This window comes from Pongo pygmaeus, chromosome 21 (genome assembly GCF_028885625.2).
Source record: "Pongo pygmaeus isolate AG05252 chromosome 21, NHGRI_mPonPyg2-v2.0_pri, whole genome shotgun sequence".
NCBI classification, from domain to species: domain Eukaryota; kingdom Metazoa; phylum Chordata; class Mammalia; order Primates; family Hominidae; genus Pongo; species Pongo pygmaeus.
Window position 1 is genome coordinate 66,680,601 of NC_072394.2, and position 215,981 is coordinate 66,896,581.

Genomic DNA, 215,981 nt, shown 5'->3' on the forward strand with positions numbered 1-215,981 from the left:
CTCACGCCTATAATCCCAGCACTTTGGGAGGCCAGCGTGGGAGGATCGCTTGAGCCCAGGAGTTAAAGACCAACCTGGGCAACAGTGAGATCGTGTCACTACAAAAAAGAGTTTAAAATTATCTGGGTGTAGCTGTGCCTGAAGTCCCAGCTCCTCAGGAGGGAGATCACTTGAGCATGGGAAGTCCATGCTACAGTGAGCTGTGGTCACACCACCAAACTCCAGCCTGGGTGACAGAGGGAGACCCTGTCAACAAACTGACAAAAACTCAGAATAATGTAACAAACATCTTGAAATCCTCTATTCTGACTTAAGAAAAATGAAGGAAGGGCCGGGCATGGTGGCTCACGCTTGTAATCCCCAGCACTTTGGGGGGCCGAGGTGGGTGGATCACGAGGTCAGGAGATCCGAGACCATCCTGGCCAACATGGTGAAACCCCGTCTCTACTAAAAATACAAAAAAGATTAGCCGAGCATGGTGGTGTGCGCCTGTAGTCCCAGCTACTGAGGAGGCTTAGGCAGAAGAATCACTAGAACCCAGGAGGCGGAGGTTGCAGTGTGTGAGATTGTGCCATTGCTCTCCAGCCTGGGTGGGAGAGCGAGACTGTCTCAAAAAAAAAAAAAAAAAAAAATTGAGTCAGATTTTCCATTTTAAAAAAATGACAGCATCCAAGACCGTCTTGTGCCTCTCCCCATTTCCATCCTCTGCTTCCATAGCTTTAAACTCTGTCTACCACTGTCAGTCAGGTCCAATAAAACGTACTGTTGGTTTATACCGTTTTACATAAATTGTACTACACCATAGTATTGAGGACACCACCTGCCTTATGAGTTTGTTTTTTTTTTTTTTCTGAGACGGAGTCTCGCTTTGTCACCCAGGCTGGAGTGCAGTGGCGCGATCTCAGCTCACTGCAAGCTCCGCCTCCTGGGTTCACGCCATTTTCCTGCCTCAGCCTCCCGAGTAGCTGGGACTACAGGCGCCCGCCACCATGCCCGGCTGATTTTTTGTATTTTTAGTGGAGATGGGGTTTCACCATGTTAGCCAGGATGGTCTCGGATCTCCTGACCTTGTGATCTGCCCGCCTCGGCCTCCCAAAGTGCTGGGATTACAGGCGTGAGCCACCGCGCCCGGCCTGTTTTTGTTTTTGACAGAGTCTTGCTCTGTTGTCCAGGCTGGAGTGCAGTGGCACAATCTCGGCTCACCGCAACCTTCATCTCCTGGGGTGAAGCGATTCTTGTGCTTCAGCCTCCTGAGTAGCTGGGATTACAGGCATGTGCCACCACGCCTGGCTAACTTTTTGTATTTGATAGACGGAGTTTCACCATGTTGGCCAGCCTGATCTTGAACTCCGGACCTCAGGTAATCTGCCTGCCTCGGCTTCCCAGGGTGCTAGGATTACAGGCGTGAGCCACTGCACCAGGCCTAAGTTTTTCATTCGATACAGTAGTAGTTAAAAAATCAAGCCGTGTGGTTATATTAGGTCTGGTTCATTTTAGCTTCTGTACAGAACAGTCACGAATTAATCACTATCAGTCCTGGGCAAACTGACCACAGGTTTTTAGTTTCTCACTGTGGAAACAAAGCTGCCTGAATGTCGCTGCTGAGTTGTCTCGGGTGGGATCGCTGAGAGCGGGATCTGGAAACTTTCCCTTGACTGGTGGCCCCACACTGCCCTGCAAAGAGGCTCCCCGTCTTCTCGCTGCCCCTTCTAGCCTTAGCATTGTCAGACGTTTTTTTCTGGTTTGGTCTTTGAATTTTCTTAATTAAGTAGAATCCACGTTTATTACGTTCAGTTTTTTTTTTTCCTTTGAGACGGAGTCTTGCTCTGTCATCCAGGCTGGTGTGCAATGGCGCGATCTCGGTTCACTGCAACCTCCGCCTCCTGTGTTCAAGCGATTCTTGTACCTCAGCCTCCCGAGTAGCTGGGACTAAAGGCGCGCGCCACCACGCCCAGCTAATTTTTTGTATTTTTAGTAGAGACGGGGGTTTCACCATGTTGGCCCAGGCTGGTCTCCAACCTGCCTAGGCCACCCAAAGTGCTGGGATTACAGGTGTGAGGCAGCGCGATCGGCCTACGTTAAGTATTTTATATATGGGATTCTTACAGAGAAATGTTAAGTAACAGCAAGCCGAGCACTGGACACTGGGTGGCGGGCAGCGGGACCCTTGCCAGTGAGGGTTGTCGGCCCTGTTTCTCCTGGTCCAGGGGACCGGGGTTAACAGGCGCTGCAGCAAAACTCTCCGTCCGTCCGGCGCCTCAGGAATCTCCTCCGTTTCCAAGACGGCGTCGGACCACCCTCCCCGCTCCCCGCGGCTATGCCTTCCTCGCGCCCCGCTCCCTGTGACCGAGGAACGCCAGGAAGGGACCACTTCCTAGCGCCAGCCCGGCTGCTCAGGGTCGGCTGGGGGCGGGGCCGGCGCAGGGGCGTGGCCACTCGGTGGGGCCCAGCGGGACCTGGCCTACCAGGCGGAGCGGGGGCGGGACAGGGGCGTGGCCAATCGGGACCGGTGGGGCGGGCGAGTGGCGGGAGCGCTGCACCCGCAGATGGGCCGCACACGTGGGGACCAGCGCCCACCCGGCCTGGTCGCATGGGCAATGGGAGACCCCACTGCAGCGCAAGGTCTCGCGGCATCTGGGAAGACCGGCCTTACGCCGTCCCTCCCTTCGTCAGCAGACCGCTGTCCAGAATCCGGGATCCGGCATAATCGAGGTGCCAGGCTCCGAGGACGCCGCGCTCTTGGCCGTGGACTTCCACGCAGGAAGACATTGGCGCCTGAGAGGACGGGGACGACCGCGTCCCGTGTCAGATGCGCCTGGCCCACGGCTGAGCCCGCAGCATCAGCCCTCAGCTCCACGGCTGAGCCCCGGGAGGCTGATTCAGTTATCTGGGCCTCTCCGGGGCCCGTCGTGTGGGCGCCGCGCGTGCACCTCCTTCCTCAGTAAACCACGGCGGCGACTCCTCTCGGGGAGCCCGGGGGGGGGGACCTGCTCAGAAAGCAGGGTGGGCAGGACCTAAGGGAACCCACGCTTGCGAGCGTGGGCACGGCAGAGAGCACGGGATGCGGGTGGGCCTCCAGGTCTGGAGGGGTGCGCGAGGCGGGCCCTGAGCAGCAGTGGATCCAGGCTCGTGGGCCCCGGGTGGCCCCGCCTCCAAGCGCAGGTCCCCACTTCCGCCCTGGTCCGGCTCCTGGCTTTGCTGCCTCCAGCGACTTGTCCTGACGGGGAGGACCCTGATGATGATGGTACAAATATGTGGGTGGGGGGAAAACAGGCTGCCTCTTGTGAGACCCAGAGCACCAGGGGGCCGTGTCCCCTCCCTAGGTCCAGGCCAGGTGGCCGCCAAACTATGGGTTTTAGGGGCCCCACCTAGCAGAGCTAGGAGCTGCAGGGCCCAGTTCTACCCCTTCCTTCATCTGGCACAAGTGCAAGACTGGAAACGCCTGGTCCTGCCGGGGAGAAGGCAGGGCCCTCAGCTCCCTCCCTCCCTCCCTCCCCCCCCATGGGGAGTCTCCACAAACGCATGCCTCAGCCAGAACGCCACTCCTGTGCTGTAACTAACCAATCACACCTTCATTTTTCTAAAGCTTTATTTATTTTATAAAATGCATAGAATAAATTATACTGGTAACATTTTAAAAATTAACATCTTTGTATTCAGCAGTCCTAGGTCAGGAGGCAGGAGGAGGGTGGTGGGGACGGGTTGGCTCACTGGGCGGCTAACCCGTGTAGGCCACTTCCTCCTCGTCACTGCCATCGGGGACCGCGTCTGTCCCAAAGTAGCGGTCGCCAAAGTTCCCTGGAAAAAGCGGGGGTCCAGTGTGGTGGGGCCTCCCAGGGCCACCCCCCCTGCCCTCATGCGCAGCTGAAGGGCCTGGGCAAAGTTCCCTGGAGAAGGAAGTGGGCCAGTGTGGCAGGGCCTCCCAGGGCCACGCACCCTGCCCTCATGCGCGGCTGAAGGGCCTGGGCAGCCTCACCAATGCCTGGGATGATGCGGAAAAGGTCATTGACCCGCTTGTCCACCGCCGTGGTGATGATTCTCACTCGTGGAAATGCATAGGCCACTGAGTGCACGCCCATCTCTGCCATGAGCAGTGACAGCAAAAAGATCTTGTCCTCAGGCACGTCGTGGTCCTACCAAGTGTATTGGGCAGGTAAATCCCACCTCTGCCTGAACCTGCCCCGCCTACCCAGGGCCCACTCACCAGGAGCACGCGCACCGCCATCATGGCCGCGGCACCCGTGGACACGGTGCAGTCCATGAGGATCACGTGGTCATCGCTGATGTCCTTGGGCAGCCTCAGGTAGTGGAGCTGCGGGCAGCAGGGGTCAGGCTGCAGGTGGGGCTCCCTCTGCCCCCTACCCCTGGGCTCATCACCCAGGCTGCCCCCAGGCACCTCGGGCTCCCCGGTAAGCTGGTTGGTCTGGATGAGGATGGTGCCGATGCGCACATCTTTGCACACAGCGCGTAGCGCAGGCTCCATGGTTTCACCGGCGCGCAGGATGGACACACCGGTGATCTGCGGGGAGGGGAGGCTAAGCGCCCACATCCCGCCCCGCAGCCTGTCCCGCGCCCAGGTGTGCCCAGGCAGGTACCTGCTTCCCCGCATAGCATTTGCCCGCATAGTCCTGCCCCTGCGGGGTCTGCACGACGCAGTCCTGTGGGGTGCAGGGTGAGGACTCCGGTGAGCGCAGGGAGCCCGCACTGGCTCCAGGACCCACCCTCCACCTCGTGGGCTACGAACCTGAAAGGGCAGAAAGGAGAGCGCGTGCTCGATGAGCAGCCGCATCAGTCTCTTGGAGTAGAAGATGAACTCGTCGCGACTGGTCTCCTTGTCCCTGTGGGGCCAACAGTTGAGCGGAAGCGCGCGCGCGGGCCCCCCCCTCCCCCGTCCCCAGGTGGGCCCTCACCTGATGATGGTGTGCATGCCCCGTACCTGCGGCGTGCTCTTCAGGACGCTCAGCGTCCGGGGCAGGGGGTGGCACTGGTGTGCCGAGGCCAGCGCAGCCCTGGGGACAAACCGATGGTGAACACTCAAGAAGGGGATCTTCTCCCAGAGCCCTCCCTCCCCACAGGACGGCTGTGCGTCACTGTGAGGGGAATACACGGGCCAGGCACAGCACGAGGTGCAGAACGGGCCTGACTTCTGCCTGGGGCTGAGCTGGGGGAAGACCTCGCCCTACCTGAGCTGTCAGGCAATGGCGAAAGATGGCGGCGAACAACGGGGCAAGCGCACCATCAGGCAGAAAGCTAGGGGGGGTAGGGTGTGAGGGCCCCTCCCAGTGCGGGACCCCTCCTGCGCTAAGCAGCAGCAGAAGTGGGACGGGCACAGGGCGGGCTCACACGTGCTGATAGGTCTCATACCCCAGAATGGGTAGCTTGTCCCCAGCCTCTCCCCGGAGGAACAACTAAAGCTTTGTGGGGTCAGGCCCCGCCCTGGCTCCTCCCCGAGGTGGTGCGCGGCCCCTCAAGAGAGGGGGGTGGGGGGCAAAGCTGGCTCAGTGCCTCTTGACTGCCCCGTCCCGCCCCGCTGCCCAAGCCTGGGGATGGCCGGGGCAGGAGCAGGTCTAGGAGCGGGCAGGAAAAGGGCGGGGTGGAGGCAAAAAAGAGGTGGGACAGGGAAGGGGCAGAGCAGAAAAGGGGCGTGACAGGCGCAGGGAATGGGGCGGGGCAGGAAAGGGGGTGATGCAGGGGCAGGAAGAGGAAAGCGGCAGAGCACGGAATTGGATGTGGCCGGGGCAGGGAAATAGGCGGGGCAGGGAAGGGGTATGGCGGGGGCAGAAAAGAGGCGTGACACGGGCAAGGAAAGGGGCGGGGCCGGGAATGGGGTGTGGCAGGGGCAGAAAAGAGGCGTGACAGTGGCAGGGAAAGGGGCGGGGCAGGAGCAGGAAAGGGGCGGGACACGGGAGGGGTATGGCGGGGGCAGAAAAGAGGCGTGACAGCGGCAGGGAAAGGGGCGGGGCAGGAGCAGAAACAGGGCCTAGCAGGAGCAGCGGGGCAAGGGGCTACGGGAAGGCGGGTCACACAGCAGCACCACGGAGCACACTGCTCACATATCCCAACGTAGCTTCCTCTGCTTGCGAGGTGAAGAGCATGTTCAGGGAGGGAACAAGGCAGGAAACGGGGGTTTACAGAGAGAAGGAAGAGAACAAAGAGAAGGCTGCTTAGTTGGGGAGCAGGGCGTTCCCCGCAGGCCTGAGGAGGAGTGTGGGCGGCCAGGCCCCCAGCCCTGCCTGGCCCTCCCTCCTGCCCCAGACCAAGGCTTCCTGGGGCTGAAGGAAGTGAGTGGAGCCACAGGCCAACACTTCCTTGGCTGACCAGACGTTGGAAAATGTGTCTGGCTGCGTTAGGTGTTTTTCCAAGTTTGAAACCCTGGAAAGTTTCTTCTCTCAGAACAAAGGCTTCTGGAGGAACCTGACGGGACAAGACCTGCGGGTTCCCTGGCCGCGGAGAGGGCCAAGCGGAGACTCATGCAGGCACCGGAAGCCGGACGCCTGGCGGACGGGCCCTGGAGGCATTTCCAACATTTGGCAAACTCTTTGGAGGGCTCTGAATGTGAGGACTCTCCCACCAGGTAGCTCAGTCAGGAGCCTCCCAACCCACAGAAGGCGGGGAGAAGGGCAGGTCCCTCGTGGCTGACCCCCCTGCACGCCTGCCCTTGGGGAGGGGCAGTGGGATGCGGCCCCGGCCCAGCCCAAGCGTCTTGCTGCAGTTGCCCAGTTCCTGCTGGCAGAGCTGTGCGGGCTGCGAGGACAGAGCTGGGGCAAGCAGGACCCGGGTCGGTGGGAGGACAGGGGCGAGGCCCTCCACCTGCAACCAGGGAAAGCTGACTGGTCCGTGAGGCTGGGCACAGGAGGTACAGCAGGCTCCCTGGCTGTGCTGGCTTAGGACAGCTGTGCTCTCTGGGGTCAAATCCCATAGACAGACTCAGGAGTCAGGGGAGCCTCCAGCAAAGTCTGGCCAGGACAGGGTCAGGACCCCGTGATGCTGGGCAAGCTACTTCACGTCTCTGTGCCTCAGTGTCCTCATCTGCCAGCAAAGGGAGGCAGAAGCAGGGCTAGGACCACTCCACACCACCCCTTCTGTGACTGGGGAAGAGCCAGCTGCCTGCCTGGCTGGATCACAGCCCAGACCCAGAGATCCTTGGAGGTGTTGGAAGTGCCTCCATCTGTGCAGACAGCCGTGCAAGTCTTACCTGACGCTGAGTTCACGCTGTGGCAGCAACACAGGAAGACACAAGGGAACGGTGGCGCGTCAGTGACCAGGGCAGGCGGCCAGGCCACCCCCACCCAGGAATGGACATGCCGCAGGCCCGCAGGGACACAGCCAGCCATGGGTGGTGGCAAGCTTCTAATGCCTGTAACCTGTGGACCACCTGGGCCAGACCTGCAGTTCTGCATTGGGGCAGTCAGAGCCAGGACCCTGGGCTCTGTTCTGCAGGCCTCAGGCCTCCAACATCCTGGTAGGGAGTGTGTTCAGAGCCACTCCAGGCTCCAAGGCCCAGCCATACAATGCCTCAGGGAGCAGGGGACCTCTGGTGGGGGTGTCGCTCCTGGGGTGACCCCCTGAGAAAGAGAGGAGCCTGGCCTGGCGTGGGACTCAGCAGTGAAACCCCACAGTCCTGGGCCAGCAGGTCATGCCTGTCTTCCCAAAAGCTCAGGCTGGGTGTGCTGAGCGGGCTGCACCCTCGGCTGGGTCCTGAGCACCTGTACCCCCACCCCAGCTTCCTCAGGGAACCCAGGCCCTGCGCAGCACAACGGGATGGGGTCTGGGCTGGACAATCTGACTGACCATGCAGGCTGAGGACACTCAGGGCTGGCACCTGGCAGGAGACAGTGAACGCAGGGGGATGAGGTGAGCAGGCCACTGAGGGTGGTGGCAGCGGAGAAGTGGGTGGAGGGGCTGGGCTAGGCCGTGGGGACGCGGGACCCCACTCACCTCCTCCAGCTGGCTGTGCATGTGCTGCACGATCAGGTCGATGGCCACCGTGTTGCCGCTCCCTGGGGCGGGATTGGGGGGGGGTGACCGGGGGCTGGGCCGTTGGCCTGCCCGACGCCCACCCAACAGGCAGCCCAGGAGGCTCACCTCTGGGGACCACGATGTCTGCCAGGCGCATGGTGGGCTGGATGTACTGGTCGAAGGAGGGCTTGACAAACTTGTTGTACTGCTTGATGACACCCTCGATGTCCCGGCCGCGCTCACTGATGTCCCGGCGCAGCCGCCGTACCAGGCGGATGTCGGAGTCTGTGTCCACAAAGATCTTCATGTCCAGGAGCTGATGGAGACAGCGGGCCAGTGAGCGGCCAGATGCCATCAGCCGGCATGGAGACACCGGGACCAGCCCCTGCACTGAGGCCGCCTGGTCTGTGGGCCTGGCCAGAGCCACTTCCCCAGGGCACCCTGGCAGGTGGGGAGGAGTGGGGAGGTGGGGGTGTCTGGGGGTGGGGTGCTGCCCGTCAGGGGCTTAGGTGAAGAGGCATGGCATGGTGGCTGGCTAAGGAGTCAGGCAGGAATGGGGCTGGGCGCATGTGATTTCCTTTACTTTGCTTGAGGTAACTCACACCAACACTCTGGGGAATGGGGGACATGGCGAGTTTAGGGTCTGTCCCCATGCTCAGCACACAGTAGTTGGCCCGTGAAGAGGCCTTGTGGAGGCTGGGGGCTGCTATGTGCTGGACGATGGAGTCCTCTGAGCCTGTGCCAGGGGCAAGACCTGGGCCCTGGGATCAGGCCAACCTGAGTCACACTCAGCTCTGTCCCGAAGGCCCCTGTGAGCTACAGAAAAATCAAACACACCAGCCCTGGGTCCTCACCTGTCCGTCAGGACCACGGCAAGGGACGAGAACGCCAAGAACACGCCAGGTATGCGCACAGGCCTTAGCCGGTGGAGAGGAACCACTGTCTCAGGCAGCCACGCTCTGCCTTGCGGGGCCGGCAGATGGACCCAGCTGTGGCCTGCCTGGGGTTGGGGTTGGGTTGGAGTTGGGGTAGGGAGTGGCTGGCCTAGGCCTATAGAGTGTGGAGGCCTTGGGGACGGGGCAGGAGGATGCACACCTCATGGACAAGGCGGCCAGGGCTGAGACACCAGCGGGGTGGGTATTCCCGGCGGGTGCTCACCTCCAACAGTGTCTTGTCAGCAAAGGCCATGATGCCCTCAAAGATGATGACGTTTGCACCATACAGTGTTTTCTGTGAAGAAACCCAGGAGTTGTGGAGCCCGGCTCATGTGCCTGCAGCCCCCCGAGGCCCCCTCTGCAGGGCCCTGGCCTACCCCCCACGAGGCCCCCTCTGCAGGGCCCTGGCCTACCCAGTCCTTCTTCCGGCTGTGCGTGGTGAAGTCATAAATGGGCACCTTGACACTCTTCCCCTGCTTCAGCTTCTTGAGGGTGGAAATGATGAGGTCGAAGTCAAAGGCATCTGGGTGGTCGAAGTTGAAGTTGTTGTGTGCGGCCTGTTCCTGCTGCTGTTCAGTCAGCACCTGGTGGGGGAGGCTGTGGAGCAGTTGTGGGCACAGCAGGGCCCTCACCCAATGCCAGCGGACAGGGGCTCTAGGCCTCCCAGGAGTAGCCACGCTGGGGCTGAGACCAGGGACCTAATTTTGCAGGGGGTCCAGGGTCAGGGAGAGGACAAGGAGGTCCTCTGGGGAGCTGGGTGGGGGCCCACCTTGTAGAAGGAGTCCATGGACAGCAAGACCACCCAGGGCACGTCCAGGGCCTCAATGATCATTCTGGCCACAGTGGTCTTCCCAGAGGCACTGCCGCCTCCCAGGCCTGCCGGCGGGAGTGGAGACCCTCTATGAGGAACAGGCAGGCTGCCGGCACAGATAGGTCCTGGAGGCGCCCACCCCACTGCCACTGCCTGCGGTTGCCCGGCTTCCTTGTCCTGCTCCACAGGCACTGGAGGGGAGCCGGAGGCAGGCGTCTGGCAGCAGGTCCCACCCCCTGCTGCTCTCACCGATGGCGAAGGCCTCTTTGGATTGCGTGCCGTGCTCGTTGTACCAGGGTGGCCGCCCTGCAGTGTAGATGGTACGCTTGCTTGTGCGCAGCAGGGGAGGCTCTGACTTGCACTGGCTGGTGGTCCGCTTCCGGGGAGAGCGCCCAGTGCCCACAGGTGGCAGGAGCCTGTCCAGGGACTCTGCATTGCTGCTGCAGAGCGGGATGTGCTCGGATGTGGCCCAGGGCTGCCCACCTCCCAGGTACCCGCTGGTATGGCCGGCCCACAGGGCATCCCCCCACCCCCTCAACAGGCATGGCTGAGGCGGGCAGGATCCTTGGGGGTACATAAGAACTCTGCCTGGGCTGGGCATGGTGACTCATGCCTGTAATCCCAGCACTTTGGGAGGCCGAGGCAGGTGGATCATTTGAGGTCAGGGATTTGAGACTAGCCTGGCCAACATGGTGAAACCCCATCTCTACTAAAAATTAAAAAAAAAAATTACCTGGGTGCGGTAGGGGGTGCCTGTAATCCCAACTACTAGGGAGGCTGAGGCAGGAGAATCGCTTGAACCCGGGAGGTGGAGGTTGCAATGAGCTGAGATCGTGCCACTGCACTCCAGCCTGGGTGACAGAGCGAGACTCCACCTCAAAAAAAAAAAAAAAAAAAAAAACCCTGCCTGCAGCTGGGCCACAGGACACACAGACCCAAGTGCTCAGCCTGGCACAGGGCCTCAGATCATCACTGTCCACACAGCAAGGACAGAGGGACAGCAAACAAGGACAAGGGAAGGAGGAGAGACGCTATCTTGGGGCCATGCTCATCCTGCTGTGTGGACGGGCACTGGCTGGGCCAGGCTCTGTCCCCAAGGGGACTCAAGGTGGGCCTGTGAAAGGCAGGTGAGACCCCAAAGTGGACCATGTTCCCTCGCAACCCGGCACACTCTGGGCAGCCACATCGCTGCCATGCTGAAGGCTGGATGCCCAAGGAGACATGAGGGCAGCGTGTGGGTGGAGGCGAGACCAGACCAGGTTGTGCGCACACACCCAGGGTGAGGTCCCCAGACAGGACCAGGCTGAAGGGCTCAGGGAGAGCAGAGGGCTCAGCCAGGACCTGATTCTCCTGCAGTGACAGCAGGCCCAGCACAGTGCCTCGGCCTGGCCTCTCTGGCTGTCAGAGTGCCGGATTGGGGACCCTGGGCTGGGAGCCTTATTGGAACCCCATTCATTTTTGCTGTGGCCCCTTCTGGGTCCCCAAGACAGAAACCTCCGGCATCTGGCAAACACCAGAGAGGAAAGTGCTGCCACCTGTCTGGGCTGCCATGAGCCTGCCCAGGGTAAAGGGGAGCCCCTAAAGTCTGCAAGGGGGACATCAACGGGAGGAAGACACAGGCCTACGCTGTATGGCATCTACATGCACTGCACATGCCGGACCGGCACTCAGGCGCCTGCCAACTTCTCCGTCAGTTTACAACCTCAAGTGGGCAGGGGGCCGTGACTGGCCATGGAGCCCTGGGAGGGGCAGCCTCTGGGGAGGCTCAATGTGGCCGAGTGCCCTGCTGGGGGGTCGGGGGGGGCATCAACGTGGCGCCTGCTCAGTCTGTTCTGAGAGGCTCGGATGCAGAGCCTGGTGTGAAGACACAGGTCGGGCAGAAGGCACTTCTGGCCACTGCCCAGGAGAGACCGAGCTGGCTGTGGTGGCCTCAGCACCATGTTTCAGGCCTCCCTGGGAAGCTCTCAGGGGTCAGCACCTTGGCCCTGCAGGTCATGGCCCACCCACATGGGGAGCAACTCAGAACCACAGCCACTGTCTGTGCAGGCAGAGCCCCCGGGGGCAAGAGGGAACGCTCCACAAACGGCAGGACCGCCTCTTTGTAGCTTCCTGCAGCGGCACAGTCTGTCCACCACGCTCTGGAGTTCCACAGGAGATGGAACACTCCACAAATGCCAGTTACGCCCGAAAATGACACAGAAACACAGGTGTGGACAGGGAACGGCATCCTCACAGCATGCTCGGGAGAAAAGCAAGCTGGAAGGAGATATGATTCCATCTGTATAAAATCCAGGACACTAAGGACACTCACCCACATGCGCCTGGGTGTGAGAGGGAGGGGGGGTGTGTGAGAGGGAGGGGGGGTGTGTGAGAGGGAGGGGGGGTGTGTGAGAGGGAGGGGCGTGTGTGAGAGGGAGGGGTGTGTGTGAGAGGGAGGGGTGTGTGTGAGGGAGGGGGGGTTTGTGAGGGGGGGGTGTGTGAGAGGGAGGGGGGTGTGTGAGAGGGAGGGGGGGTGTGTGAGAGGGAGGGGGGTGTGTGAGAGGGAGGGGGGGTGTGTGAGGGAGGTGGGTGTGTGTGAGAGGGAGGGGGGTGTGTGAGGGGGAGGGGGGTGTGTGAGGGGGAGGGGGGTGTGTGAGAGGGAGGGGGGTGTGTGAGGGGGAGGGGGGTGTGTGAGGGGGAGGGGGTGTGTGTGTGGGGGGGTGTGTGGGGGTGTGTGTGTGAGAGGGAGGGGTGTGTGTGAGAGGGAGGAGGCGTGTGTGTGAGAGGGAGAGGCGTGTGTACACATCAGCCCTAACCATGGTTACTCTGGCCACCAGGATTTGGAACAGCAACTCCTGTCACGTTTGAATGTTTTTAAAGCAGGTGCCACTCTGTTGCCATAAACCAAACCGTAGTCTGTCTTTGAAGCTGGCATCTCCGGTGTGGGAACACTGATGTTCCCAGCTGCGCACTCCTCCCCATGCACCCGTGATACCCACAGCCAGGAGGACAGTGTCCGTGTGCACACACAGGGGGCAGTGGAAGGAGGGAGCCCAGCCCAACACGTGACAGCTCTCCTGGGCCCAGAGAACAGTGTGGCAGCATTTACAGCAGCAAGGAGACCCGCTGTCTGCACCCGACGGGGAAAACGCGCCGTGCCTCTCCTCAGAGACAGACAGGCCTGCCTGTTTCCATGCCACCATCAGGGGAGTGAGCACGGGGAATAATCAGCCAGGCAGCCTCACTCAGCCTCACCTCGGCTCTGGAGATCGCTCTGGAGCTGAGTGGTGACGTCAGCACCAGGGCTGAGCACAAACAAGGCCAGGCGCCCAGACAACCAGGCGAGGGGGGCCCGGGGGACAGCGCCATGGCACGGTGCCCTGAAGGGGGAGCAGGTGCCACGACACTTCCCCGAGACCGCGTGCGGGGGCTGTGGCTGGAATGGGACCTGCACCCCACTCCGGTCTGCCTGAAGGGCTGTCAGTCAAGAAGGAAGAGGGGACCCAGCAAACAGAAGCCACGACCTCCCAGCGGCTCTGGACTGACACGACCAACGCACCAGCAGTAAACAAAAGGGCCTGCAAGGCTCAGCCCCGGGGCCACCCCTCCCAGCAGGTGGTGATGGACGGCCCACAGCTGCGCACAGTGGGGCAGTCCTGCTTAGGCTCAGCAGCAGGTCCCCAGTGGACAGAAACGCTCTGGTGGCCCTGGAGGCTGTGGTGGGCAGAGAACAAATCCAGGCGGCCCCTCCCCTCTATGCCTAACCCCAGTATCTGCAGGGAATCACCCACTGTCTTCAACCTCAGGGAGGAAGCTCTGACACAATCTGACTTGCAAAGAGGCTCCCCAGCGAAGCTCCCAGCACCGCCCTTGCGGCTGCCTGCACTTCCGCCGTGCACCCTGGATTCCGAGGGTGAGCCCGCTAATGCACAAAGCTGGGACTAACTTGAGGGACAGGCACCAGATGGCGGAGGCCGGGCTGGCACTGTGCCTGCTCCCCATTGGTAGTCTCCTGGTGCTCAGGCCTCTCCAGCAGAAGCCTTCCAACCCTGCATTTGTGACTCTTCCTCATCCTACTGAAGTAACAACCCCATCACCGCAGATCCCTCCTGAGGCACACGCTGCTGACGGCCAGGCACTGGCCCTTCTGCTGGGAGCGGTGCCCATGCAGTGGAACGGTCACAAGCAGGCCAGGATGATCCGCCAGAAACCCGCCTCACCGCAGGCCTGTGATGGCGTCAGGCTGAGTCTGCACCAAGCCCAGCCCCACTACCTTCTCCAAAGCTGGTCTGTCTCAGAGCCAAGGACAAAGCCTCACCCCACTGTTCACAAGCAGCACCCCTTGACAGAGGAAAGTTGGCCGGGTGTGGTGGCTCATGCCTTGAATAGCCCTTTGGAGGCTGCAGTGGGAGGATTGCTTGAGGTCAGCAGTTCATGACCAGCCTGGGCAACATGGTGAGACCGTCTCCACACAAAAAACTTTAGAATATTAAAAATAAAAAGAGAGGAGAAAGTTGCACAACAAACCTCATTTCCTTTGCACAGATGGACAAGAGTGCTTCTGGCCACAACAACAAAAGGTTAATTCCAACCCGGAGGGTTCCAAGCCGTAACCAACACAAGAGAGACGCGCCCGGACCAACAGCCTCAAGCAAAATGGCGCCTTGGACCCTGGGCTCTGCCCGGTGCCCGAGAGCACCTACCAGCCTGTTTGATTCCTGATATCCACAGACATGCACCAAACACAGGTCCGAGTGGCCAGGACCACAGCACAAATGGGCGCCCCTCACAGCAGAGACCTCCGGCCGAGACTCACCTGCCTTCTGCTCCAAGGGCCCGGCACCCTGAGATCCTGATGCCAGGGTAAGCTGGGGGGCTGCTCATGGTCGAGGACACGGGTGGGTGCTCCTGGACAGCAGAGTGGCCCCAAGGGTGGATGCGTGGGGGCTCAGGTGCAGGCAGCCGTGGGGGACATCACCACCTCAGACCCACAGCAGTCCCCTAGGGCAGCTCAGGAGCTCCGGCCACCTGAACTGGCCCTTCCACGGGCAGGACCACTCCTGTGGGCAGCACAGTGGGTGCAGAGCCAGGGGGCTGGTGGTAAGACCCTTGGCTGGCAGAAGCTGCCTGCCAAATGTCAGCAGAGGCACAGCAGCTAGGAGGCCCTTGGAGCCCCCACTGTACTGAGGGGACAGCACTCACCGCCGTCCTGAGGCCAAGGCCACAAGCATAGGAGGATCAGCCAGCTGGGGGCTTGTGTATGCCTGATATTAATAGCGCTGGCTTTGCCTGGTGTGGCCCTGACAATCCTCAGGCCAGCCCTCGGTGTGAACTGCCCCCTCCTGTGTGTGGGCTGGCACATTCGGCCAGCCTAGGGCTGCAGGCCTGCGGAGGACCACCGTGCGCCGTGTGCCTGCACCCCTCCTGGATCCCCTGGAAAAAGCTACAGTACCCCGGCCTGCCTGGTGCTACAGTGAACCCCCTGCAGCATGACAGGGAAATCTGAGGCGCCTCTTGGCCAGATGTCCTGAATGTCAGTGCTGAGCTGGGCACCCCATCCCTAGCCCCAGAGTGCTTCCGACAGGCATAAACAAATCTGAAACTCCACCCTCTGGCACCATCTGCAAATAACTGCCTTGCCCTACCCCCACTCACGGGGGATCCTGCAGGGACCTGCAGCCACCCAGGGCTCACCACCCAGGGCTCAGCAGAGCACAGGGGACACAGCCACCTCCCCGCCCACAGAAACAGGGGTTCGGCCCCACCCTCAGCAGAGTCAGTCAAGGATGTGCACAGAGAAGTCCTGGCAGCCCTAAGCTCTCTCCCAGGGGCAGACAGGTCAGCCATGGGTGTCAGCTTCCTCCTACCATGGGTTTCTCTTGGAGTTTCTAGTACTGAGGCAGGGGCTGCCAGAAGCTCAGGGAAAGGGGAAGACTCCACATGGAGGTCATACTCCTCAAAATTAGGCCACTCCTGGGAGCTGCCTCAGAGGCAGGACCGGCCCATCTGTCTGTGTCCACAGGCGCTTCCTCTCCTCGTTCTGCTCCCGGGAGGCGGCTACATCCCTCACCTGGGAAGTGGGCAGAAGACAGCCCAGGGTCGGGGAGGCAGAGGCTGTCCTGAGCAGGGGCGCGGAGTCCGGGCTCCTGGGGGCCATGCCACTGGCTGGGCTGTCTGAACAGCAGAGTGGACTCAGGCTGGTCTGCCTGGCATGGCATGCACCCTGGCTGCCTTAGCTGGCCAAGAGGCAAGGCTACAGGCCTGTGGAAGCCAGCATGGTGCTGGCCAGGCAAGGGACGCATGAGCCCAGGTACGCAGCTGTGAATGGAACCACCAGGCCCCACCCTGGAATCACGTCGGCTCGCTGCAGGCCACGTGGTCCCCAACATGCCCCTCCATGGGGCTGCTCTCGGCCACAGCAGCCCACGGCACGAAGGGGCCGCTCATGGTGGGGAGGGGTAGCCTGCCCTGGTCCTATTCACTGGTGTTCCTCCCAGGTTCTGACTTGCTGAGCTGGGCTGGTCCAGAGAACTCCCATTCCCACGCCACCCACAGGTGGTGACGCCGCACTGGGGTAAGCACTGCCCAGAGCACCTTCTGCCTAAGGCTTCCTCGTTGCAGGTGGGGCTGTCTGAGGCCCGTGGTGCTGGAGGCTGCCTCAGTCACTTCAGGGCACCCCTTGCCCTTCCCTCGCCTTCAGCCATCCTACTCTGGGCCACAGCACAGTCGAGTGTGGCTCAGTCCCCTCCAAGGAGCCACAGCTTGCCTCAGTTTCCTCCTCAAGGACTAACAGCAGGTGCATTACAGGTGGGTCAGCTCATGAAGACCAAGGCAGACGCCTCATCGGTGATCAGGCCCCATAACTGATGTCATCGTCAAGAAATAAGCACAGGTGGCCGGGTGCAGTGGCTCACGCCTGTCATCCCAACACTGTGGGAGGCCGAGGCGGGTGGATCACCCAAGGTCGGAGTTCGAGACCAGCCTCAACATGGAGAAACCTTATCTCTACTAAAAATACAAAATTAGCTGGGCATGGTGGCACATGCCTGTAATCCCAGCACTTTGGGAGGCCGAGGCAGGTGGATCACCTTAGGTTGGGAGTTTGAGACCAGCCTGACCAACATGGAGAAACCCTGTCTCTACTAAAAATACAAAATTAGCCGGGCGTAGTGGCACATGTCTGTAATCACAGCTACTCGGGAGGCTGAGGCAGGAGAACTGCTTGAACCCGGGAGGCAGAGGTTGCTGTGAGCTGAGATTGCGCCATTGCGATCCAGCCTGGGCAACAAGAGCAAAACTCCATCTCAAAAAAAAAAAAAAGAAAAAAGAAATACGCACGAGTAGCCAGGCGCAGTGGCTCACGCCTGTAATCCCAGCACTTTCGGAGGCTGAGGCGGGCGGATCATCTGAGGTCAGGAGTTCAAGACCAGCCTGGCCAACATGGTGAAACCCTGTCTCTACTAAAAATACAAAAAATTAGCCAGGTGTGGTGGTGGGCGCCTGTAGTCCCAGCTACTCGGGAGGCTGAGGCAGGAGAATTGCTTGAACCCAGGAGGCGGAGGTTGCAGTGAGCCGAGATGGTGCCATTGCACTCCAGCCCAGGACTCTGTCTCCAAAAAAAAAAAAAAGAAAGGAAGAAAAATAAGCACAGGCATGTGTGGAGACCTGGAGGCAGGGCTGCCCCTCACGAACCATCCACAATGCCAAGGAAAGCAGAAGCAAACGTCCAGCAGCAGGGAGCACAGGGCATGTGAAACCGACACTGAGAAAACAGCCACGGGAGACAGCACACAGGGAGAAAGAAAGGCTCGGGCACTCCCTTGCTGTGGTTCAGGCCTGTTCTACCACCCCGGGGGTCACCATCGCCCACGGACCTTCCTGCTGGGTGCCTGTAGCACAGCGCCTCCTGACAGCTCAGGTTTAAGGGAAGTTTGCCGGATAACTAAAATGAGGCTGGAGGGAGGAGGGAGGAGGGAGCAGGGAGGAGCTAGCCCACAGGAGCCAATGCAGACCTGACCCCACTGGTGCCGGACTGACTCTGGGAGAGTCATTAGGGCAGCTTTCTCAGGCTGGATGAGCACTGGGGGTTGGGGGCTTGCACTGGCCCACCCCACCACTCAGGAAACCTTCCCTCAGCAGGACCTGCCTTGCACAGATCATGGGCAGCCTCCCTCTGCTGCCCACTTCCACAGCCCCAGACTCCATCTCAACTGCAGCCAGGAGTCACTGCTAACACCACAAAGGACCTGTTCCTGCACCAGCACGGGCCAGCTCTGGGGCAGGTGCCCGGGACAGAGTCACGAGTGGCAAGCAGACAATAACCAACAGGCAAGATGGACAGACTGATTGCCGGGATGATGTGGCAGGAGGAACTGGAATGGTGGTGGAGGAACCCCAGCCCTGGGGACAGACCTCCACCCGTGCACAGACCTCCGAGCTGTAGCCTGCTCTGGAACACTAAGGGCAGCACCAGAGGTTGAAGAGGAGCAGACGCAGGAACTTTGGGGGACACGCTCGGGCAACAGTGAGAAAAGCCCTAGGCTGGGGCAGAGGAAGTCCTCGATGGAACAAGCATCAAGACACGAAGTGCAAGAAATTTGCCTAAGACAAGAGGCAGTCCCAGGGCAGACCGGGGCCCCTGGAGAAGGGTTCTGCAATCTATCCTCACTGCCTGCAGCTTCCCTCCTGTCCCTTGATAACCACACCAAAGAAAGATAACAACAGTCTCTGCCTCCTGGGACACAGCGAGGGCCACTGTGCCCAGCCCACCATCTGTGCACAGGGCAGGCTCAGATGGCTGCCGCCACCAACCTGTGTCATCCGGGAGTGCCTTTCTCAAGAGCCCTCAGTGCTTATCTAGCGCTGGCCTGCCCCACCTCGGGTTAAATCAAAACCTCTTTGGTGGCCGGGCGCGGTGGCTCACGCCTGTAATCCCACGGAGGCCGAGGCGGGCACATCACCTGAGGTCAGGAGTTGGAGACCAGCCTGGACAACATGACAAAATACCTCTCTGCTAAAAATACAAAAAAATTAGCCGGGCGTGGTGGCGCACACCTGTAATTCCAGCTACTCGGGAGGCTGAGGCAGGAGAATTGCTTGAACTGAACTGGGGAGGCGGAGATTGCAGTGAGCAGAGATCAAGCCACTGCCCTCCAGCCTGGGCGACAGAGTGAGACTCCGTCTCAAAACAAAACAACAACGCCTCTTTGGAACCAGCAGAGGAACAGACTCAGGCCCTATTAGACTCCAGCCATGCAAAGTTCCTAGTCACTGCCCACTGGGAGAGTGGGGACCTGAAAGGACACAGGGCCAGGGGAAAGCTCTTTCTGCCCAGCAGCTCCTGGAGAAGAGCGACTCTGTGCCGGGACACCCTTCCCCCTGCGGCACCCAGCGCAGCCTATCTCTGAGGGAGTCCTGGCTCACAGCGTTTCTGACCGGAGTCACAGCCTGAACCCAGGCAAGAGGCGCCTGAGTGGGAACAACCCCTTCCTGGGGACTCCGCAGGCTCCCCAAGGGACACTTCAGACCCGGAAGGGAGGGGCAGCGCCCAGAGCGCCCTCCTGCAGCCCCGGGCACTGCGTGGCCACCGCCCCCTGACGGCCACGGCCCCAAAGGCGCCGCGCAGGGCCCGGCTCCCAGAGGGACCACCCAGGGTGACGAACCGGGGTGGGGGCGGGTTCCTCCCGCTGCACCCGCACAACTTCCCCACTTCATGCTCTTGCAAAGCCCCTGCAGAGGCTCGAAGGTGCCACGCGCGTGCGGGGTAATCAGAAGGCACCGTGCGCCGCAGCACCTCCAAATCCCAAGCCCTGGCCTGGCGGGTCGGGCAGGGCCACACCCCGAGCCGACAACATAGACCAACTCGCACAGTCGAGCAGGCGCACAGCCCGCCGGGCGCTCGAGGCCGAGGGCCCCACCCACTGGGGGCAGAGACCAAGGTCAACGCTGGGGGTGCGCACCCGGGCTCCTTCCCCGAGCCCCGAGGAGCCTGCCGGCTTGGGCCAGGTCCGTCCTCCCGGCCGCTTCAAGCCCGCGGGGTTCCGCCCGGCACATGGGAGAACGGGGCGCCGCCGCCTGGCCTCCGGGAGTGGGGGACTTGGGCTCGCGGCGAGGACGGACCACCCGCCTAGCTCGGCCAGATCTGCAGCCCCCTCCCGCTCGCCAGTGGAGTGGAGGCGGCGCCCACGCCTACCGGTCCTCGCACACGGTCTCGCTTTTCTCAGCCTGCCGGCCTGGTGTGTCTTGGGCCGTAGGTGGCGACGTGGGCGAGGGGTCAGCGTCCGCGCGGGCCGGGGGCGCAGCCATGGCGCTCGGAGGCCTCTCCGCGGGCCGGGCCGGGCGGCGCGCATGGGCCGCCGGGAGCTAGCGGTTCCCTCTTCTGCGAACCGTGGGCTACAAGCCCCACAAGGCCGCGCGTCGCGGACTACAAGCCCCACAGGGCCGCGCGTCGCGGACTACAAGCCCCACAGGGCCGCGCGTCGCGGACTACAAGCCCCACAGGGCCGCGCGTCGCGGACTACAAGCCCCACAGGGCCGCGCGTCGCGGACTACAAGCCCCACAGGGCCGCGCGTCGCGGACTACAAGCCCCACAGGGCCGCGCGTCGCGGACTACAAGCCCCACAGGGCCGCGCGTCGCGGACTACAAGCCCCACAGGGCCGCGCGGCGGGCATGCGGGACCCGTAGTTCGGCAGCCTCCGCCACGTGCCTGGAGGGCCCCGCCCCGTTTTTCACCACAAACTGAGCCGCACAAAAACCCTGGAAAAAAATCAATAAACATTTATTTGATACAGTCATTTTAATACATACAGTGATGGCCCGTCCCCACGCCACTCGGGACCAGGGCGCGGGGCGGGGACGAGGACCGGGGACAGATGGTCACAAGGCGGGCGGGGCCCGAACTCACCGTCGAAACATCTCGCAAATAAACACTTTGTAGATAGAATATATATGTATATATATATGGTTACAAGTGATAGCTGGAACCTCTTTCAAAATGCACTTATGTACTGATAACTGGCATTAAAAAACCCAAACCAAGAAACCCAAAGCACAGGACGCCGGGCCGTGAGGCAGGGGAAAGCCTGGGGCCCCAGACCCGGGCCTGGGAGAGCCGCCTGGGGCCCCGCCAAACAGGGCACACGGGGATGACCCCTCCCAGGGTCAGGCTCACTGGCTCCTTCCCTTCAGCGCCACCAGGCAGGAGAGCCAACGGTCACACAGGAGGCACCCTCGCCTGCCTTTGCACCAGCAAATAAAGTGCATCCCATTTTCGTGTGAGTGTCGGCCCGGTGAGTCAGCCCTTCCGGGCCCTTTCTTGTTCTCAGGGCAGGGGGCGTGCGCTGAGCCAGAGGTAGATCTGCAGAAAGGGCCCCGACTGGGCCTCGGGCAGGGCTGGCGCCCACCACACTCTGGGGGTCAGCTATGCTGGTCCCTCTCACTGAGGGCTCCTGGAGGCCCATGTGGGCCAGCGTAGGGAGTGGGCAGACCCTGCTGAGCTCCACCCAGGGCCCTACCCCTTGGGAGGAGGGCTCTGTGGACCAGCATGTGGGAGAGGGAGGGCAGAAAGGAGGGGGTCAGACCCAACAGCCACTTCTGGCAGTAGCCCCCACGCCTACCTTAAAGACAAAGGGGGTTAAAGTGCTAAATATCAAGGTATCCAGGACTCCTCTTCCCACACCAGGGATTATCTGTGGGCTTTGGGAGTGTCCCGGAAACTCACCCCCAGCAAAAACCAGACCCTCTTCTCTTCTCCCCAAGGGCCAAGTACCTGAGAGGCTGGGGCAGGCACCACACCCTGCAGGTGTTCAGGTCCACCCTCCTCCCGCCATTGGTGGCAAGGACAAAGTGCACCTAGGCCCCCGCCCAGTGCCTGCTCCCCTCCCCTCCCCTCATGAGGCTGTCCCAGCAGCAGCTGCCAGACCCCACCCTCCACCTCCAGCTCCACCAGCTGCACCAGTGAAGCTCTGGGACACAGGAAGGAAAGCCTCCCCTGACCCTCTGACGCTGGGTCACGCCCATCTCTGCCCAAGCCTCCATCCTCTCATGAGGCTGAGGTGTGCGTGGGTGGGGGGAGTCCAGATCTCCACACCCACTTCCTAGCACATCTGGCAAGGGCTGCTGAGGGTCGGAGCCTTCGGGCCCAAGGATAAAGCCAGAGACAGGAAGTGTACTGCAACCCCAGTCCCCAAAGCGCTCCTGGAACTTGTCTCCCTACTACTGCAGGCCAAGCCCAGTGGGGCCCCTTCTCCCTGGGGAATGGGGGAGGGTGGGTGCTGGGGGCAGAGGCAGTACCCAGTCAGTACTGCCTCCCTGAGCAGCAAGGGACCCAAACCCCAGAGACCCACGCCCTGGCCCAGCCCAACCCCCAGGCCCACCGTCTGCACCAGGAAACCCTTAGCACCAAATGTCAGATTGTGAGTGTTTGTATAAAAAACAATTTAAAAAAAAGGTTGTTACTTGTCACAGCAACAAGACTGGCATCCACTACACCCAGGAGACACACGCACATGGGCAAACATCAAAATTCTCATCGTCCAGGGTCAGTGGGGACGAGCCCTCAGCCCACTCCCACCCACCCTGGAAAATGGCCTCCCTCCAAACCTACCCCCTCTGAGCCTCATCCTCCCTGCAATGCCGTGGTTGGAAGGCAGGACCCAGGGAGGGAGCCACAGGCTGTGGCCACCCCTTCCAGGCACCCTGGACTCCCTGCCTGACCCCTGCCCTACCTATAGACCCAGCTGTCCTCCGGGCCACAAAGGGGCAAAGACAGCTCTGGAGCTGCCATCAACCTGCTGTGACTTTGGCCAAGCCCCTCCCCTGGCTGGCCTTCAGTTCCCATATCAAATGACCACACAACCAGAAACAATGGGGGCAGGTTAAAAAAAAAAAAAAGTGGGGAGGGGGCTCCCATGAGAGCTTGGCCACTGGGCCTACCCAGATTGGCAGACAGAAGGCTGCCTTTCCCCCAGTGGCCACTCAGAGCCAGGCCAGCTCTGCCCAGCTTCCTGCCCCACATGCCCATGGGCCCCAGCAAGACCCCAGGGCCCGAACTAGTCCGTCCCTACTCCATGAGGCTGCTTCAACCTAGGCCTGCAGTGCCAGAAGGCTGAACACTGGAGGAGAGCACACTCCAGGGGCCCCACACCCCCAGGGCTGGCAGCTGTGTTGAAGGGCATCAAGCTTCTGCTGCCCTGTAGGTACAAGAAGCAAACCCCCCCCTTACCCCAAGCTGGGAGCATTACAGACAGGCCTGGGGGGCAGGGTCTGAGCACAGCAGGGATCGCACTGACAGAGGAGAGGCAGGGGTGGGGGTAGTGGGCAGGCCTGGAGAGGTAGAAAACAGAAGCAAGGGACCAAGTGGGTGGCCAAGGGCAGGCCGGAGCCTGTCAGGTCAGCATGGCAGTGGTCAGACGGGGGTCTGTCCTGGGAGGTAGCTGGGGGTGCTGGAGTTCCAGTGTTGGGTAGAGGTGAGGCCAGGGTGGTGGCTGCCAGTGCCAGGTTGCTCAGGTGCCCTCACCAGCCCAGAACCACAGGTCACCAGGGATGCCTGAGCCTTGGGGGAGCCAGGATAGGGACCCGGCAGGGCCTGAGGAAGTAGAGCCGGGGGGCCAAAGGCCATCTGCCTACTCTGCACTGCAGCCCCTGTGGCACCAAGACCCCAGACACGTTCCCATGAGGAGGGGCAACCCTCCTGGCTATTGCACTTCTGCTGGGCACACCTTGGGGAGCCCCAACCCAGGTGTGCCCTGTGGCAGCCTTAACAGGGGAAGGGCCACCTTCAGGGAAGGGAGAGTGGCTGGCTGCCCCACTGGACGGATGAAGAGGCGGGGGTGGGGGATGGAGAACTGGAGGACAGGGGTCCCGGAGCTGGCCCTGCCTTGAACAGAGGGCGGTGTGGTGGCTGCATGGGGGCCAGGCCCCACCTACCAAGCTCACTTTTCAGGCGCCTTGCTGGCTCCCACCTTCCGGCCGGTGGAGCCCCGGGCCCCCTTGTCTCTGCATCCTGGAGGCCAGTCGTCCCGGCGCGGGGGCAGCTTGGCCACAGGTTCCTCTGGGGTCCGCTCCTTGGGCTTTCGGCCCCGCTTCTTTCCACCTGCCAGATTTTTCTTCTTTTCCTTCTTGGGCACCAATGAGTCCTGGCTCCTGTGTTTGGGAGGTGGGTCTGCTGATGTTCGGAACCAGTTCTGGGGAGAGAAAAGCGCTGATGAAGACCTGGGACTGGATGCTGAGCACCTGAGCCAGGCGTAGCCTGAGAGCTGAAGACCTGTCAGCCTTCAGGACCAGGCAAGCACCTGCAGCAGGGCTGGACACAGCCTTCAGGACCAGGCAAGCACCCACAGCAGGGCTGCACACAGCCTTCAGGGCCGAGCAAGCACCTGCAGCAGAGCTGGACACAGCCTTCAGGACCAGGCAAGCACCTGCAGCAGGGCTGCTGGACACAGCCTTCAGGACCAAACAAGCACCTGCAGCAGGGCTGGACACAGCCTTCAGGACCAGGCAAGCACCTGCAGCAGGGGGCTGGACACAGCCTTCAGGACCAGGCAAGCACCCGCAGCAGGGCTGGACACAGCCTTCAGGACCGAGCAAGCACCTACAGCAGGGCTGGACACAGCCTTCAGGACCAGGCAAGCACCTGCAGCAGGGGGCTGGACACAGCCTTCAGGACCAGGCAAGCACCTGCAGCAGGGCTGGACACAGCCTTCAGGACCGAGCAAGCACCTGTAGCAGGGCTGGACACAGCCTTCAGGACCAGGCAAGCACCTGCAGCAGGGCTGCTGGACACAGCCTTCAGGACCAAACAAGCACCCGCAGCAGGGCTGGACACAGCCTTCAGGACCAGGCAAGCACCCGCAGCAGGGCTGGACACAGCCTTCAGGACCAGGCAAGCACCTGCAGCAGGGGGCTGGACACAGCCTTCAGGACCAGGCAAGCACCTGCAGCAGGGAGCTGGACACAGCCTTCAGGACCAGGCAAGCACCCGCAGCAGGGCTGGACACAGCCTTCAGGACCAGGCAAGCACCCGCAGCAGGGCTGGACACAGCCTTCAGGACCAGGCAAGCACCCGCAGCAGGGCTACTGGGGGCTGGACAGGTGGACACCCTCAGGGCAGCTCCAGCTCAGGGTGCAAGCCTCCTAGTTCTCCCAGGGAAGCCAGACCCCACTTTGAGGAAAAACTACCAGATTTCTCCACGTTGGCCGCTCTCCCAGGCACACTCCATGCAGGCCACTGACCTCTCCACCCCCAAGGGGTGCCCAACCCCAGCCCCGTCCCCTCCTGGGCTAGCCCCCAGCCACAGGCCCTGGTGATGGCCCTCGCACCTCTGCGTGGGTCTTGAGGATGTGGTATTTGACGCCACTCTCAGAGCTGAACTCCTTCGGACACAGCAGGCAGCGGTACTTCCCAGCCAGGTGGGCCCCCTGCAATGCACAGGCAGGCCAGTGCCCCAGCCCTTGGAGGACCCAGATCTGTCCTAAGCCCCTACTCATGGCTAAAGGGTCAGAGTCAGGGGTGGCCAAAGGAAAGCTGTGGCTGTCTGTGCTGGACAATGCAGGGGGCCACTGGGTTACCAGGGTGGCAGGGGTGGTGGGGGAGAGGAAGGGTAGGGAGAGGCAGGTGCCCAGGGGAAGAGTTGCAGACCTTTGCCGAGCATCCCTTATTCTAAGCCAGTGTGCCATCTGCGTGGGTCGGGGTGCCCACTCATGCCTACATGGACGCAGAGCTCCGAGGACAGGACTAGGACTCATTGGCTTGTGGCTGGGGTTAGGGGTGAGGGAGGTGTCCTAGGCTGGCCATCAGCCACCGGCCAGTCTCTGGGTTCGTGGAAGAGGAAGCCACGTTGAAGAAGTAGGGGACAGGGCAGGGTCCCTCACCACTGTGCGGGAGGCCCGCATGGGGTGAGCTGGGAGCTCTGAGTGCAGCACCTGGCCGTGGGGCAGGCCCCGGAACTGACCTTGCTGCAGCTGGCGAGATGAGCCTTCAGTCCAGACACGCTGGAGTAGATGGCTTCACAGCACTGCAGGGAAGGCAGCCGTGGGCGAAGGCCTCTGGTGGGCACCCCACACCAAGATATACCCCTGCCCTACCCCAGGGGATCTCTGAGGCTCTTTGGGGCAAGTGAGGGGGTGTGAGTCCTGGGGACTGGGCAGGCTGGGCATGTGAGGCCTGGGGTGGGCTGGGCACCTCCTGAAAGCTCTCAGCCTCTGCTCCTGCTCAGAGGGCCACACCCAGGCTCTGTCCCTGTATGGCTCCCCACACCCCCCACCCGGCTGCCTCCGCTCACGTTGTTGGGACAGTTGACGTGGCCTTTCTCCTTCACTTCATTCTTCCATGCCTCTAGCAGCTGGGGGTTCAGCGTGGGGAGCCCTGGCCGAGTGTAGTTGAGCTGTGAATTCGACAGCACCAGGGTGAGCCCGAGGCCAGAAGACACCCCAGCTGCTCTAAGAACACTCGCCTCGGCAGCAGGTGACACTCGCCGCAGATGGCGGGGGCAGCAGGTGGCCCAGGTCACGGCAGTGGCTGTCCCAAGGCTCAGTCCAAAGCATGCCCCACCCAGAGGCCACGGCGCCGTCCACAGCCCTGGGTGGGCATCTCACCCGTGCGGTCTCGGGCACAAGGTCGTCCTTCATGCGCCGCTTGGTCCAGTCGCGGGCCAGCTCGTCCTCCGCTATCTCTTGCAGGTGGAACACCGCCACCTGGGCCGACGTGCGGCGGACACGCCCGCTTGGGGTCCGCTCCACACCCAGCGGGTCCTCAGCCTCAGGGGACTTGTCTGTGGGCTCCTCAGGGGGCTGGAGGGCGGGAAGGCATGGAGGCTAGAGTAAGCCACAGGAGCAAGAGTCAGGTGCACGCGGTGAGGCCACCCTAAGGCCGGTAGACCCACAGGCCTCACGGTGTGCTGGGGACACAGCTGACGTAGGCAACCCGAGGGAACGTGGAGGTTTCACCCTCCCGCCCACCAGGACACGTCTCTTACAGAGAGGGGTGGGAAACACACGCGTTGGGCGGCACAGGGACAAATACAGTTGGCACCCAAGGCACACGGAACACACATGGCACACAGGAACAAGCACTGTGCCACAGAACAGAGAGCCACTCACAGGGGCCGTGTGCTCCGAGCGCACGTGGTAGTCGTGGCCGGCCTTGGATCGGTATGTCTTGCCACAGTGGGTGCAGGGGAAGGAGGGGCTGTCCACCTCGCAGGGCGGCTTCCCGCAGCGCCGCTGGTGGTACTGGTAGCCCATGAGGCTGGAGAAGGCAGCCCCGCAACCCTGGGGGTCAGGCCAGAGGGTGGGTGAGTGGCCAGCAGGGCCCCCCCACCCCACACTGCCGTGGCCCCTCACTGACCTCCTGGGGGCAGCGCAGCCGTCCCATCTGCTTCAGCACCTTGCGCAGCCGCTCGCGCTCCTCCTGCTCGCCCCCCTCGGAGGCCTCGGCGTCAGAGGGCTGGGGACAGGGTGAGCGTCGGTGACCCACCACCATCACCACGGGGCCCCGCCCTGGCCCCGCCCTGGCCCCGCCCTGCCCAGGTGTTGGGCCACCGTTGTCCGAGGTTAGGAACCGGGGGAACTGCGGTGAAGGTGGGGTGCGAGGTCAGAGGTCACGCTGGACGGGAGCTGGGGGCCCGACGGTACCTTGGCACTGTGCTCGGCCATAGTGTGGTAGTTGAGGCCGGCTTTGGACTTGAACTGCTTCCGGCAGTGCTGGCACTTGAGTGCATCCTGAAGCTGCAGATGGCCCATGTGTGAGAAGCCTGCCTGGGGCCGGGGCACCTCCCTCCCAGCACCTTCCGGGAGCTGCCTTACCTTCTGACACACCTCCATGTGCTTCTTGAGCCCCACGAGCGTCTTCCGGGTGACCACGTTGCAGGTGGGGCAGACGGCTTCCCCGCGCTCGTGGATGGCCTTCTGCCACTGCTCTTCAGGGCCACCTGTGGGTAAGGCAAGAACCTCGAAGGCTTCTGGGGGCTGCTGGGTGGCCCGGACGCCAGGCACAGAATCCAGTCTCCACACTCAGCCCCCATCCCTGTGCTGTGGGATCTACCCGCCATCTAGAGCTGCCCTGAGCCCCTGCCAGGCAGCCCCTACCTGGAGCTGGGTGGGCCACGGGGGCCGGTGCCTCCTTGCTGACAGTGATGGGGGCAGCTGGTACCTTCTTCCGGGCGTCCTCAGGGCCTGGCCCCTCCTGCTTCTTGGAGCGGTGAACTCGGGCCTTGTCCTCAGCTTTGACAAGGCCTGTGTGCACACATGGGGTGGAGAGAAACAGGGGTGGGCTCAGGGGCTGCCACTCAGTGGACAGCCCCAGCCCTGGAGGTGCACACCGGGCTGGGGTCTTACCTTTGAGCCCAAAGGTCCCTGAGATGGATGGCTGCTCCCCTGTAAACTTCTTGGGTGTTTTCTGTTTCCTTCCTGACTCGGGGAGAGAAAACAGGGGCCAAGATTCTGGTGAAATAACCGTCAGGAGGCCGAGCCTGCCCTGGCCGCCACCCCTGGAGCTCTCATCTTACTGTGCTTTGTGCGCTCCGGGTCCTCCTCAGGCGGGGACGCAGGGCCTGCAGCCCTCAGTGCCTCCATGCCCCCCGACGGCCTGCTGCCTGGCGACAAGGAGCCACTGCTGGCGTCTGCACTCAGCTGGAAGGCCGAGCTCTGGCCCATGGAGGAGGGGCCGTACTCCCCATTCTCTGGCCTGGCCTGCTTGGGTGGAATTGGGCAGGTGTCCAGGCTGTCCGCAGCCCTGCAGGGAGCAGGTGAGGTGAGGGCCAGGAGGGCCTAACTGTGGGCCCCATTACCCCCAGGCCGTGGCTGAGGAGCACCCTGACCTGGAACGAGCCTCCCGACCTGGAACGAGTCCCCATACCTTTTCTTACCACTGTTCCTCCCTGTGGCACGAGGTGCTTTGTTCTCCGACCTGGTCAGCAGCACCATTTTGCAGGGCGGTGTGTGTCTGCTGATGGCAATGGGCCTGCTGACTGTCACCGGCTTGCTGACCACAATGGGCCTGCTGACTGTCACTGGCTTGGTGACCGGCACGGGTTTTGTAACTGTCACAAGCTTTGTGACCGTAATGGGTTTGGTGACAGGTACGGGTTTGGTGACCGGCACAGACTTGGTGACTGTGATGGGTTTGGTGACCGGCATGGCCTTGGTAACGGGCATGGGCCTGCTGACTGTGACAGGTTTGGTGACCGGCACGGGCCTAGTGACCGGGATGGCCTTGGTGACTGGCATGGGTCTGCCGACCGAGACTGGCTTGCTGATGCCAATGGGTTTGCTGACACCCACAGGTTTGCCAATAGTGACAGGTTTGCTCACTCCGATGGGCTTGCTGACCCCAACAGGCCGGCTGATGGTGACCGGCCTGCTGATGGGCCCAGGTTTGGAGGCAGGCAGGGGTCGGTCCATGTGGTTCCAAATCCGGTGTTTCTCCAGCTGGGTCTTAGAGGTAAATGCGGCCTCGCAGAAGGGGCAGGGGAAGGCCAGCCGATCTGAGATGGCACCCTGGGCAGGGAGGGCAGGTGTGGGACAGGGCCCCAAGGGCCTCTGCCCAGACACACCTCGAGGCCTCCTCTTCCCCGACCCACAGTGCCTTACCCCTTGGCACCGCTGGTAATGGTACTTGAGCCCGTAGATGCTGGGGAACTCCAGCCAGCACCCTGAGTTTGGACACTTCACCCTCGAGTGTGCCTTGAACTCATCCTTCCAGTCATTCATCAGGGAGAGCTAGGCGTGGGGAAAGGTGGCACTGCTGACCCGCAGCCACCTGGGCCACGCCAGCCCGAGCCCCAGACTCAGAGCCCCCCCGGGCCTGCAGGGTGCACACATCACATGAGCCCCTCAACCTCGGGACTGCAGTGGGAATTCAAGCCACCTGGCAGGGGCCATGCACAAGACCCGTTCTAGGAGCCCACCAACGCGATCCCCAGAATCTCCCGGCACATCAGATACAAAGCCCGGCCACGTGAAGTCCGCCAGGCCAGTGCCCACACCTTGAGGCATGGAGTTGGTACCAGATGTGCAGAGGACAAATCAGGGCAGGGCAGTGGCTGGATAGGGAGACCCCAGCATGAGCCCCACCATGGCCCTGAGGGAGCTCACAGGAATGTCTCGGAGAGCCTGGTTCTCGGCTTTTGGCCGCCCCTTTTTCTTCCCTTCTGTCTTGTCGCTGGCTGGACTTCCTGGGTCAAAGCAGAGAGGGGCTTGGCCGGGCACTGTCTGTCCACCACGGACCACCGGCATCCCTGCAGCACACAACACAGCAAGGCTCGGAAGCTGTGTAGCACTGCCTACCACCGGCAGCTGCACAGGCCCACAGTGAGCACCGCTGTCCCAACACCAGGGCACCGGGGGCAGGGGCTGCGGCCAGCTGAGGACAAGAACCCAGGACCCTGGGCTATGTCCAAGGCAACCCCTACCCTGGTAAGGTCCTTGGGAACTCTAGGGGCCTAGCTGGGTACCTGGAGACAGGACGCCCAGGGCGGTGGTCCACTCCTACCACTTGCTGCCCAGAACCATCTGGAATTGACTCTGGCCCTGACTCCTCTTACCCATCTTCGGTGGGTCATGCAGCATTGGAAGTCGGACCTCTTTTCGGCTGCCATCCTTCCCGGGACCACTCTTGCTGGACCCCGGGAGCCGACGGCCTCCAACGCAGAAAGGATCCGTCATGTCTGCAGAGCAAGTAGACAGTCTGTGAAGCCTGACAGGCCCCACTCGGAACACGTGGTGAGGCTGCCCTGGAGCCCTGCCCTTGGCAGGTCCTCTCTGGTCAGGGAAGAGGGGCCTGCCCTCCTGTGGTTTTGTTCACGTGGGAAAAGCAAGTGATGGGGGCTTCTGACTTAGGGGAGGGGCTGCCAGCCAAGTTCTCCCCAGATAACCCAGGAGGCATCATCAGTTTAGAGGGATCTAGTCCTGTCCTGAGACCCTCACCAACTTCCAGACCCCCTTCCCAACACGCAGCTCCACAGCGTACACAGCTCCACAGTGCGCGTAGCCCCACAGCTGCGAAGATGATGCTGAAGGTGATGTACTCCTACCCAGTGCTGGGAGGGGTGTGCCCCTGGGAGAGGTACCTTGTGCAGGAGGAAGGAGGCTGGCAACATTCCTCCAGGGGCCAATTATGTCTCTGATGATGGCTGCTGGCTCACAAGCTGCCCGGGCCCAGCACTGGGGGCACAGCTTCTCACTGGGGCCCTCATACCTTCCCATGCTGACTTGATGCAATGCCAAGCTACCCAGGCAGGTACCCTTGGAATCTTCTCTCCAGACACAGATGGAAAACAGCCAAGGTGGGCACTGAGGACCCCCAGCCCACTCTGGCATTGCACCAAGCTCCTGTCCCTGTGCCAGCTGAGCTATCCTACCTGATGCTCTTGGCAGACTTGTCTCCAGGCTTGGCAGGCTGACCCGCCCCCCGCCTCTCTCTGGAGCCTCTCAGTCCCTGCCTACAGACCCGCCACTACCACTTCAGCCAAACAAGTCGTGGATGCACCGGCAGTGAAGGCCCAGGATGCTGGCCAGAGAAAACGCCCTGCTGCCCAAGGCTGGGGCCCCCGAGGGCCTGTGCTGCTGGGAACCCCATCCTGAGAGCTGGGGAGCAGAGGAGACTCTGGGCCCAGCCCTGTGGAAAAACTACGGAAGGGGGTGGGACAGGAAGCAGGGTGAGGGTGGGGTGGGCAGGTGGCCCCCTCCTGATAGCTTCTAATTAACTTAGATCAGAGGGGATGGGAAGGGGCTGCTGTGTCCGGGAGGGCCAGAGAGCTGAGGTCAGAGGTCAGGACAGTCACTGCCCATTGCCAAAGGGGAGGCCAGTGTCCGGGGACAAAGTTCTCTGGAAGTCCTCACTTTGCAATTTTGAAAGGAGACAAGGCCGGCATGAGTCATCCCAGTACCTGATGACCCCGGTGGCCTGGGGTGCAGGTGCCTGCTGAGGCCCCGCTTCCAATTTTTCTGAAGCCTGAGAGAATTCAGAATAGTGGGACCTGAGGCCAGGGCCAGCCTGGGAGGCAGAGACACGACTGGCGCCCCGGATGCGAAGGGGCTTCGGCCCTCCCGAGCCCAGCGGGGACACAGAGCCCTCACGGGGAGAGGGGGCTCCGCCGCGCTGCGCGCAGGAGACGCCAGCAGCGGGTCCACCGCGTAGGCCGTTCGGCCCGGGACCCCAGCCCAGGCCCGGCGCGCGAGTGAGCGCGGCCAGGGACGCGCACCTGGGGTCAGCCTCGCCACCCACCTGTCACCTGGGGCCGGGAGCGGGCGCGGGGCGCGGGCCTCGGCCTGGCCGGGCAGGGCCGATCGCGGGCGCGGGGTGGGGGGGCGAAGGCAGTGAACCAAAATGGCGACTTTTTCTGGAGAAGGAGGAGGCAGGAAGACGGCGCCGGCGCGGGGCGCGGGGGCTCGGGCGCGGCGGGGGGCGGGGGGGCTCCGGGCCCGGCCCCCTCCTTGGCCTGCGCGCAGGGTCGAGATCCGGGGCGCGGTGGGCGCCGGGGCTGCGGCCAGATTGGGTCCGGGGCGCGGCCGGGCGCTTACCTGCGGCGCCCAGCGGGGCTGCGGCCGGGCCGGGCCGGGCCGGGGCGGGGGGCGCGGGGCGCGGGGCGCGGGGCGCTGGGTCCGGGCGGCGCAGGCTGCGCGCCGCGCTGCGCACATGCGCGCTCCCGCCCCTCCCACCTTTGACAGTTTTACTGCGGGGGGGAGGGGGCGAACTCTCGCGTTATTCCCGCGGCCGCTCCGCGATGGGGAGGGGGCGGGGAGGGGGCGGGGGCGGGAGAGGGGGCCCGGCGCTGGCCTGTGGTCCCCCCTCTCTGCGGTTCCGCCCCCGTCGGCCGGGTCCGCAGTCCAGAGTAGCCAGTTCTGTCGTCCTGGGGCGGGGGACGTTTTTTGGACAGTGCGGTAAACTGAGGCCCGATAGGGGCGCTAAGCACTGCCCGGAGTCCGGCGCGCACGGATTGAGGCGACCTGATTCCGCCGCATCCTGGCCCGCGCGGCGAGGGTGGTCTCTGGGCTCGGGACCCTGACCTCTGGCCCTGGGGGTCGTGCACCGGCAGCGCAGGATTCACCCTTTTTCCAACTGGCCCTGAGACCACTTTTGCGACTGACCCCCGGAGGTGCCTGGCCGCTTGAGGCCATGGGGTTTTACTGGGGTCACTGACCATTGGGTCACCCTTTCCCAGCTCTGGGGGCAGTGGTTCTGAACCAGTGCCAGGGCCTTCTCTGCCCCACAGCTTGGGCTTCTGCAGGCAGGGGGCACTGGGGTCCGGTGTGGGCTGAGTGGTCTGGAGGTGGCGGGGCACTGACAGCACAGGACTTGGGAATGAATGAGACAGAGAAAGGTGTGGCTCTCCTAAAGTGGACTGGTAGGAGGCACCACACGGGACTGGCACAGGACCCACAAGAATCTCCCCCAGGAGAGCCTGCCTGCCTGCCTTCCTTCCTTCCCTTCCCTCTCTTACTTCCTTTTCTCCTTCCTTCCTTCTTCCTTCCGTCCCTTCTCTTCCTTCCCTTCCCTCCCTTCCTTCTTCCTTCCTTTCCTTCCTTCTTCCTTCCTTTTCTCTTTCCTTCCATCTCTTCTCTTCCCTCCCTCCCTTCCTTCTCTTCCTTCCCTTCCCTTCTTCCCTCCCTTTTCTCCTTCCTTCCCTTACTTTTCTTCCTTCTCTTCCCTCCCTCCCTTTCTTTCTCCTTCCTTCCTTTCTCTTTCTATTTTTCCCCTCCCCTCCCTTCTCCTCCCCTCCCTTCCCCTCCTCTCCTTTCTCCTTCTCCTTTCTTTTTTTCTTCTTGAGATAGGGTCTCGCTCTGTCATTCAGGCTAGAATGCAGTGGTGTGATCTTGGCTCACTGCAGCCTCTACCACCTGGGCTCAAGCAATCCTCCCACCTCAGCCTCCCAAGTAGAACTTGGAACTACAGGTGTGTGCCACCTCACCTGGCTAAGTTTTAAAGTATTCATAGAGACGAGGTCTTTGTGTGTTGACCAGGCTGGTCTTGAACTCCTGGGCTTAAGCCATCTTCCTGCCTCAGCCTCCCACAGTGTGGGCATTACAGGTGTGATCCACCGCCTCCGGCTAGGAGGGCATTTTTTTTTTTTTTTTTTTTTTTTTTTTGAGACGGAGTCTAACTGTGTAGCCCAGGCTGGAGTGCAGTGGTGCAATCTCGGCTCACTGCAAGCTCCGCCTCCCGGGTTCACGCCATTCTCCTGCCTCAGCCTCCCAAGTAGCTGGGACTACAGGCGCCCACCACCACGCCCGGCTAATTTTTTTGTATTTTTAGTAGAGACAGAGTTTCACCATGTTAGCCAGGATGGTCTCAATCTCCTGACCTCGTGATCCGCCCGCCTCAGCCTCCCAAAGTGCTGGGATTACAGGCGTGAGCCACTGCGCCTGGCCTTAGGAGGGGCCATTCTTACCTGTTCACAGCACCCATCTCCCAGGGAAGGCCTCAGGCCTCAGGAGGGAAGAGTCAAGGAGACTCTGGGTTTTCATCTTGTGCCCATAGAGCTTTTTTTTTTTTTTTTTTGAGATGGAGTCTCTCTCTGTTGCCCAGGCTGGAGTGCAGTGGCACCAGCTCTGCTCACTGCAACCTCCGCCTCCCGGGTTCAAGCAATTCTCCTGCCTCAGCCCCCCAAGTAGCTGGGATTACAGGCACGTGCTACCATACACAGCTGATTTTTTGTATTTTTAGCAGAGACGGGGTTTCACCAAGCTGGCCAGGCTGGTCTTGAACTCCTGACCTCATGATCCACCCACCTTGGCCTCCCAAAGTGCTGGAATTACAGGCGTGCGCCACCGCGCCCGGCCAGCATTTTTTTTTAAACCATGTGCATATATTACTTTTACAATTAAAACAGACTTTTAAAAGTTTCATAATGCCCCTTTTTGCATACTACAAACATTCTGGACTCCTTAAAATTGATGTGGGCTGGAAGTTGCTAGTCAGGAAATGGAACTACCAGGTGTGCCTCCTTCCCTGGGGCCCTTCTGGCTCAGTTGGCCCCTTTCCCTGTCCCCCGTGGAGCAAGCTCAGAGGCACTGCTGGGGGTTGGGCAGTAAGATTTTTGCCTTTCCTCAAAGGGGCCTGGGATCTGCTTCACTCAAGGCTGGTGCAGAGCACTCACATGGAGACTGGAGATTGGCTCTTACGGAAGAGGCAGTCAGTCAATCCTTCCCCCGGGAATCTGAGTCAGAGAGAGGCCAGTGCACACCAGCCTGTGTGACCCGAGGAGGAAAGGGAGGGCATTCCCTGCGAGGCTAGCGTCATCACGTCCTTCCCTTGTTGACCTTTCCCACCCTGGGGACAGGACCAGCAGGATTTCCTGAGGGGTCAGTGTGTGTCCCCTTAGGTGCAGCCAAGGCCATCAGCTCTCCCTGTGTAAGTCTGGGTGTCCATACATGCGACCTGTTTGGACATTGCCGTGTCAGGATATGACAGTGTCCCATGCTAGGTGAGGCCAATGCCTGTCTGTATTTTAGCATCTGGGCGATTAGACCTCAGGGTGCCTGGGACAATGTGTCTGGATTTCAGCATCCATGTGTCCAGGCTGCAGCATGTCTCAGTGTCAGGGTGCTGGTGAGGGACGGCTGTTTTCTGTGAGCATCTACCTGCCAGGGTGTCGTGGAATACAGTGTGTTTGTGTGTGCCGGGGATGTGCTGTGTCCCATGTGTTTCTACGTGTTAGGAGGTCGTTGTGTGTCTGCATGCTAGTATTTGTGTGTTTGTGTAATGACATCTTTGATGGGGGCATGCTGTTACATACCTTTGTGTCTGTGTGTCTGGCCAACTACATGCATGTGTTTGTGTGTGTTGGTGTTTGCTGGTGTCAGTGTCATTGAGTATGTATGAGTGTGTGTGGTTTATGCTCTTATGTGTCTGATTGCTGTGTGTGTGTGTGTGCTGTGATCTGTGTGTGTTTGAGAAAGGGTCTTGCTCTGTTGCCCAGGCTGCAGTGCAGTTGTGTGGTCAGAGCTCACTGTGCCTTGAACTCCTGGGCTCAAGGAATCTTCCTGCCTCAGCCTCCCAAGTAGCTGGGACTACGGGTATGCGCCACCATGCCTGGCTAGTTTCAAAAGTTTTTTGTAGAGATGGGGTCTTGCTATGTCGCACAGGCTGGTCTTGAACTTCTGGCCTCCAGCGACACTCCTGCCTTGGTCTCCCACAGTGCTGGGATTGCAGGCGTGAGCCACCGTGCCAGGCCAGATGTTCGTGTTTTATCCCTGAACGTGTGAATGGGATCTTATTGGGAAAAGGGTATTTGCAGATGTGATTAAAGATCTTGTGATGAGGAGATCATCCTGTATTACTCAGCTGGCCCCAAATCCAGGCATCCTTATATGAGAGAGACAGAGGGAGATTTGAGAGACAGAAGAGGAGGAGGTGATCTGATTACAGAGGCAGAGACAGGTAATGCCCATGCGCCCGCCCGAGTTCCCCCGGCAGCCACTGGAAGCTGGAGAGGTGAGGAGTCGCCCCAGGAGGCCCCAAGGGAGCTGGATTTTGGACTGCGGCCTCTAGAACGCCAGAGAGAATGAATGTTTGCTGTTCTCAGCACCCCTCGGTGGTCCTCTGTCACGGCAGCCGCGGGGCCCTCACGCGCTGTCTGGGCTGTCCCTTCCAGCGTGTCTGGCGTTGTGTCCAGCACTGGGGACCGCCCGCAGGCGTGGCTTGAGCCCTGTTTCCAGCCTCTGCGCGGGGTTGCCCAGACGCCCCTCCAGGGCGCGACGCCACTGCCCCCTGGTGGCCGCGGCGGCCCGGACGCCCTCTCCTCGCAGACGCAGCACGGCCAGCATTTGGGAACCAGCTTTATTTCTGATTTTTTTTTTTTTTGTCAGAGTATAAAAAAGTGAGCCCAAAACAAGGAAGACGAGACAGGCGTGCGTGGGCCAGGGCAAGACAGAGGAGGAGGGAGGGAAGCAGAGGCGGAAGGGCCCCTTGGGCGAAGGCTGATGGTGGGAGGCGGGCAGAATACTTGCGCAGCCACACAGGGGCAGGGATGAGGGTCTCCCCGTGGTGGGGGCTTACGGGATGGGAGCGGCCAGGCCAGTTGTCCAAATTCCACCTGGGACCTGCAGTGACCAGCCTCGAGTCTGGAGACTCAAAGCACACAGAGGGGACTGGGGGCTCAGCCTCATCTGTCCCTGAGATTTTCAGAAGCCCCAAGGGGCTTGGGAGAGGGCAGAGGCGCAAGAGGGCGGGGGCGGCCAGGGCCGCCCTCACTGTCCTTCCGCCAGGCAGCACCAGCCCCAAACCACCCAGAGAGGGGTTGCTCAGGCCTCTGGGCGGGTGTAGGGGGAGTGGCTCTGGGGAGGCCTCTCCCCTGAATCCAGGCCTTCTTGGGAAAGCAGCAATGGGAAGGCCCACGCACAAGGCCCTTGTTCTTGAGGCCAAGAGGGGGGAAGACCGTAAAAGCAAGATTTTCCCAAAGATAGGGCAGGGAGCACTGCTAAGCCTGGGCCCTGGGCGCGGAGCCACCTGGACAGGGCTGGGGTCCTCGTTGTGCCACATTTTGTCTCTGGCGCTTGGTCAATCTGGGCCTTTCTCAGCTTTACTTCTCATGAATAGAGGGGGTGCGGTGATGATGTATAAATAATGATGAAAGTGCTTGGCATGGTGCCCGTTAGGCAGGTGCTGATGGCCACTACTCTAGATGATGGGTTGGCCTGCTGGGCCCTGGCAGGGGCATGGGCACAAGCCACAGGGAGCCGAGGCAGCTTATGGCACCTGTGTGGGCCAACCTAGAGGTGCTGGGGAACGACCTAGAACTGGGCTGGGTGGGTGGACAGACAAGTGACTCAGCAGGCGATGGGGGACGGACATCACGTGGAGAGGGGAATGTAAATAAACAGACTCCCTGGGAGTCTGGGGGGGACATCCAAACCAGCTCTGGCTCCAGGCAGCTGCCCCACATGCTGCCAGCAGTACCAGGGGAGGGCTTGGGCTCAGGTCCCAGGAGGTGGGGCCACACTCAAGCAGCCCCCTACCCACCCAGCCCCAGGGCACGACCTGGAATGTCCAACCAGAGGCGCCTGGAGGTGTGATCCTGGTCCTGTCTGTCCGTTGGGCCAGCCTGGCCGCCCCGGCATCCTGCAGGGTCCAAGAGGTGCTGTGGGGCCAGCTCGGCCTCCTCCCTAGCCGTGGACTCCCGTCACAGTGCTGGGGTCTGGGTTCAAGCCTCAGCAGCAGCTAGGACATTTTCCCAAAGGAAGCTGTGTGATGGAAGAGGGTGAGGACGGGGTGGAGTCTTTGGCATCATCTGCATCAGGGCCCTTACTGGGGCCCGCAGCCGCCCTCCTGAGGTCATCCCACCCCGCACTCAGAGGGGCTTCTCCATCAGCCCCCAGGCCTCTCTGGCACCTCACACTGACCTTGGCTGAGCAGCTGCAGGCTCCGCCCCTCCTCACGCACCTGCAGGCGGAGCACCTGCTGCAGCACCTCCTGCCTCTGGGCCTCCTGGGCCAGCCCCATCCGCTGCAGCTTCTCTGCATTCAGCCGCAGCAGTGCCCGGCCTGGGGAGAGGAAAGAGGGGCTGAGCTGAGGCCAACAGAGGCATCAAGAGCCAAGGCAAGTCTGGTGCCGTGGCTCATGCCTGTGATCCCAGCACTTTGGGAGGCCGAGGCGGGCAGATCACTTGAGGTCAGGAGTTCAAGACCAGCCTGGACAACATGGTGAAACCCCGTTTCTACTAAAAATATAAAAATTAGCTGGGCTTGGTGGTGTGCGCCTGTAGTCCCAGCTACTCGGGAGGCTGAGGTGGGAAGATTACTTGAACCTGGGAGGCGGAGGTTGCAGTGAGCTGAGATCGTGCCACTGCACTCCAGACTGGATGACAGAGCGAGACTCCTTCTCAGAAACAAACAAACAAACAAACAACAAACTAAGCCAAGGCAGAAGCAGGGACTGAAAGAGAAAAAGGGAGGAGAGAGACAGGAAGCGGGAAGCGGGGGCACAGAGAGACTCGGAGAGAGGGAGGAGAGAGAGAGGAAGCAGGGTACAGAGAGACTCAGAGGGAGACAGAGAATCAGCAAAACACATAGAGACTTAGAGGAGAGAGGCAGAGGGAAAGGAAGGAGAGCAAAAGGCAGGGACGGAACAGAGAAAAGCCAGATAAAGACAGCACAGAGAGATGGGAAGAGACACAGAAGAAAGGCAAAGAGGTCCGGACGCAGTGGCTCACACCTGTAATCCCAGCACTTTGGGAGGCTGAGGCGGGCGGATCACCTGAGATCAGGAGTTCGAGATCATCCTGGGCAACACGGTGAAACCCCGTCTCTACTAAAAATACAAAATTAGCCAGGCATGGTGGTGCATGCCTGTAATCCCAGCTACTCGGGAGGCTGAGGCAGGAGAATTGCTTGAACCTGGGAGGCAGAGGATGTGGTGAGCCGAGATCGCACCATTGCACTCCAGCCTGGGCAACAAGAGTAAATCTGTGTCTCACCAAAAAAAAAAAAAAAAAAAAAAAAAAGGCAGAGAGATAGAAAAGACAGATTCTGCGGAGACGAAGAACAGAGGGGAGGTTGATTCACAGGAGAAACTAGACAGACGAAAACAATAGCAAGAGAAAGGCAGGCTGAGTGTGAGGAAGAGACACTCTGAGGCAGGTAGCCCCACTCCCACAGCACCCTCAGCGCCACTGTACCAGTGATGGCATGCTGGGAGAAGGCCTCCACGTAGACGAGGTAGTTGTGGGGACAGTGCTTCTTGAGCCACTTGCAGACGTCCTGCTGACTCCACAGGACCACGGGCCGGGTCAGGCCACCCAGCGAGGGGCTTGTATGGTACAGGCCATAGTGGTCAGAGTACAGCCGGCCCTGCAGGGGAGGGGCGTGGCAGGCAGAGTGAGAGTGGTGGAGAAGGAAGGCAGGGACGGAGGTGGGTGGAGTGGGTGGGTACCTGGGGGGTCTCTGTGCCAGGCTGCTGCAGGAGCTTGATTGGCCTGCTGCTGGCCGCCCTCTGGCTGCGGGAGTCATGCCACGTGAGGCTGGTGCCAGGTGTCCGAGGCAAGTGGCAGGGGATGCTCTCAGCTGACACCGTGTGCTCCAGGAGGGTCCGGCAGAAGCTGAAGTGGGCAGTGGCTGTGTGTGGGGGTGCCTGGTCAGGGCAGTCAAGGGCAGAACCAGAGGCTTCCTCTACTTGAGAGCTAGCTCCCTGCCCCATCTCCTCCACACTAGTGCGGGAAATCACTTCCCCAATGAGGGGTTCCCAAGCCTCCAAAGGCAGAAGGAAGTGTGCAGGACCTGTTTCGAGGACCTCACCCAGCACAAAAAGAGAAGAACTGGAAACACCTTTCCTCTTGCAAGTCTACAGCCCTCACCCAGGGGAGCAGGATGGATTCTTAGATCAGAGAATGTGCCCTCTAGGGAAGGGAACCTGAGACATATGGCAAGAGGAGCTATCCTGGGACAGCCCTGACCTCACCCTTGCCTTGGGCTGGCCCACAAGTCTTGCACACACCACACCAGACCAGGAAGTGCACACACGGCCTGCTTTGAGGAAAGTCGGATCCCGAGTCCAGGGAGGTCGTCTGTGCTGGGGAAACCGGGCTGAGGATGCTGCTTGCCCATCGCCATTGAAGGCACCCAGTTCACACAGCCCTATCTGGTGTTGGGGCCCAACTCACTGACTATGACTCACTGACAGCCTGAACTGTGGGCCAACTGACAAGCAGGGCTCACTCCGCAAACACGCGCTGGGCTCTCCAGCTGTGCTACCCCCGCACAGGGCCTGCAGGCCCAGGACAACACCGGCCATGGGAATGGTGGGTACCCATTGAATATGGGCGGGTCAGCACAGGTATGTGGGGTACAGCCATTGCTTGGGGACCCACGGTGATGCTCTGTGCTCCCTCTTCCCAAGTAACTGCATTAAAGTGTTTCATCTGAGCTTTGTCATCATCTCTGGGGGCACTGTTGACCTGAGTCTGGGGAGGCAGGCGTCTTGATCCAGGTCTGGTTACATAGGGGTACCCCACATTCATTGTGAATGAATGAATGAATGAATGAATGAATGAATGGAGGCTGTGCATGGTGTCTGCAAGTGAACAGAGCCTGTGGGGAGACAGAAGGTGGGCACAGGCCTGCCTCTGTCTTTATAGCACCCAGGCCTTCAGCAGGGCAGGTGAGGTTCCCATGCTAGGGCCCTCACCCCATCCACCCTAGAGTGAGAGACCCTCCCGGCATCAGACTCAGCCACTCACTCCACACCCAGGGCAGGGGTTGGGGATGTGTCAAGGAGGTCTAAGTATCGGTGAAAACCACATCCTACTTCCCCGTCCTCCCGCCCCTGTAAGACTTATGAGACATAACACCTTCCGCCCCCATTCTTGCAACTTTCAGGAACCGGACCCCTGGTGACTCCAAATTTGAGGACCGGGGTCAGCAGAGCGTGTGCTCAGTGGGCCACCGCCCCGAGGTAGCCCCTAGTGCTGTGGGAAAAGGCTTATTCTAAGCCCGCGCCTTCCAGCGGGCAGGCGCCGTGGTCTCCGGGCTTTGCAGGGCCTCGAGCGGCGGGGCTGGTGCAGGAGCGCGCGGCAGTCCGGGGAACCCGTCGGACTCCTCAGCCCGCACGGCACCTGCCACGGCCAAGCAGGCTCCGCCCATTTCCTGCCCGCCCTCCGGGAGGGAGTTCCGTCCGTCCCGCGGTCTGTCGGTCCGGTCCCTCCCGCCCCAACGTCAGGATTCCAGAAGGAAATGGGGCGGGGGCACCGAGGCGGGATGTGACCTCGGCCCCCTCTCGGCCCCACTGCAAAGGCGGGGGAGGGTTTTCTCCGCGCGCAGGAAAAGGTGACCCGAGCGTAGTGCCAGCCTGGACACAGGCGCCCCGGCTTGTCACCCCCTCACCCCAAGCCAAGGGCGCGCTGACCCCCAAGGCCTGAGGCTGGCTGCCCCCTAAAGCAGGACAAAGGCCACGGGACCCCGTTGAGCCGAGACGTCCGCCGAATACCCCCAGCCGCCGCTCGAAGCCCGCCGGGTCCCGCCCCGCCCCCGTGCCTCTGGGTCCCTGGGACCCCTGCCCGAGAAATCCCCGCTCCCCGGTCCAGCTCCGCTCACCGTCCACATCCCGGCGCTCCCCGAAGCCCGCGCGCACGGCCCCGGCGCGGCCACGCGGGGGGCTCAGCTTGGACCTCAGCTCGGTGAACATGGGGCCCGCGGGTGCCAGGCCCGCGCACACGCCCCTCGCCGAGTGCAGGGCGGCCGGTGTGGCCGGCGGGGAACGCGCGCCGCCGCCCCGCCCCGCCCCAGCCGGCCCCGCGCCCGAGCCGGTCCCCGCGGCCCGCGAGTGTGCGCGGCGAGGCACCTGCCGCCGAGCCCTGTGTGCCGGGCGCGCTCCGGGAGCTCCGAGGTGTGTCGGCGGCGCGCGGGCCTGCGTGCACCAAGGCTGTCCGCCAGGGCGAGGGGCGTCCGTGCGCCCCTGGGCACGGCTCCGCGGAGGAGAGTCCCCGTGCACCTGCCGGGGGTCCTCTGAGGTCGGGCCCCTCTGTGCGTGGGGGTGGGCTGAGGGGCATCTTACAGGGGCCTTCTACCTACCGGAGCCAGGACAAGGGGCAGGTCAACCCCTCCCACACACTTCCTTCGGTCTCCTACCTCTTTACTCGCCCTCAAATAGGCACCCGCTTCCCCGGAGAAGCCAGCTTGACTCTTGCTTACCGCCCACCCCACTGTGAACATCAGGGTGGTTCTCCCTTCCCTCTGCAGCCCCAGAACCTGGCTCAGTGCCCGGGGGAGAGGGGGCGGTACAGTGCTCTGTAACTGAAAGGAGCTTGCCTGGAGATGGGGCAGAGGGGAACTCCAAGGAGGCTGTAGCAGGCCGGAGCGGTGTGTTTGCTCCAGGACTCCAGAGAGAAATGCTAGGATGGGGCTGGGCTAGGGCAGCGGGCCAGGCTTGCAACCAGCTATTCGGCTTGCTCTGCCCAGGAGCCTGGGTGCTCTGCCTGGGTGTATGTAGGGGCTCTGGAGGATGTCTTACAGCAGAAGGACCAGAGATGCACACAGACATGTAGAAATGCATGCACAGAGTACAGTCATGCACTTGCACCCAAAACACGAGCACACGTGACCTCTGTGCACACACCCCACTAATCACACACACAGAATTCACCCACATGCTTGACAGCCATGTTCATGTGCTGACGTGTTCCCGACAGCTCAGCTGCGGTTATTTATTTCGTCAATTAGCTCTCCCGGAGCTGAGGATGTGGCCCTCACCAGAATGCCCAAGGCATGTTGGCGGGCGTGGGTGGGGTCTCTAGTCCCACTGGAGGGACAGATGCCTGAATGGGGGTTCAAGAATATGAGTGCTAAAAGCGTAGGGCAGCAGTGTGCGCACAGGACGCACACAGACGGGTGTGCCCATAACCAGTACACACAAGCTCTACACAACTGGACAGGGTACAGCTCTGCTCGGAAGTGATCAGGGCCCACCCGGGGCGAGGGCGGGCAGCTGGGCTGGTTCAGAGGGAGGGGACGATGGGTCCTACTCTCACAGACAGGTCTCGGGAATGCATCAGAGCACTCGGGAAGCAGCAATGCCCAGGCTGTTTTTGGCCCCCCGGGGCCAGTTAGGGTCCCAGTGCAGGATCAGCCGGGCTCCTTCCGCCTCTCCACGAGGAGGCGCTTCCGCGCACGCGCCCGCCACGTCCCTGCCCCGCTAGCCGCAGCCGGAAGTCGTCGAACCAGCCCGTCGGGACTTCCGCCCAGGGAAACAAAAGTGGGCGGGGCGTGTGCGGACTGAGCCCTCTGCTTCCGGGGCGCGGGTGACGCGACGACGGCGACACTTTGCTACGGAGTGCATCGGACGTCGAAGCCTAGAGTCTCTGCGTCTTCCCCTCTTCCGCTGCCTCATTCCTTTCCTTCCTAGCCTTGGTCGTCGCCGCCACCATGAACAAGAAGAAGAAACCGTTCCTGGGGATGCCCGCGCCGCTCGGCTACGTGCCGGGGCTGGGCCGGGGGTGAGGCCTGGGGCCGCGCGCGAGGGGCGGGGACCGGGCTATAGGAGCGCAGTGCGCGTGTTTGGGGACGGGGGTCTATGGCCGCGCAGTCTGAAAGACACTTGGTGGATCGGCTTAATCCCTGCAGGAAGCAACGGGCTTTGGGGTCAGGACATACCTGTGTGTGCACCCTGCTTGCCGCCTAGATGTGACATATTGACTCTCAGCCCAGTGTTTTGGTCTGTAAGATGGGTAATGCTGTATGCAGTCTGCAGTGAGGAGTATAGGAATCTGATGTGTAGTGGAAACACGCGACCACCTTCCTCAGGTCGGGCTGACACCCACCCCCCCCCCGCCCCGCCCGCCTTAAGCGTGCCTGGGTCCTCTATGCCTACAACACAGATGAGCACCATACGTAGTTGGATAAGTGAGCAGTCGTTATTATCCTATTTGGCTATTAATTTGATGAGGAACACTACTGGGTTTTTCTTGGTGGTGGTATTATATTAGAATCTGTGGGGCACACACAAGGCTCCGATATTGATAGCATCTTCAGAGGACCCGAAGCTCACTAAGGAGGGTTTGGTATTAGCATAAATAAGTACGTAAAGAGGACCAGATTTGGAACCCAGTGCTTAATGGAGAGTAGCATTGGAGCCAAGTTTAGTAAGAGAGCTGGACTTAGGGCTGTAGAAACGGTAACGATAGAAGAGAAACTGACATTCTGTGTGTGGGAGTTCAAAAAAAGTGAGGCAAGGAGGAAGCCCAGGGAACAGGAGGGAGTCCAGTGTGAGTGGAATGTGCAGCGAATAGAATAGAGCTCAGGAGGTTGGAGGGGCCTTGAGCGTCAGGCTAGAGCTCCTGGAGACGTTAGAAAGATCATGACCCTTCAGAATTATTATTATTATTATTATTATTATTTTTTTTTTGAGACAAAGTCTTGCTCTGTCGCCCCAGCTGGAGTGCAGTGGCGCGATCTCAGCTCCCTGCAATCTCTGCCACTCGGGTTCTAGCAGTTCTCTGCCTCAGCCTCCTGAGTAGCTGGGATTATAGGCGCCTGCTACCACGCCCGGCTAATTTTTCTATTTTTAGTAGAGACAGGGTTTCACCATGTTGGCCAGGGGGGTCTTGAACTCCTGACCTCATGATCCACCCGCCTCAGTCTCCCAAAGTGTTGGGATTACAGGCGTGAGCTACCACGCCCGGCCCAGAATTTTTCAGTCAGAGCTGTGTTTTGGGAAGAATCATCTGGCAGAGCGTGGGTTGAAGTAGAGGAAGGCTAAAGGCAGGGAGAGCTAACTTGGTTTCCAGCTGTGATGGGAGTCATAGTCTGGGAAGGAGGGATTTTGAAGGTGGATTCATTAGTACTTGGGGACAGACAGGATGGGGAAAGTGGGAGAGGGAGGCAAAGATTACATCATGGTCCCATGGCATGTGGGACAGCTGTTATCAGCTGAAACACCCCAGAGCAGCTGTAAGGTAGGCACAGAAGAGCTCAGTGTGGGCCAAGTTGGGTTTAAGGGCCTGGTTGGATGTGGAGGGGGAGATGATCGAAGCCTTAGGGTGGAGAGAGATTGCCTTGGTAACATCATCAGGGTAGGCTGAAACCTTCAGGTAAGCAGAGAAGATCAGAAGTGTTTGAGACTGCAGTTCATTGTCACCAGGATCTTTGGAGGTTTCCCAAAGGTGTTAGAAAAAGGGGTGTTAGTAAGTGATAACCAGGGGTGGAGAAGAGCACAGGAACAGAGTTATTCAGACACCGGGTGTCTTGGGGGTCTCCTGCAGCGCCACTGGCTTCACCACGCGGTCAGACATTGGGCCCGCCCGTGATGCAAATGATCCTGTGGATGATCGCCATGCACCCCCAGGCAAGAGAACCGTTGGGGACCAGATGAAGAAAAACCAGGCTGCTGATGATGACGACGAGGATCTAAATGACACCAATTATGATGAGGTGAGATGTGTCCGGCTTTTGTGGCTCCTCCAGCCAGTCTCTGGGAGCAGCTGAGCTAACCAGTGTGTGTTGGTGTCTGTAATGAATGTCTTGGAGTGGCTCATGCATTTAAATTTTAGCTATTCATGGAACATCTTTACTGAGAGTGAGAGGAGCAGGAAAAACATGGAGAAATGTGCACTTTTTGTCCCTCAGAAGAGATGTTCTTGCAGGTGTTAGGACCACTGCCTTGGCATTTCGTATTGACCAGTCTTTTTTTTTTTGAGATGGAATTTCGCTCTTGTTGGAAGAGATGTTCTTGCAGATGTTAGGACCACTGCCTTGGCATTTCCTATTGGCCAGTTTTTTTTTTTTTTTTGAGACGGAGTTTCGCTCTTGTTGGCCAGGCTGGAGTGCAGTGGTGCGATCTCAGCTCACTGTGACCTCTGCCTCCCGGGTTCAAGCGATTCTCCTGCCTCAGCCTTTGAGTAACTGGGATTACAGGCATGCACCACCACGCCCGGCTAATTTTGTATTTTTAGTAGAGACGGGGTTTCTCCTGTTGGTCAGGCTGGTCTCGAACTCCTGACTTCAGGTTATCCGCCTGCTTCGGCCTCCCAAAGTGCTGGGTTTGCAGGCGTGAGCCGCTGCGCCCGGCTGTCAGTCTTCAATGATAAAAACTTAAAGTGGAATTGGTGATGGTATTTGCTTTTTTCAGCTTTAGTGCTCGCCCTCTGAAAAGACATCTAAAGAAAAACTTCAGCTGACTGAATACCGATTAACTGTCTTCTAAGAGATGACATTTTTCCTCTGAGGAAAATTTTTAAAAATAATTTTAGTTTTGAGGCCAGGCGCGGTGGCTCACACCTATAATCCCGGCACTTTGGGAGGCCGAGGTGGGCGGATCATGAGGTCAGGAGATCGAGACCATCCTGGCAAACATGGTGAAACCCCGTCTCTACTAAAACTACACAAGAATTAGCTGGGCGTGGTGGCGTGTGCCTGTAGTCCCAGCTACTCGGGAGGCTGAGGCAGGAGAATGCTGTGAACCCGGGAGGCGGAGGTTGCAGTGAGCCGAGATTGCGCCACTGCACTCCAGGCTTGGCGAGAGTGCGAGACTCTGTCTCAAAAAAAAAAAACAAAAATTAGTTTTGAAATAATTTTAAATTTGCAGGAACTTGCAAAAATAGTGCCAAAAAAAAAAGTTTCTGCATATCTTTCACCAAGCTTCTCCCCATGTTACATGACCTTAGTGCAGTTATTGAAACGAAGGAGTTAACATTGACGCAGTACTATTAACTAATCTGTCAGTCGTATTTGCATTTCATGTTTTTCCATGAATGTCCGCTTTCTGGCTTAGGCTCAGTCCAGGATTCCCTGTTGCATTTCATCATGTTTCCTTGGTCCCTTCCAATTGGGGGGCTCCTCTGTCTTTCATGCCCTTAACGCTTGAAGAGTAGTCACCAGTTATATTGTAGACTGTCCTTTGATTTGGCTTCGTTGGCTGAAGAAAATAATTTAGCAAGTATTTCACAAGTAGAGATCTTCTCCGTTTTGCTGGTGGGGATGGTGTTGGAGGAAAAGCTGACCTCTACACGTGTTGTTTGCTTCTCAGTTTAATGGCTATGCTGGGAGCCTCTTCTCAAGTGGACCCTATGAGAAAGATGATGAGGAAGCAGATGCTATTTATGCAGCTCTGGATAAAAGGATGGATGAAAGAAGAAAAGAGAGACGGTAAAAGAAATTGTTGCCTTTCACAATATTTATCCAACTTTAAAAAAAAGTTTTGAGGCAAGGCGCAGTGGCTCACGTGTGTAATCCTAGCACTTTGAGAGGCTGAGGTAGGACGATAGCTAGAGCCCAGGGGTTTGAGACCAGTGTGGGCAACATAGCGATACCTCATCTCTACAAATAATTTAAAAATTAGCCAGTTGGTGCACACCTGTAGTCCCAGCTACTTGGGTGGCTGAAGTGGAAGGACCGTTTAAGCCCAGGAGGTAGAAACTGCAGTGAGCCATGATCATGTCACTGCATTCCAGCCTGGTTGACATAGTGAGACCCTGTCTCCAAAAAAAAAAAAAAAAAGTTTTGTTTTGAATTGTTTTATATTTGGAGAAAAGTAGTGTATGTGTGTCTGCTTAGCTTTTACGCCACCCGAGGGTCTTGGTCTGTCGTAGCCATGCCTGGATAAGCACTGGGCTGTTACAGAACAGCCTTAGGGCCTGGGGGCTGCAGTGGAGAGCTTAAGAACTCTTAAGTTTTTCCAGAAATCAGCAGAATTTTGTGGATTACTTTTACGATACATCAGGGTTACCATCTTTGAAATGAAAAGGGCCTACTGACTTGAGTATTATATGTTGAGTAATTTGCAAATGAATTAAAGATGTCAAATGACACATACAAGCTACCAAGATTGAACCATGAAGAGATCCCAAACCTGAACAGACCAATAAAAAGTAATGAGGTCAAAGCTGTAACAGAAAGTGTCCTAGCAGAGAACATCTCAGGATCTGATTGCTTCATTGCTGAATTTTACCAAATATTTGAAGAAGAACTAAAATCAATTCTACTCAAACTATTCTGAAAAGTAGAGGAGGGAATACTTCCAAACTTATTCTACAGAACCAGTATTACCCTGTTGCCAAAACCAGACAAAGACACACTGAAAAAAGAAAATGTTAGGTCAGTATCCCTGATGAACACTGATGCAGAAATCAGCAGAATACTGGTAAACCATATTCAACAACACATTAGAAAGATGGTTCATCGGCCAGGCGCAGTGGCTCACGCCTGTAATTCTAGCACTTTGAGAGGTCGAGGTGGGCAGATTATGGGTCACCTGAGGTCAGGAGTTCACGACCAGTCTGGCCAACCTAGTGAAACCCAGTCTCTACTAAAAATACAAAAATTAACCAGGCGTGGTGGGTGGTGTACGCCTGTAATCCCAGCTACTTGGGAGGCTGAGGCAAGAGAATTGCTTGAACCCGGGAGGTGGAGGTTGCAGTGAGCCGAGGTCACGACACTGCACTCTAGCCTGGGAGACGAGCAAGACTCTGTCTCAGAAAAAAAAAAAAAAAAAAAAAAAGATCGTTCATCATGACCAAGTGGCATTTTGCCCAGGGATACAAGTGCAAGCGTGGTTCAACATATGCAAATTAATCAGTGTTATACATCATACCAACAGAATGAAGGACAAAAACCGTATGATCTTTTTTTTTTTTTTTTTTTTAAGACGGAGTCTCACTCTGTCCATCCCAGGCTGGAGTGCAGTGGCGCAGTCTCAGCTCACTGCAACCTCCACCTCCCGGGTTCAAGTGATTCTCCTGCCTCAGCCTCCTGAGTAGCTGGGACTACAGTCGCCCGCCACCACGCCTGGCTAATTTTTTGTATTTTTAGTAGAGACGGGATTTCACTGTGTTAGCCAGGATGGTCTTGATCTCCTGACCTCGTGACCCGCCTGCCTCGGCCTCCCAAAGTGCTGGGATTACAGGTGTGAGCCACTGCGCCCGGCCTAATCATTTTAATTGATTCTGAAAATGCATTTGATAAAATTTAACATTCCTTGATGATAAAAACTCTCAAAAAACTGCGTATAGAAGAAACATACCTCAGGCTGGGTGTGGTGGCTCACATCTGTAATCCCAGCACTTTGGGAGGCTGAGGCGGGAGGACTGCTTGATCTCAGGAGTTTGAGACCAGCCTAGGCAAGAGGGTAATACCTTTTCTTTACAAAAAAATACAAAAATTAGCCAGGCTTTGTGGCACATACCTGTAGTCCTAGCTACTCAGGAGGCTGAGATGGGAGGATTACTTGAGTCCAGGAGGCAGAGGTTGCAGTGAGCCGAGATCATACTACCACACTTCAGCCTGGGCCACAGAGCAAGACCCCGTCTCAAAAAAAAAAAAAAAAAGTAACATAACACAATAAAAGCTATATACAGCTGGATGGGGTGGTTCACGCCTGTAATCACAGCCCTTTGGGAGGCCCAGGCAGGCAGATCATTTGAGGTCAGGAGTTTGAGACCATCCTGACCAACGTGGTAAAACCCTGTCTCTACTAAAAATCCAAAGATTAGCTGGGTGTGGTGGCTCAGGCCTATAATTTCAGCTACTTGGGAGGTGGAGGTTGCAGTGAGCCGAGATTGTGCCACTGCACTCCAGCCTGGGCAACACAATGAGACTGTGTCGCAAAGAAAAAAAAAAAACCACGTACGGTGGGCCCACAGCTCGTATAGTACTGAATGGAGAAAAACTGAAAGCCTTTTCTCTAAGATGTGGAATGCAACAAGGATGCCCACTTTCACCACTGTGATTCAACATAGTACTGGAAGTCCTAGCTAGAGCAGTCAGACCAGAGAAATAAAGGGCATCCAGATTGGAAAAGAAGAAGTTAAATTATCCTTGTTTGCAGATGATATGATCTTATATTTAGAAAATCCTAAAGACTCTACCAAAACACTATTGCAGCTGACAAATTCATTAAAGTTGCAGGCTATGCCCCCAGGTGTGGTGGCTCACACCTGTAATCCCAGCACTTTGGGAGGCTGAGGGTGGGTGGATCACCTGAGGTCAGGAGTTCGAGACCAGCCTGGCCAACATAGAGAAACCCCCGTCACTATTAAGAATACAAAAATGGCCGGGCGTGGTGGCTCACGCCTGTACTCCCAGCACTTTGGGAGGCCGAGGCAGGTGGATGACTGGCGTTCAGGAGTTTGAGACCAGCCTGACCAACATGGTGAAATCCTGTCTTTACTAAAAAAATATAAAACTTGCCGGGCACTGTGACTCACGCCTGTAATCCCAGCACCTTGGGAGAGTGAGGCGGGTGGATCACTTGAGGTCAGGAGTTTGAGACCAGGCTGACCAACATGGTGAAACCCTGTCTCTACTAAAAATACAAAAATTAGCTGGATGTATTGTCACATGTCTGTAATCCCAGCTACTCAGGAGGCTGAGGCAAGAGAATTGCTTGAACCTAGGAGGCAAAAGTTGTAGTGAGCTGAGATTGCGCCCCTGCACTCCAGGCTGAGTGACGGGGCAAGACTCTGTCTCAAAAAAAAAAAAAAACAAAAATTAGCCAGGCGTGGTGGCGCATACCTGTAGTCCCAGCTAGTTGGGAGGCTGAGGCAGGAGAATCGCTTGAACCCAGGAGGTCGAGGTTGCAGTGAGCTGAGATTGCACCACTGCACTCCAGCCTGGGTAACAGAGTGAGACTCCATCTTAAAATAAAATAAAATATCAATACTACCCAAAGTAATTTACAGATTCAGTGCAATCCGTATCAAAATACTGGGGACATTATTAACAGATAGTGAAAAAATAGCCAGGTGCAGTGGCTCATGCCTGTAATCCCAACACTTTGGGAGGCTGAGGCAGGTGGATCACTTGAGGTCAGCAGTTCGAGACCAGCCTGGCTAAACCCCATCTCTACTAAAAATACAAAAATTAGTTGGGCATGGTGACGGGTGCCTGTAATCCCAGCTACCTGGGAGGCTGAGGCAAGAGAATCACTTGAACCTGGAAGGCAGAAGTTGCAGTCAGCTGAGATCGTGCCATTACACTCCGGCCTGGGCAACAGAGTGAGACTCTGTCTCAAAAAAAAAAAAAAAAAAGAAAAAGAAAAAATAATTCTAAAATGTACATGGAGCCAGAATAGCCAAAGCTATCCTCAGCAAAAGGAACAAAACTGGAGGAATACTTGACTTCAAATTATACTACAGAGCTGTAGTAACAAAAACAGCATAGTACTGGCAGAAAAACAGACACATAGACCAGTGGAACAGAATGGACCCAGAAACAAATAGGTACATCTACAGTGAACTCATTCTTGACAAAGGTACCAGGAATGTTTGTTGGGGAAAAGACAATCTCTTCAATAAATGGTGCTGGAAAAACTGGATATCCGTATGCAGAAGAATGAAACTAGACCCCTCTCTCTCGCCACATACAAAAATCAAATTAAAAGACTTTAAGACCTCAAACTGAAACTACTAGAAGAAAACATTGGAGAAACTCTACAGGACATTGGACTAGGCAAAGATTTCTTCAGTAATACCCTACAAGCACAGGCAGCGAACAGAAGCCAGGTGTGGTGGTTCACTCCCGTGAGCCAAGAGTGCGCTACTGCCCTCCAGCCTGGTCCACAGAGACTGTCTCAAAAAGGAAAAAAATAAAAAGTTCTCATTATAGAATATTAGGAAAATAAGAGTAAGTATGGGTAAAAGCATAACATTTATTCATAAGTCTAGAAAGTAACAGTTAACATTTTGGCTCATTTCCTCTTTCTGTTGCTTTTTTTATCTCGGCTCACTGCAACCTCTGCCTCCCGGGTTCAAGCAATTCTCCTGCCTCAGCTTCCCAAGTAGCTGGGATTACAGGTGCCTGCCACCACGCCTGGCTGGTTTTTGTATTTTTAGTAGAGACGAGGTTTCACCATGTTGGCCAGGATGGTCTCAAACTCCTGGCCTTGTGCTCCATCCACCTCGGCCTCCCAAAGTGCTGGGATTACAGACGTGAGCCACTGCGCCCAGCTCTGTTGCTTTTTATACATGTAATCATAACTTCCTGTGAGGTATGTAGAATGTTTTATTTTTTGAAGATAATTTTAGAATAGTAAAATATAGTTCTGGAATTTTATTTATTTTTTATTTTTTTGAGTCTCCCAGGCTCAAGTGATTCTTCTGCCTCAGCCTCCCAAGTAGCTGGGATTATAGGCATGTGCCACCACACCTGGCTAATTTTTGTGTTTTTAGTAGAGACAGGGTTTTACCATGTTGGCCAGGCTGGTCTCGAACTCCTGACCCCAAGTGATCCACCCGCCTCAGCCTCCCGAAGTGTTGGAATTACAGGCATGAGCCACCGTGCCCAGTCTTGCCACACACTTTAAACAACCAGATCTTGCGTGATGTAAACTTGCTGTCTCGAGGACAGCACCAGGCCATCAGGGATCTGCCCTCATGACTCAGTGACCTCCCGCCAGGCCCCACCTCAAACACTGGGAATTATAATTCAGCATGAGATTTGATGGGGACACAGATGCAAACCATATCCTTTGGCCTCCCAGAGTGCTGGGATTACAGACATAAGCCAATGTGCCTGGCCTGGAAATCTTTTTAGAAGCTCATTATTAAATCATTGTGCATAAATTTATACCTATAGTAATTAAATGTGAATGGCATTGCATTTTACTTTTTTTTTTTTGGATACAGGATCTTACTCTGTCACCCAGGGTGGAGTACAGGGTCTTACTCTGTCACCCAGGGTGGAGTACAGTGGCTTGATTATAGCTCCCTGCAACCTTGAATTCCTGGCTCAAGCGATTCTCCTGCTTCAGCCTCCCAGGTAGCTGGGATTACAAGCACGTGCTACCACACCCAGCTAATTTTTCTTTTTTCTTTTTTTCTCTTTTTTTTGAGATGGAGTCTCACTCTGTTGCCCAGGCTGGAGTGCAATGGCGTGATCTCGGCTCACTGCAACCTCCGCCTCCAGGGTTCAAGTGATTCTCCTGCCTCAGCCTCCCAAGTGGCTGGGATTACAGGCATGCACCACCACGCCCGGCTGATTTTTGTAGAGATGGGTATTTTTAGTAGAGACGGGGTTTCACCGATGTTAGCCAGGCTGGTCTTGAACTCCTGCCCTCGTGATCTGCCTGCCTTGGCCTCCCAAGGTGCTGGGATTACAGGCTTGAGCCACCACGCCCGGCTCACACCCAGCTAATTTTTGTCTATGTTGCCCAGGCTGGTCTTGAACTCCTGGCCTCAAGTGATCCACCTGTCTCCCCTAACCTTGGCCTCCCAAAGTGCTAGGATTACAGGCATGAGTCACTACACTCAGCCCTACATTTTAAAAATTGATTGGAACCTCCAGGGTTAATGCATTTTTAGAAAACATCAGGCTGGGTGCAGTGGCTTACATGTGTAATCCTAGTACCTTGAGAGGCCAAGGCAGGAGGATCACTTGAGTCTAGGAGTTTGAGACCAGCCTGGGCAACATAGTGAAACCCTGTCTCTACAAAAGGAAAATTAAAATTAGCCAGTTGCACAAGCCTGTAGTTCCAGCTACATTCCCAAGGCTGAGGTGGGAGGATCGCTTGAGCCTAGGAGTTTGAGGCTACAGTGAGCTATGCTTATACCACTGTGCTCCAGCCTGGGCAACAGACCAAGACCCTGTCTCTAAAACAAAAACAAAACAAAAAATAGCAGGTGACATGGACCCATGTAGAAAGTCATTAAATGTTTTTAAAAAGTAGTGTACTTGGCTGGGCACGGTGGCTTACACCTATAATCCCAGCACTTTGGGAGGCTGAGGCGGGCAGATCATGAGGTCAGGAGATCGAGACCATCCTGGCCAACATTGTGAAACCCCGTCTCTACTAACAATACAAAAATTAGCTGGGTGTGGTGGTGCATGCCTGTAATCCCAGCTACTCAGGAGGCTGAGGCACGAGAATCACTTGAACCCGGGAGGCGGAGGTTGCAGTGAGCTGAGATCGCGGCACTGCACTCCAGCCTGGTGACAGAGCGAGACTCTCAAAAAAAAAAAAGTAGTGTACTTATTAAAACTTTTTATTCTGAAAACTGTCATAATACAAACAGGTAGGAAGAACAGTACTATGAGTACCATATGCCCACACGTAGTCTCAACACTGAAGTACAACTACACGGGTGATGCAGACTGTTCTGGCACATGGAGCCGTGCACCTGAGCTGAGTAGGGTAGAGGTGAACTATGTGAGCGATTTACTTGGAAGAGAAGGAAGCGAGGAGGGAAAGGTGGATGAGTTCAGTAGAGTGTTTGGAGTGTTTGGTTATTGTTTTTCCTTGTAGGTGTTTTTTTGTTTGTTTGTTTTTTGTTTTTTTTTTGCGACAAGGTCTCGCTCTGTCACCCAGGCTAGATCTGCTCACTGCAGCCTCCACCTCCTGGATTCAAATGATTCTTCTGCCTCAGTCTCCCAGGTAGCTGGGGATTACAGGTGCCCACTACCACGCCCAGCTAATTTTTATTTTAATTTTTTTGAGACAAAGTTTCACTCTTGTCACCCAGGCTGGAGTGCAATGGCATGATCTTGGCTCCCTGCAACTTCCACCTCCCAGGTTCAAGCAATTCTCCTACCTCAGCCTCCTGAGTAGCTGGGATAACAGGCACGTGCCACCACACCTGGCTAATTTTCATATCTTTAGTAGACACGGGGTTTTACCACATTGGCCAGGCTTGAACTCCTGACCTCAGGTGATCTGCCCACCTCGGCCTCCCAAAGCGTTGGGATTACAGGCATGAGCCACCACACCTGGCCTTCTTAGGTGTTTATGGGATGATCCTACCTTTGGGATTTTGTGAATTTTCAAGCAGTAAATATACTCATGTCCAAATGGAGGTATTTAGATCAAAGTAAGATCTTTTTTTTTTATTTTAATGAATTTCTGCGTGTTTTTATTTGGTGGATAATTGAATTAGTAGACTTCCAAATGTATTTATATTTATTTATTTAGAGATAGATTCTCGCTCTGTCGCCCAGGCTAGAGTGCAGTGGTGCAATCTTGGCTCACTCTACCCTCTGCCTCCTGGGTTCAAATTATTATTCTGCCTCAGCCTCCCAAGTAGCTGTGATTACAGGTGTGTGCTACCATGCCCAGCTAAGAATGTATTCATAATTACCTTAAAATATATTTGATTTGGGCTGGGCGTGGTGGCTCACACCTGTAATCCCAGCACTTTGGGAGGCCAAGGTGGGTGTATCACGAGGTCAGGAGTTTGAGAACAGCCTGGCCAGGATGGTGAAACCCCGTCTCTACTAAAAATACAAAAATTAGCCAGGAGTGGTGGCGGGCACCTGTAATCCCAGCTACTTGGGAGGCTGAGGCAGGAGAATCACTTAAACCCAGGAGGTGGAGGTTGCAGTGAGCTGAGATTGCGCCACTGCACTTTAGCCTGGGTGACAGAGCAAGACTCCATCTCAAAAAAAAAAAATATATATATATATGTGTGTGTGTGTGTATATATATATATATTTGATGTAGCTGTTAAGAGTATGGAATTGTTCTTTTTGGTGATTTAATTGAGATGGATAATAAATTTGCTTCAGAACAGACATGCAGTGTTTCTGATGTGTGCATGTTTTATTTCCTAGGGAGCAAAGGGAGAAAGAAGAAATAGAGAAATATCGTATGGAACGCCCCAAAATCCAACAGCAGTTCTCAGACCTCAAGGTGAGCTGATGAAGAGGTGAATGGTGTGCGGTTTCTAACGCTCTTATCCTAACCTGCAGAGACTCAGACTCCTCTTACGTGAAATTGATGAGACTTTGTGTTTTTAATTTAGAGGGTCATTGCTTAGAAGAAGAAAGTGCTTGCTTCAGTATGTTTCATTATATGTGTGTAAAAAAAAACCCTTCCCCTACTGTACAAGATAGGACAAATGAACTTATTTTCTTTGTAATTTTGACTCCATTTATACCTAAGATTTTCTTTCTTTCTTTCTTTTTTTTTTTTTTTTTTTGAGGCAGTCTAGCTCTGTTGCCCTGGCTGGAGTGCAGTGGCATGGTCTCAGCTCACTGCAACCTTCACCTCCTAGGTTCAAGCAGTTCTCGTGCCTCAGCCTCCTAAGTAGCTGGGATTACAGGCGCCTGCCACCATACCCAGCTAATTTTTGTGCTTTTAGTAAAGACAGGGTTTCGCCATGTGTCCCAGGCTGGTCTCGAACTCCTGACCTCTAGTGATCTGCCCACCTCGGCCTCCCAAAGGGTTGGGATTACAGGCGTGAGCCACCACGTCTGGCCCCATTTATATGTAAGATTTTCTAAACTGAGTCCCCTGGGCTTTGAGAGAATAATTTACATTTTAGTGCAGTTGAACAGATCCAATAAATTGATCTTTCTTTTTTTTTTTTTTTTTTTGAGATGGAGCTTCACTCGTGTTGCCCAGGCTGGCTGGAGTGCAATGACGTGATCTCAGCTCTCCGCAACCTCTGCCTCCCAGATTCAAGTGATTCTCCTGCCTCAGCCTCCCTAGCAGCTGGGATTACAGGCACGTGCCACCATGCCCGGCTAATTTTGTATTTTTAATAGAGACGGGGTTTCTCCATGTTGGTCAGGCTGGTCTCGAACTCCCGACCTCAGGTGATCCGCCCGCCTCGGCCTCCCAAAGTGCTGGGATTACAGGCAAGAGCCACCACGCCCAGCCTAAATTGATTTTTCTAAGTGAAGTAGAAAACTATTTTTGGGGCTGGGTACAGTGGCTCACATCTGTAATCTCAGCACTTTGGGAGGCTGAGGTGGGAGGATCACTTGAGCCCAGGAGCTTGAGACCAGCCTTGGGGAGAACCTGTCTTTACAAAAAGTAAAAACTTAGCCAGGCATGGTGGCCCACGCTTGTGGTCCCAGCAACTTGAGAAGCTGAAGTGGGAGGATCACTTGAGCCTGGGAGGTTGAGGCTGCAGTGAGCTGTGATTGTGCCACTGAATCCAGCCTGGGCAACAGAATGAGACCCATCTCAAAACAAAAGTAAAAACAATTGCTGCATCAAAATCCCTTCTAAAGCATGGTGATCTGGAGGCTAGAGGTGAGGGAGGGCATGGTCCTACCTGGGCACATGAAATTCTGTCAGAGAATTAATATTTTTGGGGGCTGGATATTTCCAGAGGAAGTTGGCAGAAGTCACAGAAGAAGAGTGGCTGAGCATCCCTGAGGTTGGCGATGCCAGAAACAAACGTCAGCGGAACCCACGCTATGAGAAGCTGACCCCTGTTCCTGACAGTTTCTTTGCCAAACATTTACAGACCGGAGAGAACCATACCTCAGTGGATCCTCGACAAACTGTGAGCTTCCAAAAAAGGGCAAATGTGGCCCATTTCGTCTTGTTAGATCAGTGGCAGGAATGGTGGGTGGTTTTGGATTCAGTGCTTCTGCGGGTCATGGCTATGCTGTGGCAAGTCTGTCTGCACAGCTGTGCATATGTCAGGCCACTGGGGAGTATTCAGAGAATAAATTTCTTGGGCATGCAGTGCCAACTGTTGTTTTATTCTTGCCTATTCTCTCTTCCCCTCCAGCAATTTGGAGGTCTTAATACACCATATCCAGGTGGACTAAACACTCCATACCCAGGTGGAATGACACCAGGATTGATGACACCTGGCACAGGTGAGCTGGACATGAGGAAGATTGGCCAAGCGAGGAACACTCTGATGGACATGAGGCTGAGCCAGGTGAGTTTGTCACACAGCATTTTCCTGTAGACAGGTTTAGACATTTTAATTCTGTTTTGTTTTCTTTTTCTCCTTCTTCTTCTCCTTTTTCTTCTCCTTCTCCTCCTCCTCCTTCTCCTCCTTCTCCTTTTTTTTTTTTTTTGGCTTGATTTTTGCCTGAATAATTCTGCAGATTTTTAAAATTTTGACACAGAGTCCTGCTCTGTCACCCAGAGGCTGGAGTGCAGTGGCGTGATCTTGGCTCACTGCAACCTCCACCTCCCAGGTTCAAGCGATTCTCCTACCTCAGCCTCCTGAGTAGCTGGGATTACAGGTGCCCACCACCACACCCGGCTAATTTTTGTATTTTTTGTAGAGACGGGGTTTCACCACGTTGGCCAGGCTGGTCTTGAACTCCAGACCCGTCTGCCTTGATCCTCCCAAAATGCTGGGATTACAGGTGTGAGCCACTGCACCTGGCCTTTTTTTAAAATAAAAAATAATAATTTTTTAAAAAATGTGTTTTCTTCCTGCCTCTCAGCAAATTGTCTTGTGGCCCTGCATGGAACGTGTCTTTGATCTGGAGACTAGGTGCTCTAGACACCAGTGAAGTACAGAACTCTTTCTGATATGCACATCAGAAACCATGAAGGAACATACTACTTTTGGCCTGGCCAACCTGGTAAAACCCCGTTTCTACCAAAAATACAGAAATTGGCCAGGTGTGGTGGCGGGCGCCTATAATCCCAGCTACTTGGGAGGCTAAGGCAGGAGAATCGCTTGAACCTGGGCGTTGGAGGTTGCAGTGAGCCGAGATTGCACCAGTGCACTCCAGCCTGGGCAACAGAGTGACACTGTCTCAAACAAAACAAAACAAAACAAAAAAAACAAAAAGTGGCACAATCATGGCTCGCTACATACAGCCTCGACCTCCCTGGGATAAGGTGATCCTTCCACCTCAGCCTACCAAGTAGCTGAGATTACAGGCATGTGCCACCATACCCAACTAATTTTTGTATTTTTTGTTGAGATGGGGTGTCACTAGGTTGCCCAAGCTGGGCTGGAGCTCCTGGGCACAAGTGATCTGTCCACGTTGGCCTCCCAAAGTGCTGGGATTACAGGTGTGAACTACCATGCCCAGCATGAAATTTGTTTACATAGAAATTGTAAAACTTTTTGGGCCAGGCACTCATGCCTGTAGTCCTAGCACTTTGAGAGACCAAGGTGGGAGGATTGCTGAGCTCAGGAGTTCAAGACTAGCCTGGGCAACATGGTGATGGTGAGACTCCGTCTCTACAAAAACTAAAAGAAATAGCTGGGCCTGGTGGTGCCTGTAGTCCCAGCTGTTCGGGAGGCTGAGGTGGGAGGATTGCTTGAGCCAGGGAGTTTGAGACTGCCATGGGCTATGATCGCGCCTCTGCACACCAGCCTGGGTTACGGAGTGAGACTGTCTCAATAAATAAATAAAACTGTCACAGTAATTTTTTTGTGGTAAAATATACGTAACACAGAATTTACCATTTTAATCATTCTTGACCGTACATACCTTCACTGATAAAATTATGTTCATGTTGTTATACAGCCTCATCACCATTCATCTCCAGAACTGTTTTCATCTTCCCAAATTGAAACTCTGTACCTGTTAAACACTGAGTCCCCGTGCCCTTTCTCCCCAGCCCCTGGCATCCACCGTTCTTTCTGTTTCTATAAATGTCACTACTCTCTGGATCTCATATGACTGGAATCATACAGTATTTACCTTACTGTGACGGGCTTGTTTCAATTAGCTCGTGGTGCAGCGTGTGTCAGCATGTTCTTTTTTTTTTTTTTTGAGACAGAGTCTCTCTCTGTCACCCAGGCTGGAGTTCAATGGCATGGTCTTGGCTCACTGCAGCCTCTGCCTCCCGGGTTCAAATGATTCTCCCACCTCAGCCTCCCAAGTAGCTGGGACTACAGGTGTGCACCACCAAGCCCAGCTAATTTTTTTTTTTTTTGAGACGGAGCCTGGCACTGTCACGCAGGCTGGAGTGCAGTGGTGTGATCTCGGCTCACTGCAACCCCCGCCTCCCAGGTTCAGGCGATTCTCCTGCCTCAGCCTCCCGAGTAGCTGGAACTATAGGCGTGTGCCACCACGTCTGGCTAATTTTTGTATTTTTAGTAGAGACGGGGTTTCGTCATGTTGGCCAGGATGGTCTTGATCTCCTGACTTCGTGATCCACTCGCCTCAGCCTCCCAGGATGCTGGGATTAGAAGTGTGATTTTTTGTATTTTTAGTAGAGATGGGATTTCACCATGTTGGCCAGGCTGGTCTCGAACTCCTGACCTCCAGTGATCTGTGCAGCTCGGCCTCCCAAAGTGCTGGGATTACAGGCATGAGCCCCGGTGCTCCGGCCAGCATGTTCTCTGTTTAAGGCAGGATGAGACTTGACTCTTTGGTGTGTGTGAACCGCATTCGCTGATCTGTTCATTCGCTGATGGACACTTGGACCGCTTTCGCCTTTTGACTATTGTGAATGATGCTGCTGTGAATACAGGTGTACAGATATTTGTCAGAGACCCTGCTTTCTATTCTTTCTTTTTTAATAAAAATTATATGTTTTTTTTTTTTTTTTTTTTTGAGGCGGGGTCTTGCTCTGTCACCCAGGCTGGAGGGCAGTGGCGTGATCTCGGCTCACTGCAGCCTCTGCCTCCCAGGTTCATGTGATTCTCCTGCCTCAGCCTCCTGAGTAACTGGGACTACAGGGATGTGCCACCACGCCTGGCTAATTTTTGTATTTTTAGTAGAGACGGGGTTTCACCATCCTGGCCAGGCTGGTCTCGAACTCCTGATCTTGTGATCCACCCACCTTGGCCTCCCAAAGTGCTGGGATTACAGGTGTGAGCCACCACAACTGGCCAAAAATTATACGTTTTTTTGTAGAGACAGAGTCTTGGGAGGCTGAGGCAGGAGGATTCCTTGAGCCCAGGAGCTGGAGGCTGCACTGAGCTGTGATTGCCACTGCACTCCTGCTTGGGTGACAGAGTGAGACCCTGTCTCAAAAAAATAAATAAAAATATAGATCTTGGCCAGGTGCAGTGGCTCACGCTTGTAATCCCAGCACTTTGGGAGGCCGAGGCGGGCGGATCACGAGGTCAGGAGATCGAGACCATCCTGGCTAACACGGTGAAACCCCGTCTCTACTAAAAATACAAAAAAATTAGCTGGGCATGGTGGCGGGCGCCTGTAGTCCCAGCTACTCAGGAGGCTGAGGCAGGAGAATGGTGTGAACCTGGGAGGCGGAGCTTGCAGTGAGCCGAGATCGCACCACTGCACTCCAGCCTGGGCGACAGAGCGAGACTCCGTCTCAAAAAAAAAAAAATAGGTCTTTTTCCATACAGAAGAAATTTGTTATTATCACAAGGTGTTGTCTGAGTGAAATGAAGGCTGTTTTCTTTCTTCTTCTGACTGCTCTCTCAGGGTTGTGGGAGGGGCTCCAGGGACCCTCTGAGAACTTTGTTTTGCACTTGGTCATGTCCAGTTGACTCTCAGCTTGGCCTGTCTCACAGGTGTCTGACTCCGTGAGTGGACAGACCGTCGTTGACCCCAAAGGCTACCTGACAGATTTAAATTCCATGATCCCGACACATGGAGGAGACATCAAGTGAGTGCTTTGCAGAATCGCTGGGCTGGGATGGAGACTCTAGTTGCCTAGGATATTTTGGATTTTATATGGACAGCATGCAGTCAAAATGTGACATGGTGGTTCTAAGAAATATAAAGTGGAGTAGTTTGGTTTTTCCGTTTGAAATGTATCTGTATCCATTCATTGCGTACACTAAATGTGTTACATGTGATACCGCAAGTCCCTGCCTGTGCTAGGCAGGAAAGCATCCGGCTGTGTCCCACATGTCCCATCTGGACCTTCAGTTCTCAGCGTTCGTCTGCGGGGAGGCTAAACATGCTTGGAATAGTGTGCACTGAAGTTTTGAGTTGGTTTGTGTAACTCAGAACATCAGGACTGATAGTTCTTACGTTGTGACTGTGAAGTGGGTGCCTTCATCCCAGGTCTCGGGTGCACCCCTGACAGCATGGCCTGATGCCATGTGCACTCTCCCTCTCGTAGTGATATCAAGAAGGCACGGCTGCTCCTTAAGTCTGTTCGGGAAACGAACCCTCATCACCCGCCAGCCTGGATTGCGTCAGCCCGCCTGGAAGAAGTCACTGGGAAGCTACAAGTAGCTCGGAACCTTATCATGAAGGGGACAGAGATGTGCCCCAAGGTGAGGCGTGCTGTGAGGCGTTTCCTGGGAGGCTGCGTGATAGTGGCCCCTATGGGAGTAAACTCGTTAGAGCCAATCTCTTTGTCTTTTGGTATTGAAACTACAGACAATAGGACAGGCTGGGGGAGGATGTGAAAAGCAGCCAAGGGCTTTTTCCTGCTTGTTTTCACGTGGAGTGAAGGCTAATCCACCACTGTTTTTTTTTTTTGAGACAGAGTCTCGCTCTGTCACCCAGGCTGGAGGGCAGTGGCACGATCTTGGCTCACTGCAAGCTCCACCTGCCGGGTTCACACCGTTGTCCTGTCTCAGCCTCCAGAGTAGCTGGCACTATAGGCGCCCGCCACCACGCCTGAATCCACCACTGGTTTAATGGCAGGCTAAGCTTAATTACAAAGAGCTCAGTTGGTCAGCTCTTCACCTACCTAATGGTGGCCAGGCATGGTGGCTCATGCCTGTAATCTTAGCACTTTGGGAGGCTGAGGCGGGTGGATCACTTGAGGTCAGGAGTTAGAGACCAGCCTGGTCAACATGGCAAAAACCCATCTCTACTAAAAATACGAAAGTTAGCCAGGCGTCGTGACAGGTGCCCGTAATCCCAGCTTATTCAGTAGATGGAGGTTGCAGTGAGCTGAGATTGCACCACTGCGCTCCAGCCTGGGGGACAGAGCGAGATTCCGTCTCAAAAAAAAAAAAACAACAAAAAAGAATGACCCGAGCAGATTTGTCCGTGGAGTTGTCCTGAAGGCAAATCATGTTCTTTTCACAAAGTGGTGTTTCATGTTTTTTGTTTTTTGTTTTGTTTTTTTTTTGAGTCTCGCTCTGTCACCCAGGCTGGAGTACAGTGCCGTGATCTCAGCTCACTGCAACCTCCGCCTCCTGGGTTCGAGCGATTCTCCTGCCTCAGCCTCCTGAGTACCTGGGATTACAGGCACACGCCACCACACCCGGCTAATTTTTGTATTTTTAGTAGAGACAGGGTTTTGCCATGTTGGCCAGGCTGGTCTCAAACTCCTGACCTCGTGATCCACCCGCCTTGGCCTCCCAAAGTGCTCGGATTACAGGCGTGAGCCACCGCACCCAGCCATTAGGTGTTCTTCAGTCAGACATATGGTAGCCATGTTCCCGAGTGTGGTTATAAAGGGGCGACTCCTGGTGCAGGTGTGTTAGAGGCTGAGCTGATTGGCTTTTGTAAAATCCGGGGCCCGAGGATCTGCTCTGGAGATCTGTGCGTGCTGCCCTGTTGTGGCTTCCAGCCTGCACACTGAGCCTTATTGGTCTTACCTCTTGCCTCACAGAGTGAAGATGTCTGGCTGGAAGCAGCCAGGTTGCAGCCTGGGGACACAGCCAAGGCCGTGGTAGCCCAAGCTGTCCGTCATCTTCCACAGTCTGTCAGGATTTACATCAGAGCAGCAGAGCTGGAAACGGACATTCGTGCAAAGAAGCGGGTTCTTCGGAAAGGTGAGTCTCCCTCGGAGGTGCTGCTTTCTCCCTCCTTGGGGCCCCTCCTCTCAGCAGCTTTCCTGCTCCTGGCTCAGGCTTTTGGTGAGAGTGGATAAGGAACCAGGGACATATTTCAGGCCTTTTCTCAGATTGGGTTGCCTCTGCCCTTGGCCCCCCATGGGGGAGGGATACTGTGGTGGGCGAGTTCCCATCCTGGAAGGGATGCTTGGGTTGAGCCCTCACTCCTGCCTTTTTCCAGTGTGTGATCTTGGATGCTTGTGCAGTCACTCTGTGGTCCAGGCTTCCCTCATCTGCAGGGTGCGAACAATAGTAGCTCAAAGCCTGTGTCCTGGAGCTCTGGAGATGGTCTGTGTGAAGAGCTGAGCCGGCACCTGGCATGTGCAGACCCTTTGTGGATGTTACTCATTTTCTCTCCTGAGAAGGCACCAGAGCCACACGTTGACTAAACTCTTTCCTGCTGCTGACAAGGCTGTGCCTCCTGCTCCTGCGAGTCAGCGTGTGCCGTCAGCTCAGGTCAGATAATGACAGACGGTGTGCCTACCAGGGAACCTGATTCCATCCAGGGATTCCTGCCAGGATAGAGCTTTTGTGGGTAGTTTGTTTATTTTTCTTACTGTGGATTCATAAAAGGAGCACCGTTTCTCCTGTCACTGGAAGTGTGTAGTAGATGCTGCTCTTGAACTGGGTCCAGAACAAGTGCTAGTCAGGGGGCTGTTCTGAAGCTAATCTGTGCAGGTGGCTTCTTTTTTTTCGTTTTTTGTTGTTGTTTTTTTTTTTTTTTTTTTTTTTTTTTTTTGAGATGGAGTCTCTGTCGCCCAGGCTGGAGTGCAGTGGCACGATCTCGGCTCACTGCAAGCTCTGCCTCCCGGGTTCACACCATTCTCCTGCCTCAGCCTCCCGAGTAGCTGGGACTACAGGCGCCCGCCACCATGCCTGGCTAATTTCTTTTTGTATTTTTAGTAGAGATGGGGTTTCACTGTGTTGTCCAGGATGGTCTCGATCTCTTGACCTTGTGATCTGCCTGCCTCGGCCTCCCAAAGTGCTGGGATTACAGGCTTGAGCCACTGCACCTGGCCTATGCAGGTGGCTTCTATCCAATTTTTTTTTTTTTTAGACGGAGTCTCGCTTTGTCGCCCAGGCTGGAGTACAGGGGCACGATCTTGGCTCACTGCAGCCTGTGCCTCCTGGGTTCAAGTGATTCTCCTGCCTCAGCCTGCCGAGTAGCCGGGATTACGGGTGTGCGCCTCCACACCTGGCCAATTTTTGTATTTTTAGTAGAGATGGGGTTTCCCCATGTTGGCCGGGCTGGTCTCAAACTCCTGACCACAAGTGATCCTCCCGCCTTGGCCTCCCAAAGTGCTGGGATTACAGGCGTGAGCCACTGTGCCTGGCCTTTTCTTTTTTTTTTTTTGAGATGGAGTCTCACTTTGTCGCCCAGGCTGGAGTGCAATGGCACCATCTTGGCTCACTGCAACCTCTGCCTCCCGGGTTTAAGCAATCCTCTTGCCTCAGCCTTCTGAGTAGCTGGGACTACAGGCACCTGCCACCACGCCTGCTCAATTTTTGTATTTTTAGTAGAGATGGGGTTTCACTCTGTTGGCCAGGCTGGTCTTGAACTCCTCACCTCAAGTGATCCACCCACCTTGACCTCCCAAAGTGCTGGGATTACAGGCGTGAGCCACTGTGCCCGGCCTGATTTTTTTTTTTTTTTTTTTGAGACAGTGTCTTGCTCTGTCACCCAGGCTGGAGTGCAGTGGCGCGATCTTGGCTCACTGCAACCACCACCTCCCAGGCTCAGGCGATCCTCCCAGCTTAGCCTCCCAAGTAGCTGGGAGTATAGGTGCCAACCCCATGCCCAGCTATTTTTAATTTTTGGTAGAGATGGGATCTTGCTGTGTTGTCCAAGCTTGTCTCAAACTCCTGTCCTCAAGTGATCCTCCTGCCTTGATCTCCCAGAGAGCTGGGATTCCAGGCATCAGCCGTCGCATCCAGCCTATTCTTCCTGAATTTATAGCCTAGGAAAAATAAGGTGTATTTTGTGGAATCAAGGGCAGTTTTCAGTGAGAGCTTTCCAGCTCTTGTTTTTTCAAATGTGTTTAAGCGAAATATCCCGTTGAGGCTTCTGTGCTGATAGGACCGTGTAGATGAGGGCTCTTTGGTAGAAAGCCTCTTATCAAATATAGTTCCATTCACTTACTGTCCACGTCTGTTGGAAGACAGGTGAAGGCTGCTTGCCTGTGATGCACGCTCCCCCAACCCTGTGCACTCACATGTGAACGTGCTTTCCTGTGTCGGGGCTGGTTTCTTGACCGCAGCCCAGCTGCTCAGTGAATGCTCAGAGACAGCCTCTTTTTTTTTTTTGTTGAGACAGAGTCTCGCTCTGTCGCCCAGGCTGGAGTGCAGTGGCTCGACCTCGGCTCTCTGCAAGCTCCGCCTCCCAGGTTCATGCCATTCTCCTGCCTCAGCCCCCTGAGTAGCTGGGACTACAGGCGCCCGCCACCAGGCCTGGCTAATTTTTTTGGTATTTTTAGTAGAGACGGGGTTTCACCGTGTTAGCCAGGATGGTCTCGATCTCCTGACCTCGTGATCCACCTGCCTTGGCCTCCCAAAGTGCTGGGATTACAGGCGTGAGCCACCGCGCCCGGCCAGAGACAGCCTCTTATAATGAGGCCAGGAACAGAAAGTTAGCACCTGTCTTGGTTTGTAGAAATCAGTTTATCTTTTTTCAGCTAGGAAGAAATAGTTCTTTGATGAAGAGCCCGTGAAAGTCTGGGTAATTAGTATTGTTTACTTAGAAAAGCTCCATTGAATTCTTCCTGCCACAGTTTGATGAATGATCATGAATGTCTTTGTGGCCACTCCCTGCTCACCACCAGATTGTCTGGGTTCGTTTCCAGTTGGTGTGGACTTGGAGATGGGAGTATGCTGTTGGAGGCGGGGGCCTGCGGGGAGTGTTGAGGGACTGTGTTTCCACGGCTGTCCTCTCAGGGAGTGGGCTCCTGGCTCTGCCCTCTCAAGCAGAGAAGCTGGGCTAAGGTGGAATGAACCCAGGATCTCCAGGATGGCCTTTGCCGCTGCCCCTAATACTGGTCCTGGCCTGCCCTTTCCCAAGAGTGTTTCCAAAAACTGTATTCTTTTCCTGGGGTGAAGCCCATCACTGCTTCATTTGGTTATTAGCGAACACTTACACGTTGCTTGAAGGGTCTGGTTTTTGAAATTAAAATGACAGCTACCTCCACCGGTGACGGGACACCAGCCAGCCAGGGAGCCTGGCAGCACATGGTCTCTGTGAGCTCTGGGTCACTGTTGGGCTGAGCTGACACCTTAGTCCTTTGTTGGGAGAATAGACGTTTTGGGTGCTGATCTTGAGACCTGAGGAGGCTGAGTAACCTTAGGCATGGTGCTTGGCCTCTGAGCTTCCATGTCTTCCTCTGTAAGAGGGAAGAGGGCTTTCAGGATTGGGGAGGGTGCAGCATGTGAGCTTCCTGGCCAGGGTGGGGTGTCCTACGTGCAGAGTCCCCTGGGGAGGCCTGGCTGGTGGCTCCCCTACAATAACGCACTCACATGCCTTGTACTCCGCTAGTTAATGCAGATGTGTGGAGGTGGAGTTATTTTACACTAAAGCCATATGCTCTGGCCTGTGAAGTGTGGCATCCTTCAGCGGCCATCGCCAGCGTGTCCCTCTGGGGGCACAGGAATGGCACAGTTCAGGTCGAGGGTCTTCCCTGCAGTCACGTGGCCCCCAGAGAGCATGTTGGCCTCTGCACGGTCACGTCTTTGTGGCTGTGTCTAGCATTCAGAATACTCTTTTCCTGCATGTTGGCCTCTGCACGGTCACGTCTTCGTGGTTGTGTCTAGCATTCAGAATACTCTTTTCCTGTTCTAGGCCAACTTCGGGGGTGTGTGCTTCCTCCACATACGTTGGCTGGCTGTGGTGCTTCCTCCCCTTCTGCTCATAAAGTCACACTCCTTGAAGGCCATTGTATCGTGGTATGCCGTGTGGCTTCCGAAAGCACCTGGGGAAGGTGACCTTGTTGGTTTTAGTGCCATGCCTGTGGGCTGCTGATGAGATGCCTTTGGAGATATGTCAGCTCTCTCCCAAAACTTTAAGACACAGAGTCCTGGGAGTCGTAAGTTAATGACTCCATAAATTGAGTCCCGCATGAATATTCTGTTCTTTAGAGACGCGAAGTTCATCTCCACCAATGTACAAAGTATTAAGGGAAGTAGTTCATATTTAGACAAATAGAGCACTCATCTCCCACGCACGCGAGGTGAGAGCGCACAGGACAACAGCTGTGTCATTCTGTGTCTTCTCTCTGTGCCTAGTCGCCTGGTTGGAGGTTAGGACTTTCTTTCTTTACTGCTGTGCCCTCTGCTATCACCCTGCTGGGTCAGGGTTCTTGACCTGGATGAGTAACCCAAATCTTTTTTTTTGTTTTAGACAGAGCCTTGTCCTGTTGCCCAGGCTGGAGAGCAGTGTTGCAATCAGCTCACTGCAGCCTCAACCTCCTGGGCTCTAGTGATCCTCCTGCTTCTGGCTCTTGAGTAGCTGGGACCACAGGTACATACCACCATGCCCAGATAATTTTTATTTTGAGACAGGATCTTGCTCTGTTGCCTAGGCTAGAGTGCAGTGGCATGATCATAGGTCACTGGAGCCTCAACCTCCCAGACTCTAACTGTCCTCCAGTCTCAGCCTCCTGAATAGCTGGGACTCCAGGGACATACCACCATGCCTGGCTGAGTTTTTAATTTTTCGTAGAGATGAGGTCTCCCTATGTCGTCCAGGCTGGTTTTAAACTCCTGGGCTCAAGTGATCCTCCCACCTCAGTCTCCCAAAATGCTGGGACTGCAGATGTGGGCCACTGTGCCCAGCCAGGACCCATCTCTTTATCCCCAGAGGGTCTGACTTGTTGGTAGTTTTGCTTTTTTGGTGGCTGTAGTTCCTATTACTGGTAGAAGCAGAAATACTAAACTGTCTTCAGGACTGGCCTCTAGATAGTTTCCCACAGCGGGTGGCAGCAACTCAGTCTCGCTTTGGGAGTCAGGGTTAGCCTCTCCAGCCAGGGCTGGTACATGAGGAGACCAGAGGGAGCTGTGGCCTGCACCCTGGTGGCACATACTCCCTGTGGACTAGCTCGTAGCTCTCTCTTTTTTTTTTTTTTTGAGACTGAGTCTCGCTCTGTCGCCCAGGCTAGAGTGCAGTGGCGCCATCTCGGCTCACTGCAACCTCCGCCTCCTGGGTTCAAGGAATTCTCTTGCCTCAGCCTCCCAAGTAGGTGGGATTACAGGCACCTGCCACCACACCTGACTAATTTTTGTATTTTTAATCGAGATGGGGTTTGGTTTCACTGTGTTGGCCAGGCTGGTCTTGAACTCCTGACCTCATGATCCACCCGCCTCGGCCTCCCAAAGTGCTGGGATTACAAATGTGAGCCACCACACCCGGCCTTTGGACTAGCTCTCTTGACAGGAGGGTCCAAAGAGGCGGAGACGGGACTCGTGGCAGCGGAGACGGGACTTGTGGCAGCGGAGACGGGACTTGAGCCATTCAGACATCACTGTTTATTCCTAGACCTGTGTGTTCTGGCTGTGAGATCCAGCCGGGATGGGTGTCTATTCACAGCATTTGTGGCATCCTACTGGGCTGCCAGGCCATGGCTCTGAGTGATGGGCGCATGGTAAGACCATGTTCTGCCTGAATCAGTGAATTCACATAGCTTTGTCTTCTGGCTGTCTTTCAGCTGGTCAAGTGGACATCCAGATAATAAGGCCAGGGGTGTCAGTGCCAGTGTGCTGTGCAGAACCATGTGTAAACCACAACAGACTTTTGTCTTCTCAGTCCCTTGATCCTAAGGAACTCTCCAGAGGTTATAAGTGTGGGCTGAGGGAGGAAAGTGGTTGAGCAGCCACCAGTGTAGGAGGCGTCTGCCCCATGGCTTAGGCAGCTGTGCTGCACCTGCCTTCCTTCCACATCATCTCCTGGGTGCCATTTCCACCCTATGAGGTCACTGCTGCATCTGCCCAACCTTGTGGCTTAGTCTGTCAGTAACACCCGGAGTGGGCAGCAGGTTGCTCAGTCATTTTATGTCCCTTAGCTGAGTGTTCATTCCCTGCCAGGGCCTCACAGCCAGCCTGGGGCTGTTTCTCAGCAGGAGAGCAGGTACCTGCAGGAGAGCGTAGCTAGCTCACTTGCTCTCTCCCCTCCCCGCCTCCCGTCCTCTCTTCCCCTCCCCACCTCAGCTCCCCTCCCCGCCTCCCCTCCCCTGCCCTGCCCTTTTCCTCTTTTTTTTTTGAGACTGAGTCTCCCTCTTTTGCCTAGGCTGGAGCTGGAGTTCAGTGGTGCGGTGTTGGCTCCCTGCAGCCTCCACCTCCTGGGCTCAAGCGATTCTCCCTCCTCTGCCTCCCGGCTAGCTGGGACCACAAGTATGTGCCACCATGCCCAGCTAATTTTTATATTTTTTGTAGAGACAGGGTTTCGCCATGTTGTCCAGGCTAGTCTCGAACTCCTGGGCTCAAGCGATCCTCCCACCGTAGCCTCCCAAAATGCTGGGATTATAGGTGTGAGCCACCACAATCAGCTGCCTGGCCTAATTTCTTTTTTTTTTTTGAGTTGGAGTCTCTTTCTGTCACCCAGGCTAGAGTGCAGTGTCACAGTCTCAACTTATTGCACCTGCGCCTCCTGGGTTCAAGTGATTCTCCTGCCTCAGCCTCCCCAGTAGCTGGGATTGCAGGTGCGTGCCACCATACCTGGCTAATTTTTGTATTTTTAGTAGAGACAAGGTTTCACTGTGTTAGCCAGGCTGGTCTCGAACTCCTGACCTCAGGTGATCTGCCCGCTTCGACCTCCCAAAGTGCTGGGATTACAGGCGTGAGCTATGGGCTGTACCTGGCCCGGCCTAATTTCTCAACATCATTAAATGTCTGCTGCATTCATATTTTTCCAGCTGTCATGTCAGTACCTGCACGGGCACATGCATGCATAACCACATGCACACATGGTTGGTTTGAATCAGGATCTAAGCAAAGTCTGAACGTTGCCGTTTGGTTGATGTCTTCTCTGGGTTTGTTGATGGAATTGGGTTGTTTTTCCTTGAGATTCCTCACATCGGGGTTTGCTCACTGCAGCCGTGAGATTGTTTTATGTGGGTCTCGTTTCCTGTATCCTCTGTTTCCTGTATCCTCTTGTAAATTGGAAGGTAGATTTGGAGACTCGTAAGAGTAAGCTTTGTGTTTCTTTTTTCTTTTTTTATCAAGGAAGTATTCGTGGCAATGCAAGCAGCGTCAGGAGCTGCAGAGGCTGTCACTGCTCAGTGGCGCCAGTGTCCTTCATGGAGTTCTCCACAGGCTTTCAGCTCCTGCCTTTGGCAGTGGCTGGTGACCCGTGCCCGCATCTGTTCTTTCATTAGGGTGTGCAAAACGGTGACATTATAATTAGGTCACTCTTTTTGCTTTTATTGCCAGAATTATTCCAAAGAGAAGAATTTTCCTATATCCATGATTTGGTTATTCTGAGTTTATTTGGGAAAGACAGAATAGATACTTGATTTGCTTCCTTTCAACTTTCAGGATGATGAGTTGGTTCTCTAGCATTCTCCAAAGGTGACTAATGGTCTCTTGGAGCTTTGTTATGAACTTTTGAATGCTGTGGTATTTCATGGGTTCGAACACATTGCAGGTAATATTCTTAATATGCTTATTGACCTTCAGACTCTCCGATCATTGTCCAGTGGGAGTCTCTTCTCGTTTGCTCTTGAATTTTTTTTAAGTTTTAGGTATTTTTATTTAAGGGAAAATATGTAATAATGAGGTATTTTAGGTTGGGCGTGGTGGCTCATACCTGTAATCCCAGCACTTTGGGAGGCCAAGGCGGGCGGATCATGAGGTCAAGAGATCAAACCATCCTGGCCAACATGGTGAAACCCTGTCTCTGCTAAAATTTCAAAAATTAGCTGGGTATGGTGGCCACACGCCTGTACTCACAGCTACTTGGGAGGCTGAGGCAGGAGAATCGCTTGAACCCGGGTGGCAGAGGTTGCAGTGAGCCGAGATCACACCACTGCATTCCAGCCTGGCAACAGAGCGAGACTCCATCCCAAAAAAAAAAAAAAAAAAAAGAGGTATTTCAGACACCGGCGTTTTTTCGTAATTTTATTTGAAGTGAATTACTTAGATCTTAAGTGTGCAGTTTGATGTCTTCACAAGTGCATGCACCCATGTAACCCACACTCGACCAAGGCATAGAGCATTTCCAGGGTGAGCGCCATGGCTCACGCCCGTAATCCCAGCACTTTGGGAAGCCGAAGCGGGCGGATCGCTTGAGATCAGGAGTTTGAGACCAGGCTGGCCAATATGGTGAAACCCCGTCCCTACTAAAAATACAAAAATTAGCCAGGCGTGGTGGTGCGCACCTATAGTCCCAGCTACTTTAGAGGCTGAGGCAGGAGAATCTCTTGAACCCAGGAGGCAGGGGTAGCAGTGAGCTGAGATCGTGCCATTGCACTCCAGCCCGGGCAATAGAATGAGACTCTGTCTCAAAACAAAAACAAAAACATTTCCATCCCTGCAGAAAGTCCCCTGGTGCCTCTCAGTCAATCCACACTATCCCCATTCGTTGGCAGTCATGCTTCTGACTTACTTTACCAAGATTAGTTTTGCCTGTTTTCAAACGTCACATAAAGAGAGTTGTACAGTATAAACTGTTCTGGGACTGGTTTCTTTTGTTCAGCGTTTTTGAGGTTCATTCCCGTTGTTGCTGGTTTCCTGAGTCCTGTTGATGTGACCCCGGCAGTCTTCAGTCACTTCCTTGCTTTCTGCTACCACAAGATGCTCTGTTTGTCCTTGTTTGTGTCTGCCCCAGACCTGAAGGAAGCCACATAAAGGGCAGGTGTGTGGTCCCTGACTATCAGCCAGGGATGTCCGTCTCATCCTGACCAGCAGCATGCTCACCACATGAGCCTCCTGCTTTTATCTCCTTTTCTGTGACATGGTTTCTTGTTTGACCTTTCCTAGCCCTCGAGCATGTTCCAAACTCGGTTCGCTTGTGGAAAGCAGCCGTTGAGCTGGAAGAGCCTGAAGATGCTAGAATCATGCTGAGCCGAGCTGTGGAGTGCTGCCCCACCAGTGTGGAGGTGAGTCTGGTGGGCTCAGGGCCACCAGAGCCCAAAGTGACCAAGGCCTAAGCCCAGGTTCAGTGTCTGGAAGTGATGATATAAGTGGAGCATTGAGCTCACTCAGGCTGCGATTTCTGGGAGCAGAAGGCCGTGTGGAACCCCAGGATGCCGTTCTGTACACAGCCGCTAGGCAGGGCGGTCAGTGGCCTCAGCTAGTTGTGCTCTTAACGGAAGTGCAGAGAGAACCTTAGCTCATTCCTGACCACTGCAGAAAATTCTCCGTTGGGCCCTCGCTCAGGGGCCATTTCCTCTCATCAGCCCACAGTTTGTCATGGGGGCCGAAGGTGGCAGGGTGATAGAAAACATTGCTTTCTGTCAGCTCCGCATGACTGCTCTTTGCCTCCAAGCTAAGTGGGATTTCTTTGGTTTTAAGCGTTCCAGTTCACAGCATTCTGTGCAGTGATTTTTAGTCTTGGTTTTATGATACCTAGTATGTCTTTAATTATCCTAAGGGGTATTGTGAAATTCTCCAAACAACATTAATCTTATTTTATTTACACAAAAATGAATAAAGCCCATACACATCTTAGGGATGGAATGCTGCAGAGCCAAGGGTCTGGGAACTTCAGGAGGCTGAACACCCTTCTGTGTGTTTAGCCTGTGAGGGCAGTAGCCTCATCCTGCTCATCTGTGCCAGCCCCTGGTATCAGGTCTGGCGTGCTGTGTGCCTGGAGGCTGTGTTTGTGAACATTCAACTGAGAATCTTTTGATGCTCACCAGAGTCACTAAATGAGTCAGAAGGATAAAGGAACAGTTGGTCAGGTGAGAAGTGCTGCTGTGAACACTTCTCAGGCCATGTTCAAATGGTTCTCGAGAGCTAAGAAAGAACGTGGTGGCCACGCTGGAGGGTGGGTCGCTGTCTGGTCTGCAGCTGTCCCCCCAGCACAGTGTCCTCTCCTTTTTCTGGCGTCCTCTCCGTGTAGCTCTGGCTTGCTCTGGCAAGGCTGGAGACCTATGAAAATGCCCGGAAGGTCTTGAACAAGGCACGGGAGAACATTCCTACAGACCGACATATCTGGATCACGGCTGCTAAGCTGGAGGAAGCCAACGGGAACACGCAGATGGTGGAGAAGATCATTGACCGAGCCATCACCTCGCTGCGGGCCAACGGTGTGGAGATCAACCGCGAGCAGTGGATCCAGGTGGGCCGCAGGCGGGTGTCGTGGTGTCTGCTTTAACAGTGTACATGCCGCACGTGGGAGTCCCACGCAGGACTGGGGGCTGCTGGATGGTACTGGGGAGTCCTGCGCCGAACCAGAAGCAGGCACAGGTGTGGATGGGCCCTGAGGGACCTGGGCATGCCCACTGTCGCTCTTGATGGATTCAGGCCTGGAGTTCGTCTTGGGGTGAACACTTCGGAAGCCCTTTCAGTGTGTGCACACCTGACTGCATTTCTTTGCTAGTAGAAATGATACACCTACGAGAGGAGGACAGGAAGTCTCATGGCTTCTTTTACTCTTCCCCTCTCACCCACACCCTTTTTTTTTTTTGAGAGGGAGTCTCGCTCTGTCACCCAGGCTAGAGGGCTAGAGTGCAGTGGCACCATCTTGGCTTACTGCAACCTCCACCTTCTGGGTTCAAGCAGTTGTCCTACGTCAGCCACCTGAGTAGCTGGGATTACAGGCACCCGCCACCATACCCAGCTAATTTTTGTATTTTTAGAAGAGACAGGGTTTCACCATGTTGGCCAGGTTGGTCTCGAACTCCTGACCTCAAGCAATCTGCCCGCCTTGGTCTTCCCTGTCTTTTATCTTTGTCTGTAGACTTAAGGCTATAGAAAAGTTTCCAAAGATCATCTAACTCAGGAAGTAGGGCTTGGGTTCCTTCTAATGCCTTCTTTTAAGGAGTCACCCACTGAGTTATGTTTCTCTAAAGAAAAATAAATAATGAAATTACTATTTTCTGTTTTATTTTATGACAGTTTGTCTTCCTTCCTTTCTTTCTTTTCTTTTCCTTCCTTCCTTTCTTTCTTTCTCTCTCTCTCTTTCTTTCTTTCTTTCCCCTTCCTTCCTTCCTTCTTTCCTTCCTTCCTTCCTTCCTTCCTTCTTTCCTTTTTTCTTTCTTCCCTTCTTTCTTTCCGTCGTTCTTTCTTTCTTGAGACAGGGTCTTGCCGTGTTGCTCAGGCCGGAGTGCAGTGGTGGACTGATGGCTCACTGCATCCTTGGCCTGGGCTCAAGCGATCCTCCCGCCTTAACCTCCCAAGTGGCTGGGACTACAGGCATGTGCCACCATGCTTGGCCAATTTTTTTATTTTTGTTTTTTGTCTTGTTATGCTGCCCAGGCTGGTCTTAAACTTCTGGCCTTAAGCAATCCTACCACTTCAGCCTCCCAAAGTGTTGAGATTACAGGCATCAGCTGCCATGCCCAGCCTGTGACAGTTTATTAAGCTATAATTAGCGTTCTATAGAATCCACCCATTTAAAGTTTACGATTCAGTGGTTTTTAGTATATTCACAGAGCTATGCATCTATCACCACAATCTTAGAACTTTCTCATCACCCCAGAAAGAAATCCTGTATCCGTGAGTTGTTGCTCCCCATTTACATACTTCTGTAGCGTTTTGTTTTTGTTTTTGTTTTTGTTTTTGAGACAGGGTGGGTCTCTGTCTCCCAAGCCGGAGTGTATGGCGCAGTCAATCTTGGCTCTCTGCCACATTTGCTTCCTGGGCTCAAACAATTCTCTTGCCTCAGCCTCCTGAGTAGCTGGGACTACAGGCGTGTGCCACCACACCTGGCTAATTTTTTCTATTTTTTGTAGAGACGCGGTTTTGCCATGTTGTTCAGGCTGATCTCAAACTCCTGAGCTCAGATGATCCACCTGCCTTGGCCTCCCAAAGTGCTGGGATACAAGCGTGAGCCACCGTGCCTGTCTAACCTTGCTTTTTTACTTTCTTTCTGTATACATTTTTTTTCTGGACATTTTATATACAGATGTTCAACTTATGGGCTTATATCCTGATAAACCCATTGTAAGTTGAAAATATCATAAGTCTAAGATGAATTTGAGGCTGGGTGCTGTGGCTCACACCTATAATCTCAGCACATTGCGGGGCTGAGGTGGGTGGATCACTTGAGGTCAGGAGTTCGAGACCAGCCTGGCCAACATGGTGAAACCCTGTCTCTACTAAAGATACAAAAAAATTAGCGAGGCATGATGGCGGGCACTTGTAATTCCAGCTACTCGGGAGGCTGAGGCAGGAGAATTGCTTGAACCTGGCGGAGGCAGAGATTGCAATGAGCTGAGATCGTGACACTGTACTCTAGCCTGGGCGAAAGAGCGAGACTCTGTCTCAAAAAATAAATAAAGTAAAATAAAATGAAATAAAATGCGTGTGATACACCTAACCTACTGAACTTTACAGCTTAGACTACCTACGTTAAACATGCTCAGAACACCTACCTTAGCCTATAGTTGGGCAAAGTCATTGGACATAAAGTGTTGAATAACTCATGTAATGTATTGAATGCTATGATGAAAGTGAGAACAGAGTGGTGGTTTGAGTCAAAGTATTGCTTCTACTGAGTGTGTGTGGCTTTTGCATCGTCCCACATTGGGGGCCACCTGTGAGTGGAATCACATGACACGTGGTCTTTTGTGACTGGCCTTAACTTAGTGTGTTTTCAGGGTTCCTCCATGTTGTAGCATGGAGGTATTGAAATCCTTTGCCTACTTTTATGTTGGATTGTGTCTTTATTATGGTCTATGTATTATTTTTGTCTGTTGTTTTATTATTGAGTTGTAAGAGATGTTTTTATGTATTCTGGATATAGTCACTTATCAGAGACATGATTTGCAAGTACAGATGGTCCCTGACTTCCCATGGTTTGACTTTACCGTGGGTCAAAAGCAGTTTTTGCATTCAGCAGAAACTGTACATGGAGGAAGAGCCAGCACTGTTGCTGCAGGCCCTGAGGTCTGGGTGCCGGGTCCTTGCCCCATGCATTCTTCTCACCACTGACCGTCGTGCCAGCATCTCTGCCTCAGATCCTTGCTCTTGGCTCTGCTTTCTGTCTGGGATGGTTTTCTGGTGCTGGTGGGGCCCTGGGAGGGTCTGGGCGGCGCGTGGCTCCTGTCGCACTTTGCTCGCGGTCCATGTTGTGGCCCCCCAGGTTGGCACGCCACGGTGGTGCCTGTGCTCCTGCGCCCTGTTGCTCTAGCTGGCTTATCGGTCTCTTGTTGGTGGACACATTGTCTTGCACACATGGGAATGTATTTGTCACATGAATGCCTTAAGGTGGAACTGCTGGGTCAAATATGTGCCTGCTTTATTTTGATAGAGAATGAGAAATTGCCCTCCATAGAGATATGTGCTTCTTTGCAGCATAAGATTTATGCCCCCCTTCGCCAAGTGAGCCAGTCAGCAAATGTTTCAATGTTGCTCATCTGATACGTGCACAGTGGTACTTAGAATAGTTTAATTAGCATCTTGAAAATAAGAATAGGGGCTGGGTGTGGTGGCTCATGCATTAATCCCAGCACTTTGGGAGGCTAAAGCAGGAGGGTTACTTGAGACCAGGAGTTTAAGACCAGCCTAGGCAACATAAGGAGACTGTATCTATGAAACATAATGTAACGGTGGGCATGGTGGTGCATGTCTGTGCTACTCGGGAGGCTGAGGTGGGAGGATCCCTTGGGCCTGGGAGTTGGAAGCTGCAGTGAGCTATGATTGTACCATAGCACTTCAGCCTGAGTGACAGGGAGAGACCTTGACTCTCTCTCTTTTTTTTTTTTTTTTTGCGAGACGTAGTCTTGCTCTGTTGCCCAGGCTGGAGTGGAGTGGCGTGATCTTGGCTTACTGCAACCTCTGCCTCCCGGATTCGAGTGATTCTTCTGCCTCAGCCTCCCGAGTAAGCTGGGATTACGGGCACCTACCACCATGCCTGGCTAATTTTTGTATTTTATTTTTTAGTAGAGACAGGGTTTCACCAGGTTGGCCAGGCTGGTCTCGAACTCCTGACCACGTGATCCACCCTCCTTGACCTCCCAAAGTGCTGGGATTACAGGTGTGAGCCATCGCACCCGGCTGAGACCTTGTCTCTTAAAAAAAAAAAAAAAAAAAAGACTTTACATTTCTTTTCACATGTTTAAAAGTTGTTTATATTTTTATTTTCTGGTGAACAGTGTGCCTATGTCCTTTGTGACATTTCTCTATTGTTTTTTCTGATTGGCGTGCAGTAGACTCACTTCCTCAGATCCCCAGTAGACAGTGTCAGCATCTTGTGCTGATGTCTGTCAGTTTTAACCATTCAGGAACTCCGTACTCCCCGTTGGGAATCTGCAGCTCTGATTTCCAAAATCAAAACTAAGTTTTGTGTTCCTCTTTCAGGATGCCGAGGAATGTGACAGGGCTGGGAGTGTGGCCACGTGCCAGGCCGTCATGCGTGCCGTGATTGGGATTGGGATTGAGGAGGAAGATCGGAAGCATACCTGGATGGAGGATGCTGACAGTGTGAGTTGGCAACAGGGGCCTTTGTCCATAATATGGAGTCTCTGCTTGTGGGAACAGCAGGCACCTTATAACTACTAAGCTATTTTAAAACTTTTTTTTTTTTTAATCTGAGACGGGGTCTTGCTCTGTCGCCCAGGCTGGAGTGCAGTGGTGCTATCTCAGCTCACTACAACCTCCACCTCCTGGGTTCACGCCATTCCCCTGGCTCAGCCTTCCAAGTAGCTGGGACTACAGGCGCGTGCCACCACGCCCAGCTAATTTTTTGTGTTTTTAGTGGAGACTGGGTTTCACCGTGTTAGCCAGGATGGTCTTGATCTCCTGACCTCGTGATCTGCCCACCTTGGCTTCCCAAAGTGCTGGGATCACAGGCATGAGCCACCGCGCCCGGCCTCCCAGCGTGCTGGGATCACAGGCGTGAGCCGCGGAGCCCGGCCTCCCATGGTGCTGGGATCACAGGCATGAGCTGCCTCGCCCGGCCGCAGAGTTGCTTTCTTATTCTGTTCACTCTCATGCACTTCCCTCTTATTTTTTTTTCTGGAACTGTTTGACAATGAATGAGTTGCAGATGTGATGCCCTTTACCTTAAAACACTTTGGGGTGTATTTCTTTAAAAGAGGACATTCTCTTACACAGCCATAACTCAGTTATCAAAATCAGGAAATTGATGTTGGGACAGTGCTGTCAGGTAACTTCAGACCTTACTCAAATCTCACCCACAGGCTGGGCATGGGGCTGACTCCTGTAATCCCAGAGTGCTGTCAGGTAACTTCAGACCTTACTCAGATCTCACCCACAGGCTGGGCACGGGGGCTGACACCTGTAATCCCAGCACTTTGGGAGGCCAAGATGGGCAGATCGCTTGAGCTCGGGAGTTTGAAACCAGCCTGGGCAACATGGCAGAACACTATCTTTACAGAAACAAAAGCCAGGCATGGTGGTGCATGCTTGTAGTCCCAGCTACTCAGGAGGCTGAGGTGGGAGGATCACTTGAGCTCAGGAGTTCGAGGCCGTAGTGAGCTGTGATTGCGCCACTGCACTTCAGCCTGAGTGACAGCAAGACCCTATCTCAAAAAAAGAAAAAAGTCTCACCCGTTGTCTCTGTGTCCTTTTAGCAGAAGAAAAAACCAACTGTCTTCTGTGAGGAATACAGGGTCATCCTCAGGCTAGCCTGGAAGAGAGCCTCAGCCTTTGTTGTTCATGAGTGTGAATTTTTTGAGGACCACAGGCCAGTGATGCTGTAGACTCCTCTTTGATCTGGTTCTCTGTGGTGTCTCCTCCGGGTTGGTTTGAGACTTCTTGGGGCATCATACAGAGAGTTGTGTACCTGTTCAACTCCGACCGTCTGGTGCAGGCAGTGGCTGCAGGTGTTTCCACTGTATGGTTGCTGTTTGTTTCTTTGTTATTATTAATAAGTATTTTGAGGACCCATTAATGATGCTTCTTGGCCTGAATCAGTTATTTCTGTGGTGTTTGCTAAATGGTGATTTTTTTTAAATCTTTTTTTATATATTAAATTTTTTTTTGTAGAAACAGTGTCTCACTATGTTGTCCAGGCTGGTTTCGAACTCCTGGCCTCAAGTGATCCCACCTCAGCCTCCCAAAGTGTGTAGGATTACAGGCGTGTCACTGTGCCTGGCCACACCTGCATAATGATTTTGTGAACAGTTTCTCCTACATTTTATTAGTTGGAATTCTACAGTAACGAAGAGCTTCACTTTCTCCTTCATCCGTGTGCGTTCACTTCCTTCCATCTGGATTGGTCAGTGGCTCCTCCTTTGGTCCTTGGGATCAGACCCCACTGCTGGCATTGCCCATGTGATACACACATGGTTCTTTCGCACCCCGTGTGGCACGACCCAGAGCTTGTGTGCTGGCTGGGCCATCCTCCTGCCCCAGTGTGTGCTAAAATACACACATCAATCCTTAGGTGAGTTAAGACGCAGGGCAGCGGTAATAGTTTTTGTTGGTTTTTTTTTTTTTTTTTTTTTTTGTGACAGAGTCTCACTCTCGCCCAGGCTGGAGTCCAATGGCGCGATCTCGGCTCACTGCAACCTCCGCCTCCCGGGTTCAAGGGTTCAAGCAATTCTCCTGCCTCAGCCTCCTGAGTAGCTGGGACTACAGGCGCCTGCCACCACACCTGGCTAATTTTTATATTTCTTATAGAGATGAGGTTTCGCCATGTTGGCCAGGTTGGTCTCGAGCTCCTGTCCTCAGGCCATCCACCTGCCTCAGCCTCCCAGAGCCACTGCTCCTGGTCTGTTTTTCTCTTATTATTTTGTCATCTCTTTCACATACACTGGAGTAAGCACAGCTGTTTTTCAGAGTGCTTGTGATGCTGGAGTAAGGAGGACAGTGTTTTCTGTGCCCAGAAGTGTGCTGTGGTGCTGCTTCCCTCCCAGACACCAGGGCCCTGGGCAGCATCACTTGATTCTGTGGGTGTTCAGGCCACTCTCGGGTTGCTTGTGAAGGTCCGAGGAGGCGATGGAGAGTCTGAAATGCTTTGTCACCAACCCTCAGGACTTGTATCAGAAATCACAGGGGCGTAGGCCAGAGGGCTCTATCCAGGGCCTGACCGTCACCGGCATCCTCCCTGACCCCCTCAGATGCTCCTGGTCAGGATACAGTGCCTGAGGCAGGGCCCTTGCTGGTTTCTGTGCTGGTTGAGTCAGACTGAAGCCATGTGACTTGGGAGGCATCAGGTCTGAGTGAAGAAATCTCAGTGACATCCCCACTCCTTTTCCTTCTTACCTGTTTTCATGCTGGGGGTCCTTAACACTGGGAGGCTCCTCTCGTAGAAGGCAGCTGTTCCTCTGGGAAGTGTTCTTGGGTGCCCCTGTGTGGGGACTTGGACAGCTTTGAGTTGCCAGTCCAGATCTTTGCCATTGTCATGTACACAGTTGCAAAACTTTGTTCCTGACCCACTTCCTGGTGGCCTCTCACTTAACTTCAGCAACAAACTCCTTCTTGGTACAAGAATCCTTTCAGTGGCCGGGTGCGGTGGCTCATGCCTGGAATCCCAGCACTTTTGGGAGGCCGAGGTGGGTGGATCCCTTGAGGTCAGGAGTTCGAGACCAGCCTGGCCAACATGGTGAAACCTCGTCCCTACTAAAAATACAGAAATTAGCCGGGTGTGGTGGCAGGCGCTTGTAATCCCATCTACTTGGGAGGCTGAGGCAGGAGAATCGCTTGAACCTGGGAGGCGGAGGTTTCAGGGAGCCGAGATCGCACCACTGCACTCCAGCCTGGGTGACAAAGCGAGACTCTGTCTTAAAAAAAAAAATCCTTTCAGCATCTGCAGGGCGCAGAGGACGGTGACTTGTCTCTGTGTGAGGCTGAGTGGGAACAGGTGTCTGAACCCGGCCCAGTGAGTCTCCAGGTGTCATGATTGCCGGTCAGACGAACCCCCAGAGGCTTTAGCGCTGCGAATGGTGACTGGCTTTTTTGTTTTCTTTTGTTGTTGATGCTAACCAAGAGATAAAATCATTCTTGAGTATAGGGAAAAAAAAGCCTGAAGAAAATAGAACTGTGTTTACTGTAGTTCTGTTGGAGTGGATGGGTTTTTTCTCTTTGTATTCACTTGTCTTTTACAGGTTTCTAATGAATGTAACTTTTTATCATGGTAAATATATACTATACCTAATTTTTTTTTTTTTTTTGAGACAAGGTCTCTCTCTGTCGCCCAGGCTGGAGTGCAATGGCGCAATCTTAGCACACTGCAACCTCTGCCTCCTGGGTTCAAGCAATTTTCATGCCTCAGCCTCCCAAGTAGCTGGGATTACAGCCATGCACCACCATGCCCAGCTAGTTTTTGTATTTTTAGTAGAGACAGGGTTTTACCATGTTGGTCAGGCTGATCTTGAACTCCTGACCTCAGGTGATCCATCTGGCTTGGCCTCCCAGTGTGCTGGGATTACAGGCATGAGCCACCACCGTGGCCACTACACCTGATTTTTAAAAAAGAAACCAATATGTTTGACCTGCAGTTACAACATGTGTGTGTGTGTACACGTACATATGCCTGGGCCACAGCCCCGTGTGTGTGTGCACGTGTATGTGCATATGGCTCGGCCACAGCCCCGTGTCTGTGTGTGCGTGTACGTATGCATATGCCTCGGCCACAGCCCTGTGCATGTGTGTGCATGTATGCATATGGCTCGGCCACAGCCCTGTGTCTGTGTGTGCGTGTGTGTGCATGTATGCATATGGCTCGGCCACAGCCCCGTGTCTGTGTGTGCATGTACGTATGCATATGCCTCAGCCACAGCCCCGTGTCTGTGTGTGCGTGTACGTATGCATATGCCTCAGCCACAGCCCTGTGCATGTGTGTGTGTGTGCATGTATGCATATGCCTCAGCCACAGCCCTGTGTCTGTGTGTGCGTGTGTGTGCATGTATGCATATGCCTCAGCCACAGCCCTGTGCATGTGTGTGCGTGTGTGTGCGTGCACGTATGCATATGCCTCGGCCACAGCCCTGTGTTTGTGTGTGCGTGTGTGTGCACGTATGCATATGCCTCAGCCACAGCCCTGTCTGTGTGTGCGTGTGTGCACATATGCATATGCCTCAGCCACAGCCCTGTCTGTGTGTGCGTGTGTGCACATATGCATATGCCTCGGCCACAGCCCCGTGTCTGTGTGTGCGTGTGTGTGCACGTATGCATATGCCTCGGCCACAGCCCCGTGTCTGTGCATGTGTGTGCACGTATGCATATGCCTCGGCCACAGCCCCGTGTCTGTGTGTGCGTGTGTGTGCGCGTATGCATATGCCTCGGCCACAGCCCCATGTGTGTGCGTGTGTGCATGCACATATGCACATGTCTCGGCCACAGTCCTGTGTGTGTGCGTGTGTGTGCATGTATGCATATGCCTTGGCCACAGCCCTGTGTGTGTGCGTGTGTGTGTGTGCACGTATGCATATGCCTCGGCCACAGCCCTGTGTGTGCATGTGTGTGCACACCTCCATCACGTGCAGCTAGTGACTCGTGCACCTCTCGCAGGCCAAGGAAGCAGCAGGCAGCCCCATTTGCCCCTTTTTCAGTGTTCCTGTTTCTTGTCCTCATCCTCAGGCTTGTCTCTTTCATGTACACTGGAGTAAGCACAGCTGTTTTTCAAAGTGCTTGTAATGCTGGAGTAAGAACTACAGTGTTTTCTGTGCCCAGAAGTAGGTTTCGCAGTCCTGGATTGTGGTTCTACTTTCTTTCTGGGGGGGAGGACAGAGTGTGACTCTGTTGCCCAGGCTGGAGTGCAGTGGCGTGATCTCGGCTCACTGCAACTTTTGCCTTCTGGGTTGAAGCGAATCTCCTGCCTCAGACTGCCGAATAGCTGGGATTACAGGCGCATGCCATCGCGTTTGGTTAATTTTTGTATTTTTAGTAGAGATAGGGTTTCACCTTGTAGGCTAGGCTGGTCTCGAACTCCTGACTTCAGATGATCCACCCGCCTTGGTCTCCCAAAGTGCTGGGATTACAGGCGTGAGCCACCGCACCTGGCCTGGATTGTGGTTCTAATTAGATAAAACACTGTGGTACACCTTCTAGCAGATGTCATCTTTGAGAATCGTATGAGCCTGGGGAGGGCATCATGCCACTTGTTCTGTGGTCAGTGCTGGGCTGCCCATTCTCATGTCTGTCTCTCTGCTCTAGTGTGTAGCCCACAATGCCCTGGAGTGTGCACGAGCCATCTACGCCTACGCCCTGCAGGTGTTCCCCAGCAAGAAGAGTGTGTGGCTGCGCGCCGCGTACTTCGAGAAGAACCATGGCACTCGGTATGTGGGGACCCGCCTGCCCCAGGGCGCTAATGAAACCTCCAGCTCCATTTGTGTAGTCCTGAATTTAAACCTCTTATGTCTGCTCATCCAGTCTTGTGCCCATTTAAGGTCTGGTCCTCTGGTCGTGATGAAGGATTTTATGACATTTGGGACTTTGCAACTGGATCCATCTTTATAGCCCCTTCTGGGACAGCAATGATACTGTTTTCTAGTTGAGAAACAAGGAACCCCGGGGGCCTGTCCTGCTAAGTGTCCTGTAGCCTGAGGAGTGGCCTGGGTGTAGACTCGAGGCTGGAGCCCACGTGGCCCATGGCCGAGCACTGGCTGCAGCGGACTTGAGGCTGGAGCCCGCAGGGCCCATGGCCGAGCAGTGGCTGCAGCAGTGGGTGGGGCAGCATCTGGGCTCAGGCAGGCATGTTTTCCATTTAAGCTGTGCTGGCTTTGGGTTTTGACTGGTTTTTGTGCTCAGAGGAGGTCCTTGACAATTTTATTTAACTGTACTCTTTAATTGAAAACATCTTTCAGGTCTGCTTTATTGGCTGTAAATGCTGATTAAATTTGGCGTTGCAGTTTATTGTTTTAAATGGGTAGCTCTCAAGGGCATTGGGCTCGTGTCCCCACGCACCCTCTGTCTGTCCTCTCCCAGGTCCTCGGGTGATGCTCCCTGTACCAGGTGAGGACAGGCCCTGCTGGTTTCACTGGGGCTGCAGCTGAGAATGTTGAGCCATTGTCTCTTTCCTTTTCTGGTATGATTTAATCTCAACCTCTTCAGGGCATCTTTCCATGTGTCCTCCTGAAGCCCTGGCCCCCTCCCCATGCCCACCAGCTGGTCGGGTGTTGCGGGATTGATCTCCTTTGGGGACGTCTTGAAATGGCTGTCATGGTGCTCCTCTGTAGAAGGTCACCTGGGGCAGTCTGAGTGAAGAACAGGGCAGTGCCAGGTGTAGGCTGAGGTCTCTCGGCCCGTGACCTGAATATGAACTGCTGACCTTGACTCCTGGGCACAGTGGGCAGTGTCCTCTGGCTGCCCTGCCTTCTCCTGAGTGCACGCTCGCAGGGATGAGGGGAGGCAGTAGTGCTGGGGAGCTGGTCCTCTGGAGAGCACAGTTGTCTTGCTGGCCCTTGCTCCACACAGTGTGATTGTGTGTGGTCACTTTGTCTTGCTGTCGCACTCACTGAAGCCCAAAGGAGTCACTGACGTGACTGAGGGTGGTGGGCCACGAGAGTCCAGGAGCATCAGACCTGCTGCCCAAGGCTGGCAGTTTTGCTCAATAGTGACCTGAAATCACTTTCTTCCTATAAGATAATTCCTTTGGATGCCGGGAGAGTCAACCTGGGATCATAATCTTTATCAGTGGGTCCGGGGTGCACTTGTGCTCTGTGGTTCAAGATGAAAAGGCCTCCCCTGTCACAGACTGAGGTTATTGCTGCTTCCAGGACACACGGCTGTAAAAGGTTCTCTTGTGAAGTTTGTCTCTCCAGCTCTGCTATTTAAACAATGCATTGCTTTGTAGAACCCTCTTCAGTAGTTGATTTTAGAATCTTTATGGAGAGGAAAGATTTCCCCACACTCTCCCCATCGTAAAATCTGGTCAATCATTTATAGCATCGAACTTTGGAGCAGTAACTGTCTTTCTGGCGCGCCCACGCCATGGCTGAGTGTGATGTGTGTTCTGGTTTATGGCCCTGACTCTGGTGACCGTGGCCTCTTATCTTGCAGGGAGTCCCTGGAAGCACTCCTGCAGAGGGCTGTGGCCCACTGCCCCAAAGCGGAGGTGCTGTGGCTCATGGGCGCCAAGTCCAAGTGGCTGGCAGGGGATGTGCCCGCAGCAAGGAGCATCCTGGCCCTGGCCTTCCAGGTGGGTGAGGGTCACCTGTGCAGTGAGGGGCCTGTGCACACAGGAGCTGACCTGGGTGCTGACTGGGGCCTGAAAATCTCCCACATACAATGTGGCACGTGCTGTGGTTGGGGTGCACTGGAGTCCAGGGGCTGCTCCACAGGAGCGGGGGCCGTGAAGGGGCCCGAGAGCAGGAAAGCAGCCCACCTGGCAGATACTTACCTCTCGGTCCCCCCACTCAGTGTGACCACGGGTAAATGTTTCAGAACGTGGAACACGGGGTCACACAGGCTGAGGGCGCCCTTATGTGAATGGACGTATTCAGGCAGCCTCACTGAGCCAGGGCTGAGGTTGCCTGGTTGTCATGAGGGGTGCATGTGTGTTTTTTTTTAAGTACCTTGTCTTTATTTTCACATATAACATCCTAATACTTTATAACATACTTTTTAATAAGCTATAGAATGCTACATAAAAGTCTGTTACTGTAGCTCAGGCTAATATCATAGAGTGTGCCCTTCTTTGGGCAAATACCATGAGAGGGGACTGGCCTGGGTTTAACCTTTTGCTCTCAGCTGCCTGTTTGAGATGGCATCACTCCTGTGAGTAACTGCAGCGTCCCCTCCACCTGCCTGCTCTCTGCCTGTCAGGTAGCTTTCCTTCCACCCGCTCTCTTGGGCAGCTGTGCTGATTAGGATGCATTCAGACAGCCCTGGGCACCAGCCCTGGGGAGGCTTTGAGGGCAGAGCCTGCATGTCCACTGGGCTCTGGGCTGTGGGGAGCTTCCTTGGCTTGTGGACGCCTTCTCCACATGTCAGTGGCACCCTGGGAGTCCTCTCTCCTGCCCATGTGGGCTCATGAGGACAGGACAGCTGGCTTCCCTTCATCAAGCTGAGGGGAAAGAGTGAGGTTGCGTGTGGTGAGTCTACCAATATAGGATGTGAGTGCCCCATTCAGGAGCTTTGAGAGGGCGTGGGTGGATCCTGGATAAGATGGCCTTGCACCCACCCCATTATTGCTTGAGTGCTTTAGCAGCCTCCTCGCTGTCCTCACTGTACCAGAGTGAACATGGGCCTGTGTGTTTCCAGGTGAGTCCGGATTCTTGCACTGGAGTCTGCTCTGTCATCTCCTCCCTGGGAAAGGCTTGGACCAGACTAATCCTGCAGCAGAGCAAGGCCTGGCTCGGTTCCTGCCTGCCTGCTTTTGATTAAGTGTGATCAGGCGCTGGTCCCTGTGTTCTGACCCCTCTTGACGCTGCTGTACTTGCCCTCCAGGCCAACCCCAACAGTGAGGAGATCTGGCTGGCAGCCGTGAAGCTGGAGTCCGAGAATGATGAGTACGAGCGGGCCCGGAGGCTGCTGGCCAAGGCGCGGAGCAGTGCCCCCACCGCCCGGGTACGCAGTGGCAGGCAGGGCTGGGCCGTCTGGGGTGCGTGGTGTGCACACGCGGGCCCCACGCCTGGCTTGGGTGGTGATGGGAGTGAGATGACGGCAGGCAAACGAGACCACAGCACACTCATCTTTGTGATGTGACTTTAAAACGTTCATATGGGTGGGCGTGGTGGCTTATGCCTGTAATCTCGACACTTTGGGAGGCCAAGGCGGACAGATCACCTGAGGGTGGGAGTTTGAGACCAGCCTGACCAACATGGAGAAACCCCGTCTCTACTAAAAATACAAAATTAGCTGGGCGTGGAGGTGCATGCCTGTAATCCCAGCTGCTCGGGAGGCTGAGGCAGGAGAATCGCTTGAACCCCGGGGGCGGAGGTTGCGGTGACCTGAGATCGCACCTTTACACTCCAGCCTGGGCAGCAAGAGGGAAACTGTCTCAACAACAGCAACGACAACAACAACAAAAACATGTTCATTCGGCTGGGTGCGGTGGCTCATGCCTGTAATCCCAGCACTTTGGGAGGCCAAGGCGGGTAGATTGCGAGATCAGGAGTTTGACACCAGCCTCACCAACTCTGCTAAAAATACAAAATTAGCTGGGTATGGTGGCGTGCACCTGTAGTTCCAGCTACTTGGGAGGCTGAGGCAGGAGAATTGCTTGAACCTGGGAGGTGGAGCTTGCAGTGAGCTGAGATCGTACCACTACACTCCAGCCTGGGTGACAGAGCGAGACTCTATCTCAAAAAAACAAAACAAAACAAAAACATATATTTATCCCCACCTTTTGTGTACACAAACAGGCTATGAAAAGCTTACAGAAGTACACACAGTACTGCAGGTAACAGTGTTGAGGATGAGCGTACCATGAAGCACGTACCCTGTAGACGATGCCCTGCGTGATAGTGCGTGTCTGCCCCACAGGTGTTCATGAAGTCTGTGAAGCTGGAGTGGGTGCAAGACAACATCAGGGCAGCCCAGGATCTGTGCGAGGAGGCCCTGCGGCACTATGAGGACTTCCCTAAGCTGTGGATGATGAAGGGGCAGATTGAGGAGCAGAAGGAGATGATGGAGAAGGCGCGGGAAGCCTATAACCAGGGGGTACGTCTCTGCCTGGGGCTGCAGCTGACCCGGCATTCACAAAGCTCAGCCCCCTGGTGCAGGGCCATTGCCCTTCGCCTGTGAGGAGATGTGGAGGGCTGGGGGTTACAGCTGATGGAGCTGCAGACTCAGGACCCAACCCCTGGTCCCCTGAGTTCTGTGCTTTTCCTTATACGAAGCTGCACACACTGCTCAGAAGTGCAGAGTGTGGCACACCTGCAGTAAAGGCTGGTATGTACAGACCTGTGTACACAGGTCCACAGCACCACCGCACACCTGTAAACCCACAAATGCAGAGTGTGAGGGGTGTTTTTCCATGGACATGGCAGCCCTGAGGCACTCGCTCACCCACTGCAGATGAGAAGCTGGGCATGGCTGTGTCTCAGTTCTTCATAGACACCACCTGAGCTGCTCTCTTACTTGTTGGTTGCAGTTGAAGAAGTGTCCCCACTCCACACCCCTGTGGCTTTTGCTCTCTCGGCTGGAGGAGAAGATTGGGCAGCTTACTCGAGCACGGGCCATTTTGGAAAAGTCTCGTCTGAAGAACCCAAAGAACCCTGGGCTGTGGTGAGTCCTGGTGGGGGCAGCCCGGCCTCTGGGCACAGCTTCCCCATCAGGTGGGCCGCCCTTACCCAGCTGCTTGTGTGGAGTCACTTGTGCAGTGCTTCCAGGCTCAGGGGCTTGTGGGGCGGTAGGTGCTGGCCATGAAAAATCATGGTCCCTGCCTTGGGAGAGTTCGGCCTAGATACTGTGACAGGCCTGTGGATGGTTTGATGCAGTTTTAATTTGTGTTCTGATGGAGGGCACCTGGGAGAGGGAGGGGTTAATGATGGCTGGGACGAGGGAAGGATGGACCCTGGAGAGCCAACTCCACAGAGGAGGTGGCGTGGAGGGCCCTGGAGGTGGGCAGGAGTCTGCTAGGTGCAGGTCTGTTCATGGAGGTGCTGCGTCCAGCTCCGGGTGACGGGGCTGGAGCACTGCGCGGGCACTGCTGCAGACAGGCAACTCCTGAGTGCCCTGTGCGGCCCTGGCTCTCCCAGGCTGGTCTTGCTTGTTCTGGATGCCTTCACCTGCATCTGGACAGCGTCACGATCTGAGGTCTTGCCTTGGGGCGGTTGCCAGTGGGGCTGGCAGGGATGTGGGCACCAGCGCCTTGTTTCTGTGGTGGATGAGCTCTGCTGTGCAGGGAATGGAGTTTTTGCTACTGTGACTGGGTGGAGAGCCTTTTCAGACAGCTTCAGACAAAGCTACCCAGAAGCTACCAATATGTGCTGTTGGTAGACGGCTGTGGGACCTCCCCGGGCCTGTCTCCTCAGGTTGGAGTCCGTGCGGCTGGAGTACCGTGCAGGGCTGAAGAACATCGCAAATACACTCATGGCCAAGGCGCTGCAGGAGTGCCCTAACTCTGGTAAGGGGGTGCCCTGACTCCGGTAAGGGGGTGCTCTGACTCCGGTAAGGGGGTGCCCTGCCTCTGGTAAGGGGTGTCCTGACTCCAGACTCCGGTAAGGGGGTGCTCTAACTCCAGTAAGGGGTGCCCTGACTCCGGTAAGGGGGTGCTTCCTGGCCTCCCAGACTCCGCAGGGCTAGCGCTTCCTGAGGGAGTGGAGGCTCAGGCTTCAGACAGACTTTATTAAAATGTGTTGTGTGAATCATTTCAGTCAAAAGTTTCAGCTATACTTGGCCATTAAGACATTTTAATGAAATTCTTGGCCGCAAAATTGGAGAATTTGATTTCATATTCTGAAGTGTTATCATTTCTTTTTCTTTTAAAATTTAAAAGAAATTGGCCAGGTGTGGTGGCTCATGCCTGTAATCTCAGCACTTTGAGAGACTGAGGCGGGAGGATCGCTTGAGTCCAGGAGTCCATCGCTTGAGACCAGCCTGGGCAACATGGTGAAACCCTGTCTCTACAAAAAATACAAAAATTAGCCAGGCACAGTGGCACGTGCCTGTAGTCCCAGCTACTTGGGAGACTGAGGCATGAGAATCACCTGAACCTGGGAAACAGAGGTTGCAGTGAGCTGAGATTGTGCCACTGCCCTCTAGCCTGGGCGACAGGAGTGAAACCCTGTCTCAAAAAATAAATAAATAGGTCAGGAGGGGTGGCTCACACCTGTAATCCCAGCACTTTGGGAGGCTGAGGTGGGCAGATCACCTGAGGTCAGGAGTTCAAGACCAACCTGGCCAACATGGTGAAACCCCGTCTCTACTAAAATACAAAAATTCGCTGGTTGTGGTGGCGGGCGCCTGTAATCCCAGCTACTCGGGAGGCTGAGGCTGGAGAATCGCTTGAGCCCGGGCAGTGGGAGGTTGCAGTGAGCTGAGATTGCGCCACTGCACTCCAGCCTGAATGACAGAGTGAGACTCTGCAGGGTGTCCTGTCTGTGCCCTCAGGGCTGCCATGGTTTTGGGTGGGCCAGAGCGCTCATCCTTTGTGGTTCTCCTTGCACAAGTTCTGCGAGCCGTGTGTGGGAGGCCCCTGTCATGGTCTGAGGACGTCCCGGGTTAGAATCTGTAGGCTGGGCACCTTTCCGGAACCAGAGGCTGGAGTGCAGATCTTTGTTCTTTGTTTCTGAATTGTAGGTATCCTGTGGTCTGAGGCCATCTTCCTCGAGGCGAGGCCCCAGAGGAGGACCAAGAGCGTGGATGCCCTGAAGAAGTGTGAGCATGACCCGCATGTGCTCCTGGCCGTGGCCAAGTGAGTGGGGCCCTCACAAGACTGCTGAACCTCGGGGTCCTAATGGGCTTTTTCCAGAGTCTGTCTGCCTCTCCCTGGTCATTGTAAAGATGCCCAGCAGTAGGGTGGGCTCCCCTGATCCTCGGCTGCTGTCGCTCCTGCTGTGGTCTGGGGCAGGCGCCTCTCCTGGCAGAGACAAACCTGAGGGTGCTGGGTCGGAGACTCACCGGGGACGTGACTCTGGAAACTCGCAGGCAGCCACGTGTAGCCATGGGGCAGAGCAGACTCTGGGCAAAGGCCTGCCAGATGTGGGGCACAGCAGGGAGCTCGGGGCCATCCCCGACCCACAGGGTCCCTGTTTCCTTCTAGAAAGAGGATAGTCTGGGAAGGAGCTGGGCCTGAGTGCGGGTCAGGAGGCTGGGAGGTGACCATGTGGGGTGAAGGGAGCTCTTGGAAGAACTCGGGGTTCCTGAGGCTGCAGCTCAGGACGTGGGCTCACCTGGCAGAGGTGGCGTGTCTGGCCCCAGGAGCTCTCGTGTGCCCGGCTTCCCCTCCACCTGCCCCGCCATGGGTCATGCAGAGCCAACAGCCTTCCTAGTGCTGGTTCTTGATTCTCTCCATCCCTTCTCCCCAGCACTGGGTGGCAGTGGTGCTTGGTCTCCAGAGGTCTGGGTGCTACCCCCGGAAGGCTTGCCTGTAGGGGCACTTCCTCTCCCCTGCCCGCAGGCCCCCAACAGATGAGAGAGGCTCCCCACAGGGAGGCTTGTGTCTGCCTGGTGCTACCTTGGTCCTGCCCTGTGCATCCACCTCCCAGAGTGACTTCTGGGTGACACTCTGATAGTGCAGCCATAAAACCTTATAAAAGGCTTTGCTAAAGTAAATAAGTCACTCCTTGCTATTCCTAAGCCAGTGTTTTGTGTGTCTGCTATCTGGGTTTGTGCTCTTTAAATCACAGTTTATCTAACACCGGGCAATTAAGAATACCACAAGGCTTAAAAAACAATCAGGTTATCAGAGTGTGAAATTATTCCGTTTGGCAACTGAGACGAACCTGAACAGCTGCCTGGAATGGAGGGTTCCTCGTGTTGTCTCTTGACTGCGGTGCCTCTGGCTCCAGGGGGAGGTGACCCTGAGGAGAGGGTGGCAGTGACGCAGAGTCCCGGGCCTGCCAGCGTGCTCAGCAGCCAGCGCCCGCCATCCCTTCTCCAGCAGCGGGTGGGGGTGCCATGCACACCCTCACCTGGCATCTCACAGCATGGACCTCTTCGGGCCTGGTTTGCAGGTGTCTGTGTGTCTGGCAGGCACGGTGGTGTGAATCCTGTGGCCTGAGGGCCCTGGTGCTGCCCAGAGCCCATCTTCTCGGTGTTCACTGGGGTTGCTGCTGGAGGCCAGGCGGGGCAGGATGATCCAGCAGGTGTTTCAGTGAGGAGCTGAAACTGCATAACTGTCCCTCATCAAAGTTGCAATTTAATTTTGTGTCAGGTTTAGTTTCATCTCCTTGTATTTGACCCTAATTTTACGGAGTTGGAAGATCTTTCCCTGCGTGTGAATTTTTTAAGAAACAATTTGAGACAGGCGCGGTGGCTCATGCCTACAATCCCAGCACTGGGAGGCTGAGGCAGGTGGATCATGAGGTCAGGGGTTTGAGACCACCCTGACCAACACAGTGAAACTCCATCTGTACTAAAAATACAAAAATCAGCCGGCTGTGGTGGTGGGCGCCTGTAATCCCAGCTACTCAGGAGGCTGAGGCAGGAGAATCGCTTGAACCCGGGAGGTGGAGCTCGCAGTGAGTCGAGATGGCGCCACTGCACTCCAACCTGGGCGACAGAACGAGACTCCGTCTCAAAAAAAAAAAACATTTGAAACAATTTGGTCAGACCTGTGAAGGGGCGGCTTCAAGTTAGTTAATGATCTGGGGTAATTTCCAGATCGGCCGAGGCCCTGCTCCTCGGGCCTTCTCTAGGGAGCACTAGGGCTGCGGGTCAGGGATGAAGCTGATGGCCCTGAAGCCGTTCCCCTGCCCCAGAACAGCATCCTGCAGCCACTCACTCTGGGTTCACGTCCTTCTTCCGGAACAGGCTGTTTTGGAGTCAGCGGAAGATCACCAAGGCCAGGGAGTGGTTCCACCGCACTGTGAAGATTGACTCGGACCTGGGGGATGCCTGGGCCTTCTTCTATAAGTTTGAGCTGCAGCATGGCACTGAGGTGAGGCCCCTCGACAGACTGCCGCTCAGTGCCTTCTGGGACTGTGGTGGGGAGTTCCGCCAGCCCTGGGGGCTCTAGGAGGTGGCCACGGCCCGCGTGACTCTGCCTGGGGTCGGGAGGATGGACCGGGTGTGTGGGGTACAGAATCCTCGACACCTCCCCACAAGGCAGTCTCTGCCTCCACATCCGTTTTCTGGTTATAGCCTCACAGCTCCACATCCTGGAATTTAGGCGCCCTGTCCATTAGAGTAGCCTGTCTGCTGGCGTATTTTAATGAGTTATTTGCTGGCTGGGGCCTGGGCTCACTTTAGGAGTGGGAATGGAGTTGGCCTTTTTCTTGGGCCTGGAGCCTGGGTGTGGCTTTCTAGGAGAGCCTGGACAGCAGCCCCTCGGCTCCCACCCGCGCCCCTAGAGCCAAGCGTTATCAGAGCTGTGCTGGAGGCAGTCAGGCTGTCCTGGTCCTCCCTGGAAAGTGTTGCCAGCCCACGTGAACCCTAACTCCTTGTTTGGAGAAGGCAGACGTGAGCACTTGTGTGAGGCACAGACATGGGGAGCCTGGCTCAGTTCGTCATCTGTGTGCTGAGGCTGGTGGGGTCCATGCTCCTCAGGAGGTGGGACTCCTTTGAGGAACACACCGGAAAGAGCCTTGCCTTCCGGTGCAGGGCCTGTGCCCTCTCGCCTGCCAGTTGGGGTTGGTGCTGCCAGAGCCAGGTCTGCAGGGGGCAGGCGAGAAGCAGGGGAGGTCCGGGGAGTAGCGTGGGAGGACCCCCTGCCTGACGTGCCCTGTGGTCCCCCCAGGAGCAGCAGGAGGAGGTGAGGAAGCGATGTGAGAGTGCAGAGCCTCGGCATGGGGAGCTGTGGTGTGCCGTGTCCAAGGACATCGCCAACTGGCAGAAGAAGATCGGGGACATCCTTAGGCTGGTGGCCGGCCGCATCAAGAACACCTTCTGATTGACCGGTCGCCGTGGCCGGTCTCCGTGGGGCAGGGTTGGGCCGCACGTGGAAGGGCTCTGAGCTGTGTCCTCCTTCATTAAAAGTTTTTATGTCTCGTGTCAGAACAGGTAGCCTGCTGGTTTTCTCTGGGGCCCTTCCCTGGCTCCTGCTTCTGCTGCCCCAGTCTGGCCTGTCCTGGCCTGTCCCACGCTGTCCTGGGGTGGCTGTGATCGCCCTTGCTTGGACAGAAGCCTCTTGCAGACAGCCGGTGTCTCACAGAGAAGGCACTGTGGAGGTGCCCGGGTTCCCCAAGACTGTGGAGAAGGTGGTGGGGGTGCAGATGTTCTGGCCGAAAGCCTTGTGTGAGGACAGCTGGAGACAGTGGGGACCGAGCTGCATGCAGGAGCCTGGCAGCTGCCTGCAAGGGTCTTGGTCAGGGGACAGCTGGGGCCTCCCTGGGGTCTGAGTGCAAACAGGAGAACTCAGCTCTGCGCAGGGCCTCTCCACACAGCCTGCCGAGCCCCTCAGGCATGTGCTGAGTGACAGTGTCACCAGTAAGAGGTGTTCTTTCTTTTGGAGGTGAGTTTATTTATTTATTTATTTTTGAGACAGAGTCTCACTCTGTCACCCAGGCTGGAGTGCAGTGGCACGATCTCGGCTCACTGCAACCTCTGCCTCCTGGGTTCAAGCAATTCTCCTGTCTCAGCCTCCCGAGTAGCTGGGACTACAGGCGCCCGCTGCCAAACTCCTGACCTCAGGTGATCCGTCTGCCTCAGCTTCCCAAAGTGCTGGGATTACAGGCGTGAGCCACCGCACCCGGCCGTGAGTTTATCTTTGCTAATTTATCATTCGCAGTTTAACCCTAAAGCCCTTGTAATGGTTCTCATCTCTAGGTTGAACGCTGATCACCTGAGACTTGGCTTTTTTTCAGCCTTAGCTGTGTAAGGCTAAAGGACGTCCTCAGGCCTGGGATCATGTGTGTGCATTCAGTTGGGAGCCAGCTGGTTCTTGTGTAGGCTGGGGCTAGAGACATCTGGCTGGAGGTCATGGCTGGCCCAGAGGGTGTGGGTGGACAGTCGTTGAGGCCTGCCAGGGAGGAGGAGGGCGCTGTCACATGGGCTGAGAAGGCTGCTGGAGAGCAGCTGTCCCTGGATGTTCCTTGTGAGAGGGGAACCCTGGAGAGTCCCAGGCTGTCTTGTGGTACCAATGGCAGGGCCTGTGGTGGTGGTCAGTCACTGACCCACAGCTCTGCCCACCTGCACATGGGGGCCTGTGCTAGTCCTTGTGGTCTGCCTGCCCTGTTTCTGACGAGTGAGAACGGCTGGGGTGGGAGAACCCTGTCTGCACGTGGGGCGGTCCTGGTAGACCAGATTGTGGGTGTGGGTCCCCCTTCCCTGTGGTTCTGGGGACCTTGAGGACATGGTCAATCCCGGGCAAGAGAACTGCCACCCCTGTGTGGGGTCAGCCGCAGGAACTACGGGTTGGTCTCTGCTGGGCAGGCAACCTGGGGTCCAGCTCAAATCGTTGGAATGTGGAAGTCCTTCCTCTCGCCCCGTCCTGAGGAGCAGCTGCAGGAGCTTCATGAGTGTTTTCACTGGAACTTGTGGAGGAGTTTCCTTTGATCTCTCGTGGAGAGATGGAAGCATGGGGGAGCTTTCAACATTTATTCTGAAGATGAAGAGAGTCCTGCAGCTTTTTGGAGTTTGTGAAGCCAGCCCGGCCCTGTACAGAGGTGGAAACCGAGGCCTAGGAAGTTTGTAAGCCAGCCCGGCCCTGTACAGAGGTGGAAACCGAGGCCTAGGAAGTTTGTAAAGTCAGCCCGGCCCTGTGCAGATGTGGAAACCGAGGCCTAGGAAGGAAGCACTTCTCTGACCTCGGAGCTGAACATGGCCAGTGCTGGGTTGGCACTGAAGGGTCACACAGAAAAGAATGTGTCAGGCCATGTTCAGGGGATACTTCCTGCAGGGCCCTTGGAAAGTTCCAGAGCGCTTACATTGTCCATGTGTGAGTGTCTCCTCTTTCTTGCCTGTGTGGGGTTTTCTCAAATGCTTTGAGTTGGCCAAACCACAGTTGTGCGCCACTTAACGGTGGGGATACGTTCTGAGAAAAACCTCGTTAGGTGATGTCGTCTTGCAAACATTTAAAGAGTGCATTTACACAAGGCTGGCAGGCACGGCCTCCTGCAACCCCAGGCTGTGTGCCCGGGTGCCAGAGCCTGGGGCTCCTGGGCTGCAGACCTGCACAGTCTGTCACAGCATTTAATCACATCCAAACACAGAAAAGGCAAAAACATAAAGATGCAGTGTTACAGTCTAGGGGACTCCTGTCACCTGTGTGGTCTGTTCTTGACTATTGTGTGAGTCACTGACTTTTCCCCCTGGGAAACTACCTTAACTTGTCTTCAACTGAAATTTTTTCAGCCTGCAAAGATGAGTTGTGCCTCAGAGGTTGCTCTTGTTCTGAGGTGTCTCTTCACCACTGCCTGTCAGGCTGCTAACCAGAGTGCCTGCCCCAGACCACAGCAGAAGCGACAGCAGCCAAGGATCGGGGGAGCCCACCCTGCTCCCGGGTATCTTTACGGCAGGCAGCAGAGTAACAGCCTCAGACTTGACCTCCCCAGCCAGAGACCCCTCAGCCCAGGAGGAGTGAGGCCGGGCCAGCAGCGGGGGCCCGGGAAGCCCCATGTCTTGGGACCTGCTGGGGCAGGGACCCCTGGATGTCAGGCTGCAGGTCCGGCAGCTGGGGAGGGGATGAGGGCCTCCCACCAGCTCTGCCCATCAGCCAGATCCCTGGGAGAGGCAGCACTTGCTGGCCACAGAGTCGGCCCCACTCTCACCTGCCTGCCTCCCCCACCAGCTGGGCCCTGCACCGCCCCAGCCCACGCGGCGCCTCACCCCTCCTGGACAGAACAGTATCTCTGGGACTGACAAGTTAATCCGAGACCCACAGTAGCCCTGGATGCCCTGGGAGAGGTGGCTGCTCAGCTCCAGGGCCAGGTTAATTGAAGTGATAGGGAGTGGAGAGAGGGAGGGGGCAGGGCTGGGATTGCGTGGCCTCTCCTTCCCTCTCTTGCTCCCTCCCTCAGCTTGGAGGAGCCAACTTCAAAAGACTCCGCCTGGCCTGCCCCTCTGCAGTCCTCCAGGCAGCCTGTCCAGGGAAGCGGTTGGCTGGTGTTGGACCTGGTGCGGCAGTGCACACCCCGTCCGAGGACCCCAGGATCATGTGCATGGCCTGCTGGCGGGAGTGAGGGAGGGCAAGACCCTGAAAGGCCCATGGTGAGCAGCTGTGGGCCTCCTCTAGGGAGGGGGCTCACTTGGGTGGAGGGGCTGGGGGCACACACAGCTCAGGAGACACTGCTTGTTCCCCTGAGCCCCACCAGGAAATCTCCGGTTGGCTCTGGTCACTGTGTCACTGTGGGTGGCAGTGGGTGCATGTGCCCTGGCTTCTGGTAGTTGGGCGAGGGGGGCTTCTGGGTGCTGGGCCACCCAGTTCTAAGCTGGGCTGAGGCTTGAGCCCGGAAGTAGTACTAACAGGCCAGGTGGGACTCCCAGGGCAGCCAGTCTGCCCCACCTGGGTGGGACACAGCAGGTGCTGGACATCCTTGCAGCTCCAGCTGGCCTGCTCAGCAGTCAGGCTCTGGTTCTCGCTATGACCTCTGACCCAGAGCAGGCAGAGGGGATGACGTGGCAATTCTGAGCCCACCAAGTTGGCTGTGGCGTGTGTGGTTGGGGGGTCAGGCTTCAGGAAGGGGCCATAGCAAGCCATCTGCTCTTCCAGCCATTGCTGCTTCGTGCTCTGAGCAGGAGCTGCCACCCCCCGCCAGGCCCCCAGCTCTATGCAAGGGTTGGGGTGCTGCTTGGTCAGGCTCCCCTGCCAGGGCTGGGAAGCCGAGTCGAGTCCTCTTATCTTGGTCGGGTTCGCATGATTAATTTCCAGCCCTAGATCTGCTGTCTGACTCCATCCTGGGGGCCCAGGGGAAGGTTTGGGGCTGGCCCCTTTTGGGTGGCTGGGAACCTGGGGGCCGTCAGCTGTCTCCTTGATGTTTGGGCTTTATCCCTGCAGGAGCAGGCCCTCCACTTTGGGTCGGGGGAGGCCTGTGGCACAGGCTGCCTGGAGGGATGGCGTGGGGCGGCTGGTACAGGCAGAGGGGCCTTTTGCAACTGTTGGTTGGGGCTGGCTGTGGTGGCTCCTTCCTCCTCTGTAGCTTCTGGGTGTCCCCCCAGCTTTCCCCTTCCAATAGGGTGTGGCTTGGAGCTCTGAGCCCCTGCCCCAGTTGGGTTGGGGGTACAAGGAGTCCCCAGTTCCCAGGTCTCTGTGAGCTAATCCAGAGGGAGTGTGGGAGGTGTGGAGTTGAATGGGCATGGCCATGAGTGAGATAGGCTGTACTGGGACAACTTCCTACTGTACCCCCAAGAGCCTGCAGACCAGCCCCACTCGAGCTGTGCGGGGCCAGGGGGGCCCTGCTCTGTGCGGTCCTGAGGGTGCTCCACCCCTTGCTGGCCCCACTCCCACGTGGACCACAGAGCCAGGCTCTCCTGCCTCTGGGCCTGCCCCCTCTGTCTCCTGCTGGGTTCTTCGGGACTCAGTGACATCGCCTCCCAGTCCACATCACTCACCCCTTTCACATCTTTGCAGGGAGCATAGAGCTGTCTGGTTTGCAGACCTATCTGTTGTCTCTCCTGATTTATCCCGCCAGGCCTGTGCCTACAGCCTTTCTTGATTGGTGACATGTCCATTTAATTCGCTCAGAGATCCCATGGGGTGGGGCAAGGGGTGGGGCTTCTACAGAAACAAAGTGCAGGTGGGCTGGCTGCTCCCTGTGCTGGGAACATCCCCCAGGCCTAACCCCAACCTGCTGTCTCCTCCAGGTACCCCCCAAGCCTGCACTCTGGGCGCTCCTGCTGGCGCTGCTGGGGACCGCGCCAAGCCGCGCCTATTCCCCGGCCTGCAGCGTCCCCGACGTGCTCCGCCACTATCGCGCCATCATCTTCGAGGATCTGCAGGCCGCCGTGAAGTGGGGCGGGGCGGGGGCCGAAAAGACCAGGCCAGGCTCCAGACACTTTCATTTCATACAGAAAAACCTGACTAGACCCGGGAGCTCGGGACGGCGGGGACGGCCTCGGGCCTCCTGTGGCGCCCAGAAGGTATGGAGGAGGCGCCCCTACCCAAGCTCGCCGGCCTGCTCCTCTCTCAGTTTCCCCCCACCCCCACCCCGCCTTCCTCCCTTCCCTCCCCAGGAGCACAGTATCCTCCTGTCCATCTCGTCCCTGGGTCGGACCCTGCGCGGGGCGGTGGCCGGGGACCGCCGCGGGGCCCTGGAGAGAGCTGCTTGGACCGTGGCTGTGCGCACGGAGGCGGTGATGCGGCGCCACTGCAGGACGCTGCGCCAGGTGTGCGTCCCTGAGTGCACCCGGGTCCAGACCTCCCTTAACCCCCACAGGGCCGCCGCGCGTCCCGGGGCTCCACGGCCCTAGGCTGAGGTCGGGCTGGGCCGCGCCTCCCTTCCGGGGCCAGGCCGGGCCGGGCGCGGGGGCCGTGCGCATTCGCTGACCGCCCTGTCCCCGACAGCGGAGCCGGCGGCCCAAGATGCGCCCTGCCCGGCGTCGCGGCGGTCGAAGGCAGCTCCTGCTGCGCGCCCTGGACGCCGTCGCCACCTGCTGGGAGAAGCTCTTCGCGCTGCGCGCCCCGGCCTCCAGGGGCTCCTAGCGCGGCCCGTCTTGGCCCTGCCTCCAGCGCCCTGCGCGGGGAGGAGAACCAGCGGGGCCTTCGGCAGAGCCTGGAGACGCGCCTCGTTTTGTCGACATGTTGGTGACCTCGGCCCCTCGCTCGACGCAGCCCGCGCTCCCCGGAGGGCCCAGGACTTGGAGAAGGGAGCGCGCCTGGCCGCCGCTGGGTCTCGGAGGAGGCCCGCCCTCCACGCGCCGAAGGCCTCAATAAACGGAGCTGGCGCTGCGGGTCCGGCACTCCCTTCGCCTGCCTCTCTGTGGGCCTAGGACCGCCCCTGGATCTGCGCTTCGGTGGCGGGGGGCGGTGGAGGGGGAATGCGGAGACCCGCACTTCCTGTGGCACCTGGACGGGGCGGAGCCGCCGCTCCCAGCCTCGGGCAGCAGAGGGCGGGCGCGGGACGCTGGGCGCGCTCCGGCTCTGTCAGCGGCTCCCGGCTGGGCGGAGGGCAGAGCGGGGGACTCCTGGGGCCCCTAAAACGTCACGTATCCGTCCTGCTCCACTTTGGACCGGGGCCGGGGGTGGAAATTGAGGGGAGGGGAAGGCTGGACTTGGTGAATTCGGAGCAAAACAACCGGATAAAGGAAACGGGCCCGAAGGGAAGCGGGAGCTGCGGGCCTTGGCTGTGAGCTTGGCCAGGCTATTTCCTGCTGCCTCCGGAGGGGTGGCCACGGCCTGGGCTCAGAGACTGCCCAGCCCCCTCTGCAGGACTGGCCAGGCTGGGGCCTGCTTTCTGGCCCCTGGAACCCTCCATTTGCTGGGGGACTGTCCCCTGGTTCCCCCATCTGATGCGCAGGTCTGGGAGTCTGTCACCGCCCCCCCCCCCCAATCTCGGCCCATGGAGGAGCAGGGGAGGTAAAGTACCTGACACCTGTTACCCTCCCCTTCCTGGAAAGGCAGCGAGCAGGCTGTGCCTCTGGCATTCTGTGGGATCAGGGGCAGCAGCAGAAGAAAGAAGCTCCCAAGCTGACCCTGACAGCCCCACACTCTGTGTTAATGTATTTAGTCTGTGCAACGGGAGCTACTGTCTCTGTTTTATAGATGGGGAAACTGAAGCACGAAGAGGCTGTGAGACTTGCCCCAAATCACAGCCAGCAGTGTAAGAGCTGGCCTCAGACCCAGGCCCAGGGCATGGGATCTGCCACACGTCCCCTACCTGGAGGCTTGGGGCCAAGCTTCCTGGACTTCAGAGCCTTGGACTCCCCTGCAGAGTAAGCACTTCTGACAGAGTCCCTGGCCATGCTCTGAGCACAAACACCTAGCAAGCGTTCCCAGCCCTAGTTCTGCATTGCCTGCTCTGTGGGGGCCAGTGGGGGCAAGTGTGGGAAGGATGAGGGGGAGATGCAGGGTGCAGGAGCCCCAGCTGGAGCCAAAGCACTTGAGGGAGGCGCTGGGACTTATCCCGAGGCAGCGGAAGGTCAAAGGTCTTTGGTGGAAGAGGGATGTTAGAGTTGGAATCTAGAAAGATCCCCATGGCTTGTGTGGAGGGCTGGTGAGGATGAAGGGGTGGAGAGAGGTCCAGGCTGCCCAGGGTCCTGGCTGGAGTACCTGGGTGGGTCTGTGGGGAGCCTTAACATGGGAAGCACTAAAGGGGGAGTGGGTCTGTTTGAGGGCCCTGAGGGAGCTGGGGAACTGTGGACGTGGCTGGGCTCAGCTGGGCGTGCTGGGGTGTGGAGCATAAGGTATGGACAGCAGAGCATGACTAGGAGGCAGCTGAGTTGGGGCCTGGAGAAAGAGTCCAGGGTTCTGGGCTGGGCTCAGGGACAGGATGGGGACAGGCCCTCCATGAAGGCTTCCACTGTCACATTGCCCCAGGGGCAGCTGACTTCTTGCGCTTGGACCTGCCCTAAGCCCTGGGCCATGGGGAGGGCACTCCTCTCCTGTCCATGCATGGCCTGGGCTGCCCCTTGGCTCCTGCCCACCCACAGTGCTCCCGTTCTGCTGTTCAGAGCAGTCAGAGGCTGGGGATGTGGGTGGGCAACAGAAACAGCTCCCTCTACCCTGACTGAGAAAGGTTCAAACAAACCACAGCCCCTTGGGGGCAGGAGGAGGAACAGAGGCCTCAGGATTTTGGGGACACATGTCTGTGCCTAGTCCTGGACCACGACCACATGGATGGGTGAGAAGTCCTGCATCCTGGCCCATGGCTCCTCTCCCTCATGCAGAATGGGAGCAAGGTGGGCTTTGGGCTTCTGGGACAAAGTTCACTTGTCTAGGGTGGGGACAGCCCAACCAGACTAGGTCTAGGGGCACGTGTGGAGCTACACGAAGAGATGGGAGCAAGGTGGGCTTTGGGCTTCCGGGACAAAGTTCACTTGTCCAGGGTGGGGACAGCCCAACCAGACTAGGTCTAGGGGCATGTGTGGAGCTACACGAAGAGATGGGAGCAAGGTGGGCTTTGGGCTTCCGGGACAAAGTTCACTTGTCCAGGGTGGGGACAGCCCAACCAGACTAGGTCTAGGGGCACGTGTGGAGCTACACGAAGAGGCCCAGAGCTACCGAGAGCTACAGAGACTAGGAGAGAAGCTGCAGGTGCCTGCTCAGACCTGAGAGGCTCAGGTCCTCTTTGGGCTCAGCACTGGGACCGTAGCTCCTCTGTAGCTCCATGAGGATAGAGGCATGTGTCCCTCAGCGTGATACACCAGCACCTGGCCCAGGCTAGCACATGAGCTGCTCAATAAATGTTTGTTAGCTGGAACTGACCAGAACCAACCCAGAGATGGAAAGAGACTCACTGGCCCCACGGCTGATAGGGACAGAGTCACTGGCCACGGAACAACTGAGGGCAGATCCCATGGACTGGCCCTGTATGTCCATAGACCAACTGGTGGTGCCTTCCCTGCAGAGGCCCAGGGCAGGTGGCCTGAGCCTGGTTCTTTGTAAAATACTGTTTCTGGGTTGGGGCTGCACACAGTACTGTCCCGTCCCACCCTCATGCCTTCTCAGGGCTTGGCTGCTCCAGGGAGGTGGGGGCTGTGCCAGGGTAACAGATGGGGCCTGCAGGGCACTGGCTGGGGTTGTGCAACTTCCCACAGCCCAGGAGCCAGGCCCCTCCATGTGCCGCACTGGGAGGAGGGGGCCGGGCAGGCTTTGAAGGGGGCCTGGGTCCCGAGGCCTCCCCAGACTGGGAGCCTTTGAAAGAACATCTGGAACTCGGGCAATTGGCTAACTAGTCTCTGGATTTGCAAAACCAAAAGTTAATCCTGACTTTGCCTCCTGTGTGTTCCCCACCCCTGCCCCCAAGCTCCTCTCTCTCCCCACCCCACCTCCACCTCTTCAGCGGTGGGGGGTGCAGCCTCTCATGGTCTCCCAAAGCACCTTCCCGCACCACCGCCACCGGCCCCCACCCCAGCCTGGGAATTTTGCTGAAGCTGACCAGAGGGAGGTGGTGGGACAGATGGATGTTGTCTGAGTACCTGCCATACCCAGGTCCTGTGAGCGGACAGGACAGACCACCACACCGTGGCTGGAGATGGCTTGGGAGGCAGTGTGAGTGGTCCTCAGAGGAAACAGCTGCGCCCAGACCTGGGAGGTGCCCGGGCTTGTGTGGGCTCTGAGCCCTGCAGGTGTGCAGGGAGGCCCCCCTGCTCCAGCTGTGGCTGACTCGGAAACAAGTCCCCCCAACTCCAGGAAACACATACTCACTGGTGGGGGGATGTCAGGTGCTGGGGCCCATTGTCTCTGCCAGTGCCTTCAGGACCCTAGGGGAGGCCCAGCGACAGCCCCCATCCTGCCCCCTCCCCAGGAAAAGACGCAGCTTCGTAAACACAGAAACAACCATCGCTCCCTCCCGGCTCTTCCCCCTCCGCATTACAATCCGGAAGAGCCAGCGGGAGGTCGCACCTGCTGGGGGAAGTGAGTCCTTGTTTTGGGGGAAATGAGGAGGTCAGGCCTCTGGGGGCAGGGCAGAGCCGCGTGCGCCGGGGAGGGGGGCAGCCCTGGGGCTGGACGCGGGTTCCCGGGTCGCCCTCCGGCCTCGCTCCCGTCGGGAAGTCCCGACACGGGCTTCCTCGCAGCCTCCCCGCCTGGCCCGGCCCGATTTTGACAGCTGCGGGCAGGGGAAGAGGCGGCCAGGGCTCCCCACCAGGTGAGCAGGCCCTGTCCTTGGGCCGCCCCGGGCGCCCCCTGCCCGGCTTGAGGCCAGGGGTCCGGGCTGCGGCCCGAGATAAGCGCCGCGCCCGCCGCCGCTTCCTGCATTTCCAGCGCCGCCGCTTCCTGTTTTCTCGCGCTGGCGGGCGGGGTCGCGGGGGACGGGGTGGGGTCGCGGGGGTTGGGACGGGTCGTGGGAGACGGGACGGGGGTCGTGGGGGATGGAACGGGTCGTGGGAGACGGGGCGGGGTCACAGTAGACGGGGCGGGGGTCAGGGTGACGGGACAGGGGTCGTGGGAGAGGGAGCAGGGTCGGGGAGGACGGGGTGGGGTCCCGGGGAACAGGAGTTGCGGGAGCGGGAGCGGGAGCAGGAGTTGCGGGAGTGGGAGCGGGAGCAGGCCAGAGGAGTCTCAGTAAGAATGAACCTGGCCGCCAGCGGTGGCTCACGCCTGTCATCCCAGCACTGTGGGAGGCCGAGGCGGGTGGATCACTTGAGATCAGGAGTTCGAGACCAGCCTGGCCAACATGGTGAAACCCCGTCTCTACTTAATACAAACATTAGCCGGGCGTGGTGGTGCGCGCCTGTGGTCCTAGCTCCTCGGGAGGCTGAGGCAGGAGAATCACTTGAACCCGGGAGGCGGAGCTTGCAGTGAGCCGGGATTGCACCACTGCACTCCAGCTTGGGCGACAGAGCGAGACTCCGTCTCAAAAAAAAAAAAAAAATGAACCTAGGTGAGACCCTGCTCCTTCTGCACGCCTGGAGCTGGCTCCTCGGGCTCCCTACCTGGCCTGGGGCAGAAGTGGTGGGTGGGCTGGATGGAGGGTTGAGCCAGTCCCTGTAGGGCCTTAGTTTTGAGGGGGCCTGTTTGGGACTGGAGGTTTGCAGCTCTGGACCCCCCTTTCTAGGGCAGCTGTTCTAGCATGGGTTCCAGGTACTTAGCATATTGTTCAGACTTTGTTATTAGAGATACGCATTTTTGTAATTTTAATAAAAACACATCTACACAAAACATTGTACACAAATGTTCATAGCAACATTATTCATTATTCATTATCATTATCAATAACATTATCATTATTCATGATAGCCGAAAAGTAAAAACCATCAGTGTCCATCAGTTGCTGAATAAATAAAATGTGGTACAGTCATACAAGGAGGGGATGTTACTCAGCCACAAACGGAATGGAACGCTGACAGGCCACAGCATGGGCGAACCTCGAAAATGTGCAGAGTGAACCAAGCCAGACACGAAAGGCCACGTATAGTATATTATCCCACTTACAAGAAATGTCCAGGCCAGACACTGCAAATCCAGAGACCAAAAGCAGTTTAGTGTTTATCAGGGGCAGGGAGCAGGAAAGAATAGGGAGTAATGGGTTTCTCTTGAGGGTAATGAAAAGCTCTAAAATTAAAGATGGGTGTGGGGGTGCATGCCTGCAGTTCCAGCGAGGCAGGGAGGATCACTTTTCGAGGCTGCAGGTGCTGAGATCGTTTCTGTGAATAGCCCCTGCACTCCAGCAGCCTGGGCAACATAGCAAGACCCCGTCTCTAAAAAATAAATAAATAAATAAAGGCCAGGTGTAGTAGCTCATGTCTATAACTCCAGCACTTTGGGAGGCCAAGTGTTCAAGACCAGCCTGAGAAACACAGGAGTCTCTACAGCAAACCAACAAGGAGCATAGCTCCGAGGTAGAGCATTTGACCGCAACAGACGGAATGCTCTAAAATAAGACAGTGGAGATGGTTTCCAGCCTTGTGACTACAACAAAACCATTCCGTTGTATACTTAATATACTTAAATTTCATGTAGGTTTTGTAGAAGGTTTTCTGGGGTGCTTTTCCTGCTGAGAGGTGGGGGCGGAGTGGTGGGGGGCTCAGGTCTTCACATGTGCCCTCCTTGCCTGCCCCAGCAGGACCTTGCTGGGGTCAAGTGTGCTCTTCGTCTGGTGTGTGGCTGGGTGTGTGTGTGTGTGTCTGTGCTGGTGTTCCTAAGGGTGTGTAAAGTGTTGACTGTATCTGCTGGGAGAGAGGTGCACCATAGCTGCTCTTAGCCCCCATTTTCTCTGACTCTGCCCCTGGGCTGCCTGCTGGGGAGAGTTCAACACCTCACTCAGCTCACTCTAGGGACAAGCTGGGTCCTGGGCATGGGAGACGGGAGGGGAGCCGCGGCCAGTGCCAGGCAGGGCTGCTAGAACTTCTCGCCAGGAGCTAAGGCCTGACTCAGCAGGAGGAGGGTGGAGACTTCCCTTGGAGCCTCAGGGAAGAAGGCAGACAGGGCCAGGAGCGGGAGGGGTGTGCAGCTGGTGCCAGGGCTGGAGCACCCAGGCCCTGGGGCGGTGGTCCTGCCTAGGAGGGCTGTTCAGCCTTTGGCGGGTAGAGGGGAGATCCCTGGGCTGGGCCCTGGAAGAGGCTCCGTAAGGAGACCCCACCCACCGCTGCCGAGGAGCCGCTATTGGAACCAGGTGCCCTCAGTGGAAGCCCCTCTTTCATGTCCCCTTCTGATCCTTCTCCTGGGCATTTCCAGCCTCTGGGCTGGGACTTGCTTCAGCTCGGGCCCCTCACTAGCCCCCCACCCTGGCACTTGGGGGAGGGACTTCTCACAGGTACCCACTGTGTCCCGTCCTAACACAGACCATGAGGCTGTGTTGCCACCCAAGGTATCTTCCAAGCTCTCCACCCCATTGGCCTAGAGGGGGGTGCAATGGGGGTGAGGAGTCCAGAATAGGGGATGCGTGCTGGCCGTGAGACTGCCACTGTGGCCTCCACCAGGCTGTCTGTTTGTGTCTGTGGGAGTTGCTGGGGAAGGCGTGGCTGGGGAGATGCCCAGCCCAAACAGGGAGGCACTGGAGGCCGGGGGCAGGGGCTGTTCACATGAATTTAGGCAGCAGGACAGGCTGGATCTGTTGTCTCTCCTGCCCTGGTTGGGGGTTGGGGGAGGGGCAGGTGGTCTCATGCCTGGGTCACCCTCTGGCTGAGGTCCTCATGGAAGGGGGTGCATCTTGGGCCTGCTGACCCCAGGGCTCCAGGGGGTGGGCCAGAGCAGGAGTTGGTGGCCATGAGAGCTCGGTGTGGCTTGCACTCTTGCCGGTGTGAGCATTTATCTCATGGTATGATCCCAGGAAGAGTCCACGTTGGTGCCTCAGAGACCCCCTCTCCCCCTCCCACCGAAAGACAGATGTGGCTTGTGTCCCTTTGGGTCTCACCGTCTCTGCCTCCCTGCTGTGTGCTGGCAGACTGCTTGGAAGACATGGGCGATGACCTCGGTGTCCTGTGGGCTGTGTCTGCCTGCCTGGTGCATCTCCGTCTACCTCCGAGCCTGTCTCCTGCCCTCTTCAGTGTGTCTGTTTCTGTCCCCTCTGTGTGTCTCTCTCTGTCCCTTTGTCTTTGAGTTCTGTGTGCTCTGCTGCCGATGGGGTGGGGAAGGGGCACCAGGTGCAGCCCCTACTGGGGGCCCATCTGAGGGGTGGCACTCGTGCTGATTAACACAGAGGTGACATGCCTTGCTCAAGGGGAGGGTACCTGTAAAATAGCCCCATCCCACCTCTCCACACACACACACTCAGGCAGCAGGCACACGTCCATCCTGCCCCAGGCTTGCTGCACATCCATGTGCCACACACACTGTCACCTGCATGAAGGGCCACACTGGGAGTCTCATTCACACACATGCAGAACCACAGACACACTCTCAGAGGCATGTGCTCCCCCATACCTGGGAGGCTGAGCCGTGAGTGAGTTTCCACACCAGGGCGGTCAAGGTTCAGCTCTCCCCACCGACTCCCCACCTATGCAGAGGGGGTGCTGGGGCAGGATACGCCCTTCCCCCAGGAGGGAGGTGCATGCCCCTCCTCTTGGCTTATACCTGCCAGGCCCTAGGGAGTGTGTCTGTGTCTGGGTGTTCACTTCTGGGGGTGATTACTCCAACCTTCCCTGAACACGTGGCTTCGAGGTGAAGAGGACCAAGAGGTCAGCATGGAAAGACGGTGTCCAGGCCTGGCGCTGGGCTCATGCCTGTAATCCTAGCACTTTGGGAGGCCAAGGCGGGCGGTCAGGAGATCGAGACCATCCTGGCTAACACGGTGAAACCCCGTCTCTACTAAAAATACAAATTAGCCACGCATGGTGGTGGGCGCCTGTGGTCCTAGCTACTCAGGAGGCTGAGCAGAATGGCGTGAACCTGGGAGGCGGAGCTTGCAGTGAGCCGAGATTGCTCCGCTGCACTCCAGCCTGGGTGACAGAGCGAGACTCCGTCTCAAAAAAAAAGAAAGAAAGAAAAAGAAAGAGGGTGTCCAGTCCTCCTGGGGGCTAGTGAGATAACGGCTCCAGAGTTGGGGGTCTTGGAATGTGAAGCCTGGGCTCTCCTGCCTTGGCCATTGGCCCTGTCTCTGGGCAGAGCTGGACCCGGGTGGGGGGAGCGCTGTGGGTGTAGCATGGTGCTGTCCTCCCTGGGGTGAGTTAGAACAGCTGATGGAGACCCTGGAATCTGTGTCTGCACGTGGGCTGCTAACCTGCCAGCCTCCCGCAGGAAGGGGGCCGTACTGGGCAGTCCTTGGGCATGGAAGTTTTAAGGCGGAGGCAAGGGCGATGAAACCCTGCCGGGGGTGTGACGGGATTGCTGGTATAGTCTGACCTCCGATAGGCTTAACATGGGGGTGGGACAGGAGGGGAGAGTGGAGGGCTGGGGGGAGTGGGGACCCCATACCTGCTACCCACGCTCTCTGGCATGTGTCACGGAAGGATGAAGGAGTGCTATGGGGTTCAAGCTAGGAGTCAGGCTCCCTGGGGGCGATTCGGAGGGAAGGGGTGTCCAGGGCTATTGGGGAACTGCTTTTCCCTCCCTGCAAACCCCACAGATGTCAGTGTGCAGAGGAAAGGCCCGAGGATTTACTGTAGCCTCTCCGCCCGGGGACCCAGCTCCAGGCTCCTCCTTTACAGCAAGCATACATCTGTATTCCTCACATTGCAAAAGCCTTTGCCACAGTGACGCTTCTGATCACTGAAACTTCTTGGAAGAAAAGTTTAAGAGTTTAATTAAAAATTAAATATATTGTATTAGGTATATTTTTTAAAAGGGCAAAGTAAAAAATATTAATACAATCTGGTTGTAGAAAATACACTGCAAGAAAAGGAACAGGTGCTTCAAAAATGTAACCCTGGCAACTCTGCCAACAGGTCCTGGGCTCGGGCTTCCTGGAAAAGCCCCGGGACACGTGGGAACTCCAGGCACCCTCGCAGGGGCCCCCCGAGGGCAGGTGGCCCAGAAGCCCAGGAAGGGTGGTCTGGGAGGCGGAACGGGCGCAAGGCCGAGCATCACTGGCTCCTAGGGGGCTGTGACATGGAGCCAAACATACACGCGTATGAGAGAGCAGAGCGGCAGCGACGCGGTCGGATCGGTCGCGGGGGCTGCGGGAGGAAGCGCTGCAGGGATCCGGGCGGCGCGGGCGGCCTAGCCGGAGATGCACGCGCTGTAATAGACCGCGCTGCTGGCGTCCGACAGCGCGGAGATCAGGCTGCTCTCCTCGGGGCAGGACATGGCGCGCGGGCCCAGTTTGGCCAGTGCCACGTGGTACGGGAGCCCGGGGGCGTCGGGCCGAGTCCGGCTGCAGTTGAGGTACTGGTCGAACTCGGTGAGGTCCACGTCGGCCCACAGATCGGCGGCGGGCCCCAGCGGCTCGGCGCTCTCCAGCGGCGGGGCCTCGGGCGGCGGCGACAGCGGGCCGGGGTACGGGCCGGGCGTGCCCAGGGTGCCGTAGTACAGGCCAGCGAGCGGCGCCGCGGGGGGCGCGGTCCTGAGCGCCTCCGCCAGGGGAGCCCCGTAGCAACCGCCGGGGTCCCGGGACAACTCGGTGGGCGCGTAGGGCGCGCGAAAGGCCCGCAGCGCGCAGTCCTCGGGCGCCGCGGGCGGTGGGAAGAAGGCAGCCTCGCCGGGCTCCAGGCCGTCCAGAGGCGAGCGCTCGGGCGTGGGCAGCCCCAGGCCGTCGAACTCGGCGCCCAGCGGGGGCAGCTCGCGGAAGGCGCGAGCCGAACCAGGCGCCGCGGGGAAAGGCTCGGGCGGTGGCTGCGGGGGCGCTAATCCCGGGAGCAGGAGGCCGGGCTCCAGCCGCCGGGCCTTGCGCGCCTGCTTCTTGCGGCGCGGCCGGTACTTGTAGTTGGGGTGGTCGCGCAAGTGCTGCACGCGCAGCCGTTCGGCTTCCTCCACGAAGGGCCGCTTCTCCGCCGCGTTCAGCTCCTTCCACGCTTTGCCTGCGGGCCGCGGGCGCCAGTGAGTGGAACGCCGTCGGGCGGGTGGGCGCCGAGCCCTCCGTGCGCCTGGGACGCCCCGCGAAGGTTTGGCGCAGTCCCCGTACGCCGCGGCCCGGGACCCCCGCCCCGGCCCGAGACCCCCGCCCCGCCCGCCCCACCCCGGCCCGGGACCCCCGCCCCGCCCGCCCCACCCCGGCCCGAGACCCCCGCCCCGCCCGCCCCACCCCGGCCCGGGACCCCCGCCCCGCCCGCCCCACCCCGGCCCGAGACCCCCGCCCCGCCCGCCCCACCCCGGCCCGAGACCCCCGCCCCGCCCGCCCCACCCCGGCCCGGGACCCCCGCCCCGCCCGCCCCACCCCGGCCCGAGACCCCCGCCCGCTCCCCCTTCTCTGCCGCCCTCCCGCCGCTCACCCAGCATCTTGCTGAGCACCGCGTTGTGCAGGTCCGGGTTCTGCTGAGCCAGCCGCTTGCGCTCGTCCTTTGCCCACACCATGAAGGCGTTCATGGGCCGCCGGATGCGCGACTCGTCTGCCGCCTGGCGTTCCCCGCGGCCGGCCGGGCTGAGGCCATAGCGCCCCGGCTCGGGGCTGCGCGGCGGACTGCGCTGCGGGCTGGGCGGCGAGGCGGGCGCGGCGGGCGCGGCGAGGGCGGCGGGGACGGCGGCGAGGCCGCGCGTGTCAGCGGCGGCCCCGTGTCCCGGGGCCCATGCACAGTCGCGGCGGGCGGGCGGGTCGTCCTGTGCGCCGTAGCCGGGCGGCGATCTCTGCATTCCAGCTGGGCGCGGCCTGGGCGGAACGGAGCGCGGGAGCGCGGCGGGCGGGCGGGCGGCGGGCACTGCGGAGCCGGGCGCAAGGGCGGGCCAGGCCGGGAGCGGGGATGGCAGTGGGGACGGCGGTGGCCTCGGGCCGGGCGGGCGCCCAGATATAGCGGGTCAGGGCCAATCGGCGGCGGGGCGGGCGGGCCGGGGCGGGTCGGGGCCGCCTCCTCCCCGGGGGCTCCCTTTCTTCTCAGGCCGGGCGGGATTCCGCTGAGGCCTCCCCCGCGCACAGCCCCCCCCACCTCCCCCGCGACATCTCAGAAGGAGAGACCCCCGGGTGGGAAAGAAAGGGCTGCTGATGAGGGCCGGTGCTGCCAGACTTTCGGAGGCGAGCTGCCACCCACCCACGGAGTCGGACCCCCGGGCAGTAACTGGGGGAGGGCGGCAGTGTCCCGCTGGTTGCCGTTCCCCGCACCCCCCCAGGAGGCTCCACGGGGAGGAGAGGGCCCTTTTTCACACCAAGTTCTGGGGAGGCTGCCTTCCCAACAGCCGGTAAGTCCTTCCTGGAGTGCAGCGCCTTCAGAAAAGGCCCCGTCTTTGGGGAGGCGCTCTGAGTCCCCAGGGGCGCCCATGCTGGAAACTCCACACCCATGTGTAACCGTCAGCACCAGGGACTTTGAGTGCCTTTATGGGACACGGTGGTCGTCGTGTTTCTGTCCTCACTCCCAAACCAACTCTGGCACAAGGCAAAGCTGACACAGGGAGGGAGAGAGCAGAGGCCCTGGGCGGAGCCCACAAAGAGAAGGGGGAGCAGGGACGCAGAGGCTGTAGCGTCCTTCCTGCCCCCCCAGGGCCCCTGGGGAAGGGGCTGGGACCCGCAGTGGCTGGCTGGCTCCCCTGCCCAGCCCAGGCCACCGCTGCAGCAAGAGGCAGGGCCGACCTGGGTCCTTCCCGCTGGCCCCTCCCTGGACCCTCTGACCTGGGGTGGGGCGGGTTCCAGAGGAGCGTCCAGCTTCCTGAATTTTCACTGTCCCCTTCCCACCCCATCAGGAGGGGATCTGGGCTCCAGAGCTGAGGGCTCCCTCTGGAGGTCCTCCCCTCCCACTGCCAGGCATGGTTCTACTGGAGAAGGGTTGGATGTCCCCAGCAGCCCTCCAGGCAGGGTCAGAATCTCCCCCACCTCGCGGCACATCTCCTCATAGCCTGGAGGCTCCCCAGCTCCCCACTACACACTGTGCCGGGAGCCCCATGGGTAGCGGCCACAGGTCTTGTGACCCTGAGCCTGTGTGGCCAGAAGCTCTTGGTTCTCTGTCCCTGCCAGCCTCGCTAGGCCACATCCAGCCTGTGTTATGAATGGGGTGGGCCCCACGTGGGCCTTGCAGTGCCCCTTAGAGGCTGTTCCTGAACTGTCCCCAGGGGCGCTCCTGCCCTGAGGCCAGCACCCCCACAGGGGCACCCCCACCGAGGGCTGTCGCGGTCGGTGTCCAGCCCTCCCCAAAGCCCCACATCACAGTCTGTCTCGACGCCCATCGTCCCAGCATACGGGGCTGGGTCTCCCAGTCTGGTCTCCAGATCTCCCATCCCTCCAGTTTGCTCCACAGGCCTAGCACCTCGTTCACAGACACTGAGCCAGTGCTGGCTAATGGGGGGCCCGTGGGGCACCAGGAGGTGCGGCCTCTGGCTTTTCTGGGGAGGCAGGCAGGGTTGTGGCCACAGGGATGGATGGGCTCACAGGCCTCTGCCGGATGGTGCTAGTTCTCCTTTAATCTCAGTGTGGGTGGCTGGACCCTTGGCCAAGTCTCAGTGTGGGTAGGCCTCCTGGGCAGCTGGCAGGAGGGTGCAGGGGGGTGGGGAGCTGTGCGAAGACCCCCAAAGGGCTACCACTTGGCAGAAGCTCTCTCTACTCACAACCTTACGGATGCAGTCTGGGGTCACCAGGATCTGGCTCAGCCTGGGCAGTGGCTGGTCACTGGGCCCTGGGAAAAAGGTCCTTGGGGGCCTCTGCAGCAGCCCTCACACGTGGGGAAGGATTTGCAGTTCCCTGGGGGCCCTGCTTGGTCCTCTGCCGCCCCCGAGAGCCCAGAGTCACTGGAGCTGCTCTAAACATAGTGGCAGGCAGTGTCCGGCATGACCTCATCGCCTCCACGTCCCCCACAACACCCACCAGCAGCCGCCTTGCCTGGCGCCAGCCAATGACCCACCCTCTTGGCTGGGCTGTGGACTCAGGTGTCTGGCCGTCATGTCCTGTGAGCCGGGGCTGGGCGAGGAGCCTCCTGAGGTGCTCCTTTCCCTCTGCGCGGCAGGGAGGAGGCTGGCAGCCCTGGCCCAGTGTCCAGATGGGACAAAGTAGGGGTAGGGACCACAGCCAGGGTGGCGTGATCTGGAGCTGCAGGGCTAGGGGGACTTGCCAGGGCTCTACAGGGGATGGTGTGGGTGTGGCCAGCTGTGCTGAGGGAGGGGCATCCGATGTGTGTCTGTGTGTGGCCTGTGTCTGTCTGTCTGCCTGGGTGTGGGGTGAGGGGGACTCTAGTGCTGGAGGCTGCCCAGGGCCTTGGGAGCCAGGCAAGCTGGATGCTCCCAGGAAGAGATGAGGACCCATAATAGGTCCAGGAACAGGGGTCCTGCTCCGTGAAGTTTGGAGGGTCCCCAAGGCTTCTCTGGCCATTGAGCTTGGGCCCCAGCATTCTCCAAAAGAAGGCAGGCAGTTCATGAGTCTAGGGGCATTCCTCTGCCTCTGGAACTCCACCTCAGTCTGTCCTGGACTAGGTGGACTACGGCCCACCCTTGGGAGGGAGCCTATCTGTAGCCCCCAAGCCCCAGTCAGAAAGGCAGAGTTTGGGGGCGAGCTTTCTCTACAAGGGTGGGGCTGGCCTGGGCACTGAGTGGACACTGCCCTCCTGCCTGCCACCTGCCCCTCTCCCTCAGCCTGGACAGGAACCCCAGCCTCCAAGTGAGGTCTGCAAAGGATGCTGGGTAGTCCCCCTCCGTGGCTCTGGGTGGGGGCTTGGCTTGGCGCGGCTCCGGGCCGGGATGGCGGGACCTCCCAGGCACTGCCTGGGCACAGACCTCCCAGGCTTGCACCAGCCCAGCCCCTGTGGCTGCAGGAGCAGCGAGGCTGGGACCAATTACCGAGTCCTGCAGGGCCTGGACCCTCCTGCTCCTTAAGGGTGAAGGTGGGGGTTCCTGTTGGATGCAGTTTCAGGTGGAGGGGGCTCTCTGGCCTCCCGAACCTCGGCTCTCTCCAGTTCAGCTCCTACCTTCTGCCCACAGCTGAACACCTCTTCCTACAGGGAGCCCCCGACCTCCCAGCCACTGTCCTCAAGAGGCCATAGCATCTTGGTCTCCTTCTGTCTGCTGCCTCGGTAGGCTTCCTTCGGGACCCATGGAGACACGTCTGGCTCCTCAGGAGCTCTGTATTTAGTGGGCCTCGTCCTGGGGTTGTGGCTCCAGGCCTAGTGAGACATGGCAGAGGCCAGGGCAGGGAGAATGTGAGGCTGGGGTCAGGGTCTGTGACGAGGCCGCCTGATGCCTCAGAACCAGGTGGACACAGTTGTGTGCATGTCCCTCTTGGCCAATGACAGGTCTGGTTCAGGTGGCCCTTGCCCAGGGACAGAGGCTTCTCCTGGCTCCGTGCCTTCCAGCTCTCAGTCCTGGTGTGCACAGCGTCACCGGGCTTCCGATAGCTGCCGGCCTCAACTCTGGGAAAGGGCAGGTGGGGCAGCAGGAGGTGCCTGTGCTTTCCTGGGCATGAGCAGGCATGAGAGGTGCACGTGCTCCTGCTCACCTGGGCAGCGCCTCTCAACTGTCAGGTGTGGGGTTAGGGTTCACCTGACGATTTGCCACAGTCCCGTGGACCCGAGAGTTGCATGCAGAGCTGGGGTTGCGGTGCGAGTGGGGAAGGGTCTGAAGGTGTGGGTGTAGGGGGCTGTGCTGGGGCCTGCAGGCTGGGGTGTGCGGTGCGAGTGGGGTGCTTTTGTAGTCTGAGGGGTGATGTGCCAGTCATCGTGTGGTGTCAGGTTTCAGTCATCGTGTGGTGTCAGGGTCTCTTCTACTCTGGGTGCTAAGGGCCAGCAGGACTGAGAGGGGTAGGGGCTTCTCTGGGTCGAGGGCCACGGGGGCTGGTGGGGGTGGGAGTGCTGAATGCACAGGGTGATGCTGGGCTGCGGGCAGCAGATGTGCTGTGGACAGTCAGGGTCGGGTCACCTGCGGCGAGCGGGGCTTCTGTAGATGCTCCCAGGGCCATGGTTATATGGAAGCTGTTCTCAAATTCTGGGGTGTTGTGCTGTGGTGGGCATGTACCTAGGGTGTTATTAAGGGCTGTGCCCACTTTTAGGGGCACTGGACAAGAGCCGGGGTGTCAGAGCAGCTGCTTGAGCTCTGTGGGGGCCATTGTGTGGCCGTTGGGGTGTCCTGCCCTGGGGGCGGCTGCAGGGCCACTTGTGTCCCTGGGTGTTGCTGCCTGCTGTGCGGCCTTCCCAGTGCTGTTTGTGTGTGTTGGGGGGGGGGTTCCATGGGAAGCAGGCTGGGGGGCTGGGCTGCTCTGGGTTTCTGAGGCAACAGCAGGGAGGGGCCAGGAAACTGCAGCTCAGGAAGGAAGGCTGGCCTTGCAGGAGGAGGGAGCCTGGGGCCAGCTTAGGCTGAGCAGGCGCCAGACATTCTGTCCTGCGGCCTGGCCCCCACTAGCTGGGAGCTCCTGCCCAAGTTCCACTGGTCCCACCCTTGTCTCCGCCTCCATGCTTGTATGGCTGCCTTTATTCAGACCTTGGTGGCTTGGGCTTGGGTCTGTGGGTGACCTGGTCCTGTGCTTATGTGAGCCCCGGTCCGTTTGTGGCTCTGTAGAGGCTCAAATGGGGCTCTCAGTGTACCCTGCACTGTGGGGCATGTGTTAACACATTCTGGTCCCCAGGGTCCCTGGAGGGCAGTGTCCACTCTGACTGCCCTGTCCTGGGCTGGCCCAGCCTCCTTCTCCCCTGCCAGGCTGGTAAATGGGGAGAGGGAGAACACCCTCAGGGGTCATCTGTCTCCCAGCCACGGAGGGGCACTGCAGGGCCGGATGCCTGAAGCTGTGTTTCTTTTTGTTGCTTGTCCTGGCATTGGTGACAGCCAGCTGGGGCTGCCACATGGGCTGGAGGGGGCAGGCCTGTGTTCTGGGGGCTCATCCACCCCTTCTTGCTCAGGGACAGGCAACATCTATCCATCCATTTGTTATTGAGCACCTGCTGTGTAGCAGACCCTGTTTTAGGGGTTAGGAATTTGGCAGAGAACAAAACAGACAGGTCCCTGCCTGTGGGAAGCTTCCATTTTGGTGAGAAGAGACAGACAATCAACAAATCCACAAACAGGTGTGGTGGCTCACGCCTGTAATCCCAGCACTTTGGGAGGCTAAGGCGGGCGGATCACCTGAGGTCAGGAGTTCGAGACCATCTTGGCCAATATGGTGAAACCCCTGTCTCTACTTAAAAAAAAACCCAATAATACAAAAATTAGCCAGGCGTGGTGGCGCATGTCTGTAATCCTAGCTACCCCGGAGGCTGAGGCATGAGAATCACTTGAACCTGGGAGGCGGAGGTTGCAAGCCAAGATCACACCACTGCACCCCAGCCTGGGTGACAGAGTGAGACTCCGTTTCCAGACAAAAACAAAAACAAAAAACAAAAATTAGCTGGGCGTGGTGGCACATGCTTGTAATCCCAGCTAGTAGGGAGGCTAAGGCACACGAATTGCTTGAGCCTGGGAGGTGGAGGTTGCAGTGAGCCGAGATCGCACCACTGCACTCCAGCCTGGGCGACAGAGAAAGACTGTTTTAAAAAACAAAAACGAAACAAAACAAACCTAACCAAAAACAAATCCACAAACAAGCCAGAACTTGGGGTGCCAGGTGTAGGGAAGGGGGCTGTGTCAGGGCCACGCATGGCTTTTGCCCTTGGGGGTTAATGGAAGGAGTCTTTTCACAGAGGGAGGAGCATGTGCCAAGGCCCTGGGGCAGGGAAGTCTGCTGGTGTGAGCAGAGCAGGAGGTGCAGAGAGGAGGGGTGAGGCTCAGAGGGAACAAGGGCTGCGTTGGCTCTGGGAGGGTCTTGCATTTTCTGAGTGAGATGGGACCTTGGGAGGTTCTGAGTGGAGTGTGATCTGCCTCAGCTCAGCTGCTACGTGAAGACGGGGCTGTGCGGGGCAGGAGGGACAGGCTCACCACCAGCGGAGAAGGCAGGGGGCTCTGCTTCTGCAGGGGAGCCTGGCCAAGGTTCGCTCTCAGCCCCCATCTGGCTGCCCCAGGAGTCTCCCTGGTCTCTCTCTGGGAGGCCTGGGCCCCTGGGAGCTGCTGCCTCAGGGAACCCTGGTTTTGCTGCCCTGTGAGTCAGGTCTCCAGGCTTCACCCATAGCCCCGACCCCACGGCTGCCTGGGGCCTCTGGGGAGGGGGAGGGTGGAGTGGCCGCCAGGCTGGCGGGCTGGCAGGGCAGCATTTCTGGGAATTGTGTGGGGGAAGTGCATTGTTAGAGCAAGCCTGGAGCAGGCCGCCAGGGCCGCCACTGGCCTCTGGGGATGCCTCTTGCCTCCCCCAGCGTTGCTTCTGTGTGAGGGAGCTGGGACTGGGCCAAGGCTATGGGCTGGGCTGGGGACTTTCCGAGAGACGCTGCCCTGGGCAGGTGGCTCTTCCCATTCTACAGACTGGGCGACTGAGGTCCAGAGAGCCGGGTGCTGCAGTGGCATAGCCAGGAGCAGTGGGCCCAGTCCCCATCCCCTGCCCTCATCTGCTGGTGCATGGGACAGGGGAGCACTTGCTGGACCTAAGCCCCGTCGCTGCCCTGCCGGTGGGCGTCCAAGGGAGGCCTGAGTGGGGTCCACTGGGGTCACAGCTCGGCAGAGCCCCCAAGGTGGACTGGAGGGTCTGATGGAAAGGGGCGCAGAGACGGCGCCTAGGTGCTTGGGCTGTGGGAGGGCTGCCCATGGGGTGGCAGGGGGTGGGGGCTCCTGGGGCTGCAGGATCCCCCAGCCCCCGCTCTGTGGTTGCAGGAAGCAAGGGGGGCTCCGTGTGAGTTTGGCAGCAGGAGCCTTCCCACCGCGGTGCAGCCTCAGCCAGAGGGGAAGCATGGATAGCGGCCACTGGGGTCATGGCCGGCTTTGGGCGGGCAGGGGGCAGGGGACACAAATAGAAAAATAAATGGCCTGAGTTTCCGACGTTTCCTGGACTCAGGATGGGGGAGGGGCAGGCCTTTGGGCCAAAGGTGCGGCCAGCCCTGTGGGGTAGACTGGGGGTTTCTCCCCAGATGCCTGTTGGGGCCAGGGCTGCCCCCTCACACCTCCAAGGTGGGTCACATCTCCCCCTTAGAGCCCTCAGGACAGGGCCCTGTTGCCCACAGAGAATTCCTAAAGGCCTATCCATATGTCCCTGTCCATAAAGACATCGAGTGTGGAGGACACCCTGGAGGAGGAGACGGAACCCTCCTGTTTGCTGGGGCTCGGCCCCCGCTGAGGCTGGCCGCAGGTGACCACAGAGACCTAGCCTGGTGTCGTGCGGCCGCTGGGTCTGTGAAGGGGAGTGAGGCACTCCTCACCCCGTGGCAGCCCCTAATCAGGAGGCCTCTCCCCTCCACCTGCACGTCGTGTGGCTGTGGCTCCCAGGACGAGACAGGCCCAGCGCCTGGAGTGGGTGAGTGAATGTCTCTCTCCTCCGTGGGCACTGCCTCCGCTGTGAGCCACCCTTCAGGCTACGTGCATTTCCGACTGTTCTCAGGGTTTAACCGAAACCGAACATTAACTGTAGCCCTAACGCGGCTGAGTGGGACCCAGGCCTTGCCCTCCGGGCTGTGTGAGAGACAGACACTCGCTAACCAGTCTGCGGTGGCTCCCCGTGTGTGCGAGGCTCCCGCCTGTGTGTGTGCGTGTGCGTGCGCCTGCACACGGGGGAGGGAAATTCTTCAGCTGCCGAGGGGGGGAGTAGGGGCCGGAGCAGCACCCTGCGGGGAGGCCCCACAGGAGAATCAACAGTTCTGATGTTGTCAGCCTCTGGGTGCAAATTCTGAGGGCACAGGAGCGTCTGGTGGCCCTGAGCAGCTTGCTGGGGAAGCTCCGTGGAGGAGGAAGTCCCGAGGTCGGTAAGGTCCAGGAGGGGTCTGCTGGGGGGCGGGAATGCTCTGAGCAAGGTCCCAGAAGTCCAGAGCTCCTGAGGGACCCGGGACCAGGGGCACTGGGGAGTTTCAGGGTTGGTCGCCGCCACAGCCCTCACAAACGAGGCCACTCTCTAGGACTGGCCACCTTCTCACCTCGGCCACTTCACAGTCCTGGGGGGCAGCTGTGGCTCTTGCTGGGAACCAACTGGACCTCCCTGGGGCCTGGGGGTGGGGTGGTGGTGAAGTGAGGCCCACCCGTCCGTGGCTCACTCCTGCCACCTAGAGGCCACTGTTCCTCACAGGCTCTGGGGCCAGTCACCTGCCTCTGCCCGGGGGGTGGGACCATCCCACAGGATTGCAGGTTCCCTGATCAGCAGGATGGGCCTACACCTTTCCGCCTGCAGTAGCTGCTTCCACACAGGACTGGAGCATGTCAGGGTTCGGGGCTCCTGTCATAGCGGAGTGGCTGCGGCCCGCAAGTCAGAGGCACCCGACCTCTTCTGCTAACTCCCTTCCCTGCCTGTCCCGTCCACCACTCCTTTCTCTCCATCACCTGCCCCTGCCATGAACCAGGCCACCAGTGACCCCATCCACACCTGTCCGACCCCATCCACACGTGTCCCCATGTGCCCTAATGCAACCCCGTAGGCTGGGCCCACGGCTGACACCCCTTCCTGAGGGATCCCCAACCTGCCAGCCATTGTCCTTAAGACGCCACAGCATCTTGACCTCCCCCTATCTGCAGCCTCTGTGGGCCTCCACTGGGACCCACTGAGACATGTCAGGCTCCTCACGAGCTCTGTCTTGTGTGGCCATGCCCAGGGCCCCCGGAGGTAGAAGACCACCTGGCATCTCATGAAGGAGGAAAAAGGGCCCAGAGTGGGACCTCCACTCTGGCTCAGCAAGGGCCGAGTCCCAGTTCCCGGAGTCCTAGTTGAGGCTCCTCCTACACAGTGCACAAAGTAGAATTCATGGGATCATAAAGGAAGCCAGTTCTACCAACACACAGTTACGCAAATATTTTCTTAAAGGATGATATCAAAACCCAAGTGCTTTTTTACCAATCTGCTGAACAAGATGTGACCCACTGAGCAGCCTCTGCAGTTCCAGCAGCAGCGAGTGTCGGGGTACGAGGCAGTTCCCATCTGTGCTAGGTCAGCCACGGGCCCAGCTGACCAGATTTGGTTCATGGCCTCATTCATAACTGAACGAACGACACCTTTCTGCTAGAGGTTGGTATAAAGGAGATGATGGGCTGGGCAGGGTGGCTCACACCTGTAATCCCAGCACTTTGGGAGGCTGAGGCGGGTGGATCACCTGAGGTCAGGAGTTTGAGACTAGCCTCACCAATATGATGTAACCTCGTCTCTACTAAAAATACAAACATAATAGCCGGGTGTGGTGGCGCATGCCTGTTATCCCAGCTACTTGGGAGGCTGAGACAAGAGAATCGCTTGAACCTGGGATGCGGAGGTTGCAGTGAGCCAAGATCGTGCCACTGCACTGCAGCCTGGGCAACAAGAATGAAACTCTGTCTCAAAAAAAAAAAAAAAAGATGATGGTTCCTTCCCACCAGTTTATTTTCTGTCAGGGGTTTGGTCTCTGACCCCCTGGATTGTTGAGACACCTCGAACTGTTCCCTCCCATCTTGCCCGACCGCCCCCCACCAGCTCCCAGGCCCAGTATGTCTCTGTGCCACCCCATCGTCTCTATAGGCCCTGTCCTGCAGTGGGTTCTGTCCCTCCCTGCAGCTTGGTAAGGTTGTTGGGGCTTCAATACACACTCCAGACCACATCCCTCTCCCTCCCAACTCTGGGACACTCTCTGCACCTCTGAAAAAAACTCCCAGCCCTTCTTGAGCCTCTCCCTTCCTCTGGGCACCCCTTGCTCCTTATCAATCCTGGCTGGCCTGTGGCCTGTACTTCTGATCTGCACACAGGTATCACAGAGGACAGAGACCCCAGGGCCCCAGCCCTTGGTGGGGGCGGGGAGTACAAGGGGGCAGTAGTCTTTGTTTTCAACCAGCTCCCTCGGTAATGCTTTGAGAGTTACTGTGCTAGGGGATCTTCGTGGCTGAAAACATTCAGATGAACCAGATATTTAAAAGTTTCCCTCATGCAAAGTCCCTCCACTGGTTGGGCCGGCCCGGGGAGGGTCAAGGGTGGGTCTCTAGCCTGGTTTTCCGGGGCGTCTGTGTGCACTCCCTCCCCAGAACCTTGCGCTTGTCCATCCCAGGGAGAAATCAGGTGGGGAGCGGCCTCACTGCTGGCTCCTTGATGGGTGACTTGCTCCAGGGGTCCATGCTGATACCCCAGACCCCACCCCACCAACACTTCAACTGGGACTGGGGCATATGCACAACTGCACAGCCTCCTCTGACGGCTCCTTGATGCTTCTGGGATGTTGACCCTCTCTCCTTTCCACCTCCCCTCTTAGGAACTTGCAGCTCTCTGGGGTTAGTTCTCCTCTGTGCTGTCTGGGCTGCACCTCCTGCCCAGGAGGGGCCTCTCTGTGCTCTAGCCCTTACCAGCATCTCAGGATCTGCAGTCCTGATACTTGGAGGTCTCCCCCACCCCCAGCTTGAGGGCTGGCTTCCTTTCGGTGGTCTTCAAATCAACTCACCCCCGGCCGTTGGAGAAGCCCGTGTGTCTGGCCAGGCCGGCTCCATGGATGTGTCCAGTGTCTTCATGGATGGTGGGAACCAGCTTTGAAACCCTGGCCACCCGGACCTCCGAAGCCATACTTTCTGGGGTTCCTGCACAAGGGCAGTTCCAGTGCGGCTTCTACAGGACCCTGGCCAGCTCCTTGGTTGTCAGCCATTGAGAGAGTGGTTGAAGGCTGGGTGGTTCTAGCCTCCCCTCGTGCCTCTGATGAGGCTGGACCCTTCAAGTCTTCATATATGCCCAAACTATGGGATTCTGACCACAAGGACTTGCTTGGATTGTCTAGGCTGGAAGCTATGTCCTCAGCTCACTGTGAGGGGCAGAGTCAGTCAGTATGGAAACCGTGTTCATCTATTAATAATAATATAATAATATAATATCATGGGGCCTCTGTCTTAGAAAGGCTTTGCTCCTCACGAGGAATTCTATGCTTTTTCCCTATGATTGAGTATTTTTTTTTTTGTGATGGAGTCTCACTCTGTTGCCAGGCTGGAGTGCAGTGGCATGATCTCGGCTCGCTGCTAGCTCCGCCTCCTGGATTCAAGCGATTCTCCTGCCTCAGCCTCCTGAGTAGTTGGGACTACAGGCACATGCCGCCACGCCCGGCTAATTTTTTTTTGTATTTTAGTAGAGACGGGGTTTCACTTTGTTGCCCAGGCTGGTCTCAAACTCCTGAGCTCAGGCAGTCCACCTCCCAAAGTGCTAGGATTACAGGCATGAGCCACTGCGCCCGGCCTGAGTCCTTTTTTTTTGAGACAGAGTCTCGCCCTGTCATCCAGGCTGGAGTGCAGTGGCACAATCTGGGCTCACTGCAACCTCCGCCTCCTGGGTTCAAGCGATTCTCTGCCTCAGCTTCACAGGTAGCTGGGATTACAGGCATGTGCCACCACGCCCGGCTAATTTTTGTTTGTTTGTTTTTGAGACAGAGTCTCGCTTTGTCACCCAGGCTGGAGTGCAGTGGCGTGATCTCCGCTCACTGCAAGCTCCGCCTCCCGGGTTCACACCATTCTCCTGCCTCAGCCTCCCGAGTAGCTGGGACTACAGGCGCCCGCCACCACGCCCGGCTAATTTTTTGTATTTTTAGTAGAGACGGGGTTTCACCGTGTTAGCCAGGATGGTCTCGATCTCCTGAACTCGTGATCCGTCCGCCTTAGCCTCCCAAAGTGCTGGGATTACAGGCGTGAGCCACCACGCCCGGCCTAATTTTTGTATTTGTAGCAGAGACCGGGTTTCACCATGTTGGCCAGGCTGGTCTGGAACTCCTGACCTCAGATAATCCGCCCACCTCAGCCTCCCAAAGGGCTGGGATTACAGGGGTGAGCCACTGTGCCCGACCAAGATGAGTCTCTCTTTCTCTTTTTTTTTCTTTTGAGACGGAGTCTCGCTGTTGTTGGCCAGGGCTGGAGTGCAATGGTGCTATCTTGGCTTACTGCAACCTCTGCCTTCCGGGTTCCAGCAATTCTCCTGCCTCAGCCTCCCAAGTAGCTGAGATTACAGGTGCCCGGCACCACACCTGGCTAATTTTTGTATTCTTTGTAAAGAAGGGAATTCACCATGTTGGCCAGGCTGGTCTCGAACTCCTGACCTCAGGTGATCCACCCTCCTGGGCCTCCCAAAGCGCTGGAATTACAGGCATGAGCCACCGTGCCCGGCTAAGATGAGTCTCTTAACTGACCATATTTTCCTTTTTTATTTTGGCTGCTGGGAAGCTCAGTTATATCTGATTAGTGCCACAGACAGCCCAAGAAATGCTCAGCCCATTCCACCTGCCACCTGGCCTCACAGTTCCTTGGCCTGAACTTGAATGACTACAGGCTCCTTGGTCCACACTCTCCCCCAGGATTGTGCCCTCTCCAGGAAACCACCCAGCATCTGCATTACTGGGGAGCTGCCAGGCAGTGGTGGGGATGCTGGCCCTGCACCTGTCCCCGTCCTCAACCCTTCCTAGGCCTGGGCCATCTCTCTGGCTGCCTGCAGTCTGGCCCTACCTAGGGACCTCCAACAACAATGGCAATGAACACTAATTGTCATGCTTCATCCCCTCTCTGTTCTCAGGCATGTGATGTGAATCAGTTTACATCACCTTGACGGGAGCCCTGTGAGGCGGACACTTATTCCAGTTTCACACGTGGGGAGACTGAGACACAGAGTGGTCAACGTGCAGAGCCCAGAATCTGCTCCCCGGTAGCTGACTTTGCAGGCAGGCGCCTTGCCCACGCAGCCTCTGCAGAGGGCCCCCGCGCCTCGCGAACCCCAGCAATGGCCCCTTCCAGACGCCACGTCCAGCTACCGCGCGCTTACACCTGCAGGGCCCCACAAGAGGCCTCCCAGTGTGCGCGGGCCTCTTGAAGAGGTAACTCCACTCAGAGACCCGAATGATCCAAACTCGGCTCTGGGAGGCTGGGGACGGCCTTCCAGGCCAAGGGGGGCGCGCGCAGGGCTCAGCGGGGCCCAAGAGCAGGACTGAGGGCTCTGGGTCCTGAGCCACCCACCGAAGGACGCCGGGGGACAGCAAAGTCCGAAGCAGGAGGAGAGAAGGGAGCAGACTCCTGGGCCTCCTGGGGCCCGGCCGCTCCGGGATGTCTGGGCTCCGGGAGCGGCGTGCCCGGGGCGCCTCCCTCGCGGGGTATTGTGGGACCACGAGTCGCTGGCGGCGGCGGGTCAGGACTACCCTTCCCAGGAGGCTGTGCGCGCCGCGTGGCACCTGGGAGTTGTGGTCCAGAGCGCCGGCGCGGCGGGCGGGGCGGGCGGGCGCGTGGACTACGCATCCTAGGATGCCGCGCGCGGCCACGGGGCCGAGGGTTTGAACCGGGGGTCTGTCGATCGCGGCGGGGCTGCGTCGGCTGCGGCGGGTGTGGGAGGTGGCGACGGCCGGGGCCGGGGTCCCTGCCCGGCTGCGGAGGCGGGCGCGACAGGCGCGGGGGTCGCTGCTCCTGAAGCGATGATGGGCAAGGAGGAGGAGATTGCGCGGATCGCCCGGAGGCTGGACAAGATGGTGACCAAGAAGAGCGCGGTGAGGGGCGCGGGCCGTCAGGACCCCGGGAACCCCGCCCCGCCGAGACCCCGTGGAGCCCGCCGACCCCCGTTAGGGCCGGAAGACGACCTGAGGGGCAGGACGAGACCCCTTCCCGGCAGAGACTAACCGGGACGCAGGGGAGACCCCTCACCCGTGGCCGAGACCCCTGCCCCGGGCCAGCCCTGCCGTTCACCCCCGCAACCCCGGCAGAGGCCGCGATCAGGCCTGGACCTTGTCCCGGGAGAGCCAGCCGCTCTGGACTCAGACCCCCCCCCTCGCCCGCAGTCACAAGCTCCTCACTCTTCCCTGTCCCTTAACTCCAGACCCCCAGCCTGGCCCGTAGACTCTTTCCTTGGCCCCGTCCCGCCTCTTGGAGCCCCCGGGGTGTTCGGGCCTCCTCTGCGGGCCGCCCCAGCCCCTTGCCTTCCTCCATCCCGGCCTGGGCATCCTCACGGGCCGAGCCCCGCCCCCCAACTCAGCCCTCTCCCACGCTCCGTCTCTTATAGCATTTGTCACCCTCTGTCTCCCATAGCATTTGTCGCCGGCAACAGTTTGGAGTCTGAGGTTGGATCCCCTTTTCTTCTGGAGCTTCCGTGCCTCCCCTGCCTCTTCCCAGACCTTGTCATCCTCCTTCACAGGCCAGCCAGATACTTGTCTTGCCTGTGGGCCCATTTTCTTCCCTGTCTGTCCCCACCCCACAAGAACCAGGTTTCTCTAATAAATTCTCTCCCTTCTTTAGCCAGGACTTAGCCCGCAGCAACTTGGGTTGTGGGTAGTTATGTGGACACCCTCCGAAAAGAGCTGGTGTGCTTATATAAGACCCAGGAGGTCGGGCAAGCCTTCTCTGGGAGTGTCTGGGCGCTGGAGCCTCTGGCCAGCTCTGTTCACTGCGGCCTGGGCCTCTGTTGTCTTGCGGCCACAGCGAGACTTTGGAGGAGGCTGTGTGTGAGGACTTTGAAGGGGCCAGGCCAGTGGGGGTCCAGTTCCGGCGTCATGACCTTGGCAACCTCTGCACCCTCCCACAGAAGCATCTTTAGAGGATGCTGCCTGCCTCCTGGGGGGCGGGGAGAGGTCTGGCCGCAGGTCGTTTGGAGCTCCTGGCTGGCTCAATAAATGTGACCTGTGCTTTCCCACCCAGACTGTGAACTCCTGGGGCAGGGCCAGCTGTGTGTCTGCCAGGCCAGCCCACAGCAGTGAAGGTGGCTGAGTCATGGGCTTTGGGTGATTTGTGCAGCCACCCCAGGGCTGTGTGACTGCAGTGGGGTTTTGGGGGAAGCTTTTTGGGCTGAGCAGAGTTGAATCTGGGTTCCTGTGACCAGCGTTCTGGACTGGGGTCTGCCCTGGGAAGGGGTAGGCTCCCACTCATTCCTGCTGGGTGCAGCACCCCCATCATTGCGTTCACACACACCCCGGAAAACTGGTCAGCACAAAGTAGGGGTCTGCGAACCATTCATAGCTGTTTCCAGAGATGACCTGAGAATGGAGTTGTTCCCCTTCTTAAAGGAGACAAAACACAAACGATAAAAGCTCTAGGTGGAAGACGCAAAGATGGGTCATGGAGCCAGGGGAGGGCTGGGTGGGGCTGGGCAGAACTGATGGGGGGTTTCTGGTGGAAGAACAGCTTGAGTAGAAGCCCCAGGGGAGAATGAGGAGGGGAGGAGGGCGCTGTGCAGTGGGGAGTGGGAGCCAGCAGAGCCTCCTGGGGGTCCCAGTGCCTGGGGGCCAGGTTTGGGGGTTTTTATGCCTCTGGTCCTGAGCCCACTGAGAGCCACGTAAGCTGGTGCAGGGCTTTCAGGGGACAGTGGCCTTGGCTCTGGCTATCACCTCAAGGCTGGACTCTGTACAGCCCAAGGGGCAGGGCCTGCCTGGGAGGGCTTAGGAGGGGCTGCAGCGTGAGCAGACATGCCACCCGGATTGCTGGGGTTGTGCGGGAGTGGGTGGGACAAGCCCCTCCCATGGTCTGTGGGTTGTGGGACTCTGATCAGGTCACCTTAGGGCTGAGGGAATGATACACACGTGGAAACACATGCATGTGTTACAGAGGAGATGGGGTGTTGCAGGGCACAGTTGCAGTTTTAAACAGGAGAGGCCTTGCTGAGAAGGTGTTGTTTAAATAAAGCCCGGGAGGGAGGGAGGGAGATGTCCTGGGAGGCTGCCCCAAGCAGTGGAGCTGTGGGTACGGAGGACCTCAGTGGTGGCTCAGCGCCCTTGGGGAGCACTGAGTTGCTGTGCCTGGTGTGGAAATGTGACCGGTTTGTGCCTGGCCTCATCAGTGTGGAGGACCTGGAGGAAACGCAGATCTTGGGTGGGGAGATGAGGCAGAGAGAATGGGGTGCATTGGAATTGTCCAGGCGAGGGGTGCTGGCCTGCTTGGGGGCAACTCAGAGGCCTGGAGGATAGATGAGGAGGGGGGCTGTGGGCCTTGTAGGTGTTGGCTGTGGCCGTGCCTGGAGTGGAGGGACCCTGAGAGTTTGGCCTCAGCTGGGGACACTGATGTTCCCGGGTTGGCCCTTCACAGCTGGCGGGGGGTGGGTGCTTTGGGGAGAGGCTGCCCTGCACATCAGGGCATCAAGACACAGGGGAGGGAATGAACCTGGGGCTGCACTTTCACCTGGGTGTGGCCCTGGCTGCTGGAGAGGGGCCATGGCTCTGAAGCCCCCTGATTGGCCAGGGGAGCTGGCATTTCTGTTCTGGTTTGGGTCAGTGACCTGAGATGGTTACAACGAAGTCAGTGAGGTCATTGCCACGGATGTGGATTACAACCTGGAATGCTTGAGCTGCAGAACCCCTCCCCTTCTTGACTGAGCAGTAAGGGCTCCCTGCTGTGGTGGCAGGAACACATGGGCAGAGCCCTGGGTGTCTCCAGGTAGAGGAATTTTGGTTTCTTTTTGACCCCAGGTTGAATCTCCAAATTGTCACTGCCTTGTATTCCCTTCCAGTAGGCAGAAGGAGGTGATCTTGTCCGTTGAGATCTAAAGTCCTTTATGAAGGTCCTCCTTCTCCTTCCAGGAGGGAGCCATGGATCTGCTGCGGGAGCTGAAGGCCATGCCTATCACGCTGCACCTGCTCCAGGTAGGTCCCTGCCTGCCCCAGGTCCAGGACAGCTCCTGGATGCAGCCCAGGGGATGGCAGTTCTGAGGGCACCTGGCAGGGCTTCCCCACCCTCCCCACCGGGCCTTAGTTGGCACAAATGCCTGTTCCTGAGGAGAGGGTCTCTGCCTTTCTCTGGGCTCAGTGGGACAGGGAGGGGAGTCTGAGGATAACCCATCTTGTCCTCCGTGGCTGAGGCTCCTGGGTTCCAAATGGGACAGTCGCCATTGGGAGAGGCATCTACCTCCCTGGCAGGTCCCGGGCTCCTGTCCTGTGGGAGCCACCAAGGGTCTGCCAGGAGAATCTGACCCCTAGGGTGGGCCCCTGCCTCCCCCTGACCCAGACCACTTGCCTTGTAGTCCACCCGAGTCGGGATGTCTGTCAACGCCCTTCGGAAGCAGAGCTCGGACGAGGAGGTCATTGCACTGGCCAAGTCCCTCATCAAGTCCTGGAAGAAGCTCCTGGGTGCGGCTCAGGCAGTGCCCACTGAGTGCTGGGGCAGGGGTCCGAGAAGTGCTGCCTCTTGCTGGTCAGCACGGTGTAGGGTGCTGGCAGTGCCCACCCTGAGCCAGGTCACTTGGGAGTGGGGCAGTGGCAAACCCAGACCATGAAGCACCCAGCTTGGGGCTGGCAGTGGATCAGTGGATGCCTGTCAGCATTGGCTGGGAGGTGTGGCCTAGGAGGCCAGGGTGTGTGCTGGGGGCAGGGTTCCAGATAGAATAAGGAGAGAAGAGAGTTGAGGCCAGGACTTGAACTGACAGCACTGAGAGACTGGGGTGAGTTGGGAGGTCACACAGAGGAAGGTCATGGCCAGGAGGCTGGGAAGTGCCGGGAGAAGGGAAGCGGGAGGGAGAAGGCAGGGCCGCCTCAGCTACTCAGAGGGAACAGAGGGGCAGCCCCCTGCCAGGGAAGGGAAGGGCTGAGCTGGGCTGGACTGAAGGCTGCCTCTTCCTGGAGACAGTGGGGTGACTGGGATTGCAAAGATGCTGCTGTCCAGGATGGAGGCAGCCCTCCTAGCTCTGTCCACACCCTTGTGAAACAGTCTCTCTCCAGCCCTGTGTGGCCCTCAGGCCGTGCATGGCACAAGCATGTCCTGGTCCCCAGCCCTTGGGCCTGGCTCTGGGCTTTCAGGAAGAGCCTCGTGGGGGACATGCTTGGTCTCTCTGGCCAGGACAGGCAGGAGGGTGGGCCCCAGAGAGGCCCCAGAGGTGGCCTTTGTGAGTGGGTGCTTGCATGGGAAAGGGTTCTGGGGAGGCAGCCTTGGGGCTGCAGAGACGGACAGGTTGCTGGGGAGGGTGAGGACCTCTTCAAAGAGGCTGGGCAGCCTCCTGGCCCCTGGCTCCTCTGGCTGGGTGGGGGCTGGGGGGCTGGGGGCTGGGGCTGGGGCCACGTTGGTGGTCGGGCTGAGGCTGTACCTTGGTGGTGGTCTGCGCTTCTCCCTCCTCTGCCTCCCCGTGATCAGCCCATCCCCTATCTTTCCTGCAGATGCTTCCGATGCCAAAGCCAGGGAGCGGGGGAGGGGCACGCCTCTGCCCACGTCCTCGAGGGATGCCTCAGAGGCCCCGGATCCCAGGTAGCACACCTGGAAGGCAGGTGCACACAGTCCTGCTTCCCAGCCTGTTTCCTTGCCGGAGAAAGGGTGCCAATCTCCGTGTGCCTAGGCACTGCTTTGAGGCCACACACAGAGTTGGTCGGCCTCATGCTGGACACTGGCCTTGTGGTGTGTCCCGCCTGCACTGACCACTTGAGACGCGGGTCTGTGTCCACCTGGCTGTCAGCTAGCCACCCTGGCCTCTTCCTCTGCCAAGAGCTGCTGTATACCCTGAGTGGGCCTGTTGGAGCCCCCTGGCCTCTTCCCCCAAGGCCCCCTGCTGGGTCTGGTTCTTGCTGGCCCACTCTGGCTTCCCCCTCAGCCTCACTCAACGAGGGTCCCTCCTTCCTGCAAAATTCTGCCCAGAACCAAAGGCGGGGGCCCAGCTCCCCTCTCCTGCCCTGCATGGGCATGTGTGGTCACCGCTGCCAGGGGGCGATGAGGGCTCTGTGGCCTGCAGCTGGGAGCTGGGGGTGCTTATTGTGGCAGGCTATAGCCGAGAGATGGCTTTGCCCTTGACCACACTGGGTTGCGGTGACTGGGCCACCAGGAGCTCATGGACACCTTTGCAAGTTGATTTTCCTCCAGTAAGCTGCCTGCTTCTGCCAGCTTCCACAGAAGGGATGAGGGGAGGGCTAGGTGGATGCAGCCTGGTCGTTGGGCAGCCCCATGTTGGGGTCCAGCCCTGAGGGGCATCCTTGTTCCATTCTGTATGTGCCCAGGGGGTCATCTGTGACAGCAGAACCTGGCCTTGGGCGGCCCCGCCTCGTCTCCCCCCAGACAGCTGTGGATGGCCCCGCCTCGTCTCCCCCGAGACAGACAGCTGTGGGCGGCCCCGCCTCGTCTCCCCCGAGACAGACAGCTGTGGGCGGCCCCGCCTCGTCTCCCCCGAGACAGACAGCTGTGGGCGGCCCCGCCTCGTCTCCCCCCAGACAGCTGTGGGCGGCCCTGCCTCGTCTCCCCCCAGACAGCTGTGGGCACCCCACCTCGTCTCCCCCGAGACAGACAGCTGTGGGCGGCCCCGCCTCATCTCCCCCCGAGACAGACAGCTGTGGGCGGCCCCGCCTCGTCTCCCCCGAGACAGACAGCTGTGGGCGGCCCCGCCTCGTCTCCCCCCAGACAGCTGTGGGTGGCCCCGCCTTGTCTCCCCCCAGACAGCTGTGGGTGGCCCCGCCTCGTCTCCCCCCAGACAGCTGTGGGCACCCCGCCTCGTCTCCCCCAAGACAGACAGCTGTGGGCACCCCACCTCGTCTCCCCCAAGACAGACAGCTGTGGGCGGCCCCGCCTCGTCTCCCCCGAGACAGACAGCTGTGGGCGGCCCCGCCTCGTCTTCCCCCAGACAGACAGCTGTGGGTGGCCCCGCCTCATCTCCCCCCAGACACCTGTGGGTGGCCCCGCCTCGTCTCCCCACAGACAGACAGCTGTGGGTGGCCCCGCCTCGTCTCCCCACAGACAGACAGCTGTGGGCACCCCCGCCTCGTCTCCCCCAAGACAGACAGCTGTGGGCACCCCACCTCGTCTCCCCCAAGACAGACAGCTGTGGGCGGCCCCGCCTCGTCTCCCCCCAGACAGACAGCTGTGGGCGGCCCCGCCTCGTCCCCCGAGACAGACAGCTGTGGGCGGCCCCGCCTCGTCCCCCGAGACAGACAGCTGTGGGCGGCCCCGCCTCGTCTCCCCCCAGACAGACAGCTGTGGGCGGCCCCGCCTCGTCTCCCCCCAGACAGACAGCTGTGGGCGGCCCCGCCTCGTCTCCCCCCAGACAGCTGTGGATGGCCCCGCCTCATCTCCCCTGAGACAGACAGCTGTGGGCGGCCCCGCCTCGTCTCCCCCCGAGACAGACAGCTGTGGGTGGCCCCGCCTCGTCTCCCCCCAGACAGCTGTGGGCGGCCCCGCGTCGTCTCCCCCCTAGACAGCTGTGGGTGGCCCTGCCTCGTCTCCCCCCGGACAGCTGTGGGCGCCCTGCCTCATCTTCCCCAAGACAGCTGTGGGTCTCTCCCTCTCCCTGACCAGGCAGCAGCTGCAGCTGTCCTCAGCAGAGTATTTGTGTTGCGGCCCAGTGGGTGGGCACCCCAGAGGTGGCAGGAACTGCCAGGTTCATTCTGATTGACTGGTGATGCTGCCCAGATGCTGACTGCTGGGTCTGGGATCCTGTTCCCACCTGGGGAGTACACCCTGACCCACTGAGGACCTCATGGCCCCCTCCCTCTTGGCTGCTGGGCACACCCCATGGGCATCTGGGCTGGACTCAACACAGGCAGGGCCACAGGCCACTGTTGGACTCTGGCAGAGTAGAATAAGCAGGGTTTGGAGAGGAATTATGCTGTGGCACCTGCTGCTTCTGGGACCAGTGTCTCGCTGGGGTGCCTGCAGCCTTGAGTCTGAACCCAGCTGACTCTGGCTCTCTGCAGCCGCAAGAGGCCGGAGCTGCCCAGGGCACCGTCGACTCCGAGGATCACCACATTTCCCCCGGTGCCTGTCACCTGCGATGCCGTGCGCAACAAGTGCCGCGAGATGCTGACTGCTGCCCTGCAGACGGACCGTGAGTGCGGCCAGCCCTGGCTCCTGACACCCACTGGGGTTCACAGGGTGGCCCGGGCCCCTGCCTGCCTGCTGAGGCTTCCCTCAGCCCATTGCTGTGGCCCCGGCAGGGGTGTGGGGCCTGTGCCTGGATCATGGGCCTCTTGCAGGGACCCAGATGTCCCGTCTAAGCTGCCAGGGTGTTTTGCAGGCAGAAGGGGTGGCAGGCGGAGAAACCAGTGGGGGCAGCTAGTCAGGGCTCCCTCTTGCAGATGACCACGTGGCCATCGGTGCGGACTGCCAGCGCCTGTCGGCTCAGATTGAGGAATATATCCTTTGGGTAGGGGCTGTGGGCCTGGGTTTCTGGTGGGGTCAGGAGGCTGCCTGGCCTGGCGCCCTCTGGTGGCTGCTGGATGCCACTGCCCAGCTGTCCAGGGGTCACCTGCCTAGGTGGTCACCTGCTGGGGTGGTCAGGCTGTCTCACCCCAGGAGGGCCCCCGGACCAGCTGAGGGGCTGATTCTGCCTGCTGGTAGGGCCTAGGTCCCCTGGGGCTGTAGCCTGAAGCTGGGTCTCAGTCAGGAATGGGCCTTGGGCAGAATTGGCCCTGCTGCCCTTCACCTCTCCACCAGGTGTGGGTGGGCAGACCGACCCCTGTGTGGCTGGGCAGAACCTTTCCAGACCCCACCCCAACATGGCCCCCAGCGGGGCAGGTGGTAGGTGGAGGGCAGCGATGTTGTCCTCAGGTGGGTCCTTAAAACACTTGCACGCATCTTCCGGGACGTTGGAAACACAGACATGAAATATAAGAACCGTGTACGGAGTCGTATCTCCAACCTGAAGGATGCCAAGAACCCTGACCTGCGGCGGAATGTGCTGTGTGGGGCCATAACACCTCAGCAGATCGCCGTGATGACCTCAGAGGTGAGCCCCTGTTGGAGGGGCTGGAGGGCTGCTCCCTCGGAGCGGTGGGCTAAGCCACTGGCCCCGTGCTCCAGGAGATGGCCAGTGACGAGCTGAAGGAGATCCGTAAGGCCATGACCAAGGAGGCCATCCGAGAGCACCAGATGGCCCGCACTGGCGGCACGCAGACAGACCTGTTCACCTGCGGGAAGTGCAGGAAGAAGAACTGCACCTACACACAGGTGAGCGGCCGCTGGGCACCCTCCCCCGGGCCCGGTGTCTTCAGGGCATCCAGTGCCCCTCCTTGGAGCCCATGCCTGTTCCTGCCTCTGCTGCATGAATTTCCCGAGCCTCTCAGTCCCTGACTAGGCTAAGGCATGATGGCCACCTTCAGGGACCACTCCCCTCTACCCAGGACCTCTGGGCCCCAGGGGGCAGCGTCTTGGGTGGTGGGGCCCACTTGTTGCAGGTACTCAAGTCAGAGGGCCTGGCCTGGCCTAGCCCAGCCTGAACAGAGGGCCCTTGAGGTGTTGATGTTGGTGGGAGGGCCATGCTGCCTGCTGCCTGGCAGTGACCGCAGGACCCTCAGTCCCTGCCATGGAGGGTGGACACTGAGTGTGCTGGGGAGACTGTGGATCCCATGAGATGGCAGGGACCCTGTTCAGAGGGGAGTGCAGCTGGGCGCAGTGCTCACATCTGTAATCCCAGCACTTTGGGAGGCCGAGGCAGGCGGATCATGAGGTCAGGAGTTCGAGATGAGCCTGACCAACATGGTGAAACCCCGTCTCTACTAAAAATACAAAAATTAGCCGGGCGTGGTGGCGCATGCCTATAATCCCAGCTACTCAGGAGGCTGAGGCAGGAGAATCGCTTGAACCCGGAAGGTGGAGGTTGCAGTGAGCCGAGATTGTGCCACTGCTCTCCAGCCTGGGCAACAGAGCGAGACTCCATCTTAAAAAAAAAAAAAAGAGGGGAGTGTGTCGAAGCGGCTGCTGCGCCTGGCAGATGGGACTCGTGAGGGGCTGCAAGGACAGCCCTTCCTTCCCCTCGAAGGCTGCATGGGGCCTGGGTTGGCGCAGAGCTTGCCTCTCTCCTGCTCCCAGCCGCTGGTCAGAACAGGCTCTGCCTGTGGCCGGAGGCTCACCCTTGGGCCTTCCGGAAGGCAGCCGCGGGCACTGGGGACCCCTGCTAGTTCCCCCCACCATTGGGACCCTCTTGCCCTCAGCCAAGTCTGGGCCCTGCTGGTCCCCAGCCAATGTGAGCTGCTTCAGGCCCACACAAGGGCCTCTGCCCCGATAGACTCTGTCTTCCTCTCCCAAAGGCTCAGCTCTGGAAGGTTGGAGTCACGAGGCGGCCTCAGATCAGGTCACCTGTGGGAGCTCAGTGGCTGCGAGGCCCGCACTGCCTGTGTTGAGGGGATACCATCTGCAGCAGAGCATGGAGGTGACCCTGGGCTCACCCAGCTCTCTTTACAGGTGCAGACCCGCAGCTCTGACGAGCCCATGACCACCTTTGTTGTCTGCAACGAGTGTGGAAACCGCTGGAAGGTGGGTGAGCGGGCTCAGGCTGCTCCTCCCAGCTCCATTCTCTGGAGGTGGGGTGTCTCAGCCTCTGTGGGGTCTGTGGTGTGAACTGGGGATGGCCCTGCCCGACCAGCCTCCTGGGAGTCTTGGGCATGGTGGGTTGAGACCCCAGCCTTGGGTGAGCCTGTGCGGCTTTCCACTCTGGGGGATCTCATGTGGCCACAAGGCTGGAGGCCTCACCCCCTTTCTCGCAGTTCTGCTGAGCCCTCGTGTAGATGTGCTGCAGCCTTGGGCCCTCCCCTGCCCACGTCCTCCGTTGACACAGCTTCTCTGGAGACCCTAGAAGGCGGCATGTCCTGCCCTCAACCTGCCTGCCTGGATTGCACCTTTCTGCCCTTTCCCCCTCGTTATTAAATGTTTCTTTTTGCCATCTTGTTCTCCTCAGCCGTTATTCCTGGTGGGCCCCCGTCCCTCATGTTTGACCCGTTCCCGCTGCTGTGGACAAGGCCCCTCCCTGGGGTCGGGCAGTGCTTGGGTTTGGCCCTGGTGGGTCAGCCCCAGGAGAGGAGCTTGGCTGACCTTCAGAGATCACCTGGGGCGGCTCTGCCTGTGAGGGCAGGTGGGGAGAGGGTCTTGTGTGTGTCCTGTGCAGGGCAGTGTCCTCCCCACCGCCTCAGGCATGGGCAGCTCGGGACCTCCCGGCACTTCGGGACAGCTTGTCCCCATGCTGCCTTCTCTGTTCTTGTGGGAGTTGTGGTCTCAGGGCCCTGAGCCAATTTTAGCTTCAACTCACTTAACTTCCCAGAAATGCAGGGGATGGGCTGGTGAGCACTCAACTCATGCGGCCTGTGAGATGGTAAAGATGACATTGGGCCTGGCACCAAGTGGCCCCTCCTGCCCCAGCCAGCCTGCCTCTGGGGACCCCGTCCAGCTGGGCCTGGGCGGCACTTCCTGTCGCCTCTTGACTTCTGAGGTGCTGTGGGTCGCACTGTTCTGGTCCCACTTTCAGCTAAGGAGGCTGAGGCCGAGGGCGTGGAGCTCATGCCCCGGGCAGGGTTAAGCACAGCCACCCACTGGGACCACTGTTCTGAGGAGGGGCCTGGTGGAGGCCAGGGCATGGGAAGAGGGCGAGCACATGGCTGGTGTCTCCCCTCCAAGGGGCACTGGAGCCCCTGCCCTGGGACAAGGAACTTCTCCCCAGTCCTGAGTCTGGGGCCACTCCTCATTCTCCAGTCGCTCCCCAGACTTGGACAAAAATGAGTAGAGACTTTGCTTTAAAAATATCTTCAATAATAAGACATCCTAGTTTTGGGGGGTTAGGGATAGAGATAAATATGAAACCTTTTTTTTGATAAAACACCTAGTAAGGACATGTTTCCAGGGTTAAAGTTCACGAACATATAAAACAGAAATTGGGTCCTGCCACCTTGAGTGCAGGATTCTGAGGTCCTACATCTGGTTCTGAGGTTCTGGGTTTGATTCTGGGGTACAGACAGCTCAAGTAGGAGGTCTCCTTATGTCACAAAACTACACGATGCGGAGGTTCTGTTCCCCACCAAAGGCTTGTCTGGGGCCCATTGGCTGCCTGGGGAGGAAGCCCCAGCGAGGCTCATGGGTCCAGCATGGCTCCTGGGAGGACCCCTACTCTCACCACGCAAGAGCCCCCAGCCAGGAGCACTGGGCCAGCCAGCTGCGGGCCGATGAGGGGGCTTCTGGCCCGCCCTGCACCTGGAGTTCCTGCTTGGCCACGGGTGGGCAGAGCCAGGAGACACAGCACTCCCCACTGGGTCTAGGACCGTCTCCGCGGGTGGGGATCCCAGCCGGCCAGGCTGGGCTTGCAGGTGTGCGCCCCGACAGCCCTGCCGATACCAACACCTGAAGGGAACCCAGAGTCGGCCATAGGAGGCGGCAGGGTCTGTGCTGCTGGGGGCGGCCTAGGCCTCGGAGGAGGACTGTGAGGGCCCCTGCAGCAGCAGGGCACGGTAGGTGGGAGAGCTGAGGAAGCGTGGGTATGAGTCCCGGTGCATGAGCGTGTAGATCTGCAGCTGTGCGTCGTCAAACGTGTGCGCGGACGGCTCCTGCATCTTCTTGTTGATGCCCTCCCGCACACGGGAGTCCAGGCTCACCTGTAGGACAAGGCACTGAGGTCAGGGGGCTCGGGAGCTGCCTTCCCCACCTAGTGCCTGGAGCAGGCGGCCCCCTGCCCGTTCTGGTGTCTGGCGCACCTCCTTGGGGGACAGGATGGACACGTAGTCCTCGTAGATGAGCCTCGCCTTCTCGTCCACCACATGCTGGTTGGCCTCGGCCTTCAGCTCCTCACAGGCCAGCCAGAAGAGCATGTTCTCCTCGCTGTACTCTGTCCGCAGGAACGCCCGGAACACGCTGCGTCCCGCTGGGCTGTGCATCAGCTTGTCAAAAGACTGCGCCCAGCTCTGCACATCCTCAGGACTTGGCGTGGCACTGCAGGCATTGGGGCCAGGCTACGTCAGGCCCAAGTCTCCCGGTCTGGGGCCCCCCAACACACACACACCAGCCGGCTGGACTCACCATACTTCACAGCTGGGGAGGGGCTGCAGCTTGCTCTCCCGGGAGGCCTGCCACGCGCGCCGCCGCTGTTGGTTCCTAGTGGCAGAGAGGAAGCAGCAATGCTGTGGGCACACACGCCTCCACGGCCACACGGGCCCTCAGCACATGGGCAGGCACCTGACACACATGGGCACCCACTGCAGGAGGGCAGCCCCTGGAGCTGGCTCCTCCCACACTCTCCTGGGAAAGGGTGTCCATGCTCCCTGTCAGTCGCTCCCAAATTCCCCACAGAATCTGCAGTCCAGGTTACTGTCCCTGCCACAGTGCCCAGACTACAGACTCTGCCGTCTTCCATTCCAGCGGTGTGACCCAGTGCCCGCGAGTCTCTGGCCTTCCAGGAGGGGCCCTTCGGCTCCTGGTGCTCCTCCCCACCCCTGGCCCACTGGGCAGCCTCCTCCACCCACCCATGCCCACCCCACATGAGGCTGAGAAGCAGGTATGCCACCTCTCCTTCTGCTTCTGCTCCCCTGGGGGAGATGGGGTGGGGCAAGATGAGGGGCCACAAGGAGCTGGGAGATCCCTGAACACCTGGGAGGCCAGAAGGGTCATGTGCCTGGGAACAGGGCCACCCATGGGAGTGTGCCTGGGAACAGGGCCACCCTGCTCCTGGGCCTGATCTTGGCCTGTCCCTGTCCCACCGATGGGGCCACACGCTGCAGGTCTGGCATGTCAGCAGTGTGTCTTGTCAGCTGACGCAGGTGAGAGCCCCAAACCCCTGTGTCTACACTCCTTCAGGTCCTGGAGGCTGATTCCTGGTTCTCTCAAGGGAAGCAGCTTCTTTGCCTTGGCTCCTAGCACCCTATCAGTGCTGGACCCAAATGCATACCCGGCTGACCTCTCTCCAGGGCACTTGGACGGCTGGCAGACATCGTGCACCCAAACGTCCTGACAGAACTAGGCCCCTGGACTGCTCCCACCCCCTTTCCCGACTGCCCCCTGGCCGCCCCCAGCTTGCCCGTGGGTCAGCTGACCCCACCTTGGGTCCAGAAGCGCTGTCCTCTCATCAGCCAGGGCCTGAAGCCTGAATAGGGCCAGGCTTCTGCAAGGCGTGAAAACATCCACCAGCTCCCCTACACTCCTAGGAAATCTGTTACCATCTGAGAGCCCCACTCTCACCCTCACAGGGATTCCCAGAGACGCCCCGGCCACCGCCCCTTGCTCTTCTTCCCCACGCATGCTGTCCGGGAAGCTCTTGGCCATCACCCCAGGGCCAGCAGTTCCTTTATTCGGGTCTCTGCTCAAACGTCCCTCCACCCCACACAGTCTATGGGATCTGTGTCTTTCTTTCTTTCTTTTTTTTTTTTTGAGACGGAGTTTTGCTCTTGTTGCCCAGGCTGGAGTGCAATGGCACGATCTCGGCTCACCACAACCTCCGCCTCCCAGGTTCAAGCCATTCTCCTGCCTCAGCCTCCCGAGTAGCTGGGATTACAGGCATGCGCCACCACGCCTGGCTAATTTTGTATTTTTAGTAGAGACAGGGTTTCTCCATGTTGGTCAGGCTGATCTCGAACTCCCAACCTCAGGTGATCCGCCCGCCTCGCCCTCCCAGAGTGCTGGGACTACAGGCGTGAGCCACTGCACCCGGCCTGTGCCTGTCTTACTCCACCGCAGGCCCCCAGGGCCTAGCCTGGGCTAGCTCACAGCAGCATGGTTAAAGCACATGCCACGTAAATGGGCACAGGCATGTACACAGCACACGGACATACCCTTGGCATGACAGGTACAAGAGCCATACATAAGCCCCCTGGGGCCAAGGCACTGGCCACTCATCACCAGGGCCCAACAGACCCTGGACAGGACAGTGCTGTGAGGTGGCAGGGGCATCCTACCTGCGGGGATGCCTCGGAAGCCACCACTGGGTCCCCTCCTGGGTCTGCTTGGCCCCACGCCCTTGACCCCCTCGCCAGCTGGGCACCCCAGGCCCTACTTACCAGGAGCAGCTACAGCAGCAGCACCAGCACAGGCAGCAGGGGTTGCGGCTGGGAGCCGCTGGAGAGGCTGCATCATGACTGGACATTGAAGGGGGCCGGTCCGCCTCCTCTGGCCCTGTGATCTGGGGAAAAATGGGGCTACCTCAGCCTTCAGGTCAGAACCCACCAGACCCTCCACCTCTCCCCCACCTTCCCATGGGTGGCCCTGTTCCCAGGCACATGACCCTTCTGGCCTCCCGGGTGTTCAGGGATCTCCCAGCTCCTTGTGGCCCCTCAGCTTGCCCCACCCCGTCTCCCCCAGGGGAGCAGAGGCAGAGGGGGAGGTGGCATACCTGCTTCTCAGCCTCATGTGGGGTGGGCATGGGTGGGTGGAGGAGGTTGCCCAGGCTCCGTGGTACCAGCTCTCAGACCCTCACCACAGCCTGGGGGTCTGGGGAGAGGGGCCAAGGTTCTGACTGAGAACCTGAAACCCCAGCCCCTGCCTACCCCTTAGGAGGGGTCCTGAGAGGGTGTCTCCCTAGTGGGGCCTGCTCCTGCCTCTGGACCCGGCTCTGCCTAGAGCTTCTACCCCAACCCCAAGCTTACAGCAGGGCTGGGAGGGGGTCCAGGATCATCGAGGAGGGAGCTGCAGCAGCTTCTGGCCCCTCCTCCCAGGCTGGGCCCCAGATGAGGCCCCCACAGGAGGTTCCGAGACACCCCCATCCGCTCACTCCCTGGGAAGCCGGAAGCCTGGGTTCCTCTTTCTTGGTTTCCGGCTCCCAGCCCCTCCCAAAGGGGCCCCGAGAGTCTGGGGCTACCAACTGGTGCGTGCGGGTGGTGGCCAGACTTGCTTCTAGGGTGTCTGGGGTGGGGAGTGGGCAGAGTGGCTTCCCACCAAGAGTCCAGGTCTGTCTGTGGGTCCCAGAGGTCTCAGCCAGGGGCAGCAGGCTAGACCAGCAGCAGTGAGGATTTAAGCGGGACTCAGGCTGGACTTCCTGAGCGTGTGGGAAGGGGGGGCAGGGCCCCGGTGAGGAGGGACATGCCCCCCAAACATGGATCTTTAGTCCTGCTACCTCCCACCCAAGACTTCCCTCCCTCCTTGCCTACTGCCTCTAGGCTGTGGAACCAAGGCCCTACCACAGGGTGCACCAGCCAGGGAAGTGGGGGTGGCAGTGGGTGGGGGGCACCCTGCTCCCCAGTCGAAGCCTCGGAGTCCCTGGGGGGGGGTGTGGTGTGGTGCATGTCCCTCCCAGCGTTGGGGTGCACCATCTGCAGGGGAGGTGCACCAGGAGCGCCAAAGCTGTGAGTGGCCCTCGTGCCACCTAAGATGCCACTTCGAATCCCAAGTCTCCTTGGGCGATGGCACAGGGGGGCCAATCAGTGCCCCGGAGGCAGTTGTGAACACCTGCGCCCACTTCTGCCCAGGGCAGGGAGGGGCCTCCGTGCACATCCGCCACCCTCCTCATCTGCCACCCTCCTCCCTGGCCAGGAAGCACACAACTTGGTTCTACTTTATTTTCTCAATCTTCATCCCCCCTGCCACGCCTCCCCTAGCTCGTGGCCTTTGAATGCTTGTTTCTGGCTGGTTGGCCTCTCTTGGCCTCCTGGGACGGTGTGTGAATGGCCCTTAGAGGAGACAGTGCTGGAGTTCTGCACTCTTAGGGCCCCCAATACCCCCGAGGCCTGGGCATGCAGAGGCCACTGCCCTGGCCCAAGTCTGGGGCAGGTGCAGCATCCCCTGGGACCTCGGCCCCTCACCACTGGCCCAGCTTCCTCTGAGACTGGGGGTCCCACGGGCTCCTAGCAAGTAGATAAGGAGACAGAAAGTAGCCCTGCAGCTGGGCTTTCTTTCAGGGGTCAAGTTTCTAGGGAAAGGAAGGGGCGTGGCAACCTGAGGTTTGGTAGCTGTACCCAGACGGGGCTGTCTGTGGCTTCCCCAGGCAGCGGTTCTTCCTCCTCTCTGTCCCCACCCAGGGTCCTCCCCCACACTCTAGCACCCCAGAGACTGTCCCCCTGGGCTACCATCTCCACCCCAACTCTGAACTGGAGGAGGGGACGTGTTTAGGGGTGCAGGGCCGGGGTGCTAGGGGCTGCATTTGCTGCAGAGCAGGGAGCCAGCCCCTTCTTTCCCAGTTGCAGGCCCTGGACCTGGTCACCTGTCCCTGGATCTGGTTTCCTGTACCCTTCTCAGGTCAACTGGGGCAACCCATGTCCCCAGGCTACCCCCCCGTCTCTCCTGGGGGATACAGAGTCTCAACTAGGGTCCTCCTGCTTGTCATCCTGGCATTGGGGACCCCCTTCCCCAGCCTCCCAGGCTTTGGCCCCCAAGTCTGGGATGGGAGAGTCTGGACAGGCGGCACGTCTGGTCTCTGGGGATAGAGGCTCCCTTGGGAGTGGCTGCCGCTTTGCTCCACAGAAGGAAAAAGAACGTCCCAGAGCCTGCCCAGTCCAAAAAAAGAATAAGAAAATGTGACAATCCTAGAAAAAAACGTCCTGACCTTTGGGGGGGTTGAGGAGGGGCTCCATTCTCAGTTCTTAGCTCCCACCCAGGGCCTTTCCCATCTGCCACCCTCCACATCTGGCTGGTGGGCAAGCCCTGGCCTGGCCCCTCCAAGGAAGGCCAGCTCTCTCCACCTCTGAAATGGTGGTGGTGACCCACCCACCACACTCCTCTCTCTGTTGTTAGGGTCCAGTCTGGAGGAGCCTGTGTCCTCCTCCAGGCGACTCTTTCTCCAGCCTCTGGCGCCCCCACCCCTACCTCAAGGCTCCCTACTCACCAGCAACCCAAAGGCGGGGTGGGGGCAGGAGGGGCCAGGTTGGGTCTGGGCCCCACCCTGGCTGCCGAAGGGGCGTGCACTGCAGCAGCAGGGACTCAAGTCAGACGGCAGGAGGGACTCCTGCGGCGCTCTGGAGGGAGGCTAGCGCCAGGAGCCCCCGATCGGCTGGGGCTGGGGGCGCAGCGCCTCCCCTACAGCTCGAAGGGCTGAGTGGCTGCCAGATCCAGCGGGGTGGGGGCGGGGGCGGACAGGGTGTCCCGCCCCGGTCCCTCCTCACCGGGCTGAGAGGGGGAGGGAGACGCGGAAACCTGGGTTCTTCCGGCCCCCACCTTTGAGCAATCACTTCCCCAGGCTTTGAGCTCCAGAAAAAGGGGAACCCGGCTGCAGCGCCCCCTCCCCCAGGCGCGGGGGGCGGGCTCCAGTTCCACTGCGGCCCAGGGTCCACGTGGACCTGGCGGCGGGAGCCCTTGGGGTTCGAGTCCCGTGCGCCGGCTCCCGAAGCTCCCGCCCAGCACGGTCCCCGGGCCCCGGCCGGGAGGGGCAGGGCCGCTGTCCCCGGCGCCGCGCGCGCGCGCGCGCACTCACCAGCCGCGCTCCCGAGCCACTCGCGCCGCCGCCGGCCCGCGCGCTCCAAGGTCCGGCCCGACAGTCGGGGAGGGGGCGCGGGGGCGCAGTGCGCAGGCGCCTGGGCAGCACTTCCCCAAAGCCAGGGGCCGGGACTTCCTCGCGCCGGCAGGCGCCGGGCCCGCCCCGCCCGCCGCGCCCCGCCCCGCCCCGCGCTCGGCCGGCTCCGCACCCCACCCGCCCCGCCCGCGCGTCGGCCCCCACAGTCGCCTGGGGGTGGCCCGGAGAGTTGAGGTGCTCATAGTGGAGCCCTGGCTCCCGGGCGGACGGAGCTGCGCGGTAGTAGATGGGGGTGTGGCCGTGGCCCCCGACTCTGCTCGGCGGGGCCGTTCCTGCCTTGCCATCCGTGTGGGACTTCCACGACAGCGGAGGCACGAGAGCTGGGCCCCATACGCTGCTTGCCCAGCTTGGGAAAGAGGAGGCTGCTGGAAAGGACCGATCGGCGAGTACGCCAGCCCGGCCCACCCCTCGCCTCCGTGAGCCTCGTCTGTAAAACTGGGTTAAGAGCCGCCTGTGGTGCTGTGGGGGTGTTCCCAAGGAAGGGGGAGATTCCTGTGCTGCGGGGCTGGGGAGAACTGGGGGTGCGGGTTCTTGCATCCGGAGTTTCTTGCATCCGGAGTCATGCTGAATGTCTCCTGTGGGGCCTGGCAGAGTCCCTGCTGACCCATGTGTCCCAAGATGTCCTAAAGCTTAAGGCCACACTGTCCCCTTTGCCACGAACGCCCTGTCCCTTTGGCCGACTCTTCTCATCCTTTATGACTCGGTACAGACGTGGGTTAGGCTTCTCATCGTAGCATGCTTTGGCCCAGTGTCAGGGTGGCCCTGACCCTGCTCTGGAAGTGTCTGCAGAGCATCTGTGTCCCCCGCCCCTCCCCGGCCCGGCTGTGTGCAGCTCCTGTCCTCCCCAGCACAAGCACTCGACCCGGATAGTTCCCAGTGTCGGGGTCCTGTTCATAAAATGCCTTCCAATTGCACAGGTCAGGTGCACACCTTACACCTTCACAGAACTCTGAGGGGTGCAAAGGGAGCTGGAGATTCTACTTGTGTTCCTCATTCAATGGACAAGTATCAGTATCTGGGTGCCCTTGTGGGCCAGGGAGTGGGACCAGAAGCCAGCTACGTAGATCAGCCTGGATCTGATGCTGGGGGCGCAGAGTGAGTTGTGGGGAGCAGGCAGGGAAGGCCTGGGTGAGAGGGGGGAGGGCTGAGGAGGGGAGGGTGTTGCGCTGCTGAGGGGGAGTGAGGGCCTGAAGGGGGAGGTCAGAGGTCAGAGGGCCCTGGAGGACAGGCTGCCTCTTGAAGCTGTACCCAGAGGCCTGGCCGACTTGACTGCAGAACCCTGTGACTGCCATGTTGTCAGGCCAGGCAAGGAAAGGCAGGGGCCAGGAAGCCCACAGGGACAAGAGGCAGGCTGCTACTTATTCATCCCACATAACACTCCCGAGCGGTGGGTACAGGTGAGGTCAGGGAAGCTCAACGAAGATGGGCCAGCACCTGGCTCAGGCCACACACAACCAGGCTGACCCCGCTGAGCCGGCCTGTTGTCTCTGCTGTGGGAAAATGCAGCTGTGGGCAGCTGGCAGGGGGTGAAGGTCAGTGCCCTCCCTGCCCCCTCAGGTCACTCTACAACCCCCCAATCATTCCCCCGTCTCCTCTGGCCCCTTGGGCCTGCTCTCCACTCCCCTGGCTTCTGCCTCTCGGCACACAGCATCCCTGAAGTCCATGGGTGGAGCCAGGTGAGCTGGGCAGTTGATGGTGGAGCTGGGATTTGAACCCAGGACCCTCTGCCCCCTCACAGCCCTCAATATATTGGGCTTTGGACCACATGCCTTCCTTCCCATAGAGCTTTCTACAGGCAGGCGTCCCTCCAGGCCCCATTCCCCAGCCTCCTTTGCACATCGAGCCCCGCCCTGCGCCTTTTCATGGGGATCAAAGGGCCCGAGTGCCGGCCTGACCCTGGTGCAGTCACTGAGGTCACTGTCTTGCTGGCCTTCTTCGGGTGCTGTGCCTGCTGTGCCTGTCTCTGCCCCTCTTGCCTCTTGCCTGTCTAATGCAGAGTGACCCATCCCCTTCAGAGCACTTGCTGCTCTGGGGCACTGCACCAAGACCCTTATTTTAAAGATGAAGAAATGGAGTCTCAGAGAAGTGGTGAAATAATACGTGATTCTCCCAGTAGATGAACTCATTCTAGGCACTCAGTCAATCCCCAAGACACGGAATCCTGGGGTCCAGGCTGCAGGGAGTTTGGCCAGAGGACACCAGGGCTGGCTGTCATCACATGTCACAAGCACATCAGGGTGTGAGTGGCTGCCACTCCTGGACAGACTGCCTCCCTTCCCTGTCTGTCTGCCCCTGCTCAAGCCCCTTCTCCCTGGCCTCCTTCCTCTCTACCCTTCCCTTCCTGAAACCCCTCCTGCCATCTCTCTGTCCCCTCCTTGTCAGCTGACTTCGGAGCTCTGTATACAGTCTGGGCTTGGGTCAAGGCCAAGGGCATCAACAGCCCAGAAAGAGTACAGTGCCCGGTGCACGGGTAGAAGGGCTGGCTGAGGGGCAAGTGCGCAGGGCTCCACCCCCTGGCCGGGGTTGGGGAGAAACACTGGCTGCCATTGAGCAGGATCCCTTCTGGACCCCAGTTCTGACCTCTGCCCCTCATTCCAGTCAGCTGGAGCCCCCTAGCAGGAGGAGCGGTTTGTCTGAGTTCCTGTAGTTCCCGCTTCTGTGCAGCCTGCTGGGCAGGGGGCTGGGAGGGAGGAAAAGGAAGCGGCGCCTAGGGAAGCCCCAGCTTCTGCAAAGAGCTCATGTCGGGGAGAAAAGTAAGGTCTGCCTAGAAACCTCGGGGCTTTTCAGAGTCCAGGGTTGTAGGTCGTGGGCCTGTTTGTCAGAATGGGACAGGGGTGGTTTCCTTTAGTACTCCACGCGTGAGTGTGTGTGGGGTGTGTGTGGGGGGGGTGGGTGTGGGGGTGTGGCGAGGGGCATTAAAGGGGTCACAGGAGGCTATTCAGGATGGAAAGGAAGGCCAGAGGGTGGGTTTTTTGTCTGGGGGCAGCAGGAGTTCCCCTTTCCCAGTCTCTTGGTCCTGTGGGCACAGCTGCTGCCTCTTCAAAGGCCAGCTTAGGTCACTTTCGCTGCCCACAGCACGGCCCTCTCCCTGGCCCCCTGGTGGGATGACCTGCACTCGGGACCACTGCAACCTGAGGCTACCCTTACTTCTGGGGGTGTGACTTTTGCTGAAACACGCTCTTTCTCCGTCCTCCCCAAGACTGGGGGCCTCCCATAGACCCACAGAACGCCAGGTTGCCAGTGGGGGGCAGATCGGGATTAGGGGTAGGCGTGTCCCTGGCCTGTTACTTTCACACCCACCCACTTGCGTCTCCCCAGTTTTTTGGGAGAGGCCCCACTCTCTGTACCCTGATGTCTGTGAGGTGCATGGGAGAGGCAGCGTCCACACTCCCCGCTTCCCTCGGGGGTCCTGGGGAGTGGCAGCAGAAAGACCAGCGAGCCTTCGGAGAATTATAACTTTATGTGGGAGGCTGGGGCCGTCGCACGCTCTGAGTCGCCGTCACCGCGGGAAGATGGTGCCATCCACGTTCTCCTCCAGGATGGTCTCCACGCGCCTCCGCTGCAGGGGAGAGAGGCTGGGGCCCGGCGTGTGCGGAGGCGGGCGGGGTCCCTCCCCTTTCCCCGCCCCTACCGGGGCTTGTCTGCACCTCTTGGCGGTCCAGGGGGTCCGGGATCCGCGTGGGCTTCAGCTGCGGCGGCAGGAACAGCTCCAGCCGGATGGCGGCGCGCGCGGACTTCTGCCGCTGGAGGAGCAGCGCGATCTCCTCGGCCTGCAGGGCCCGGGTAGCTGAGCGCGCGCCCCGCCCCGCCCCGGCCGGCTCCGCTCCACGCTCCCGGTGCGCCCACTCCGCCCTCCGACCCCCTCGCCTCACCCGCATGCGGGTGTAGCGCAGCCGCAGGGCGCGGACTCGCCCGCGGGCCTCCGCTGCCTTGAGGACGCCGAGGAGCCGGTTCTGGCGCTCGGCAGGCAGCTCGAGCGACTGCGTCCACGGGCGCGGGTCGGGCATGCGGTACCCCGGCTCCACCGACCCGCACGGGAAGGTGGAGGCCGCCGCGCCCACGTCCTCCAGCAGGTCGCCGAAGAGCAGATGGCGGTGACGCTGCGCAGGGAGCATGGCCGCCAGTCCCTGCGACGTCAGGGCCCAGCCCGGCTTGGGGGGCTCTGTCGCGGGCGCCCCCTTGGCACGCTCCTCACCCCGCGCCGCGCCTGGCGCGCTCTTCCCGCTTCGCTCCCGCGGGCCCTTGCGCCCACCCTCCTTCGCTGGCCGCGGCATCCTCCCGCCTGCGGAGGGAGGAGGGCGTCCCGTCGGTGCCGGGGCTGGCACCGGGCCCTGCCCGCCCCTCGGCAGGGCCCCACCGTGCGCCCCAGCTCCGGCCCGCTGGGCTCTCCGCAGTCGGTTTTGAGTTCCGCACCCCCAGCCTCTGAGCTTTGCCCAGGCCCTCTCCCTCTCCCGAGCGCACGTCCCCAGCAGCTCTGCCATCGGCTGATCCTGCTCAGTCCTGCAGTCAACTAGGACTTTCTGATCAACTCAGTTGTAGGAAATATCTTTCCTACCCTATGGACTGTTCTGTTTGAATTGAGAAAATGCTGAGACCCCCCTGAGTTGATCTCAGGCCCTGCCAGGGTGGGCGCCACACGGAGAGCTCTAGGTGGCGCCTGGGGGACCTTCGTTGTGCCCCTATGTCTGCGGTCCCCGACAGTCAGGGTCTCCCACCAGACAGCTGGCTCTTCCCCTTCGGGGCCTAGATGGTTGTGGGGAGCAGAGCCTAGGGGGCAGGTGACAGAAGAGGGAGGGTCCAAAAGCCCAGCTGGCTCCTTCCTTCCCGGCCCCAGCCTACAGCTGCCACCTTGTGCAGCTAGGGCTGGGCTCGCTGTGCCAGAGGCAGAGCCATGGCCAGCCCCAGCGGCGGCTAACGCCCCCGCCCCTCCTTAGCTCCTGCAGCCGAGGCCCAGCCCCCACCTCTTGGTCCCCACACCCCCTACTTGCTGCCTTCTCTGGTCGGTAGAACCTGCACCGTAGCCCAGACTCTTTGGGCTTGTTGACGCGGTTGCCCAGCAACCGGGAGTCCTGCCCCTCCCTCGACCAGTTGGGGCGGGTCGTGGCGGGGGGCAGGGTCCCCTCCGGAGGGCCCTGGGTTAGAGTCTGGGCGTGGACGCGCCCCTCATAGAGGCCATCGGGACATAGAGGCATAGAGCCGGCTTCTCCAGCTTGGGTGAGCGTCCTTTCCAGGCGGCCGCAGACGCGCCATCCTAGGGGTTGTGGGCCCAGGTTCCTGGCTTGAGGGGTCTTTGGGGTTAGTTTTGTGGGTGGGGCCCTCGGCTATGAGGAGACCTTTGTGGTTGAGGCCCATTCCCTTCTGATGGCCAGGGGGCCCTGGCCCTAGCCACTGGTGTTCACAGAAAGGGATAATGGGGCAGAACTCAGGACCTCTCACCTCTTCTAGGGCAAGTTTGGGGTCTCAGGGGTCCTGGTGTCCCCAGGACTAGAGCTGGGTTTTGCTGAACCCTGTGTCTTGGGATCTTGGGTCCTAGATACTAGATTTTGGAAATCTATTTGTGCATTCCTTTATTTTGTAACTAATTCTCAATTAACTACTTAATCATTTTATAATTTCTTCAGGCACTCATAAGTATGTTCTAGAATTTCCTAATTCACGTGCTTATTCCACAGTTTAGGCAAAAATTAGTGCACAAAGTCCGATCTGTTACGTATCTATTACTTCCACGAGATGTCTGTACTCTATATTCGTAGACCTGCCGCTGGGACACCTTGCTGGGAATTTGGAAACTGTGAGTCTGGGAGTAGGGCTGTCCTAGCTGAGGAGCAGGGTCTTAGCTGAGGTTCTGGCCTTTTGGCAGGAGGCTGTTGGGTGTTCCCATTGTTTCTGGGAGACTGCCCTGGCCTCTCAGTAATAGGGTAAATTTTGACATTCAGCCCTATGTCCCAGAGCTGGCACCCCATCCCATGGCTAGACCCATCCTTCCAGCCCTCAAGCTTTTGCTGCTCCCCAGGAAGGCCCTTCCTGGTGTTGTTCCCTCCCCTCCTGCAGGTGCCTTTGGGGTCCTGCCTGGGCTGCAGCACCAGCTTGGCTTGAGGAAGGTCCCTGGTCTCCAGAAGCAGCAGTGACTGCTTAGGGATGCTCACCCAGCAGCTGCTTTCTCTGGGCAGCCTTTGTGCTCCCATAGGGGTGAGTCCTTTGAGACAAGGACCTGGGCCATCCTCTCAGCTTCCCTGGGTCCAGGCCAGGGGGACACATGGGTGGGGCGCTTTCTGACTCTTGGCATTTGTGGGGGAGTCACGCAGGGAGTAGAGGAATATTCTTCTGTTCTGCAAGAAGGGGCTTGTAACCTGTTTTTATAGAACTGGAAAACCTTGACACCCCCTAGTCCGTAATTCGCAGCAGGTACTCCCAGGGCCTACCTGGCTCACATTCCTCACCCCTACTGTTTCTCCACACATGTGCAGTTCTGCAAGAAGGGAGGCATTCTCTATGTGTTTGGGGTCCAGCAACTGTGAGGGACCCAGCAAGCCGACACGTCCCATCTGTTTCTGTCCCCAGGATTCACGTGTTTTTCAAGGGCTAACAGAAATGCTGAGATCTAAAAGCATGTTTATTGCTGCCAAGGCCTGACAATGAAACTTCAAGTCAAATTAGTAAGCTTTATTAATGACTACAAAATTTAACATTATGTTGAGAAGCTACAACTCAATTTTTTTGTCATTGTATATAAATTATGTAAAGTTAAAATCACAAGGACAAAGTAATTCATTTTGATGAAACTCAGAATTGTTAAAATTCTTTCACTTTTTAAATAGCACAAATGTATGGCCTGGTGACTGGCTTCCCTGGGGGATGGCTGCTCTGTGAGGGGCTGCCAGACCCTCTGCCTTGATTCCTGTTCTTGGCCAGCCCAGGATGGTGAACCTGTGGAAGGAGGAGGGTAGACTGTGCCTGCCCTGGGGGTGGGAGTTGTGAGGACGAAGGACACTGCTCCAGCTACCGTCTGGTGTTTGCTGATTCTGAGTCACTGGATGAGAGTGAGGTGTGTGTATTTGCCTGGTGAGTGGGTGTGAATCTCACCCTGGAACCCAGGCCTGCCCAAATACCCAGGAGCTCCAAGAGCAGCCTGTGTCAGGCTTTAACCGTAATCTGTGGACACAAGCTCTGTGCTGTCATTTGCGTGTCATTGTTCATGTCTTGGGCTATCCCTAGTATCCTCGCATATTGTTTTGCCTGCCCAGGACATGTGTGTTTGAGGTTGTCTTGCTCTCTCATATAACATGTGTCTCTTGCTATCTCTTGTGTGACATATATGTTCTATATAGGACCCTGATTCTACCTTCCCCCTTCTGGAGGGACCAACCCACCCTTGGCAGGTTGGGGGAGGGCAGGACTCTATTAGGGGTCTAGAGAAACCTGGGCCATTTCATCTGCACCACCAGTTCTCCTCCGTGGGAGCCTTTCTGGGTCCAGGGCTGGGCCCCTGCCAACCCCAGGGAGCACCGTCAGTGTCACACCTGGCCACTCCCCTAGCCAGGTGACCAGGCCTGTCCTTCCCTCTAAGACTGTGCGTGTGAGGGGCCAGGCGCCTGCCTCCTGCGGGGCTCTGCTGGGTCCATTGACCACACTCTCAGAGGCTATCTGCTGAGACCAGAGCACACAGGCCTAGCCTGGCAGCCGTATTACTGAATCATGGCCAAGTTAGGAAGGTTCTCAGGGCTGGGGGTCCTGGGGTAGGCTTCTTGGAGGAGGTACGACTGGAGCTGGCTGGGGTGGGGCAGGATCCATGCAAGGGGTCAGGATCTGCACAGGGGCCGGGATCTGTGCACTCAGGCCAGGATCTCTGCATGTGGGCAAGAGTCTCTGCAGGGAGGACTTTTAGGGGGTGACAGGATCTGTGCAGTGGGTGGGATCTACATTGGGAGTCAGTGTCTGTTCAAGGGAGTCGGCGGACAGGACCCGTCCAGGGAGGGCAGCATCTGTACAGAGGGACCAAGGTCTATGCACGGGGATAGCATCTATGTGGGGTGGGGGCATGGTCTGTGCCAGGTTTCGGGGGTGCTAGATCTTTGCAGGTGTGGTCAGGATCTGCGCAAGGGGTAGGATCTGTGCAGGGAGGCCAGGATCTGTGCAGAGTGGCCAGGGTCTGTGCAGGGAGGCCAGGATCTGTGCAGGGAGGCCAGGGTCTGTGCAGAGTGGCCAGGGTCTGTGCAGAGTGGCCAGGGTCTGCGCAGGGAGGCCAGGGTCTGTGCAGGGAGGCCAGGGTCTTTGCAAGGGGGCAGCATCTTTGTAGGGGGGACAGGTTGTGTGCAGGCAGGTGCACAGGGTCAATGCAGGGGGCAAGGTCTGTACCAGGGGCTAGAGGTCTATGTGGGTGGGGGGCAGGTTCTGTGCAGGGGGCCTAGGCTGTTCAGCTTGCCAGGGTCTGTGCAGGGGGTTTGCAGCAGGCACAAGGGAGGGAGGAGCTGTCCTGGGTTCTATGGTTATGAAGATATCAGGGCAGGATGACACAGAACACACAGGAAGTTCAAGGGAACACATTATAAGATTGTGAACACCTGGACTGGGGAGGCCACAGCCTTCTGCTGGACCCTGAATGGCTCCCACAAAGGGAGTTGAGGTCTCTATTGACTCCTGAAAGGCCAGGCAAGGCAGAGCTGGGAGCTGCCTTGGTGGGGGTGCAGGTGGCTGGTTGCTATTGCTGGGTGAGAAGGCTTGGGGTCAAAAGAGGTGGGAGTGAGGGAGCTAGGTCTGACCTCGTCCCCCCTCCTTTCTTCCTATCCTCCTATCCCCAACGTGTTTTCCTCCCCCTTCTCCCCTCCTTCCTCACTCATCCTCTTGATCTCTCCATACTTCCTCCCCACTCCTTTCCCTTTCCTCCTCCTCCCCATCCCAACCCCTCCTCCTCCCCATCCCAACCCCTCCTCCTCCCCATCCCAACCCCCTCCTCCTCCCCATCCCAACCCCTCCTCCTCCCCATCCCAACCCCTCCTCCCCATCCCAACCCCTCCTCCCCATCCCAACCCCTCCTCCTCCCCATCCCAACCCCTCCTCCTCCCCATCCCAACCCCTCCTCCTCCCCATCCCAACCCCTCCTCCCCATCCCAACCCCTCCTCCTCCCCATCCCAACCCCTCCTCCTCCCCATCCCAACCCCTCCTCCCCATCCCAACCCCTCCTCCTCCCCATCCCAACCCCTCCTCCTCCCCATCCCAACCCCTCCTCCTCCCCATCCCAACCCCTCCTCCTCCCCATCCCAACCCCTCCTCCTCCCCATCTCTGCCTGTAGGGAGGAAGTCGTGGGGTGACCCAGGTGGAAGGCAGACATGCGAAGGGAGAGGTGTCTGCAGTAGCAGGGATGAGGTGCCTGTGTCCCGTCCTCTGCCCTGGCCTCTGACACTGGTTCCTGGACCGGGGACATCAGATGGGGCTCCTTTGTTCTTCTTCCCTTACGAGGTCTCTGGTCTGCCCACCCTCAGTGCCTGCAGTGCCCAGGCTGGGTCCCAGGCTGGGAGGCAGGCTCAGGAAGCTCGGGTAGGAGGGTCTAGGGTCTCCTGCTGAGATTTTGATGAGCCCAGCTGGGGCGGAGGGCTGCAGGAGTCCGAGCCTGCCTGGATTCCTGCCCCCTCTCGGCTCCTGAGGTCAGGGGGCTCACCCTCGAGCTTTTCCTGGAGAGCGTGTTTGTGCATGTGTGTGTCCTCTGGGTGTCGGAGGGCCTTGGTCTGTGTCTGCGTGTTCCCAAAGGTGTCCATGCACACTCTAGGTCTACCCATGTGCCTGTGTGCACCTTGGCGTCATCTTGCATGTGTGTGGCCCGTGTGTTTGTGCATCCCTGTGAGTGTCTGCATTTCTGAGTGTGTACCCATGTCTCTGTGTGTTCACCCCATGCCTGTCTGGGCATCTGTGTGTGTGTTTGCAGGAATGTGTGTCCCCATGTGTCCCTTGAGTGTCTCTGTTGATGTGCCCCGTGCCTTCACACGTGTCCTTGAGTCTTGGTTGCCGTGAAGATGCAGGGAGAAATCCTGGGGGACAGTGAGGGATGCTGGGTCCTGGGGCATCTGCCTGTTCCATCCTCTCCTGATTTGCCAGGTATCCTAGCAACGCTGCTGCCAGTTGCCTAGCAACCAGGTCCCCACTCTTGGAGAAGGTGCTCTGAGCAGGGTCTGAGCTGTGTGGGAAGAGGTCTGGTTCTCCTGCAAAGCTCGTGCAGGAAGTACGACCCCATGACCGGGAGGGAGCTGATGATTCAGCTCAGGGGTCACCCACACGGCCTTGACCTGTGACCTTTCATCTCAGTGGATCAGGCATGGGACCCCCGTGCTGAGAAGGAGGCAACTCTAAAGGAGCCATTCAGCTGTGCGGGTGCCAGGTGCTTGTCTGAGGGAGTGATGCTCAGGCATTGATCTGGCACCCAGCTGTGGCAGAGGTGCCCTGGGCGTGTCTCCAAGTGACGAACAGACCCGGGTTTCAACCCTGTCTCTGCCACTGTGACAGGTGGCCTCACACCTCTGAGGCTTCATGCTCTCAGCAGTGGCCGGGTATGGTGGGGGTGACTGAGCTCCAGGAGCACACAGTAGGTGCTGGGCCAGTGCCGTGTCCTGGACCCAAGCATCTTACCTGCTTGTTTACAATGAAGCTTTGATCTGTCGAGAGCTGGCCAGGTGGGGGCATTTCGGTGTGCCGGGAGCCCAGCTGTGGGGTCCTGGCCAGTCTGTCCAAGGCTGTGTCTGTGTGAGTCATGGTCCCCGTGTCTGTGTGTCCTTGTGTATGTCTCTCTGTCCTGTGTCTCCAATCCTGTGTCTGTGAACCCGTGGGCATCTCTGTCCGTGTGTCCTGGCCTGTGCATGTGTCTCTGTCTGGGGTCTGTGGGTCTGAGCCTCCTTTTTCATCTCTGTATGTGTGTCCTGGACTGTGTGTCTGTCCCTGTCCAGTGTGGGGCCGGCGCAGCCCTGGGTGCGGTGACCCACCTTCCTGCAGCTCCCCCCTCCTCCAGCCTGCGTAGCCCCTCCCCTTCTGGAGCTGCAGCCTCCTCCCCCTCCCCCCCAGGGCTCACTCGGCTGCTGCGTCTGGTCTGGCGTCTGCTGAGAAGATCCTGTACTGAGGCGAGTGGCGGCTGGGCCTCTTCTACCCTGCTCTGCACCTGTGCTCGACTGCCGGCCGGCTGAGGGTGGGGGTCTCCACGGTGGTCCCAGCTCCCAAGGAGGTTGCAGAGGTAAGGGCCTGAGCTGCTGGAGGTTGGGTGGGGGTCCTGCTGACAGACTGCAGCAAAGCAGGGCGGGTGGAGGGGCAGGAAGAAGCTGGGTCCCAGGCGTTTCTGGGTGTGTCTCAGTCTCTTTTGTGCCTGCGTGTGCGTGAGGGCAGGTTTGGGCATTTCTGTGTGTCTGTGTGTGTGACTTGTGTCCCTGCATCCCTGTGCCTGTGAACACACGAGTGGCTGTGTGTTCATCAGTCCCTGTGGGTGGACACGTGTCCTGGGGTGTAGCTGCCTCCAGGCAGCCTGTGTGTGAGTCTCTAAACCAAATGGGACCGTGTCCTTGCGAGTGCATGTGTGTCTTTGTGTTCTGTGAGTCCCTGTCTGTGCACACGTGTCCTCGTGTCTCCATGTGTCCCTGCATGTGCATGTGTGCCTGTGTGTTCTGGTGTGTGCCCGTGTGCCTCAGTGTCTGTGGCTGCCCAGTGTGGGGGTCCATGTGCCTGCTGGGCTGCACGTGCTGGGTTGTGAGGCCTCCGCTGGGCGTGTGTCTGGCACTGCAGCCACTTGTCTCTGTGCTCTGTCCCAGGTACTGTACTGAGTGGACCTGCAGGGCAGTGGCATGGAGCCCCTCTTCCCTGCCCCGTTCTGGGAGGTTATCTACGGCAGCCACCTTCAGGGCAACCTGTCCCTCCTGAGCCCCAACCACAGTCTGCTGCCTCCGCATCTGCTGCTCAATGCGAGCCACGGCGCCTTCCTGCCCCTCGGGCTCAAGGTCACCATCGTGGGGCTCTACCTGGCCGTGTGTGTCGGAGGGCTCCTGGGGAACTGCCTTGTCATGTACGTCATCCTCAGGTAGGCTAGGCCCCAAGGTTCCTGTCTGGTGAGTCCCACACAGCTGCAGAGGGGGAAACTGAGACCGGGTCTGTTCTGGATGGGCCTGAGCAGGTGTTGATTTCCTGCTTCCCCCATTCAATGTTTTTGACCCTGTCCAGGAGGCAGGGTCAATCCTGAGGCCTTGGGTGCTCCCCTCCCCAGGGAGCGGGGGAGGGGGCTGGCCCTGGCCCACCCCGCTCCGTCCCAGGCAGAGACGTCACCACCCTGACCCCTGGTTTGAGCTGTGGACCAGGCTCTGTGTCAAGCTGTCTGCTTGAATGACCTCATGAGATCCCACAGCGGCCCTGGCAGAGGCTTTTTTCAGCCCATTCCCTAGATGGGTGAAGGGAGGTGCAGGGGCTGGAGCTGGGACGGTTCTGAAACCCCTCTCAGGCTCCAGGGCTCCTGCTCATGGCAGGTGTCTGTGGCTGAGCCCATGATCTGTTGGTGTTCAGAGATGGGAAAACTTGTGGGGGCCATTGAGAGAGCAGCTGATAGTTGAGATTGAGGGGGCAGCGTGGGAGCAGTGTGGGGAGCAGTGTGTGGTCAGTGTGGGGGGCAGTGTGGGGGCAGTGTGGGGGCAGTGTGTGGTCAGTGTGGGGGGCAGTGTGGGCATCAGTGTGGGGGCAGTGTGTGGGGGAAGTGTGGGGGCAGTGTGGGGGCAGTGTGTGTGGTCAGTGTGGGGGGCAGTGTGGGCATCAGTGTGGGGGCAGTGTGGGCATCAGTGTGGGGGCAGTGTGTGGGGGCAGTGTGGGGGCAGTGTGGGGGCAGTGTGTGGGGGCAGTGTGGGGGCAGTGTGGGGGGGCAGTGTGGGGAGCAGTGTGGGGGCAGTGTGGGGGGGCAGTGTGGGCATCAGTGTGGGGGCAGTGTGTGGGGGCAGTGTGGGGGGGCAGTGTGGGGGCAGTGTGTGGGGGCAGTGTGGGCATCAGTGTGGGGGCAGTGTGTGGGGGCAGTGTGGGGGGGCAGTGCGGGGGCAGTGTGGGGGCAGTGTGTGGGGGCAGTGTGGGGGGGCAGTGTGGGGAGCAGTGTGGGGGCAGTGTGGGCATCAGTGTGGGGGCAGTGTGTGGGGGCAGTGTTGGGGGGCAGTGTGGGGGCAGTGTGTGGGGGCAGTGTGGGGGCAGTGTGGGGGCAGTGTGGGCGTCAGTGTGGGGGCAGTGTGGGGGGCAGTGTGGGGGCAGTGTGTGGGGGCAGTGGGGGGGCAGTGTGGGGGGCAGTGTGTGGTCAGTGTTGGGGGCAGTGTGGGAAAGCAGTGTGGGGGATAATGGGGAGCAGCCAGGGGGATAGTGTGGGGGATACTGTGGGGGACAGTGGGGAGCATCCAGGGAGATAACGGGGGGATAGCATGGGGGATAGTGTTAGGGACAGTGGGGGAAGCCAGAGGAATAGCAGGGGGATAGTGTGGGGGACAGTAGGGGGATAGTGGGGGTGAGCCAAGGGGATAGCAGGGGAATAGCGTGGGGGAGATGGTGTAGGGGGATAGCGGGGGGATAGCGTCGGGGGGATAGTGTGGGGGGGATAGTATGGGGGATAGTGGGGGGAAGCTGGGGGGATAGTGGGGGCATAGTGTGGGGGAGATGGTGTGGGGGGAGATGGTGTGGGGGAGATGGTGTGGGGGGCGTTGGTGTTGGGGAGATGGTGCGGGGGGAGTTGGTGCGGGGGGAGATGGTGCGGGGGGAGATGGTGCGGGGGGAGTTGGTGCGGGGGGAGATGGTGCGGGGGGAGATGGTGCGGGGGGAGATGGTGCGGGGGGAGATGGTGCGGGGGGAGTTGGTGCGGGGGGAGATGGTGCGGGGGGGAGATGGTGCGGGGGGAGACGGTGTCGAGCGGATAGTGTGGGGGAGCCAGGGGATAGCGTGGGGACAGCATGGGGGGCAGCGTGGGGGTGGGCAAGGAACCCTTCACATGGATTGTGGATTGGGCAGGTAGAAGATGGAGATGACTTAAGCAGAAAGATAGGGTTTTCTGGGCAGAGGAAATGATGGACCCCAAATGTATCCAGAGGAGAGAGAACTGAAGGGGCTGGGGACAGCAGGTGGGATCTTGAAGGCCCAGTTGGGGGAACTCTGTTCTTCAGGCAGTGAGGGGTTCTGGGTGGTGCTTTAGCAGGAAAATGACTGACTGACAGCTAGAATGAGGTTTCTTATTGGTCCAGGATATTTGCCTGGACCCGGAAAAATGTGATTCTGAAGAAAGTGCCCAGGGCTCTAAAGCAAGTGTTCCCTCCTTATAACCTCAAAGGGCCCCAAACGGAGGTGTTATGTAGGTAGAGACAGGACAGGGTAGTGGGGGTGTTCAAGCTGCCACCATCCTAGCCCTGTCCTCTTAGTGTCCTTGAGAAAAGCTCTTCCCCTCTGGGCCTTGTTTTTCCCATCTGGAAAGTGAGCAAGGTGGACCATGCAGCCACGTGTATATGTATGTGTGTGTACGTGTATGTGTGTGTGTGCAGGTGATGCGTGGTCAGACAAGAGAGTGGGAAGAACAGCTGTCCCTCCCCAGTGCTGACTCCTAAGGGAGGCTCCTGGGGAGGTTGCTCCATGATGTGCATGTCCCTTCATGGCTAGCGGGCGTGTCACAGCTGAGGAGTGCGGCAGCCTGGGGAAGTCCCTGGGCTTGAGCACCTTTCCTGATATTATCGCTTCTCTACTGTGTTTCTCCTCTGCATTGAGGCATTTAATCTCTCAGAGGCACTTCCTGGATTAGAGCAGACAGGGAAGGTCATCTGCTGGCCAGAGTCCCCAGAGAGACCAATGCTTAGGAGCTGCTGTGGCCACTCTGGCCCAAGAGGCAGCATGCAGCATGTTTTGAGCCAGTGGGCTGGGGTGACCATCCTGGGAGTCAGAACACTCCGTTCTGAGCCCTGCTCTGCTTTTTACCGGCTCTAAGGCCTTAAAAAAACAACATAGATCCTCTGGGCCTCAGTTTCTTCCTCTATAGAGTGGGGATCAAAGTAGTATTTTTGCAAATCTTCAATGACATAAATTCCCCCTGAAGAGCTTGACACAGGTATTTGCCATAATCATTGTCACTGTTGTTGTCTCTTCGTAATTGTGGCCTCTTTGTGCTTATTCATAATCCCTCTCTAAGAGGCAGAACTGAGCCCCATATTTCCTCATGGCAGCTACACTGACACAGAATAGTGTCATCTTGGGTGCTGCTGCCACTGCCAATATCGCCGCCACCATCATCATCACAGTCATCATCATCACCACCATCATCACCATCCTCACTATCACCACCACCAACCACCACCATCATCATCACATTCATCATCACAGTCATTACCATCATTATCACCATCACCACTATCACCACCACCATCATCACATTCATCATTACTGTCACCATCATCATCACAGTCAACTCTGTCACCATCATTATCACCATCACCACTATCGCCACCATTATCATCACATTCATCACCATCACCATCCTCACTATCACCACCATCACCATCACAGTCATCACCGTTGCCATAATTATCACCATCACCACTATCACCACCACAACCACCACCATCATCATCACAGTCATCATCACCATCCTCACTATCACCACCAACATCACCATCACCACTATCACCACCCATTCATCACCATCACCATCCTCACTATCACCACCACCACCACCACCATCATCATCACAGTCATCATCACCATCCTCACTATCACCACCAACATCACCATCACCATCACCATCATCATCACAGTCATCATCACCACCACCATCATCACCATCACCACTATCACCACCCATTCATCACCATCACCATCCTCACTATCACCACCACCACCACCACCATCATCACATTCATCATCATCACCATTATCACCATCACCACCACCACCGCCACCAACCACCACCATCATCACATTCATCATCACCATCCTCACTATCACCACCAACATCACCATCACCATCATCATCACAGTCATCATCACCACCCATTCATCACCATCACCATCCTCACTATCACCACCATCATCACCATCACCACCATTATCACCATCACCACTATCACCACCACCACCATCATCACCATCATCACCACCACCATCACCACCATAATCCCCCCCAACTATTACAACCATTAACTTATTTAACAAAAATTTATTAATCACCAACAATTTCCTCAGCCCTTTCCAGCACCTTTTCAGGTGCTTGGATACAATCATATCTTATTAGCATCCCTCCTGTCCCTGTCACCATTTTCTGTCTCCATTGCTAGACAGCAGTGTGGACTTGGAAGCCTTTTGATATGTTCTTATAGATTCTGGAGCCCTCAGAAACCTCTGGCAACTGTAGGGTCAGCATTTGAGTCTGTGAGGGGTCATGGAGGGGACTCAAAAGCAAGGAGAGCAGGCTCTTTCCCTTAGGGCTCTAAACCTTTGCTCCTGTGCAGAATCCGGGGTGTGTTCTGGTACCCTACATGCCCTGACTCCTCTAAAGTAGACTTGTGTTTAAGGCTTGGAATCCTTTTGTGTGTGTCAGAGTCACTTGAGCTGGTTAAGATGTTTAACCCCAGGCCCCACCCCCTGAGACTTACTCAGTGAGTCTCAGGTTGGGTCCAGGAGCTGTCACTTACCAAGCCCCCATGGGAGCTCTGATGTTAAGGGACTCAGGGCCAGTGTAGCCTGTGGTGGCCAAGAGGAGCCCCTTGCCCTTTGCTGCCCGGTCCAGCCAGCATGGCCAAGTGAAGCCTTTCTTCTCCCTCTACTCCGCAGGCACACCAAAATGAAAACGGCCACCAATATTTACATCTTTAACCTGGCCCTGGCTGACACTCTGGTCCTGCTGACGCTGCCCTTCCAGGGCACAGACATCCTCCTGGGCTTCTGGCCGTTTGGGAATGCCCTGTGCAAGACAGTCATTGCCATTGACTACTACAACATGTTCACCAGCACCTTCACCCTGACTGCCATGAGTGTGGATCGCTACGTAGCCATCTGCCACCCCATCCGCGCCCTCGACGTCCGCACGTCCAGCAAAGCCCAGGCTGTCAACGTGGCCATCTGGGCCCTGGCCTCTGTTGTTGGTGTTCCTGTTGCCATCATGGGCTCGGCACAGGTCGAGGATGAAGGTCAGTGGGGTGTCCCCTCCTCCCCTCACCAGGCTCCGTGGCTCCCGGGTGGCTCCTCTGGGCCCACTTGCCCTCCACGTCTCCTGGGCCCACTCTGACCCCGTTTCTTTCCCTGCAGAGATCGAGTGCCTGGTGGAGATCCCTACCCCTCAGGACTACTGGGGCCCTGTGTTTGCCGTCTGCATCTTCCTCTTCTCCTTCATCATCCCCGTGCTCATCATCTCTGTCTGCTACAGCCTCATGATCCGGCGGCTCCGTGGAGTACGCCTGCTCTCAGGCTCCCGAGAGAAGGACCGGAACCTGCGGCGCATCACTCGGCTGGTGCTGGTGGTGGTGGCTGTGTTCGTGGGCTGCTGGACGCCCGTCCAGGTCTTCGTGCTGGTCCAAGGGCTGGGGGTTCAGCCGGGCAGCGAGACTGCCGTGGCCATTCTGCGCTTCTGCACGGCCCTGGGCTACGTCAACAGCTGCCTCAACCCCATCCTCTATGCCTTCCTGGATGAGAACTTCAAGGCCTGCTTCCGCAAGTTCTGCTGTGCATCTGCCCTGCGCCGGGACGCGCAGGTGTCCGACCGTGTGCGCAGCATCGCCAAGGATGTGGCCCTGGCCTGCAAGACCTCAGAGATGGTACCGCGGCCCGCATGACTAGGCGTGGACCTGCCCATGGTGCCTGTCAGCCCGCAGAGCCCATCTACGCCCAACACGGAGCTCACACAGGTCACTGCTCTCTAGGCTGACACACCCTGAGCCCTGAGCATCTGGAGCCTGGGATGGGCTTTTCCCTGTGGGCCAGGGACGCTCGGTCCCAGAGGAGGACCTAGTGACATCATGGGACAGGTCAGAGCATTAGGGCCACCTCCATGGCCCCAGACAGACTAAAGCTGCCCTCCTGGTGCAGGGCTGAGGGGACACAAGGACCTACCTGGAAGCAGCTGACGTGTTGGTGGACGGCCGTGACTGGAGCCCGTGCCCCTCCCTCCCCGCGCTTCATGTGACTCTTGGCCTCTCTGCTGCTGCGTTGGCAGAACCCTGGGTGGGGACGCACCTGGAGGAGGAGCAGCAGCTGTGTCATCCTGTGTACCCCATGTGCTGTGTGCTGTTTGCATGGCAGGGCTCCAGCTGCCTTCAGCCCTGTGATGTCTCCTCAGGGCAGCTGGACAGGCTTGGCGCTGCCTGGGAAGTGCAGCAGGCAGCTTTTCTTTGGGGTGGGACTTGCCCTGAGCTTGGAGCTGCCACCTGGAGGACTTGCCTGTTCTGACTCCACCTGTGCAGCCAGGGCCACCCCAGGAGAAAGTGTCCAGGTGGGCTGGCAGTCCCTGGCTGCAGACCCCGAGCTGGTCCTGGGCCAGCCGCACCTCTGAAGGTTTTCTGTGTGCTGCACTGTGCAGGCCTCATCCCTGACTGCAGCTTGACTCTGGGCCCAACCCCCATTTCCCTTCAGGAGACCAACGAGAGGCCCTGGCCCATTCCCTCCAGCGGTGCAATGAACTATCCTGCTGTGGACCGTCAACCGAGCTCTGCTTCTCCGTGTGTGGCAGGTGTCTCAGGAGGAAGGCGCCGCATGACCACGTGGGCAGCTCTGTTGTTCACAAAGTGGAGGCCTCGTTTTCCTGGTCTTGACTGCTCTGTTTGGGTGGGAGAAGATTCTCTGAGGGTCCCCACATCCTCCCAGGGCTCTCCTCACAGCCTCTCCTTTGCTTGAAGCCAGAGATCAGTGGCCGTGCTGTGTTGTGGGGATACTGTGTGGAAGGAGAAGCCGGTGGCCACAGCAGAGTCCTGCTCTGGGGACGCCTGCTTCATTTACAAGCCTCAAGATGGCTCTGCATAGGGCCTGAGCTTGCTGCCCAACGGGAGGATGGCTTCACGGCAGAGCCAGTATGAGGGGTGGGGCTTGGCAGGCCTTGCTTGAGCCAAACTGCAAGGGCTGTGGTGGCTGTGAGGACACTGCGGGGGTGGGGGGGCATCTGTACCTCAGGGGATGCCCCGCTGTGGTCACCCAGAGAATCACCCCTCCTGGTCTACAGATGGAAGCTGCAGGTTGGTGACTTTGCAAATGCACTTCCTACAGATGAACTATTAAAAGACCTGCAACATTGAAAAAACTCATTTTTTCCACCAAGACCTTGGCCAGGTAACCTACCTTAGGCACCTGCAAAGAACAGGAAGTGATGGCTGTCTCGCAACAGAGCCTGGGCTGCTCCTCCCGCTCTGGGGAGTCTAGGCTGTGGGACTGTTCTGGGGAGGCCCGTGCTGTCTCCATGACGTCTGTGGCAGGAGTCGCTGAGGACGGAAGCTGCCTAGCTACAGTTTTCTTGCCAAGGCGAAGTGTTTTGTGAATCTGTGCTGATGTAATGTGCATCTTCACGTATTTATGCATGTGGCAAGCGTTACTTCCTGTGCATGTAGCCAGCCCTGGGTCTGTCTCTGGGGTAATGAAAAAGGACCCTAATAAACACCTGCTCACCGGCTGAGTATTCTTCATAACGGGTGTTTCTGGCTCCTGCCACCTGGGGATTTGCTTCTGGGGTGACTTTTCTGGGATTGGCACGTGGCTGGGAGGAGGCTGTGGGTTTAGGCTGAATTCTTGTACCTGTCCTGTGCTGCTCAACAGGCTGGGCTCTGCCCTCAGTGAAGGGTCCCCCAGGAGGCTGCAACCCTGGGGAAAGTTGAAGCCAGTTAGTGGTGTGTTGGCCGGGCTGTTACCTTTTCTTCAGCACACACAGTTTCTCTCTAAACAACCGATGGCTGCACCTCTCCCCGGCCCCCTGGAAAGAGAGGTTTCCTGAGGATCCAGTGGGAGGGTGCTGCTCCCACCCAGGTTGCAGGGTTTTCTTCCCCCCATTTCATCTCAGAAGAACCCCTGCTCCTGCTCATTTCCCCTTCCTTGAGCAGATCTGAGGGGAGTTTTGGTGAGGGATGAGCAGACGGCCTCCTCTGGGGCTGGGCACACTCTTGCCATGGACATCTGCCTCCTGGTTCCTGTTTGGCCCAGTTCAGCCCAGGCTGACCTGCAAAACAGAGCAGCTTTGGAGGGTGGGTACGGGCACACTCCAGTCCAAGTACTTGTCTCCAGGGTATGGGCAGATGGGCAAGTTCTGTAGGGTTTTCTATAGGTTTGAATGACAGACACTGTCTTATCCTGGACTGCTGTAGAAAAGTACCATAGACTCAGTTGCAATAGAGACAACAGACGTTTATTTCTCACGGTTCTGGAGGCTGGAGACCTGAGATCAGGTGCAGGCACAGTCGGGTTCCGGGGAAGATCTGCTCCCAGGCTGCAGAGGGCCATCTTCTCACTATATCATGACATGGGTTTGACAGCTCGAGAACGTGCCTTTCCTAAAGGCACTCCTCCCATTCAGGAGGGCTCCGCCGTCATGACCTGTCATCTCCCAAAGGCCCCCCTCTCCTGATACCATCAGCTTGGGGGACTGGGATTTGAAAATGCAAATTTTGGAGGAACACAAATAGTTCATAACAAACACATTGCCATTAAAGCAAAAATTTAGCACCAAGGGACAATTTGGGAGGGACAGGCTGCACCGGGGCAGTTACCGTGCCCTTGGGCCCTGGAGATGGTATGGTCTTGGTAGAGGAGGCTCACACATGGTGCTGACTGTCCTGTCTTCGGGTGGGTGTGGATCCAGGGCTAAGCCCACAGCTAGTGTCTTCCAGAAGGAGCTGGCCAGACAGAGGCCAAGGGCCGTAGGAGGAGTTGGGGGGCGTTGGAGGCTGACTAGCTCCCTTGCCCTCCAGGACTGGGTTCCACCCCGGCCCACTCCACCCCTCCTCTGACCGCACCCTGTGTCTCTTCTCCAGCCCCCGGCTCCCCAACCCACCTCTGCTGTTGGGCTTGGTCAAGTCACCTGGCTTTTCTGAGCCTCAGTTTCCTTCCGTGTGCAAAGGGGACCGCAGAACCCTCTTTGTGGGGTTGTGGGGGAAGGCTGGGGCGCCCTGGAGGGTCCCGGGTCCGGTCCGACCTCGGGAAGGCCGGGGTTCGGCAGCGGCGTCGGACCCTCCCGCCAGGGGGCGCTGTGGGCTCACGCGGGCGCAGCCTTGGGCTCCAGGGCGCTGCGGTGGGAAACGCGGTGACTAGCGGGGTCTGAAAGTGGGTGGCTGGGCCAGGCTCTCCCTGGGACCAGGAGCCCAGAGCGTGGAGACGTGGCGGGCTGAGCCGCTCAGTGTGGCCCCTGCCCCGCGCCCACCCCGCCCCGTGTCAGGAGGTCCGCGGTGGGGGAGGGCCCGCCTCCCGGGGAGAGCGCGCCTGCCCCTCCCTCCCGGCTGGCTGCGGGGTGGTCTGCAGACCCTTTGGCTGTGCCTGATCTGCCTGGTCCCCGAGGAGAAGACGCTGAGGATCCCATTGCTGGACTGTGGATGGGGATAGGAGACGCCCGAGGTAAGAAGGGGTCCGGGTTCTTTGGAGGAATCCTGGTTGGCGCCTTCTCTGCCGCAGAGATGTCCGGCTGGGGCCGGAGGGCATGCTGGGGGCAGGGTGGGAGACCTGGGCCCTGAGGGCTGTAGGGGCTCTTGCCCGGGCGCTCCTTAAGCTCCCCGCCCCCTCCGACCCCTCCGCCCCCCCACCCCCTGGTGCTCACTCTCAGTCCTGCCTTGCGCACATTCCCACTCCCGAGCCTCTCCTGCCCGCCCCTCGTTGTTCACTTGCTCATTTACGCCTCACACCTGGCTCTGCCGCGGGCTTGGAGCGGGTGTCTGGGAAACAGTCTCACTTGTCTCCTCAAGGGGCTCCGGGGCACCGTAACAGCGTGCAGAGCGCAGTCAGGCTGCCGTGCTGCTGCTTTGCGAGGTGCGACTGCAGTGCAGCCAGGAAACAAATCTAGGGACAGCTTGTTCTTCCTGCGGTGTCGGTGTTGGTGGTGGCTTAAAAATTGCCCACAGGCTGGGCTCACGCCTGTAATCCCAGCACTTTGGGAGGCTGAGGCAGGAGGATCACTTGAGCCCAGGAGTTTGAGACCAGCCTGGGCAACATAGTGAGACCCTGTCTTTCAAAAAAAAAAAAATTTGCCTGGCGTGGTGGCGCATGCATGTAGTCCCAGCTACTCCAGAGCCTGATGTGGGGGGATTGCTTGAGCTCAGGAAGTCGAAGCTGCAGTGAGCCGTGACCGCACCACAGCACTCCAGCCTGGGCAGCAGAGTGAGACCCCTTCTCAATTAAAAAAAAAAAAATTGAAGCAAAAGAAAAATAAACCGTCTACAGCCCCCAAGTGTGGGCTGGACATGTGACTTGCTTCCAATGCACAGAATGTAGTAGAAGGGATGGCAAGTGGCTTCGGACACTTGGCCTCAAATGTATCGTGGCTTCCTCTTGGCTCCCCTCTGGGTTGCTGGCTCTGGGGGACCCAGTGCCATGTTTTGAGGACACTCAGCCCCTGAAGCATCCATGTGTTGAGGAGCAGAGGCCTCCTGCCCGTAGCTGTGGGAGGAAGACTTCTCAGAAGAAGATACCCCAGCCCCTGCCCAGCCTTCAGAGGGCCAGGGCCTGGGCCAACGTCCTAACTGCAACCTCAGGAGAGACCCTGAGCCAGAACCACCCAAAAAGCCATTTTAATTCTTGAACCACAGAAGCTGGGAAATAGTAGAAGTTGTTTTAAGTGGCTAAGTTTTGGAGAAATTTGTTATGCAGCAACAGATAATTAATACAACATTGTCAGGGAGGATAAGTGGATGGAGATGGCCCTGGCGTGTTTGGCTGGCTAGCACGGAGGAGGAGCACTGATGCAGGCCTGAGCCGAGTGGGCTGGACAGGCTGGGCCCTCGTGGCCTGGAACGCTGGAGTACTTGGTGGATGGGTGGAGGTGGGCATACACCCTGAGACACCTCGTGGGGTGGTGAATGGTGGGTCCTGTGTGCCAGCTGGACAGATTGATCAGAGCTCTGGGTCATGAGGACTGAAACCAACCCAGAGCACTCACACCTCACTGCCAGGCTGGAATGCCAGGCATGGAACCAGCTGAGAGCCATGGGGCCAAGAGTTGGGGCCTGGCCACAGCACACCTGGGACCAGCCCCTGGCCTCTGCCACGTGACAGTCAGTGGTCTCTGAGCTGCCTGCACTTCATTACCACCCCTCACCCTGCCCCCACCAGAGTTTCAGCATGCAGCTCCTGCTGGCTGATTACAAGCCCCTGGCCACACCCCAGGAGAAAGAGTTCCAGGTTCCAGCCTGTCCAAGTGACAGATGGTTCCTAGGCTGTGGTGGCCCAGAAGTCCTGGCAAAAGGGCCCTGTAGCCTCTAGCAAAGTATGAGAGGACCGTCGGCCACAGCAGGGGGGTACAGGGGAGCACAGGCCACGGCGTGTGGGCACGGCGGGGCTGGGTCTCCTGCTGGAATGCCACTTGGGCTTCAGGCCACGGGAGTGGATTTCTTGGTCTCATTTGGTGCAGGTGTCCTTGGCCTTTGCAGCAACACAGCATTGCTGCTGCCTGAGGTGCCCACACTTACCACCTCCCAACCCCGTCTTGGGGAGAGACTGTGCAACATGGCGCTGGCCCAGGTCAAGATCACAGTTCAGGTTCCTTCCGCTCCCGACCACTGTCATTAGGGTTCCTGAGTCCCAAAAAGCCTTCCAAGGGGCTTGTGCATCTGTCTGTCTCTCGTGGGTAAGTGGACCCAGGATGCTTGCTGTGTGGGGGCCTTCTGCTAGGACCTGGATCCCTGCTGCTGTCCACCCAGGGGCTGTCCAGGAAGCAGAGACATGGAAGGTATATGCCCACGGCTGTCTGTAGGTCTGGTGGCCAGCGTGTGAGGGTCTGTGTCTCCCTGCGTGGAGAGGACAGCACTGGGATGTGAACAGGCCGGGCATCCTCTGAAAGAGACAACCCGAACTGGGTGGGGGGTGGGGGTGATGATGGGGGTGATGGTGGGTGCTCAGGCCCCTCAGCACCGGAACATGGTGCGGAAATTCTTCCGGAAGCTGTCGTCTAGAAAGGCGTAGAGGAAGGGGTTCAGGCACGAGTTGGCGTAGCTGAGGCTGGTGATGACGTAGGACATGCTGATGACCAGCGGGGTCTGGGGCAGGTCTGTGGTCAGGGCTACGACAGAGGCCAGGTGGAAGGGCGTCCAGCAGAGGAGGCACACGGCCAGCACGACGAGGACCAGGATGGTCACCTTCCGCCTGGCCTTGCCTAGAGCCTTGGCTCCAGAGCGGAGCCGCACGGCCCGCAGCCTGCGCAGGAGGTCTGTGTAGAGCACACAGATGGTGCACACAGGCACCACGAAGCCCAGGACCAACGTGTAGACACGGCTGGCCTTGAACCAGACCCGCTCGGGCCACGGGAAGCTCAGCCCACAGCTTGGGACCTGCAGCTCGTTGCTGTAGACGCCAGCAAAAGAGAAGAAGGGCAGAACCAGGACCGTGACACCCAGCCAGACACACAGGCTGGCGACCTTCGCCCCCCGGTAGGTGCGCCAGGGCATGTGGTGGGACCTCACAGTGGCCAGCACCACCAGGTATCGGTCCACGCTCATCACGGCTAGGAAGTAGATGCTGGAGAAGATGTTGTAGTGGTCGATGGCCAGCACCAGCTTGCAGAGCAGCTCCCCGAAGGGCCAGTACTGCAGCAGGTGCTCCGCGATGTTGACAGGCAGAACCAGTGTGAAGAGCCCGTCGGCGATGGCCAGGTTCAGGATGAACACGTTGGTCACCGTCTTCATCTTGGGCGCCCTCAGGATTACAAGGATGACGGCCGTGTTGCCAGTCAGCCCCACGGCACAGATCCCGGAGTACACGGCAGGCAGGAGCACATAGAGGAACGGCAGCGGCTCGGAGAAGGTGGCATTGTGGCCGGTGCCATTGTCCTGAGAGACGTTGGCACCCATCGTGGGGAGGGAGAAGGAGACCCTGCTGTCAAGGGGCTCTGGGTGCCCAGAGGCCTGCATCGTAGCTGGGACTATTGACAATTTGAGCCCTGGGCAGGTGGGAGGTGCCTTGGAGTTGGGTATCTGGTCGGGGGCCTCCTTGGGCTGGATTCTAGGAAGGAAAAACAGCCGGAGACTTTGAGATCTGGCCGTCTGTTAGGGCACAGCCACTCCAAGTTCTCTGGCAGAGACTGTGGCCACTTTGCCAGGTCAAGGACATGGGGCCAGAGGGAGCCTGGTGGGGTGTGTGGGGGCCTCCTCCCGCCTCTTCCTGGTGATACTTTAGCAGATCAGTTCCCTCCTCCCGCAGAGAGCAGCTGCTGGCCACCCTCCTGGGAAGAGGAGACGTGGATCCACCCCTGCGCCAGCAACCCGCAAATGCACAGGCTAAGTAGAATCAGGCGGTTCCTTTGGAAACACACCTCCCAAGCTCATCTCTGGCTCCCTTGAATCTGAAGGTCCTTCCTTCAGGGGTCTCGGAGTCTGCACCCTCCCTCACACCCTCCCGAGAGATGCTGCAGACCCTGCTGGTCCAGCTACTCTTCTCTCCACTGACCTGTCCAGTGCTTCGAGTCCAGAAGTTGGTAGCCTTGGTGTGTTCCTGGTTTTGGCCGGTACAGGCAGTCGCAGGGATGGAGAGCGAGGTGTGGTCCTCCAGCTGAGGTTTCAGGAGTTTCAGGACCTGCCCTGCTGGCTGCCTCAGCCCCGGCTGCGAGGTTCCCAGCCTGGTGTCAGTGCTGATGCTGGTGAGGGAGGGAGGCGGATCCCCCTTGCTGACGTGGAGCCCGGAAGGCAGGCCCCACCTTCCCCTGAGCTGCAGTAGCGCCTGCAGTCGGCTGTTCCAGGGTCTCCTCAGCACTCACTTACCCAGGCAGACTCCTCAGTGGGCGGCTGAGGCATGTGTGCGCCTGTGTGTCAGGAAGGCACTCTGTGCAGGGGCCTCTGGGTGTGCCCAGGTCTTTGGGCAGAGGGCACTGAGGGCATCTGTGCCTCTGTCCGGGAGTCACTGTGGGCCTGGGCACCCTTATCTGCGAACATGGGTGTCTTGGTGGGTCTCGTGCCCCACCCTGTGCGTGTACATGGTGTGTGCCTGTGTGTGTGTGCCAGTTAGGACATGTACGTGTGTGGGCCTGTGTCTGCCTGTATGGGGGTTTCTGTGGGTGAGCTCTGCGTTGTATCTGAGTGGGTCTACATGTCCTTGGCTGAGTGTGGGCGTCTGGGGGGTCTGTATGCCCTCGTGTGGAAGCAGAACTTATTGGCCATAGGAAACCCACCTTCTTTTTTTGTCTTCTGCTAAAAGAGGAACTCAGCCTAGGCAAGCTGTGAAAGGCTGCAGAGAAGACGTTCGCACCCTGACACGTAACTCTCACGCTGTCCTGCAGAGGTGGTGAGCATCACACTCTGCTCTGGGTTGGTCTTTGAGTCCTTCCCTTCTCCCTGCTTTTCTTCCTTGCTGGACGCACCCTGGCTTATTCAACCCCTGTGTGTGCAGCTTGGCTGTATCTGGACCTGCTTTGCAGGCAACGCCACAGCTGACACGAACAGTCGCCAGTCTCAGAGCCGCTCCTCAGCGGAGATGTGTTGGGTCAGAGGGTCTGTGTTTTCTTTCCTTTCTTCTTTTTTGAGACAGGGTCTTGCCCTGTCACCCAGGCTGGGGTGCAGTGGCACTATCATGGCTCATTGCAGCCCTGACGTCCCTGGGCTCAGGTGATCCTCCCACCTCAGCCTCTCAAGTAGCTGGGACTACAGGCATGTGCTACCATGCCTGGCTAATTTTTGTATTTTTTTTTATAGAGACAGGGTTTCACCATGTTGCCCAGGCTGGTCTCGATCTCCTGAGCTTCAGCCTACCTTAGCCTCCCAAAGTGCTCAGGTTACAGACATGAGCCACCGTGCCTGGTCACTGTGTGTTTTCAGTTTGGGGAGACGTGTCTGCCCATTGAGACTGTGCCCGCTGCCTGTGGGGTTGCAAGGATGTCACCCCACACTCACAGTCTGCCTTCTTTCATGAGAGCTGCTCTGTCAAGTCTATTGGTTAGGACAGGAGCCTGGGCAGTCGCCCTGAGTACCCTGATGTCGCCAGCCTGAGGGTACACTGTGGGTGGGCCCCGAGCTACCCTTCCATGGGCTGTGCCATGTGGATGTTGAGTCTGGGGTCAGGGAGCCCTGCTGGGGTATCTCACACTCCTCTTCAGCCAGAGTTTGGGGATGGCATTCGGGGTTCTGTGGGTGTGTCTCGAGGGAGTGTGGGGCTTGTGGTAGCCACAGTTTGTCACATAAGTGGAGCTTGAGGCCCACAAGGTCAGGGGATGGTGGTTAGCAGCCGTGAGGAGAGGCTGCATTGGGGCTGAATTTTGTGATTTGGGGTGTTCGTGGGGTCAGGAGGGGTCAGTTCACAGCTCCTGGAAACCAGAGGCGTGACACAGGCCAGGCCTGGCAAGTGGTGGCCTCGTCCCCCTTGGCCTTAGTGGCCCAGGGATTGACCGGGGTGTGGGCTGGGCCAGGCAGTCACTGGTCTTGGCTGGGGAGCGGCTGACCGTGGCCTCAGCACCGGGCACTGGGAGAATGTCCCAGGCCTGCTGTCACCGAGCTGCTGTCCTGGGGTGGGGCTGGCCACGCTGGCCTGACTCTGGGCCTCCCTGGGGGCGTTGCTGGGGGCCTCTCCCTTCCATGCATTTTGGGAGGGGCCCAGGCTAGTGCCGGTGCCTTCCTCTGCCCACTAGGGCTGGCTGGCAGCCTGCCCAGTGATCCCCGTGTGGCCTGAGCTCTGGGCACCCCTCCTGCTCTTTGCCCTGCAGGACACTGACTGCCACCCACACCTTCTTCAGAGCAGGATGTTCTAGGAGGGTCTTCCCTTAAGCCTCAGTAGTGGGGAGCCCAGTGTCAGAGGCATCCCTCAGAGCACAGAATCTTCCCATGCAAATATCCCACTGTGTGTCTGGCTTCCTCTGAAGCCAGCCACGAGTCTGGGTCCTCTTTTCGCACTACCGGTATCTGATGAGTCTGGGAATCTGAGCCCCTCCCAGACTCTAGCTCTGCTCTCCTGAGCCTGTCCTAAAGGCTGGTCTGGCACCACAGCCCCCGCCGGTCACATTGGAGATGTGGTGGGCACGATGGAAGGGATGGGGACCCTGAGGGCAGTGGGGATGGGGGAGACTGCCAGGTGCTGAGCTCAGGACCCCAGGGAGGCCGGCTGGAGGTGTCAGGTCCTCCTGGCCACAAAAGCAGCAGCCCCAGGGGCCTTTTCTTCCTCCCAGAAGCACCTCACCGATGCCCGCTGCAACACCAGGGCCTGAGCCGGGGGTGCTCCCCCATCTGTACCCCCAGCACTCAGGGCTCAGAAAGGCCCTTTGCTCTGTTCGTGGGCTGGGCATTGTTCCAGCTGTGAGCTTGTGAGAGCATCGTTCCGTGGAAATGGTTTCCATTTTCAGAAATAAATTGGCCTTTTCAAATGAACCTGTGAGGCCCTTTGGGTGTAGAGAGGATCGGCCAGGGAGGGAGGGAGCCGTGCTCAGCTCTGTCGGGCGGAACAGTGGTGGGGGCCTGGTAGCAAGGCCACTGACAGGGCACATCCTCTGTCTGGGGTGTGGGGTGAGGGAGTGATGGGTGCCAGTCAATGTGCATCTGAGCATTTTGTGGGGGTCTTGGAGGGACCCGAAGGAGAAGCAGACCTACATTTATGCGCAGCTGAGCACAGTGACACTGTACCCCTAGGGCAGGGGCCAGGGAGAAGCACCAGGACCCTGAGACAGCCTGAGCAACACACAGCATAGCTGTGCTGGCTTTATTCTTATTGCCACTTCGTATAGGTGTGGCAGCTGCCCTCCACCTGTCCCCGTGTGTGCAGGGACACCTGTCCCTCAGTCCACGCTGCGACTCGGATCTTCACACGGGCATGCATATGTGTAGCAGACATACAGACCCAGAGATTCATACAGAGTCCAGTGTGCATGTTGACCATCTCATCTCCAGCCAGGCAGGCCCTGGTAGGAGGGGTGGATTCTGCCTTGTGGCCAGAGTCCAGGCCTGTCTGCCCTGCTCTCTCTCCTCCATCAACTCTCCAAGATGAGCCTCAGCTGTAGCTGTGGCCCTGCAGGTTAAGTGCTCCCAAGAGGCCTAGGCCATTAAGACCAGTGAGAGGGCCGGGCGCGGTGGCTCATACCTGTAGTCCCAGCACTTTGGGAGACCAAGGTGGCAGATTGCTTGAGCCCAGGAGTTCGAGACCAGTCTAGGCAATGTGGTGAAACCCCATCTCTACAAAAAAATACAAAAGGCCGGGTGCGGTGGCTCACGCCTGTAATCCCAGGACTTTGGGAGGCCGAGGTGGGCGGATCACCTGAGGTCAGGAGTTCAAGACCAGCCTGGCCAACATGGCGAAACCCCGTCTCTACTAAAAATACAAAAATTAGCCGGGCGTCATGGTGGGTGCCTGTAATCCCAGCTACTCGGGAGGCTGAGGCAGGAGAATTTCTTGGACCCAGGAGGCGGAGGTTGCATTGAGCCGAGATCACGCCACTGCACTGCAGCCTGGGGGACAGAGCGAGACTGTCTCAAAAACACCAGAAAAACAAACATTAGCTGGGTATGGTGGTGCACGCCTATAGTCCCAGCTGCTTGAAAGGCTGAGGCGGGAGAATCGCTTGAGCCCAGGAAGTCAAGGCTGCAGTGAGCCGAGATCGTGCCACTGCACCCCAGCCTGGGTGACGGAGTGGGGACCTGTCACAAAGAAAAAAAAAAAGACCAGCGAGAGGCCCAGGCCTGGCGTCCTCTAAGCAGGTAATTGGGCAGCTTAGCTCTCTCGAAAGAGATAAGTAATTCAGGGCCAGTTTCCCTCAGAGTGGGAGGTGAATTCTCCAGGGAAGCTGGGAGAAAACACACTTTATTTATAAAACTGGGAAGGGGCCATTTCTCGTTTAAATTCAGGATTCCCCACCATGCCTCGGGGCACCCGCTGCCTCTCTCTTTCCCCCTCCAGTCAGCAATGAACTGTCCCCACAGGAGGTCATGTTAGACAGGACCATAGACACCGGGCACCTTAGCTCAGGGCAGGTGAGAGGGGCCAGGGTAGCCAGACTGGGTCCTCAGCCATCTCCCAGATACCCGACCTTAGGCCCTGAGTCATTCATCCACTGCACAAATACTTGCCCAGGAGGACTGCGGTGAACACAGGGAACAATTCCTGCTCTCGTGGGGCTGGCCCTTTGGTGGGGGAGGCAGATGGTGGATGAAATAGTGCAGTGCACTGTGGAGCAGGAGGAAGGGGAGCTCTGGGGGCAGCAGGAGGCCACTGGGCCTTGCAGAGAAGGCAACGCTTGTGCTGAAACCCGGAGTGGGTGGGGGAGGCTGGGCGAGTGGGGGCAAGGCCCCTGGGGGAAGAGGGCCCTTGGGACCAGGTCGTAAAGCCAGAGGTTCTGGAGGTGACAGTTGGGGGAGCAGAGGCCTGAGCAGGTTGGGGAAGTGGCTGTTGCAGGGAAGCCGGAGGTCACGGTGGCGTGTAGGTCTGGCTGCCTGTGGGCAGCCCCCACCCTGACCAAGGCCTTCGGCAGTGGGGGTTTACAGGGCTACTGGGGCTGGGGTATCGAGGCCTCCCTCTCAGCTCTGAACCTCATCTGCTAAAGCTGTGCCTGCCCTACCCACATGCCTCCTGCCGCCCCAGGCGCGTGTAGGCGGCAGGCTCAGGGAACCTGGTGCAAAGATCCCATTGTGACTGAAGCACGCAGACAGGAAGGAGGGCGACTGTTCCCTAGGGCCCAGGCCTGTCTCCTCTTGGGGCTGGGAGGGTTGCTTGAATCAGTTATCAAAGCGCTTGCAGCTTCCTGCTCACACAAAGGCCCCAATCCAAGCACAGGAGGGCAGGCCTCCAGGACAGTCTTCCCCAGTGGTGACTGCTCCCTGTTCTCCTTGCCTTGTCCAGTCCTAGACCCTAATAACCAGGAATAGGCCCTGGAATGGGCCTGTCCTGAGCTCGGAAGCTTCCAGGTGCTCTCTGGAGGCTCAATCTGAGAGGGCTTCACTGAGGAGGTGTCACTGTGCCTGGCCTCAGGGCCGTGTCCCTGGGTGATCTCAGTGTGTCTGGAGATGTAGGAGAGGGCTGGAGGGGTCTCACCCTGTCCTCAGGGCTGGGTGCAGCTGTGGCCACTCGGAGATCGTGGGCAGAGTGGGCAGGCAGGTGCAGGCGCCTTTGAGTCTCCAGGGGAGGGGGTTATTCAGGTGTGTCAGTGCGTGTGGACACACGTGGCTGGGCGGGAGTGTGTGTATGTCCTGTGACACCCTTCACTGGTGCCTGCAGCGTCAGAGCACCCTGAGCCCCCAAAGAGGGCCCAGGAGTGTCCGAGGCCTGCTGTGGAATATGTCTGGCTTTCTCGTCTGGCCGTGAATTCTTGCTGAAGGATCCTCAGATGGGAAAGGCTGATGCATGCCCAGATCGGGAGGCTTCTGACTCCCCTGTTGGCTCCTGGCCTGGAGACGACCCTGCAGGCCGGCAGTCCATGTACCTCCACAGGAGGACCGTGCCCACGTGGCTGGTTTCTGGGCCTGGGGAGTGTGGCCGCAGCTCTGGGATGCTCCAGGGGTTAGATCTGTTGACCTTGGACCGGGCTTTCCATCGTGGGCGATGAGGAGGGGTGGGAAGGTTGGAGGAGAAAGGCTGGGTGAGGCAGCCCCCACTGCCCTTTCTGGATCTCTCCCCTTGGGGACATCCAGACAGGAGAGAACAGATCCAGGCTGGCAGCTGGTAGGGTCGGAATGATGGGCCCTGTTGGAGGTGAGGGAGCTTCTGCCCTTGCCCGTTCTCTTCCCCTTCTAACCTGCCTGGCACCAACCCCGACCTCAGAGGATGGATAATGGTCTGAGCCTGTGGCAGAAGCTTCAGCTACCCTTGAGGACTGGCTGATCCCAGTGCTGCGACTGCAGTACACACACACACACACATATACACGCACACACACATGCACGCACACACACACACATACATACGCACATGCACATACACGCATATACACACACACATGCACAGACACATACACACATACACATGCACATACACGCACACATGCACACATACACGCACACACGCACATACACGCACATACACGCACACAGACGCATGTGCACATACACGCACACACACACACATACACACGCACACATACACACACACGCACATACGCGCGCATACACACACGCACATACACGCGCACATACACGCGCATACACACACACGCACATACGCACACGCACATGCACATACACGCACGCACATACATACACACACGCACATACACACACACGCACACACGCACATACACACCTGCTCACAGATTCTAGCACACACAGACCTTAGCACACATGTACACACAAGCACACAGATGCCAGCATACACACCTGCCCTCCCACACATGGTCACACACTTACACTCCATTTTTGCATGAACTTCTCCAGATCAACTCTGGATTGTGCACTGCCATGTCCTGCCTGCCAGGTCGTCTCCAGGCCAGGAGCCATTGCTTGTGGGTGGTGGAGTGGGGCTCTCTTGGGCTGACTGCTGTGAGACGAACTGGGCTGGGGAAGGCTGGGTGGCGGTGTGGGACCAGGCCCTGCTGGAGAGGGGTCGGGGGTGGGGTGGAATGTTAGAGTTAGGGGCAGTGGCCAGGTCAGGGGCAGAGCCCCACGGCCACACACTTGCTGCCCTGCATCCTCGTGGCATCCACGGCCACACGCTTGCTGCCCTGCATCCTCGTGGCATCCACGGCCACACGCTTGCTGCCCTGCATCCTCGTGGCATCCACGGCCACATGCTTGCTGCCCTGCATCCTCGTGGCATCCACCGCCACATGCTTGCTGCCCTGCATCCTCGTGGCATTGGCGTTGGTGCACATGCACGTTTCATTCCCCGTGTTCATGGCATCCAGCCCCCATGTGTCATGTTCGCACACCCTGTCTCATTTGCTCATGCAAGGCTAACATCGTTGTACCCACACACGTCTGCATGCATGACTTGATGCATTTTTGGGCCCCACTTCAGGCTTCACATGCTGGCTGCACACATTCCTGCTCACATGTCCCGTGGACATGCCCTGAGTCTCTCTGATAAGGTTCAGAGCCCAGGAGGGCACCTCTCACTCGGGGGAGCCTGTTCCTGACCCTGTTCTCTGCTCAAGGAGCCTCAGGAGGGTCACTGGGTGAGCATCACGGAGGAGCCAGCAGCTGCAGGGCTGGAAGGGCCACGGCCCACGCCTTTCTGTGGCCAGTGAGCAGGGATCCTGCTGTGATGAAATCTCAGGCAGGCTGTGGCACAGGGGATGCCAAAGGTGAATCTGTGTAGCTGTGAGGACCCTGAAGAAGAGCTTTGCCGGGGGCGGGCAGCTGGGGCAGTGCTGGGAGGTGGCACCTGGCTGGCGCATGTTGTATCCTCTGTCTCCGAATCCCTGTTCTCTGCACAGAGCTAGACATTTTGCCGCACTGGCGAGGCCCGGAGTGGAGTCACCCTCAGCTCTGGGGACCCCGCTATGGGCCAACTCCTCCCTGGACCTCCTGCTGATGGGCTGCCCTGATTCCTATCTCCACCCATTTGCTCCCAGCACCTCTGCTGGTCCATGTAACCGATGTGCCCTGCATGCCAGGCCCTGGGCTCAGTGCTGGGGGCCCAGACTGGGCTGGGACCTGGCAGGGGTTGGGGTGGTACCTCTGTCCAGGGCTTGTGGATGGGACTCTTTTGCTACTGCCCTGGCAGCAGCCAGGAGGGGGCCCAGCCGAGGACTGCAGCTCTACCCAGTCCAGAACGTTTGACCAGGCAGGGGATGGGCTCCACTTCCAGAGTCTGTGATGGGGTTTTTTTTTTTGTCAGAGGAACTGAGCTAGAAAGAGATGTAAATGATAGTTTAGCTCTGAGAAGCAGATAAACCTTTATAAGTCAGAAGGGGCCTCAGTTTCTCCATTTGTCCTGGCCCTGTTTGTCACATGCCCTGCAGGACACACACATCTGTCTCTCCTGCATAGCCCTCCACGGAGTCTCCTGGGCCAGGTTCAGGGACCACCCTGTCCCCATCCCAGTGTGCTCAGCCCAGGGCAGTAGGGCACATCACACCAGGTCTTCAGTAGCCTCCCTCCTCCGTCCCCAGGGATGTCGCATGGATGGCAGGTGGAGGAGGCTTTTACCAGGAGAGGCAGAACTGGCAGGAGCAGGTTTTTAAAGTCTTGAGGTTGTCATAGCAACTGCATCCCTGCTGAGGTTCGGTGGCTGTGCAGACGTCCATGTGCTGGAGCTGGGCATGTACAAAAGCCATGTGGCGGCTCCAGGCTGCTGCTGTGGCACAGGTGTGCCTTGGCGTTGGTGAGCTGTGGCACGGCTGTGCGGTGGTGCAGGTGAGGTGAGGTGTGAGGTGGTATACGTGGCCTTGCGGGGCAGTTTTCCTTGCCTGTGACCTCGGCCTATATCCAGCTCCAAAATGTGGTCTGCAGTGGGGAAGGGCAGGAGCTGGATCTGGCCCTCCCCTGTGCTGACCTAGATTCTGCCCGGCCTGCAGGTCCTGCAGCAGACGTGTCTATAATGAATCTAGTTGTGCAGGTTCCATGGTCCCCATAGCTTTTGGTACCCAAGGGGGTAGACAGAGGTTTGAATCTAGGACTGGGCAGCTCCCTCGCCTTCCATCCCCACAACTGTGGCCTCAGTCATCAACGGACGAGGCCAAGTCGGTAGCGGAAGCCACGCCGTGCCCTTGGCTGGGTCCTGTGGCCTTCGGGCTGCCACCCTGAGCTGGGGATGGAGGTGGGGCATGGGGCTGCCACCCGCGCCTCGATGGTGCTTGCAGCTGTGGTGCTAACAATTCTAATGCCACGCTGTCATCTTTTTGGCTTCTGGAATTTTGAGCCAATTTGGGCTCACCAGGGTGATGCCGCCCCTCATCTGGCCGAGCCTTCTGGGAGCCTGAGGGAGTCGAGACCCCACCCTAAGCGGGGCATGGCATGGGCCACGTCACCATCCATCTTGTGTTTATGGGATGATTTAAAAGAACACGGCAGTCTTGGAAGAGTGGTGACGGCGTTTAGCTTAATGGCTTTTGATGCAGAAGCCAAAAGCGTGGTCTGGGCCAGACCTAGGCAGTCAGGGCTCTGGGCTGGGCAAGGGCACCGTTTGAAAGGCCGGGTGGGGATCAAGGGGAGCCAGGGTTCAGGCTGGAGGCCCCCTGAGGGGAGATGAGGGTCTGCAGGGGCTGTGGCATGAGGATCTTCATGGCAGCAGTCTTGGAGGAGAGCAAAGTCCAGACAAGCCTAGGGACGGGACAGAGGAGGTAGACAGAGGTGGACAGAGGTGTAGGAGGCCGGCCACGGCCCACTGCACAGGGGGTCTTGGGGATGCCAGCTCAGCCCCAGGCCTCAGCTTAATGGCTGCCTCCCGCCCCGGTCGGGGCCCACTTCTTGTGCCCAGGGCCCTCTCTAAGCTCTTCATCATGGCCCGTCTCCGCCTCCGCCCGGACTCCAGGCCAGCTGGGCAGTGCTGTGTCTGTGCTGTGCGTCTTTTGAGCTTCGTCTCCAGCCCTGGACCCTGGGGCTCCTCCTTCCCGGGCCTCTTCCTGAAGCCTGAGGAGCCACCCTCTGCTGGGGGAGGCTGAGTGTCCCTGCCTAGTCTAGGTGAGGGGAGTCACAGCCCGGCCCAGACCCCACCGCTTACATGTGTGGCAAGTCATGGCCTTGCTCTCCAGAAGCCACGGCAGCCGGGTGAGGGTACTGTGAGCACAGGACTTCGTGTCCATCTTGGTTGTGCCCTCTCAGGAGCGTCAGCCTGGTGACCTTGTGACCTCTTATGTCCCCTCTGCAGGAAGGGTGACCAGCAGTCTGGATTGGCCTGGGACTGTCCAGGTTTTAGCACTGAATGCCCCACATCCCAGGAATTCTCTTGGTCCCAGACACACTGTTTATCAGTAGGTTCTACCCGGGGGACATGTGAGAAAGTGTTCCCTCCAGGAGAAGCTGTGCAGGGCATGAGCGCACCCTGATATTGAGGGGGGGGTCTGGGCAAGCTGTGCGGGACATGAGGGCACCCTGAGGTGGGGGAGGGGGCCTGAGCAAAGCTGTGTGGGGCATGAGGGCACCCTGATGTGGGGGAGGGGGCCTGAGCAAAGCTGTGCGGGGCATGAGCGCAGCCTGATGTGGGAGGGGCAGGCCTGGGCTCAGCCAGAAGACAGCCCCAGTTCCTCCAGCATGGCTGGGCCCCATCCCACCTCACTGCCTTCCATCTTCCACCTTTGCTGACTCCTGGGATCTGAGCCTCCTCCTGGTCTGTCTCTGGTTCTGAATGCCCCCTATGTGCCGGGTGCTGACAGCTAAAAACACATCCGTGTTTCATTTTGTCCCCACAATGACCAGGGGCAGTACTACTGTCATCCCATTTAGCAGATGAGAACAGGAGGCTCTGACGGAGTTTCCCTGGAGCGTGCTTGCTAACCGTAGAGCAACGGGGCACTCAGCTTCCGCATGGAGCTTCCCACAGCCTGTGGCTTCCTCTCAGGGCTCCGGTAGTGTTGAATGTGGGGAGCTCACACTCTCACCAGGGAGACCTCATACCTGCTGCTTATCACCTGGGAGATGTTTTCTGCCTGCAGAGGCTCCATCACATCTTTGGCTGCTCAGGGGGAGGTGAGTGGGGCCCTGCTCACTCAGGACAAAGGAGGCTGAGGTGGAGCTCTAGGCCCCTCTTCCCCACCCACTTGAGTGCACCCCGAAGGCACGTGGAGCCCCTGGGGTGCTGCCTGTGATCGGGCCAGAGACTGCTCCACTGTCCAAACTGTGCTCATAGGTATGTGGCCTGGGGACTGTTGCCGTGGAACCTGGGTAAAGAGCCCTGTGGACCTGTGTTCCAGACTCAGGCCAGTCAAGGATGCCACTGTGGCCTAGACAGTCTCCTGAGGGGAGCAGACCAGGTGGAGGTCAGGAGTACAGGTCTGGGACTGGCTTTTTCCTTGCTGTGTGGCCCAGGGTGAGTTACCCAACCTCTCTGAGCCTCTGTTTCCTCACTTGTCAAATGGGATCATAATTTTCCTGCCTCAGGCTGGAGGCTTGCACATGTTGGGCCAGTGTGCAGTGCAGAGGGAGCCCCGTCTGAGGTCTCACCTGCCCGTGCTGCTCTGGACCTGGTCTGGGGTTTCGGCCTTGGGCCTGGGCAGCACAGGTGGATGCTTGGAGGGAACACTGACCTCAAGACAGCTGTGAGTAGGACGGGAGGCTGGTGAGCGGCAGCGAGCTGCAAGCCACTGGCAGGAAGAACTTCCCAGAGGTAGAGTGTGTGAGAGTGTGTGAGAGTGTGTGTGTGTGTGTGTGTGTGGTGTGTGTGTTTGTGTGTGTGTGTGCGCGCGCGCACCCTTCTTAGCCTGGGTAAAGAATTGGGAGACCAGCAGGCCAGCGCTGGCTCTGCCATGGAGGGGAAGCACTTCGAAGCCCCGCTGTTCCTGGACTAGCTCTGCTGAACCACAGAGGGACCACCGTTTTCCCTTGGCTGGGGTAGAGGAACAGGGTCCTTCCTGTGGCTCCTGGCTGAGCCAGGTTCTGTGCGATGCAGCCCAACCCTGACCCCCAGTGGCCAGTTCCGAGAACTGCTGCAGAGGAAAAGGGACCGTTCAGTAGAGTAGGGGTGGGGGCTGGCGCGGTTTCCGGTGACCCTGCCCAGGGCCCTCTGCCCCTTCCTGAATAGGCTGGGTGCCCCCTAGGGAGGCCCCAGTGCTGGAGCTTCGGGCTTGGTGACAGGACTGCCGTGGCTTGCGCGGCATTCATTTTCGAGTGGACATGGGGGCAGGCAGGCCAGTCTCTGATGATTTAAGGATGCTGTGGTTTGAATATTTGTCACCTCCAAAACTCAAGTTGGAATTTAATCCCCAGTGTGGCAGTATTGAGAGGTGGGGCCTTTAAGAGGTGATTGGGTCACAAGAGCTCTGCCCTCATGAATAGATTAATTTATTTATAGATTAATGGGTTATCATAGGAGTGGGGCTAGTGGCTTTATAAGAAGAGAGAGACCTGAGCCAGCACGCGCAGCCCCTCAGCATGCGGCGCCCTGCACTGCCTTGGGACTCTAGGGTTCCCACCAGCAAGAAAGCCTCACCAGATGTGGCCCATTGGCCTTGGACTTCCCAGCCCCCAGAACTGTAAGAAATACATTTTGTTTCTTTTAAATTACCCAGTTTCTGTTATAAGCAGCAGGAAACAGTCTAAGACAAGGGGCAAGCCAGCCCCTGCTGCCCACAAGGAGCTCCATTTTGGTGTTGAGAGACCCAAACACACAACTATGCTCTTTGTCTTCCTAGAGACTTGTTTTGTGGTGGCCCCAACCTCAACTTGCCAGCAATTTGTAAAAGAACCAAGTCAATTTTACATAGCAAATTAAACCCCAGGGTAAATGTGTGTACCTGGATTCCAATAATAGGTAAAGATTCTTAATGGTGAAAACTACGACTCCTGTTAAAACTCTTGTGTTCTGTTCTTGCCACTGAGTTTAAACAACAAATCTGTGCTAATCGTATAAAGAATATTTTTGTCTGGACTATCTACGGCCATGTTCTCTACCCTGGATGTGCATAGAATCCCCTGGGTACTTCAGGAGCTCCCTAGAGCTGGCTCCACCCCCATGCCCAGGCTCTGATGTGCTTGGTCTGGGTTGGGGCCTGGGCACCAATATTGTCCTAGTTTTGTGTTGCTATGAAGGAATATCTGAGGCTGGATAATTTCTTTTTCTTTTTCCTAGGTGAGGAGCAAGGATAGAGGCTGGGTCATTATAAAGAAAAGAGGTTTGCTTGGCTCACAGTTCTACAGGCTGTACAGGAAGCATGGTGCCGGCACCTACTTCTGAGGAGGCCTCAGGGAGCATGCACTCATGGCGGGAGGTGTCTCATGGTAAGAGAAGAGGCGAGAGAGAGGGGAGATGTCAGGCTTTTTTAAAACAACCAGCTCGTGTGGGAACTAATAGAGCAAGAACTCACTCATCACCACGAGGAGGGCACTAAACCATTCATTCTGGATCCTTCCCTGTGACCCGAACACCTGCCACCAGGCCCCACCTCCAACATCAGGGATCAAATTTCAACATGAGGTTTGGGGACAAACATCCAAACTATAGCAGATATTTTTGAAGAACACCCAGGTGTTCAAACCTGGGGTGAAGCCATGGGTTAATACTGTTTTTCAGACACAGCTGGAGACCTGGGATTCCTACACCACAGAGCCTCCCTGCCAGAGTTCTCAGCTCCTGGGGAGGCCGAGGCGGGTGGATCGCTTGAGGTCAGGAGTTTGAGACCAGCCTGGCCAACATGGTGAAACCCCGTCTCTACTAAAAATACAAAAAAAGTAGCCAGGCGTGGTGGCACACACCTGTAATTCCAGCTACTCAGGAGGCTGAGGCATGAGAAGCACTTGAACCTGGGAGGCAGAGGTTGCAGTGAGCTGAGGTCTCACTACTGCACTCCAGCCTGGGTGATGGAGTGAGACACTGTCAAAAAAAAAAAAAAAAAAAAAAAAAAAGAAAAGAAAAAGAAGTATCATGATAAAAGAAATAACATTTTAAAAAAAGACAGTGTAGTATTTGCATCAAGATAGACAGATCAATAGAACAAATTAGAGAGACCAGAAATAGACCCACAAATCACAAATATGAGCAAGTGATTTTCAACAAAGGTGCAAAGGCAATTCAATAAAGCCAAGTTTTGTTCTCAGTAAATGATGCTAAACAGTTGGATATCCATATGCAAAAAAATGAACTTTGATCCATACCTTCTACTATATTAAAATATTAAGTCAATATGGATCATAAACCTAAATGTAAAACCTAAAATTATAAAACTTCTGTAAGAGGACATAGAAGAAAACCTTTGCAAACTCAGATCAGGCAAAGCATTATTAGATAGGATATCAAAACATAATCCATCAAATAAATAAGATGTTTCATCAAAACTAAGAACTTGTGCTCTTCCAAAGACACTGCTAAGAAAATGAAAAGACAAGCCCAAGGCTGTAAGAAAATTTTTGCAAATCACATATTTGATAAAGGACTTGTATCCAGAATATATCAAGAACTCTCAAAACTCAATAACATTAATGAAAAAAAACAGACTGTGTAAAATATTTTAAAGAGGTTTATTCTGAGTCAATATGAATGACCATGGCCTGGAGAACAGTTTGGAGCGGTCCTGAGAAAGCCTGGAGAACAGTTTTGAGTTTCCTGAGAAAGCCTGGAGAACACAGTTTCGAGTTTCCTTAGAAAGCCTGGAGAATAGAGTTTCGAGTTTCCTGAGAAAGCCTGGAGAACACAGTTTCGAGAGGTCCTGAGAAAGCCTGGAGAACACAGTTTCGAGAGGTCCTGAGAAAGCCTGGAGAACAGAGTTTCGAGAGGTCCTGAGAAAGCCTGGAGAACACAGTTTCGAGAGGTCCTGAGAAAGCCTGGAGAACACAGTTTCGAGAGGTCCTGAGAAAGCCTGGAGAACACAGTTTCGAGAGGTCCTGAGAAAGCCTGGAGAACACAGTTTCGAGAGGTCCTGAGAAAGCCTGGAGAACAGAGTTTCGAGAGGTCCTGAGAAAGCCTGGAGAACAGAGTTTCGAGAGGTCCTGAGAAAGCCTGGAGAACACAGTTTCGAGAGGTCCTGAGAAAGCCTGGAGAACACAGTTTCGAGTTTCCTGAGAAAGCCTGGAGAACACAGTTTCGAGAGGTCCTGAGAAAGCCTGGAGAACAGAGTTTCGAGAGGTCCTGAGAAAGCCTGGAGAACACAGTTTCGAGAGGTCCTGAGAAAGCCTGGAGAACACAGTTTCGAGAGGTCCTGAGAAAGCCTGGAGAACAGAGTTTTGAGTTTCCTGAGAAAGCCTGGAGAACGCAGTTTCGAGAGGTCCTGAGAAAGCCTGGAGAACACAGTTTCGAGAGGTCCTGAGAAAGCCTGGAGAACACAGTTTCGAGTTTCCTGAGAAAGCCTGGAGAACAGAGTTTTGAGTTTCCTGAGAAAGCCTGGAGAACACAGTTTCGAGAGGTCCTGAGAAAGCCTGGAGAACAGAGTTTCGAGAGGTCCTGAGAAAGCCTGGAGAACACAGTTTCGAGAGGTCCTGAGAAAGCCTGGAGAACAGAGTTTCGAGTTTCCTGAGAAAGCCTGGAGAACACAGTTTCGAGAGGTCCTGAGAAAGCCTGGAGAACAGAGTTTCGAGTTTCCTGAGAAAGTGTGCCCCCAGCAGTCAGATTACACTTTGGTTTGATAGATTTCAGAGAGGCAGGAGTTACAGGCAAAGACAGAAATCAGTACATAGAAGGTAGACATTGGTTTGGCCCCAAATGGCAGGATATTTTGAAGCAGGGTGTACAGATTATATGTGGATTCAGAGATTCTTTAATTTGCAACTGGTTAAAGGAATAAAGTTTAATTAAAAATTTGGAGTCATCAGAAAGGAACGTTTTGAGTTAAGATATAAGCCTCTTAACCCATAGGAGTGTGTGACTTAACTCCTGTCTGGCACAGCCTTAGGTACTGTTTATAATTTGATATCTTATTGTCACAAAGAGTTTGTTTTGTTAGTCTTATGAAATCTATTTTAACATTAATGCTTGAGGTGTATGATGAGATGTGTCCAACTTCCCTTCCCATCATGGCCAGGGATTCAGTTTTTAAGGTTTTCTTGGGTTCTCTTGGCCAAGAGGGGGTCTGTTGAGTTGGTGGGGTGCTTAGGATTTCATTGTTTTTTTTTTGAAACAGAGTCTCCCTCTATTGCCCAGGATGGAGTGCAGTGGTGTTATCTCAGCTCACTGCAACCTCTGCCTCCTGGGTTCAAGCAATTCTCCTGCCTCAGCCTCCCAAGTAGCTGGGATTACAGGTGTGCACCACCACGCCCAGCTAATTTTTTTGTATTTTTAGTAGAGACGGGGTTTCACTGTGTTAGCCAGGATGGTCTCGATTTCCTGACCTCATGATCCACCCACCTTGGCCTTCCAAAGTGCTGGGATTACAGGAGTGAGCCACCGTGCCCGGACACCCCTTGCTAGGTTTTTTTTTGTATTTCTAGTAGCAGTGCTGGGATTACAGGTGTCAGCCACCATGACTGGCTCAAATACTACACTGTCTTGATTACTACAGCTTTATACTCAAATACTACACTGTCTTGATTACTACAGCCTTATACTCAAATACCACACTGTCTCGATTACCACAGCTTTATACTCAAATGCCACACTGTCTCGATTACCACAGCTTTATACTCAAATGCCACACTGTCTTGATTACCACAGCTTTATACTCAAATGCCACACTGTCTTGATTACCACAGCTTTATACTCAAATATCACACTGTCTTGATTACCACAGCTTTATACTCAAGTACTACACTGTCTTGATTACTACAGCTTTATACTCAAATGCCACACTGTCTTGATTACCACAGCTTTATACTCAAATGCCACACTGTCTTGATTACCACAGCTTTATACTCAAATGCCACACTGTCTTGATTACCACAGCTTTATACTCAAATGCCACACTGTCTTGATTACCACAGCTTTATACTCAAATGCCACACTGTCTTGATTACCACAGCTTTATACTCAAATGCCACACTGTCTTGATTACCACAGCTTTATACTCAAATGCCACACTGTCTTGATTACCACAGCTTTATACTCAAATGCCACACTGTCTTGATTACCACAGCTTTATACTCAAATACCACACTGTCTTGATTACTACAGCTTTATACTCAAGTACTACACTGTCTTGATTACTACAGCTTTATACTCAAGTACTACACTGTCTTGATTACTACAGCCTTATACTCAAATACCACACTGTCTTGATTACTACAGCTTTATACTCAAATGCCACACTGTCTTGATTACCACAGCTTTATACTCAAGTACTACACTGTCTTGATTACTACAGCCTTATACTCAAATACCACACTGTCTTGATTACTACAGCTTTATACTCAAGTACTACACTGTCTTGATTACTACAGCTTTATACTCAAGTACTACACTGTCTTGATTACTACAGCCTTATACTCAAATACCACACTGTCTTGATTACCACAGCTTTATACTCAAATGCCACACTGTCTTGATTATCACAGCTTTATACTCAAACGCCACACTATCTTGATTACTACAGCTTTATACTCTGTTTTGAGGTCAGGTAGTGTGAGTCCCTCTAACTTCGTTTTTCAAAGTTGTTTAGGGGATTATAGGTTCTTTGCCAATTTCTATGCAAATTTTAGAATCAGTTTGTTAATTTCCACAAAAAAGCCTCTTGCAATTTTAATTGCATTAAATCTATAGGTCAGTTTGGGTAGAATCGGCATATGGAGTTTTCTGATCCATGAACACAGCATAACTCCTATTTACATCTTTAATTTCTCTCAGCAGTTTTACAGTGTTTAATGTATGGCTTCTGTCAGTTGTATTTCTAGGTATTTCATATTTTTGATGCTATTATAAATAGCATTATTTTTAAAAACATTCATTTGATTATTCATTTCTAGGATATAGAAATCCCATAGATTTTTGTGTATTGATTTTGTATCCTGAAACTTTGCTGAAGTTGCTTATTAGTTCTAGTAGCTTTTTTGTGGATTATACCCAACTTTCTACACAGATGATCATGTCTGTGAATTAGACAATTTTTCCTTTCTAATCTGGACACCTTTTATTTCTTTTTCTTGCCTTATTGGTTTGGTTAGAGTGTCCAGTACAATGTTGAGTAGAAGTGAACATCCTTGTCTCCGTCTTGCTCTGAGGAGAGACACGGATTAAGATTTAACTTGGGTTTTTCATATCAGGCTGACACATTCTTCCTATTCCTAGTTTGCTGAGAGTCTTTATGAGGGATGGATTTTAGATTTTGTCAAATGCTTTTTCTGTGTCTATTATGATAATCATGTGTTTCCTTTTTTAGTTTGTTAATATAATGAATCACACTGATTTTGTTAAACTAACCTTACATTCTGGAATAAACCCTGCTTGGTCATATTATAGTATTTTTTCGAATATTGATGGATTTTGATTTACTAAAATGTTGTTAATAATTTTTGCATCCGTGTTTATGAGGGATATTGGTCTGTAATTTTTTTTCTTGTGGTGCTTTTCATATCAGAGTAATCCTGGCCTCAACGAATGAGTTGGGAGACAATCCCTCTTCTTCAGTTTCCTCAAAGAGTTCTGTGAAATTGGCATTCTTTTCTTTTTGGAGACAGAGTCTTGCTCTGTTGCTCAGGCAGGAGTGGCGTGGGTCACATCAGGGCTCACTGTAGCCTCAACTTCTGGCAAAGTGATCATCCCATCTCAGCCTTCCAAGTAGCTGGACCAGAAGTGTGAGCCACCACACCTGGCTAATTTTTAATTTTTAGTAGAGACGGGGTCTCACCATGTTGCCCAGGCTGGTCTTGAACTCCCCACACTCCAGGGATGACACCTTCACTCAAATCACAGCCCCTCTGGCTGTTCATTCCTGGAGCCCCTTGTGCTGCGTTGGCCCCTGCTTGGTCCTGGTCCGTCTGGCCACCCTCAGGCTCCTGCCTGGTGTGTCACACCTCCCTCATCTACTGTCCCTCCTGGCTCCAGGCACCTGCCCAGATGCCACTCCACCGTCTCCCCTCCTGTTTGAGATGCAGGGCATGACCACGGGTGCTGCTCTTAGATCTTCATGCTCTGCCTGCCCCACTGGGAAGCAGCTGAGACCTCAGTCAGCCACCTTGGGGGCCCAGATTAGTTTGAGACACCTGAGACCTGTTAAGTCCCGTCCCACAGACCCCTCTGAGCCTCCTCCATCACCACACATGTGGGAAGATCCAGGCCAGTGGGGCCTGGCCAAACTGGTGATGGGGAGCATCAAAGGGGCTTGGGGACACTTGGTGGCCAAAGGTTGGAGAGGGTGGAGGATGCTCAGCCAGAGCTGGAGCAGCCCCTTCGGTGGGACAATTGTAGAAAACTGATAGTAATGCAAACAATTCTTGTTCTAGAACTGCAAAGGAGTTTTGTCCAGAGGAATGAAGTAGATGAGTGTTTTGTGGATATTGACCTGTTTTGTGTCTATTTCACACCCTGGATTGTCGATCGTGGTTTGGGTCCTCCTTGGAACTGGGCTCTAACGCTCAACAGGCTTCTTCATTCATTGTTGTTGGGGGTTGAGTTGTGTCTCCTAAAAGATATGTTGGAGTCTCAGCCGGGTGTGGTGGCTCACGCCTGTAATTGCGGCACTTTGGGAGGCTGAGGCGGGTGGATCACGAGGTCAAGAGATCGAGACCATCCTGGCCAACATAATGAAACCCCGTCTCTACTAAAACAATACAAAAATTAGCCAGGCACGGTGGCAGGCATCTGTAGTCCCAGCTACTCGGGAGGCTGAGGCTGAAGAATCACTTGAACCTGGGAGGCGGAGGTTGCAGTGAGCCGTGATTGCGCCATTGCACTCCAGCCTGGCGACAGAGTGAGACTCCGTCAAAAAAAAAAAAAAAAAAAAGATATGTTGGAGTCTCAACCCCCAGCACCTGTGAGTGTGACCTTGTTTGGAAGTGGGGTCTTTGCAGATTTAATTAGTCCATTTGAGGCCATGGTGGACTGGGGTGTCCTTACAAGAAGAGGGAAATTTGGACACAGAAGATGCAGAGGACAGTGCTGTGTGAAGACAGAAGTGGTGGAGGCTGGAGGGATGCGTCTGTGAGCCAGGGAGCATCAAGGATTGCCAGCCAGAAACTAAAGGAGGCGAGGAAGGGTCACCCCTGTAGTCTTCGGAGGGAATGCAGCCCTGCTAATACTGGATTCCAGACTTCTGGCCTCCAGAACTAAGAGAGAATAATTTTCTGTTGTTTAAGCTAGTCTGTGTTCCTTTATTATGGAGCCCTAAGAGACCATGCAGTGTGCATGGAAGGGGCTGCTCCAGACAGAGGAAACCACACATGCAGATGTCCCAGGAATGGGGGATAGGGGAAGGAGGTGCTGGGTCATGGAGAACCTTTGAACTGTTTTCCTAAAGGCAATGGGAGGCTTTTTTAAAAAGCCCTAATTCTGGAAAAGGTTAAAGCACGCATTCTGAAGATGAAACTATGACTCTCATGCCAGAGGTTTTATTTAACTTGTGTTGGTTTTAACCCCTGGGCCTGAGAACAGAGAACAGGGTGAGTGTGACAGAGGCATGCCCGCTTCTGGGGAGGCCAGTGGGGCCTCTGCACCTCCTGGCAAGGGTCACTCAGGAAGAACAAGAGGTCATGTGGAAGACTATGCTCAATGTTAAAGGTGGAATTTTGGTGCGTTTGTCCTGGACCACTGACGCTTTCTTGTTCAGCACAAGGGCTATGGCAATGGCCACTGGCAATCCTGGGCTCCAGGTGTGTGCATGTGTGTGAGTAGAGGCACTGGAGTATCCAGGCGTGTGCGTGTGTGGGTAGAGGCACTGGAGTATCCAGGCATGTGCCTGTGTGAGTAGAGGCACTGGAGTATTGACACGCTAGGGGTGGACACGCCCAGTGTGGATGCCCTGCAGTGTTACCCTGGGAAGCAGATGATCTGGGCTGTCTGGTGGCCACACTGGCACTGTGCTGCTCTGTGCTCTGGGCTGGGCACGAGGAAAGATGAGGACAGCTGCTGGGCTGTGGACAGTTGTTCACAGCGCTGCAGGCTCTTGTAGATGGGCCAGGAGGGGCTGGGCAGGCCATGAAGGTGAAGCTGAGACTCCACACTGAGCCCAGGTTTAGGGGACCTGGTGGGGGTCACATCCTCCCCTGTCCCAGACTTGTCCTGGCCTCTCTCGTGTCCTATAGAGACCCCCTCACTGTCCACCCTCATGTCCTGTAGAGAGCCCCTCAGTGTCCACCCTCAGGACCTGTAGAGACCCCCTCACTGTCCACTCTCATATCCTATAGAGCCCCCCTCACTGTCCACCCTCATGTCCTGTAGAGCCCCCCTCACTGTCCACCCTCAGGACCCTCTGCATTTGCTCCTTGGGTTCCCGGAACTTGAGCTTGGGTCTTGGTCCACAGCCGCTTAGGGAAGGGCCCTCAGCCGCTGTTTTTTTCTTCAGCAGCTGGGGAGCAGTTAACCTTCAGACCCGACCCTACCCCAAGGCAGCTCAGGGAGGGGCTGGACACTCGGTTATTTATGTATTTACTTATTTTTAAATCAAAGCACAGCAAACATGACCATGTCGGGGTGGCCCAGTGGACCCTCACAGTGAGCCCTGGGCCACGCAGAACATGGCCCTGGAGCACCCCTATGAGGTTTTAACAGGGTCTTGGGGGACCTTGGTGTTTCAGGATGAGTCCCCGGGGTCTGCAGACTGCGTCTGCCTCCTCGTGCACCAGAGGGTGGCAGCATCTGTTCATGTTTGCCCACCTGGGCCCCATCCACGGGTTTTTACCAGGGGGACCTCATCCTTTTTGGGGAGTGGGGAGAGCACCTGAGGAGGTCGGCCTGGAACGGGAGGTTACAGCCCATTGCCCGAGTCTTAAAGTGTGCCCTTCCCCACAGCACTTCAGGATCACTCTGGGGCCATTCTAGGATTAGGAATTTTAAAATGTTTTAAAAAAATTATTTTCCTTTTTTTGGGGAAAATTAGTTATACATCCAGATGATTCAAAAAGCAAAAGTTTAAAAATAAATAATAGTCTTAAAAATGCGCAAAACAAAAAAACTGCATACAGTGAAAAGGAAGCATTTCTTTTTTAAAAAATTTTATTATTATTATACTTTAAGTTTTAGGGTACATGTGCACAACGTGCAGGTTTGTTACATATGTATACATGTGCCATGTTGGTGTGCTGCACCCATTAACTCGTCATTTAGCATTAGGTATATCTCCTAATGCTATGCCTCCCCCCTCCCCCCACCCCACAAAAGTCCCCGGTGTGTGATGTTCCCCTTGAAAAGGAAGCATTTCTGCTTCTCCTCTTTCGGGTCCTTGACAGTGATTCTGTGCTTCACAAACACACACGCTCCCTCAGTTTTGTACTTCACAAACACACACGATCCCACAGTTATGGGCATCACAAACACACACGCTCCCTCAGTTATGTTCATCACAAACACACACGCTCCCTCAGGTTTGTGCATCACAAACACACACGCTCCCTCGGTTTAGTGCATCACAAACACACACGCTCCCTCAGTTTTGTGCATCGCAAACATGCACCCTTAGTTTTGTGCATCGTAAACACACACACGCTCCTTCAGTTTTGTGTTTCACAAATACACATGCTCCCTCAGTTGTGGGCATCACACACACGCTCCCTCAGTTACGTGCATCACAAACACACACGCTCCCTCAGTTCTGTGCGTCACAAACACACACGCTCCCTCAGTTTTGTGCATCACAAACACACACGCTCAGTTTTGTGCATCGCACACACACACACTCCCTCAGTTTTGGGCTTCAGAAACACACATGCTCCCTCAGTTACGGGCATCACAGACACACACGCCCCCTCAGTTACGTGTATCACAAACACGCTCCGTCAGTTACGTGCATCACAAACACACACGCTCCCTCAGTTTTATGCGTCACAAACACACACGCTCCCTCAGTTTTGTGCCACAAACGCGCTTCCTCAGTTTTGTGCATCATACACACGCTCCCTCAGTTACGTGCGTCACACACACGCTCCCTCATTTGTGGACATCACAAACGCACACACTCCCTCAGTTTTGTGCATCACACACTTCCTCAGTTTTGTGCGTCACAAACGCACATGCTCCCTCAGTTATGGGCATCACAAACACACACGCTCCCTCAGTTATGTGCATCACAAACACACGCTTCCTCAGGTTTGTGCATCACAAACACATATGCTCCCTCAGTTTAGTGCATCACAAACACACACGCTCCCTCAGTTTTGTGCATCGCAAACATGCACCCTCAGTTTTGTGCATCGTAAACACACACACATGCTCCGTCAGTTTTGTGTTTCACAAACACACATGCTCCCTCAGTTATGGGCATCACAAACACACACGACCCCTCAGTTACATGCATCACAAACACACGCTCCCTCAGCTACGTGCATCACAAACACACACACTCCCTCAGTTCTGTGTGTCACAAACACACACGCTCCCTCAGTTTTGTGCATCACAAACACACATGCTGTTTTGTGCATCGCACACACACACACGCTCCCTCAGTTTTGGGCTTCAGAAACACACATGCTCCCTCAGTTACGGGCATCACAGACACACACGCCCCCTCAGTTACGTGTATCACAAACACGCTCCGTCAGTTACGTGCATCACAAACACACACGCTCCCTCAGTTTTATGTGTCACAAACACACACGCTCCCTCAGTTTTGTGCCACAAACACGCTTCCTCAGTTTTGTGCGTCACACACACGCTCCCTCAGTTACGTGCATCACACACACTCTCCCTCATTTGTGGACATCAGAAACGCACACGCTCCCTCAGTTTTGTGCACCACACACTTCCTCAGTTTTGTGCGTCACAAACGCACACGCTCCCTCAGTTTTGTGCATCACAAACACACACGCTCCCTCAGTTATGGACATCACAAACACACACGCTCCCTCAGTTTTGTGCGTTACAAACACAATTCCTCAGTTTTGTGTGTCACTAACACACACACTCAGTTTTGTGCGTCACAAACACGCTCCCTCAGTTATGTGCGTCACAAACACGCGCGCCCCCCAGTTATGTTTGTCATAAACACGCGCGTCCCCGCAGTTTTGTGCGTCACAAACACGGGCGCCTCGTTTTGTGCGTCACAAACGCGCGCTGCCTCAGTTTTGTGCCTCAGAAACACGCGCGCTCCCTCAGTTTTGTCCGTCACAAACAGGCGCGCTCTCTGTTTTGTGCGTCACAAACGCGCGCTCCCTCAGCTTTGTGCGTCACAAACACGCGCGCTCCCTCAGTTATGTGCGTCACACAGACGCTCCCTCAGTTATGTGCGTCACAAACACGCGCGCTCCCTCAGTTATGTGCGTCACACAGACGCTCCCTCAGTTTTGTGTGTCACAAACACGCGCGCTCCCTCAGCTTTGTGCGTCACAAACACGCTCGCTCCCTCAGTATTGCGTGTGACAAACACGCTCCCTCAGTTTTGTGCGTCACCAACGCGCGCTCCCCCAGTTGTGCGTCACAAACAGGCGCGCTCCCTGTTATGTGCGTCACAAACACGCGCGCTCCCTCAGTTATGTGCGTCACACAGACGCTCCCTCAGTTTTGTGCGTCACAAACACGCGCGCTCCCTCAGTTATGTGTGTCACACAGACGCTCCCTCAGTTTTGTGCGTCACAAACACGCGCGCTCCCTCAGCTTTGTGCGTCACACAGACGCTCCCTCAGTTGTGTGCGTCACAAACAGGCGCGCTCCCTCAGTTATGTGTGTCACACAGACGCTCCCTCAGTTTTGTGCGTCACAAACACGCGCGCTCCCTCAGCTTTGTGCGTCACACAGACGCTCCCTCAGTTGTGTGCGTCACAAACACGCGCGCTCCCTCAGTTATGTGCGTCACGCAGACGCTCCCTCAGTTTTGTGCGTCACAAACACGCGCGCTCCCTCAGCTTTGTGCGTCACAAACACGCTCGCTTCTCAGTATTGCGTGTGACAAACACGCTCCCTCACTTTTGTGCGTCACAAACATACACGCTCCCTCAGTTACGGGCGTCACAAACACACACGCTCCCTCGGTTTTGCGCATCACAAACACACACGCTCCCTCAGTTGTCGGGGGACTTTGCACTGTGCGTTTGCATGAAACACCATGGCTTGGGTAGGTCCCGCATCTTTAGGGCCACCTTGCCCATGGTGCGGTGGTCCCTGACCGATTTAGCCGTTATTGAGGGACAGCCAGGTTGCTTTCAACGTTTTCTTTTTCACAGACAGTGGTGCCAAAGGCATCCTTGGACATGAGTCGTCTCCCAGTGGGTGAGCACATCTTAGGGCAGATTTCTGAAGGTAGATGTGCCAGGCAGCAGGTGTCTGAAGTTTTAACTTTGAAGGGCTTATTGTCACACTGCCCTCCACAGAGCTGTACCACGGTGGTGGTGGCAGTGTCTTGCTGCCCATGCCTTCCTAATGTGTGTGTTGTGAAGTCTCTCGTTCTTTCTTTTGAAAAATTTATTATCTTTAATTTTTTAAAATACAGAGACAGGGCCTTATTATGTTGCTCAGGCTGGTCTCGAACTCTTGGGCTCTAATTTTTCTATTTTTAGTAGAGACAAGGTTTTGCCATATTGGCCAGGGTGGTCTGGAACTCCTGACCTCAAGTGATCTGCCTGGCTCGGCCTCCCAGAATACTGGGATGACAGGCTCTTGACCCATTTTTCTTATTGCATTGTTGGATTTTGTCTTATTGATTTGTACGGGGTATTTACATATTAAGGACCTTACACCTACATACTTGCAGATTTTTTTTCATTTTTTTCTTAAAAAATTTTCTTTTGCGAGACAGAGGTCTCACTGTGTTGCCCAGGCTGATCTCAAACTCCTGAGCTCAAGGGATCCTCCCATCTCAGCCTCTCAAGCAGCGGGGTCCACAGGTGTGTGGCACCACCTCCCCTGGTTTGTTATTTGACTTTTGTCTTTGCTTAAGGAGTTTTGCCATAGAGAATTTTCTTTTTATTATATGAGGTAATTAGTCTTTTTCATAATATCGCCCGTCCCCCATGCTTTCTTCTAGTACTATTTAAATTAAAAACTTTTAAATCTTTTTAGATCTATCCAGGCTTTATTTTGGTATAAGAACCAAGGTCGTGATTGGTGTCAGTTAGCATCCATGGAGGAGACAGATGTCATCCTCAACTTGGGAAATTTGAGGAGAGATGAATAAAGGGACTAAAATGTGGTTGGTATGTAGAGAAACCACTAAGGCTAATGCTAGGTGGGACCCCTCAGGCCTCGGAGGACACAGGGAGGCTGCAAGGGAGCTGGTCCTGCAGGAGCAGAGACCTGGGTGTGCAGGGCCCTACAGGGAGGGTTGGGGAAACAAATACCCACTCCCAGTTGGCTCCCTCCAGGCCAGTCCCACCCAGCAGCCCGGAGTCAGGCAGCCGCAGGTGGCCCTGCAGGTCACAGAGGTGGAAAGTGGGGTGGGCCAGATGCTGGACAGGTGCAGCACAGGACGCTGGGATGAGCTCTGCCAGATGCGGCTCCATTACTGAACCAACAGCAACCGACTTGGGGAATGGGCACTTCCAGGAGCTCCCCAGGGCGCTTGGACTCAGCCCCCGGGGTGCAGTGTGCGGTTGGGTGTTGGGGGGCTCAGGTCTGGGCCTGGTGGAGGGCAAAGGGTAGGGCCAGTGTGGAATGAGCCGACCACAAGCTGTTCTAGACAAGGCTGTGATCTGCCTTTGTGACCCCAGGGCTGTCCATGGGGAGCTCTATGGACCTCTCAGTGTCAGTGTTTTGGGGTAAGGGTGGGGGTCAGGTGATGCTGGGATGCTGGAATAGATGGGGCAGGGTCTGCGGGGGTGGGGAGGGCTGGGGAGGCTGTTGTCATTCATTCATCCAGTGCACGCAGGTGAAGCCCTGCTCCTGCCACGCCCTGGAACAAGGCTATGAGGAATCAGACACTAGCGGTCACTTTTAACGAGCACCTACTGTATGTATGCTCCCTGTTTTGACCTTCACTACCTCATTTACTGCTCACAACAACCCTGCCCTCTAAGTGAGGAGACTGGGTTTCAGAAAGGTTAAATAACCTGCCCATGGTCACACCGAGCTGGGATTCGAACACGGGACTGGCTGACTCCAGGCCTCAAGCTCCGTTCTGCTAAGCTGTGCTGCTGCCTCTGGGAAGTCTCACAGACATGAAGGCCAGCCTGTCTCCACTTTTGGGGAATTCACCCTCTATTGGGTGGGCAGAGGCCTCATTATCTCATAAGGACAGCGGAGAGATGCGTGCTGAGCCACACGCGCCGTCCTATGCTCACCTGTTCTTGCGGCACAGGAACTGAGCACATATGTTGAGCCCCTGCCAAAAAGTTATGATGCTGCTTTTTTTTTTTTTTTCTTTTTGAGACAGATTCTCACTCTGTTGCCCAGGCTGGAGTGCAGTGGTGCAATCTCGGCTTACTGCAAACTCTGCCTCCCAGGTTCACGCCATTATCCTGCCTCAGCCTCCTGAATAGCTGGGACTACAGGCGCCTGCCATCGCGGCTGGCTAATTTTTTTTATATTTTTAGTAGAGACAGTGTTTCACCGGGTTAGCCAGGATGGTCTCGATGTCCTGACCTTGTGATCGGCCCGCCTCAGCCTCCCAAAGTTCTGGGATTACAGGCGTGAGCCACTATGCCCAGCCATTATGATGCTTCCTGACATAAAATCTTTAAGCATTAAAACAGTATTAAATCATAAAATCAGTATAAGAAAGTCTAAAACATTGCAGATTTTCTTGAGGTCAACTTAGACACTTAAAAAAAAAAAAGCCAAATTCTTAAAACAATTGTTTTTGGTGTCCTGTTTTGATGGTTCCCTAAACGCTTGCTCTGACTGTTAGAGATTCTGTACCTGGGCAGCTGGGGCCCCTGTGGAGAGGGAGCAGCTCGCCCAGTGAGAGAGGCTTGGCCATCGTCCTGCAGGAACTCTGCTGTTGGGGGAGCGGGCAGGGCATGTGCAGTGTGGGGTGTGGCGTTCAGAGGGAGTGGCCTCCACAGCCCTGTGCCCACGGTAGGGAGCCCAGGGGGGCCATCCATGTTTCTCTTGAGGTACCTGGCAGAAGGTGGGTGGGGGGCTGCGGGGGGCGATCCTTGACAGCAGAGCAGAGAGAGATGGTGGTCAGAGGCTCAGGTGGGCTCCGATGAGGCCCAGGCCGGGGTCCGGGATCCATAGGAACCCCTCGACCACCAACAGGGCCTTGAGCACCCTGGCCAGGGTGGAGGTAGTCCAGGACAGAGGACAGTTCTGCCAGTGGTGAGTTGAATTTGGGTTAGGGGTAGGGTTAGGGTTAAGTTCAGGTGCTTGGGAACAGACAGTGACCAGGAAGCCTCCGGCAGCAGTGGGCCCCAGGGCTGACCTGCTGCTCGTCCTGCCCTGTGCTCCACCATCCTGGTGTGCCCAGGTGAAGGGGTTTCCAGGACTCTCCGTTTTAAAACCAGCACAGTCTGGGCCAACTGGGACACACTGGTCTCCTTGCTAATGTGTCCCTGTTCCTGAGGGGGAAAGCGGATAGGCAGTTGTCCCCCAGGGCCCAGGGAAGGAAGCCAAGCCAAGGTGCAGACAGATTTCCCTGCCCCAGACTAAGGGAGCTGCGGACAGAGGCCTTCGCTGGGAGGTGCTGGGTCCTTTCCTCCAGGCAGCGCTGGGATTTGGGCCCCGAGACCTCGGGTTTCTCTGACCCAGGGAAGAAGCCTCTGTCGACTCTGGGCCTTGCCCTTCTTTTGTTTTCCTTGGTGGAGGGAGGGAGAGAACGTCGCCAGCACTATTTGCCGGAGTGATGCTCATTTCTCCTTTGTCTGCACAAGGCTGGACTGCCCTGCATTTTCATGGTAAGTTTGTTTCTTCAAGCCGTTGTTAAAATCCTGGAAGCAGAGAAAATGCATTTGCTCCATCACCTTCCCTGATGTGACAAGTCCTATAAAACGTATTAAAGCCTTTAATGAAATCCCCGCTCAGAGCTGCTCTGTGAATGAATTTGGAATCAGAATTTAAATTAAAATGTTGTTCTTGTTGTCTGGAGGCTTTGCCTGGGAAGAAATTAAAGGGGCAGCTCACCTTTCTGCCACCGTTCTCAGGCCGGGTGGGCGCCATGACTAGCCACCCTCTGACCCAGGGCTGGGGGCCCACCTGTGACTCACAGGCTGGGCCCGGGTGCTAGCTGGATTTCAAGGCAGTGGCTCTCCCCACACCTGAGACTGTCCCCACCTCAGGCCCCATAGAAAATCCACGCTGAGGGGGAAGGTGGGTGCGCCTGTGGACCAGGTAGCCACTTGGGACTGGAGGTTTTATGTACTCAGAAGCAGAGTCAGTCCCTGAGCTCACAGGCTGACAGCAGGGGTGTGGGCAGACAGCTGCCCTGGAAGAGGAAGGAAGAAAGTGAGAGTGACTAAGGGGCTCTGGGGTGTGTGAATGGGTTGGTGCAAGGTGGAAAGGAGACAGGGAACGTCTTCCCAGATGAAGGGAGCAGGTGGGAGGCCAAGGCAAGAGGCATGAGGCCTGGAGGCCTCGTGGCTTGGCTGGGGGCAGTACAAGCCCCACTCCTACCTGTTCAGCTTCCCCGCTGCAGCTCTTCCCTCTTTCCTTCACGGAGTCCTGCTCTTTGGACTTAAGACACACTCAGGAGTCTGTTGTTAAAAAACAAACCAAAGGCTCTCTCAGCCTCGACCCCATCACAGCCAAGTTCTGGAGAGCTCTCTGCTCCGTCTCCTCTCGTCTCCCCCTCCTCCTCCCTCTCCACCTCTGCGTGTCCCGGAGAGAGAGAGACCTCCAGGCACCCCTGGCTGGTGGGAGAGGCAGCACGAACATGAACGGCTCACGGGCCCCACATAGTTGCCTTCGCTGTGGGGCGAGACACAGTTGTGTGGAACCGGCCCAGGCCCTGAGAGGTGCTTTCCTCTCCTCTGTTTTCCAAGTTGGCAACGCTACCCTATTTCTTCTATGATGAAAAGGAACTCTAAAAGCATTAGAAGCATTTAAAAAGTGTGTGTAAGAAGTGTTTTCATCCCTGCATAGATTACCTCCAATGAATAATCAGCTATGCCCCCTCCCCCTTAAAGTGTGTGAAGCTGCTGCAGGGAAGGTCCCGGGTCCCAGGAGGAGGCCAGGGAAGGTGCTGCAGGTGGAGAGACTGCAGGACAGGTGGCTCTGGAGCAGGTGCAAAGGGTTATAGCTGAAGGAAGGAGAGGAGCCATAGCTGATTATTCATTGACGGTAATACTACACAGGGATTAAAATCAGTCAACTTGAATAAACCTTAAGAATAAGGCTGAGGCCGGGCGCGGTGGCTCACGCCTGTAATCCCAGCACTTTGGGAGGCAGAGGCGGGCCCATCACGAGGTCAGGAGATGGAGACCATCCTGGCTAACACGGTGAAACCTCCGTCTCTACTAAAAATACAAAAAATTAGCTGGGCTTGGTGGCAGGCGCCTGTAGTCCCAGCTACTCATGAGGCTGAGGCAGGAGAATGGTGTGAACCTGGGAGGCAGAGCTTGCCGTGAGCCGAGATCATGCCACTGCACTCTAGCCTGGGTAACAGAGCGAGACTTTGTCTCAAAAAAAAAAAAAAAAAAAAAAAAAAAAAGGCTGAAGCTGGTAGGGCACAGGGCACGTGTCTGGATTTAGTCCCAGCTACTTGGGAGGCTGAGGCAGGAGGATTGCTTGAGTCTGGGAGGTCGAGGCTGCAGTGAGCTATGTCTGTGTCACTGCACTCCAGCCTGGGTGACAGAGCGAGACTCCATCTCTTTAAAAAACGTCGAGCTATAAAAGCAAGTTGTAAAGGGTTTTGTTCTGTATGATCACATCAACGTAAACTGAAAAAAAATGGTATGTGTTGTTCTTGGATGTGTATGTAGATACAAAAACTGTGAAAACATGCAGAGGATGATACAAACCAATTTCAGAGGTGTCCCGCTGGGGAGGAGGGCACAGGACAAGCATTCTTCATTGTCTGTCTGATAGTGTGTTTTGAATGAGTGTTTGAATATTTTCATGCTTAAAAATTAAACAACAAAAGATGATGGGAGATAGGATGAGGACGCAGCGTGCTGAAAAGGGTCGATTTCTAGGTGGTGAAGAGAGTGAGTTGGGGTAGTGGGCTGGGCAGAGGGAGGGCTTTGAGGATTCCAGGAAGAATTCTGTAGGAAAAGCGGCCAGGGAGAAGGGTGGGAGAGCCTCAGGGGCTGGAACGGGTTGGTACTTCCAGGAACCTGAAGCCCAGGTGAGGACAGGTGCTTGTGCCATGCCACCGTGGGGGTGAGAGCCTGGGCAGGAGAGGCCGTGTGTGCCGAGGGAGGGGTCGGGAGAGGGATGAAGATCTGAATTGAACGGATGCTGAGAGGAAGCTTATTCATGCATCGCCAAATACGGCTCATGGAGTAAATAGAGCACTAAAGGCTGGCTCACTCGCGGGGAGCTGTTTCCTGTGGCTCAACAAGTTTATAATAAACACAGTTAAACTTTTATTTATGGCACAGCTGCTAATTGCTCCATAAACACTTTTCATCAGGCAATTGCTGTTTACTCATTTGCCAATCAGCTCATTATCCACCTACCTCTCCTTGCTCCTGCCTTCCCACTTCCCAAATCCTACTGTTTCTAGGGCATCCCTCTGCAACTGTTCCCCCACCCAGCTGCCTGGCTTGACTCCTGGCAGGTAGGCCCCCTCTCCAGTCCGCCCAGGCTTTGGTAGGTGTGCCTGCCCAGGCTAGGCTCTGTTCTGCTGCTGACCATGGCCAGCCCTGACTGTCCAGCATCCTAGTGTTTGAGGCCCTGAACAATGCCCCTGCTGGGCTCTCCTGACCACTCTTTTCTCTGGCTCCCAAACCTCACGGCCCCTGGGGATCCTCGCCTCCCTCTTTTCCTGCATTTATCCCAGCCCCACTCAGCATGCCCAGAGGTCTCCCCACCCCTCTCTCTCCTCGACCAGGGATTACATAAAACTTAAGCCAGTGTTCCTGAGGGTCCTTCCTTTCCTCAAGAGGGAGTGTGTTCCGAATATTCAACTCCTGCCGCTTGTTTGCTGGGTTCAGTGTGGCTCCTCGCTCACCGCTACCTCACAGAGCACTGAGACAGGGCTTACACTTACTCATACGTTGGTTCATTGGTTCACCCGACCATGGCCACCTCCACACAGGTCATGGTGTGAGTCCCCTCCCCCCATGTTCCCCCTGCAGAGCTGGCTCCAGAATGAGCCTGAGCTGGGAGATCCTCTGGATGGAAGGAAGTTCCACCCTGTATCCAGTTACTGTGACACCTGCCCTGCTATGAGCTAACAGGCCCCCAGGTGGGTGGGGACCAGAGTCTTAGGGTGTGTGCTCTGTAGCACCCACTTTGCAGACATCAGTGTTAGCGGACATGTGTGTTAGTGAGAATGCTGTGAGTGCAGGCATGTTTAGGTGAGTGTACATGCACATCTACATGTTAATGGTGTCTGCACGTACACACATGCACAAAAGTATGTATGTGTAAACATGTGCATATGTGAGTGACATGTATATGCTCATGCAGGTACGCTAATGTATATGTACATGTGTGCATGTGTGTATGTGTAAATGGTATATGCACGTGTGTACATGTAGGTTTTTGTGCATATGCAAGTGTATATGTGCACATAAGCAGTGTGTATGTGTGCATGTGTGTGCACATGTGAGGGGTGTGTATATATGTGCATGTATATCCATGTGGGCAGTGTGTTCACACGTGTATATGTGCATGTGTGTGCATGTCTGTGGACATGTGAGGGGTGCATGTATATATGTGCATGTACTCACATGTGTATATGCATGTGGACAGTGTGTTCACACGTGTATATGTGCATGTGTGTGCACGTGAGGGGGGTGCACGTATATATGTGCACATGCATGTGTGCATATAGCTATGTTCATGCGTGTACATGCACACTGTGTACATGTGTATATGTCAGCATGTGCATATGTGTAAAAGTGAATGTGTGTGTGTTGTGTACGTGTAAGTAATGCGTGTGTGTGCATGTGTTCAAGTGATTTGTTTGTGTGTGCATATGCTACACATGTGCTTTCATGAACATATGTGTGTGAGTGGTGAGTGTAAGTGTATGTGCACAGAGGCCTCAGACTGAGTCTGATGGGGGTCCCTGCTAGCTCTGGAGAGAATGTGGTAGCAGAGCTGAGGCCCTTGTCTTCAGCTGAATGAGTCTGCCTGGCGTGTGCTCAGCGCTCTCCTGCTCTCCTGCTTCTCTTCTGAGGTCAGTCACAGACCTGGACATCCGGCTTGTGGGGGGTATTGAGTTGCAGTGGCTGCATGTGCTTTTGTATGTGAACACATGTGCTCATGTGTTGTATGTGTGTGGTGTGCACTGTGTCTGGATGTGATCATAGGCAGCATAGGCAGCATTTTGGGGTATTTTTGGGTGTTGGGGTACTTACTGGGGGCATTGAAGGTGCAGTGGCAAAGCAGGTGTCCGGGAGTCTGAGCTCAGAATTGACTTTCTGCCTGGGTCAGCCTAGATTTTCTACATGGAAGTGAGGTGAGAGGGAGAGGAATATTTGGGGGCCCTTCTCTGTCCCTTAGGTCCCTAGGAGCCCAGGGATGGTGAGAGGGCCCAGCCCTTGGTTTTTAATCTATTTGAGAGGAACCGAGTCATCTTCTGGGGTCCGCTCTTGGCTTCTTCAGTACAGTGAAATTAGCTGAGCACTTCCTCTGGGCAGAGCCTCTCCTGACATTCCTTTGAAGCCTCCCTCCATGCTGGGAATCCAGCAATATCCAGTGATAAGCTTGGGAGGAGGACATACTTGCAGTGGGAGAGAGACCATGCCTGTCCCACCAGCCCCTTCACTTTTGGGGTCAAGCATTATTAGAACCCTGCCAATGGATTGTGTGTGTCGTGACAGATGTCAGCTGGGAGGAAAAGACACTGGGCCCCTCCTGCACAGGGGCCTTATTTCTAGAGAAAGGGAAGACTGAGGTGCAGCGTGGGCCTGTGGTTAGGGAGACTGCCTTCTGAACACTGTGGGACGAATGCTAGAAGCTCTCAGCCTCTGCCTTCCTCTGCCATGCTCGAGCTGGTCAGTCATGGTCCCCGAGGCCCTACAGCAGCCTGCAGGGATCAGGGCAGCAAAGGTGCTGCAAAACCAGCAAGACCAACAGGACTGTACAAGACCGGTGTTCCACGGCGACACCTTGTGGTTGCAATGGCAGCAGCACTGCCTGTGGAATGACGAGGCTCTCCTGCAGCTCCTCCCTACCAGGCTTTGGGAGCAGGACTGGCCCTCCTTTGGACTAAGCCTCCAGCATTTTTGGACAATCAGCATGCATGTTGGAGGAGAGTACTTGAGAAGGAAATAATGGACTTGTTGCTAGTAGAGGGTTTGGAGGCCCGCACACTAAATGGGGAAGGATTCATTCATACCCATTCCTCCTTCCTAAATGTTTCCTTCCATGTCCTGCCCAGGCCTGCTCTTTGGGTCTCCTGGCTGGTGGGGGAACAGATGTGGCGTAATCACGTTGAGATGCAGCAGGTGCACCAAGCACTGTGCACACTGCTGTTACCCCCAGGACCCCTAGTGTCAGCACTGGTGGTGCTGGTGTTTGTGGAGTGTGTCAGTGGACTGGCAGGCCCGTGGATTCCACGTGTGTAAGAGAGACTGACAGCCCTTCCTGTCTCAGAGCAGCCCCTCCTGGGTCCCATCCTGGGTCCCATCTTGGGGTTGGACATGCCCTTGTTTGAGCTTGGCCCCTTCTTGCTGGACCACCAGCCCTGACCCTAAATCTGAGAGGGGGCTTGGCTGGGCCTGGGGTCAGGGGACAAACAGCCACCCTGGCTGAAGCCCTGGGCAGCTGAGGAACTTCAGCCATCTTTGGGCATCTCTTGGGTTGGGAGATGGGCTGCTGTTTTCTCGGACAACACCCTCCCCAGCCCCTCAAGACTCTGTTTTCAGTCAGTTCAATTAGTACAACTTTAAAGCAATTAGGGAGAATTAGTGGCCAGGCTGCTGCAGGCAGATGCTGAATACACTCATGCCCCCTCCCCCAACCTCCCTCGCTGAACCTGACAGCTGCTGTGGGGAGTGCCTAGGCCCTGCCTTTCTCTGCTGGCTCTGTCCTTTCTCCCAGAGATCCAGCCCCCGTCTCTCCTTCTCTCAAGGATCTGAGGAGGGGAGGGTGGGCAGTCTAGGGGACAGACCCAGAGACAGGGGCCCTGGGACTGGGAGGGTGGGGCAGGCCCAGGGAAATGGGCCAACTTCCCCCCAAGACCCCAGGCCTGGGCCTGCTCTAAGGAGAGAAGGGATGGGTGCTGGTTGGAGGCTCACCCTGAGTGAGGGTGAGGGTACCCAGTGTGGACTGGGAGATCTGACCAGGATAGCGGCCCAGCCTCTGGCCCTGTGGCCTCCAGGAGCCCCCAGCTCTGGTGAGGGCCCTCTTTGGTGGGGCCGGGGGCTGTTCTTCAGTGGGAGGCTTCTGAGAGGCTGGGCCTCTCCCACTAGGTGTGGGGTGGCAGTGAGGCCTTGCTTCTGAGCTAGTGCTGGAGCCACACCACCTTCTCTGCCTGGTAGTGAAGGAGGTAGCCCCGTGGGTGCTGCAGACCCTGGGCCCTCCCTGGTGCCCCTTGGGCTGCTCTGTGGGGAGAGCTCCAGGTGCTTGCTTGCGTGGATGGGGCACCAGGGCAGGTGCAGGGCTGACTTTGCAGATGGAGCCCTTTGTGCGGGGACCCCGTCTTCCGGCCTTGCCCCTCCCTACTCCCCCAGCTTCTCAAAGAAGGTCTGTTTTCTGAGCCTCCTCTGTGATGCCCCCACCAGCCGCAGCCTCCCTCAGATGTGTGTGGGGTGTCCGCAGTCCTAACCAACGTCTTTTTTGCATGTGTCCACATGTATCTGGCACTTTCTCTGAGCAGGCCCTGGGCTCAGCACCGGGTAAGGCAGATCCATGCAGCTCCTCACCTTGGCCGAACACTGAACAGATGATGACATGTACTTGTGCAATTCCAGCTTCAACAAGGGTCGCCAGAACAGCTCTGAGAAGGGCTGTGACCCGGTCTGAAAGCTTCCCAGAGACTGGCTTAGTGGGACGACCCTGGGGAAAGAGATAGTAGGTGGAACAGAGAGGCTGATTAGAGGCTGAGTCTTTATACAGAAGTGATGGTGCCTTAGGGGCACAGGAGGGAGTGAGTGCTGTCAGTGGGGGCAAGGAGGGGTGGCTCCACCTGTGATCCTAACCCTAACCCATGTAGGGAACCTTCAGTGGGCCCATCATGGTGGCCCAAGCACACGAAGGTGTCTGTGCTCTATGCCTTTGCTGAGCAGCACAAGTCTGGGCCCAGGGGCTCCCTGGAGGAGGGGAAGCCAAGGGTGTCCACGAAAAGAGTCAAACTTTGTAAAGTATTTGAAGAGGTTTATCCTGAATCAAATACGGTGACCATGGCCCGTGACGCGGCCTCAGGAGGTCCTGGCGACATGTGCCCGAGGTGGTCGGGACACAGCCTGGTTTTATACATTTGAAGGGTGACATGAGACATCAATCAATATCTACATTGTACATCAGTCAATATGTACAAGATGTACATTGGTTTGGTCTGGAAAGGCAGGACAACTCAAAGTGTGGGCTTCCAGGTCATAGGTAGATAAGACACAAACAGCTGCATTCTTTTGGGTCTTTGATCAGTGTTTCACTGAACACACAATTTACATGTGAGAGGGGGGTAGAGAAATAGTCACTTATGCCTTAGGCTGACTCAGTGAATCTGCATTTTTACATAAGCAGTAGGGCAGAGGAAGCCATCAGATGTGCATTTGTCTCAGGTGGGCAGTGGGATGACTTTGATGAGTTCTGCCCGTCCATTGTCCCGCACCTGTGAAGGGAAGCTATCCATTTACGTTGCCAGGGTGAAATTCAGCAGAACAGTTTTAGGGCAAAGATCTTGAAGCCCAAGAGGAGTTTCTTTGTGGGGAAATTGTGAGGGAGGATGTAGCCTTCCACACAATCCTTGTCGCTATCTTATTCAGGAATAAAATGGGAGGCAGGTTGGCCTGACGTACTTTGGCTTAGTGATTTTGGGGTCCTGAGATTTATTTTCCTTTCCCAAGTGCTTACTACAAAGTAGCAGGCTTCAAACTTGGAGATCTCACAACCCCAAGTAACATTCCATTGGAAACCATGGGGCCACCACACAGTTGCTGTGGACTACAAGCTGTGTCAGTGGCAGCTCAAGGTAGAAAGTATCAGACACCCCCCACCTCGGGGGACCTCTGTTTCAGATCTCAGGTGACCCTTCAACTTGAAGACATTCAGCTTAATCAAAACCTCTTTTCTGACCCTTTGTGCCAGCCTTCCTGGGGGGCTCCCCAAAGAAGGGGCTACTTCTTGTCCCCTACCTCCCCAGATCCGCTAAGGGCTTCTACACAAACACAGGATGAAATGAGAGGAAGGTGGCTGCCGGAACAGTGCTTAATGGCCAGGACGTTCTCTCTCTGACGTGTGCTGTTCCCATTACAGGTATTCACTTCTTGATGAAGCAATTTCCTATATAATGGCCCCACATGGCAGGCTAAATGTGGAAAACCACCAATAGAGGCAGAGATATAAAGACACTTTGGATCATCATTTGCAGAAGGCAAAATAACTGCAGGCAGCTTGTGGTTGAGACACTCAGTGATGGTACTGGCCAGGCACGGAAAGCATCCACAGACACAGCTCACGGGTGCAGCGTGGAGAATTCCAACCAGCCAAGGGGCCCAGGCAGGCCTCTGAGGAAGGACCCTTGACCTGAGACTTCCCCCTTATCACGGTCAAAGTGAGGGTGTCCCTGCTGGAGCCCCTGCGAAGGCCCGAGGGAGCCGGGACCTTGGAGTCTGAGGATTGCATACAGCCCACTTTGAGGAAGCCTTCTTGGTTTGAGGAGGGGGTTGTAGGGCAGCATCATGGACCCTGGGTTGAGAAGGAGGTGGAGACCAGCGGGGTGAGGGGCTCCACCTTGACTCAACTCCCTAGATGGCAGCTGATGGGGGTTGGTCTAGAGGGCTCTCTCCTAGGTGAGGGGCTAGACCTGAAGCTCCTGTGCTTCCTCAGCCCTAGTCCCCTTCATGGGGACAGGAATGGTGTGTGATGGTGCATTCATAGATGTGCATGCACACATACAGGCATGTACATTTGTACACAGACATGTGCACAGAAATGTGCATGCATAGCCCACACAGCAGACAGGCACATGCACACAGGTGTGTACACAGAGATGCACGCACACATGCACACACAGTTGTGTACACAGAGATGCACGCACACACACACAGATGTGTACACAGATGCACACACACACGCACACATAGTTGTGTACACAGAGATGCACGCGCACACGCACACACAGATGTGTACACAGAGATGCACGCGCACACACAGATGTGTACACAGAGATGCACGCGCACACGCACACACAGATGTGTACACAGAGATGCACGCGCGCACGCACACACAGATGTGTACACAGAGATGCACGCGCGCACGCACACACAGATGTGTACACAGAGATGCACGCGCGCACGCACACACAGATGTGTACACAGAGATGCACGCGCGCACGCACACACAGATGTGTACACAGAGATGCACGCGCGCACGCACACACAGATGTGTACACAGAGATGCACGCGCGCACGCACACACAGATGTGTACACAGAGATGCACGCGCGCACGCACACACAGATGTGTACACAGAGATGCACGCGCGCACGCACACACAGATGTGTACACAGAGATGCACGCGCGCACGCACACACAGATGTGTACACAGAGATGCATGCGCGCACGCACACACAGATGTGTACACAGAGATGCATGCACATGCACACAGATGTACACACATGGAAGTTCACACACATACACACGCACGCAAACACAGCCCCTCTGCAGCTCTGCTGTCTGCCTCGGGTGGGGGCCATGCTGGGTGAAACTGTCATTTCTCCCTGTCTATAAGTTGCTGCCTTGATGCTATGAAGACAAGAGGACATGAACTGCTCTCTGGAGGCAGAAGACCTGGGTTCAAATCTTGGCTCTTCTCTGGGCCTCGGGTTTCTGGTCTGTAGACCAGGATATTGGAGTTTTACTCATGTTACTGGAGGGATGAGGGCCCTAAAGCAGGTGCTGGGAACTGGTGCATGGTAAGTTGTGGGAGTGGAGGACTATGGAGAAAGGACAGGCTTTCCCTAGGTGAGGCGCTGCTACTTTGGAGAGTGGTCTAGTTTCCTCTCTGCCCCTATGGGCACCCAGGGGAAGAAGCTGGTGGTCAGTGATGGGCGGACTAGTCCTGAGGTCCTAAGACTGGAGTGTCTGGATGATCAGTGTGTCCTCTCAGAGAAGAGGTGCACACCTAGGGGTCTGGCTATGGGAAGGGGAGGGTGTCAGTACAGGAACTGCAGGGACTAGGCCAGGCTGGGTGCACAGAGGCAAGGACAGGGTCATGAGGCTGGTGCTTGATGAGAAAAGCTCAGTCTAGACATCTGGGCCTAGGCACCAAGAAGAGTGGGGATCAGGCCTTCATGGGTGGTGTTGGAGAGCCCTGATCAGCATGTGACTTGGTCTTCCCTGTGGAGAACTCCAGAGACTAGCTGGACCATTCAGGTATTTAAGGAGCAATGTCAGTGTGCCAGGAACTCTCGGGGAGCTTATATCCCAGTGGAAGAGAGAGCTCACCTCTTTGAGCTTTCTGGCAAAGTCAAGGGTGCTAAGTGCTGTGTCAGGGCCGTCCAAAGGTCCTGAGATGAGTGGGACTTGGAGGAGGTCAGTCAGGACCAGCCTTGTTGTGGGTGTTGAAACACAGGAGTATCTGTGTGGAGGAGGCCTGGGGGGCTCCTGGCAGGGAGCGGGGCGCAGAGGAGCACGAGGTCCTCAAGGTTCTCAGTGGTGGCATCAGGAGTGCCCAGGTCAAGTTGTCCTGGGCAGAGGATGGGTTCAGAAGAGAACGTCGGCTGTGTATCCTTTGTATCTTCCAGAGGTACACAGCCCTCCCCAGCCGCCCTCCAACCTCAGGACAAAGTGTGGGTGTGCGTTTGGCTCCTGCGTTCCCCTGTCTCCTTTGTCCACAAGATGCTCTTGGCTGCCAGGAGGTTCCCACTCCTCACCTTTCCAGGCCCGGGTCAGAGGCACTGAGGTCAGAAACAGGGGTGGCAATTTCAACCTAAAAGCACAAATTACAGGCAAGTCTCCCTCCTGCAGGTTTCCATCTGCATCTGGCTTTTGTGTGGCACTAGAAGAGATCAGCTTATTGCAAGCATGGGGCTGATGAACACATTTGCACAAAGGCAGACGGTGGAGTAGCAGGAGTCTGCAAGCTGCTTCATTAACTTGGAGCCAGTGGAATGTCTGGGATCTTCTGTGATTTGGAAACTGGTGGCAGAATGTTCCCACGTTTCTGGTCCTCATCAGTCAGGTAGGTTGAGGGGAGCCCAAGACAAGCTTGTGGCTGCAGTGAGGGTGCAGGATGGGTACACATCTCGGTGGTCCAGCTGGGTCTCAGCTACCTTAAATCTGACCCACGGGCTTTGTGTGGTCTCAGGGCTTGTGTATGTGTGTTTGGTCCCCTGTGTACCTGGTGTGCACACATTGCCTGTCATGTGTGTCTCTGTTGGAAGCTCTTGCCCTTCGGTTCTTCATGTGGTGCTGTGGGACATCTAGCGGTCTTTGAGCCTCCAAATCTGTGTTGGCTGCTGCAGGTTGGGGCCTGGGACTTTGTGTACCAGTGACATGGCCCCACTGAGGCCCCGTTCCTGACTCAGCCATGCTGTCATGGCCCTCAGAAAAGATCTATCATTTCTTTGAGCCTGTAAAACAAGTAAATTCAGTCTTCCTGTGAGGCGCGGTGATGATTCACTGGAATCATCATAGTGTGTAAGGGTACTTCCTCCTGCCAGGACTGCCAGGCGGGAAGGCTTCCTGCAGACTCAGAGGGTCCAAGGCAAGGTTTCCAAGGAGACTTTGCAGCTGGATGAGAGGAGGGGTCGGCACACCTGCTTCATACAGTGACTGATATGCCCGGGCCCAGGCAGGCCCGTGCTCCAAGCACCCTGTTCCTCAGGTGGGACAGTCCTATCTTCTTTTTTCTTTTTTTCTTTTTTTTTGAGATTGAGTCTCACTCTGTCGCCCAGGCTGGAGTGCAGTGGCGGGATCTCGTCTCACTGCAGCCTCTGCCTCCCGGGTTCAAGCAATTCTCCTGTCTCAGCCTCCCAAGTAGGTGGGACTACAGATGCACACTGCCATGTCCTAATTTTTATATTATTAGTAGATACAGGGTTTCACCATGTTTGCCAGGATGGTCTTGAACTCCTGACCTCGTGATCCATCCGCCTCGGCCTCCCAAAGTGCTGTGATTACAGGCGTGAGCCACCGCGCCCAGCCTGACAGCCCCTTCTTTAGAGCCAGTGCCTCAGGCTCCCAGGCTCAGGGTGGGGCTCACACCCCTCCTCTCATGATCTTGCTTATCCCTTGGGGTGGGGGGGGCCTGTGCCCCCCCTTCCAACAGCTGTCACCCCAGGTCACCTCCTCTGCCCTTCTCCCAGCACCCTGTATGCTCTGGCCTGGGCAGCCCCCTTCCCCTGCGCCTTTGGTGGCATTTGCATACAGGTGCCCTTGCAGCTGAAGTGTTGGGGTGGGGCCGGCAAACCCACGCCCGGGAGGGCCAGCAGCTCTTGGCACAAGTGGTGGGACAATGGCCGCTTGGAACATGGCTGCGCTCCCCTGTCGCCTCCTTGGGGCTCACACCTTGCTCCTGCATTCGTGGGGGGAGGTGAGCTGTGGTGTTCGGGAACTCTGGGGTGTCCTTGCTGTGCCGCCTCCTTGGGGCTCACACCTTGCTCGGTTTAGTCGCTGTCTGAGCCTTAGTTCCTGGTCATAACTGGGCTGTGCGGGGCTTGTGGCCTCGTGTAAGGAGGAACTGATGGCCTGTGTGTGCTGGCAGAGGAGGCGGTGTCATCCCGGCGGGTCTGTGCACATCCACTGCACACACACTGCATGCGTGTATGTGCGGTGTGTGTGTTTATGTAGTGTGTTTGCGTGTCTATGTATATGTGTGTGATGTGTATATGGTGTGTATGTGTGTTTGTGTTGTGTGTATGTGTGTGGTGTGTTTGAGGTGTGCGTGTATTTGTGTGTCTGTGTGTGTGTGGTATGTATATGGTGTGTATGTGTGTGTGTGGTGTGTGTGTCTGTGGGTCTGTGGGGTCTGTTTGATGTATGTGGTGTGTGTATGTGTGTGTCTGTGTGTGTGTGGTGTGTATATGGTGTGTATGTCTGTGTGTGGTGTGTGTGTGTGTCTGTGGGTCTGTGGGGTCTGTTTGATGTATGTGGTGTGTGTATGTGTGTGTCTGTGTGTGTGGTGTGTATATGATGTGTATGTCTGTGTGTGGTGTGTGTGTGTGTCTGTGGGTCTGTGGGGTCTGTTTGATGTATGTGGTGTGTGTGTTTGTGTGTCTGTGTGTGTGTGGTGTCTACATGGTGTGTATGTCTGTGTGTGTTGTGTGTGTGCCTGCATGTGTGGGGGGTGTGTGTGGGGTCTGTTGTGTGTATGTGGTATGTGTGTATGTGTGTGTAGTGTGTATATGGTGTGTATGTCTGTATGTCTGTGTGTCTGTGCATGTGTGGGGTGTGTGTAGGGTCTGTTGTGTGTGGTGGGGATGGAAGGGCCTCCCGGGGCTCTTGGATTTGGAGGGCCCACGCTGCTCTGGCCTGGGAAGGTGGGGTTATCTGGAGGGTATATTAGGCTGGGGTCCCAGGGAAGGTTCTGGGGCTCCAGGCAGAGCTCCTGGCCGGGTGCAGGCACATGGGCTAGTTGGGCAATCCCAGGCTGACCAGGCCCAAGGCCTTCCAGGCTCCATGGCCCGTGTTCCCTGTTGTCCTGGTGGGTGTGCCCTTTAGGCACCTGCCCAGGGTCCCCTCTACCATCCAGCTGCCCCAACACTGTGTGACCTGGCTCTGCTCCTGGACCCCACGCCGTGTACCCCGGCTTTGCTCCTGGACCTCCGCATGCCTCCTGCTCACTCCAGGGCAGAAACCTCCTGTCCTGGCTCTGCCTCCCTTTGAAGCCTAGCAGGGGACCCCTCTGGCCCTGGGTCTGTCCCTCCTGAGCTCTCATTTGAGGAAGGCACCAGTGAGGCCCTCCTTTGGCTCAGATCCAGCCTTTGGTGCCAGACGGTCCAGGGTGTCAGTCCCAGATTTGTCTGGGAGCTGCGGGCCCTTGACCCTTCTGAGCCCACCTACAAGTTGGGAACAACACTGTGGACCCTCAGGGGACTCAAGGATGAAGCTGCCCCGTGCCCGGCACCAATGGGAGCATCCTCGTTCCTCTTCCTCAGGGGCTGGACCCGTGGCTTGAGTGGCAGTGGGGACATCCAGCCTGGTTTCCTCAGTGGGGTTTGGCCATGGAGGTGCTCAGGGTGTGCTTGTTGGAATGGTGGGGGATCTGGCTCTAGGATCTGTCTCCTAGACCCTGTCCAGGGCTCCAGCTGCCCCTTCCGTCTCTGGGCTCCCAGCTGGGATGGGAGGGCCTTGGGCACAGGCTGTAAAGCCCCTGTGGTCGGCTCCCACCCCTCCCCAGAGTGCCGCATGTGAGGATGGGGGCTCCCTCACTCAGGAAGCCATCTTGTCATCCCAGAGTGTGGTGTTGGCCTTGAACTGGCTCTTAATCTCCAGTGTGGGGCATGGCTGGAACCATCCCAGGGTCAGTGTGTCTCAGGCTCCAGCTTGGGCATCTTGGGACAGAGACGGGAGGGGTGTTTCTCCCAATATAGCCAGGCCAGCGTGGCTGTCATCCTTGGACATCAGTCAGCAGCTGGCCAGTGCCTACCCGCTCCACCAAACTCCATTCTTGGGAATGTAGGACCCAGACATTCAGTCCAGAGTCTTTCCCTCCCGGGGCTCTGCTGGGGGTGCCCCTCCCCATGAGCCCATCTTGACATTTGTGAGCCCTGCTCTGTCTGCTAATGAGCGATCTTCACCAGTCCAGCCTGCCATGGCAACCGCCCGCAGCCTCGCTCTCTGTCCAGGCACCCGGTAGCTTTATCTCCGAGGCCATCTGTTCTGGGAGCACAATTCCAAAGCCATTTAAACAGAGCCTGGAGCAGGGCAAGGCGCTGGGCCCTCTGTCCTCACACGTGTGTGTGCACACACTCAGGCACACACACGCACATGCACATGCAGATGTGGTGTGACCCCTGCAGGGTGGAAGGCGATGACAGGGACAGTCAGGGTGCCCCACCGGCTGCTCCCTTTTCCTGCTGTCCCTGAGCTGGTTCCTGGGCACCCTGGTGGTCGGCCAGTCTGTGTTCTCCTCTTTCTCTGTGTTCCTCACCTCTCTGTCCATCTGTTTGTCTGAGCCGGCCTGGTTTCTGCCTCACCTCTCTGCCTTTGTGTCACCTCTTTCCCCACATCCTTTGTCTCCTTTCCTGCCCCTGTCTGCGTCCGTCTCTGTGTTTAATCCCCTTGACCCTGGTCCCTGGACCCCCTCCCTGGCCATTGCCTCTTTCTTTGGCCTTTGTCTCCACCTCTTATCTCTCCTACTGGTTCAGCTTCTTTTTGCCTTTAGCTATCGTTCTGTGCTGGTAGGACCAGGACATCAGGGGGTTTCCACCCCTGCCTCACCCTCTTGGATGCTCCTAGAACAGTCAGGCAGGGGCCTGTCCCTCACTGTTCTCCTGGTCCACTCTGGGCGCACCTGTCTCTCCTCCCTACTTTCCTCCGCCTCAGGGTGGCCAGGTCATGAGGTGGGGGCGGGGGGGGGGGCTACTTTCTCATACTGCTCTTAGCTTCCTGGGCCCAGTGCCCAGGGTAGTGCCTTCAGCCTGAGCTTCTTACTCTCCAAGCCCTTCACTCTGAGCTCCTCCCTCTGAGCCCAGTCCCGCTGTTCATTGAATGTGCTTCCGTTTCTCGCCCTGCGGCCTTCACTCATGCTGTACCCTCAGCTAACGCCCCTTCCTGGTCAGGCCTCCCTGTCAGGAGCTCGTGTCTCTCTCTCCATGGGGCTGGGCAGATGCAGCGTCCTGGGCTCGGCATGGAGCCTCCTGGCTTCCCTAAACCACGCATGGCTGAGCTTGCAGCCTTGTTCAGCTGCGCCTGCCCTGCAGGCCCCTCTGAGCTCCGCAGAGCGTTGACACCAGTCTGACTTCCAGGGGATGGGAAGGAAGCCCCTCTGCAGCTGCTTCCAGTTCTTCCTGAGGCCTGGCCTAGGTTGCCCCTGATGCAGGGAGCTGTGTCCTCCGGTGCTACAGCAGTCACAGTGACCTTGCCTTCTCCTCCGGTGCCCCCAGCCCTCAGCTGTCTCTCCTCTGTCTTTCCTCTGTCCCTACATCCTTTGTCTCCTGGGCTGGGCTGTTGCTGAGGCTGCTGTGAGATGCACAGATCCCTAGGACCCTTGGGCTGGCCCCCTCAGAGGCTTGAGGGCCTGGTGACCTGGGTCCTCTGAGCAGCTTCTGTCCTACAGGTCACTCTGCTGTTTCAGCATCCGCACAGCCCAGCCAACCCCCTAGGATGCCGCCTTCCAAGGTCATGGCCCCGGGTCAGGGCAGAGCAGGCAGAGGAGCCATATGGGCAGACCAGAGGGGCTTCATAGGTGCACCTGTATTGGGTGCCCTACTAAAGCAGAAACCAGTGCCAGCCTAGACAGCGATGACCAGCAGCCTGTGACCTCTGGAGCCCGAGATGTGTCCAGCAGGCAGGACCCCTGCTCTGGCTCCACATAACTTCCGCCCAGGTGGCGCTGAGTGCTGGGAACCCAGCTATGGTGGGTGATGTCCAGAGGGCTTACCTTGGGTCGGCTGCAGCCCGGCTTCCTGTCGAGGGCAGAGAGGTACAGTGGCTACATGCAGCCCTGAGGGAGGCTGAGGTATTTCCACCTTCAATAGCCAGAGCTGCATCCCACACACAGGGCTGGACTCTCCCGGCTGTGGGGTGAGGCTGGGCCGCATGGCCTATGGCAAATGCCCCTCAAACCCTAATGCATCCATGGTCAACTTGGTGAGTTCTGACTCAGCCTGGCCAGGTTCCCCTGGCGCTGGCCCCCTGAGCGTGTGTTGAGTTGGGGTGGAGGGCTGGAGGGCCTTTCTCGAGCAGACCTTCAGAGAGGAGCGCTGGCTCTGTCTTTCCTGATTCTGAACATGTCCAAGTCAATTCATCACGTGATGGATCACCAGGCTGCTTGGTTCTACTGAAAGGCAGCAGCACAAGCTTTTCCTGGATTTCTCACCATTGTTCCTTTAAATAATCAGTCTTAATTAACTCCATCCGAATAACATATTTTCCCCAAGGGTAGGGAGTCCCAGTCAGGTGGAGCAAGTTGGAACTGCAAACAGCAGTTGATAGCTGTGGTGTTGGGAGGGGCCCCCTGGCTACTGCGAGGGGTGTCTCCGTGGTGGGCGGGTGGATGGATCAGCACCAGCACCAACCCCTGCTGGCACTTTCTGACATTTCTCTTGCCCTCGTTTGATAGATTGGGAAACTGAGTCACAGAAAGGTTTGGCAATCTGCCCCAGGTCACTTCCCCTAAGCACAGATGTCATTGTGGATGAGGAGAAGAGGCAGAACTCAGAGGGGAAAACCACTCTTCCACACAGCATCTGCTGTGGCCACCTGCCCCCACGTGCCCCTGTCCCCACCTGTCCCACCTGTCCCCGTCCCCACCTGCTCCTGTCCCCACCTTTCCCATCTGCCCCTGTCCCCATCCTGTCCCCACCTGCCCCACCCATCCCTGTGCCCAATCTGCCCCCACCTGCCCCTGTCCCCACCTGTCCTTGTCCTCAACCTTCCCCACCTGTTCGTGTCCCCACCTGTTCATGTCCTCATCTGCCCCTGTCCTCACCTGCCCCACCTACCCCGTCCCCACCTGTCTTTGTCTCCACCTGCCCCATCCCCACCTGCTCCACCTGCCCCTGTCTTCACCTGCCCCATCTGCCCCTGTCCCCACCTGTCCAACTGTCTATGTCCCCCACCTGCCCCTCTGGTCCCTGCCACCACCTGCCCCACCTGCCCCATCCCCACCTGCCCAACCTGCCCCTGTCCCCACCTGCCCAACTGTCTGTGTCCCCTATACCTGCCCCTCTGGTCCCTGCCACCACCTGCCCCACCTGCCCCCGCCCCTCTTCTACCTTCCTGTCCCCACCCCCTCCCCTCCCCCAGCTTGCTCCACCTGTCTCACCACTGCCATATGCCCCTCCTGGCCCCACCTGCCCCACCTGTCTCCCCACCCCTACCTGCCCCTCTCGGCCTCCCACTTGTCCCCGCTGCACCCACCTGCTCCCTCCTGCTTCCCCTGCACGCTCACCAGCCTCTGAGCACATTCACCCCCTCGCTGTTCTCTCCTCTAAACAAGATGACTCACCATTTATTTCCAGCCTAATCTCTGCCCCGAGCCTCAGCCTCCGTACTGTCACCCTTGTTGACGGTGTCACCTGGTGACTAACAGGCACTCAGACATCCCAGCAGAGCCAGCAACTCCCACAAATCTGCCCTCCTTCAGCGTCTCCCTCTCAGGGGGTGCTGCCACCCACCTCATGGCTCTGGCCAGCCCTGGAGTCTCCTGTGGCCTCTCTGTCCCTGCCACATCCAGACCCTCAGCAACCCGATTCATTCCTGAGGGGGTGTCCCAACTCGAATGCAATTCGTCACTTCTCTTGGGACACCCTTTACCGTCTATTGCCGCCCAGTGGCACTCACCATAGGCCTCACTGAAGATGTAAATGTTAAACATTTTGCTCTTGGTCACCCAGCTGGGAGGGGCTCATCAGGAGTCAGTCCATATCTGCCTCCTCCAAAGGTTTGAACCCTCCATACTCCGGGCCTCCCCAATGCTGCCCTGGATGGGAGAGACTAGCCTGGACTTGGCCACGTGTTGGCAGAAATAAGCCAGCATCACCTGGGCCTCCACCTGTCCCCTGCAGGGACAGACACCTGCAGAACCTGAGGACCAGGAGGTGACCCTGAGCTGCCCGGGGTGATGGGAGCTTCCCTCGGCATCAGGGGAAGCCCAGAGACAGCCAGGCTCCATGGTGTGGCCAAGTTCATCGTTTCAAAGGGCCCCTGTGGGCAGTGAAAGGTCGTGGGCCCGGTTCGAGGGACTAGGAATCATTCTGGAAGAGGCCTCTGCGGTGCCCGCCTTCACTCCCATCCCCACACCCTGCCCCTCCCTGCCCCTGGTGCAGCTCTAGCTGCTGGAAGGTCCAGGTCCTTCTGGGCAGCCCTCTCTCCCTGCCCTTTCCTTCCTGCACACCCCACCCTCCGCCTGCAGG

At 57.2% G+C, this 215,981-nt stretch overlaps 11 protein-coding genes and 2 long non-coding RNA genes across 67 annotated transcripts; 5 read left to right on the forward strand and 8 right to left on the reverse strand.

Annotated features, from left to right (window-relative positions):
* Positions 1-3,571: 3,571 nt before the first annotated feature.
* On the reverse strand, positions 3,572-20,083 carry UCKL1 (uridine-cytidine kinase 1 like 1). 26 transcript variants are annotated; one of them, XM_054467418.2, is made up of 15 exons: positions 19,877-20,083; positions 9,955-10,145; positions 9,664-9,770; positions 9,308-9,478; positions 9,118-9,189; positions 8,086-8,275; positions 7,939-8,000; positions 6,054-6,073; positions 4,911-5,009; positions 4,745-4,838; positions 4,596-4,658; positions 4,397-4,519; positions 4,205-4,312; positions 3,977-4,133; positions 3,572-3,798 (listed from the first exon to the last, which is right to left on the reverse strand). In XM_054467418.2, exons 1-15 carry the CDS (start codon positions 19,987-19,989, stop codon positions 3,719-3,721), a joined length of 1,650 nt encoding a protein of 549 aa, XP_054323393.1. In that variant the 5' UTR covers positions 19,990-20,083; the 3' UTR covers positions 3,572-3,718. The 26 variants fall into 26 exon arrangements, 25 of the variants coding, with proteins under 25 accessions (XP_054323393.1, XP_054323395.1, XP_054323391.1 ...); XM_054467420.2 differs by lacking the exon at positions 6,054-6,073 and adding an exon at positions 7,196-7,212; XM_054467416.2 differs by having other exon boundaries at positions 9,055-9,189.
* Positions 20,084-20,442: 359 nt separating this feature from the next.
* On the reverse strand, positions 20,443-32,336 carry ZNF512B (zinc finger protein 512B). 6 transcript variants are annotated; one of them, XM_054466786.2, is made up of 17 exons: positions 32,205-32,336; positions 30,227-30,349; positions 29,778-29,920; positions 29,274-29,402; positions 28,540-29,180; positions 28,190-28,416; positions 28,020-28,091; positions 27,771-27,917; positions 27,489-27,613; positions 27,318-27,410; positions 27,031-27,129; positions 26,784-26,954; positions 26,280-26,474; positions 25,967-26,068; positions 25,637-25,699; positions 25,005-25,103; positions 20,443-23,869 (listed from the first exon to the last, which is right to left on the reverse strand). In XM_054466786.2, the coding sequence occupies exons 2-17, from the start codon at positions 30,345-30,347 to the stop codon at positions 23,618-23,620; spliced, it is 2,679 nt and encodes an 892-aa protein (XP_054322761.1). In that variant the 5' UTR covers positions 30,348-30,349; positions 32,205-32,336; the 3' UTR covers positions 20,443-23,617. The 6 variants fall into 6 exon arrangements, with proteins under 6 accessions (XP_054322761.1, XP_054322760.1, XP_054322759.1 ...); XM_054466785.2 differs by having other exon boundaries at positions 26,280-26,498; XM_054466784.2 differs by lacking the exon at positions 32,205-32,336 and adding an exon at positions 31,909-32,143 and having other exon boundaries at positions 26,280-26,498.
* A 4,107-nt stretch (positions 32,337-36,443) lies between these two features.
* SAMD10 (sterile alpha motif domain containing 10) lies at positions 36,444-42,222 on the reverse strand. The gene is made up of 5 exons (XM_054466789.2): positions 41,709-42,222; positions 39,553-39,734; positions 39,299-39,470; positions 38,025-38,165; positions 36,444-37,865 (listed from the first exon to the last, which is right to left on the reverse strand). Exons 1-5 carry the CDS (start codon positions 41,797-41,799, stop codon positions 37,843-37,845), a joined length of 609 nt encoding a protein of 202 aa, XP_054322764.1. The 5' UTR covers positions 41,800-42,222; the 3' UTR covers positions 36,444-37,842.
* A 1,102-nt stretch (positions 42,223-43,324) lies between these two features.
* PRPF6 (pre-mRNA processing factor 6) lies at positions 43,325-94,072 on the forward strand. 2 transcript variants are annotated; one of them, XM_054466788.1, is made up of 21 exons: positions 43,328-43,606; positions 45,371-45,539; positions 47,134-47,252; positions 55,644-55,722; positions 57,152-57,328; positions 57,560-57,715; positions 61,241-61,335; positions 61,798-61,954; positions 63,250-63,412; positions 72,431-72,549; positions 73,515-73,733; positions 77,918-78,040; positions 83,681-83,802; positions 85,526-85,664; positions 86,915-87,034; positions 87,953-88,129; positions 88,563-88,696; positions 89,446-89,537; positions 90,713-90,827; positions 92,888-93,014; positions 93,813-94,072. In XM_054466788.1, the coding sequence occupies exons 1-21, from the start codon at positions 43,536-43,538 to the stop codon at positions 93,963-93,965; spliced, it is 2,826 nt and encodes a 941-aa protein (XP_054322763.1). In that variant the 5' UTR covers positions 43,328-43,535; the 3' UTR covers positions 93,966-94,072. The 2 variants fall into 2 exon arrangements, with proteins under 2 accessions (XP_063515112.1, XP_054322763.1); XM_063659042.1 differs by lacking the exon at positions 77,918-78,040 and having other exon boundaries at positions 43,325-43,606.
* Positions 94,073-96,252: 2,180 nt separating this feature from the next.
* C21H20orf204 (chromosome 21 C20orf204 homolog) lies at positions 96,253-99,910 on the forward strand. 3 transcript variants are annotated; one of them, XM_054467677.1, is made up of 6 exons: positions 96,253-96,677; positions 96,804-96,943; positions 97,033-97,222; positions 98,816-99,091; positions 99,185-99,337; positions 99,516-99,761. In XM_054467677.1, the coding sequence occupies exons 2-6, from the start codon at positions 96,906-96,908 to the stop codon at positions 99,651-99,653; spliced, it is 795 nt and encodes a 264-aa protein (XP_054323652.1). In that variant the 5' UTR covers positions 96,253-96,677; positions 96,804-96,905; the 3' UTR covers positions 99,654-99,761. The 3 variants fall into 3 exon arrangements, with proteins under 3 accessions (XP_054323652.1, XP_054323651.1, XP_054323653.1); XM_054467676.1 differs by having other exon boundaries at positions 96,253-96,943; positions 99,516-99,910; XM_054467678.1 differs by lacking the exon at positions 96,253-96,677 and having other exon boundaries at positions 96,911-96,943; positions 97,082-97,222.
* An 8,864-nt stretch (positions 99,911-108,774) lies between these two features.
* SOX18 (SRY-box transcription factor 18) lies at positions 108,775-110,901 on the reverse strand. Its single transcript, XM_054467643.1, has 2 exons — positions 110,417-110,901; positions 108,775-110,005 (listed from the first exon to the last, which is right to left on the reverse strand). Exons 1-2 carry the CDS (start codon positions 110,772-110,774, stop codon positions 109,209-109,211), a joined length of 1,155 nt encoding a protein of 384 aa, XP_054323618.1. The 5' UTR covers positions 110,775-110,901; the 3' UTR covers positions 108,775-109,208.
* Positions 110,902-116,245: 5,344 nt separating this feature from the next.
* Positions 116,246-122,114, forward strand: LOC129021771 (uncharacterized). The gene is made up of 3 exons (XR_008496139.2): positions 116,246-118,855; positions 119,902-120,102; positions 121,307-122,114. It is a non-coding gene; the product is annotated as an uncharacterized LOC129021771 (long non-coding RNA).
* A 2,173-nt stretch (positions 122,115-124,287) lies between these two features.
* On the forward strand, positions 124,288-134,601 carry TCEA2 (transcription elongation factor A2). 4 transcript variants are annotated; one of them, XM_054467644.2, is made up of 10 exons: positions 124,288-124,546; positions 127,559-127,621; positions 127,999-128,104; positions 129,125-129,212; positions 131,639-131,769; positions 132,020-132,076; positions 132,515-132,669; positions 132,744-132,890; positions 134,124-134,195; positions 134,426-134,601. In XM_054467644.2, exons 1-10 carry the CDS (start codon positions 124,475-124,477, stop codon positions 134,432-134,434), a joined length of 900 nt encoding a protein of 299 aa, XP_054323619.1. In that variant the 5' UTR covers positions 124,288-124,474; the 3' UTR covers positions 134,435-134,601. The 4 variants fall into 4 exon arrangements, with proteins under 4 accessions (XP_054323619.1, XP_063515559.1, XP_063515560.1 ...); XM_063659489.1 differs by having other exon boundaries at positions 124,311-124,546; positions 134,124-134,601; XM_063659490.1 differs by having other exon boundaries at positions 124,312-124,546; positions 127,489-127,621; positions 134,124-134,601.
* An 838-nt stretch (positions 134,602-135,439) lies between these two features.
* Positions 135,440-142,195, reverse strand: RGS19 (regulator of G protein signaling 19). 4 transcript variants are annotated; one of them, XM_054468163.2, is made up of 6 exons: positions 142,030-142,195; positions 139,021-139,118; positions 138,689-138,810; positions 136,719-136,793; positions 136,397-136,631; positions 135,440-136,297 (listed from the first exon to the last, which is right to left on the reverse strand). In XM_054468163.2, the coding sequence occupies exons 2-6, from the start codon at positions 139,048-139,050 to the stop codon at positions 136,106-136,108; spliced, it is 654 nt and encodes a 217-aa protein (XP_054324138.1). In that variant the 5' UTR covers positions 139,051-139,118; positions 142,030-142,195; the 3' UTR covers positions 135,440-136,105. The 4 variants fall into 4 exon arrangements, with proteins under 4 accessions (XP_054324138.1, XP_054324136.1, XP_054324140.1 ...); XM_054468161.2 differs by lacking the exon at positions 142,030-142,195 and adding an exon at positions 141,445-142,016; XM_054468165.2 differs by lacking the exon at positions 139,021-139,118 and having other exon boundaries at positions 142,030-142,163.
* A 15-nt stretch (positions 142,196-142,210) lies between these two features.
* On the forward strand, positions 142,211-161,755 carry OPRL1 (opioid related nociceptin receptor 1). 12 transcript variants are annotated; one of them, XM_054467794.2, is made up of 8 exons: positions 147,040-147,342; positions 147,801-147,919; positions 148,690-148,784; positions 151,420-151,586; positions 153,177-153,342; positions 153,911-154,176; positions 158,919-159,274; positions 159,393-161,755. In XM_054467794.2, the coding sequence occupies exons 6-8, from the start codon at positions 153,944-153,946 to the stop codon at positions 159,914-159,916; spliced, it is 1,113 nt and encodes a 370-aa protein (XP_054323769.1). In that variant the 5' UTR covers positions 147,040-147,342; positions 147,801-147,919; positions 148,690-148,784; positions 151,420-151,586; positions 153,177-153,342; positions 153,911-153,943; the 3' UTR covers positions 159,917-161,755. The 12 variants fall into 12 exon arrangements, with proteins under 12 accessions (XP_063515587.1, XP_063515586.1, XP_063515584.1 ...); XM_063659513.1 differs by lacking the exon at positions 151,420-151,586 and having other exon boundaries at positions 147,801-148,317; XM_054467795.2 differs by lacking the exon at positions 151,420-151,586.
* LKAAEAR1 (LKAAEAR motif containing 1) lies at positions 145,570-147,147 on the reverse strand. 5 transcript variants are annotated; one of them, XM_054467806.2, is made up of 4 exons: positions 147,090-147,147; positions 146,001-146,410; positions 145,776-145,898; positions 145,570-145,687 (listed from the first exon to the last, which is right to left on the reverse strand). In XM_054467806.2, the coding sequence occupies exons 2-4, from the start codon at positions 146,400-146,402 to the stop codon at positions 145,628-145,630; spliced, it is 585 nt and encodes a 194-aa protein (XP_054323781.1). In that variant the 5' UTR covers positions 146,403-146,410; positions 147,090-147,147; the 3' UTR covers positions 145,570-145,627. The 5 variants fall into 5 exon arrangements, with proteins under 5 accessions (XP_054323781.1, XP_054323780.1, XP_054323779.1 ...); XM_054467805.2 differs by having other exon boundaries at positions 145,570-145,898; XM_054467804.2 differs by having other exon boundaries at positions 145,570-145,898; positions 146,542-147,090.
* A 3,725-nt stretch (positions 161,756-165,480) lies between the features above and the next one.
* On the reverse strand, positions 165,481-167,783 carry NPBWR2 (neuropeptides B and W receptor 2). Its single transcript, XM_054467808.2, has 2 exons — positions 167,703-167,783; positions 165,481-167,258 (listed from the first exon to the last, which is right to left on the reverse strand). The coding sequence occupies exon 2, from the start codon at positions 167,165-167,167 to the stop codon at positions 166,166-166,168; it is 1,002 nt and encodes a 333-aa protein (XP_054323783.1). The 5' UTR covers positions 167,168-167,258; positions 167,703-167,783; the 3' UTR covers positions 165,481-166,165.
* A 27,676-nt stretch (positions 167,784-195,459) lies between these two features.
* Positions 195,460-199,936, reverse strand: LOC129022018 (uncharacterized). The gene is made up of 3 exons (XR_008496193.1): positions 199,834-199,936; positions 197,295-197,374; positions 195,460-196,612 (listed from the first exon to the last, which is right to left on the reverse strand). It is a non-coding gene; the product is annotated as an uncharacterized LOC129022018 (long non-coding RNA).
* Positions 199,937-215,981: the final 16,045 nt, after the last annotated feature.

Excerpts from the sequence above, each read along its gene's own strand:
- SAMD10 (XM_054466789.2), bottom strand. The coding sequence starts at position 41,799 with ATGTTCACCGAGCTGAGGTCCAAGCTGAGCCCCCCGCGTGGCCGCGCC. Across the intron at positions 38,166-39,298 it reads CTCCCAGCATGCCATCACTG|GCCGGGCACTGCTGCGGCTG; the intron begins GTACAGTGGCGC and ends TCCTCTCCCCAG. Across the intron at positions 37,866-38,024 it reads CCTGCAGCTGCTCAGCCAAG|CTTCCTTTGGGAAAATGTCC; the intron begins GTCAGTGTGAGG and ends TCCATCACACAG.
- ZNF512B (XM_054466785.2), bottom strand. The coding sequence starts at position 30,347 with ATGACGGATCCTTTCTGCGTTGGAGGCCGTCGGCTCCCGGGGTCCAGC. Across the intron at positions 29,181-29,273 it reads ATTACCAGCGGTGCCAAGGG|GGTGCCATCTCAGATCGGCT; the intron begins GTAAGGCACTGT and ends CTCCCTGCCCAG. Across the intron at positions 26,955-27,030 it reads GGCTGCGCTGCCCCCAGGAG|GGTTGCGGGGCTGCCTTCTC; the intron begins GTCAGTGAGGGG and ends CCTGACCCCCAG.
- TCEA2 (XM_063659489.1), top strand. The coding sequence starts at position 124,475 with ATGATGGGCAAGGAGGAGGAGATTGCGCGGATCGCCCGGAGGCTGGAC. Across the intron at positions 127,622-127,998 it reads TCACGCTGCACCTGCTCCAG|TCCACCCGAGTCGGGATGTC; the intron begins GTAGGTCCCTGC and ends CTTGCCTTGTAG. Across the intron at positions 129,213-131,638 it reads TCAGAGGCCCCGGATCCCAG|CCGCAAGAGGCCGGAGCTGC; the intron begins GTAGCACACCTG and ends GGCTCTCTGCAG.
- SOX18 (XM_054467643.1), bottom strand. The coding sequence starts at position 110,774 with ATGCAGAGATCGCCGCCCGGCTACGGCGCACAGGACGACCCGCCCGCC. Across the intron at positions 110,006-110,416 it reads GGTGCTCAGCAAGATGCTGG|GCAAAGCGTGGAAGGAGCTG; the intron begins GTGAGCGGCGGG and ends CGCGGCCCGCAG.
- OPRL1 (XM_063659517.1), top strand. The coding sequence starts at position 153,944 with ATGGAGCCCCTCTTCCCTGCCCCGTTCTGGGAGGTTATCTACGGCAGC. Across the intron at positions 154,177-158,918 it reads GTCATGTACGTCATCCTCAG|GCACACCAAAATGAAAACGG; the intron begins GTAGGCTAGGCC and ends TCTACTCCGCAG. Across the intron at positions 159,275-159,392 it reads GGCACAGGTCGAGGATGAAG|AGATCGAGTGCCTGGTGGAG; the intron begins GTCAGTGGGGTG and ends CTTTCCCTGCAG.
- LKAAEAR1 (XM_054467802.2), bottom strand. The coding sequence starts at position 146,609 with ATGGCAGAGCTGCTGGGGACGTGCGCTCGGGAGAGGGAGAGGGCCTGG. Across the intron at positions 145,899-146,000 it reads TGCGCTACACCCGCATGCGG|GCCGAGGAGATCGCGCTGCT; the intron begins GTGAGGCGAGGG and ends CGGGCCCTGCAG.
- NPBWR2 (XM_054467808.2), bottom strand. The coding sequence starts at position 167,167 with ATGCAGGCCTCTGGGCACCCAGAGCCCCTTGACAGCAGGGTCTCCTTC.
- PRPF6 (XM_054466788.1), top strand. The coding sequence starts at position 43,536 with ATGAACAAGAAGAAGAAACCGTTCCTGGGGATGCCCGCGCCGCTCGGC. Across the intron at positions 61,336-61,797 it reads ACACATGGAGGAGACATCAA|TGATATCAAGAAGGCACGGC; the intron begins GTGAGTGCTTTG and ends TCCCTCTCGTAG. Across the intron at positions 87,035-87,952 it reads GCAGTGCCCCCACCGCCCGG|GTGTTCATGAAGTCTGTGAA; the intron begins GTACGCAGTGGC and ends TCTGCCCCACAG.
- UCKL1 (XM_063658951.1), bottom strand. The coding sequence starts at position 10,306 with ATGCCCAGCCCAGGCAGAGTTCTTATGTACCCCCAAGGATCCTGCCCG. Across the intron at positions 4,134-4,204 it reads TGGCGGTGCGCGTGCTCCTG|GACCACGACGTGCCTGAGGA; the intron begins GTGAGTGGGCCC and ends TACACTTGGTAG. Across the intron at positions 3,799-3,976 it reads CCGCATCATCCCAGGCATTG|GGAACTTTGGCGACCGCTAC; the intron begins GTGAGGCTGCCC and ends CGCTTTTTCCAG.
- RGS19 (XM_054468163.2), bottom strand. The coding sequence starts at position 139,050 with ATGCCCACCCCACATGAGGCTGAGAAGCAG. Across the intron at positions 138,811-139,020 it reads CACATGAGGCTGAGAAGCAG|ATCACAGGGCCAGAGGAGGC; the intron begins GTATGCCACCTC and ends ATTTTTCCCCAG. Across the intron at positions 136,632-136,718 it reads CTCCCCAGCTGTGAAGTATG|TGCCACGCCAAGTCCTGAGG; the intron begins GTGAGTCCAGCC and ends CAATGCCTGCAG.
- C21H20orf204 (XM_054467676.1), top strand. The coding sequence starts at position 96,906 with ATGCCCTGGGAGAGGTGGCTGCTCAGCTCCAGGGCCAG. Across the intron at positions 96,944-97,032 it reads CTGCTCAGCTCCAGGGCCAG|CTTGGAGGAGCCAACTTCAA; the intron begins GTTAATTGAAGT and ends TCCCTCCCTCAG. Across the intron at positions 97,223-98,815 it reads AAGACCCTGAAAGGCCCATG|GTACCCCCCAAGCCTGCACT; the intron begins GTGAGCAGCTGT and ends TGTCTCCTCCAG.